Genomic DNA, 274,842 nt, shown 5'->3' with positions numbered 1-274,842 from the left:
TCTCTGATGCTAAAAGCTAGCCTTCCAGCCTTTTTTTTTTGGCCTTTCTGAAGTGCCAACACCCATCGATTCTGCCAATTCCACACACGCACACACACATCTCTCTGACTGACACTTCCACTCAGCCCATACTAGCGGGAAATCCTAGAGCAGTGTTTAAACGCTTGGTCAAGCCCTGTCTGAGTGTGGTGCTACGGGCTTGACAGAAATCAACTTCACTGGGGCTCTGCGGTTCTGTTGCATACACACACATTCACACTTCCCCAGACCCTTACACCAGGGCTTCCAGCAGCTATGATCTAGGCCAGGAAAACTAATCAGCGGCATAAGAATTTGCCCCCATCACACTGCAGTCTAATGATGAAAATACATCATTGGTTCAAGTGCATCAAAAGGATGACGTGCGAATCGGGGAACCATGAGTAACAACCATACAGAAAGTCTTGTTCTAGGATTCTGTAACTTTAAGATGCTGGATGGTTTTGAGGAGCATTGTAAACTATTCTGAAGTCACAAATCATTGTTTAGACTGGATTACCAAGATTACTGAGCTCAGTGGACACCAAGCATGGACAGTAATCCACTGTGGTGAGTTAGCAGTGTTTAGAGCTGTGACCTAAAATGATAGTGTGCAGTGTAAGTTGTCTTCACCCTGTCTTTACCCTTACCTCAGCCTTCATAAGCACCTTACTCAACTATTCAGCCTGAGGCCATACTGTGCATGCCTGTCTATTTGTGTGCGTACACAATTGTCTAATGAATATGGATGCATGCAAACATACACTGTATGAGTGTATTGTGTGTGTCCACATGTCAATCCCCAGATGCTCTTGTACCACTGCTTGACTGTGTGCGTGTGCGCGTAAGCGTGCCGTGTGTGTGTGTGTGTGTGTGTGTGTCAGTTTGAGGAGCACCCAGGGACCACTCAGGAAGAAGCGCCTGGGGCACACACGCTCACACTCAACACCCAGCCTGAAGCGAAGTGAAGCTCACTGTGCACGACTGAGGAGTCCCTTTGCTGAGCAGCATCCACCCTTAAGAAGCCCTGGTTGACGCACACATAGGTCAGACGCACAGCACAAAGAGCACGTTGATCAAAGCATTTAACTCTAGCTGAACCTGGCTCAGTCGGGTTGATGTTTAAAACATAAACTGGTTTTCCTGAGTGAGGGGGAAGGGAAAGAGGGTACTTAAGGAGCATCTCGACGTGTCTCTCTCTTTGGGTGTCTTAACCTTTATTTCTCCTTCTTGCTGTCCCGCTTTCATTTTTCCCAATACAAAATGATAAGACAAGCAGAGAATACATCCTTTAAGACAGATGTTATTTGTTATTTCAAGTGTTGCATTAACAGTTTGCTAAATAAAAAACATATACCAGGCTCTTGATGTTGTTGTTGTTGTAGTAGTTACCTCCAACAATCGGTTATCCTAGCAAAATACAAGTGTAAACAGTCAGCCTGGCAGCTAAACGCTTCTAACTTGACACAAGGCAATATAGATAACAAGAAGAGTATTTCCCAAAATGTTAGGTTATTTAGATCAAGGCAATTTACAAAAAGGTATGGGCCAAGCTCCTTTTCAATAAAGTTGAATCTAATTGGATTTTCTTAATTCTGACATCTGTTCTTAAATTGAATCAATAGCATAACATTCTGTTAATATAAAATAAACATTGCAGATGAGGGTGCTTGCTCTACCTCTCTCTGACCTTTACTTCTGGCATGTACACAGTGATTACTCTGGTCACATGAGAGAGCCTGGTTGGCCTTTACCTTAATCAAGTCCCTATGTTTAACCCAATCACAGAGCTCTCTGTTCACCGACAGGCCTCCTGTAACACCCAGGAAGGCACACACAGGTCTGTGACATATTAATGAGTTATCACAGTTGACAGAAAGCGATGAGGGAAAGTTGGAGCAAAGAGGAAGAGGAGGGGAGAGAGAGGATGTGTGGTAGTGGGGAAGGATGAAGCAGCGCTGCCTCTTTAGAAAGGCAAATGTTCCCCGGTCCCCATTGTCTGCTGGCTGACAGGTAGCCATGGGGGGCCAAATGAGAGGGGGGCTCTGTCATGTCAGTGATTCACCAGTAGTAAGGAAGGTGGAAGAAGAACAGAAATACAGAAACAGAGGTTGAAAGGGTAAGTTACATCTAAAGTGAGTGAGAGCGCGTGTCTTCCTGTTTGTGTTCACTGACACTAAGTGATTCAGAAAGAAACCGTGATGACAGTAATGACTGCTCTCACAAAAACAAAGAACTGATTCTAGGCTATCATTATCACTCTGTCTGCATCAAGTCGCAATATGCATATGTCAGCACATATGTGGGAATATGTGCAATGTATGTGTCCGTCTGAGTGCATCACCCACATTTCAGCATGGCCTCACTCACCTCACCTCACTGCCTGAGGTTGTGCGCTACCCCCGCCTTCACTCTCTACAGTTAGTGGAGAGCCCCGATCATCCTGAATATGCCTGAATATGTATGCATGTGGGGATAGGCACTTATAAATAAGAGATGAACTAAAACTAAAAACTAATAGCAATCAAGAGTCAGACAGAGTAACAGTGTTTGCGGAATACTTGTTTCCCTGGAGATTCCACACAAGCCAGAGATCTTGAGCCAACCTTAGACCCTTTTTCCCCAAAAATGATGGCATGGAAACCCTACTATAAAAGTCCATTTTTATTTCCAGGAGAAGAGTATTACTTTATTTTTAGGGTGTGCCTCGCTCGACCTCACAAACATGCCTGAAAGCAGTGTTAGTTCACAGTAGAAAGGAGCTAGTTGTACTCCTTTATTGTATCCAGTACTTATTCAGTCTTTCCAGAAGGACTAACAAAGACAGTGTTGATAAAATTTGTTTTATTTCTGTCACGGTTTTAAATCAAGTGTGACAATGATCAGCAAGGTAAAATGACTATCTCTGCCAGCAAGTAACACGTTTTTTTTGTATCCAACTAATCAAATTAAGCATTTATTCCCAAAAAAAAAACCTAGTGGGTGTTTGTTACAACAGTGGAAAGACTAATCTAGACGGTTTTGATGAGTTCTCTTTTGTTTGTAGTGAGCTCGAACTAAGCTTGTTTTACAGTGATCAGATAAAAAGACAAAAGAAATGTTCCTTTGCCTGTGAATAAAGTTTGGTGGCTTTAAGGAGAGCCTATGAGTTGTATACTCTACGTCAATACACTATAATAATTGTCCAAATCCCCGTTGATCTTATTTAATATATATTTTAGCTATGGCGCTGGTAAAGCGGTGGAAATAACGCCTTCAAGGTATCGTGTTTCCATCGCTGCTGATTGGAGCGGAAGCGATTACATACCCATGACTACTGCAGTCATTTCTCTCCGATATGAATTGTAAAATTGACCACTACACAAAACAAGGCAAAATCCTTGTATTGGTGGGGTTCAGTAAAAGGGGCTTTAGTGTTGCCATTGCTGCATTGATAGCCAAACGGAATACCATCAATGACACTAGAGGGGACCACTCTCCCCTTCTGTCCTACTATGACTTATCACATCATAAGGTTATTATCACCAAAACCATTTTAGTCCATATTTGAAAACACTAAGGCTGCACTGCTGGGCAATAAACTGTGTAAAGATATGATATGGAAAACTTTTACTCTGAGCTGTACACTCACATAAACACTACATCCCCCAATGAGCTATTAAAGGCCTTCTGGTAGGAGATAAAAATCAATAGAAAGCTTCTAACTTCTGGGTCACATTCAGACACAACTTCATGGTTCCTTGTGACAGTAATTCCGTCTAAGCTTTCTTTGTCCCCTCATATCTTGTTTTTTCTTCTTTTTGGATACTGTTTCACAGAATGGTTGAATTTTCCTCCCCACCTGTTGGTGCTACACTAACAAATACAATACTACTATAATTTTGTCTACAAAAAACACGTCTCAATGTGAAATCTGCTTTATCTTAATACTTTTTATCATTATCATTCAGGTTAATGTCTGTCCAAGTCTATGTTTCTAGCACAGAGTACAGACTCAGAGGAATGATGAGCAAGTATCGTGTGTGAAAATGACACATATAGGCACGGACACTTGACATGACGCGGATTTGAGTACATAGATACTTGTTTTTCTTTGTGCTATCTGGTTTTGTGTGAATATACAAATGGATGTGATGTCATCCAGACTCAGAGGGATTGGTTAGATCATACTGCTGTCTTATCTGTCTGTTTCTGTAATGTGTAATGGAAACCAGTGAATCATTTTGGGTAATTAGTTTCTGTGTTGTCTGCAGTGTCATCCTTCAGGGAACAGAAACAGGGGGACTGAAGAGGGGAGGAAATTATGAGACCCTCGCCAACTAGCTAGCTGCTAATAATGAGGCATACATGGGACAGCAGGGCAACAGCAAGACAAAGAAGCTCACCAAGAGTGACAGAGACCTTTCTGAATGAATCACGGTTTCAAATCTAGACTGGCTGAAAGAAGTGGAGAAAAGGTATAGTTGATTCATGGCGATAAACCAATAAGGCAGAGGTGAACAAACGATTTCCTCTAAAGACAAACATTTCTCAGAGCAGCAGGCTTCACTGGAGGCTTTATTGGCTGGAAGCAGAGCCTCCTCTCTCCAAGTTTTGTCAAGCGTACTGTATAACACCTGTACAGAAGCAAGATGCCGTTATCTTCGCATTTGTATTTCAATGACAGATATAAGAGTTGTTTCAATCTTTTCTTCTTACCTTTACTAGAAAGCAGAAAAGGGAATTTCTTAAAAATGTAAATATTCCTTTGGAATGGTGCTAGCCCTATCCTGATTGAACTAGTATCATTTTGACCTGATCTGCAAAACCTGGTATATTCATTTAAAGTGAACATATGTTTCTCTGTCTCAGAGCAGCACAAAGACCAACCATGGTTAATGGGTTTCTTGCCCTACAACGGCCCCATATTGTTTAACATTCACTTTCTCAATGTCAGCTCTTCAGCAAGTACTCTGATGGTCTGCTTCCATCCAACTCCCAAGCACACCAGGTCCACGCACACGCACACGCACACACCCCCCTGGCCCCCTTCTCTCTATTTCAGTGGCCTCTGACATAGATTGCCACGGTGACATCAGTCAGCCCTGTTGGCACGGTGACCCACCCTTCACCTTGTCAGGTCACCTTGGATCACACTGGCCCCCTACTGGGAGTGTTTTGTGTGTGTTTGATGTGTATGCATGTGTGTGTAAGCAGGCTTTTCTGGCATGTCTCCAAACTAGTTGGCAATGTGCCACTGGCCTCCAATTTCTTCCTTCTCCACTTCTTACCTTACTGAATTTATAATGTATGCATACTTGCAATTGCTGTACTAGTGCCAGGAAGATGCATAGTGTTTGCATGTGGATTGGTTCTCAGTAAAGTTACATAACAATTAAAAAGGGCAGCCATCTGTTTCACCCTGGTCCATGAGTAAGCAGCGATGCCTAATCCACTATATTGTTTGTGTGTTTATGTGCATGCACTTGGTTGCATGTGTGCACACACATAAGTGCGTGCATAATCTATCGGCACTTTCATAGCACTCGAGTGGGCAAGTTGATAATCTCACAAGGCCAGGGCAGAATAAAATTTAATCCTAGTAGATGAACTCTCTCTCTCTGTTTATGAAATGGGTTATTTGTCCATTTGTTCTTCCTCCTCCTCCATGCTCACTTTCCTCTTTTTCCATGTATTTCCTTTTACTTATATTTCATAAACAAAAGCATTTTCCAGCTTTTGGACATTGTAGATCATTCTTGTTTTTTCCAAAATCTCTAGCTGCAGCCATAAATTCCCAAGTGGTCCTGTTATGACACAAGTTCCCCTTCAATTAGAGGCAGTCGCCCTGCATAATGTGGCCTGGAGCAACATTAACCATAGATTAGTAAATATGGTGCATCAGTAAAGCCAGGAGCAACAGCCTCACCTATACCTCTATTTGAGACATATCTATCTTTGTCTCTGTGGGTCATTGGTGAAATTATGAATCATGTAGCAACAATTGGAATGAAATGAGAAATGTATCTTAAGTAGTAAGAGTTTTATTCAAACTGCACATAGCGATATGAGTGTGTTACCATGGTGACCACAAGTGACTATATTGTTGTCCACAGATAAAGGCACGCAAGTACAGAAGTAAACAGGAGCAGTAATACACACACAGTAAATCTAAATAATTGGCACTACTGCTCTCCCACTAGAAGGGGACTTCTCAAGTATGGAGTGAATATACAATATGTGCATCTGTGTGTTTGCGTGGGATGGTGGGGTTATAGGAGGAGGACTGAACACAAGCAGAGGGGGGTCTGAATTCAGCATCACTATCTTGACTGGGACCCCTCACTGTGAGATGCTGTCAGAACTCTCCGGGTGTGCCAGAGAACGTGGTGTGCTAGCATGTGCTTTATGCATATGGCGTGTAGGTCTGTGTGACTATTTTCAGCATCAGTAAAGTTGATTTGTGACATATAATTTCTCCAGAGCACAAATGTATATTCCTTATTGACTCACCCATAACCAAGGCTACAGGAAGCGGCATTGGAGACCAGTCAGACAGTGCAGACACACACACACACATACGAGGTGACAGCATCAACTGCATGCACAGCCCACCAACAAAGCCATCTGTGTGGGCTACATCACATGTGACAATTTTGACAGGTAGAGAGGTTTGAGATGAAAGCGCTGATGCATGCGCTGCACACACACACACACACACACACACACACACACACACACACACACACACACACACACACACACACACACACACACACACACACACACACACACACACACACACACACACACACACACACACACACACACACACACACACACACACACACACACACACAGCATTACAACCTATACAAAAACACTCTGGGTCACTGATGAAAGACTAATAATGCCTGTGAAAGAAAAGAAAGCATTAAAGAAGGCCAGGGGAGTAGGCAGGCAGGTGGTGTTTCTGCTTTCTGAGCACCCAACATTATGGGCATCTAGGCCTTTCAGTATCAGGAAGGCTGCAGACATTTAAAAAAGGGATTGTGTGGATAACAATACTGATGAAAGGGAAGGAATGCATTTATAGCTTTATAGATTTGTGTGCGAGGAATAGGATTAAGCATTAAAGAAGACAGGAGTGAAAAAACTATTTAAAACAGTCTTTGGATGGCTTAAACCAAAAATATAAAGATTCAAAGTCAAGGGAAGGAACAGCGAGGACACAAGACAGAGATATTTAGAACGAGAGGAGGTCGGTATGAGACTAAAGGTAAGGAAGAGGTCACTCTTGTACTCCATTTCATTAACTTCAGAGCGATAAGTGAGGATATACCACAGAGCAAAGCTAGAGAGGGATACATGTTCACTGGTGATCCCATTAGGCTGAGAATGGGTAATACAGAGAGTTGGAAGAGAAGAGACATAGCAGGGTGACGCTGAGAGCCATGGGGGAAGCAGTGAGGGGGGGGTTCAGGAAAGAAAGGTAGAGTTGGACAGGCAGAAAAAAAAAGGATAGAATGGAAATGAGGGGGATTGAGCGATGAAGAAGCAGGTGGAAAAATGAAAGCGAGCAGGGGAAAAAAGCACCTTTGAAAGAAAATGAGGTTGGTAAAACCCATTAAAAAGACCTCAGCTCTCAGTTTGTTGCAACCTCCTCTCTGGGCTGTGGATTTCATTTGTATTTCACTACAGGCTTGGGAAAACCGAGGGAACCCCTATAAAGAACATCTACCAGTGATTTAAATGTGATGGGGATCATTTTTATTTTTTATGGAAAATATGTAGGGCAATTTAAAAGCTATTAGATGCCCAAATAAAATAATATCTCATAGGCTAACGGCTTGATTTAATTAACTTGTTTTTTACTATTGGCTGAACTAATATAACCACAGACCGCTATTTGTGTTATTATAATTTGACTGTTCGCTCATCCAAATGATGCAGAACTTTGGAAATGAATTATTATTTTTTGCCAAATAATGCAAACACAAGATTTCTCATTCTTTTTGAGGCCATTGTCTTGTGCCATTTGAGAATTTTTTAGAGATTTGGAAATTGTAATAACTTGCCAAAATGACAAAGCCGTGTATATTTGGAGAGAAATATATAAGAGAGAACATGGCTGTTTAACATGATATTGCAAACAGCCAATAAAGGCTTTAAGGCACATTTAACTTGCACTGTGAATCCATCAACTAACGCCTTTGCTAATAGCACGTCACATTTAGACTGTTGAAATAACTCGCTGTGAATGTTTAAAATGAATAAGAGCTACCCTCTGGGGGAAGAGTGCTACTGTATTATTCAAAGAGAAAGTAACAATATGGCATTGTGTGAAAGACACAATGTTATAAGATCAATTCACTAACTTGTAAATGCAGATTCCAGGAGAGGAGAAGACAGTAGACTCCAGCTATTAGGGTGTCCATGTCAAATGGAGCATGTTCGCTAGTTTCTTCTCAGCAGTGCTTGGCACATCTCTTCGGGACTGATAAGGTTACTGATGTCCTGAGGGTGGGGGGCATGTTGAGGTGGAGAACCTGATGAAAGTTAAAACCCTCCTCTTAATCACTGTCTTTAGCGCCACAGGCACCTCTACTCTGACCCTATCAGCCTACCTAGCCCTCAGAGATAAATCTCTCACACACACACACACACACACACACACACACACACACACACACACACACACACACACACACACACACACACACACACACACACACACACACACACACACACACACACACACACACACACACACACACACACACACACACACACACACACACACACACACACACACACACACACACACACACACACACACACACACACACACACACACACACACACACACACACACACACAGAAAGTGTGTGTTCATATTCTCATGTGCAGCACTGAAGAAGAAGGATTGTGAGATAACATTGAAGTACTTTCACATTTGATTTCAATAACCTTATTTATGCACCCTAATTGTGCCCGATAGGAAGGATCTGCATGCATGCACACGTATGTGCGAGAGGGGGTATGGGAGTGTTGAATGCTAGTGTGAATTTTTCGAATGACGGGTTGAGGGTGCACTGTAACCTCTTTGTGTCTAGGGTTAGAACACATGCACAAAGAAAGGTTGCTAAAACTAAACAAACATGCAAGATTATACAAATATTTCTTTTTGTTTTAACATGTATTGGAATACAAGCTGCCTCGAAGCCCTTATCGTTTCCTTCAGCCATTAAACTGTGAAAGCGCCCAAGGGGAGATCAGTAATCACCTTATACGGGACTGCTTATGCACAGCCAGATAGATGAAGGACCCTTCTCCACCTCTCCACAAACCACTCTTAGCCTCGCCGTGAGAAATCAGAGACACGTGTATGAGGCACATGTAAAGGCAAGGGCCACGTCTTGTGGGGAGCCTCTGTGTGATCCAGAAGAGGTGGGATATGCGTCCTGAGACTCGCTAAATGAATCACTCCATAGTCTGGACACACATCCCAGGCCCCAGGGAAGGGCCTCTGTGAGCTCTCGGTACTCTTCTCTCATCTTTGTGCCCTCATACATGAGACTTCTCACATGTGACGTAGAAGCTGCTTCGGTGTGATTCACAGGGAACAAGAACACTTCATTTAATAGCTCTTCAAAGGAGATAAGGGCAGGAGGGAAGGTCTTCTCCTAAAGTCAAAGCACACAATGGGGGTATATTAACTACCTAGCCTGGGCAAGTGGGATATTTAAAGGCATGAGGAATCAGGTGGTGATCTCAAAGTTAACTCTCCTTTTTTTTTTGCTTTAGTTTGATATGTAGTTTACTGTATAGCTTTAGTAGGAGACAGGTGTGTGTGCGCATTTGTTTTTGTCTCCTCAGCCTATTTATATTGTGTTTAAGGCAGAGAAAATGTGACTTTTAATTAAAAAGGTCTGCTAGATTTAGTGTTGCACTTAGGGAGAGACAGACAAAGAAAAAAAAGGCAGAGAATGAAATAAACAGAGAGGAGGCCCAGAGTAAGGCTAACACACACACCCAGCCAACAAGAAAATCTCTTTCTGGTTTAATGAGCCTCATCTAGCCTGGACTCATCATCAGCTGGGATTTTGAAAACTGAAATAACACATCATTATGCCGACTCAAATCACAGCTGTCTGCAGGTGCATGTAAATGTGTTCCTGTGTGTCTGTCTGTCTCTTGTCAAGCTGCATTTGTCAGTGCTAAGAGAGAGATCAAAAAGTGCCAATCTGCAGTCAGCAGAGCTGGGCTCACACAAAGACAATTCACCCCCAGGTAACGGTTTTAATATTTCATAAAGTCTCATTAAGACGTGAGTATAGTAGTTTGAGGTATTATGACACTGGCAAAGACGGAGTAATAAATTCAGATCCATTGCAAGCCTAATAAGCACGAGTCATACATACACAAGCTTTAGGGCATTTGAATCATGAGCCAACTACACCAATGTTTTCCATTTACAGCAGAAAAGATGAGGCCTCCCTTCAGTCCAACTAACTTTAAAGCTATTACCTTTCCGAATAACAATCAAGCAACAATTTCCCATTAGGAGGGATGGAGCACTGGGCTATTCCAATGTACCTTATTTAAAACCATGGAAAGTAGGAAAATATCAAACATGAAAACAACCACCTTTATATACATATACACACACACACACACACACACACACACACAAAATTACATAAAACAACAATGTATACATACTTTAAATTTGTAGACTGCTACCAATGCATTATTTATTAAATATTGCCCAAACTGCATACATATTTATAAAACAATAATGTTGTGGCATCACTAGTGCAAAGCAATGTAATGGCAAATGATAAAATATGAGAAATTCACACACATACACATTTTACTGATATCGATGTCCTATTACAATTGCCATCTTCCCCTGTGGTTAGGCTGAATGACCTATGATGATACATTCAGCTCATTCTTTAAAAGCAATTACCAGCTCTGGCCCATAAAGCCAACACAGAATATGCTTCTTCCATTAGATGTACTATGATAGTCTCCTTTCACATCAAATTAGCCCATTAACACAAATACTACCGAATGGTTATGTATGCGAGTTGCTATTTTCAGTGCTACAGTTTCTTTTTTTCCTTCACAGTGGGAAAGTATTGAGACAGAACAGAAAAGGGAAGGAGGTGATTCATGCTCTATATACAAGTGCATAGCCTCCATAATATGAATACCTACAGTATCAGATGTGAATCTGCATTTTTTTTTACATTCATAATTGCCTGTGTACCCGTTTCGAATGTGAAACTGAGAAATATGAAATGAGTGTGCAAACATAGTACATGTTATGTGCCCTTGCGTGTGATCAGATTGGCAGGTATATACTGCAAGAGAGTGTATGTATAGGTTTAATTGAATTCCTTCTGCTATTGTGCAGGCCCACAACACTCTGGCTTATCCGGCCTGGAACTGCTCCCAATGAAATCTAATCAACCTGCATGAAATGAGCCCTACCTGAGGAGAATGGTGAGAGGCTTGCCGGCTGCAGGGGAGTACCTCCATTAGGTAGCAAGCGAGGAAACGAGGGAGCAGGAGGCAGAAGGGTCAAGAAAGAGGGGGGTTGCAGTGCAAGTAGGAAAAGCGGAATAATGGTTACAGAGGTATTAAAGAAGGGGGAGGTGTTTGTCTATTAAGGTAATCATAATATTTAATGTCTTTGGTTTACAAAAAGGAAAGCAGTTTTTATTGTTTTTAAGTTACATAAGCAATACCAGCCAATATGGAATGAAATGCTTAAAATGTAAGACGTTTAAACGCAGGAATTCATCAACTATTATGAGAGAATGAGCATGACACAATGTTATCTTCTGCATATAACCTTACAATAATGTCATTGCTGTTTGTTTGATCCATGTGTTCTTAAAAGATAAGATGAGCAGCTCAAAAAATGTTCTATAACAGCCCCTATTTCCAAAATAGGCCCAGAGAAATCTGCTACTGCATGTCCATCAAAGCAAACGAATACAGAGTGCATTACCCAAAGAGAAAAGTAACTGTCATAATGGTCATAATAATACACTCGCATGAGTAATGCGGTGTCACACGCACGCAGGGCTGCATATGTCGTCAGTTTTTCCAAAACCCACACAGGCATGGACATAGACAAATGGACATGCACTATTGGCTCACATTCATGCTCTCATTATACAAACCATAATGTATCAAAAAAGCACTGAGGGCAGCTAACACAGCTGAACAACCAAAATACTAACTTACTCGGGCAAAGAAACACTCCTCAGCATGCGAGTTAGCACATGGAAATGTGTTTCTGAGGCCGCTATATTATATATATGTTTTTTTTAAATGCAAGTAACTTCATCAATACGGCTTAATATACACTAACTGTATTGAATGCTACGCCAAGTGCTATCCCTGTCAGGTAAACTCTTGTGAGGTTAAACAGAGGACAGAAAAGAAGGATGGAGGAGGCAGCTTCCTAATTGTCCTAAAGGCACGGGGAAGGGTGTGCGTGTGCTTGTGTGTGTGCGTCCTCAGGCTCTGTACTGTGAGCAGTTCTTCCTGCTGTGGGTGCATTTCCTCAACTGATGACGTCAGAGCTCTGCTGCAGTCAGATGGAGAGCTGGGATTCCTGTAGAGGTGATAAAGCATCCACTCTGCTGCTGCACAGCACATTCCTGGGTCTGCGTTTGTGCAAGCATACCTCCATATTTTGCACTGTCTGTGAGCAACTGTGTGGTTGTGTGAGCAGGATTTGAATAATAATAGAGGCACTGACCCTGAGAGATGCTTTACCGCTGTGACTCTTTTTCGCACTCAGCAACTGTCTCCTTTTTGAGCCTGCCCCCTTCCCCTCTCTGTCTCTCTCATGTTCATCCGTGTCCCGTGAGTTACAGCTCTCAGACCCTGCTATGTATTGCCAGAGACCCCATAAAACAGGAGCATGCAGTGCACACTAAAACACCAGCTCTCAGACAAGTACACACATACACAAGCTCAAGCACAAACACACATCAGCAGCCACCACAGAAATAAGCAGCTTTTCCTGATGAATAAAAAAAAATGAAAAAAGTCAACCATCTGGGATAAAGAGATGAAGCCTCTCTCTACTTCATCGCTCTTTCCCTTAATCACTCCATCAACTGTTCATTAGTCAGAAAAGAGTGTCAAAAAAGAAAGCAAGGGATAAGATAATACTACACTAAGACACATAAAATAAGCATTTTTTTCAGTTACAGAGTGCACTCAGAGTGTTGCGAAAGGCCAAAGGGTCATTTTACTGACTGATTATTCCTCTGGCACAAAGGCCTCCAGTACAGCTTCTGACCTTACAGCAGGATAACATTGGATTGAGTGACTCAGATTTGAGCCCATTGAAGGAAAAAGATTTTAAAAAAAATTGTAATGAATAATGATAGGTTTTTAAACCTGCTATTGATAGAATTTATGCAAGATTTCTGTTCAGGTCAAATGAGAGCAAATTGTTTGGTTCTGATTATACATTATACACAGCCCCTGATCTTAAGATGTTTTGGGGGTTTCTCAAGTTTACCACGACCCCCCATTAGAAGAAGTTACAACATGGAGAAGATCTGAATGCTTGCTGGAGAATTGTTAGCCAATAGAAATGGGGCAAACAATCCAAATCGGAGAGCGTGGTTTGGAGGGAAGTAGCATGGGCTGAACCCAAAATTCAGGACACAGACACACAGACACACAGACACACACACAGACACACAAACACACACACACACACACACACACTGGGCTCTCTGCTTCAAGTATGACATCTCCCTGTGATCCGAGTTCATACTTATACATAGTCATGGTAGAGAATTCGACCTGGCAGCAGCCTCAGAGCACTGACCTATTCGCTGATGAAGCGGCAACACGGAAAAAGCAAACACAACAAACTGTTTTTCTTGGCTGGACCACTGATGCCGTTACACCTGCCATCCAGGTGTTTTTTCTGTAAACTGGTAACAACACTTCCAATCGTCATGAGAATAGCAAACTGAACCAGCCCTGCTTCCCCTCTCAATGAATAACTGATATTGCAGGAGGTAAAAGAAGTCAACCTGGCAAATTCTCTTTAGCCTGGCCAAATGTCATAAGCCAGTGCCACAGAGACAAGCAGCCAGCGCAGGTTGTTGGTTTGTGACCAGTCATGCTCATCTAAACCGATCACATCGAGGGCTGTCTGCTTTACTTCATATGCCAAGCCACGTCTCAGGTGTTTTTCAGGCACGGACAATGTGCTTCATAGCCTAAAAAGCAGACAACAGAGCGAGTGGCGGTGAAAAACTATGAATGCATCACAATTATCCTGCCCCGGCCATCTGGGATACACTGCACACAGTAAATGAGTGCGCATTTTCATTCATGGAGTTTTTCTGGGAAAACAGTCCAGGGAGAGTTGCCAGCAGGTCTGCTGAAGCAAAGGCACTTTTTAATGTAATTTAAAAAGGCATTCATTTACTGTATTCACTCTGGAGTTGCAGTGTTACTCCACTAAATCTTGATATGTGATGTGATATTATTTTAATGGAAAGGCTTCCCAAGTTAAATGGCCCATTTGGCTAAACATTTAAATTTAAACAGGTTGTAAATAGAATTTTCTGTGTAGCCTACATTACTTATCTTTACACTTGATGTACTCTAAATACCATATGTATTTATTTAATAGAAAAATGCTTTAGTATGCAATTTTCTCAATAAATCATTTTATCCAACTACCTGGATAAATATTCACTTCCAAAACTTAAGTAAAAGATAATTAACAAATATATCTATTAGAATTTTAAACACAAATAAATCACAAGAAAATGTTTTAAATATACCAACAGGTATATCGTACACAAAATGTTAAGGGCAGAGTAATAACACACGATTAATTTAGTTTAATATTTGGGGAGTTTATAATATTAGTTTACCATATAGTGTTGCAGATATTAACCATATTGTACACTTTATTTCTGAAGTCTTTTGCAACGCAGGGCTATGGTAAATGCTGCTGTGTGAATTGTATAAGTGTGCTGCAGCAGTTAAAAAACTGTCCCAAAGTCAAGGTCACCAGCCCAGCCATCTATTTATTAATGAATAAAGTACAGCAGGGCAGACAGCAATGGGGGGGTGAACACAGCGCTTCCCCCCTGATCAGAGGACAGCCTGCCAATGCTAGCTGAGCTGACAGCAACTAAAGCCGAGGCTCCCCACATGTGCTAATCTCCCAGATTTAAATGGGAACACAGCACACAGTGCAGAGCACAGAGCAGGGCAAGCTTGTCTGATCCATGACCGTATGTCTGAGCACACGCACAAGCACACGACATACACACACATACAGCACACCTTTAAAAACGCCATCATACGTTCATACACATTCTCATTTCCAAGGCAGATAAACAGAAAAAAGAAAGATAAAGAGAAAGTTGCATGTATCGAAAGTACGATTAAAGTAGATTTCAGATAGCAGCCACTTCCAGAGTGAGAGTTATCATGAGAGAGTCAGTAAGAGAGGAGAGAGAGAGCATTCCCTTTCTTTCTTCATGAGGGCAGACTGGGAAACAGCAAGTAGCAGGGAAACCATGACAACCAGACAACCAACCTTGGCAACCAACCCAGCATTCTCACAGTCAGAGCCAGACAGGCAGCTAAGCAAGAGTTAATCTGAGCTGGGTGAAAAAGGAGAGGGAGAGAGAAACAGGCTGATTAAGCCTACTGCTGTGCGCACAGACGTTTAGTATACTGTGTCTTAAAATGCGTCATGTGGACAAAGACCCAAAAAATGTGGCAGATGATTTGATGACCAGCCGACTGGCAGCATCAAAAGTGCACCAAGGCTAGGGCAGGTACTGAGATGTCAAGAACAAAATACTGAAGCAACAGTGAGAAGACATAATTGTAACAATTTGGAGCACCGCTGAAAAGAGAAATGGTGTTTTTCTGCTTGCATTCTCACTGCTGTGCTGGAAAACTAGCAAAATACAATTTTAAATAGCATGAGGCAATAACATATTACATGAAACACAGCAGCCGAGCAGGCCTGCGATAAAGACAAATAGATGGACAGAGTGAGAGGAACAGATTGTGTTTGTTGCATGGATGTGTGAGTAGGGCGTCATGGTATAAATAAGGGAAAATGGAACAGAGCACCATGCCATCCTAACATGATTCTCCACACTGTATAGCATGGCAGAGAAACACTGACAGTGGAAGTGCAGAGTTAAGATGAAACCCAAATAGAATGCGATGGGGCCTGTCCAAAAGATACACACATGAATACACACACTTGGTCATGTTGGGCCACAGAGACTGTTCACAGTGGTGCTTCACTTATTCCCTGACCTCCCATCTAAAGATTGAGCCCTTTTCTCCTCTGGAGGTCAGCAATAGAGAGATGAAAGTCCGGGAGGAGGGGAGAATAATGAAGAGGTGATCAATACATCGCCTTAATTAATAACCTCCATTGCAGTCAGAACGTTCAAGAACGCTTTATGCTCTCTCAGTCCAAGGATGTTGTTTCTTTCTTATACTCCTCATCCTCTTGCCTTTATCCTTCTCTCTCTCCTCCCCCTCCCAATTCTCCACCTCTTTCCTCATCATTAATCTCTGAAAATCGTTGGCTACATACATTCCTCCCAATCGATGCAATTCCACCGAGGTCTTGTCTGATTTACCACATGGCTGAATCCCTGTATGAATCTTGACTGAGCAGAAGAGGGACATAGAGGGAGAGAGATGGAGTGAGATGGAGTGATGCTGATGAGAGAAGGGGAGCACTAAATGACAGGGACCATCATCATTATATAACCTCAGCCGAAGTCACAAACAAATATACTACAGGCTTAATCCTGATTCAGTTTACTTCAGGCAAAGTTTCTTAGCCGCGCCATGAAACAATGATGATGCTGTTGCAACAACGGTTCTATGTTAATGCATACACATTCAAAAAACACTTCCAAATAGCCAACATATGCCTCAGCTGAAGCAGACACACTCGCACAATACCCTACCGCCATTTAGGATACATTTCAGGGCTCAGGGAGCAGGGCTTTGGCTTTAGCCACACAGTCAAACAGCTGAGACCATGCAGGCTTGGCTTCCTGCTCCACAGCTCTGATCCAGCTTGCTAACACAGGGTGCTCCCCAGCTGGGAGCAACACGACACAGCCACTGGGTCAGGGATTCTCTGACTCGAAGCTCTGAGCAGACCCATTGAAACATGGGTTTATCATCGCAGCCTTTCATTTATATTTCCTCAGCTCCCCAATTTTAGGTCAAAGCTGCCAACTTTTTCCAGGTAATCTTGTGAACACAGGGGAGATAGACACCTGTGTTTGAGCTCGATACAGGTATCAAGATTATTTTAATGGCACAGAGGCTCCAGGTCACCGAGAGTTTGAGCACCTGCACTGCTCCCAAGCAACACACACAGATGCCTTTAGTATCTGTGGATTTGCCAAGTGGTTTTTCATTGACAGCATTGACTGAGCATTCCCGTCTCACTTGTCATCATCAGGATATCATGTGCTGCGAAACAGTATGGATCTCTTCCCCCAGACAGGAAATCTTTGGGAGTGCCCATTGATCTGAGTTAACCAATGCCCGACCCACCAGCTATCAATCAACGTCGAATTAACGGTTTTACGTTACCGTGCAATACAACAGACTCTCAGAACGGTCCATTTAATGTGTTCAAGTGTAAATAAATGAAAAGAAAGACAAATGAGAGCCTTTACTCCCTCATACAACAAAAACAGCCAAACACAGAAACCCACAGTAACAGTTACAAACTGGCGAGCCCTTTGCTGACATAGAGACAACAAAAACAGCTGGACCCTGGCTTAAATGCATTGTAAGCCTGGTGAACCCAGAACAATAACTCTCCAGTAAATAGACAGAAACAGAGAGCTCAGAATAGAAAAAGACAGAGCAAACCACAACATCACAGGCAGCTCTTTTTTAGATGAACAGTCAATAGAAAAGCCCCCGAAGCACAGATGATTTCACGTCAATCAAAGAATCAAGGAGCCTACGTGTCAACCTCCAACTCTTAGCCTGTCAATATCTAAGTCTAAAAAAAAAAAACAGGGACTTACACTGGATTAACAAGCAGTGTTTTCCACACAATAGGCCTCTATTCAATAAGGAACAGCCTTTAGGAAAAGAGTAAAAGGCAAATCACGGTGGTGTTTTCTGAAGCATTAGCGGAACACAGCAGTGATTCAGCCTGACTTAAGTCATGGCACTGGAAAAAACACAAATCCACAATCTTTAGCCCTGTCAAACAAAGCTTTACAATTCTTAAACACATAAAAGCTGTTACTCCAAACCCTAAAAAACACTCAAAAGGGAGGTCTCAACTTCAACAAATGTTTCCTCAGTTGTCAAGTTCGAGGCTTGAGTCAAACACAGTGCATTATACAAGAGGCATATCATGGGGCTAAATTAATGTTTGGTAGAAACAGAAAGTTCATTGGCAATTTGGCAGTGTTACAGTCATGAGTTATGAAGAAGCTGCTCTGATGTTGATGTATTCATACACTACGATTCTGCTTGAAAAAAAATCGTGGTCCAGTTCAATCATTCAAACACAATGACTTTCTTTGGATTAAAAAATGGCCTCCATGTTTCTGTGGCTTTAGTCCCAATCAGTAGCCAGCCATGCAGACACTCCATATCTATAGACAGTCCCCAATGCACACCTGATACAGAGGGAATCATACACACGACAAGTCTGGTGTAAACTGAGCCACAATAAGTTTTCAAAAAGAGCCATCGTACTGCTTATGTTGTTGTTGTTTTACCTTTCCAATGCATTTTATTTTCTACCGTAACAGAGAGGTGCTAAATTGATAAGCTAGAGTGGGCCAACCCACAATACCTCTGGGCCACGTGAGCGTGTGAGTGAGAGCCGAGGAGACTTTGGCTGTGTAGGGGATTAGATCAGGAAGCCAAATCAGAAGCATTGTGGTGGCTGTGTGTGTGTGTGTGTGTGTGTGTGTGTGTGTGTGTGTGTGTGTGTGTGTGTGTGTGTGTGTGTGTGTGTGTGTGTGTGTGTGTGTGTGTGTGTGTGTGTGTGTGTGTGTGGGTGTGTGTGTGGGTGTGTGTGTCAGAACATGGCCTAATCACTTAATGAACACGGAACAGCACCACTCCTCTGAGCAGGACAGCCAGATCAACCAGAGTCCTTCCGCTTTCTCCACTTCTAATAATACCGGCCAAACGCAGCCTGGGAAAGCTCACAGGGGATTTAATCCACTGGACGGTCCCATCTGCCACTCAACATTGAGCCCGGCCCATTGGGCGAACACAGTTGCCGGGCCAACCCTTTCCGTGGGGCCTGGGAAAGAGATCTAACAGATTATGCGAATGGTTAATGGGTGACTGGGATATTATGCGCCGCCATTAATCTGAATAGGTTTGGCGCGGAATAGCTACACAGACGCCAGTAACCAAATGATTTTTCGAACACAACACTCGCATAAAGCAGGGCGCCATTATTGCTATCTCACATTTGAAACATGAATGTGTAATTGAAAAACCAGGCCCAAAAGCATTCAAAATTAATAGATTTGATCTGAAATGTCTCTAAGTGAAACATTGATTTGTCAGAGTTGTTTGATTTGTAGCAGCTTGAAGTCATGATCCACGCTGACCTGCAGATCACTTCGTTTCCTATCATTTGACATCTGAGGCTGGCAGGAAAAATGCAGCCAAACCTGCCTCGACATTCACATCGTTACAGCCTGAGCCGTACATGATCTCAGTCACTGTATCATTACATGTCTGTACATAGCAGACAATAGTGCCAGCTTTATGCCACAATAAACAGCCATTAGACTCTTGAGAGCTATCAGAAAAAGAGTGGAGTCTGGCTGTGAGAGAGATCCTCCTATAAACACAAATGATTAAATACGAGTAGCAGGAGAAAGGGAAACAAGCCAATGTGTTTTAATACTGCATTTGGTAGGAAAAAGCCAGCTGGAACATCACGCTGCAGATATGTCAGGTATTTTGCATTGCAAGTAGAGCTATGCTGAGTATGATTGCTGCATATTTTGGGAGTTGTGTGTCACCTAACATGTCATGCACTGACCTAAAGTCCAAGTAAGGCATATGCACACATTGACACCATGGAAAGGCAACCAGACTAACTCCATCAATGAAAATGGAGGGACTCGCCAGGTGAATGAAGTGACAGAGGAGAATATTTCAAGAAAGCATACTGTCTGAGAAAACACACACACATGCACACACTGATGCTCAGCATGACCAGATGGAGCGGGTAGAGGGAAGCAACGCCTATTGTAGCCGTTTTAGGCAGCAGATGGGATGAAAATCTCTTGCAGAAGAGGAGAGGAAAAGTCTCTGACTCTCTCTTTCTCTATTTAAGGGTGGTGAGCTTACAGAGCATGCTGCATCACTCCTGCCATCTCTGCCTATGCACAGGGCTGTGCCTGCCTCTCCTTTCACATGGCTCCTCTGGCTGCATTCTCACTGTGAACACCCATGCTCACAACAAGGCTGAAATACTGTATAGGAAACACACACACATTCAAGCATCAACTGCAAAATAGCATGAAATATTAAGATAATTAACTCCTCTTAAATTGCTATGCAACTTTGACAAACTGCAGTGTCATTGCTGTCTTTGCTTTAATGAAGCATGTGCTCCTTATTAAGGAAGCCTAGTTTCATATCCTAGGGTAAATACAATACAATTCAGTGTAGCTCTTTCCAGCTCTGCAAGCAGCCTATGGTGTTATCTGTGAAGGTGGGACCCTTTATTTCGGTGGAAACCCACGTATTGCAGTCAGAGCCTATAGAGACGCCTGCCTCAGTGCCTACCTGCCCAAGGACTAAGAATAGATCAATGTATCAGGCAAATCGGGATTAACGGCGTTGTCCTCCAATCACAGGACACACACACACACACTCAAACAGGGGATACGAAAAGTTAATTTCCACAGCACATCACAGTCACCATGTTCGGGGTTGGATGGTGTCCACCACGTTGCTGTGATACACACACCCAGTCCAACGCCAACGCACAACCAACAAACCCATGTAAAGCGACTAAATCCACCCCTCCTTCCCCCTCGTCCCACTGTGTGAACAATGATCATGTCAGATTGCCGAAGAAAAAACAAACCCCGAAATAATTCACTCCAATGCTTGGCAGGTGTTTGCAAGTAAGCGGTTAGTTTTTCACCTGCAGACACCCAGCCGGCCAAATTTCAACTCGCTGCGGAGCGCATCGAAAATAAATTGTGCAATTAAAAAGGGGATGCAATGAGCAAGCTGTCCCAACTAACCTGTCTGTCCTTTCCCGAGCGTCTTCTCCAAACGGTAAGGTCCCACGTAATTGGCATGTTGGGCACCGCTGTTGTCTTTACCGGACGATGACATGTCGAATCTGTGTGGATATTAGACACTTTAAAATGAATTAAACACTCCTCGCTGGAGGTCCAAGCCGCTGTTGTCTCTCCCTTAACTCCACACAGCCTCTTTTCTTCCTCTCGGTCTCTCTCTGACGCTTTCTGTGTCTTTCGCCCAACCTCACTCGCTGTTAGAGGAGGTGAGGTTCTCTCTTTCTCCTCTCTTTTCTCCTACCGCTGCAGACGAGCCGCAAGTGCCTTGAATGTCATTGTCGGAAGCTGCGCTGCCGCTGTGAGTCTATGGGAGGTGCTGCGGAGCCGCCGGATGGATGATTGACAGCTGATCCAGCCAATCATAGAACTTAAACACTCCCCGCTGCCCGCCCTGTTTCTTGTTGCTGGAGCATTTTTGCATTTTTTAAAAGAAAAGTTACAGGTTGGATCAAAGGAGCTTGAACTCACATAAACTCTTGACATAAATAAACTTGAATAGACGTTTAACTAAGTGTTAAAAAGTGTTTAAGTGTTTTACATCAAAATCGAGAACACAATAACACACTCTAAAGCACACGTGTATGAAAAGAATGATTCAAAAGGAAAATAAAATCTTTTTCTGCAATTCTAGTTCAGCTGGTAGTAACATGTTGACACCTTTTGATACATATCCCCCACACACATAAAAGGGAATATATTACAAGAGGGAAATTATTAGATTATTGTTTAATTAATTATTAGATTACTTTGCTGAAAACAGGAATAAAAATATGACTTGTAGATAAACGTATAAACGGATAAATGGTATTAAAGTAGACGCAGTGCGGTTTCTTTGCTGCCTTCAGTGTATTCATTGTGCAGCCATTCTCCACAATTTATAAAATGGGAAGAGACAATCAAACACGTTTTTTTGTAAGGGGGGCCCCTTGGGCAAAACATGCTTTCAAAAACAGCTGCATCTAAGATTACACATAATATTATGTTTTTAAATAAAACAACACATACTAAGAGTTTGCTGGTGCCAATTCTCTAACACATTTGTCATTAATCAAATTACCAAAAGTAATTGATTTACAGTAAACTTTCAGGGGCTCCTGGGGGATTCAGCGCTGAGGCAGTGGCCTGCATTACCTTGTTGTATTATAATCCAACCTGTGGGACTGTAGTAAACTCAACTGTTGAAGCTAAACCAGCATTACTCCACACACAATCTTTCACCACACACTAATTCACAGATATTTATACTGACTGAAGTGATAGTATTTCAGCAAAGAATTGTACAACAGAGTAGGAGAGTATTTTGTCTCTCACCTCTCATCTTACTTTTTTTTCTGTGCTTTCCATTGCTCTTGCTCTCACACACACACCAACACTATTGCGTACTGGTGTGTGTGTGTGTGTGTGTGTGTGTGTGTGTGTGTGTGTGTGTGTGTGTGTGTGTGTGTGTGTGTGTGTGTGTGTGTGTGTGTGTGTGTGTGTGTGTGTGTGTGTGTGTGTGTGTGTGTGTAGCAGGGGAAGAGTGTTGGCCCCTCTGATTCATTTCACACCCCACTGGTCTGAGACCTGTGACTGTGGCTCTGGCCTCTGTCTGTTCCCCACACCCTGAGAGAGTACAGGTGTCAGGGGACACATGCAAGAGAAACACACACAGATATCCTTGCGCACACACAAAAACACAGTGTGACCTCTAAATATTCTTCATACAAGGTTGAGGGGGCTCCTGAAATATTAAGTAGAAGGTATTGCATCAACACACCAGAGGCTACTTCAAAGGCATAGAAATTCCAAAAAGATTCCCACACTTTCCTCTTAACTATACAGACTTTGCTGAATTATCATCATTGCGTTTAAATTATTTATTGCATAGGAAATGACATTGTTGTAGTGCAACATTTAATTTCCATTCATCTTCCTTCTTCACGCAAGACCAAACACAATATTGCTTCATATTATACATCTTGTAAAACTAAACAGACAGCGACAAGCAATTGGGGAAATACAATTTGATTTAAGTTATAAATTCTGTAGGTAGCAGATAAATATTCACGTATAGCCACGTCTTACAAACAAGTAAGAGATTGCAACATTTCCTGCCTCCTCACTTTTCATTCATGAACTAACCCTCTTACACGTTAACACTCTGCACATGCCCCAGTTTAGTGCCTTTGAGAACTGTGTTGAACATGTGTGCTGTTTTCCCTGATGCCCTTCATCACGCTGGGAGCTTGGTTTGTGCAGGGAGGTGTGACCCAAAGTATCATCCACGTGACCGTGTGGTGCCAGGTGGACCGGGCATATGATGTCAGCACCAGGTGCCAGGTGGGCACCTTCTCAATAATGCATCATGCCCAGTGCTGGCACTGGCAGGCGCATCACTTTGAAGTGTTCCAGAAACATCTGTAGCTGGAGTTTTTAATCACCTTGCCTGTACCTCCCTGCTTCTCATCAATCCTTCTCCACTCCTTCACATCCTTCTCTCCCTCTTCCCTGCAAAGAAATTAATGAGAAGTCTTCATGGTTTGTGTTTGAGCTTGTGTGTTATTGTGTACAGGAGAACATGTGTTTATGTCCATAATTGGATTTGTAGGCTCATAGATGTGCCACGTTGTAAAATTCAATCAACATGATAAACAAAATTAAAACAAATTATTTCATTCTGGATGTTTATGGAGTGTTCAGCAAAGAAATTATTATCAAAGAGTCATTTTAGATTACGCAAATTTCTCATCGGCCCGATAGCCGCAACTGCAGGATGTGCATACTAAGAGTCTCTTCCCAAAACAACAGATCAAACTTGACATTGCTGTAATGAAGGGATTGGAAATCATGGAATATTTTGCACAGTGCAAGACCTCTTACATAGAAATGATCAGCTATTTATTTTTTAAGAAAAACCTGTGCCAGTGAGAGGAAAAACAGAGGGAGAAATAGATAGAGGTAAACCAAAAGTGGAACATATTTGATGTGTGGCAGGTGTCCAATAATCTTTGGAGGTTAGAGGGAGACTAGACTACATAATATCTCCACCTTACTATCATAAAATAAGCAGCTTCATATAGAAGAGTCTGACCAATTCAACAGGGGCTCTTAAACACAGCTTCTCATACTAAATGTGCACACGTACATACACAAATTCACCAACTTGTAGTAATAAAATGTATTCACTCAGGAACAACTGCTACACACACAAACATGCGTGGAACTCGCAGCCCTTCAGGGTTGTACAAACTGGTTATTGCCAGCTAGCTGCATGCTAGAAGCTGTTGGCCATTACTGGATTGGCCAGCATAGTGTGCTTGATTAATTAGTGTGTCATCCACATAGAGCGGAGGCTATTAATGTCCACCTGCAAACATGTAGAAAACCGGAGGGGAGAGGAATGAATGAAAGGACGATGAAGGTGGATTTGGGGATGAGCAGACCTCTGCCTGATGAATACAAGTCATATTAAGTGTAGCACACAAATACATGAGGAAAAAAGGGCAAACAATGAGATAAAAGAAAGATATAATAGGGAAAGAAAAGATATCAGGAAAGGAGGGAGAGTCAAAGAATCTGTGCCGTCTTTGCTTAGGTGATGCTGTATGTCATGACACAGATAGCGAGTCCTCCTATGGCAAACACAAAGGATTCAGGTGAGGTCAAAAAGGGCACACCCAAGGGAAACAAAAAGCTGTTACTCTTTTCATATTCTCATTTTCTCAGGCACATGACAGACATGGAAGGTCTCATTTCCGTCCCTTATTTACAGGTTTGTGTGTGTGTGTGTGTGTGTGTGTGTGTGTGTGTGTGTGTGTGTGTGTGTGTGTGTGTGTGTGTGTGTGTGTGTGTGTGTGTGTGTGTGTGTGTGTGTGTGTGTGTGTGTGTGTGTGCAACTTTTGCAAAGCCATTTCAAAGAAATAAAAGATGCACAATAAATAGAAAGCGCTTACCCAATATGTATACCCAAGATAGATGAAGCTTTTAGGGATGGTGCCATTGGCCAAGCACGAATGTGTTTTATCACATGTACGTGGGGATGAAATCTTATAATTATCCAGACACTGGAGGACACTTGAGCACGTCTCTGATTCTGCGTAAGGACTTTGGAGTGTGGGACACTTGAGCCCTTGCCACTTCTGTATGCAAATTAGTGTGATCACACATACACACATGGCAATGTTCCATCATCCAGCATGTTCATGTGCCATGATCAGTGATTGGCTGGTGTTCATTTCAACTGTCACTACAATAAACTGGTCGTACTCTGACATGCCCATGAGTGAAGCTCTGAAGGGAATACTCACCACAGGGAATAAGCCTAGTTCCTCAAACACACACTCAAACACACACGCGCGCGTGCGTACACACGCACACAAAGTCAGTGAAGGTACACAGTTGCAGCTCCACTGCCCCCTGCTGGTTAGAAAAAAGAACATTTTTCAGATCCAAAAACCCCTAGCCTCCCCCAAAGGGACATCGATGATGCTCTTATAATAGAATATGCAAACACTGGTTTTTACTCTGCCATTATGACTCATTTCCAAAAGAAGGTAAGAAGGTAAGATCTTGGCAGAGCAGCACAGACTGACTTGGATTTTTCTCACATCTCCCACTGTCTCGCATATCTCATCCCTCTCTACAGACATCATGGAATCACAACCACAGCCATCTGACCCAGTTTACCTCTGTTTCTTCTCTGTGGTGCAGCAGCCTTGAACACAGTTAACTGCAGAAAATTCTCTGGAATAAGGTGAATTTCTCTGTGCAATTGAAGCTGATTATGCATCCATGTACCGTACAGCAGAGAGCCATTTTTAAAGCCCTGAAAAACCCTATTTTTTACAATTAAACAGAAATCAGTGGACAGAGGAGCTGCAAGTACTGTGACATTCTTGAAAGCATATGGCAATCATTTGTTCTTATTCATCTATACTTGCATGCACACAGATACCTGAACATTTACAAATAAATACACACGCATAGAGCAAACCTTCTTTTAATTATAGCTTTTTCCCATTGCAATGAACATAATTGCAGTATAAGAAGCAAACTGTTGTAATCATGCTTAGGGTTTGGCTGTGGTGTCGGATAATTAGGTTGGCTGTGTGCGCCTCACTAATCACTGGGACTTTTAATGGCAGCATGGGTTGAAAGACTAAAACAACTACATTTAGCTGGAATAAATTCACTGATCATTGATTTAGCACTCACAATCCCTGTTGTTTCTCCAGCTCATTATCAGTTTGAGTTTAAAGAAACACAACACATATATTTGGGGTGCAAGAGCCTAAAAGTATCCTCCCCTGTGATCACTGCATGGTGTAAGGTTCCTTAGAGTGAATTATCCTTTGATGTGCATTTATATTGTGTATTTTAAACACGTACAAATATCAGACCCCAGGTGTTTATTTCAGATTTGAGGTTGTAAATTAACCCATACAAACTGCAGGCATTATTCATTTATTTAATAAAAAGTAATTTCTTCAACTATTTTCCATTCAAGCCACAATTAATTTCCTAACTGACCTTCCACCTTTCCTCCATTAGACCCTGTTATGTATATATTCTTTCCAGAGACATTTCAAAAAGACTGTTTGCCTACACTCATTTAGTCTGTATTAAGAGCCAGTTCCTTTAAGGGCTTGCTACATAGGTGACCTTTCCTTGTCGTAAACTGGCTGAGTACCCTTGAAAATGACTCACACATATACTGAAGCATGCTTTCCTCTCTAGCCAATTTGAAATCTGCTTTTGGCAATGTCATCCGCTCCAGCTTTTATAAACCTTGCTATACAAGCTGTATGTAGCTACATGATCTAATGGACTTACTTGAAAGAGAAACACATGGCACATCATGTATCGTGTACATTTTAGTGCACAAACCCTGGTTATTTCCCCCTTCTTACTGTCAGCTCACACATGTAAAAAGCAGAGCAGTGATTACAACATATTTTCATTTTATACGCTAAATAGATGAATCTCCTCACATCTAGGAGGCTATTTGCAGATATCCAAGTACATTTTACTTGAGGACGTTATATCTTTCTGGTAATTTCAGAAAAAGGATATAGAGGCAAAGTGGTTTTTTTTGTAAAGGGAAAGAGAAGATGAAGGCTGACTGCGCAGCTCTCTGTCCCTCTGTGAGAGCTTCCAATGCTGCTCTGGGCTTCTTCTTATGAGTCATATGAGCCAGCAAAGGAAGATTGCCTCACGATGCTGTCTGTGAAGGTAGCATTTTTACTGACTTGCTTAAAAACACAAAGCAAGTCATTGACTTGTGAGACTGCATTGAAATACAGTTAAGGGAAATGTATAATTGTATATAAATATGTAATTCTTAATTTTGTGAATTGATTTGTGAATTTGTGTAGACTCCAATCACAATTGTTGGATCCGCATCATCACCGCCAAGGTCACATCATGTCTAGGTGTGAGCAGTTGTAAAATGTTTCTATGGTCTTCCCTGGCTTTAATAGCCTGCAGGTCAGGCTGCAAAGTTCAAGTGGCCCACAGCTCTACAGAGAGCAATAAAACTCCATTAATCATCTGATAAACTGAGGTACCCTATTATCAAATGACTGATGGCTTCTGGAAGTCTGCTATTGTGCAGTTGAACCGAACAAAATGAGGATGTGTTGACACTCAGGGAGCAGAACACCTTTGTGTGTCAGAGAATAGTCGAAACGTTAACTGTATTTCTTTCTTCACTATGCGGTATCCCATTTACAGTTAAATTACCAGAAGGTAAATGCAAACACAAATCTATTCTAAATTAGTTTGAATTACCCTTCCCTACATGCTTGGCATTGTATTTCCAGTAAAGCAGCTGCATTATAGTTACAGGACTATGAAGATAGCACAAGATTGCCTGCATAATGACAAAAGAAATTAGGCTATTCTGTCTTTGAAAGAAATACCAAACCGTTTGCAAAACAAGGTAGCTGCTTCTTAAGGTTATGTTGTAAACATGTGACATTCTTGATAATAACCGTTTTTTAAACGCCATTTAAGGAGACTCCAGAGGTAAGGCAGACGACGCAAACAGCAATATAGCATCATCCGGTTTAACCAAGAGCTTCAAAGTCACACTGTGCAGGGGTTTTTGTCTTTTTCTCAGAGGGAGGGATGGAGGGAGGCTGAGGGTGGAGATTGGAGGTGGGGTGAAGAGAGGGAGATGGATGGAGAATAAGAAGGAGGCGACAGACGTGGGCGATGCAGGGGTGGCTTGGGCTGTCGGGGACAAGTGACAGTGGCAGATGCATTACCAGCGACATCTCCATCCCTGCCGACGCTGGACTCTCTCCAACACACACACACACACACACACACACACACACACACACACACACACACACACACACACACACACACACACACACACACACACACACACACACACACACACACACACACACACACACACACACACACACACACACACACACACACACACACACACACACACACACACACACACACACACACACACACACACACACAGTAAAGACTGTCACCTTTTTTTCCCCATCAGCCCCCTGCCTTAATCAACACATATTGTCCCATATGTACACACAGATACATTTACACACTATATACAGTATGTACCATTTTCTCCCGTTCCACCAGTTCTCTCCTGCTCTGTGAAATGTCAGGCTGGCAGGGGGTTGTGCGAGGTTCCTCCGGAGAGCAATAAAAGCTGATTGGAGTTAAAACAGTTGGTCAGGCCTCCCCGCCCCAGCATCTGCTGGATTACAGTCAGCCAACCTGTCATCTGTGAAATGAAGGCTAGTATGAGAGGAGAGGAGAAAGGCCACAGGAGGGGACAGACGGACAGAAGGACAGATAGAGAGGGATGTGCAGTGTGTGGCAATGAGAGGAAGGGAGAGGCACACAGATTGGTTTAGCAAAGGTTATTGTGAAAATTAATAGGACGTTCTCTAAAAGAAACAAGGTAATTTGTCCACATTATGCTGAAGTTAAACAAGCAGAGGAAGAGGAAACAGGGTTGGGTGAGGGTTGGGGTTTAGGGATGGACAGACATACTCTCTGTCCTCATGTATCACTGCCTCTCAGCATTGGGGGCGAGGAGCAGTCCCTTTGACCTGCACCCACCTCCCTGCGCCTTACCCCTCTATTTCATACCTCTCTACTGATCTCTCGCCGTCACCCACTGCTGAACCCACCCACCACCTCAACCTGCTATGTCCCCCCCTGAGGGAATCATTTTCACTGTAACAACTTCAATTAACCTTACCCCTTCATGCACGCGGACACACAAGCACCCATGCGCACACACACACACACACCCAGGGTAAAGCATGCCTTCACATGCACAACTCCCCCTCCCATATCAATCACAGGTGTTAAGGTCACTGGACTGGGAGACAGACGCTTCACAGAGCTTTTTTCCAGAGACATGTAAAAGAATGTGAAGCTAACTGCCTTAGTCCACAATACACTGTCCTTTAACAAACAACAGTGGCAATTTCATAAATCCTCCAAAATAATTAGAGCTGGGACAGCCAAAGGAAAGGTACTTAATTTCATGCTCGAGGAAATGGCAAAGGTCTGCTTCATTTAATGCTCCAGGATAAACCTTTGGAGGAGAGAATGCTGAGGCAACTCAAGGTTGGAGGACACCTACATGGAACTCAGGTGAAAGGAACATCCTACACGCACTGTTTCTCTGTGCCAACTTCCAGAATTACACTGCAGCCTTTTGACATTGAAATTGCAAGAATTAATCAAAATCTGCTGCGCTCCGCTGGAATCTTTAAGAGCCAAATGAAATAAGCAGAGTATAATTAGAGGTCCACTTTGATATGAGACTTGGATCATTGTTTCTGAAGCCAGTTGGGGGGGAGGCCTTATCTGATGCATCAACACCCATTTGGCAACTTTGCTCCCTGGTATAAAGCAGACCTGGAATAGGAAGATTGGTTGGTTTTCTAAATACTTAGCAGTAAACAGCTTCCATGGTCCTTGTCTAACATTAAAAAATAGCCCAACCTTGTGTGCATATGTGCGTGTAAGCATGTGCAGTTGTGTACCTGCATGATTTTGTGTTGGTAAGTGCAAAAAACCATGGGGGAGGGAAGGTTAAATCCACACAGCTGCTCTTGAAATCAGACTTGGCTGGTGCGTGAATGCCTGCAGGCAGGAAACTCATATCTAGCCTTCCACTCGTTTTCATCATCATTTAGCTGCTCTATAACAATGCCAAGCTGCTGTTTAGGCAGCGAAGTCCAAAAACGAACAAGTGCCAGCTTTGCAACTGAAGTGCTTTAATATGCCGTAATGATGCCTTCAATCATAATAGTACATTCCGAGAGTAATGATACCACCATGTTGATTTAAAACCTATTATTCTGCCGGTTTGCTGCACTCATGTTTCTACTTTTCAATAATAACTTTGAGACTACACTGACGAGAATACAACCTGCCTGATCATGACTTCAATTCAAGGACCATGGGAATAGGACTGATTTCACATCTGATTATAATGACACGCCCTATAAAGGGATTAAGACTGCATGCAAAAAAAATGAAGAACACTCAATTAAAAGCACTTGTAAAACACATAAATGTATGTATAGACACACAACCTTAAATTCTGTACTAAAACACATCCAATCACTCTGCAACTACCACATTCATTCCAGCAGAGCACTCCCTGGGCTTATCTCGGCATAATTGCTGTTGATTGGTGTATTATTGCTCTGGTTAATCTGCCTGTGGGTGGCTAATAAAGGAGCTCCATCAGGGATGTTATCAATCGTCGACAGAAGGTGTTCATGGAGCGAAACTGGAAGCCATGAAAAGGAAGGAGAGGGAGGGCTTGGAGCAGAGAAGGAAAGAATGAAAGATATGAACTAAAAGAAAGTGAAAAGTGAGATGAAAGTGAAAGAGGAAGAAGTAGAAGATCGTTTGACTCACGTTGAAAGATAAGGAAGGACACATTAGTAAACAGGATTGTGGGTTTAAATGTTTGTGGTTCAGGATGTGTCTGTCTGAGGTACAGTAGGGTAACTTCAGCACGCTGGATGTTGTTCTGATAGAGTTTGGAGTGTGATCTTGCTCCCCGGAGAATCCTTTTATGATTGATGTGGCCTTGTTCCTCGGCCTCAGTTCTATTTCTAAACAGAAGCTGGAGGATGAGGAGGCTGTGGTGAGGTGATTAGATTCTTCTCCATTACACGGCACGCTGAGACAGGTAGGATATCACCCTCAGCAGACACACCTCAGTCCCAATACCCTGTGCAATAACAGCATGTTGGCAACTGACCCTGTGGTGTGAAAGGGGAGGCTAACGTAACAAACTAGTGTTTCTTTATTCCACTTGGGGCCTAGGTGCGATTGAATTGGCACATGCTCCAGAGACCATTGGAGAGGGGAGGTGGAAGATGGAGACAAAGTGATTCAGTAGCAAGGTCAAGAAGTTGTGTCAAGTGTGGGAAAGTTTTTAATTCATCGCTGTGGGCAAACTGAGGAAATTAAACAACAGGAGATGAAACATGATTTCACACACATCTAATGAAACTCTGTCAGTCAGCAGTGTTTATACTGTCACAGTCACACTATAGCCCCTACACACAAAAGCCCCTACACACAAGTAGGGGCTATAGTAATGACATTTTTCTTATTTTCCAATTTTTTACAGCTTTGATCCACTAAGATAAGACTTCTCAGAGTGTACTTTTCAGGTATACTACACATGCCATTGGTTAATTCAGCATTCAAGTTTAAATGGAATAAATAATCAATGACCCAAAAAAACCTTCAATGTCAATTTATTACATAATTATGAATCAATAACTAAATCAATTACTTAAATTCATGCTGTATAAAAAAAAAAAAGATTCTGCTTGACAGGTTTTGTGAGGCAGATTAATCTTTGTGATTTCAGTAAGCACTGTGAAAAATCTGTTATACCCCATGCTTATAGCTCTCGGGTAATGCGTGATGTTACTCAGGTAAAATATGTGCTCATACTAGAAGTCAAATCCATGTGGTTATCAATGTAATCAGAGTGGAAAAGAGCCTGGAGGTGGCCTTTATGATAGCACCTCCTGCTGGTGGACTGCTTGTATTGAGCCTGTGGTTGATAATATCTGGACATATTAAAAGACATTCATACAAAACATATATGAGGGGCACTTCATATGTTATAAGTACATTTTGCCCCTCCTAAACGTGGTCTACCCTTTAGTGAGTGATGAAGCCTAGACCAAAAATATCATCAACTATATGTGCATATCCTGCAGACATCAGTCTAAAAGTTCAAAATAAATAGTATTAAATGCAATTTGATTTATGAACAATGCAAGACCATGGATAAAGTGAGGAGGGTCTGTTCGATCATAAAATTGGTTGTCGCATTTGTTGTGAGTCGGTGGGAGGGGGAGCTGTCCCAGACTTAAGTTGACTGTCTGAACAACCTTAGCACTAATATGTAAAAAAAAAAAAAAAAACATTCAATAAATGACGCTGTTTTATGATGATGTGCAGCAGTTTGGGTCGGTAAGGAAGATGTTAACTTTCACACTGTCCAAACACCATTCACATCCATATGTATCACTTGATACTTTATATATGTCACTATGATATAAAAACCCACCTATCCTGTGGTGGCTGGGTTTCTATCAGCCTATCATACCAGCACCCTAGACTTGCTGTGTCAGGGCCAAAAAAGGCTCTAAGTGAGGTCTGAAGCAGATAAAGTCGAAACAATAGAGTGACAGGCAGTCCCCCAACTCAGCCGACCTGTCATTGTAATGCCAGGGATGTGTCGTATCATACAATATAAATTATAAATACACACACTCATACAAACATGTGCCTTGCATAACCATTCAACAATAAGTGGTGTGCATATTTTTTGGATTAGTTATATCTGTTGTAGTTGTTGCAGTTTTCAAATAATTCTTATGGTTAAATGTACATGTGTTTTCTAACCGTCTTTGTTTATTTACTGCCTTTCTGAGCCAATTTTTAAAAAGCAATGAAAGGAACCCACCATGCAAAAGGCTAACCTCACCTGACAGTTGATTGAAGTTTTTACCAAATATTTAATCAACAGACTGCCCAAGCACTACACAGTTTTGTATAAATTGAAAATGACAATCAGGATATTAAAAATCATTTCACAATATGATAGCAGAGATGTCAATTTGATTTCTTTTGACTAACAACGTGATCATTTCATAAACAGACATCTCTTTAATTTCTGTGCATCAGGACGGCAGGAACACACAAGTGAAGGTTACAATATAACTGTATTATTATAAGATGTCAACATATATATCACACAACAGAGATAATGCCCAGAAAAAAATCCATGTGAAAACAGTTGTTCCTCTAGTGCAGGCCCAGAACAATGACAAATGGGAATTATATGTTGTAACTTATATGCAACTCTAAAGTCAGCTCAAAAAGACAAAAAAACATTCCGCAGATAGGTAACATGAATGACTTTTTGCTTTGTGAAATGATGAGTAATAGTTCTGTGTTGTAAGAACTTAAACTAAACAGGAGGGGGCGGTGTGAGGCTGTTGCCGGCCACCTTCCATGTAGGACAAGCCAAAAACTAAGTAGACCAGCAAATTTGTTTTACATCAAACAAGTTCAAGTTGCATCATATCGGTTACATGAGTCATATCAAACTTATATGTCCGGCAATTCGAGGTGCACGCCCATTATCAGAACTAAACCGGAAACTGAGTCCTAATAGCAGCAATAATCTAATCATAGATATTATTCTGTCGCTTCTAGTTGTAGATGACAGAAGCGGAAGAGACAGGGGAGCAGCCCTCTGAAAAACATTTTGTTCTTCGATGATCTTCCCCACCATTCACAGACTACCAATGAACTCGTAGATATCCGTTGTGTAATTTAATATTAAAGTCACGTGTGCGTCAGAAATGACGATACACTCACGATTCTACGCTTCAAATAATTTCCGTACACGTTTTCTAAACCATGCAGAACGTACTAGTTTCAAACAGAACATAAATTCATAGAGTGCTTTTCTGATTCATACCACATCCTGCCCCATACATACGTGCCATTCAGCATGCTCCTCCACAGCGGATCCAGCCGGTCTCATTAGAATATTACGTAACGTCTACGGAGGAGGCTGTCTTTATATACCGGGAGACACCCACTCTGCAGCACCACTTCTGCGGAAAAGCTGCACTCGGAAGGAACAGACACATTCCACTTCGTGTTTCCACCTGTCTAGCTGAAGACTCAAGGTAAGATACATTACATATCCCACGGCAGCCTACAGCCTTACACAACGATCTCCTTGATATGCGCCATTTACCGGCACATTGAGAGTGGTCTAAAAGGGGACTTTAGCAATAGATGCGCATTTTAGAAAGATTGCCGAGGGGCGTGTCGCTGGTCAGAATCGATCGTGTCGATTGGTTGTTAGTGAGGCTGGCATCCAACTTCAGTTTTTGACAGGTTACCCTTTTCTTTAGCTCCAAGTGTAAAATGTGCGTATTTTGGTTGTTATGTGTGTGTATTATGTGGGTGGCCGGTACAACAGGATGTTGGCCTGTGAGTGCAATTTCCTACTTATTGCAGTAACTCTCATGCCAGTGAATGAATGGGTTTTAAGAACGATTGCTATAAATTGTGGGAACACCTGTTATGAATTCTTCAATTGGAAATCGCCCAAATAGCTTAGTACACTAATATAGGTTACTATCTGTTACTGTTGTTACATCAGATTGTATGTTGTATATGCAGTGTTACACAAGGAGACACCAGGAGACGAGCATCCACACAGCAGTGAAAGCTGACAGATAATATGGGGCATTTATCTGCTGGCCCGTGGGAAAGCAGTTCTTAGTGAGAGCAGTGTTGGTGCTGCTGTCAGAGCTTTGGCAGATTTGCATACACGGTGTTATAAATACAGTCCTATCCCCATCCAACAATGGTATATTATTCAACATATTGATAGGCCATAACACTTTGAAGCATCCCTCTTTTTTATCCAAGGTGTCTTCCCATTTCACTCCCATCTATATGTTTTATTAGTTGATTGATTTACTTTACATTTGACGTGTTCTTTACGTTTTACTATCTTCATATTATGGCTTTTTTCATTTCTTATTTTTGTTTCTTTAGCCTAGGAGTTTTTTTACTCTACTCTATATAGTGTTTCAGGTCACTACCATGATGTATTTCAGGTTAAATTCATTAGTTTTCTGAGTTCCAGCCTGTTGGCATCTTCAGTAGATTTTCTGACTAAATTCGATAACCGTAGGTCTAATGACTGGAAACTAAATCAAGCTAGTAAAGTTACTCCCACATTTTTAGCAAATCATTTTTTTGATAAGCTGTTGATTTGTCTGATCATACAAGTAGTCTGAAATTCAAAAGTGCAGAGACAAAGTATGCACAGTCACGTGCAAATTGTTTAGGGAAAGGCCAGCTACTGGCCCTCCACCATGATTCCTGACACCTCAACAGAGCTAAGTACACCCCCACTGACCTGTTGCTGTTGCTGATCAAATTAAGTAAATGTCATAATGGACAAGGAAACATGATGATGCAAGTATGCATATAAAGGTTTTGTATTCCAGTTGTGTGTAACAGCTACTTATTTTAAGTCCCAAAAATGTATATAATCTGAAGATTAACACAAAAAATCCATCTCCGTCTTTTTCTAACAATGTCACATTAAGTTCTTTGAGCTTCTTATAATCCTTATTGTAATCCTCATTCAGTCATGGTACGGTAGAAGTTTGGTGCGTTTGTACATTACATTTCAACAGAAAAAAAAGGAACTTCGGCCAATATTGATAGAGTAATCTTTTACTGTACGTTAACAAAGGGTCCTCTTGTATGTCACAAACCTGAGGCACCTCAGGGTCAAGGCCGGTATGTAGTAAGCCTTCAGCTAACCTCCTGAGCGAGGGATAATAGGATAAAGGGATATTGGGTATGTCTGTCCCACTTACCAGATCCTACTATTGTGTGCAAACTCACCATGCAGAGGTCTTAAACACCCTTTGAAGGAAGGTATTACAGGGCATTAATACTGTCAGGCTCTACACTACGTGCTCATCTTCACATCTCAGAAGATCCAGCCTAGTCATACTGATGATGTAAGAGCCTGTAAGCGCGAGAAAGCATGGCTTTCTTGACCAGGAAACAAAAATAGTGGTGTGTGACGTCAGCTGGGGAAGGTCTGTGCTGGATGGAAACCGGCTGCAGTACTTTTCCAGGCAGTGGTTGCCATAGAGACCCAGTGTGGCGCTGTGAAGCAAGAAATACTGCCATTTAAGGAAGTAAACATGAGATAATAGTTGTTGTCTTTATGAGTAGGGAACCGGAACTTGTGGTCGCAGGGCTTGCATTTTTGGGGGAAGGACACTCTTTCAATTGTTTTACTGAGATGAAGAGGGAATTCCTAGTTTGACTCATGGTTGTATGAGAAAGCAGTCACGTACGCCTGGTGACAACACATTCCAACTGTCACATACATAATGTAGCACTCATTTACTGCCTCTCTATTTCCACACTCACCCTCTCTCTTGCCCCTGTATTTATCCGCTTTTCCTAACACCTCTCTACTTTCAAATAGATGTCCACCAAGGAGAAGCTGATCAGCCATGTGATGAAAGAGGAGCCTGTTGGCAGCAGGAACAAGGTGACGGTGGTGGGTGTCGGCATGGTGGGCATGGCCTCTGCCATCAGCATACTGCTCAAGGTGAGACAGAAAGATAGGATGTTTGTGTTGAGTGTGTGTATGAGTAGATACCTGTTGAACTCAGCAAAGTGAAAGCAGATATTATGACAGGTTTCAAACAGTGATAGTACAGTGAGTACATAACACAAAATAACTCATAAGAAGCTTTGGGTAAACCCTTGAAAGATCAAACTTAGATAAACATTAGAAAGTGTTATTATTTTAGATTAGATAAAGTAATAAAGAAATTAAGCTGAGAAAGATCCAAGGACTAAGAACAAACTAACTTTGAAAGTGTGCTAACTAATGGAATCTGTTTCTATAATGCTTCTGTAATGCTCGGTTAAAATTCAATAAAACTGCAAGCTTCCAAGTATTAAGAAATTCTCAGGAAACTTTGCATTTCCTTATTTATCCTTGTTCCACTCCCCGCAAGGTAGCTGGATCCTTTCCAAATAAGAAACAAAGGAGTTTCAAGGAAACCAGGTCACAGCTTTTACAACTAACAATGCTGTTCAACAGTCAGGGCCAGGATGAATGGTGTGTTTCCTGCTTTTATAGCCATGTTAGACCAGCTACTGTGAATACGCCTCATTGTAACTTTATTGATTAAATAAAAACTACTCTTAAGTAGTGTACGGGTTTCAGAATTAGCAGATGAGTTAGTAGAGCAAAACTGATTTTGGATGATCAATTAATCATTAAAGTAATGTTTTCAGACCCTCAAATTAGAGTTTATTGCTTTCCTCTGTTTTATATCATATTAAACTGAATATCTTTTGGTTCTGGACTGACAATACGAGACACCATCTTGGACTTTGTAATACTGGGATGGATATTTTTCGCTATTCTGTCTTTTTTATATACCAAATGATTAACCGAAAAAAATAATTATTTGTACGTTGAAGCCCTAGTCAGAATGACCTATTGTATATATTTATACAACCAGGACTTGTGTGATGAGCTGGCCATGGTTGATGTGATGGAGGACAAGCTGAAGGGTGAGGTCATGGACCTGCAGCATGGATCCCTCTTCCTGAAGACACACAAGATTGTGGGAGACAAGGGTGAGCATGCACAAAACAACATCAACCTTTTAACTCCTGATTAATTTATTTTCAATCTGGTATGTAAACTTGACTGTTAATGAAACTATTATTTTGCAGCTCTATTAGAACCCCTCTTGTTTTGTTGATTTTCAGACTACAGTGTGACAGCCAACTCCAAATTGGTGGTGGTGACTGCCGGCGCCCGCCAGCAGGAAGGCGAGAGCCGTCTGAACCTTGTGCAGCGCAACGTCAACATCTTCAAGTTCATCATCCCAAACATCGTCAAGTACAGCCCCAATTGCATCCTGATGGTGGTTTCTAACCCAGGTTAGCCAGGCGGTGGTGTGAATAAGTGAGGGAGGAGGGAAATATGAGAGCATTTGTGGCCTGAAATAGTGTTAAGGGGTACTGGAAGAGAGTAGCACCTTTCTAATTTTGAAGAGATGTCCCCTTTACCCTTTCAGTGGACATCCTGACCTATGTGGCCTGGAAGCTGAGTGGTTTCCCCCGACACCGCGTCCTTGGCTCTGGCACCAACCTGGACTCCGCCCGTTTCCGTCACCTCATTGGAGAGAAGCTCAACCTCCACCCTTCCAGCTGCCACGCCTGGATCATTGGAGAACATGGAGACTCCAGTGGTATGAAGTTCTGACTAAATATAAGATATCTGCAGGCCAAAGCAGTTTGTTGGTGTTCTGCAAATCTTTTAATACAGCTGCATCCTTTCCATGTTTTATCATGGCACAATTACATTTATTCCTTTTTTAATGTACCACTTTTCTGGTGTGTGTTTCTCACAGTGCCTGTTTGGAGCGGTTTGAATGTTGCTGGAGTGTCTCTGCAGGGCCTGAACCCACAGATGGGCACAGAGGGTGACAGTGAGAACTGGAAGGCTATTCATAAAGAGGTGGTTGATGGGTGAGTAGACAATATGTTTACAGTCACGGTTGTCTATTTACAAAAACATCAAAAAAATACTGACATGCACAATTCTATCAAGATCCAGTGGAGCTGACTAGCCCTGGAAAGGAATTTAATCAGGGATGTGGGCCAAAAGGCAAGCAGAGGCGGGTACACAGAACACTTCTGTGTTGTTGGCTTACTAGTGCCTGGCAGCCAGTGCAAACACAAAGGCTATGTCAGTCCCCGTAACATTATACCGTGCAGTTGTCCTCATGGCTTTGCTTCCAGCCACGAGTCTGCATTAATGCAACACCAGACAATATTGAAGATAAAAGACGGGTTCGCCCATATTGAATGACTTTAATTAACAATACCAATCCAAATTGCCTTGTACACTTTGATACTTTACCATTATGTCACTGTCAGTCCATCTTACTCAACTTGAAGTAGCTAAGTTTTAAGGAGTTTCAAATAGTACAATCAATAGATGATTTTTAGGTACAAAATAAAAACAAAACTAAGACAAGGGGAGAGTACCTGCTTTTTAATTACTTTCTTATGTCATTCTGGCCAGCCTAAAGAGCTTGGAGATCATAATTTGCAAATGTAAATTGTTTGCATTGCAATATTCAATTCAAAACTCTGAAAGACTGATGCTCTCTGTGAAGGTTGGCCTTATGTTTTGAGCAAATTTCCAATGACAAAGTCTTAACAAACACAGTCCCAAAGTATCAAACTAACATTTTTGTCTTTTGTCCAGGAAACATGCTGTTCTCACTTTTGTTCATTTTTCCTTTTATGTGATTGCACTGCAGGGCCTATGAGGTTATTAAGCTGAAGGGCTACACTTCCTGGGCCATTGGTATGTCTGTGGCTGACCTGGTGGAGAGCATCCTTAAGAACCTGCACAAAGTGCACCCTGTGTCAACACTGGTCCAGGTAAGAAGATTAAGAGCGAGCCAAACAATCTGCTGTTTTCCAAATCCTACATCATAAAACTCATAGTATTGCAAAAAGATAACGTACATTCTTTATCTATCATGAAAAGACCTTTCAACCCTCACCTAAATGTGCTCCCTCCTCCTGATAGGGCATGCATGGAGTAAAGGATGAGGTCTTCCTGAGCGTCCCGTGTGTCCTGGGCAACAGCGGCCTGACAGATGTGGTTCACATGACACTGAAGGCCGAAGAGGAGAAGCAGGTGCAGAATAGCGCCGAGACCCTGTGGGGCGTACAGAAGGAGCTCACCCTGTGAAGAGCATTCCTCTGAATCCACTCCGACTCCCTCCTTCTGTACCTCCTGTGCCCCTTACTGCAGCAGGCGAATGAAACCTCTGAATGTCTAAAAAGGCCAAGTGTGTGTGTAGCTGAACTAATGGAGGCGATATTTTAACTTTAGGTATTCAAATATGGGTGTCATTTCACTTTGCCGCTTCCCTTACATCTTCCTCCCTCCATGACTGAATATTTGGAAAAGCAACTGGTATTTTAGCCTTCCAGCTTAGACTGTGTTGGAGTGAAGGTGTATCTGTTGTTGTCTTGTCTACACGAGAAGATTCGATGTACTGTAATGTTTCTGTGCACTGTTACTGCTTCTCTCTTTGTCTGTAGTTTGTATTTATTCTGTGATTGTTGCCAGTTGTTTTTTTCCACTTGGTCATCTCTTTATATTTTATTTCGAGTATAATGGAGACATTCCACTCACTATGAGGAGGGCTTCCTAAGTCATAATAACACTGCTGCAAACATCCCTTTGATAAAATCCTGTGATACCAAAGTACCTTGAGTTTATCAATGCTACGTTTACTGGTTGGCATTGAAGCCTTTTTAAACAAATCCAACCACAAGTGCACTGACAGAAAAATATTTGAAAAGTCAAGGTTTAAAATAATGGTTAGAAAGGAGAATTAGAATACGGTTGCCAACAAAGTGACCTAATTTAACTCAACTAAGAGATAACGGAGAACCAAATGGGAAAGAGTCAGCTACAATCATGGCCTAGCTTCAAGTTAGGAATCATAACAGAAAGATCTTGAAGGTGTTTGAGTACGCACCATAAATACCCTCAAAGGGTTTTGTATTTATTTTACTTCACTCCGAAAAGGTCATCAAGAGAAAAACAAAGGTATTATTTATATCTGTTAATACAGTTAGGTTCTATTTATGTATTAATGTTACAACCTTAGATATGGTCTATCTATCAATGAGGAATTTTACCTGTCATGGCAGCTGGATAATGGTGATTCTTTTGCTGTAACATCAAATAAATCTGCCTGGATAGTGACACGTTTGTTATTTGTCCTTTTTTCACTGTGCGTCATGCGAGCTAGCGAAAGGCAGCTTGTGTTTGTTTACCTAAGAGGTTTTCATGCAGAGATCAAAAGGCTGTCTGTACCTTCTGTATGAAGTCAGCATAAGGTAAAGATACTGGTAGATTCTGCTACACTTGCTAACATACCAGTAACTTAAAAAGATTCACTTAACTAAGCCCTGGATTCTAAATTACAGCTTCTTCACAAATATTAAATTACTTTCTGTAGTTTGGCATTGTCCAATAGAGTGCAACGGAGAAAAAAATGAAATACATGTCACTTTTCTGTTATAAATAACCCATCAAAAAATATGAGATCTATATCAGATTCCATTTATTTGTACTGATTTACATAAATCTACAGATATAAAAGAACAGGTGGACTATGGTTGAATTGGAAACAAGAAAAACAATAACAGCAGATATTCTATCATACAATTCAAAGTGCATTTAGTAAAAGGCTAATTTAAATGATACCTGGTTGCAAACTTTACATAAGTTAACATTTTGATTAGTACAATATATTGTTTCGATTTTTTTTGTACCCTCCAATGCTCCAGCTTTATTCACAACATTTTTTCCCATGTTTACTGAAAACCTTAACCTCTCAGCAGGACTGAGAATAAGGGGACAGCACAAAGACGATAGAAAAGTGAAGAAAAGAAATACAGAATTTTGTTTTGTAATGCATTACAATTAAGCATGGCAAGACTGTCATCCAGAGCGAAACAACTACTGTACAAGATTGACTGGTTAATGCAGTCAGACTGGAGGGTAGACCTGAGCAGCTGACGGGTAAACAGGAAATACAAATAATAGTGTGGTTGTGGCAGAGCAGCTCAAAATGTAACCCATTAAAAGAAGCCAAAAAGACAGTACGTACTGTACTGCACTGTAGGGAAAGTGATTTCTTGACTCAATGGCTACCGAACATGACTTGAACAGCATTACATCCTAAGTCTGAGCCCCAAGTCCTTTCTGAAAGGTTGCCCTGGGTATTTACACCAGGGCCTATCCTTTTCATTATGAGGGGAGAGGACACATAGGGCTTTCTACAAAGCCCCTCTCTACACAGCCCTAACAATTTGTGCTTACTAGCCAAATGACTGTCTGGCAAAGGGATTGCAACCCGAACCACTTCCTGTGGTTTCCATGTACAAGTTGACACACCAACCCACAGTACACCAACGCAGATACACCAGACACTCTCACGTGACTTCATCAACATGGCATGTGTGTTAGGTATGTTTTTGTGTCAACCGCAGCACCTGGTTCACAATGTGATCACAGTGCTTTTAGTTATTGTTGGTGCAAATGGGTCATTACGGTTCAAGCAAAAAGATCTCAAATAATTATTTGGTCAGATCAAAAATACAAATGATTTCCTACGAGAACTGTGACCACACGGGACAGTCCAGTTCTTCATAAATGTTGCATTTTGCCGTTAAGAATTCTGTCTCACAAGAACAGATTGTTGGAGATTAAAAAAAGAGGACAGCTTCTAGAAGACATAAAAGGGAAGAATGGGAATAAAAAGTGAGGAGGAAGAGGAGAGAGTAAGGGAGCGTGAAGATATTAATGGTTCCTGGTTGTCAGTAGAGGTCACTAAGGCCGGCAGTCTTGCGGGCTTTCTGCATGAGGGCACGAAGCTGGAACTGCTTCCTGGACAGAAGGCGTACATGCTGTAATAGAAGAGAATACAATTTTATTCAATTGAACCACCCACAGTTTAAGTTGTTTACTTGGAGGTGCAAATTAGGATTGATTGTTGGCAAAATGCATGTGACATACAGTCAATTATGTGTCTGAAAACATCCGTACTTTATAAACATCATATCATGCATTAGTTCTAGCTATGTTGATGATGTGGTCACCTTAAGAAAAACCTCCAGGTCTATGACGCCCCTGCGGAGGGCCTCTCCGAGGTAGAAGATAGTGTCTTCAATTGCGTTCTCCTCAGCATACAGGTTCAGGATCTGTTTGTACAGCGGCGCGGTGGGCACGATGACGTCGTCAATGTCGTTGTTCTCCGACTGGTTCTCCATCTTCTCCAAGGCCTCACTCAGCTCCTCGTCCTTTCTCTTCAGCAGCTCGATATTCCTGTCAACCTCGGACTAGCAGTAATATTGGTATTAAAATCATATCATTTCGTTATAGAAATAGTTGAAGAGGACCAAAAAAAAAGTCTAGGATTTCTCACCACTTCCTGGTCGAGTCTCGAGACCATCTCCTCCAGTTTCTGATGTCCTTTCTTCAGATCCTCCTCTGTTCTCTTCAAGGCGTCCAGCTCCGCCTGAGCTCTGTCCATCTCCTCTTTCATCCTCCAGCGAAGCTTATCACTCACAGCTGAGATCAGAGATGCCCGAATGGTGTCCTCGCCAATGGTGCCATCTCGGTTCGGGCCTTTAGAGGAAGATGTTAAGAAAGCGAGGTCAGACCGTGAACAGAAAAAGGAAAATCACAGATTAAAGAAAAATGCACAGTATCAAAAGCTATTTGACTCGATCTAAACGAGCCTTCTCATGAGCCGATTGAAACATTGGTGTATTAAAACGGGCCATTTGATTGGTCAATTGAAACAAGCCATTTGGTTGGGCCATTGAGCTGAACCATTTAATTGGCCAATTGAATTGAGCCCTTTCATTTGCCCTTTGAAAAGCGCTAACCGAAATGGTTTAAAGTGGAATTGTTAAACTACTTTATTTAAGTTGTGCAAAAGGTTCATTTCCTGTCAGTTTTTAACAGAAATAAGAGTGCTATACAAAATTGAACGTGTCATCAAAGTGCCCTGAACACTACCAGTTAATGCAAGTGGAAAAACAATGCTGGATGTCTCCAGTGAAGAGCACCTAATGTGCAGTCTGGAATCAGCACTACAGATGTCAGCCTGGAGAGGAGAGTAGTCTACGGGCAAAATCCATTTCTTCCCTTTTACTAAATATCGGAGCAAGATAAATCTCCTCCTGCCTGTTGCTCATGGCCAGCCTTGCACTGCTGCTAACAGATGTGATGAGTCCCCTGATCACAGGTCAGTCTTTTGTGGAGTTACTGTTCCCATCCTAAAAATAGAAGTGTGTCTGAGTTTGGAACTGTGATAGCTGGGGGGGACTTTGCCCTTCCCTTCATATCAGTTCTACCCTTTGGCCTTTAATATCCCCCACTCTAGTTACACTAACAACCTTTTCACCGGCACATCGGGATGCCACCGGAGTCACACAGGGGGCAAGAGAGTTTAAGTCAAAAGGTTAAAGGTCTTCATTAAGAGTGAACTAAAATGAAAAGGAGGACACTATTGTTGTGGTTTTATTAAGGGGTGGGGGTGGAATTGGTATAGAAATATTTTATTAAAATACAAGAGCAATAAGACAAAAAGGACATGTTTTGGAAAAAAGGGCATCCTCTTTTGTATCTTATATGTGCTTTTGCAGTTTGTGCAAAGCTAATTTTAAACTTTAAAATGTGCACTTGGGAAAGAGAAATAAAGCACCCTGGATAATGTGATACATACCCACTGTGGAAACTGGGGTCTGGGTGGGGTAGTGTGCAGGTCCAGCAGTGGGTGGGTAAGAGTTGCCTCCTGGGTATTGGTATCCTGGATAGCCTCTGCAACAAAAAAAAAAAACTGGTCAAAACGCAGCTCTTTCTTTCTATTTTTCATTTCCAAACAGCTAGCATAATACATGTATGTGAACCAGTTGAACAGTGGTTTACAAATATTAGTCTGTCTTATATGCTGCTGAAGAAATCACAAAAACAACCACGCCAGGACAGGTTTGTTTGTGATAGAGCAGGAGGGGAGAGTTATAGAACCGCTTGGCAATCGTCTTACCCTGGGTTAGGATTTGGGCTGTAGGATGAGACCGCAGGCATGCCAGGCATATAGGAAGCTGAGGTAGAGAAATAGTGAAAAAAAAATTTAATCCATGGACAATACAGGACAAAATACGCTGTGTCACTCTCACAAAAGCAAATTCCCTTCCCAATGGTGCAGTGAAGTATCAGAGCTCCATCTAGTGCTTCAACATAAAAATGCATCACTTTAAAACCAGGTGTGCGATATACATCATCTTATAAACTGTGATGATTCCTTACACAGTATGAAATAATGACATGAATTATACACACACATCATCGATTTCGTGTAAGTAACTATGGCTATATAATCCATCTATAGTTAAAACGTTTTAACAGATTAACATTCACTAAAAAGTACAATAAGAAAATATATGAAAACATTTGATTTATTTGTAACTGTTTGAGGACCTTAGTATGTCCTTGACATGTTTTGTAAGTCTGTTAATCTTTATGCAAGATGTGAAATTTAAATAAAACTGGTATAAACTGTTCAACAGCAAATATAAAAAGCAAAACAAAACAATAGAAGATGAATCAGGAACGCATTTTAGATAACAGTGTTATGCAAACAATTTATTGGAATACATCACAGTTGGCACATTTTTTGGAACAACTAGCTAAATCTAAAGTAGTTAAAGTATCTATTAACCCTACCTCTGTGCAGGTTATTATGTTCTTTTTAAACTTTTAACTTAAGGATATATTTGAAGTGGTAGTTTGTGATGCATTTTATACGTATATGTTAGCTTATTCCATTTTTTTACCTGCCATGCCACTTTTGCTCTAACAAATGTAAATTCACCGTGTGGGAACAATAAAAGATTTCTGGTTCTGATATTAATTGATCTTTTTTACTGACAGCTGCTTCTCATATTGAGAGCTGTCATTGATATTAATGTAGTGGCCATGACTTATTAAAAAAAGCTTCCAGTGTTCTGATTGGTGTTCAGTGTTCATGCTTCTATCAGCACCATATCACTCTGTATCAAAACAGTCTGTGGGTCAACCTGTTCTTCCTGACCCGATATAAAAAACACTTGGATGACCCTGTGTGTCACTCACGGTTTGGGGGTCCAGCGGCTTGGAATGCCTGATAAGGTGCTTGTGATGTGGGCCGAGAAAACACAGGAGGCTCCTCTCCAAAAACCACAATCATCACCTGAATCAGACCATACAGGTCGGACTGAGGCTGTGAGACAAACAATGAGGTCATTTTATTATTGAGAAAGATGACAAATACGGAATGGTATTTTAAATGATCAATGGCAAAAGCAACTGCTGTAATTATATTCGTAAATTAGAGCAACATTGTACAAATGTCAGTACTGCAGCGTATCCTCAAAACCTCTATAGCAACATTACATGAAGAAATCTATGTTTCTTAAATTCTAAACATTTCATAAATCAGCCATGCCTAAATAAATAGTCTATAATTAAATAAACATTGAGTCACTTACATGCTTCCACTCATGTAGATAAGGCAGGTAAATCTTGCCGTTGGCATCGATGTGCTTGCCAGTTTTGATCATCATGGCACTGGTAGGTTTGACAAAACATATGGGAGGGTTGTAGGGATATGTGTCCAGCAACCACAGACACACTGGGATGTTGTAGGTATTTCCTACAGGGAAAAACACACACTATGTTATAATTTGATTACATAGTATGTTTATAAGTATCAACATTTTCAGAACTTGCACATTTGAGTTATTTTGAGGCACATTTCTAGGATGTGCAGTCTAGAGTTAATAACTCTGAATATGAATTTGTATGCGTTTTGGTCTAGTCAAGTTCTCGCCCTAGCTGACACATACGAGGCATCTGCTACTTGATGAAACTTCGATTTTTTAAAAGTTCAAGATAAATAGCAAGTTAGAGCAAGCACACAGGTGAAGCAACGAAAAAAAGAAACTGACACCTTCCTATGCCCCATGTTTCAGATTATACAAAGAAACAATGTGTTGTATGTTTTTCTATAGACAACTAGTAGTTTTAGAAAGCACTGTAAAAAATGATTTACCTCTGTAGCTCACTGGAACAGTTCCTGTCAAGCTCAACAGGTCTCTTGTGGATCCATCATTAAAAACTAAAATTAAAGAAGGCATGTCAATTCACAATACCCGTATTTGCAATCATATGAGCACACAATATATAACCAGAAAAAATTGTGAGATTGGTATAACTAACTCATTTACCATAAGCATCCATCAACGGCTTCAAGTCGTGGTACTGGCTGATGACATTGGTTATCTCACGAACCGTCAGATCCCGGTACTTGTATTGCTGGACAATAACAACAAAAGAAGAAAGGGAAAAAGTAATGTATGTTAGTATAAATCATCACATTTTGGACATAATTGCTGGCACATAAGTAAAACATTCAGACAGAGTTGGCACAACTAATAATCTATGTATTTCAATCCTAAAGTAATTGTTTGTGGTGGGTCATATTTATTTAATTTTTTCTTGTGCTAGAACTTAGCCTAAATAGCAAAAACAAAAAGAGGTCAGAGAACAGAGTGTTCAGAAAGTGACAAATAAAGGAATATCAAATATATAATTAAATCCAATTAAGTCAGAAAATACACTATAATATCTACTGGTGTATAAACTAAGAACTGGTTTAAGTGTTACTTTGGCAACAGTAGAAAAACAAGTATGCCTAACAAATGGGATCAATTATTTGCAAGCGAAATAAAAGAGACACATAATGTCATCCTGAAAAATATGAATGGTTGTTTACTGACATGTTTATAAACATGTCAGTAAACAACCGTTCCTATTTAATATACATATTAGACATATAAGTGAGGTTAGCTGACGTCAGGCGGCTGTAAAATGTAGGTCAACAAATTATATGCAAAAGGAATCTGAAATAATCCACACTATTATTTAAGGTACTGTAAATCGTATTTTTATCCAGCAATACACATCCCATTCCAAATGTCCAGGAAATGTGAACATCCTCAACGATATTGTCATGTTTGGTATCGGTAACATTTGCTAACGTGCTAACGTTTCAGTTGACCATCAAGTGATGCAACACGTACCTTGAGCATTTTCTTCAGAACACCTTCGTTGACAACTGCCATGGTTTTCAGTTGCTGTTTTCACCGCTCTTGGTAATAGATAAATTGAGCGAACGGATGGCTTTTAAGTAAGCTAAACTAACAGCTAGCACGCTAGCTAGCACGACTAATGCTAGGCTAAAGTTAGCCCAGCCTCGGGCCCGACTACAATTAAGACAATGATTCGGTGTCTATAGGAAACCTTATAGTCCAATACGAGTCATGTATCTTTTGTCAATGCGACAAGATGTAATCATTTGAGAAACTTGAGTAAATAGTTTATTAAGAGTTCTAAAATGAGACCGAAAAACAAATATCCGATAGAAAACAAAAAGACTTTCCGGTATTCCACCTGACTGTTTCCGGTATGCAAATGACGTGGGCAGCTCAAGGCGTGGTCCTAATAAGGTGAGTTTGCTTCACACATTACAGGCTATATTAGTGGAATATCAAAAGCCTACTTAGTAATTGGTTGGACAATTATATTACATTGGTTTCCCCACAGTAATACACACAGACATGTTTGATATGATTCTTTATTTACAGTACCAGAATAAATCAACAACTTTTCACAACAGTTTGGGTAATCATTTCAGCATAAACTGGCTGTGTGTGTTTTTTCAAATTATGAAAATATCTATTCATTGCTCAAAAGTCGGAAACATTTTAACATTAAAGAAAACAAACTGCGTGTTGTTATGTTATTAGTTTTATGAGCTGCTTGTAAAGCATTTAGTCTTTAAACAAAGGCCCACAAATTCCATTTATTATGTTCATTTGAGAAACAATAAATGATAAGGGGAATACATCACATTTTGTACCAATAAGGTGCTTGACTTGTACAGTCTAAGTCTTTGGAAAAATAGACACACAGCATGTTATAATCTATTTGTATGAATTGGGGTTCAAGGGTTTTTATGCACACAGTAGCTACAGTGTAGTTATGGCAATGAAAATGTTTTTTAAAATAATTGCATACATTTATTAACCATAATTCAACCAATGGATCAACCATCTTAGACTTATCACGTTGAACACCATATCACAGGTAACACACACACATACACGTATTATTAAAATTACACAAAAGACTAACAGTTGGTTTCATGTTCCTGAAAAGGTAAATCATCTTCACTTGTTAAATCCAGAAAACTACTCCCATCAGTCTCTGAAAGCACCTCTGCTTGTCTGTGGAATTGCAGCCAACCTAAATAGAATATATTCTTCATTTTAGAGAGTCCCATATCAGTCACAATAAATTCATAAACATGTTGGCAGAGCAAAACAGTTTTCAGCTCAAGATCCATATCTCGGCCTCAACAGGTGTGGCCGAGATATGGATCTTTGGATCTGTCTTATCAAGATAAACTTGTGTCTAGGGCAAAGGTAGTGTTGTTTTGAAACAGCATGGAGATTAGCTTTCTGCCTGTGTAACCATAACTTACAAGGGGCTTGTTCATGCTCTGGAAGAGGCTGCATGCACACGGGAGGGAATTCTCCAAATACGACAATCATAACCTGGAGTACACTCAGTAGGTCACATTCTCCCTGATAGGAAAAAGAAAAAGTCAAACAAATGTAGCGATGTTGTAACTCTGATGCTATTATTTATCAATTTTGACAGTATTTTCAAAGAAAACAAGATCAAGTTTAAATTCTTACAAACGTCCACTCTTCCAGGTAAGGCAGCACGACTTCACCATTGTTGGAGATATACTGTCCCTCGAGTAACATCATCTCATGTGTGGGTCTGACAAAGCAGATGGGAGCAGTTTGTGGATAGCTTTCTTCAATCCACAGGCATACCGGGATGTTGTATGTTTGGTCTTGTATTAAAAAAGGGGAGACATGAGTTTTATCTTTATTATTTGTGATCAAATTGATCAGTTTCCCCATTTAAGTCCCGCTTATACTGTATCTCATTATACTGTAGCTTTTTCATAGTAACCTTCAAACATGACAGGGATGGTTCCCGTTAGACTCATCAAGTCCTTTGTGGTGCCATCATTGTAAACTGTAAATAATGAAACCATGAGTATAATTTACAGCACTTTTCAAGTTAAATAAATACATTCAAGAACAGATTTCTAGCTTTTATTTATCTTCTTACCATATCTATCCATCAAGGGTACAAGGTTTTTAAAGTGAGTCAATGCAACGTGTATTTCATGGGCCACATGTTTCCGTAGATAAGTCTTCAAAATAAAAAGAACACAGAAGAAGCACCATTAAAAATATACATGGATTCTTTATCCTATTCAAATTTTTGATTTGACTAAGAGAGAATAAATAGTTGATCCTTAATCTTACCTTAGGAAGCATTTTCTTAATTGAACCCTCATTGTATGGCATGATTATGAAGAAGCCAGTTGGAAAATATCACTTTTGAGTATCCTCTAATCGCCTACACTGTTATAATAACCCTCCACCCTGTTCGTCTTTGGTTTATGCATTCACCTTTATCTTTTATGGCTTTAGAATCCAGTAAGAAAACAGCCCTACAATTATGCAAAGCATGTGACCTAACAACTACGTTTCATGGCTTGAACAAGGCAGCAACAAAACAGTGACCAAATTTACAAATTATTATTATTAATCAGGACAATGGCTAAATAAGACTGGTAGAGGAACCATGCTTGGAATTTATTTGGATTAGGGAACTCTTGGATCTCTCAGCACAGGATCAATAAGAATATTACAATTTATTTATTTCCATTTCTGTGCTTTCCCTAGGTTTGCCGCACCTATTTTTCCCCCTTCTACGTTAGAAACCACTTCCTCATGTTGTTTTAGTGTTTTGCAACAGTAAAACTTTTGTGTAAACGCAACATTTATGATTGTTCTTTGAACCTTCATCACAGCTGTACTTGCCCACGTTGTGTAAACCAGTGTGTGTATGTATATATATATATATTTTTTTTTCTTCTTTTCTTTTTACAGTTCTCTGTACGGTACAAAAAGCAGCCTGCAGGTGGCAGCAAATCCCAAATTGAATAGCAACATGACATGAGAGTTAGATGTTTGAGGGACCAAAGACACAGATTCATCTTGACATCTTTATTCCTGTCCTGCAATACATTTGCCACAAATTCAAAGAGTAAATACATCTTAAATAGCTAAACATTTGACATTTTCACAAATTCTTTCCACACCTCCATCCACAGTTTGCAAGGGAGAAACAAGCCCTTGATCCCACTGTATCCTTGTGCAAAACTCCCAATGGTCCGTACAGTCTTTGTCATGCTCGCCAGGTTTTCTGACATGTATACTTGTGGTTTGCTGGCTGTAGTTTTCCTGTAGCAAAATGACACCAATATTCTAATGAAACAGGAATTTGAATACATAGATAAGTGGAATTCTATGTACTATCATGGATGTACTGTTTCAAGATTGACAGGGAGAGGACAAGCATACTACCAGGACTGTTGTTACAGGTTACAAACGCCACACTCTTTTTTTCCATCAAAAGGTTTGAGTACAATGGGTGAAAAATAAAAGTTAGAACAACACAGCGAAAAGTGGGACAGAGGAACAACTCCTGCATTATTTTGTTATGGTACATTTTAAACATGAGGCTCCTTTTAAACAATGTCTAAACACATTCACAGTTCATGTCTGTTCTCTAAAGCAGAGAAATGAACACTTAACTGATAAAAACAACTCGACCACTACCATCCACAGAGAAACTAGACTGATCGTATTTCTTTAAGCCGTGATATGATGGAAAGAGTCACTTTAAAATTTACAAAATTAACTGCGTAGGAGATAAGCATTTAGATTTTTGCACGATAAATGTTAAAATGTGATTTGAGGTTTGCATCTGAAACCTGTTGCACAAACCTGCCTGTAGTGTTTGGATCTCTTTATATCATCATCATCATCATCCCAATTCTCTGAATTTAACTTTTTTTTAAATCTGCTTTTAAAGTAACAATTTCCTAGTAATGAACCTCACATGTTCCGTTGTATTTAGAATGAAATGTCATGAGTGTAAGACAACTTGGGTTATAGTGGGCTCTTTAACGGTTGGTTTTAAGTCTTTTAAAACAGAATCACATTTAGATACACATCATTACAGAAAGCCCGCTTTAAAAACAAATTAAAAAACAGTGTAGTGTTTCCAGGGACTTGCCTTTCAAATTCCATACAGCGCTTGTCTTGACTCACTTATATATTTTTCAGTTGCACACATAATCAAACAAACAAAAACAATGCAGCTCACAGAACACAGAATCATCTCAGGTAGAGCTCGCTGCATACATGAGGTACGAACTAGCTAACAGATAAGGCAAAGTAAACACAGAGCAGTCTTTTTTTTCATTTAGGCAACAAATTAATGCAGTTGTGGAGAGCACAAGCTGGGTCAGTATTAAGAAACAAAGCGATGCACTCCCTAAACCAAATATCCATCACCTGTTACACACAATAGTCCCACATATACAGTAAATATGATTCTGACATGATTAGCACCTGACCTGTTATTGTTCCATTATAGAGCTGAGGTTGCAGAGAAAGATGAGCAGTTTGAGGATAGTATGGTGTGTGGAAAAAACTGAAGTTTGACTCTGAGGCAGGACTTGTGCATTACACTCTGCAAAGCATCCATAACACTGGTTTTCCAGAAGTTACTCGAGGCTTTCCTGGACCATGATTCCTGAGCCTTACTATCCACAAGGAGGGATTGTTGCAATCTAAAACTAGTCATTATCACCATGTAGTAACAAGAGTTGTACAGCATACAGTAACTATATTGAAATGCAAGAAGTCTAAGAAGACTAAAACCATAACCTAATTGTTTAACCGTACAGTGCAGGGTTCCCTCTTATTTCTACAGGAAACCAGGAGACAGGAGAGGTGCTAAGAACTAGATTTTCATGCACAGTAACCCTCTGCCCTTCTAAACCAAAGTTTAACCAGAAGCAAAGAGAGGTGGTTTATTCCCAATACTTTGTGTAAATTGGACAGGAAAGAATCCTATTGTACCAGAACCTACGTGCACTAGCCAAAAGCCATTACTATTATTTCATCAAGACTGCTACTGTAGCAAAGGAAACATCTGCAAAGAGAGAAGGGGGTAGCATTCTGGAAATGAATCCATCTTTACATTTTCCAATTTGCATCTCAAAAGTAATTTCAGGCAGGCCATGAAAAAAAAAGTCAAACCAGATCTGGAATAAACTCCCTCACTCACATATTGCTCTGTGACTTTCCAATTCTGTAAATCACAAACAAAATGTTCCATATCAAAAAGCTAGGCTAACTGTTAAAACAACAACAAAATTAAAGTCATTCCCATGTCTGCCCCCGCCCCCTGGATCCAGTATAGAAGAGACTGCACAGCCATTCGGAGGAGGAAATCAAAAAGGCAGGTAGAATGGGACAGGGCGGGTTTTCATGTGAGAGGTGTTGGGGCAACTAAACGTCCATTCCAGTCCTTTCCATGTTAGTCAGTCAGTCCTTCCAGTGGGCAGGCATTGGAGGGGGGGGGGGGGGGGGGGGGGGGGAGTGGAATTAGGCTTTCAAGGTGGGAGGAGGTTGGAAAGAGCCCCCATTAAGACCAGTGTTGAGACTGAAAACAATAAGTTAGCAGGAAACGTGTTGAGCTACCCAGCAGGACCCCACTGGAGTGGACAAAGAGTCATTAGTGGTGTTGCTCACAAGTCCACGTGCGGACCAAGGAAAGGGGCCGGAACCGTGCTAGTTCAGGTAGCCGCTTGGGCAACAGTCCAAATCCTCCTTTTCCATGAAGGTTCTACGGTTCAGTCAGCTCTGGTGGTTTCCTTGAGCGCTTTTGCTTCAATCATCCTCTTTTTGAAAAAAGTTTATATTTCATCATTGAGTTGTTTTTATCTTTCTATCTTTGTGTCCATGCTGCCACTACGCGCTGTAGCATTTCTCAACGTGCAACGCTCAGCTAGGGAAGGAAATGACAAAGTGGGACAAATGTTAGTGCCATTTTTACATGTATACTTCTGGGAAAAGTTAAAGTGAGCTTCAGCATTTACTTTCAATGGGCTCTCAAGGTTCAAGGTTCAATGTTCAAGGTTTTTTTCATTGTCAGATGCATAGTAGCTACATTGTAGTTATGGCAATGAAAATCTTAGGTCCCGAGCTTCTCCAACAATGCAGCATATTATAAAAGGACACAAGAGAAAATAATAAAATAAAGATAATGCCATTTTTTTGCAAAATGAAACAGAGTAGTTTAAATAAAGAGTAGAAGAGTGCAGGTATTTTGTTAGACCAGTCTATAAGTAGTGCAGATGAAGTACAGCTCCACAAGCAGACCAATTTAGCGACTTCCCAGTTTACCTAACTGTCAAAGAAGAAAAATACATGTGTGGAGATCTGTCTCACCTGCATCACGATACCACACAGCGACAGCTCATACAGTCCTGCCCGCTCTCATCCGGTGGGTTCAGCTTCCTCAGTTTATGCTGTCTGATCTCCCTAACCAGCGTGTAGAAGGCGTCCTCCACTCCCTGCGCACACACACACACACACACACCCCACGGTTATGTGGGCCCTTTCTACACTCAATTACACTGCATGCACCCCTTCCAACTGACAGCAAACTTCTCCAGTGTACTCATCCCTGAGAGGAGTGGCAACATCCCCATGGCGACCCTGGTGTTTCAGACGTCAGAAATCATAATTAATGAAAAAGGAGTCGATCATGTTGTTCTTTGCAGACACTTCTTTTTGACTCTTTGTGCAGGGACCGTGGTGAGCGCCAGACTGTACCTGCGCTCTTGTGTGACAGTGAGTCAGACGGAGTGGGAGCTGTGTGGCAACTCGTCCTTATGAAGCCTTTCAAATACTGTAGCTGTTCTTAAGCCAAGGTAACCTGGCTATGAGTCATTGCCTGCGGGATAATAAAATGTTTCCAGCTTCACAAATCACAGCATACTGCGGACAATTTGCTGCTTTGCAAGTGCGCAAATACACGTGCAAAACGTCAAAAATACAGAAACTCTATCAGACCGCGTTTACCACAGAATGATAAGGGGGCTAGTGTGCATTGAATGTGGGTTTTGTAAAAGATGGGAGAAAATATACAGCCCTGGAAAAAATGAAGAGACCACTTCCGCATCATCATTTTCTCTTGTTTTATTATTTATAGGTATGTCTTTTTTTTATTGTATTCTATTAACTTCTCTGTGTTGGAATTCAACAGACACTGAACTGGCTGCCATACAAGTAGAGATTCAGATTTAAGAAACATTTGGAGTGGTCTGTTGAATTCATAGGTCATTTTAAATACCAGACATAGAGATAGGGAGAAAAAAAAGAAGTGTGGTATTGTGCTTCTTGTTCACTACCCACCTGTCGTGTTTTAGCAGAGGTCTCTATGTATGGGATGCCGTAAGAGCGGGCGAGTTCCTGGGCTTGCCTCGTGTCCACCGTGCGTGCCGGGAGGTCACATTTGTTTCCCACAAGCACCATGGGAACATCATCCGAGTCCTTCACACGTTTGATCTGTTCTCTGTGAATTACAGAACAAGAAAAAGGCCATATAAATGTTGTCTGTTTTTCCTGAACCCGCCCCAGCGCTCAGTCACAGTGACATCTGTGCAGTCTGGGGATCCTCCCTGCTTCATAAACAACAGCAGCCCCACCGCTGGAGAGCAAACCACCCGGGGAGCTCTAGGACCCTGAGGAGGAGCCGGGGCCCCGCTGGTGCTGGGCTGTGCTGCACTGCTGAAGGAGGGAGGAGGGAGGGGGAGGGGGAGAGATGGACAACAGGCAACAGCATTACCTCATCACTACAGCAGCCAGCACCAAACGCCAGGCAGCCAGGGGGAACTGAGTGAGAGGAGTGGGTCAGATCAATGTATCAGCTCACTCTTCTTCCCCCCGAGCTGGAGTACAGCAGGATGCAGCACGCGCTGCCCATCTGCAGTCGACACGGCTAATGGTGTTTATGACCACGGTTGCCTTGATGCCACAGCAGACATGTTACCCTGCTTAGACTGTTACTTAGTATTTTGCTGGTGAGGAAGGCATCAAGTGTAACATGTATTAAAATTGACGGCAAACACAACAAGAAGATTTGATCTTAATTTCTTGGTATGATTTAATACTGCTGTCTGGAACAAATATGGGAAAAATCATACATTTCCCAATTTTACGCAGGTCCTAGGGCAGTATGTGAGGTGGACATTTAGCAAAAAATGCCTCTGACTATTTTTACTAGCTTAACCGCACCACCATCTTTTTAAGCATCCGATCCATGCATGATTTCACAAGTTGCACAATGATTTTATAGTCAAATCTGCAGGTGTGTTACAGTTAGGCCAGTGTGTGTGTGTGATAAAAACTAAAAACTGCATATCTGTAGAGGAAGTGGCAAAGCTTATATTCTGCCTCTTAACTGCCCCATGCACTGGGAAGAGGGTGTCTAATGTGACGAGATAGACAAAATGTAGCAAAGAGAGAGAACCCTGTCATCTCCAGCTGAATCCCCCCCCCCTTCTCCTTCCCTGTCCTTGAAAGTGCTACCTCTCCCCGCTCCTCTAATTGAGTCAGGATCGATTTCATTGGCATCGTGCTGTAATCCTCCAGTTGGGGGCTAAGCTTTCTTTAGCCGTGTTAAACGCTACAGCATGACATCACCCAACTGCTGCAGAGAGCTGGCACACACACGTATACACACCCCTCTCTACCCAGACCCCATGGGAGTCCCTGCAACACAAACTGCATTTACAAACACACAAAGCCTGACAAGAGAGCTAACAGAAATTATTCTGTAAGTCTGAACTCCAGCTCGGCTGCTCTGTGGTCCTTCCAGTAAATAGACAGGTTCAGTTATGCAACGATCTGAGTGATGGGGTATCTTTAGTTACGATTATTGGCTTTATTGATCATAAAAAAACAATATATAGAATAAAAGTAACCTAAATGTATGTGTTAAAGAGTTTCCAGTATGTGGTAGCTGAGAATTACAATATATTTGCTATCATTTATCTTTCTATAATATTGATTAAATGTATTTTTGTACAATGTATTACACATTTTATGATGTGTTTAGGAGTTTCAGTTGTTGGAGCAGATGCATTTACAATATTTCTGGGGTTTAAATTAATTACAATATATAGAATGTATTATTTGTCTAGTTTCATTTATTTTAAAACATGTTTTTAGTTGAATTACCTTAAAAGAAAGAAAATTCACAGCTAGAAAGCCACAGTTAATAAAAAATAAAGGTTGGACAAATGCATGAAGTTACCAAAGTCAATGAGTAAGACTGTTAAAATATGCCGATTTCAATATTGATAAAAGTTTTGCCATCATCTTGCAGCCCAATTTTTAATGCCAAGGATCCCCCCCCACACACCCTCTTATCTATGACTGACTCTTACACACCTGTACTGGTGAATGTCCTCAAAAGACTTGGTGTTGTTGATGGCGAAGACGCAGAGAAAGCCCTCCCCTGTCCTCATGTACTGATCCCTCATGGCGCTGTACTCCTCCTGACCGGCAGTGTCCAGGATGTCCAACAGGCATGTCTCCCCGTCAATCACAACCTGCTTCCTGTACGAGTCCTGCGGAAAAAGGGGTAAAGTTTCAAGTTGTGGTAAATGTATGCGAGTGAGCAAACTGTAACAAAAGTCAGACACAGAGCGCGGTTGAGGTACAATTTGAGGCAACGACGGGTCACTGAGGTTCCTACATTCTTGGCCTTCAGTGTTAAGTTGTCTGTGTGTAAACATGTGTATCAACTGGTGTGTGATATCAGTTCCCCATCCCTCAAATGCATCTAGAGATCAGAGGAGCAGGGTATCGGAGCCAATGTTTAGCCTTCCAACACACAGCCACAAAAACATGGAGTGCCGTCCCTTTGTTTGCCAGAGCATAGGGGCCAGGAATGCAAATACACAAAAAGGACATTGTGTGGCCAGAGGCAGGCGTGGTGAGAAAGAGAGGGAGAGAGTGGAGGAAAAGAGAGGAGAACACATTCTCCCTGACTCTCCTCTTCTCTTTGCAATGTCTGCAATCATTCTCTGTAAATATTTCCATGAAAATATGAGAGTTTCTGACAGGCAGATTAGAGATTTCTTCTAAAAGAAAAACAGGAATTTCTCCCAAAGTTGATTGTTTGGAGAATTACTACAAACATTTGATTATTTAAATTAAATTAATTTGACTTGGAGTGAGCTGTCGACTCCAGACAATGTTGTTCAGCCAGGACCGTGGGATTGGACTTTTGTACTTTGTTTTCTTTGCCTTCACTTTTATAGGAAAAAAAAACATGCCGCTAACCCAACAGGAATTCAATATTGGGGATATGGATCATTTATTTTTAACAATGCGATCAACACCCATAAGAATAATAACGTTTCTGAAATGCAGAAGAGCGTCATACCTCTATGGTGGGATCGTATTCATCCACAAAGTGGTTCTGGATGAGTTGGATGGTAAGTGCACTCTTGCCCACGCCTCCAGCTCCCACCACCACCAGCTTATACTCCGTCATCTTTGTCGCTGCAGCTCACCACACACACACACACACACACACACACACACACACACACACACACACACACACACACACACCGCAGCTGGAGAGAGAAAAGGGAGAGAGGAAGGTGCAGGTTAGCAGTCTGATAAGAAACAGAACAATAGAGCTTCAGAGACAAGTTATTCTCTGTCACAGGACTGCCAATGAAGTGGTCCACAACCACTGCTGCCCACTGGAGAGAAACATCAGTCAGGTTTGTGTGTGTGTGTGTGTGTGTGTGTGTGTGTGTGTGTGTGTGTGTGTGTGTGTGTGTATGTGTGAGTGTGTGTGTAGTGGGGGCTAAGGTTGGGACCCTCAAAGGGGAATGTGAAAAATGTGCTGAAGGTACTCAATGTTCCAATTCTCTCGCGCTCAGTGTGAGCAGCAGGGAGAGGGTGTGTGTGAGAGGGAAAGCCAGGGAGGCGGCGAGGGAGAAGGGGCATGACACTTGCAGACTGGTCCTCATCACTCAGGCTTCACGTTACAGATTCCCTTCCTTTGAACCCAAGGTGACAGATGCCAGAGCAAAAAATTATCAAATAAAAAAAAAGATTTATAAAGTGAAGTATCTATCAAAGGAGTCTGCAGGATCCTTTCAACATTTGCTATTTACATTTACTAAACAAAGTCAAGCTATTTCTTTGAGCCGTTTGTTGGTGTGCCATGCTTCTTCCACAGGGATCAATCCATAGCAACAATAGCAACAGAACGAGAGGCCTAAAAGAGGATTTTATGACTCCAGGTGTGCCTGCAGTTGTCCCTTATGGACCCACTCAACCCACGTTAAAGGTCTAGTTGATGCAACAGGGCTGCCCTGACTATAAATCAAAGCACGTTATATAAGGAACATGTCGGCCTCTTGAGAAAACATAAGTAATATACATTTTTTGTAGTCTAAATCTTACAGGTAAACATGGATTTATGGACTAAGAGGGTAACTGAAAGCAGATTGAGCTTGGTCCAAAAAACAATGGAAAATGTGTCCACTTAAAATGAATGAGAATTTAAATGTCAGTGTTTAACATCTAAGCAGCAGCTTTTATTTAGTTTAGTTGTGCACAAATAGTTGGTTTTTACCAGCTCTTAAAGTTCATACAGTTTTCCAAAAAAGTCCAGGCATGCTCGAAAATGTAGGACTTTGCAGACTATGCCAAAAATACCGTCACAATGTCAGCTATCGAGTCAGCTGGAAGCACACTTCATGCATAGAGACACACACACACTGATCCCCTGACATCACCTCCAACTCTGCTGGACAGTGAAATTCCAGGCATGTTGAGTCACAAGTAGCAGAAGTCATCTGGGTGTTTCCATTACCTACAGTGGCAAAGTGTGACTCAGCTGAGTGCAATATAACCACAACCTGACCAAACCTATGACCCCCCCCAAATGACTTGGTACCAGTGTAGACATGATGGCACATGATGAGTCACAGAGAGACATAAAGCTCAAATGGAAAAGTTGCATAACTACTGTGACCAACAGTATGGCTAACACACTGCTGGAGGCCCATAGCAACCACAGGAGCTTCTTGTGGTTATAGCCTAAGTTTGACATCAGCGATGACTGGTCACGATGATGTCATCACAGCGCTCAGAGGAAAATCACTACAAACCTTAGAGCTCCCAGGAGGGGCGTTTTACTTTCACTTTCTGTTTGAAAGTAGTGACAGGAAACCGACTAATGATATTTTAAAGGGCCCCTGTAATGCACTTTTTGCTGTCTTTTATACATCAATATGTGTCCCCGTGTGTCAGTAGACTCACAAAGTGTAAATACATCCCTCTCTCTTTTCCTCCTTACCCACATCTCTAAAAACGGGGGTACAAATGAGCTGATCCAGATTTGCTGCGGACTTGACGTCATAACTTGACGCTCCAAAGGGGCGTGGCCAGCTTCAGCTCAAATTGAAAGCGACAGTCACAGAATCAGCACTTCAGGAACAGGGCTGAAATAGAGGGGTATGAGGCATGCTACAATGGGGGATCTGTTTGGTATTTTGACCAAAACACTTCAGACAGGTTTTGTATGGATATTGCCCTACAATATATTGTTGAAATATAGCATAATAGGAGACCTTTAAGTAACAACCTAATCTACATCAACCCAACACCCAGAGCTGCCTTACATTTCTATTCCTCAAAAGTAGTATATGATCTGAACAAAATAAGGTCACACGGCTTGCTGATGAACAGCGTCTCATCTTGCTGAATGTTCCTTAAGTGAGATCAAGAAGAGAATCACTAACCTGCCACACCTGCGCGAGTGTGTTATCAATCTATCAGGATTTCATGAGCACCACAGATCACATGTGCTGTTTTGTCTTCTCCAGGGCAACAACTGTCATCCCCGACATAAAATACACACTACAGAGCGGTGAACATCAGCGCTTTAGCTAGCTTAAGGAGATATCACACACACACAGTGAATCTTTAACTTGTAGAAAAAGAGGTGACATGACAGTTTCATGAAAGGACAACATGCAAAACATCCAAAAACATGGGGAGTCAAGAGTAACAGACTACTTGTCAGTAGAATCTGCATGCACCAGTGTGAAAGACGTTTTGTTATTTGTGTCTGAGGTGTGTGTGACTGTGCTGAAGCGAGGGCAGACTAAGATTAGCCAGGACGTGACTGGCTCACTGATGTTAATGATTGACAGAATAACACACACACACACACACACACACACACACACACACACACACACACACACACACACACACACACACACACACACACACACACACACACACACACACACACACACACACACACACACACACACACACACACACACACACACACACACACACACACACACACACACACACACACACACACACACCATTGCTCGCCCTAATGGAACAGGTAGCAATGAACACTGTCACCAATATCAACAATGGCCTCCTCGTAAAAACACCCTCACTGCTATAATTCTCAAGCACAACAGGAAGGGAATAATCCTGACCCCCTCAATCTTGGGGCCAAACAGTTAGCTTCCTTTTTCCTCACTGTAAATAAATCAAACTGGTACACAGTGCAGCCCGCCCTGGCTGGAGTACAGAGAGCGTGGCAGAGCTAGCAGCACTCCTCACAGCCTCCTTTAACCAAATAAACAGCCGCTGTGCTGAGAGACGGGCGCTGGAGCACCTTCAGTGCCTGCAAGCTCCACTCAGGGCTCGCTTAATATGAGGGGCACAGCGTGGATGCTAAACAACATGTTGAATCATGGATTGGACACTGGGACAGAAGATAATGTCGACTTTTAAGGGATAAGGAGGGTGCCATCATGGGTTAGCGGTAACACTTACCTTCATTATTAGCACAGACACGTTACATATTCCAGTACAGAAATGCCAAAGATTGAGGCCATTTAGAAAAAGGTGTAGCCACTTAAGGGTTTATTTTTAAACTGTTAAACGTCCCATTCAGTAGATAACTTACATAACGATTTAAAAATGTTCTTTTATGTAATGTGTTCCTATTATGCAAAGTGCACTTTTAGCTGTCTTTATACATAAATATGTGTCCTTCGTGTGTAAGGCAACTCACAAACTGTACAACGCTCTCTCTTTTCCTCCTTACCCACATCTCTAAAAACGGGGGTACAAACGAGCTGTTCCAGATTTACTGCGGACTTGACGTCATAACCGAAATGTGGGCTGGCTTTACATTGAACTCCTGGCAACATCCCGCCCACCTGACACGTCCCAACCTATCGTCCCCCATATACAGTCGCGAGCGGAATCCCCTCCGCAGCACCTCTGTGTGTCTGTGTATTCAGCAGGATGTGTGCAGGAGGGACTTGTTGTTGTATATATAATACATATAATGTCTCTGTCAGTGTTTACCACTCGTGTTTACCAAAAATAATGCTTGATGTGGTTTGGAACATAATATGAGGTTTAATCAGGGCAGCTTTTAGCTGAGTATCTCCGTTAGAAACTGCATGGCGCTGCAAAGGGGCGTGGCCAGCTTCAGCTCAAATTTAAAGCGACAGTTACAGAATCAGCACTTCAGGAACAGGGCTGAAATAGAGGGGTATGAGGCATGCTACAATGGGGGATTTGTTTGGTATTTTGAGCAAAACACTTCACAGACAAGTTCTGTTACCCTACAATATAATGTTCAAATATAGCATAATAGGAGTCCTTTAAAGAACATGAATCGGTAGATTTACTGTTGTGAGATTTCTTTTAAATTCTAATGAAAATGGCTATAGGCTTTTAAAATGTTGTGTTTTGCTTGATAAATGGCTCTTACCGCGATCAGAATCATCAAAATAAAGTTGATTCATGTTATTTGGTCACTTAAATGGTTATAGTGATGGTTTAAAGTCTAGCATTGATACCATAAATATGTACAAATGTTATTTTGATTTGTTAATCAAATCATCCCAATACCTTCAGAACGAACACAACCCTAACCCTCATTAAAGTTCCATGTGTCCTTTACTCCCATGTCCAGTAGTGATAAATGCACTTTATGACATTAATGCTCACAATCACATTTTAGAAATCAACAAAGATGAAAATGTACCAAAACTTCCCTCACAATAAGAATCCTTTTCTGTATTGTTTCTGAACATTTATGCCAATAAAATGCACTGAATTTGACAGTTATGAGGGAAAATGTAGGTCACAAACAAACAAAAACAATCCAGAGAGTGACACCTGCACTCCCAAACACCCACAGCCCTCCAGATCTGATACGGTTGGTTGCCGCATGTCTTCCACATAACCAGATCTCAAGTGTACAACTGCTGAAATGTAAAGCCTAAGATGCTAATTTAACACACTGCGCCCGCTACTGGGAGACTGGAGGAAGGAAAACCGACAGAAAGTGCCATCTCGTCACAAAGTAGGCCAAGTCAGCGGCTGATTAATAATCCACACATACATATGGAGATGAATAGCAAAATTAATCATTGATAGTGCAATGCTGTCGCTTTTTCAGGGCCACTTGTTGTCAGTGGGGACTCACACAGAGCTGCTCTTTGTGCAGACAGAAAGGAGCGATGAGGACAGAGACTTTGGAGATCACAATCATCATCATGCACCAATCTTTTCACATATTTCATTCACACATGGGGACAAAGCATGGACAATTTCTCAAGGTTTTTTTAGGTCTGCACAAAGATGGTTATCCTGCCCCTATAACAGTGTCATGTCCTCAACTGCAGTCAGTACTCAGCAGTAACTAAGTCCATTTAGAGTATTTCCATTTCCTGCTACTTTATACTTCAGAACCAGACTATTGTATTACTTACGCCACTATATTTATTTGACTGCTTTAGTTACTTTGAAAAATCTGATTCAGATTAGTAATTCAATTCATCATCAACATTTAATTTCTCAAGGAAATTCAAACGTTACGCAGGAGTCAAAGTAAAGGGGCTCTTTTACTAACATTTACGTGATGTAATAAATATAATTTTAAATAACATAATGTAATATCATTTCTTCTTTTCTAAAATGGGTCAGTACAGATGGAGTATTTCTATCTTTTTTTTAATTACTTTTTGTACATGATGCCAATACCTGTGTACATGTAAAATTTGGTATGCAGGTATTTTAAGTTTTTCTACACTCTGATATTACTACAAATGTGACTATAGTGAAAGACCAGTGTACTTTGTTCACCACTTACAGTCACTAAATGGTTAACCTGGCTTATTTGCCCCAGAAAAGATAGTGACACTTTTCCTTCAATGTATGTCTTGCAAAAATAATAATCTTTGAGCAATGTGACTTGTTGTAACACATCAGCTCATCAACGGAGAACAAAGTTAATTTGACGCAGTCACTGTTTACGTGCATGACATTGAGTCAGGCTAAAAGCAGCCGTGTCATTTAAAAGTCTACATAACATAAACTCGCCAAAGTCTTTGGAAAGCGTTTCCCCTTTTCTGATCAAGAAGCAGCACTATGCAGTATGTCTGTGTTTAGGGTTATTTATAGCTCGGCACCTCCAGCCTGGGAAATTAACAGTTCGTTTTGAAACCCTAGAGCCCCGCCTGGACCGAGAGGATAATCTTACATGACAGCTTACGGAGGGTGCGAGTACAGAGCAGCGAGAGGGGTGATGGGAGGAGAAAGTCTGAGGGCGAGGGCTTCTCTTACTATATGCCAAGGGCACAGACAACCACAGGAGGGAGGGGGGGAAATGGAAACTGAAACATTTATAAAGAAATCAATATTGAAAATGTTCTCAAACTTTTTCGCAGCTAATCCGGCTGCATGCAGGGCTGTGATAACTGCAGTCCATAATCATCTCTCAGCTTTCTCTGTGACTTGCAAAACAATTCCATTCTCATGACCCAATAAGGAGGGCACATGAATGGAAGTCCTCCTCAACATGCATTCTGCTCTCCATTAAAGTTCTTAATTGGTTAGAGAATCCATACTGGCAGAGCCACAAGCCCACTGCAGAGATAATAGATTTTTAATGGAGCGATGATGGTAAGGAGACCCTCTCTAGGGAGGTACCACGGTCGAAGACTGAGACTCCAAGACCCATCCTAGATCCTTATAGCCCACCGCACCCTCCCACTGCTCTCCAATGACATCATCCGCCTAAACGGCATCCAAACATAAGAGTTGACCGGCAGCTGAGGAATCACTATCCTGCTCTCTGAGGCCAATGAAACACAAGTAAGTGAGGGAGACTTATAGCAATTCTTATGAAGTCTATAAACTCAGGGATGAATCTAGCTGAAAAACAGCACTATCCATTTAAGAACTACTGTAAATCACAAAGGCAGTGAACATACCAAAACATGAATGAAACTATAGTTTTGTTTAACTAGAATCTTAAGAGAAAATCCTTCGATAAACAATGCATCCTCTCCAGATTGTCTCCCTCACAAACATTTATATAAAGAGTTTCTGCGTGCATCTGTGTATGTGTGCATGCTTTAACAAGCCACTCTGGCACTGGAGTACAAGTGACCTTTTCCCCACTGGGTCATCCTTTCAGCTTGTCGAGTAGGGTGAGACGGTGGAGGCAGCAGCAGAGATGAAAAGGCCATCTGACCTCCTCACAAAGGCCTGCCAGTTAGAGGAGCCACGGGGCTTATAATCAGACACCAAACACCCTGAAACTCATCAGTGGTGTTTTGTTATTATTATTTAGGGGAATAGTTGAATATTGTCCAACTGTTTAAGAATAAGAATTGATGTTAAAAAGGCTACATGTTGTCGACCAATGCCAGATGACCTGTAAAGGATGCTCACCAAATGATTAGTCAATTCTCAAAAGAAAAACAACCAACCTCACCTAAAAACTGTAAGAACAATATCAAATCAGGGGTATGCCAGCACTTAACATTAAAAACACGTCCCTACAATAGGCTATGTCAAAAGAAGTAAACCACACCTAGAGATGAAATCAAAAGTTGTCATTTCTAAATACTTTGTACCCCAGAAGTGTCCACTTATTTTGGCAAGCAGCTGGGCACCACCCAGGCTCCAGCTGTTCAGAGGAAGGGACAACAGATTACCATCACACCTCAATCACTGGCTGGACTATCTCCAGCTGTTTTCCAGCTGCCTGGATTCTTGCCTTCACTCTGAATGCTTCTGACACTGCTGATGTCAAATTCCCAAGACTGACACTGGAGCGCCTTAAAGGAACTCATGTAGTACAATGGAATCCAGCCAAAAGGACCATAGATAAACTATACATCTGTTATGTGTCTCAGATATGAGGCTTTGCTCAGCAGTCAGGTACAATAACTTGCCAAAATGCCAACAGTACACAAACACCTTTCTGCTTTGTTTTTAAATAGGGCGCCAACCTAAATGTAACTACTACTTTTTAAGATTAATGAAATTAATTCTGCCTCATATTTACCTCAGTTCAGGATGGGAAAATCATTTCTGCTCTAGTCTAACTGCTCCAACGGTCATCAATTTAATGATGGCCAATTCAACATTAGTGCTGTCTTAACCATCTTATAGGCTTTAAACTTACTAAACAGTTTTAACAGGCAGCTCCCAGAGAGGAATAATTCAAAAGTCAGCTCTCTAAATGCCTCGTAATGGACTCTAACTTCCGCAGTGATACATTCAGATGTTACTCTGTGACGGGGCGTCACCCTGACGTTACTTGTGTGTGTGGCCACTATCGGCAGCAGAAACCTCATACTCAACATTGTCTTTACACTGGACCAGAACATAGGCCAAAGAAATTAAAATCGCTAATATTGGTCATTTGAATACATTCCGTTTCTTTTCTGAAGTGAGATGATAAGGAAACCCAGGGCGGTCTAATGTTAAACCTACATAACCAAGTTACAACGCAGGAGCTCAAGGGAGACTGTTTATCAAAATAGATAATTGTTTAAAACAACACACTGTATGCAAAATCCATAACATATGTTGTTCCCGGTACATGTAGCCAAGAATAAAAAGCAAGCATGAGTTGTTGAGCTCGATAGATAAAGCTCGCCGGGCTTGAATTAAAAATGTTATGATAGCTAGCTAACATGTTTTAAATGTGGACCGCAACCTCCAGCGGTGCCCAAAACAGAGAAAGCATTTTAAAGCGGAACGTTATGGCTAGACAAAAACGGTCAGTACCGACATATTTCGGACAGAGGAATGTGCACTGCATACTTACAACAAGCAGAGGTCTAATTAGCGACAAGAGCGACGTTTCGTCTACCGGAGAAGAAAAAAATCTTCCAACTCTGTGGCCTCTCCAATGAAATGAGAAGAAAATAAAATGGTATTGGTCCGTTTCCCCTCGTCTTCGGAAATCTGCACCTTATTCTACCCGATAAATTGTTTAATTTTCAGTAGCTAAAATGCACCAATGCATTCATTGGTTGTGGGTAAAATGAGCCCGCGTTGAACAATGTGCTACCACAGAGAGCAGAGGGATGAGGAGTGTCGAGCCCACGCCCAGCTCTATCAAACATAGAACCGCCCCGGTTACCATGCATGTTACTGCTGCATTCAAGTACTGCTGGAAATATGGATACTCAGCAACGAAGAGCAGTATTTACTCCTCAACCTATGCACTCAAAGCACGTTTACAGAGTGTCACTTAAATGTGACAGACAAAGACTCATATAAGTGTATTTAAGTATAAAACTAGCAGAAGCCAGGATTTAAAAAAGTACAAAATCCCCCACGAAAATCCTAGCCACCTGAAAAAAAAAAAAAGAAAAAAAAAAACAGCTACCAAACTCACTAAAAACATAGGCATTTAACAAATCAGAATTCTAAACTCTGAATTTTGTTTGTTCCCCCAAAATGTTATCTTAGCATAGCCTTTGTTGGCCCACTGCTATTTAGGAACGCATACTACCAGAGGATACTTTGTAGTTTATTTTATTTAAAAGATCATTCACATTCTATGATTTGCCCTTGATAATCACAATCAGCATAAAAAAACACATCATTTGTAACATGTGACCGATTTAATCACATAATATTACATGCAGATTATTCCTTAAGGACAATTAAGAGTGAGATATGTTTCTATTTTCAATCCATAGGGTTTAAATAGTTATTGTTCTATTTTTTCTCAAAAAGTAGACTTCATTAAAAGAATACATAATGCCAATACGGCTTGTCTTTTATTTTCTGACGCTCTACAAAGTACATTTGAAGGCAGCACCACACAAGCGTAGGTAGGTTAAGGCTTTTGTAGTAGAAACAGATGCTTATAAATGAATCTTTGATGATAGTAACACAACAGATAGCGATCAGTTAAGCGTTAACGTCAAGAGTTTCACTGATGCGCTAATTGTTTATGTAAAATGTGCACTACATATCCCAGGGAGCCACGGGTCTCTCAGTGCCGTTTCCAGGAAGTCGTATTTGGTTGTCAAGCAAACTTTTGCTTCTAATTTAAGTGTTCTCAGTCTGTAAAATGTATGTGTATGTTTAGTCTGCAGTTTCCTGCAACAGGTAAATATGAACTATCTAAATATTTATTATAATATTGCGTTTAAAGTACATGTGGTTGGGTTCAGCTTAACATATGATATTATTATTTTGCCTCCCGCATTTGTCAACTATTAACCATAGCAGTTATGCTAGTTTGTGAGCTAATTTAACGCGAGTAGGATAAAGCTAAGCTAGATCAAATACCTTATGACATTACATGTGATTTCGCGTTTGCTTAGACCAAGATGTATTTTACTGTGTCCAAAATGGAGTAAATAGAGTATATGCATAGATGATTATTTCCTATACATCCATCTTGTCCATTTCAGGTTCCCGTGAGAGATGAGTTGCTGTCAGGTTCCTGTGCCTAAGGAAGTCCGGCCTGGCACAGCTCGGGTACTTGTTACTGAGCTGAGTGGATCAGGCCCCATCAACCCAACTCCTGCAACAAAACCATGTGAGGATGCAGAAGCAGTAGATGTTTCCCTTTCTCCAGAGAAGCTGGTAAATTTGCAGAAGTGCTTATGGATACTGTCAGTGTTTATCCCACCAACAGTACACTATGTTTTTCATTTTCTCTGTATGTTACATGTGGTTAGTCTATGTTACTAATAGGCATGACTGTTAATCAAGTCATAGGCAAGTCAAAGGTGTGTAAGGTAAATGTTGATGCAACAAACTTTGAGTAAACACAAAATCCCCCCGTAGAGGCACAAAATCAACATATATATATATAATATTTAATATAATGACACTTGAAAATGAGCATAATAGGCACTTGAAACGCTTTCTTCATTTCTGTCCCTCAAAGAAATTGCTGTGTGGATCTCAGGACCTCTCTCACCTTACCTCACTGGAGATCTGCGTGGACACACAAGAAAACACACTGGGTAACTTTGGTAAGATAGACATAAATCAATATTTTAAACCATGTACAAAGTTTGTGTGGGTACTCATTGGGGATCACAGACTTAGTAACTCCAATTACATTTAAATATAAATAAAAAAAAACAGACATTACGTTTCTTACTCTCTGTACAATGATGATTCATGATATACACTTTGAATGACCACATAGGTAATCATGAACCAGAACTGGATAAGAGCCCAATAGAAACATTGCTATGACGCACGGAACCTATCCGTTCTTGATTTCCTCTCCGGTGTGCCAACCTCAGTGCAGGATGACTGAGCTGATAATGTTGGAAGAACATTTTCCTTCTGCTCACCTTTGTCCTCAGAAAATTGTAGATTGCACAACAAGTGCAAGCATGACAGAGCAGTGTCTGTGCACGTGTGAGTAATGCATAGCCTGTCCCTTTAAGTACTCCTACTCTTAGCTTGTCAAAGGCCTGAAAAAGTACATTTAGAAGTAATACAAGTTTGTTGAAAACTCAATAGATAATCAGCCCACTGTTACATGTTTGGTGATTGAAATAGCTTTCTTTATCTAATCATCTTGCAGGTGCTTACTTGCCCAAGCTGGTGCAGCTCAAAATGAACAACAGCACAATTGTGTCAGTAAGGTAAGTGTAAAGTATATAAGTGTATTCTTAAAATGAGAACACACACATTCACACTCATATTATAGGGAAATCTACCTCATAGAATACTACATACTCCCAAAAGCTTCTTATCTTGAAACCAACAATGAGATATGGTGCTAAGTTGAGCGTTACCAAAATACACAATAACGTTTGTCCATTATTTTGAGTGACTGAATCATATTGAATGGAAAAAGATATTGCTGTTTAGTCTTTTACATTTTTTTTTTTTTATGGGTGCTTTGACCAATACAAGCCATTTAGTTCCATTATATTTTAAGCAAAGGCAGACATCTCTGCAGCTTATATCTCTATCATTAGGTAACACGCAGTTAAACATTTGAGGTTGATAAAAAAAGAGAACAGGTAAGAGGAAAAATAGGTGTCTTTTTTTTTTTGTTGGTCCCCCTGATTTTCCAACAGGGACTTACAGTATGTAGTGTGTCTGTATGTAAGATACATGTTGCTGCTTGTAAAACCGACACCAGCAAAGGTGTTCAGTACAGTCTTAGAGCTAAAACACATTGAGAACAGGTTCACCCACCTGTCTCACAATAAGAAACGGCAGGTTTGTGGCATATCAGCTTTCACGTTTGTCTACTCAGACAAAAAAGACAGGAAATATGCAGGTTATATGTGGTGTCCGACCAATTTGATAACATTCACCTACTTTTGATGAAAAGTAATAAACCTGCAGGATGACACACTTTGTAAATGTTCCGAACAGGACAGGTAGAGAATTGTTACCCGAGAGACCACTGAGGGATAAGAAAAGTAAGATAGGCAGCTGTCTGCTCCACCCTGAGAGTAGTGGAGCAGAGCCAGCCGGACGTGCGCTGCCTCTGATAGCATTTCCTGCTCTGTGCTGTGGGAGCTGTAGTGGAGAGGGTGTTGAGGAGCTGTAGAAACACGGACTGAGATGGTGCTCTAGAGTACGGCTGTGCTGCAGAGACAAGCGAGAGGCAGAGGAGTGGCCTGCAGATTGGGGGAGAGAAAAGAGCTTCGAACTTCAGTAGCCAAGCGACTGGATAGCCTTTCCCATGATTCACTGTGTTGTGTAACACCCCTTCCCTGCCTCTAAATCAAGTTTGTTCTATTTTGTCTCCTTAGAGACCTGGGAACCACCCTATCCCATCTGCAGGTGCTGTGGATGTCTCGCTGCTCCCTACAAGACCTAGATGGCCTTTCTACTTTGTCCTCTCTAAAGGTGGAGCTGAATAATTAAAAAAAGGCTCTGTGTTGGGGAGAAATTAATAAGTTCTAATTTTTGCACTACTCAGTTTTTAAGAATGAGCATGTAGAGCACACGGCATCTATTGCATGTCTGTCCGGCCTAGGAGACGGATCACTCCTCTGTTGCTCTCCCCATTATTTGTGGTGTTTTATGCTGTACATCTTGTAAAGCCCTTTTAGACAAAACTGCAATTTCTGATATTGGGTTGAATAATTAAAATGTGGTTGATTAATTGAGAGAATAATAAAAAAAAATGTCCTCTTATATATTTAAATACAGGAAATATTCTGAATTCTGAAGAAACGATGATAAGATTGATTAGCAATTAGAGACCTGAGATTTTAGTTTGATTCTTTACATTGTTTTTTTTAATCAAAATCCCACAACTGTTGCCTTTAATTCCTGCCTTATTACCTTATCTTCCCCTCTACCAATCTCTTCACCGCTGTTAAAATATTCGCTCTGTTCCAGGAGTTGTACCTTGCCTATAACAACGTGTCGGACCTGAGTCAGGCGGGCATGCTGGAGAACCTGCAGCTGTTGGATCTGGAAGGGAATGATGTGGATGACCTGGTCCAGATTCAGTACCTGGGGTTGTGTGGCAATCTCCAGACACTCACCCTGGAGGGAAACCCTGTGTGTGTGCACCCAAACCTCGCTTCCAAACAGGTAGTGTAACAATCTGATCAAATTATTTCTACCACAATATAACAATGCAGCAATACAATGAAGCCGTCCTTTTAGGATTTCCATTTCCCTTGTCTCAAAGTCAATAGTTATCTGGATTAAATGTATTCTGTGGCAACACAAGTTTAAACATGTTGTGCTACGACATAGCAACAGTCTGAAGCTTCTATTTGTAATAAAAACAGCGGTTGCTAACAAGTGGCTAAATGAGACGGCTAAACATCAAGATGCCGAACATGAGTCTTCCTTTAGCTTAGTGCTGATGATGTAATTTCATGCGGTGTATTCTAAGCCTAAATTTACTAAGCATTTGACTTTTCTTGAGGACAAAAGTAGTGTTAATATTTGGAGACTATCCTGCTGAACAAAGTGTGTAAGTAACATTTTTTAATTTTTTTATTATTATTTTCTGCAATTAGTTCTCAAGCCATGAGGAGAGATACTCAGATGCTTATAAGTCTGCATGCGACATAGAAAGCGAAGCCAAATCTAAATGGCTTGTTGAATCAAATGTTTTTTTACTGAGGCATCCCACAAAAAAAAAGTTGGGTTGTCTCATGCCACAGTTTGTGGATTGAACATTAAACGTTTTTAATCATATGACCACTTTAAAATCCTGGATGTTGTTAAAGCCAACATGAAAATGCAACTTGTGGTTCTCATGCAGGTATCATTCAGTTAGTTCTCTCTCCCGGGCCAGCAGGCTGTCCGCCCTCATGGCTTTGTCAGATAATGCCCGAAATGTAATTAGCGTGCGCTGAGACATGAAAGTATCCTTGTGATCTCGCCGCTCTGTATTTGGGCCTTCAACACATCAGATTAGACACCTACACAGCAGGAGGAATCAAAATAACCAAACATAGGTCGTAATTACACAGACAGAATGCTGTATTTCAGAATTACAGACTTATCTCTTTGTGTTGTTTATTTTTTACTCTTTTTCATGTTCACACTATGTGCAATACCTTGTTTACAATCTGCTGTGACGAAAAAAGATCCCACTTATGTATCAATGAAGTATAACTTATCTTATCTACTTGAAAACTTGCCAATACATTTTGCATTAAGCAGCGCACCATGGAAGCTGCTTTTCCACTTTCTGCTGATTCGAGACAGTGTGCTGAGTTTTTGGGCCACTGTGAATGTGTTTATTTACACTCGCCAGCAGAGCATTAATTAGGAAACTAGGCCAATGAGGGGAGATGCTGAGCTGAATATGCATTAGGCCTGTGCTTTGTAGTGACTGAGGGGTTCTTGGATTTGCTCTCTTGCCAAACTATCACTCCTCTTGCCCTTTCTCACTCTCTTTCTATCAAACACACACAAACACACACACATCCGCTTCCTCTCACCCAGCCCTCATTCTCCTCCTCTTTTCTCATTCCTTTTCTCCATGCCAGGCCTTAACTCTCTTTTTCATTCATTGCATCTGTGTGGTTTGATGAAGGGCAATGGTGCCGAGTTCTTATTGGAGCTCAGCAATTTACTGGACTCTCTCTCTATCAGAGAAGTTAACTTCCCTTTACACACATTTAAAACCATCAAACCTTTTTACTGCTATTATGGATTTGTTGATTGTAAAAAGAAATACTTCGGAAAGTCTCAATAATTCACGTTATCCTCTATAGGGGATATTACAATATCCCCTATAAGCTGAAAAGATTAAGCATAACACTGTTTTCCCAATTAAGTTTTGTCAAGTATCATACATCATCATTAAGTGGATATGTCTAGCACAGATCTGAATACTGCATTTACTGAATTAATTTAATTGTCCCTGGCACATATATTATATTATATTTTATTTTCTATTCACATAGAATCCTGCATTTACTTTCAACATTCTCTGCATCATTTAGCTTATTGTATGTATTCCTTTTTCTGACATGGACATAGTTAACTTCTTGTAGACTGGTCTAGCAACATAACCTGCACTATTTTATTCAAAAGTATTCTTCTCTGTTTCCCTTTGCACTACTTTTTTATTTTGTCTTATGTCCTATATATAATTGTTTGAGGAGCTCAGGACCTAAGATTTTCATTGCCATAACTACACTGCAGCCACTGTGCGTCTTATAATAAAACCGTTGAATCTTGAATCACATAAACTGAAACAACATTAAGACCGACAGCAGGAACTTGAGTTTTAAAGGCAATCCTGAAAAAAAGGTATATAATGCACTTGTGACTTTTCATACACAAAAGATTACATGCCATTAAACCGGGATAAATATGTCTACGTAGCACAATGGATCAGCCACTTTAAAGAGAGTGAAACTAAACAGCATGTATGTTGTGTTTCACTTGTTGTGTTGAGTATGAATACTAAGGTCACACTTTCTTACTAATATTATTTATTTCTTCTTTGATTGTCTCTTAAAACACCTGTCACATACATTTCTATTATCGTTCCTCCCTTACAAACAGATGGCAGACTATAGTTATCGGGCTGCAGTGAGGGAGTTGATCCCTCAGCTGCGTTACCTAGACGATGCAAGGGTAGAGGAGGACGGGCTGAGCTGCAGCAGCACCATGGGAGAGGACTGGGCCATTCTCCGAAACTCCATCAGAGACTGCAACCCCTCTCGGGCTGCTGCTGATGACGGTGTGTGTATTGTTGTGTTATTTGTTGATTCATTCAGGGGACGACAACCTGCTGTTTGTTGAATGTGTCACTCACTTTTGTCTTTATAGAGGAAACAGCAGACAATGCATGTCCTTACAGCAGACCCGGCTCAGCCAAGCGCCCTGCCTCCAGTCTCTCCTGCGTCTGGCCCCTCTCTTCAGCAGACTCTAGGCCCCAAACTGGCTCCAGACCCATGTCAGCTTCAAGGCTTGGAGTTCTCTCCCCTCCAGGGTCCCGCCCTGGTTCTGCAGACTCAAACCTAGCCACAGAAGCAGAAACCAGCATCCTGACACATGGTGAGGCCCTTTAATGGCTGTTTTTTATACTGATGTTTCTAATTTGTTATTTTCAACATCCAGCCACATTGTTTCATCATCCTTATATTTCTTTTCTTTTGGCTTCAGATCAATTTGCAATCTTTACTCCACACTGCCACCAAGAGGACTGTTTGATTTACTGAAATACTTCTAATCTAATCTGTTGCTTTCTGAAGGAGCTGGCAAGATTCTGTTCTGCGGAAACCCAGTCCAGGCCATTCGGTCGAGGCGAGAAAAGTTGAAGGTAGGTGGTGTTTGTAAGAAGGACGAACAACTAAATCACTACAAAAACATCCTGTTCCTAGAAACACAGATCTCTTCTGAAACTTCTCTACCTAGCATTTCCCAATTTATATTTACCCTGTGAAAGCTCATGGTATAAAGGATGGGTGGGGATCAATGTGAGGGTGAGGAGGTGAAGAAAGAAAGGGAAAAAGTGGAAGAGAAAAGATGGTGGATGAATAATAAGTATGAGAGAGAAAGAAATGAGGGGAAGGGACACACGTTTTTTTACATTTATTTATTAACTCTGTATCACTGTGGTGCTTCATTTACAAAGAAAAAAACATTGATTTACTTTTGTTTATCAGATCTCTAACACCTATACCAATGTATCATTTTTTGAGTACAGTTTCCCAGCTAGTCAAGCATTTAGAGTGTGTGCGTGTGGAGGAACATCAATCTTTATGGACCTGCACAGGCCATTATAGCCATCTGACACCATCAGCTCTTCTCTATAATGTCCTGACAGTATAACCAGAAGGGGCTAATTATTAACAAGAGGACAGAAACCTGAGAGGCACGGTGGTTGGGTGGACACAAACGGTTGGAGATGTGTGAAGGGTGCAACGGTGTCGGAGCAGCTTGAGATATTGGGCTTTCATTGCCCACCACATGTTATCTGTCATACTGGTATAAAGTGTACACGCTGTCGCTCACTGTATTCTCCCTCGCTGTCCGGCAGTTACTATCTATTACTAATGCAGCCCACTCTTAGGCTTTTATTCTGTTTTGTTTCCTAACTTCCTCTCTACTGCCCCTCATTGTCCCTCTCTTTATCCTTATAGACGGCACCCAGCAGGTCTACTTTCTCGCCCCGTGACCTCCCCATCCATGTACCAGAACACTCTTACGACCTTGAGGAGCAAGATGTTAGAGAACGCGTCGATGTGTTTGCTGAGCTTAGATCTTGGAGGGAGCTGAACAGCAGGTACGAACACCCTACACACATTACTGACTTAAGACTGGAAATATACAAAATGATATTAAAACTACATTTTAATGTCTTTCTCCAGAAAATGTACTATAGACACATGGATCACAATTAGGATAATAAGATAAGATGTTCTTTGATAACAAACCAGCCAAACATTTTTGTTGCAGCAGCATAAAACAAAACAAGGCATTCCACATAAATAGAAATTAAAAGAGTAGAAATAAACAATTCTAAAATATAAACATCTCAAAAGAAATAAAAGAAATAAACCAGCATTAGTGAGTAAAGAATAAAGATATATGCAGTTGACCGTGAAGATAAAAAATCTATAAACTGTCTGACAGATAGACAGTGTCTAGTTAACACAGGGAGCTGCTACAACAGGCTGCCACCTAGCACGGCGCCATCAGCAAATGTTCAATATGTTTAATTTCCAAACCATGAGGACATTTTGACTGATAATCAGGAAAAAACGCCTAAATAGCTGCAAAATGTTGTACTACCTAGGATTGGTTAGGATCTAGTTTGGTCCTTGCTTTGGCTGTCAACCTGCCTTCCCAGGACTTTAGGTGGATGAAACTAAACATCTCTCTACAATTTTTCAGGCGTCTCCAGGCCAGAGATACAGAAAGATTGCCACAGGTCCTGGCTATTCTGCATAGTGATGAAGAGGAAGGGTACAATGATGATGAGGAAGAAGGCTTTGGCTGTGCAACGAATGACAGTAGTGAGGAAGAAGATGGAGCAGGGAAGCATAGTGACAGCAGAGATACTGCCTCACCAGATTCCTCATTCCGGTCTCTTTCTCCAGGTGAATTCCCTAATTCCCCTAATGAACATATATATGGTGATCATATCTCCACGATAACATCTGGATTAAAAACAAAGCCATAACAAATGACAAACCATTAGGTTACATGGAGTAGTGGCAGTTACTAAACCTTTCGTAATGTTTTGTTTTCCAGACCTGCATCATGGAGAAGCTTTATCCGCTGAGGTTGCTCGACTGTCTCTGTCCCCAGACACCACGCTGTACCCTTCCCCCCCTCTCAGTGCCACACTAAGCACTGGTATGCAGAAAAAGCCAACAGGGGTCCGCGCACGAAGGCTGCGACTCAGCCATACCACTTCGGAAAATTTACCTGATTTGAGCAGATTAGGGCGCTTCTCTGGGTCAGATGCAGCCACAGGAGACACAGACCTGGCATTTCAGAGGGTCCAGCAGCTGATGCTCCTGCCTGCACACAAACCCGGCCCACCTCTAGCAAGTGCCCTGGGTAAAGGGCTCTCGGATTCATGGTATGGCATTTTTAAAGGTTTTGGTAACACTCGTTTTTGTAAAAATTGCAATTTAAGTGAGAACTAAACTGATGTTTTAGATACAATCTCAAACAGTTTGACTTTATTGATGGGTGGTACTAAAACAAGTGTTCTGTTTTTCAGTGGACAGATGGACATATCCAATATACATTCTGGCAGGAAGCTTTTTCAAACTCCTCAGATGTCCAAACCGTTGGACAGACCAGCGATAACTCGCCCTCACACAGCGAGGGCAGCTCTGCAGAAACATCAGCAGCACCACATACACCCGCCCTGCAGGGGGAGCTCACACCCAGACTGACACCAAAGTGGGCAGATGTTTGGAGCCTGGCCAGTGATCGTTGATCAGTGATCAGAGTGGTCGAATAGAGGGAGGCTATTAAGGGTCATTCCCCTTATTTCCTCACTAACATGCTCTGAATTAACTCAGGATCTATAAGACATTAAAAGCATTCCCAAGAAATGTTGGTAGTGGACAACACACCTCACCATCACATTCCTTTAACATAAGTAATTGAGCAATACAAACACTGTTACTGGAGCACTGAGATTATCCATCTAGTCCTCCAGCATCCTCTGAGATGCTGGTTCCTTTATAAAGGCTAAATGAGCGTGATGAAAAATAAAGGGGATGTTAGTAATCCTGTACATTTGCAATTCTCAGGTTGAATCAACTTACATAGAACTCAAATGCCATCTTTTGTTTAACCCAATTTATTTGTGTCTCTATATTATTTTAATTTTCTGAACCGTAAGGTTAATACATTGTAAAGGATAACTTTATCCAAAATGTCCTGCAGTGACATTGAGTGTCTTGACATTCATGGTGTAACAGTGTAATCTCGCCACTTGAGGGCACTATCTATAATCATTTATGTAAATCAAAAACTCATTCCATTGTCTCAACCTCCTTGGTCAAACAAATTCTTCAAATCCACAACCTTGAAACTCAAAATTATTTCATTTTGTTGACTTGTTCATATCTAAGGAGGCATCCATAGATTTTGAATAAGCATTTGCAACCCTGCACACTTACAACACAATACAATACAAGAGATGATGTATTGACTGATACACAACAAGAATGATGTAGTGTAGCAAATACAGTCCACTAAGAGTCATTCTGTGTAACTGTGACATATCCTGTTGTTTTCCTAATGCTATGGGAAATTACCGATCCTCTGCACCATGAAGGACACTCTCTGACTGAATTTGTCCTGAGACATACAGTACAGTGCTTGGGCGATTGAGGACTAGAGAGGCAGCCATATCTATAATTGTATTAGTTCTTCAGGCACTGCAAGGTGTAAGGCAATATATATACTGCATATACATACAGACATACACATATATACAGGCACAAAAATGTAGGGTGTGTGCATATCCACTCAGCCATGACAGGCCCTAGCATGTCTTTCCATCACTTTGCTGTAACACCTTCGATAAGCCCGCAGGAATGCCTTAATTTGCAGCATCGCTTTGCCCCTCTAAGGTGTTGTCACTCACGCTCTCATTTTACTGGTGCTGTCACGTTTCAAGACACAGATGGAGGAGAGTGGTAGGAAAAGAATGGGCTTTTATGGTGGGAAAGTGTCCACCTACTCTTTCTAAATTGTCTTGTAATTTTACTGAAAGGGATGATTCTCACAGCTGGTTGGGACCTCATCTGGCCTGTGAGAAGCTTTCTTCCTCTCCCCAGTTATTACCAGATGATAAGACAAACCAAAAGTGCTTTTTTCCCCCTCTAAATGGCTTGTTGATGGTAAATGCTATTAGAAGTTTAAGAAATCTGATTGTAAAGAAAAACTAGTTCCTTGCATGATCTCACATGTAATGAAACATTCTCAGTATTCTTTTCGCCCAAAATTTTATTAAAAAGACAACTGTAGAACCACAGTGCCACTACTCCTAAAGTTTGCGTTGTGCAACTGTTTCTCCAGAGATGATTGTTTTTTTTAAAAAAAGGAAAGCTTTATTAAAGCAAAAATGATGGATAGTAAAGCAGCAAAATACTGGAAGTCCCTCCCTGTCATAAATACACATGTATATTTCTGTCAGACTGAAGTGGAATAAACTGTGTCAACACATGCTGTGAATAAGATGTGGTTTATGTGATTCAATTAAAAATGTAATTATGAGTAGGTTGTAGTGGCATTTCCCAAAAGATCAACGCCATCATTTGACAGGATATTGATATAATAATCATCTTAGATGAAATACTGCTCCTTTTTGTTCCAACTGTATATAATAAGATAGGTGTGAATCAATTATTACAGAAAATTACAGGGAAAAGACAGAACAGAAACACACTTAAACACTTCACTTTGTGACTGAAAGGGTACAGACATTTCACTTTACAATCCTTTACAGCTTCCTCCTTGTTTTGATTTCTGAAAAGTAATTTTCTTTGCATGTGTTGTTACTGGAAATACCTATAGTATGAGTTCAGACAGGCTGCAACAAGGAACATTCCAATCCATGCAAGATTTTAGGCTCCATAACTATTTTTTTCTCCATAACTATTTTTTTCCATTGACCATTCCCAACCATATGCAGACATTGCATTCCATAATGGTAAAAAAAAATAATGCATAAAGTTAATTACATTTACTCTATCACAATTATACCATAATTATATTGTTTCCATCAATTTTCCAGTATCTTGCTTTTAGGAAGAAGATGACTCTTTAAATAAAATGTTTAACAATCCAACCTTCAAGAACAATGCACACACAACTGTTGTAGTTTTCTGCTGAGCGATTCCTTTTTTAAATTTCTCCTGAGATAGACTTGTTTAAGAGCAATGATTTTAAATTGTTGGTGTTACATATGTTGGCAAAACTTCATGTCTCCCCATCAACATGATTCAATGATTCAGGGTGCTGCCCGGCACAGTGAAACATTGCAGACAGGAATTTTTTCAGTGATTAAAATAAGTAGGTGATTATATGATTTCAACTTTTATGAGTATTTAGTTTTTCAGCACCTAATTTAAGCTTAGACATGTTTCAGGCCAAGGCATGTATTAAAGAATGAAAAAGCAACCAAGTAAAGCATTCCAGTAAATCAAAGTATGCCCTTGGCAAACTTAAAACTTGGATGTTTTTGGTTCCTTTGTTAGAAACTGAATATACTCATTACAGTGCTATGTGATAAAATAAAAGTGCTTTGAGATGAAATTAGCACCTCCTGTTTCTAACATGTCACCCTTGTCATAGCTAAAACACAGGCAGTAACATGTTGTGTTTTAAAGAAAACACTCCCTGCATCAGTTTTTTCAGACTGTATCTCCTCATGGCCTCTATAAATGGTGTCAACTGCAGAACATCTCAGATCATCTCAGATTTAGCCTGGGACCTGCAAGAAGTTTGGACCTCAAGGTGTAATCTTATATTATAAATAAAATATCCAAAAGATAATCCCTCAATGTAATCTAACTGCTGACTGATCAGTTACCTGTAGGGTAATAGCCACAAGTGCCTTACTGTTCTCATTAACTGTCATCACATGAAATCCACTGCTGCCAATGTACCAGTACTTTTTTGTCAATGATATACCGTATAAAGGTCATAACAGCCAAGCGCTAAATTCCCAAGTCACTGCCCCTCTTTTGTTAGTGTATGCTGTTGCCATGACTTTAGTGCTTGATATTTTTTTAATGGGATTTTATTGTATAAACAGGCTATTCATGTTATTTAAAAAAAAATAATTAGTATTTCTTTGTATATATAACGTTTTTTGTTATCATCATTCAGAAAAAATATTTAACTACATGCTTTTAATTTGAAACTACTGACCGGAAACTTAGTTATTTCTATTTCCTGTCTGGCTTGATACCACCGGACTTGACGACGGGGACTGGACTAAAGGATGAAATGCTCAGATGTCCGTCGTGACAAGATCGACTACTAAATCACTTGTAAGTTGTTTCTTTTGTTTTCTTCCGCATTATGGTGACATTGCAATGTTTTGGAGCGATGCAACAAGTGTTCGCCAGTGTGCCCGCGGCGCTGCACCTGCAGGGGGGTTGAAGGCTAGCGATAAAGTGGATACATAACTTTCTCACTGGCTCTGTTGTTTAGCAAGCACACGTTACGTAAAAAAATTGTCGTTGAACTTAATTTTGTGTTATTAAGTTTAATTGACTACGTGAACACGTTATTTGAAAGACACTTATGTGAAAAAGTGATCGAATAGTTCATAGCATAGTGAACTCAACACCCAAATATGTTCAACATGTAGGCTTGTTGATGTTTTGCCAACATGTCAAGTATTCAATAACTCACTTTTTTAGTTTAGGTACACTTTTAATATCAAGCTTAAGTTAAGTTTGATGAAAAAAGCAATAGCCGAGGTTATCACAGGAACATCACAAATACTTTTTATCATCATCATCATCATCATCATCATCATCATCATCATCATCATCATCAATGTGTGAATTGTGTAAGCATATTTGTATTTTGCATTGAATTTGCAATTAAAGGGGTGTTTATATAATGACGTCTCAATACACCCATACTCTTTACTACACAATTAAATGGTTGGCAGTTAAGGGAAATATTATTTTCAAACATTTCATAAGTAGTACTGCATTTTTTGCTGCATTACCATTGTGGATTAGGTTAGCCTTTGAGAACACCTGGAGTTTGCCATGTAATTCACATTCATTTACATATGTCTTCCCCCAAAACACCCCAAACAGCATCCTAAAGCGTGGAGTAGTATTTATTTACAAAACATATTCTGAATGCACTTATTTAAAAAGCATAAACAAAGATATTTAGCATATATGCAATATCATTACCATTAAAACATGTAACAATTTGTTCATCAAATATCTGTATTTTTTTTACCTGTCTAGCTGTTCCGTGTCCAGTTTTTTATCTGACGATGCATATTTGTCTCTTCCTTTTCTGGTTAGACCCTGAGGATTTTTGTTCTGTCTGTTACTTCCTCCATTTATCAGTTTTTTGTACCTCTTTACTTCAACTTCCTTTGTATAATTTAGTTTTCTTCCTCTTTCTTTATCTTTCCGATATTACCAATTGACCACACGTGAAAGATCAACTTTGTTAATAGTTGTTGGGGCCTCTAGGTATCGGCTCCTGGCATCATACTGCATGTCTTTGGAAAGCATAATGCTTTTCCACAAGTGTTTAGGGTCTTCCGTGTCTCATAGGTTGCTGTTCTGCTGAATTTTTGTATTAGCCATCTTTAACAACATTCCCTTTAATCCATTTAATCCAATGGATCATTCATGCAGAAACCTCTAAAGGGATTAAGCCTGGTGATGGTCAGGGAAATTATATTCAAATGGCCATTTCTTATTCTGAGAATGATTTTTGCTCAGTGCTACAGTCAAAATAGTTTTTTAGTATGTTCCTTTAGTGTTTTTTTTAAATAATAAATGTGAAACTCCCTCTAGTCATAATGCTGGAATACAATCAAAACTGTGAGAACAATTGGACTGTGTAGTGTTTAGTTACTTGACCTCTTTGTCCCCTCCGCACCATGAGATCCCTTCATGGTGACTCATCTGTCCAGCTGCTTAGCACTAGAGAACATAAAGGCCTGTCTACCAGCTGAGAATCAAACATGCGCGCGCACACACACACACACACACACACACACACACACACACACACACACACACACACACACACACACACACACACAGCGCAATCTCGCAGACACTAAATCATTGCAGCAGCACCCTATTCTCACCCCTTATACTAATGTATAGAGTTTTAGAACATTAGGATAGCTTAGATCCTCTATAGATCAAATGAACAGGAGTGTTATACTTATATTGTGCAGCCAGATACGCCCTTTGTATTTATGATCATCAAATCCTAAGCAATGGCTGTTATCAATGATGTATTATTTTTTTTCTGATGTGAATAGTAGTGAAAACTTTTATATCGATGATACCATGTATTGCATTGCATATTGGACTTTGCATAGCCTAAGAGAAAATATAGCACCACTGCACGGCAGTTTGGCGAGTGTGGTTTCTAAAATGAAGCAGAGCAGTTTGCGTACTGTTAATTCAGTTAATGTTCCTTGAAGTTGTACAGCTGAATGCTTACAGTGTCATGTGATTAGATGTCATCTACACATTGCATGTTTCTTTTCCAAGAATAACCAAGCGGTAAGCCTGAGCCATAATGTGCCTATTATCTATTGACAAGCTGATACAGTATTTTTAATCCTCAGGTAGTCCTCTCAATTACCAGCAAAAACAAAATCAATGCTGGAGGCTCAGACTTGTCATCGCTGTAACTGTCCCTGCATTGGACATCGTCAGTTCCGTCACCTGCTCTCTCTCTCATCAGCTCTCCTGTCACATTCACACTGTGGAGAGGTAATTTGGCCTCTTTTCACTTGGTAAATGCTTTTCCGAAAATTAGATCTGCCTGCCACCGCTGAAGTAGGGCAATTTAGTGGCGTTGAGGCGATGTATTACAAGGGAGATGATTGTGTTCAAGTGTTCAGTTTATCTCTGAGAAAGTAATACAAGTGATATCAGTCTGAATAATAAACCTGTTGCCTAACATTGCTAGACTGTATTGTTTCACTGTTCTGTTGGGAAAGTATGCTGGAAGGCCTCACTGCAATTTAGTTTACTACTTTGGCAGAGGCCAGCATGGTGAACTCACGGTACACTTAACATTCATACGGATTTTGAGTCTTCTTCTTCTTTGATTTCTTGAAGATGACACTAACCAGTAATCTAGTGGTTCTCAAACAAAGAGGGACCAGAATGGGGGTCATGGTATGATTTAAGGGGTTGGAATATAAATAGCGGAGAGGATGAGAGATAACTGAACCAGTATTGTCAGAGCCAATAGTCTCATCAGTCCTGAACAATTGATGAAACACCGGAATTTGCCTAAATCTTTGGGATTTTGCAAACATGCAATTGTGTTATTTCATATTTATATTGTGTTTCCTTTTCATTGCACTTAATTTGTGCAGCATTCAACAAAATGGTCTTGAAATGTAGCTAGTTTAGGATGTGTCAATTTTTAAAGATTGTGGATATATTGAGCAATAACTGGTATAGAAAGATAGATGTAAACCTTGACATTACATTACATGTCAGGTTAGACACGTTTATCCAAAGCGACTTACATACATTCAAAACTGTAGAAAAAGCCAACAGGAGCCATTTTGGGTGTAGTGTCTTGCCCAGAGACATAACGACATGCTGACTGCAGTGGGACTGGAACCAACTCTCGACTCAGCCAAAGATCAGCGCACTATCCCACAGCCTCCTATCTGCTGTACGGCTACAACTTTAAAAATGATTCCCATCATCCAAGAACATGTAAACATGATAGCCTATATGCACTGACAAAATGTATTCCACCTAATAAATCTACTTAAAAGAGAAGTTGTGTAAAATCCGACGTTGTTGCTTAAGTAAAATGCTTTGGTTATCTAGGATTTGTATACAGATCGAACAGGGTCTTTTTCGCTCTGTATATAAACTTGTAAGAAAGCATAGGAAATGTCTGAGTGTGCATGCTGGATATAGAGCTGTGCCATTAGCTTCACACTGTGCTGCTCAGCATTGTTCCTCTAAGCGGGCAGAAATAGGCAAAAGTCAACCTGTGTGGTACAAAGCTTCTTTGAGAATTGGACTGTGAGGAAGATGAGGAGGAAACAGTCTGTTCCCTTTTATACAGGTCAGGCACGATGACCTGTGCCCTGCCTCTGTAACCCAGCTCAAATTCTCTCCCACTACTCTACTTCTCCTTTCCCTCAGTTTGTTTTTCTTTTGCCTCTGTACACCCCCCTTCTTTATCAGACTCCACCACCCCCTGCCCCCCCCAACACCATCTTCTTTTATTTTCCGTGCAAAGGGAGTGGTGTTTTGGCAGTCATGTGACTTTTTGTCTGAACACAATTGCCGGTGTTTTCGATTGGCTGGTTTTCTTTGAAAGAGCGCGTTGGTTTCCCGGGAGATGGGGAATGGCAGCACCACTTCACTTTTTCTCTGCAGCTGCACCCCCCCACCCCTCTGTATTGCTCTGAGCCAGTTTCTCTCTGTCACTCTGTCTCTGTCTCTTCCACAGGCGGTGGATCAGGTAGCCCGGAGCACGACACACACAGACACTGACAGTGTTGTGTAGCTCTTCCTCCTTTCTGTTCTCCTTTTTCATCAGGCAGGCAGTCACAGAGACCATTAGACTGCGGGAGGTGAGTGAGATAAATGTCCTTGTTTGTTGAGAATTAAGTGTTTTTTGTCCCACTGAGTTTAAACTTTTTAAAAATAATTTCTAGTGAAGCTCATTGCTAAACTTGTTCTGCTAAAGTTTTTCAAGTTTAACTTATGTGAGTGATGTTCTCTGATGATGAATCAGTCAGAAATAGTTTTCAGAACCATTATGATTGTATACCGTGATCACTCCTTACTGTGTTTTTTCCGGGACACATTCTATACATTTGTTATGGTATGGCCCTTAAACAACCAGGATAGATTAGGATTTAAAAGCATGTGTAGATAAGTCAGACAAGATAGGCAAAGTCTTTTCTCTGCTGTAATAAGAGTTACACAGTACGCTTTGTCCCTTTTTTTTTTAATGTTCCATGAAAGATTCAACAGCTGTGTGCGCTCTCTGCCTCGCTCTGCTCTTCAGGGCACAAACTGAAGTGGTAGCCTCTCTGCACCCCTTGTCGGGCTCCACCAACCAGGTGGTCGCGAATGTATTAGGTTACCGTGGCAACACTGAAAACAGTCACCCCGCCCCTCCCTCAGGTGCACTTTATCTGATGACCTGAAGGATCCTTTGCACACACACACTCACAGTCCCATACACAAACACACACCAGCATCTGTTAGATGACACTTGACCCCTCACATGGACAAGAATTACATGAAAGAAGAGTTTGCCAGTTTCAGAATACACAAATATTTACAAACAACAATTTAGTCATGCAGATTGGGTGGGTTACATTTTTGCTGCTAATGCAACCACAGAATGTTAATAGCTGCATGGACTTATGCAATCCCTATGCATACTTCTTTTAGTTCCTCCCCTCGGGCTGTACTCTCGTCTCTTTGTAAACAATAAAGCCATTTGTGTCTGGCTGTTGACCTCAGACCACCTCAAGCAGGTAAAGAGTCTGGAGTCTCATTAGCCCTTGTCTTGTGTGAGGTCATGCTGCAGGGTTTGTTAAAATGAAAGAGACAACTGACTTTTGAGGCAGGTTGCAACCTCCTCTTCTGAAAAGTGATGCCAATGCCAAAGTGCCCTGAAGTTAATTTCTCTATTATAGCCGGCAGCTAGCGATTCCGTTGGATGCATAAATTAATCCAATTGTGTAGAAGTCTATAAGAAAATGACCATACTTCTCAGTTAATTTATTACCACAGCAAACATTTTCCCAATGCATTCATCGATTCAATCAAGTCTTTTTCGATATGGTGGATGTTTATTTGTTAAATGATGTTAGCATTCAAAGTAATAGAGATGATGAATCAGGGTATGCTTTTGGGCGTGGCAAACTTGTGATTGACATGTTGCTACCAAGGTGTTGTTGTTAGTTAAAGTAAAAGGTGAAGAACATTTTGGTTGCTTAAACCTGTCTTGTTCAGTGTTTGGTTGTACTTAGCTGTCACTTTAAAAAAACAAAACAATATCGCCAGAACCATAGTAAACAAACCAATTGGTGACCTCGCGTGACTTTGCAGAGTTGCATCTAAAGGCTGCATGGTCAGATGATGTGGCAATCAATCAATTATCATTAATGTGATGTTCTAAACATCCAAATTTAATCTGCCTTGCATGTTTGAAGGCTCATAAAGTGAGCAGGAAGCAGTGCTGGAGTGTGTTTCATTGAACCACAGACTGGTATCACACAGCTGATGCAACCAGGAGGAAACTGGCGCTGAGGCCTCGTTGTTGCATCCGACGGACTGCCATGATGTCATCACTGCTGACCCGGCAATCCTAACATTCCTGTTGATAGTGTTTTACGCAGACGTGAAGGGGAGTATGTGGGAGATATGTGGGCGAGATGCACTGACTTGCACACACACAGCCTTTGTCTCAGCGCTGATTATTAATCTGGCATATCCACCGACACACACATACAGTACGTCATTAATTCGGTGTCATGCACATGCCCACTTCACCACACACTCAGACTCTCTACCACTCTGATAAAGATGGCGATTGCAATCTCACTGGCTTTGTTAAAATTCAACAGGTTCTTCAAGTGTCTGTACTTGAAGTTCTGGAGAATCGGTTGTGCGTATATCCTCTGCTTTGAACTAAAAATGTGTGATGGTAAATGGTATAAGAGAAATCCATGCATACATACATTTCTCTGTTTGTGGTTCTGTGTTCCTATAGGTCGTAACAGTAGCTACAAAAGACTTTCTTTATATAACCCAGCTTTCCTTTAACCCGGTCGAGCCATTGAAGGTGAGAGATGACAGACACGGCAGTGAAAGCTTTAAATGCTGTTTTTACTGCAGGTGTTTGAATAGCCCTTCCCCCGGAAACTGATTGAAATTACTAAGGATTGTCAACATTGTTTTGAATGAATATACAGAAAAGCAAGGGTGAAATATTAGTCAATATGGAAGACAAATTGAAAGGCATTAAGACTTGACAAACGCATTTTGGAAAACATTGTCAGACAAACAAAATACAGGCGGAGGCATGTAGACCGACAGACTGGGCGTCAGTGAGGGCACCCGGGGGCCTCTCCCTCGCTCTGTGTGGGGCTTACAAAGCTTTTGTTCACCTCCGACCCCTGACCTGCTCCCACCTGATAGCTCCCCTGTCCCTAACTTGCATTTTCTGTGCATCCAGTGCCCCCCTACCACCAGCTTTTGTTTTTTACTGAGATCATCATTAAATCAGCGATACCAACCCCCACACATGCCAATATCTCATCTCGCCTACTCTTTGTTTCCTTGCTCGGTCAGTGCACATGGCGTGCATTGACCAGAGTTGTAGCCTGTGGGTTGGGTCTCTCCTGAGAAATCCTCAGCTTAGCTAGGACCTGCGGCTTGTAGGGGGGTGGGGCCACAGGCAGGAGCCTCTTGTTGACTTTGATTCCCTTTTTTGTCCTGACTCACTTGCACTTCTTCCATCGGAAAGACAGGGAGACAAATGAAAAGGCCCCTCTGTCAACATACCATCCACTTTTGTGCATGAGTGAAAACTTGAGGTCCCTACTAAAGACACAACTTTCACACCAGTGCCAATAAGGTTGGCTGTAGCCTGTTTCCATTTACTGATAGGAACAGAACAGAGCAGCGCAGTTTGACTCTAATGTTACAGCTGTATCTCAAAGAAAAGAGAAAGACTTTACATTAAATGTAAGATGAAAACAACTGGCCTTGCTAGAGGGGATGAGAGATGAGACACTTGGCTAGTTCCAAAATGACCACTTGAAAGCATTGAAGGAAGATATTGCAGTTTTGATTTTAGGTTAAAATGTTTTTGCTTTATAAAAATAGCATTTCACACAGGCACTCAAAAATATCATGTTTGTCGTAAAAGCACTTTTTAAAAACGTAGTCCTGAGCCAGTCTAAACTGCTTCTGAATATAAAGGGAGAGAAACAGTTGCTCAGGAGTGCGGCCAAAGTCTCGATAACTTGAAAGCTGCTTAAAGTCAACAAAGATTCTCTTGTGTGCTTCATTAATGCAATCCAAAATGGTTCAGAGGAGAGAAATAAGGCTCAGCTATATAGTTGTTTGTCTAACTTTCTTTCCAGTGTTTGCAGTAATGCAAAGTGTGTTTACCAGGAGTTAATAATGACCCAATTTACCAACTCCTACTGTCCTTTTCGCTTTGTCCCCCTGTCATCTTTTTGTTCTCAGGTTCACTTTGGAAATATACTTTCAAAGCAGCTGTTATTGTTTGCAGGGAGATAATATAGTGACATGCATTTGCTTCCAAAACATGAATCATATTCTAAGCCAGGTTGTCTGGGAAGAAAACAAAAGTCTTTGTCTGTTGTGTGGGATGTGCTATATTTATGTCTCAACAGTGCAATTACCTTTGCTGGGGAAAGCCATCTCGCTTGTCATAATGATACACAAGACAAGGCCAATGCTGCTGGAGCAACAGCATTGGCCTGACCATAATGAGACAGCAATGCTATACTTAGGCATGTTTGGCAAAAACAGAGCATCACTACCTTAAGTTGCCTGCAATGACTTTGAAAACCGATGTCAACAAAAGTTCAGGATTGTGTAACTTCTTTGGGCTTCTGAAATCAGAGCTAAAGTAGGCCGCTCTCATTCCGTTCACTGTCCAGGCTTTATGTTGACCTGTCTTTCACCTGTTGTTTTTAGTGAATGCCTGAATAAATAGAGAGAGGAGATGGGGTGGGGGTTTCAACTTGGAATACTGGAAGGGGTGAGCCATGGCAAGAACTTAATGCTATTCATTCTTGGTAAATAATGGCCAACAAAGACACTATCAGCATGTATTCCCCTCACTCTGCTCCCCTCCCAGAACCTATTGAACTGCTGCCAGACCCAACCAGTCTATTTCTCAGCCTGAGAGCCATCTTCCTGTCTAGTCAGAGCAGAGTTATGACTGGCTCGCCGCTCTTTTGGCAAATTTATACCTACTATCACTTGTCGAGGAATGAACTTAGAGGTAGGTGATGATTGAAGGCAGTTGAATAACCATTTAGAGTTTGTAGTTAAGTGCATTTTCAGCCATTGTGCAGCAAAGATAAAAAAAGTACAAAATTGGGGAGGATTTCTTCTTAATGCAGGTTTCCTAAAGCTTTTAAGACCTTGTCTTTGTTTTCTTTAGCTTTCTTAGCTGAATGCAGAGGGAAGAGGAAAGGAGGAGGAGGTGGTGGAAAGGGGGTTGCAAGAATGTTTGAGTCACGCAGAAAAAAGAGGGATGATATGTGGGGTTTGACAGGGGAGGGTGGGATGAGGGAGGCACTGCAGTGGGAGGTGCCCTGAGGAATGCCTGGAAGGTGTCAGAGAAGCCTGGGATGCTCTGGACTGATAATCATCCACATCTCATTATAAAACCCTCGCCCATCACTCTGAATCCAGCCCTGTTGTCACCACTGCTGAGTCATGTTTTACAACAAAAGCTATCACACTAACTTGGTTTGGGTCCGACGATAGACAAGCAAACAACCACTGAAGGGAAACAGACTGTCAGAATCCATAAAGTGTACTTCTCTGCTGCTTTTAAAATGTCACTCTTCTTCGGCACCTAGGCCTTTCTCACACTGGCCTTTAGTACATTGGCAATGCCTCAGGAGGCCCCCCCCCCCAACAGTGTGGTTCAAGTGATTTGTCAGACAACACAGCTCTTAGATGTGCCAAAAGCTTTGCTTTACAGGCAGAAGAGTGAAACAGTGCATATAGATTTGGACTGGCTCTCTGCGGGCCTATGTGACTCAGCCTGGCTCTGCTGAGCAGTCTTCACATTGGACTTTGTTTGCATGATTTAATTCATCAAATTAATGCAATTAATCTAAGACGTCTATTTATAGAACATCTGCTTTATACATTGTGCACACTGGTTATTAGGCACTATGACTGCATGTCCTCATTAGTCTGATCAGAATACATTCTGACGTCAGATAATCACAAAGTTAACACAAGGATAAAGATGGTATTGTCTATGGCCTGCTGAATAATGTAGAGCCATGTTGTGGATTAAAACTGGAACTATGATTTCTTGTGACTTCTTGCTGTTTTTTAAATACTTTTCCTTGACCTTTTTGACACGACAGTCTAATTTAATTTGTTAATATCTATTTCAGTAATTATTATCAAATGTCCTTAGCTCAAACAAGGGAAATAAGCAAACAAAGTGGAGTAACAGTTAGATGGTCAAACATTCTGAGACATTAGGCATGGCTGGAGACACTTGTTAGACATTTGGATCAAAATAACAACCTGGCTGATATACTGGCTTATCATGGATGTATCAGTGTTGGTTGACAGAATATGTTAGATATTCTTCTTGATATTCAGTTGTCTTACAGTAGGTTGTCCAACACAGAGGACCAATGCATTTAGCTGTAAAATCTCCTTCTAAGAACATACTGTATCTTGGTCACTGTTAAAAAAAAGGTTATAAAAGGGCATTCATGTGAATCTTTGTTTATATTATTTGTTATCTATTCGTAACTCTCAAATATTGAACATTTTTGAAACTTTTAACCTGCTAAATCCTGGTTTCATGTTTGATAGATGATCTGTGATTTACAGTACCTGCTGATAGCAGGCATATTTACTGTGTGCTTTTACATTGTTACAGATAATACAGTTCACTTTTTTGTTTTGTTTTACATTAAGACTTCTGCTTGGTATCAGGTGTATTTTCAGTGGCCGGTCTTAAGTTTCAGGTTTGTTGGGGGATGGTAAGGGGAAAAAAAAAGCCGATAACAATTCATACCTAACATTTAGGGAAATTAGCTGATAGAGAGAGGAGAGGTGTCAATAGAAAAAACAGAAGTCAGCTCATGCTGGGGCTCCCACACATTCTGCCTGATCGATTGGTCACGCATGTCTTAGCTTTGTGTTTGTGTGTGGGAGGGGGCAGTGGAGAGACACACTTCAAGATTGTGGTATTGTTACATGAGTGAATATTGAGTAGTCATTATACTTTTCTTTTGTACTTTTGTTACCCTCTGAAATAGGGTGGTCAGATATTGGTTGTATCAGTCTCACATTTTTCCCACAGGGCACAGTCCTGCTCAAACGCAGACACACACACATGCTGAGTCTCCAACTGCACCTGGTCTGCCAGATTATGACCTCATTCCAGGAAAAGGAAGACAATCACCTGACAGACTCATTTGTGTAATCAGCTGTTCATGTGACCAGAGGCAGGAGGGTGGATGCTTTATGCCTTGGGTTATAGATCGTACAAACAGAAGCTCATGTAGATGCATGCACCAAGTTTCGGGTTGATTCTGCTCTTCTCTCTGAGATTAGTTACAATCAGCTCTGTGTGTCACAGGGAATGCAGAATACAAAGAGGGTAAGAGAGAAATTGATACAGAGGGAGAACAGCAGCTAAAAACAGGCTTTCACCTACCTGGAAAAGGGGGAGGTACTTGAACTGTCAGCACAACAGAAAGGGTGGGGAGATGGAGAGAGAGAGGAGGGACTGGGAGGGTGTGTTTCTGTGTGGGTGAGAGACAGAGAGAAGGAGGAGGGGTGTAGACGGAGAGAGAGGGAGAAAACCATAGCAGTCTTTCAGATCTTGGCTGTCGAGAGGACACCCAGGAGAAGTGCATTCCTGAGGCAGCAAGCAGAGAAGGCAGAAGGATAGCGCGGAGAAGTCGCGACATCCTATTAAATCACGTTCGACTGCCTCTGACCTCCGGACTCTGGACTTGCACGCTCCTCACACACTCATACACGCTCACTCGCTGGCTCACACACCAGCTGCGCAACCGGCTCTGCTATTCTTGTCAGAAGTAAAGGATTCCCCCTGAGCGAGGAAAAGAGACGGAGAGAATAAAAACCGAAGAAATAAAGACACAGAAGGGAAGGAGAGGATCCTCTCACTCGGTGAGTGTCTGGGCTGGGCTCAGAGATTGTTTGAATGTGTCCTTGCCTGTTTGAATGTCAACGTCAAGGAAGTTTCTCTGAAGTCAGCCGATCTGTCTGTGGCTTTGCTGTATGTTCCAGCATGCATGTAAAGACGGCTATTATAATAATTATTAATCAGTACGAGATTATGTGTGTATATTTTTTGTGTTTTTGGTTACTGCCATAGAAACACAGAACATCTCCTGTTAGTCTTTGAGGCTGAGCTGTGTCATTACATGTACCTGTTGACACTAGACCCGCCACCCAAGCACTCCTGTAAAGACTGAAACCTGTTTGGGTGAAACTCCACTCTCTAGGAACTTGTGAATACTTTTTTGTGCTTTTTTCTGTGTTTGGAGTACTCCCAGTGTGAGTCAGATAACTGGCCTCTGTGGGCAAACAGACAAGTGGAGTTGATCTTTTCGTACAGGTCTCCCTTTGGCACAGGCTGCTGCATTTACCACCATAGGAATAAAGATGAATTCATGGACGGCATGAGCAGAGTTCGCCTCACAGGCAGCATGTTCCTACCCTATTTAACTGTTAACGTGCTACACATCTGAAATGCCAGCACTAATGACCAAAGCACTCTAAGCCTATTTAAACATTGACTCATCATTATGCATGACTTGCATCTTACTTAACATTTGCCAGCATGGTATGTGTCAGATAGTGGAACTTGGAGCTCATTAGCAGGCTGTATTTGTTGTCCAATCAAGGCCATCGATTGGAAACCCCCCCACAACCCCCCCTCGGGAGGTGATTATTTTTGTTCCTGTCAGACTGTGGGAGTTGCACAGTTATACCTCATGTGTTATCTCTGTTTGACGTTTCACACGGTGTACCTGGTTCCAGAGAGATAATGTCAGCATAATAAATGGCTCAAGGGAAAGGAATGGACAACTTTGTCTCAGGCGTATATCGTAGCTTCTAAGCGGAACGTCGCCTACATTTAAAACTAATAAATGTTATTACCAGGGCCTTGGAAAGTTCAGCTAATTATTGTAGACATGAGCTACATTCTCCTTAAGCCAAAAACCAGAGTAGTTCAAAAGTGTTATGTCATCAAGTATACGAGCTGGAGTGTTTTTACTTGATGTTATCCCATAATAAGCTTCATTCTTTTGCAGTCTTCTCTATACTCAGAACATCCCCTCTGGGTTTACTTTGTGATCTTTAGCATCTTTCACAATTCTTATTGAGCAACTCAAGACTTTATACTTGATGATTTAACCATTTTTAGGTTTTGCATTTTAGTGTTGTGTTTTAGGGTTTTGAAGAAAGTTCTTTGTGTACATAATACCAGTACTAAAATATGAATTTAATTTAATTGTTCCATATAACTCCGAATTGATAATTTTATATTTCTTGTTTTCCAATTAAATCGTTACCTCTTTTTGGTTCTTCAGTTATATATATCTGCATTAGTCTCATTTGACATTTGCTCGTTTAGTCTGGTGGCTGATACTGACTCTGCACACTGACCAACCAGTCATCATAAATACAGTATATTTATTACTTGAAGCCAGTGACACATAAAAAGTCAAGCACGTTAGCTTCCATGCCTTGATGGACGGAGCAGTGAAGTAGTGATAAAACATGCGGCTGTCCCCCTCGTTGAAGTGCTAAAGATAATAATCCTAAAGCAACTATCAGATGGCAGGATGATGATGTGGTTGCCAGCAGCCTTTAACTGTGCATTATAAAACTTTCAGCTTTCTTCCCCTTTTGTTACTCCCTCACCGCCTAAATATTTCTTATTTTCTATCACATGAATGAGTCTGTTCGGCATAGAGAGCAGAGTGTCCTCTGAGAGTTGTCGTGCCTTGTTCTCCGCAATGTTATTTTTACTGCTCTTTCACTGCTCGAATACACAGATGGACTTCTTCTAGAATAGCCTGTCTGTCTGTCTCTGTCTGACTGTCTGTCTGTCTGTCTGTCTGGTTCCTCCTGATGAAAATTTTCAAAGTCTTTCTGACATAATTTCTCAACTAAACTATGACAGCATGTCGGTGAAATAACATGTTTGCATGTTTGGAGTTGTGGTTAGATTTGGGAAGGTGGTTAGAACCACTCTCCGTCTTGTTCTTTCCGTGCGTCCTTCCCCTGCCTGTGCAATGTGACGGAAGATGGTTCTCTGCTCTGCTCATGTCGGATTCATTAGGGATGAAAGCACACTACAGTGATAAAAGATTGATCCAAGTTCTCCTTACATAGCGTTCTTATCCCTCATCTTCCCTTACACCCCTGTTGCCAATCAAAAGTCAACCCAGTTTTAAATGTATCAAATCATCTCTAGTCCTGCGAATAAATCATCCTCACCAAGTTTAGTATTGCACACTTCTCCCACAGGATTCTAGTAAAGGGGAACATTATGTTTTTTTTTGTTGTAAAAAAAGAAAAGAAATAGGACTGTTTCTGCTTTTCTCCCCAGGTGTTTTACTGTTGTACCAGGAAAGGTATTATGTACTTGGCTACAAGAACCAGTAATAGCGTGGCATCCAGCCCAGTGCAAACAGGCCTTACCTCACCTGTTGTATCCGAGGAGGTAAAGACAAACACTGCTGACAGGCCTGTAGTTTGTCAGCTGGAAGGCTATAATTACTGAGAGGAAGGAGGGGATTTGGGGAAGGAATTTCACTGCGGTTCTGCTTTTGGATTTTAAGACCATTTCAAGAGCACTTGAAAACAAATGTTTCTGTTTGAAAAACTGCAGAAGTTTCTATAATCAATCAGAGACTAATGTCTTAGTCTTTTGATCCCAGCTGGAGATATGACAATGGTGTTCTGAAAGGGAATGGTTTGTTGCCAATTGCATTGTACTTTTTTTTGTCTTCAGTCAACCTTTTTAGGGAATGTTGTTGAAATAGTTTAGGTCATTGAGCAGAACACACTTCCTTTAGCCTGAATCTCTCTTTATTCATTCAATATGTGCAGGTCAGAGGTTATATTAAACCGCCAAGTTTCAGAATGTCCTTCCCAAGCTTAATCCACCCAAGGATATGTTTCCAAGGGAGTCCAGCTGACTGTAAAATTCACCTGAGTGAATGCTGTCATATCCTGTCAGTTTTAACTTTTTGCAGCCTTCATGGGTGTTTGCCCTGTCACCTCATTAACCCATAGCTTCCGATTTGCCGAAACGGCTTGAAACCACTGTCAGGTTTAAGTTGCTGGGGCTATGTGAATGCCTCTGTCTGTTTGTCTCTGTCCATGGCTCTCAATTGTACCGTGTGTAGTGATTGTTGCGGGTAAACATCTCTGCCAGCCCCTTGGGAGGGTCATGTGACTGTGTGTGTATCTTTGAGAGTGAGCAGCAGGTTTCTCCCTTGCTCAACCAGCCAAGGCGTGTTGACTCTCTGCACACAGAGCTCTCTGCGCAGTAAATAACATGGTGCCTCAGCCAAGGGCCCCGGACAGGGCCAGGAGGGGGGTCAAGACGCCTGCAAGAAAGAGAAAATGTCTGCCTCAAAGATACTAAATCAACAGACAGGATACGAGAGAGGCAGGTGGATTTGACAGACTCATCCCTCATGCTAAGAGGCTTGACGGGAGACCTGTCATCCAATGTAGATGTGTTTGATCAAGCACATTAGAAGCAAAACAAGCAACTGGATAGATGGCAGCTAAAGATAAACAAACGCGTGTTTGGAATACGGCTGGGCAAAAATGAGGGATGCAATATATGAACATTGCCAAAGAATAAAATCTTGCATAGCAGCAACGTTCTTTGTTTAATATACAAGCATTAGTGGTTATGATGTTACATGCTGCTTTGTTTTGAATGCAGATAAAAAAGTCATGAAGTGGTGGAAACGTGACTAAGCTGAGTTTTAGGTCATAAAGAACGGATGGAATACTCATAACAAATAACCAAAGATGAGCAAATGTAGGTGAGGCTATGCACAAGTATCAGTGAATAATCACATGTACATGCTTTTTCATTCTATCAGTACAAGGAATATACTCACTTGTGAATCTGTACCATATGAGTGTTTATGTTACCATACCTCAAAAACTGACACTTTTCTCATCCATAGAGATGAGCAGATAGGACATACTCTCAGCGTCAGGTTACCCGCATCTTTGCGGTTTAAGGTGCAAAGATTGACTCAGTCCTTGGCAATACTCCAAGACTTGAAGGGTTGCTGAGTTGCCTGGGTGCCTCGGCAAAGCTTTCTCAAATGTGAAAGATGAACCACTTGAGGTTTTACATTGCAATGTTATCCAGATTATGCGGTGAACTTGCCTTTTGAAACAGATCTGTATGAAAGGCGTCAGTTTTCACCTCTATGAAACCAAACGCAGTAATTGCTGGTTTAATTTTGATATATATTTTAGACCTGGTGCTTGTATCTGTCTGCCTGCTGTTGAATATTCCTTCTTTAACAAACACGCTAAGTCTTTGGGTTCTCTTGTCCAGCCCCCCACCCTCGTCTGGCTTTGTCATTCCTGGGTGGTAGCTGACTTATCTCCAGTATGTAAAATCAACAAAAGCAGCTACCTCAGTTTTAAGCTGTGTGTGTATCCATGCTGAAGATCACCCCGGTGATCTTCAGCTGGACGAGTGAAAGGATGCTTTCTGAAAGTGAAGAGGCGCATCAGCTAGATATACCGTCCTGGTCCCAAAGGGGTTCCTGGGTTACTGGGAATCGACCATAAATCTGCACCCTGCCCTCCTACCTTTTCCTTACTCATCTTGACTGTCCAACCCCCGTGATCGTTACTCCTCCTCAGAGTAATGACAGGGAAAGAGAGTCGTGTGTGACACCTCCCCATCAGACTATAAATCAGGCTTATTGAGAGGCCCACCCTAAGTCTTATGATCCACATCATACCAACACAAACAGATTCCACCCTTACTTTCTGTGTGTTTTAGACGGGTACATTTACCGCTGGATATCAACACTCAATTCTGTTTTGGGTATCGCCCAAGCACTTAAAACTCTTAAACCGTAAAAGCTTGTACGTTGTTGTTATCATGGTCGATTTTTCATTTAGGCACATATCCTATATTGCTGCTTGTGAAATAATTGAACATTTTTGTTTTATTGTGAAGTGTAAAACATAATTTGCCGTAGAGACTTGTGGCAAAAACACACCATGCAAAGTGTGGATCATTGCAATAATTAAAGTATTCTGCGAAATAGAGGCACAAACTGTAATTCAGGTGCAAACAAAACTATTTGGAACATAGGTCAACATATTCACAGGAGTCATAGGACGCTGTTAACTGATTGGCTGCATATGCTGCAGTTCACCGCCAAAAGTTCAAATATCCCCAACTAAGTTTAGCTGATATCCATAGACATTGTGTGGCAGTTTGCGGCAGGCAGCCCTTCACCACTGCTCTGTTGTATTATAGTGTTAACATGCTTTTATCGTCTTCCCAACACGTTAAACATCTCCACAATATCCCAATTCGTACCACTAATGCTACTGATTATCCCAAATTGGTAAACCGTTTCCCCCTTCATGCTTTCTTTAAAATAAAATACTTCCATTGATGCCTGCACTCTGTCTGACCGACTTCGGTGACAGTCCCTTTGTTCCTCCTTAAACATGTTCAGTTGTTTTCTATTTTAGCTTTACCTAACGTCTTATCTCTGCTCCAGTCTCTGTTATAATAATATGTTTGACTCATAAGAAGTTGATTATTCAGGAAATGACTCCAAAACCTTATGTACAGATGAACAATGTGACTAGTTATAGGGGGTGAGTGTGTTCACATTACAAAAGTTTCAAGTAAAAACATTCCCAGAAGGATGACTCATCATTCCAAAGTGCTTGTCTGTTCTGTTCCCCCCATATATAAATCTAATCTCAGAACACACAACAGCATATTTGTGAAGTGAATCTCCTTTATGGTAACGAAAAGACGGATATAAAGCAGGATTCTACACGCTGCCATAGGTTACCTGAAGGTCTAACACACGCACACACACACACACACACACACACACACACACACACACACACACACACACACACACACACACACACACACACACACACACACACACACACACACACACACACACACACTGACTCTATCACTCCCTGTGTCCTTCTCTCCAGGGGCCAGGTATGTTGGAACTCCCTAGGTAAATATTGGAAAGGTGTGAGAATAGATGTTTTGCATAGCAGGCTGACCTTAGCAATGAAGTAACATGTTAACTTGAACAGCCTGTGGTTTTCTTCCTCAAACTTTTCCTGGCAGCTGTTCAAAGAATGTCACAGTCAGGAACTCATGGCTTTCAGTTCCAGAGTTGAATCTAATCAAAACCAGCGGTGAATGGATTGCATTAGCCATAGTAGTTCTTGAACTGCCCGTGTAATGTCCGTGACCTCAGATTGATGTCTTGGGAGGAAACTGCGGGGAAGGCTTCACTTTCATCTGTGAAAACATCATTCAGCAGACAGGTCTGTGTTTTCTTTCTGTTGGAGTCATACATTTTTGTTGTAATATGACAATTTCAACCCCTGCACAAGAATGTGCTCCTGCTCTTTCCTGGATTAATAAAACCTTCACCTAAGACTCAACTTAAGTCTTTTGTCACTGTAGCACAGCCACATGCTGGGCTTGAGCTGTGTGTAGGTGGACCAGGTTTGTGGCTTTTCAGTTCTGTTGTATTCCATTTAATTTGCAGCACCAAATTGATATGTGTTTCCTCTGGCATGCTAATAGCAATATTCCCGTCAGCTCAGATAAGGACTAGTGAGTGTATATTCCATCATCGATTGCATGGAATTAAAGTATGATAAAATACAAACACCAGTCTGTCACTCACAAATGGCCTCCTTTCAATAATTCTACAGTCAAAGTGGTTTTTTCACAATACCAAGCAAATGACATTCAGCCATTGACGTTTTCTATTACATAATATGAGGCCTTATTTTGGATTGAGCTTCAAGAAAGTAAGATGGCAAAAAAAAAAACCCAGGGTGAATAATTGATATGAGCAGACATGGAAGCGACCTTTAAATTACTTATGAGTTTAGCTTCAAACCTGTGACACTGGAGGCTGTGGAACTCCTTGAAGAAACATGCATGCATGCAGGAAGTGAGAGCGGAGGACCCGGAATTACACCTGCAAAACAACTTAACTATAAATAACGTTTTGGTTATTTAAAGGTTACTTATTTCCTTGCGTGCACAGTGTAAATTGCATCTTTTTAAATGAATGGGTTCACTTTTATATTTTAATTTACTATCAAATGAAGCATCATCATTAGTTAGAGTCAGCCTGTCTGCCTACTATTTCTGCAACATGCCATTTTGGCTATGTTAAAAGTGAGTGAGTGAGTGAGTGTGTGTGTGTGTGTGTGTGTGTGTGTGTGTGTGTGTGTGTGTGTGTGTGTGTGTGTGTGTGTGTGTGTGTGTGTGTGTGTGTGTGTGTGTGTGTGTGTGTGTGTGTGTGTGTGTGTGTGTGTGTGTGTGTGTGTGTGTGTGTGTGTGTGTGTGTGTGTGTGTGTGTGTGTGTGTGTTCTCTCTTGTGTGTCCTGTGTACATATGAGTTTGGCTGGGAACAGAGCGATGTCCTCCTTCCCTGACAAGCCTTGCTGAGTCAGGTCGGGAGTATATAATTACACATGGGTGCCCATCAGCAGTCTAAGAGCCTTCTTCGCTGGCTCAAACAACAATACAAACTCCTGTACTCACAGGGCTCAGCCTGCAGGCAGTCATATCACTCGGCCTTCCATGGGCTATGTGCAATCCTGCATTATCATTCTCACCATTAGCCACTGGCTCTGTGGTGGATCCATGAGTCAGCGCAAACAAATTCCTGGTCTCTAATGTGCTCGCCTCCACTCTGTTTCCGTGATTGAAAGGAACAAGCAGATGACTAGAGCTAAACCAGGTATGAGTAAGTCCTTCACCAGGTGAGATGAACAATGTAGAAAGGTTTTATTGTGGCTTGGCCTGTGTAAACTACTGTGGCCACATGCTCATGGGAGTGTTGCCTTTGAATGAAATTCAAAAGCAGGCCAGGCTTTCTTTATATTTCATGTATTTCCAAGACTTAGACTAGACTCTTTCTCTCACACCTTCTCCCATTTCCTCCCCCCTTGTGGTTCAAGCTGGGTTTCTATTGGTCAGATGGAGTGTTGCTGGTGATTCATGGTGACTGGGATTTCACGCAATATGCTGTTTCACACAGTGTGACTTTACTGGTAGTGACAGCCACAGGTGAGGGCCGACTGGAGTATTTGACCTGAGCATTTAAACCCTTTTCATTTATTGGTTACATGCAGTGCGATTACGCAGCTTGTTTGTTTAGTGACTGTATCTGAGAAGAAGCAGCATAGAGTTTAATGCTCACTTATGTCCAGCTGATCCGAACTTAGAGTTTTAAACCTTTTACTTGCGAGTCTGCTAATTGTAAATATGAGGTGCAAATATCTGTGTTTGCCCTTGATTTAGAGGCAAAAGTGTCCCCGGCATTAATGAACCACTGATACACTCTCATTGAGATTTCACACTTGGACGAGCCAATCATTATAATTGCGAAGGCTAAAGGCTGAAGCGACAGATCCCTGTATGCAAGTATGACGACAAAGCTTATTAGTGCTGTTTCTGATTCCTTTGCGCTGAGCCATTAGCATGTTAATAGAGCAGAGACACATCGAATGGAGGACATTTTCAAAGAGTTGTTCAGTCCCAAGCATTTGGATTCTGTTCCAAGAAATATTTCCCAGATTAATGTGCTGTTAAATAAAGCAATATTCATTAGGTGTGTATGAGCTTCAGCAAAGCTCTGTTAGCTTGGAACCAGGCAACCGTTCAGTGTAATTAACAGGCAGTGTGTCAGGAGAGCCTGCTGCAGCCTGGCCCTCAACTGGGAGCAAGAAGAAGGAACATAGTTACTTTCACAGTGACATACACAGTTTCATAAATATGTATACACTAATATTTGCGCACAAAACAAATGTTTTCTTTGCAGATGAAATAAAAGCACAGATAAACCTATTTCCCTTTGAAAAGTAGACCAAGTTTCACCGAGTGAACAGACTGCTGTTTGATGATTTGTTACCACCTCTGAGACAAACTAAACCACCCTGCTGCAACTTTGTTATTTTTCCAACACTTTACTGCCTTGTCACACTATAAAAGCAAATAATCTTGTGTGTGAGCCGTATGTCTACATTGGAAAGTTATTATGTTTTATATTGCACAGTAGAAGCCTCAACATCTTGGATCTGTTTTCCTTGTGTGCCCATTGGACCACTCCCTGCTCTCTGACCGCAGGCATTGGGGCCCTGTTGATTATGACTTCTACGTGGAGGTATGGTGTTGTGTTGGAGCTACTTAGGTCTGTTGAAGAATTAAGAAGTCATAGCCTTGCTAACAATTTATCAAGAATGCTTTTGGAGACATGATTATAGGCAGGTAAAGACATAAGGCTAGGCCAGGCCTGTCAGTTTTATTATATAATGCAAATTGTCTCTCCAATTATCTTCTGTATTTGGCCCCTGGAGGACTATGTTGGTCATAGCTTGTACAAAGATTAGCACAGAGCCACAAGATTTATTATGGTTTAAATGAGATGTTGAGAATCAAACTACACTTTGTTGAAATACAGGTACATTTAAACAATGAAATTACGCAAATGTCAAGAAAAAGAGTGCAGGTGAAAGACATGGGAATTGGAAATACAACTTATAAAGTGGGAATTCTAAAAAAAACTTTTTTCATTATATGGCTATGTAGGGAAGATGTCCAAAGCCCTGGGGATGTGACTGCAAAAACTTGCTTATCGTTAATATTGATGATGATGATGATGTTTTTTCCCCCAGATGGTTGCTTCTAGCTCCAGCTGGATACTTCTGGCAAGCTAAGAAGTCACATAGGCCAAATAAATAGTTAATGCGATGTTCTAAAAGTCAGTTGAACTCCTGGAATGTTCAGTATGATACACCACTGTGTTTTTGTTAAATGTACTATCACACAGCTTTGTATGCAGGCTCTAGTCGTCTTGTCTTCCTGCTGTGTAATGAAGCAGTGACTGAGAATACCCATGTGATTAATCGCTAGTGTTCCACAGAGAACCAGTTGTAATTGCAGAAAAGAAGGTTCATGTTCTGTTAATTTTTCTCTGAGCAAATAAACTGTGCTCTCTTGAAACCCTGGATGACGAAGTAGGGTGAGGAAGAATAGAGAATGCAAAACGGGAGGCTAGGGAAGATAAAAGTATGTATCTGTTCTCACTCTCGTTTATTAGTTGTATCTGTGTTAACATGTGGACACAGCAGAATGGCTGTAAAAGCTGGCGTGGCATGGCAGACGACCCGGCGATGCCAGAGGGCACAAAAGAGGCAGCACTGTCTGCTGAACGTGGAACCAGAACAACAATAGTGTCTCTGCAGTACGGGTGAAGCCAGGCTGCCCTGTGCCAGCATGTCAATGGCTCTTTGAGTGTTTGTGTGTCTCTGCCAACCTGGACCAGAGTGGCACAGAGAACACAGCTTCTCCCAGCTCTGTTCATTGTCTTCTTAACGGCAATGTCTAACTTATTGTGCCAGGGTCTTTTTTCTCTCTGTTGGTACTGATAGGGATAGGTGTTCGTCCACAAATGTTGTATTTGTGTGTCTGTCTGGTTCGGATCAGACGCAGTGTGTGATTTACACTCTGCCCTTTGCTCCTGCTATTGTTCCCTGGAGGTCTGTTGCTGCAGAGATAGCGCAGGAGCAACATGTCGTAAAGATGGGCCTACATGACATGGCTACTTACAAACACACTTACACATACAGGCTTGTACATCAACGCAAGCCTTACCCAACCTTTGACCATCACACAGTTTTATACTTTCTGTGCACACCCAGGAAGCATACTACTTCATATAGCCTAAGGGCTCATGTATTAAGAATCTACAACACATGAATAACCTTGCTTGGAATTTTTCTGATAAGCCATACCTGTTTCCGCATGTTTGCCAATGCTGCTCCTGACTAATAAAAGTTAATGGTTTAAACTTGTTCACAGGAATACTCCAACTGCAAAACGTTTTTTTATTTAACCCCTTCAACATTGGACGAAGACCCCAAAAGCTGAGAAAAGTCTTTATAAATTGAAGATAATCCACTGTGTTAAACAAATGCAAAACAATTTTTAAACTTGTCTATTTACATCTCTGACAATATTAGTGCAATATATTTTGTATAAAAATGTACATTTTCAATCCCAGTCTTGTTTAACGAGTCGGCTGCTCAGTACTCGAACATGCATTGCGGTTCAAGACAATTGGCGTGAACAGCCTCACGCATTTGTGGTGGTGCTACGAGTCTGAACGAGTAGCACCATGTGTGAAGTACTTCTTTAAGGGTGTGTCTTTCCGGATGCACGAGTGCTTTGAATTAGTGCATTTTAGATAACAGGAAAACCTAAGTAGAGATTGGGTGTCTTCCATGCTGTAGTTTTGGTATAAGGACATTTTATGCCAGGCTTCTCCGAAAAGGCCCATCAATTCACAGCCTGACACCGCTGCTCACGCAGGATGGCGCACAGACGAGCCGAATAATGCCCAGGGCTGTGATGCTAACATCTTCTGCCTTGAGTCAAATTCAACAAGGAGCCGGACGGCTGTTATTGAAGAGAGACAGACAGAGGCACAGACAGGGTGATGAAAGACGCTTAACTGGATGGGTGAGCGATGATGAGAGGGGAGAGGAGGGAGAGGCACATGGCTCCAATCACTGCTCCTTTCTCTACCACTCTTTATCTGTCTATATCGGTCCAACTATTCCACCCCACACTTATTCTCTGTCTTTCTCATTTGCTCACTGCTCACTGTTTCTCTTTCTCTCCCCTTTATCATACAGTATGACTCGTCTATTACATTTATTCAATTTTAGCTCTTCATGTTTTTTTTTCTCCTGTGGATGGGCTGGAGTGTGAGATTGCTTCGGTTTGCTGATTTCCTCCAAAGTGGTTGTACATCTTCTTGATTTCTTCCTCTGAGAAAACATGCCAAGCTTCAGAGTTTCAACTTGTTATGGGTGGGTGGGGCTGGATGTAAAGTAGATGTGGGAGTTGTATTTCTGTTTTTAGGGGTGACTTAAGTTTAAAGGGCGGGGTGTGGAAGTGTGAGTGTTCTCATATGGATACAATTATGTGTTTCCAATAACTTCCATTACATTATAATGGGTGTGTGTGCAAAGTGACTCTGAACATGTGCAAAGCAGTCTGCGGCCCATGTTTATCGAGAGCATTTGCATTTTGACACTGAAACCAACCAGTCTACTGTAGGGTTTCACTCAACCTCCTTTCAGGACCAAAGATATGTTGATTGACAGACTTCTGTTATTTTGAGCTTTACTTAAGGGCCCTATCATTGTTGTTGAGACCTCATGTTGATGGTACGCTTCACAAACGGTGTGAAGGTGCCTCTCCTGCATCTGTATTTCAATGAGAACTGACACAGGAGTTGCGCTGTGAAAAGGAGCTGGGTCAGGCGGATGTCTGGTTCTGAGTGTTGTTGTGCCTGTAACAAAGAGAATAGACAGCAACCTGAGACTCACAGGCCTGTTTGTTTCCTGTTAGTGCTGATTATCACATTTCAGCAGCCAGGAGGGACTAGACCTAAGCATCATGGGAGAGTGGCATTTTTAGCTTTTTTTTAGGAGATGTTTGTGTTCTTCTTTATAACGAGATTGTTACGGTTCATAGAAATCTTGGACAAATATATAGAAACCTTTGAATGAGTTATTGTCTGCATGTAAACCACCTCAAATCCAAGTAGGTAGAAACTTTTTCACTATACATTCTGGCTTGTATTTCACACAAATTTCAAGAGTTCAAACACTTGTCTCACTGTTAAATCTAAGTTATGAAGATGCTTTTGAGGAAAGTTTTATCCTATCCTGTAAAGTAACATCCCTCTACATGAGACTTCCTGTTCACCTCTGCTTGTTTTTGAAAAAAAGCAAACTCACTGGCAGCAGTTAATGATTGTCTCCTAACTCTGGGACTCAAGCAGTTCGACTTAATTATGTATTGCTCAATATTTGTTTTATGAGAGGATACAGAGTGTACCCTCTGACAAAAACCAAATATTGACATTTCCGCTATGTTGAAATCTCTGATGTTTGATTTTCCTAAGCACTCCCTTTTCATATCAACTTTCTCTCCAGATGAGATCACTACATGATCACATAGCTGCCACATGTGATCATACATCTTTATCTCCCGCTTGTTTCCTGTGAAGTTGATCCGCTGGTTAAATCCCCGAGCCGTGCCGTCATTCCCTCCCATATGTGGTGTCATGTTGTGTGTGATGTTGTTGCCACATCAGATAGGCTGTGGCTCCCCAGCAGAGTTTGCTGTTTGGCGTCTAAACAGCGGAGCAGTAATGGTGGTGCGGGGCAGCCAGGTCAGCGGCAGAGGAGGGCGGGGTGAGGGCTTTGTTAAGAAAAGGAGGAATTCTTCCGGCTGGCAGATGAAGTCAGTGCATTCCTTCAAAGCAGCTCCCTATAGGCGGCCAGCGGAGCAGAGCCAGGCGCTGAATGAGGGGCACGATAATGGCGGGGCTTGGCATTAAACACCTCCTATTGAGAGCCGGAGAGACTGGCAGAAAGAGAACACCATCTGTCTGACTCTGGGTGAAGAGTTGTCTTCTAACCACCTAGGCTACAAAGTTTCATTCACTGTGCCAAGTGCTATAGATAATCCTACCACTGCTCCAGGCAGTTCACTTTTTAGGAGCACTGCAGTATTTTATTTCCTTGTTTTGAAGCTTAGCAGTAAAAGTACAGACAGACAAATGGAGGACCGAACATAACATTAATTTAGGTTGAACCTGCTGCACAGACATGTTGGGATACCTGCTGATCTGCTCTGTGAGGTCTAATGAGACCCAGTTCTGGCCCTGCTGAAGGGTATCACACTGAGGGATACGCTCTCCTCCTATGTTTTCTATGTATTTCTACCAACAGCCTCTTCCAAACATAGACACACTTGAGTTGCTCCACTTTCCCTGTCCGTTCCCCTCGGCAGTAAGCTATCATACCGGCTTTGAAGGAGGGCAGCAGAGCGTTTAATTGGGTTACAGATTGGCGTTTATGCTTCCAGGTCCACAACATACTGCCGAGGCTCTTAACTAACCACTAGGAACTGAACAACTGTAACGCTGTTCTACCCCTTGGCTGCTGGTCTTGAAATGTACAATTCAATCATACCCTCGAGCAACAAAGTACATTTTTGACGTCAGCATTGTTTAGTATGGAAACCGGTATGTCAACAACATGTCCAACCACTGAGGGTGGCTGTGTAAGTGACAACTTCTAGTGTGTTGTGTTTTGGTTAGCAACAAGTTGTCACATGTTGGGGAAAGATAACATCATGATCAGTGAAGACTGAAGAAATCAGTGTGGTGCTTTCTTTGTCCATTGTTTCTACTGTCACCAAAGTCTGCTCTAACAACTGGAAACATTTGATTTCTCATCTCAATCATCTTAACACACTTTTCTCTCTGTTCTTGTTTTTCAGAATCAGTGACATGCAGTGTTGAGTAAAAAAAAAAAGAAGCCAATCTGAAGAAATCTGTTTTGAAGACCTTTTAACCCTTCACCTCGCCAGTATCCCGAGATGGAGCTCAAAGTGTGGGTTGACGGAGTTGTGCGGGTCGTGTGCGGCCTGTCGGAGGAGACGTCCTGCCAGGATGTAGTCATCGCTCTGGCCCAGGCCATTGGTGAGTCCTTCAAATACTTTAGTGTGGTGAAATCATGGCGTCTTGATGTTGTGATACCAGCATCCAAGCTGTTTTTACTTGCCACTTTGTTTGTCTGCTTGATCACTTTATCTTACGGCCTCAAGTGATTAGATAACAAGTGATGTGGGAAAAACAAGGAGTACCTGTTCATTTACATGTTTTCAGCATTTCGGTTCTACACTCACCTTTTTCATTCACCCCTAACTTAGATTGAGTACTATGTCAGATTGTCAGGGGGTGAGTCTAGTTTTGAGCCGGCTCTCTGTCGCTATATCCTCCGGCTTTATTCAAGCTTCATGCTGCAGCAGCGTTGAACAACATAAAACCAGATTTAGCAGTCTCCTCCTTCCATGAGTGAGCTGCCTGCCGAGTCATCAGGGAGGGCTTGTCCTAATTTCAAGGTCCTTGTGGAAACTTCAGTTTATTTGAAAATGTTTTACTTGTTGTGCAAGTCTTACGCAGCAGCCTTTTATTCCAATCCTCGGAGGCAGACATTTAAAGGCATCAGCCTCACCATAATGCAGATGATGTCATTTGCTCACTTAGCGCTACTTGCGTAGAAGCAGTGGGAGGAGTCAGACCAAATTACACTGAAGGAGAAGAAAAGTCTTGGCTGATTTATGTAACAGATCTATTTATTAATATAACTGAGTCTTTCATATTTTCACCTTTCATAAAGTGATCTTTTAGGGCAATTTAGTTTTCTTTATTATCTTTCAGTTTGTAGGTGTATTTATTATGGACTCACTCTCTGTCTCCCTCTCTCACCAGGTCAAACCGGCCGTTATGTTCTGATCCAGCGTCTCAGGGATACAGAGAGGCAGCTGTTGGCCACAGAGAAGCCTTTGGAGTCTCTGGCTAAGCTAGGCCAACATGGCAGTGAAGTTCAGTTCTTCCTGCGCCGTACTGGCCCCAGCAGCAGCGACGGCCCCAGCCCAAAACAAGACAGACCAACTCCACCCCCCTTGCCCAGGCATCCTGAGCCAGAGCCTTCGAAACGCAGCCAGCCTAAGAAAGCTCTCACCTTTAACCTGGGGCCTTCCACCTCTCCTAGATCCAAAGCCAAACAGTTTAAGAGGTCTCCTCGGGACTCCCCAGAGCAAAGAGCCTCTCCCTCCCCTTCACCTAGCCCTGTACCCTCTCATGTGCCATATCCATCTCCCTCCCCACCTATAGGCCCATCCAAAGAAGAGGTCTTTAGGAAGGTTCTTCAGCAGCAAGAGAGAATGAGGGCTATGGAAGCTCAGCTGGAGGCCCTAGAGAGGGAGTCACACTCCTGGGATCATCCCTACCCATCTCCATGTCCTTCACCTGTTTCTGATGCTCGCTTGCAAGAAGAGATGGACTCCATGGAACAAGCGCTGCGGAGGAACCAGGCCGAGCTTGCCCACGAGCAGTTGTGGGAGGAGGAGCTTCAGGCGGAGTTGGAGCGAGAACGAGGAATGAGGAGGAAGGTTGGGGAGCTCCACGCCAAGCTAGATGACTGCGGACGGCGGCTCCACGAGTTCTCCGTGCGCTCTGTTCAGCTGGAGCAAGAGATCCAGCGGGAGAGCCAGACGGAAGGGAAAGCCAACGGGCCAGAGGAATCCCTCGATGCTTTGAAGGCAGAGCTTCAGAGCCGGGAGAATCAAGGGACAGAGCTGGCGGAGAAGCTTTCTGAGACTGAGAATTCTCTGGGGAAGGCAGAGTCTATGATGCAGGTAAGGAGAGAGGTGACGGTTCTTGAGAAAGGGCTTTAAATCCACATCAGCCCGTGTGTAGTCATTTGAGGGGTGTAGCGTAGACCCTCCTCTATCCCTCTCCTACCTGCATACTGCAACACACAAACCACCGGGCAGAGACACTCGTACACATGATTTATCGTGGCAGTTTTAAATATAATAAATTATCCTACAAATTACGATGACTGAATGAATGCTATACACTCATATCCTGCATGAAAATGTTTTATTCTCTGAAAGACAATTTACAGTGTAGCCGAACTGGTTTGGCAGGTATTATCTTGTATGCATGTTTTGAACACGTGGTTACTAAAGGTGTTAATATTACATTGCCAGTATCTATATATATTCTTGTACCCTGTGTAAAAAGAGATTAAAGAGGATTGATTTGTAGAACAAAAGCCCCTTTATTGGATCTACTCGGCCTCATTTCATGATAGTTTTCACGTGTCTTGTCTGTTTACTTTTGGTGGTTGTCATAGATGCGACTGAATCAATAAAAGCCTAACCCAGTTAGAACCCAAACTCAAGTTTCCTCATAATCCACATGAAAAAAAGACACGGGTGACCACAGATTATGGTGAAGAATACATTTATTGTTTTATTGGTGGTATGGTAGATTGGGTTTTGAATGTTTTGCCTCAAAGAAATGGAGCACCCGGAAAACATGTGTAGTGTATTGTTTCCTTATCTTCATTAGCAAAGACCGGCCGGACTGAAAGACCTTTGTGTCCCATTCTCAATCCACTGTGCTACAGGTAATAACTGGCTGCAAAACTGATTAAAACGTAATGATAATCTTATTTGCAGTCATACTCCTGGGGATGTGTGTGACTCTAGGGGTGAACTCAACAGATTTAGTCCCCGATTGATGGAACAGAGAGACACTATGTCATGATCAATTTGCCAATTATATAGAAAGCATCCTGCTGCAGAACAGAAGTATTAGGCCTTTGTTTTTTCAAACATACTGGTGTTATGTACCGCTATGTCATAACAGGACTGCTGTGGTGTTTAATCTGAAAGTAACCACAGAGGCATTAAGCCTCCCAGGCAGTTCTTGCCTTGAGGAAAAAGGTTTGATGATTTCCTGTAAATGACATGATATTATTGTAAAATAATACAGCATAATGAAGCTCATTCCATAGTAAGGGGAAGGTGTGCATGTCTGGCTGTGTGAGTTATCAGTCATCTGATTTGTCCAGGCTGCCAGCCGAGTGTTTAAGTGTTGGTGGTGATGAGCACAGCGTTCCTGTCATTAAGCTAATGGAGAGCAGACCTGCAGGTGTGAACTGCCTCAGCAGGCGGCCTGAGTCCAACATCAATTACATCTACACTCAGACACAAACACACGGGCACTGGGGTAGGGGCCTACCCCAAATATTCCTGCTGCTGCTGCTTCCTGTACTGGGTGCAGACAAATTGATTAAGCACAAATGGAAAGTCGATTAAGAACCAATTGACCGGTCTACGTGTGTGCATCACAGTTTAATATGTGGGCGCAGAGGGGATGCCACAGTCTTGATTGAGCATCTCTGAGCTCCCTGTTGTCAATAATTGGAGCTGATGAATATCTTGGCTCCTGTGGCATCTGGTCGATTAAGACAACTTTGAAATGCAGCAGGCAAATGAGCATTGTTACGTATCCGTCTATAAGTGTATGTCTCAGGCGGCTGGAATCTGATGGAATCAGAATAAAATGCTTACGGTAATTCTGGGACTTTGATGATTTGTTGGATCTATTTTGTATGATGATAGTCTGTTTCAATAATTTGGGACTAGAGTTGTAAACTCTGCTGCCCCCTCATGGTAGAAAGTTGCTTGGTATTTACAGTTGAGTTTATGTGACCTAAAGGCCAAATACAAGAGTCCTGCCTTTACAAATACATTAATACATTCCATTGTTTTTTACAAATAAGGCAATATTAAGTAGCAGTAAAAACATAAAGAGAGCTAGGAGTTCATTGTCATGCAAAACATACTTATATCTACTGATTGACAGGTCTGTTAAGCTCATCCCATTTTCATATGCTGCGCACAGGTACAGGCAAACAAGGTGTCACTGTTCATTGGGTCAATACTGACTGATGTGAGCTCTCAATTGTCCTTTGTTTTCGTCAACGATCCATTTTCCTTTCTATCTCAGGCCAAACAGGAGGAGCTGGAGGAGTTGAATAAGGAGCTGAGGCAGTGTAACCTGCAGCAGTTCATTCAACAGACAGGTGTGCTGCCAGCGCACACACACTCACGCACAGAGCTTCAGGAGCAACTGGAGCAGTTAGAACTGGCACATCTCCTGCAGGATGGATACAGGAACGGAAGTATGGATACAAATTACATTTCACCATTGTATACTCTGCCAGATGATGTGCCCTCTAAACACATTTCTGTCTCTCCGCCAGGCTATGACGTAACTCAACTGGAATCGCCGCCTCGCCCCACTGCCAAACAATTCCTGGGACATCCACGCAACCTGCAAAACCCTTTAGTGTCCAGTCTCAACCCTGAGGGTGTGTATGTGTGAGACCCTCCACCCCGCTCTGCTCCTCTCCTGCCCGTCCCCTGGCCCCAGAACCCCTTGCCCCCACTCTATCTACCCCAGCTTGATTGGGTGTAAGGCTTCATCTGCCGTTTTTTGGTTTTGGGTGTTGGAAGCATCTGTTTGGTGGAGGTTGCTGCTAATTATTTCGCCTCTTCCCTGTGCTCTACCTTTCAAAGGCTAAAAGATTTCTCCTTTGCACCTAACTTTCAGTATTCTGCTGATTCTTTTTCTTGTTTTTAACAGCTGACTTAACACATTCCTTACGTGAATTTTTTCACATATCCCTTCTTTAATTCTGTCGGTCTATTTATCCCTTTTAAGTTATCTGTACTCCCTGCCTTCCTCCTCTCTCACTGCTTTCGGACTAACATTCGCTACCCTCTTTATAATTTAATCCATCTGGGCACTTTCTCCTTTCTGCCCCCCTCTGTGAAACAGAGTGGCCTTCCCACCTTCAATTCAACAGTGATCTACCAACAGCCGCTTTTTCGTCGTATCTCCATGTAACAAAACGATCATCGCACTGGGAATGACTGTAGCAGACATTCTGATTGTAGCGCTGTTTTTATACTGTGACATGGAATGATATGAGAACAATGCCATTTCAGTTTGCCTTTTATGTATGGATACTATTTATATGTGAGGTGGGGTGTATCTATACAATGCCTTGTACTTTGGTAACACTTGACTTCCAAAGAGCAAGAGCCTTTTCACAAAAGGGCTCTGCAAAATGTATTGCACTGTCCCATTCTCTTCCTGTGTGAAGCCCTGGCCCTGTTTGCCTGCAGAAAAAAGTATCCTTCTAAAATCTCTTTCTGCTCGAAAACTATTTTATTTTATGAGCATATAGCCATTGACAGTCTATTTTTGTCAAGCTCCCTGCTAAATCAAGGGATACATTTTAAAAGTAGCGCAACAAGGCCATGGTTTGTTACGATATCTTTCTTCTTCTCCTGTGGGGTCGATGCGCCTGGTTCTTTTACTGCCATTACACCTAACGTTTGACCTGTCATAACTTGTGTTGTGCTTCAGTGTACTTACATAAGCACTTATAACAAACATCAAGCAAACATGAGGAGCTGCTGTTGCCAGTGCTTTTGTCGTTTCTATTATAAACAATACTGTTTTCAAGATAGGACCCTCTAACCACCTAAACCAATATTTACCTTATCATAGCACTTAGCATATTTTTATGGCTAGCTGACAGGTCAAACTGACGTGTGCGCTCTCTCCTAATTGTCTACAGTGTGGTGTTTTCTTTGTGGGATTATATATTTGCTCTTTGCTTGGGAAACTACATTTTAGTGTTTGTTTTATCAAAAAATAAGTCTGTCAATTCTGGCTACAAGACTTCAGTTATAGTCCGCAGCCCTTTGCTGGTAAAGGACCTAATAATTGGTCTTGTGTGCTAATGCTTTTCATGTGTGAATTTCTGGATTGACCTCAGTCGCTCCTGCTGTGTCTTAGCTATACAATGTTTTCTAAACAAAGGGATCATCATCCCCACTTATTTTTGTGTGTCTTGCAGTCCTGACATCCCGAGAGTCGTCATGGAGATAAAACATGGACCGCAGGGCCAAAGGAAAAGTTGTTCACTCTTCTGTCACTGTCAACTCTTATCAAACCCCTTTCTTTGTAATTCATTATTTAATCGAATATGATATACATACTGTATATACATAAGACAAATATATTTGAGTTTTGCTATTGTAAACACTGCAAAGTATCTGTATGAAATGTAAAATAATTTAGAAACCTTTTACCTAGAGCAATTATTACTATGACTGTATTTAAATATAATAAAATGTGCATTGTGTATAAGATAATCTTTTGTCAAGTGTTATTATGCCCTGTTCAGGAAGTCAAATTTCATTCTAATCATTCTTGTTACTTCAGTAACTAAGAGGAAGGTGCAGTGCTTCTGGAATACTCTGCAGTAAATAATTAACACCAGTGTGCACTTTCTAAAAATTACAGTGCCATGAAGCTCATGTGTGAAAAGCATTATGAATATGTTATAGGTACTAAAAGATGCATGCTCTCATTGCTTGTGATTTATCCATCATTTCGTGATCATTGATGGGTGTTTTTAAGCCAGTATTCACAGGTGGCCATAGGCGCCGATTTATATTTCTGCCGGTGGGTGCTCAAAACAGTGGAATCCCCCCCCCCCACCCCCCACCCATGGCATGACATGCACGGCACGTGGGTGCTCAGCCTTCTCCGTGGGTGCTCGGCCCGGAAGCACCCACGGAATCTGCGCCTATGCAGGTAGCTGATTGAGAGTTCACAAAGTTCACCCTTGGATGAAGAGGGAAATGTGGCAGACATCCTGGTATAGCAGCCCCTGCTGATATGGGTGATGTAACTCAGTAAGACATGTGACCAAAAAGGCACAAGGGCATTACAGAACTGAGATCATTTGCAAAAGCTGACAATTTATCTATTTAGTTGTAAATATACATTGATAGTTTTAAAGATTGTGTGTTTTGGTGTTTAAATAGGGATAATTTGTTTTTCGTAGAACCATAAAACATCTCAGAAGATTTTGTAAAAACAACTTGTAGTTTTGTTATATTTTACCATTTGTTATCAGAAAACAAACCATGATAGGATCAACACACAGTTCCACCAAGACGGCTACTGCACAACACTTTTGTCCTCCACCCCTTTCCTGTTTGTTTACCCTGGGGAGTAAATATTCTGTCTGTCACACACTGAGTGACGTGAGCCTTTCTTGTGCTCTGGTTTACCCCTGGCTGAAACCCTGTGCATTTCTATAAATACCGTATCTGGTCACACTTGCCCAGGGAAATCTTAAACGTGCACATATTTCCCTTTCCATTACAACATATGCACAAACTGGCATTCAAAAAGAGATGTCATCATAATGTTTTTTCAAAGTTCATTTCCACTTTGGGCCCTTGTTTACTATTGACAAGTATGTGAGATCCCCAGTTAAGATATTAGATTAATTATGTTGAATTGGATCTTACTGAGAAGATTTGGAGCCGTCTGGTTTGGCAGGGATTAGATAAGCTCCAAATCCTTGTTTCCCTCAGTCTGGACAAGCCCACAGCATGGTGCAACTCTGACCCCTAACTTCAAGGATACTTTACAAACAAGTCAAATAACAATGTCTTTCTCGTTGTATTTCCCTCTTACCAACTTCACATTGATCCTATTATATTAGTCTCACATACGTGAAATATATCAGACCCCCCTCCACTTTAAAATCTAAACCCACAGGACTCCAATCTCGTAAACAGGACATTAACAGATTATGATGATGCTTCAGGACACCACGCTGAGGGAATTATAATTGCTCTCTTTATAAACGCCATCCAAATCTACTATGGAAGTTGTCAGTTGAATCTAAAATGTGTTACAAAACTAAATGTTTGACTACTTTTGGATGAAGTGATTGATGAGCATTTCTAAGAAACAGGCAGTGAGTTTCCGGGAAAGAACGTCCTTGTCGTCTGGTGAAAGTGAACATCTGCACGTCCACATTATGATGATGAATGGGGCCACAAGTTAATGAGTCTGACATACTGCACTTATCTATTCCTCTGTGACACAATTAGAAACAAATGGGTATGAAACATCCTCACTGATTCTAAGAAATGCATTACATACAAAACAAGTAAGATACAGGATGCCACAATTGGTTGGAGTAGAAACTTTACTTTTCACTTTAAGAATACATTTTACAAAACCACATGTTATACAGATACAGATATTCTTACTTGGAACAAACGTGTAAATAACTGAAAATCGGCTTTATAGTAATGTTTATTTTCTGCGGGAGGACCCCCAGGGAACCTCTCTAAGAAGCCATAGAGGGCAGTTCAAATTAGGAATCAGTATCATTATCATGTCTGAGCCACACAGATGAAACAGAAACTGCAATAAAACACTCACCGAGAGTCTTGACAGTATGGCATTAGAGAGGTCTGCCCTATAGGAGCAAAAAAAGCCACTGGCCCTAAATAAGGAACAGTATGTGAACATAGGAGGAAGTAGGCTACAGTACACATGGACACCACTGGGAGGGCAGGCATAATGAGCAGTCATGTCCCAGCAGTGAGCATTGGGACATGATAAAGGGCTGCCTGTAGATCTACTGTAGGTGTTTGTCTGGTCCGGTGGTGGCTGGACTTGGGCGAGCCAAAAATATGAAGAATTCCCAAAACCAGGTTAGCCGCTGTCACACGCACAGTGGAACTGGCAACTGGCACAATGTGCGTTAGTCAGTGGCTTACCTGCTTTCAGATGTCAGATATGATACTGATAAGCATAAGTACACAATATGTGGAGTAACACTGACAAAGGCTGTGAAATACAACAGTAAAATCAGACACACGAAGAGTGAAATTGTAGGCTAGTTTTTCTAGACTATTTATATCACTTATATTTAGAAATACCGTTATTCAAATAATCACAAAACAAAGAATACATAACAATTCAATTAAATCGACAATTTTCTTCAACACTCTTTTGTCCCAACAATGTAGGCTACTTAAAAATACTGTTGGTTCACGATGTCCCGAAACACATTACAATGCTTTCAATTTAACGGCCATTAAAAGTTTCACAATAACCAGTACATGTGACAATTGTAAAGAAACTATTCAAGAAATAGCATCTAATGATGTGTTGGATGAGGTAAATAGAATAATGCCAATAGTGGCAGATAAATGGAGCTACTTACCATTCCCAAGTTTTCTTTTGGATACATTTTAAATGAAAAGAACATTTCGTGTTCGCCAACAGGACACCACAAACCATCTATCCGAACATCAAAATTGTTTTTTCTCTAAAATAAATCACTGTGCATGGTTTAAGTTAGGCGCATTCTGAGGATATAGTACACCGACGCTGAAGTTCAGCTCACTTGCACTATTCCCAACCCTGCCCACTCCCCTGCATCTGCAACCCGACCTGGTTATGCAAATTGGGAAAAAAGTGACAACACGTTCAGCCAATAAGCTGTCGAGTTGAAGTTAAATAGCCCACCCATTAAAAATACTCCGCGAATAACAATTCTTGGGAGGTGGGCTTTATAAGGGCCAGCAAGTTCAACTGATTTGAGAGTTATAGTTGGGGTGCGGCGCGTTCAGTTCTGCACGTCGTACATTAGGAATAAACCATTCTCTCGATAACAGTTTCTTGGCCTTACCAATTATTTATCACATACAGCAATGCGATGCAGGTTTCTTCACCGTTAAATAACAGTTATCTAATGCTGGAGTTGCTATTACAGGTGGGTCAAATGTGCTTTAAGCCGGTTTGGCAAATATTGCCTCTACCCCTACAGTGCAAAGTGGTTGAACTCGGCTTACTTGTGTACAGTGTTGCCATGAGCAGAGTGTGGCTGTGCACGTACCAAGGATGCAGCATGACAGTCTGATCTGATGATGACGACAAGGGGGAGGGCTATAATGATGATTTACACCATTAACGGAGTGAGGGTTTAGGATTCCTCTACAATTAAAATATTGATTAGATGACCCTTACATTTCAAAGTCGGGTGCATTTAGAGCTCCAATACCGAGCTTCTATTAGAGAGAAAATAATTATTGACATCCTAATATAGCACATAGGGATAGATCCACCGTCCACTTTATTAGGGCCCGAGCACTACAGTGTGAATAACCTATTGTAATTTATATTATAATTGTATCATCAACCATTTCGTCTGGAATATTTATGAAACAATCTCTTCTTTTAGATGTGCACGAAAACATCTCTTTATTATATTGACCCCTTGAACTTGTCAGCTGGTACATGTTGTTCTTTCTCTGATTCGTGTATATCATCAAACCACCTTTGGGGTTTAGTTAGGTCCATTCTCAAGCTTACTCCTGACCATTTTTTGACTGCAAAAACCCTGTCAGATTATTTACAGTCAGGATACACATAACCCCAGGGCCGGTTCTAGCCCATTGGCTGCCCTACGCGATATTGAGATTGTGCGCCCCCCCCCCCATGCACGTATATTTTATAAAATATAATATTACATTTTCATTCGAAATATGGGTTGGGGCATGTTCATTTAATTCAATGAGGGTTTTATATCCCATGCTTTAAAAAAATAATAAAAAATCGTTAATCAATGTTGTTAAAACAAAGATGTGTGCTTAAGGACGCCACTAGGGGGCGCCCCCCGCCAATTTGGCGCCCTAGGCGGTCGCCTTGATGGCCTGTAGGAAGAACCGGCCCTGCATAACCCCATAAACTCAGAAATCAGGATTACATTATTATGTAACAGTTTTTTCTTTTTTTGTTGCCGTGAAACTACCACCAGGGGGCGACAGTGGCACTTGTTAACTGTATTGGCTCCATGTGGCTTGTGACAGGTGTATCAACGAATTGATAATAGGCTGATTAACAAAATGTACAAGATTGTTGAGATTTTAAAGGAAATGTTTTCATTAGAAAGTAATAAGAAACGGGCACTATATGTGTAAGTTAAACTTGATTGCTTATATGAAATGTGCTATGTAAATACTATTGATTATCATTGTTATTGTTAATATTATTATGATAATTACTCACAAGGTAATCAAACATTTTTGTGTTGCATCCTTTATAATTTAAAATAACTTATTCTACTATAAATAGCACAACAAATAATTTAATTATTATTGTATCACGTGTTAAAATGGTTAAATTAGCTGGTGAAATGTGGTTTAGTACTATTATTTTGTCTTTATACTCTGATATACATAACTACTAAGCCTACTGTGATCTTAAATAAAGGAACACTGTCTCTTTAAGAGTCACAGCCTGAGTGCACTCTGCCATTTCCGTCTCTAACCAGCCGGTGGTGTCACTCAACAACCGTGGAGACTTCAAACATTTAAAATCATAACTCACTTTACTGAGTGGGGTAGGTTGGGTTCAAATGATTGTTTAATGCTCAAGTATGCCATTTCGGTTCTACGTTTTTTGGGAAATGTGTGTCAATTCCCCCACACAATGTAATAGTGCAGACTCTTAGGCAGCTTGCAACGTTAGTTGACATTCGCTAAATTTAGCTATACTGAGGCTAGCTAACACGTTACCCTGAAGCTCATGGTACTGGCCAGTGATATTTGTTCAATTAGAACAGCGTTAGAGCTTAGTCTCACATTCTTGTCATTGCATATATCTAAAATGTACTTATCAACACATATCATGGGTGCATATTGTATCGAAGGCACAGAGGACGCACTCTGTAGGCTGCGGTGATTTCTTCTTTGTTTACAAATTTAGCCATAGCATAGCATGCAGGCTGCTCCTAGCAAGCTAATGCTAGATAACCTTTAACTGTTTGTCTTCAAACAATACAGGTAATGTACAACATTTGGTTAAGTTAAAACTGCTGGTTTTTAGTTTTATAAACTGCTCAATACTTCCAAAATGTCAATTGTGCTCAGTAAGAAATACTTGCTTGGTTTAATGAGTCCGTTTACTGTCATTACTATAGTCCAATGACCAATTGCACACGCTTTATGATCATTTTACCTCTCTGCTCAAAGTCTCGGGCGAAATATTACCTTGTCATTCCAAATAGTCGGTTGATTGTCTTTCCATCATCTCCTGTCCTCGTTGAACAGTGAGTTGATTGGCATGTATGCTACCAAACCACCTCAGTCCTAATGATGTTCTGTCAGACCACTTGTGTCTTAATGGTTCAAATTTAGCTTGTTCACCAGACAAATCCAAACATATTCTGCTATTGAAACACTATCTGCAATTCTGCTCTATCTTCCAAGGATTCCTTAAGAGAAAAGCTGTCAGATAAATTGTTGAGCTGTTTTTCTGATGGTCAGCCATGGATGAAGATGACAGCCAAGAGGAGCTGATCAACCGCAGTACGTCCCACAGCAAAGGAAAAAGGCCTGCGTTGTGGGCCATCTCAGGTAGCTTGTTTAACATGTTTTTCATTTATAACATATGAGAGCATGAGAATGAATGATTACCTTTTTTAATCACAATTGCATTCCCTTCTGCAAGAGTATAGTATGAAGTTGATTTTAACCCATGTGTTTGTGTTCCTCTTAGATGAATCAGACAGTGTGGATGGGGAGTCTGAGGAGGGAGAATCCGACAGTGGTGAGGAAGAAGACGATGATCACCTAGGTGGAGAGGATGATAATGATGGTGATGATGATGACGAAGAGGAGGAGGAGGAGGAGGAGGAGGGAGAAGAAGAGGAGGATGGTAATTGTTATTGCATGTTACAAGATTGTTACAACCTTTTTGCTCACCTTGTATTTCTGATTTAGGCTTATATAGCCCAATAAAGAATACATTTTAAGCTGCTCTGAGTCAACCTGCACAAATATGGACATTTTTGTTAATTAATAAACCTTAGTTTGTCTGTAGAGTTTAAAGAAGACAATATACCTCTTCGATATGCACTACACACATGTTGCGGGAAATAAGTATAACATATGTGTTACTTACTACTTTTGTTTTATGCTGCAGCATCAATGAATGAAGTAAGTTCAATTTCATTCATAATAGATTTTTACCTACTTTTACTAGATGAGGAAGAACAGGAAGATGCTAAGGCTGAAGATGGAGCTTTAGGGGGACCCTCTGCTGATCTTGCCGAGATGAGCTCGGATGAGGATGCAGAGAAATGTCCCATCTGCCTTAACTCATTCAGCAGCCAGCCTGTCGCAACACCAGAGAACTGCGAGCACTACTTCTGTCTCGACTGCATCCTTGCATGGGCCAAGGTATGTCAGACTTAATGTTATATGAACCCAAAGAGAAAGCACGTTGTTATAAATACACGTTTTATCTGTTTCCTATTACTATATGCTTTACATTTAAGAAACATACATCTTACAAAGTTGAATTCTGTTAATTCTGATGTGTTTGTTTTCTGCTTCTTAGAATGCAAACTCGTGTCCTGTAGACCGTATTTCCTTCAACAGCATATACCTAAGGAAATGTTATGGAGGCAAAGTAAAGAAAATGGTAAGTACCTTTATTTTTTGTAAGCATAACTTTTGGAACATTTATTACCCTAGTTTAGTCTTTTAATTTAGGCTAATTGTTTATGTGGGATTGTTTTCTGCTTCAGATCACAGTACAAACGCCTGTGAAGGAAGGGCTTGAGGAGGTAGTAGATTTGGACCTGGAGCAGACCAACTGTGAGGTGTGTGGGGGCAGTGACCGGGAGGATCGCCTCCTGCTCTGTGATGGCTGTGATTCTGGGTGAGATAGATATTTTGTACTAAACTAGAAAGGCATTGAACAGCCCAGTCCTACACCAAGGCTGCTTCCATGAGATTGGTTCATAATGCTGCTCACTAACAAACTAAACTGAAAACATAACACAACCCCTTTCTTAATGTGTTGAATGTTGTAAGCTTTTGCCTTTATTACAGAAATCAAACCTGCTGTTGGATTTCTGTTACAACAGAGATATTTATTATGCCTTATTCTTCCATAGGTATCACATGGAGTGCCTCACGCCACCTCTGGCCTCTGTTCCTGTGGAGGAATGGTTCTGCCCAGAGTGTCAAGCCAACAACCGTCGCTCAAGTAAGCCTTACGTGTCTTCCTAATTTCAATATTCAATATCTTTGTGGAAATGTTCTTTATTTTTGTAACTCCTTTCAAACCAAATTATTAAGCAAAAAAAACTTAAATCTATTTCTTATAATATATCTAGTGGCCATTTTAAAGAATTGTTAGCACCACTCAGCATCTTTTTTACAATTCAGATCTTTAAATCTTTTTGATATATCAGGGGTTTCAGCTGAAGAACTTAGCGATACAGAGAGCCTTTCCTCTACCGCCCGTCCTACCACCAGTCGATCCCAGTTTGGTGCTGCAGGTCCCACCAGAGCGATCGCCCGAACTCAGCAGAGCGAGAGGGTTCGAGCTAATGTCAACCGTCATCGCATCACACAGGCACGCTCCTCACAGGTTTGGCATGAGGCGTGACGCTTCAGTCTTGGCTTATTTTAATTAACTTTCAGTAAAAGTGCAGGCTGGATTTTTGCTAACATGTTCCAGGAAGTTTGTTGTTGTGCAAATAAGATTTACTGACTGCATTTGTGACTCCTTTATTGTTTGTTTGGATAATGTTATTTAGTGCTTTACAGGAGAAATTATGGCATGGGTTTTTGACATTGAAATGCTCGTGTTGAGAAACAGTGCATGGGTTTCGGAGTTGTAATTATAAATAATGGTTTGTCAAAGTGAACCAATGGAGTACTGCAAACTTTTCCACTTCTAGTTTGCTCCCACGTATCTCATCCAATCCACTTGGCTGGATGACACTATTAACGCTGTGGTGGCCGGGCTCAACACGGCTGTGTATATACGGGACTTCACACCTCGTCCCCCAACTACTCACAGGCGCAAATCCAGTAAGTAATCACACACATACAATTTTACAACAGTTATTTTTGTCACACATTTAAACACACAAAAAGATGTGGCGGAAAGTAAAAGCAGGAAATAGCTATGAAGCGGAAATCATTTAATTTTTATTGTTGTTTGAACAGGAAAACGCAGAAAGGTCAGAAGAAAGACGACATCTTCTGCTAAAAGTAAAACAGGCAAAGTAGCAACTACAGGAGTGAAGAGGAGGAAACGGAGAGTGAGGAGGACTAAATCCAGAAAAAGGGTGAGTTTGTTATTAACTAGAGGTAATGTTATTTGGCTTTTTTTTTATTTTCACAAAAGTATAAATACAAAGGTTACTTCCTCTTGAATCTGTACGTTGATTTCTCTCTTAATAAACTCTATACCTGTGATTTCCTGCTAGATTTTGAAAAAGCCAGCCACTCCTCGAGGCCGTATCGCTAATAATCTCAGAATTGTAAAGGACAAAAAGGGCTCTGCGCTTCCTGCAGTGTATCGGCCAGCGGAGAACACGCTAAGCAACATGCGTGCTGACATCGGTGCAGCATCTCTCTCCATCCACGGGGATCCATCTGACCTGGATCCGTTTGTGGAACAGTAAGAATGCTTGTGCATATTGTGCTGCTGACCCAAATATCATTTTACAGACTTCAAATAACACAGCTGATTAAAGTAACACAAAAAGGATGTGCACAACAATAAAATGGCTAATTGGTATGACTTACGGTTAAAAAATGTTTTTCAAACAAATATTCAAATGGTCTGGGCCAGCATTATCATGAACGTTTATATGTGGTGATAACTTATTAAAGTATATAGCACATAATAAGATCCTTTTTCAGAGTGTAGCCATACATAGCTAACCAAATGCTATTTTAATTAACAAGCTAATTGTGTATTACATTATTCATTTGACCAGTGAGGAGGAGGAGCAGCAGACCCGCATTACGTCGTTGTTGGAGGCCAAGAGGACGAGGGATCTCTCGCTCCGCCCTGCGTTCTCACCAGCCTGTAGCTCGACCATTCACTGCAGGCCATTCCAGGTAACACCCCCCTCTCACCATGAAGTGTAAGGTTTCTTAAATTGAGCAGCTTCTGATTTTGAACCTCTTATTTTGAGTAACATGTTTTTGCTCATAAATCTCTAAAATACCTATCATTTAATGGTTGAAAATACCATTGTACATGGTGAACATACAGTATGCATGACATACGTGTGCATTACATGGTAGAAAATGCAACGATGACTGCTTTTTTTTAATGACAATTTACGTTTATATTATTGCAGTCTTTCATGAAAATATAATAATATATTGAGTTGTTTTGCTTTAAAATATTTCTGAAATATATTTTCCAAAATTATGAGCACATTATAGAAACAGACATTATTAAAGAACAAATCCAAACACTGCTTATGTGCATCATGATAGTTTCAGGTGTCTTGAATGTCTCAGTCTTTATCATCACAATGGTATCTAGCTTGAAATATGGCCGATCTAATTAATGGTTTGCTTTGCCACACCAGGAGAGGTATGGACGTGCCCCAATCAGGGGGTGTTGTTGAGGCGGCTCCTGTGCCCGACCTCCTTGGAAGCATCCTATCGGGACAGAGCGTCCTCTTGATGGACAGCTGTGATGTCGTTATTAATCGAGATGGATCCCTTAAAGCTACAAAGTCACGTAAGTGTGTGGCCCTCAGCAAGACGAAAGATCACACATCGTCTCACGTTGTTGCTGTTGAAATAGAGCTATTTAAATCAAGTCCAGTCTATTTTCAATCTGCAGACAGCAGCTGCTTGTGTTCTTGCACATGGATTATGAATTGTGAGCAGTTATTGTCAGCACATTGTGACTGATTGAGCCTGTAGTTCTCTATTTTATCGAACTCTGTGAGGTGAAAAATGCATGTGAGATGTGTACTTCGGCTTAGCAAGGCAATAACTGAACTTTTCATGTGTGTTTATTTTCTTTTTGTGTTGCAGTAATGCAATCTGAATTAAACCCAGGTCACGGCAATAGCTCAGGAGATGCCAGCACCCAGATCAGCCCAGTGATGTCACCCAACCAAGGAGACAGTTCTCCATCCCTCCCCTACAATGTAGACCAACTAGGATCCTCACACAGCTCCATGAGCAGACCTTTATCCCAGAGCTCTTCTCACTTAACCCCCCTCATGCCCCTGCAGACCGGCCACATCCGACCATCTTCTCATTCGGATTTACCGCCCCGGGGTCATCCAAGTTTGCAGCTACCTCGTCCGAGCAGACCCACGCAACCTCACAATCATCAGAGAAGTAACGGAGCCCCCAGCCCTTCGTCTTACATCCACCCCTCCCTAAGCACCAAGAGCAAGGGAATGGCCTCATCACAAACTCAACAAGCCCCCACAAAGCCCATGTGGGTAGATGTGTCGGTGCTTCCTAGGATACCAAAAATAAAAAGGGAGAACAATGATGTCACAAATAATGGCACAAGTCAAGATGGCCGTGATCGTAGCAGCAGCAACAGCAGCAGGGGAAGCAGCAGCAATTCTAACCCCTGTACTAACGGTCACAGCCTACCGGAAACAGGCATGAACAGTCTGGCTGGGGACAGGGGACGGCAGCGAAGTGTAGACCAGCAGAAGGGCAGGGCCGACGGTCAGAGGCAGAGGCCTGATGGAGCCGGCTCTTCTTCAGCCTTCTCCAACTCCTTCTCCTGCTCTTCCACGTCCATCGGCTCTTCTGCCAGCCAGCCTCGTTATTCTGCGTCCTCCTCATCTTCCTCATCAGTGAGTTTCCGCATTAACTCAAGTGGGAACACGTGGCAGACGAGGCAGCTAGGCAGCTCGTCACTCCCTGCTGCTGGAGGCAGTACGCACCCGACACGGGCACAAAAGGAAGACGATGCCAAAAAGAGACAGCTGCACAGGGATAAACAAAAGCTGCTGGCATCGCGTACACCGATCAAACAGGAAGAAAGCAGTGATACTATCTACGATCCTTTTGATCCCACTCTGTCAGACTCCAGCAGCTCAGACAACGAAGCTCAGGGTGTAACACTGCATGGAAGCTCTGAAAAAGCCCCACGTGAGGAGAAGGCTTCTAGTTCAGTAAACAAGGAGCAAAGGAAGCAGGTTACTGTCAAAACCGAACCACAGGACATTGAGGTCTCACAGGAAGAACTAATGAGAGACAATGCTCAGGAATCCACATCACAGGGGGTCAGATTCTCAGAAAAACATGTCAAGGTAGAAACAAAATCAAAACTCAAAGATATTAAGTCTGAGAAACCAACATCACTAGCCACTAAAATTAAGAAAGAACCAGTGTTGGATGAGGCAGGGGGAGCTGAAAGAATAAGTAGCAGCGTTAAGGGTGAAAAGACAGTAGACACTGCACCACCTGTCCAACACAGACTGGATCTTTCCAAGAGTAAGAGAGAAGAGGAGAGTGGACGGAGTGCTGCAGCATCTAGCTCTACTCCCACCAAGAAGGAACACAAGCCAGAAACTAAATCAGACTCAAAATCCTCTCCAAAGTTAAGAGATTCGGGCCAAAAGAAGAAGACTTTCCAAGCTATGAAGGAGAGGCACTCTTACAGTCCAGAGACAGACAGAGGCAAGAGAGGAGACCATCAAGGATCAGGCCCAGGAGGCAGACCCAAAGAAAAGGAGAAGGAAAGGACTTCCAGGCGGTCCAGGTCCAGAGAGAGGACTGGCGCACACTCAATCTCTGAAAGCTCTCAGTCCAAGTCCCCTGTTAGGAAACTCCCAAAGAGACGGCGAGCCCGGTCCCAATCCAACGACAGGAGGGGATCTGGGTAAATATCTAACACTTTGTCCAATACATTACTGGTATCAAATATTTACTTTTTGCTGTTTGACGTTGTTTGCTTCTGTTTTTGTCTCTCATTACTGATTTTAGGTCTGGTTCCGAATCTAGCAGCAGAGAGCGTTCAAAAAGAAAGAAGCCTTTACGAAGGAGCAAGGAGAGAAGTGATGGCAGAGACGGTGATAGAGGCCGAGAGTCAAAGGACAAGAGACGTGGTCGGTCTCGCTCAAATTCACGCTCGAAATCACGGTCCAGATCCGCATCCAGGGAACGGAAGAGTGATCGCACACGACTGCCACAACCATCTCTCTCCTCCAAAGACAAGGAGGACTCGCGGTCAAAAGACAAGAGGAGACGCCGGTCCAGATCCAGCTCAAGAGAGAAGAGGAAAGAAGAAGGGTCTTCATCCAAGAGCGCTCAGAAAACGTCAGGGTCCCATGCTTCGTCCTCTAAAGACACAAAACAGTTACATGAAAATAAAAAAGAAAAGGATGTACCTGTAAGCTCCGTCAAAGAGGAAAAATTGATCAACCAAAAGACTCCCTCCTGTTCCGCTGTGTCTGAAATTAGAAAGAAAGACCATAAGGCAGAGAGCCAGGACACGAAAGCAGAACAAGCAAAAGAGATCAAGGTTGAAAAAGAAATAAAGAAAGAAAAGCGACCATCTCTTGATATGTTTGAAGATTATTTTATTAGTAAACCGATTAAGAAAGAACAACCTGACATTCATGCTTTCATGATTGCCAAAAGCGTAGATGAGAAGGAAAACAAAGAAGACCCTTTCTTTACTGAGAAATGTGAAATCAAGACAGAGACTCGTCAAATCCCCATGATCAAATCCGAGCCAACATCCCCAAAAGCCTGCCATTTACCCCCTACCCCCTTATCTTCCTCCCTGACCCCACCTGTCACAGCAGATGGTCTCCAGGATACAGTGTCTGTGTCTGACCCAGAGTCAATGTCCTCCAGAGAACAGCCTGTTGGGATGACTGTCCCTGTCAAGCAGGAAGTCCAGCAACCCTCAGACTCTGACGACGACTTTAATGTCGATGTGATGCTGGACAACCTGGACTATGTGAAAACCGAGCACACAGAGGATAGCGGTCTATCCATCAAACAGGAGAAGGAAGGAGAGGAGGGGAGGGGTGAACAGGTCTCGACCATAGCTGGAGCCAAATCCAAGTCTCAGGTGAAGAGGGTCACCTGGAATATACAGGAGCCTGAGGGGCTTCAACCAGAAAAGAAATCTGCAAGCAGTAAGTAAATCGCTTTGATATTTTGTCTCGCTGTTACAGATCATAAAGTGTATTTTTACTTTCAGCTAAATGTTTGCATTTAAATCTCTCCTGACAGAGCTGTCTCTGTACAAACTGAAGCTGAAGCAGGAAGGAGCTCGCAGACCCTCCTCAACAGGCCAGACACCCAGTCAGGTGGGACAGCTATCACCTAATTGTGATAGAAAAATATTATCAGAGTTTCATGTGATTCAATAACCAGAAGGGGGCAGTGTTTATCTATAAAAGAGCAAATGTATTTTCTGGGTAAAATCATGTGATGGAAACTAAAACTGATACTGAGATCATTTCAGAGTAAACGAAAGTAAAAGCTATTGTCTAAATATCTGCTGTCAACAGTTTTCGATTCAGTAGCTTAATGTAAAAATAAGTCCTCACCAGTCTTGGAATTTCGTCATTTTAGGGGCAAAGCCATTTGGCCTTTTGTGTCGCAAATTTTTTTAGGGCACAAAGGCCATTTAGGGAAAAATGTGGATTTGGAGCTTACAAATAAACAACTTAACTTTCTGATAATAAAACACACACGCATGAGATGGAAAACAAATTACTTTTTTACTACACTGCCCATTGAATAGAGTAGTTTCATTCAATATGTGCGGCCAAAAACAAGTCACAAGAGGAGCAAAGCGCTCGGAGCCAGACTGAAACATCATCTCATAAGTCAGAGCTGATTGACTTTAAGTGTGTGTGCGAAAAGTGAAGTTATGAAGAGGAGACGAGAGAGCTAAGACTACATCACCAGCAGGAAATAATACAAACAGAAAATAAAAGAAGTTGACCATCTAGTGGAGCTTTGGTGAGCGGAAGTATAGTTTATGTATCGATGGATCGATTGCTATTGTAACCACGGTGACGAGTGTCTGTGTTTTCCTACAGTCTGATGTTTTCATGCTGAGGCATCACGGTTGTTGTTATTGTTTAGTTTTGCTTTGTGATAGCGCTCTTTACTCCATGTATTAAGGTACAAAAAGCCTTTATATATCTAAGTTGTTCGTGCCCCACCAGTTTTGTACATATAGAAACGCCACTGGGTGAGGGGAAGGGAGGTTCCTAGAGAGAGAGAGACGGGGGAATGCTATGGGAGAGCTAACAGTGTATGTGTGTGCGAGTGATAATTAACGTTCTTCTTTGTTGTTTTGGCGTGGTTACGGACAACATTAACCTGTCTCAGAAGTGAATAAACTCACGGACAAAAGGAGACACGAGGCCTCCTTGTATTCTTATAGCGAGACGCTGCAATGATGATTGAATGATGCGACGTATGACATGTGAGGTGCGCTTAACCAATCCAAGCTACAGGGACTAATGCAGTTCAGAGCCCAGACCACTGCTCTGACACTTTTAAAGCAACTTCGAGATTTTAACAGTAACAGGGTATGGTGACCTTAGGACATACAATTATTTTCAGGGCATCACGGCCAGACCGAGGTGCATTGAAGGCCATGGCCACCGTCAAATTCCCACCCTGGTCCTCACCATTATAATCCTCTACAGACATGTCATATACAGTATACAATTTTTGATTATCAAATAAAGTGAGAAATGTTGATACTTTGTCCCGGATTGTAGGACATGGCAAGATTTGATTATAGTAAGACATTTTTCACAATTGTATTGACAAATTGATATATTTTCAGCCCTAAATGATTGAATCTGTCTTTTATTCCTGCCTTGTGTAATCTTTTTTCTTATCGTCCACATCATTTTTTGTTGACTTCCGCAGGACATCACTGCGGCTGTCAGTCAACCCTCCAAGAGAGGGGCTGTTAGTACCTCCTCTAGATCTGATGGAGTACAAGGAGAGGCAGAGGTAGGGGATCTATGGGCTGAATATAGCACTTATTCTGTGATATTATTTTCTTTAGAGTAAATGTTATAACTCTTTTGTGATTCGATTAACCCTACCATCAGTATTTGAAGAAGCTGCACATGCAAGAGAGGGCTATAGAAGAAGTGAAGCTTGCCATCAAGCCTTTCTACCAGAAGAGAGACATCAACAAGGACGAATACAAAGAGATCCTACGCAAAGCCGTCCAGAAGGTGAGTAAAACATTTAGCTAAGATACTGAAAGGTTTGTCATCACTGCCCAGAGCTTTTGAGTCATCATCTGAGTCAGTATTTCCTGAGAACAGGTAATATGTGTAATAATGCTTTTGCTCCTGGTCACCAGGTGTGCCACAGCAAGAGTGGGGAGATCAACCCAGTGAAGGTGGGCAATCTGGTCAAGGCGTACGTGGACAAATACAAACACGCTAGGAAACACAGGAAAGACGAGGACTTAGGGCAGGCACAGGAGGCTGATGATATGAAAATCTGTGACAGCCCATGAGGAGGCAAACATTAAGGACATCCACACCCACTGCTAATACTAACTCATTCACCATGTTTAACTCTGAGTCATATTACTGGCTGTGATCTCCAACTCTACAATCACAATGGTAAACTAAGATGATGGCTAGCAGCTTCAAGATTTTATACAATATCAAGGTTTCTGAATTTTGAAGACAAACTTTTTGGTTGAACAGCACCTGGTGAAGTCTTTTGCTTAGACTGTCACTGCCAAGAACTGGACCCTTTTGTGTTGTTCATCTCAGAAACAGGAGGCCTGGAGGTTGTGCCTTTTTTAAAGAGGCAAATCTCAAAACCCCTCCCATGGAGCCAGAAATCAGGTAAATTCGGATGCAGCTCAGGTTTTCAGTTTCACACGGCTTTTTATGGGCGCATTTATCAGTTACAAACCGTTTTGTTGGTTCAGAAGTGGTAGAATAATATGCACAATTTGCATATTTAAGACATTTGTGACATTAAGGAACAACACTGTTATGCAATTTTTGTAGAAAGTGTACCTGTAAAGATATTAAACCATTTTAGATTTGGTTGTAAATAATATAGATTTGATATATCCACTTATTTGTTTCTTTCACCTGTGTTGCGAATGACTGATTATTAATGGTTGTAGTTTATAGAGTGGACCGGTTTCTGTTTTGTATTATCCGTCTTCCACATCCCCTTCTATCCACAATGTTTAATGAGCTAAATCCAGTCCAGCATGCTGCAGGCAAATTCTGGCTCCGCAGTTTCAACAGTCACTTCGTTTTAAGGCATATTTATTGTCTTATGTTCGAGGCTGATCTTTAGCTATGTTTAGAAATGTGAAGGTTTATCTAGGGAATCATGTTTTTACCAAACTACTAGGAAAGAACATGCACTATTTTTCTCAGTAAAAGAGATTTCATTTGTTTTTGCGAAATTCAGTTTTAAAACAGTTGTGACTACTACTCCGCATTACTGTAAGTATATTATAGTTTGAAGTGGGAAAAGTTATAATGCAGACTTCATGTCCCAATAACTCAATGGGTTTCAGTCCCATTATCTTACAAAAACGATAATTTCTATATATTTGTTGCTGTCTTACGTGGTGCGCTCATGTCCAAATACCTTTTAATTCGTTTTTTTTCTTGTGTGTAATGTAAGAACATTTTTTATTTGCATTAAACCATGGTTTTTGAGATCAATTTACAGTCCATAAATAAGAACAATAGGACATCACAGCAATTTCCAAGGTATGTGTTACAGAAAGAAACGTAAAGCTTTTGTTGGTGTGTCTGCCATACTAACAGTGATCACAGCTTCATTATGACTGCTTTGTGTGTCTTAAAACTGAACCTCACTCTCAGCCTTCTTTGCTTTCTTTTACAGAAATGTTCATGAGGGAGTCTCCCTGTGTGTCTATAGCAGTTTATTTGCAAACTGTAAAGGTGGATTATGAGGGTGGTCTGACTTGCCTTGTACTTTGTCAAGTTAAATCCGCTTTATAAACCCGAGAAATAGGAACGAAAAATGTACAAAAACAGGTGCTCATGTTTATCTGATTGTATTTTACTTTTTTCCGTATTTACTTCAGACAGGCCAGGTGTTTTTAAGAGGGAACACTAATGATAATAAATCACTGATGATGAATAGGGTTTGTCTCAAGTTAATATTTTTTCTCGTGTCAATATTTCAGCTCAAGGAGTTTCGTGCTTGAAGTTCATATCATCATAGAGATGGCACTCTCTCAGTAAGTGCCTCAAATGTATTTGTGTTACTTTAAAACAGCCCCATAGACCAAAGACACACGATTCTGTTTTAATTGAAAACTCGACATCTTTCTCTTTGTCATTATTTATGACTACTTAAGGTCTTTCAATGTTTATTCTTTGGGGTAAAAAGGTTTGATTTCACTTATAAGAAAGCAGTACACTATAACCTAATTGAATTTATATTGATCAGTCATACATTCTCTGAATATTACCTCCCAGCATTTCCGAGTCCTACACTGCAGCATAGTGCGAATGAACTGAGACGTCATTCATATTTAAACCTGTTTATTTAATATCTTAACAATGGCAGTTCTTCAGAGAGATTTTTCAAGTGTGAAAAGTGCAAAAACACAAAGTGTGAAAAAGTGTAACAAATTCACCAGAAACAAGGAAACATTTCAGTCAATGGCAGCGTGACTCATACATAAACATACATCCACACACTGTTGAAGCATTTTACAAGCTCATAAATATTGTAAAAACGTAATAGCATATGAAGGATTTACCATCATTTTGGGCCACATTCTGTTCCTACATACATATATAATATTAATTTAACCTTACATTTCATTAACAGTTGATTCGACATTTACAGTAATCATATAAAAGTGTATTCTAAGGCACTGGAGTAATGTTACAGTCCAATAGTAAAGGAGCTCATATATACTGGTGTAGTGATAAAAATGTGTTTCCCAACATTTGTGACTGATGAGAACAGGAGGCAATGTAAATCAGCAATGTGTTTGGTCATTGATGGTATATTATGCATTCTTCATCCTAATTCCTGGTCTTTCTGCTTCACCTATGACACATTCAACACTTAAACAGTTTGACAACTTTTTCGTGTAGCTTGGGGGCAGAGCAGGGTGTGGTCCCATGGATAGTTGAAATTGAAAAGTTTGAGAGATGTCACATCTGAGGTTGAAAAGGTGCAGCCGCCCTCGCTGACTCTTCAGCTATGGGTAGACTAAAGACGTTGTTAATAAGATCATAGAGGCTGTTGTGTGAGATCTGTAGGCTGACATTGGTGCTGTGAAGAGACGAGGCCCCCTCCATTTGGGCGATCTCATGAAAGTGTCGACAGATCAGAGGGACCACCTGGGGGGGTGAAGTGACACATTGAGAAATTTTACAACACATAAAACTTGCATAAAAGGGAGCCGATCTCCAATCCTGTATGTGTCTTTGAGGTGAAGTTGAGGAAACTAAAAAAAGAGCGTTACCTTGACTACGATCAGCTTCTTCTCCAAAGGTTTCCCATCAGGAAACTTCTCTCCAAAGCACATGTTGATGGCGTATTCAGGAGAGCCCCCACTGCTCTCTTTAAACTGCTTCAGTTCTGAAACAGATACAGATGGAAACATTTATTCCACAGTGCAACGTGATGCTGGCTTCACACAAAATGTAACAGTTATTAAACATGCTGTAATTTTGTTTCTACTGTATAAAAAGCAAGAGATTTATACATACCGTGCACATACTTCTCAAAGCTCAGGAGCGTCACCATGGTGTTGGGGGGCAGCTTGCTGGGGTTGGGGTGAGCCACACTGGGATCACTGGTGCTTGCAAACACATGGCACTTGTCCTGCCTCCAGGCATAGATACCAGTGTCTCGTACCTCCAGGAATAGACCTCTCTGGATGCTGTTCAGGATGCGGTTAGTGTACTCAACCTGGTGTAAAGAAAAGGGTTGGATATCTCACTTTGGATCAAAGTTTGGATCAAAGCAGGAGATTTTTTTCAAACTTGTTCCTTCAGTTAATGCTTTACTTAGACTAAACTTAAAGCTAAACTGTGACGTTTTTTACAATCAGTAGCACTAAAAGCAATGTATTTACAAGTGGTTTCCCCATTTTATTGGTTTTGTGCATGGACGAAAACGCTGGTGATGTGAAACCTACATGAAACGTATTCACTGTATGCCACACTGACGGTTTTAAGGTTTTGGTTGGTTGGATATACACAATCTCAGTTGTACAGATAACAAAACCCGATTCTCTGGTAACTGGTGTATTTCAGTACAGTTGTCGGATTTATTTACATAGAGGCCTATTTGATGTTATCATGTACCTGCTTTTGGTCGAGCAGACTATCAGTGGAGGGGAAGCAGAGATGATGGGCGTTGAGCTCAGGCACCTCATGGTGGTAATGGAGCTGGAGAAGGGACGTGGTTAATGTAGTCTTCAGCATTTCTCTTTTCCTGTAGTGGATGGAGATCTCCAGGTCATATATACTCGGCTGCAGAGGTGAATTGAGGACTTGCGGAGGGTTTACTGTAAAAAAAAAATTGAAATACATCACATCTTTATAGACAATAAAGGATTTGATTTTATCAGGCGGAACATTTCCTTACAGTAGGCAGACTGCTCTGGTAAATGATGTGGGTGGCTCTTGGCCGCTACAGGATAGCTTTCAGGGACAGCTGGATTGTGCTGAGCATAGTCTTCTGCCCATAGTTGCACATCTATTAAAGAACAAAAAACATTTAACCTTCATTATTGACCATGTAAAACTAACAGGTGGAGAGGACATTCCTCTATGACTTTATGGTATTGCTTTTTGCATAACACACTCTACCTGATGGCTGGTTGCCAAGATCCAAGGTCATGAAATTGTTCAGAAGAATTAGCTGTTTGAAAGGAAAAACCATAGTATTGAGGCATTTAAGTATCTAAGGGAATAAAAAACACCACAAAGAAAATCAGTTTGATATTACAACCCAGGTAATATTGCACCTCATTTTCTGAGGGTTGGTAATCTGTGGGAGACGTGTATATGTCTGGATTCATGTCAGCATCCTCCTGGGATTCTTGTACTGGCTGACTTTCACGGTTGTCTGCTGATAAAGAAAACAAGGGCAGATTAATAGGCATTCAACTGTAAACAACGGAAGTAGAAGACTCGGATTAAGTGACTCATTTTACAGTCATGGTTGATGAGCTCGTAGATTTTATGAGGGTCGTCATTAATCTTGGAATTATCTTTTATCATCTTGAAGTGTTTAGAGAGATTGTTGAGAGCGCATCGGAAGTTGGTTTTCCACCTGGCCTTGTCATTGGGGAACTCGTTGATTTTTCCACTCGCGATTGCCCAAGCCTGTTAACCATAAAGGGGAAGTTAAAAACAACTCCATATGCTCACATTATTTATGTTTTCACTTTCCAATTGAAATATGATCACTTGGACGATTAAATGAGATTGCATATGAGACATCACTTCAAGTTCTTTGTATGGACACTAAAATTGTTGGATTTCTACTTAACACGAAGTAACAAAGTATTTTTAAACAAAGTACATTGTGGTATTGCTACTTTTATTCAAGGGAAAAGGAAGTGCAACGTCGGCATGCTCTAATTGCAACTCCAAACACCTGCCATTATTAAAAAGCGTCATTATGACATGAAGGAATCTCTAATGACCTTATCTTACTTGGGAGTGTTTGTAAATTATTCTACTATTTAATAAGATGTCAGCAAAGCCATCAACATTTTATATAATCACACTATGCCGGATCAAACGATACATGTAATTGCAGTTGCAGGTGTAATACGAGCTGTTCAACCTACCCGGAATATTTTACTGTCCTCATCATTGCAGTCCCTTCTGGAGTTGTGCTTCCAGGGGACTCTGAACTTGTTTCTGCTCACATAGCATAGGCCCGGGTACTGGCTCGTCCCAACCTGTTCTATGAGCCAGCTGGCAAACGAAGGCTTTGGAAGGCTGAGAGGAAACATGACAGATCAGTACAATTGTTCTTTAAATGAGAAATTTCACTAGAGCAAAGACAGGAAATGGACTCAAAAACCTAAACCACACATGCAGTGTGGTAAAAGCTACAAGCAGCTTAGACAGAAAGGTTTTTCTATGTTTTTATGTTGATATAAAGATGAAATACACATTCAGCACCCTGTTATACTCTACATCAGGGGTGTCCAAACTTTTTTCACCGTGGGCCACAATCAGAAAAACGCACGAAGAGCTGGACCACTCACTAGAGGTGAGGTATATTGCCTCATAAGTTAGCTAAATCAATAAAATGTAGATCAATTATTGTTGATACTTGAAAATCCTTTAAGAAAACCAACGGTCTACAACATAGCTCTAAGATTGCTTATAAAAAGAGAAACTAGGAAGGGTAGTTTTTGAAGCTTGTTACGAGCTAAAACTAAAAATACTTTCAACTTTGACATAATTTATTTGAAAAGTGGGCTTATTAACACACACAATACTACTGTGAAATGTATTTTGACATATATATTTAAGAAGTACAATATAAGAAAACTCAAGTTTCGGGTTGGGGCCATATTCCATTATACTTTGGAATTTGCTGAGGGCCGATATAAAATGCCCCGCGGGCCGCATTTGGCCCCCGGGCCATAGTTTGGACACCCCTGCTCTACATGGTCGGACCAGACAGTTCTAGTAACATGCAAACTCATTCAGCACAATTCAGCCTACAAAAAGATTTAGTTAAATCATCTCACATATCAGGTTTGACTACTTCACAATACATTACATTCGCACCAAAACAAACAAAGGCATAATAAAATAAGGAAGAGAGGGCACAGATGAGGCCATCCCTACCTTTGCATTTCTCGGTAGATGTGTTACTCTCTCCAGGGTTCTTGTGGCTCTTCAGAAGCACCTTTGCTGATTTTATAGAAACAGAACCAGTGGCACTCCGCGATGTTTTGATTTCTCCTCCCCCGTGGGAGGGCGCAGCTACTCAGGCATTTCCAATGCACAAATGGGTGAGTTCGATTTAAGAAAAAAAGCAAGACGTTACATCCTTACGCAGAGCGTTCAACATACTTTGAAGCCACTCCCGAAGGTTACATTTAGGGCACGCTCTGCAGACCGGATGCAGAGATGGGAGGGTTGGAATAGGGAAATTTCTCCTGGTGAGGTAATAAAAGCAAACTGAAAGTAGCTTTTGCTGGGTGTTTTGTCACGTAATGTGTTCTTGCATCACCACTTCCTCCGCATTTCATCATCCACCCCAGGTTAACGTGTTTTCGTGGGCGTTTCGTCCACTATAACCCGCAGACAAGCCTAGTGGGTCTTTTCAACAGCAATATTACGGTCTGGAATTTGGAGGTGCAGAGTGGACTTTTGGCAACGATGTTACACTTGCCAACTTCATTATCATTCTCAGAAGTGTTTATTGCTTTAGGATCGCCCTAAACTTGACCTCCCTTTATTCTAGATAATACCAAGCCTACTGTAGTCTTATGTAATTAAAACCGGATAAACAACACCAGAATGACGTGGCCCATAGTGCTACTCGATGATGTTCATTTCAGGTTGGATATTGGACAGATCGGTGTCTTAGTTTCACAGACTGTCTGAATAACCACATGGTTTCACTAAGGGGCAGATCCTCTAATTTGACTAAATAAGTGAAAAGAACTCTAAACAATTGTGATACATTTGGTTTTGTGTGGTATACCTTTTCTGACTGCTGATTTGTCATCAATTGATTTTACAGTATTTCTTTAATAGAAACATGTTTCAGTTTTTGTTTAATAGCTTACACATATCCAAACCAGATAACTACACTGTACAAATAAGATGCATATCTTCTTACTGGATTTTTGCGAATATTTAAGGCCCAGACCAGGTACCTTTGTCAGTAAAGAAGCAGAGGCAATGAGCTCCACCTGCTCAGACCTGTATTTTTGGTGAGGTATTGTTGTCACATGAAACCAACCATGTTCCTGTGAATTTAGATGAAAGAATCCACCTCTGAATGCACCATAGTATGGAACAATTGTGTGCTGAAGTGTAATGTGGGACTTTCAGAGTCAGAGCCCTGCAGGTGTGGGGTTGTTTCATGTCTTTGAATGAGACAGAATATAAATAACCAGATGGTGAGTGAGAGTGCAGTGGGGACTCCCTTGTTTCCATGACATGAACTTTAGTCTAATATAAAAAAAAAAAGCTTGCTGCAAACATTGCACTTCCTCTTTCAATCATCAGCATTTGTTGACTTCCCTGCACAAGAAAGAACAAATGTGATTTTTATCCTCCCACCCTGGGGTCTTGTCCAAACATTTACTTACCATCCCAGTACAAAAGGCTGGGTACAGTGTGATGCATTGGTTTGCATGTTAAAGGTCAGTTATAGCATACTTCTCTTTACTTGCTTCTAGGGAAGAGTTGCTTTTATTGTCTGGCTGCCTTTTGACCGCAGACTGCATTTAATGCTTATGCCTTAGTCTGACACTGTTTAAGAAATAAAGAACATAACTACAGTCCAAGTATGCATGTGTCAGGAATAAGGAAATGATACTCACTCTAATGGAGCACTTCCCTTTTCCTGCTCATTGGAAATACTGCCCTTGTAAAAGGCCCCTGTAGAAAACATGGGTCACTCACTAAGTATGTAGTGCAGTTTTTGAACGACCACATGGTGGAATTATATCCTATTTCACACTTTTATTCAGAATACGAAGGCAATATCATACCTGTTAACTCGTCTTTATACTGTATGTAACTATGGAGTATTGTGTGGCAGAACATGGGATCATGTGATACAGTCAACTGTTTTGATTGGAGCACCTTTTCTAGCATCCACTGTGACCTTAACAAAATATATGAGTAAGAACATTTATGAGTCTTCAGAGGACAAATAATGTATGGAAAAAGCACAAATACAGTTAAACCTTTATTGTTTTCAAATGACATTTAAAAAAAAATTCCATCTAGATTCTTGAGATTTCTTCCTCTTTCATATTGCTCTCTCTGTATCTATCCCTCTTTTTCTGTTGCATTGACACATACACACACCCACACACACACACTCACCTATCCACTCTTATCTCTCTCTCACTTGAGTTCAAGTGTATTTATTTAAATCGGTTCATATTCCCATAAACAGCCACACCCTTATCTATTTATAGCGCGTTATCCTGCTTTACCTTGAAATGTTGTGTTTGTATTTCTGTGTGCGGTCGAGCCTTAAGGAAAGTCATTAACCTGACATTCGTTACTTAGGATGTAGGAATTCGATGTTATTTCAAATTTGATTGCAAAATATACATGCAGTTCTTTTGTGTTATCATTTTTAAAAATATTTGTGGATATTATTTAATTTTACCTGAATTTAGGACACACACACACACACACACACACACACACACACACACACACACACACACACACACACACACACACACACACACACACACACACACATACACACACACACACACACACACACACACACACACACACACACACACACACACACACACACACACACACACACACACACACACACACACACACACACACACACACACACACTTCACATGACTCATTGTTGGCTAACCGAGAATAATTTTCTGGTTACTTTTGGATTAATGATTTAACAACAGTTTTTTGGGGTGGAAATTAATCTTTGTCTTAGTCTGCAGGTTCTGACAAATACACAACTGAAAATGAAAATATTTTCTTGATAGTCACCACTTTTTTTGTTTGGCATTCTTCAATATTTATGTAACGACAATGCAGCATACATTGGACTTCCTCATTCGGTTTATTTATTTATTTTTATTTTGAGTACATGTTAAGACATTGACACCTTTATCAGAAACTGGCTCATAATGTAACATTAGGTAAGGGAGATGCCTTTTCAAGATTTACATTTTCACTTTTATTTTAACTCAGCGCCCTCTACTGTCAGCCAGGCAGAGAGAGGAGAGAAAGGGGAAATCTAAGATTGGAAATGAGGATCACCATGCAAAACTCTACAAATTGAAAGAAGCAGCAAAAGCACATAGGCCAATACAATTGTATATAGTTGCAAAGTTTGAATATATTTCCTAGAGAACAAACAATACACATGACTCACACCTTGACACCTAAAGAAAAAGAAAATGATAATGAATGTTAATATTCTCTACAAAGTGATGTTTTTTTTGTCATAAATTGGCAAAGTATGACATTTTTTTAATAGAGTGAACGTTACACCTTTTAAAATGTGTAACGTTCACTCTATTAAAAAAAAGTATTAATATTTGAAGAAAATTGTTTACAATTTTTTAGTCCAAACCCAAATTAGGGGAATATTCTATATATATATATTTATAACAAGTTTCTCAATCTCAATCATTTCCTGCATATTGCTTATTAGGAAATTAAAGATCTTCATTGTGGGTGGATTTTAAATATTTAGAAGGAAACAAGAAGGTGTGAGTATGTGATTTCTTCAAAATCATAAGTTATTGTGATTTTAAATTGAGTTACTTTGAAAGTTACTTGAAAGAGAAGGAACGATAGATTATTTAATTGCTTCCTAAAGTATTGTTGTAATATTCCTGTCTATGATATTTGTATTTGGTTTTTGGTATTCACAACTGAATTCCGGATAATGTTTGGACTTTTTTATTTAGATTAACTTGCGATGTCTTGTAAGCAATTTTTTTGTACCACTAGCTGCCAGGGAATCCCCCCCTCTCTCCCTGAATCATGTACCACAAAACACAGATAATTTGCAGGATGTAGTAGCCATTATCTGCCACCAGAGGCCGCTGGTGGTATATATTTGAGGATTAATGTCTACAGTTTCCACGCAGACTTCCTCGGTAGACGTTGCTGTTAAGGAGACTCTTGTATTACAGACGAAACGTATTTGGAAGTTCTTTGACAATATTGGATGAAACTATATCTGATCAAACAAGTTCTCTCTATCAGGTCGGCAGAAACTGTATTAAAACTAAATGACGATGCTGTCCGCTCCGATGTGGTGCTGAAATTCTGCACAAGTGCATCTGGTTCAGACTTTGTCGCCCGATGTGTGTAGAATTGTTTAAATATATAACATTCGTTTCAATACGATCTCCACAACATTACAAAATCAGTTTGCATATGAATGGGTGTTAAAGTTGTATTCATGTAGACTTGATGAAGACTTTCCTCCACAAACTATGGAGTTTAGAGATTTAAGTGTTATGCTCTTTCAAACGCCTACATGTCATAAACATGCGTCCTTACGGGCTTTATAATTGGCAATTATTGTGCTCAGTGACACGCTTGCAGTGTATTTAGCTCTGCAAAGTTGTAGCCTGGATACAGGAGGGAGCGTCCTTGGTATTTTTGATTGTAAAGAACTGGAAGAGAAAGATGGCCAAGGGGGGAAGACTGATAATTTGAAGACTTGCCAGGGGTACATTGTCAAATTCAAAAGGCATTTCAAAGAACCAAACCATTCACTTTTTTTATTCTCTCTTCTTTTTTCCTTCTTTCTCTGTCTTTTTTTGCCTCGCCTTTCTTTCTTTTCGCACGGTTGCAGGCCGTTTGAATCGACCAATGGGCCTTCAAGTTAGAGACATTGGAATGTAAATGAGCCCAGCGCGTGCTCCCTGCGCTGTGAAAGCTCGGGATTGTTTATTGAGCTCCCGGAGCCACGCGCCTGGCCCGGGGGAGTCGGCGTGCAGAAGAATCACACAGCGGGGGCGGGGCCTCGCGACGAAGCGTGCGTCTCAGAAAAGGGGTGGGTGGGGTGTGTGTTGGGGGCGCGTGTTGAAAAAGAGGAGTGCTGCCAAAGTTTGGGTCAGATCGGCTCGTGGAGTAAGCAGTCAAGAGAGACTTGGACTAGAGTTAGCCACACGGTCTCCACGCGAAGGACACGAGAGCTGTACACTGCCAACCCTTCCCACTCTTTGGTCTCACTGTTAGAGGCTGCACTCGCCCTCTGCATCCATCACTTGTGACAACTGTCAGCGAGATGGAAACTACAACCATCACCACCACGCAGACTGCATTCTCCTTTGGACTTACTGAAAGGCACCAAAGCCTGAGCCTGCACGCCCCGGCCCAGGACTGCGCTGTCCCAGGCAATGATGCCGATTTCCAGAGTAAAACCAAGGTGCTGAAGAGACAGCGCTCCGAATCGCCGGAGCTCCTGCGCTGCAAGCGGCGTCTGAGCTTCAACGGCCTCGGCTACTCCATCCCTCAACAGCAACCCGTGGCTGTGGCGCGGCGGAACGAAAGAGAGAGAAACCGGGTCAAACAAGTCAACATGGGCTTCCAGACGTTGCGTCAACACGTGCCAAACGGCGCTGCCAACAAGAAGATGAGCAAAGTGGAGACCCTGAGGTCTGCGGTGGAGTACATCAGAGCTTTGCAGCAACTCCTGGACGAACATGACGCTGTATCGGCTGCTTTCCAGTGTGGGTTGCCATCCCCGACAATCTCCAACAGCTACTCCGCCGAACCTGAGTCGCCTCACTCCACCTACTCATCAGACGAAGGCAGCTATGAGCCTCTGAGCTCCGAAGAGCAGGAGCTGTTGGACTTTACGACCTGGTTCGACAGGTACTGAGGCAGACAACATTGTAAACACACAGCAGAGTCTGTGCGTAAAAGCGGCTGACTTCTTTCAGAAATGCTGACATAGACTTGGTAATGGCTTCAGATCAGTCCCCTCAGCGCTTGAAAGTTATCTGTTTTCTCCCTCGCTCACACGGGTTGCTTCTGCAGGAGAAAGCAATAGTAAGACAGCGAGAGAGAAAGGGAGTGAGAGAGGGAGCCCTGAGCATGAACCGTCGCCCTGAAGTCCCCACAAGAAGGAAGGAGTTTGGACTTCACGTCAGCGCGTGGAAGTAAATTACTGTTGGTGTTATAATTAAATAAGTGCAATTAATACGTGACACAGCAAGTTCTGCTGAGACTTATTTTGATGAGTGTTACATCAGAGCAGGACTGCCTTCCTCAGCTGCCACGTCTGTGGGAAGGCACAACACAGATGACAGACTTTTCTAGTGATGGACATTGTTTCTTTCATAGCAAAAGTGTATCATACAACGTATTGTTTTATCATGAAGACATATTTTTGTACAACTGAGTCAAACAAACAATGTTCTTGAACAACAGCAACTGCCAATTTCCCTGACAGTGTTGTGAGAGCCAGCTGTCAGTGAGGCAGTGTGTTGGCATGTTTGAGTTGTGTGACTGGACAGCAATATCAAGGCTACTACCTGTGACAGATTGTAGTTTTTAAATTTTTTTAAAAATAAGAAGTGGTAAGGAGACCTTTATCAATGTATGCACTTGTTCTCCATTTCCTTACGCCTAAAATGTAAATATTTGATTTTAACAGATATATTTTGTGTAAAACAAGTTTTATAAATAAATACGAATCTATTTATATTATATGCTTTTGTATTGGTTTGGTTCTTCCGCTGATTTTGCACACATTAATGCTCAAATGTGTGAGTGGGGTATGTGGCGGTAATTGAACGAACCAGGGAGCTTCTCCTCTATTCAAAGCCCCTGCATGACCCTTCTCGACTTGCATGGGCACACGGGGGAAAATTGCCCAGCTGAGTGAGCACTCAATAACCGTTGTAGACGTGCACCTTCTACAGCGCTTTGTCTGCATTCAGGACGGGGAGATTAATATTACGTTTCATGCATTGCATTGTTTTTTTTACGTCCTCTGCCCTTACCCAATAATAGCCCAGAACGCCTGGAGCGTAGTGAAAGGGGAGGGGGGAGAGGGGCTGCAATTCACTCCTCTCAAAGGGTATAGACACTTTGAAATACGGCCTGGGGAAAGTCAGCGAGACAATAAGAGGGGTCAAAATTATTATTGCCCTATTGAGATCAATCTAAATAAAACCTGGGGTTGTAGACTAGTTGTATCCCCAACTGTGTTTTTCATGGCGCACACAGCCCAAGCAAAAAGCCCGTCTCCTGCAAAATGGGGAGCACAACACCACATTGTGAGCGCTATTGTGTGAGCCTTTGCGCCTCATTATGCCAATTATAGGAGATCTACCATTGTAATTGAACACTGATGCCAAATTCAGCGAGGCAGAACGAAAAATAACGAGTTTAATTTCACCTGGTGCTCTGTGGGAGTGGAAAATTGGGAACAAGAGAGGCTGATTAAAGATGTTATTATAGCTTTAGTATTTTAAAATTTATTCAAAAACTGAAAGAGGCAACATTATATGAGTCGACATAAGTACAAAATAAAGTGGACAGAACAGCAGAACTTTTCTGCACTTCTGAAACAATGTTTGGGGTCTTTTTTATTTATTTTTGCATCTGAAAGTGTGCCACACACACACACACACACACACACACACACACACACACACACACACACACACACACACACACACACACACACACACACACACACACACACACACACACACTCTGCAGCCTGCAGGTGTTAGCCACGTGCCTGTACTCCGTGACAAAGGGGCTCTAGCGCTCCCATTGGTTAACGGATCGCGTATGTGAGCGCGGTCGGGGCAGTGTCAAAATCCAACATGTGATAAATGACATTAATTACGCTCAGCATTATAACCTTCTGCGTCACTAGGAGTCTAAAAGACACTACAATGTTAGGCGAAAACTACCCCGCTGCTCCATTATGATACTTTTGAAAGTATGTTTCTGATGTCCTTTAGAGTCAGGCAGAGGCCACGGCACAAAGTGAAATAAGCACTTGTCTCTTGTCTTCTAAGATGGATTTGCAATTTTCTCCTCAGCCTTAGGGAGGAGAAAGGGCGAAAATAGATTTATTCATGTCATCTTGTCCGTGGGTCATTTTCACTCTGACAATACATAAGGGAGATGTTAATTTCGGTGTAATCCAATGGTGAAATCAATCAAATGCAGCTCATTTATGCATAGGTTTTCATTCTCAAAGCCATGATGTATGCGTAAACCATGGAAACGCCAAATGCACACAAACCCAGCATATAATATAGGACTAAACTGGCAAGAGTGGGGTGGTGAAGGGTCATCTGTGGCTCTGCATGCAGTCATAAGAGTGCTCGTGGATTTGTAAACCCTTTCGCCTGCAAAAGAGGACGTCAATTATTTCAGTGTCTGCGTAAATTGCTAGTTGCTGAAATAATTCTAGGGTCCAAACTTCGTTTCTTTCATGTTGTGACGCCCTCGGCAAAAAAACGTTTATCAGTAGGCCTATGTGTCCCATGATATTAATCATTTCAGACACAGACAATATTTACATGATAACAGTCTAACTGCCATTTATAACACAAGTGTTTGCTTTCGGGCATGTGGGGATGATTCATTTGGAAATAAAGCATCAGATTTAGCAAAGAAATGAATGCAACTATAATGTTAAATTATTCAGTTATTTCAATATCAGCATACTTGATGGTCAGCTGTACTATAATGTGAGCTTGCAGATCAAATTCTATTTGAAAATTCGTTTTGTTGGTCCATCATAATTTGTGTTATTTTTTGTATCTGCAGTTACAAAATGCCTCACTTTAAAGGATCCTCCTCTGAAATACCTTCACATTTAATTCAATATCAAAATAGTTTTCAACACAGCTGTATCACATTTACAGGCTCAAGTGGTTTATCGCCTCATGGTTTGTTTTGATGTTGACAATGGGTTTTTCTTTTTTTTACCATCAGTTCTACATCATGGACTTTGCTTAAAAGCCAACAATGTTGTTTTAAAAAAAAAATTGATGAGATTAGTGAATTCCCAGCAGGACATTTGTTTCAATCGTTTGAAGTCAGAAAAGCAGAACCCTTGATCATATGATCTGAAATTATTTTAACATAATGTCAAAACACATTACTCATGGAAAGTAACATCTAAGAAAATTATGTTTATTTAATTAAGTCATTACAATATTCGCGTCTGCTATGTTGTAATTGTAGAAGATTCCAATACTAAATCAGAATGGCTGGCGAAAAGTTGCTGAAGTTATACATTCAGAAACTGGAAGATGTAACAGCCTGGCTCAGCCTAAAGCCCAGAGCCACATCTACATGTAGAGCAACAGGTGCTCACTATGCATTTCTTAAGAACAATCAGACCTGTTTCTAATTCTTAAAACATCACAATTATTACAAATCATACCAGTGTTTTTAGGTCAACCTTTGTTTTTGCAGAAATATGTCAAACTAATGGTAAAAATATAAACACCACACCAACCTCTATTAAAAATACTGAGCCACAGCCGTGATAAACATATAAGATAAGTACGGCTCAGACAAAGAAGGGATGACCACAGGCAGAACAGTGCAGTAGATGAATGAAGAGATGTGGCACGACCTTGAGCAATGCTTACAGAGGTGTTAATGTTTAAGCGGAGGTATAGCCACCTTTCTATTTAGACAGAAAACATGCTGAAGTGATTTAGAGTAGACACACACACACACACACACACACACACACACACACACACACACACACACACACACACACACACACACACACACACACACACACACACACACACACACACACACACACACACACACACACACACACACAGAGAGACAGAGGGGCCCATGCAGCTGATTGAGTAAGCTCCTCTATACAAGAGGTACTATGAACATGACTATTTGCTACTAATCACTACTGCTGCCATTCACTTTTTGCCCTGTAAGAAGTCAGGTCAGTAACTGCAGGAATAATAATAATAATAATAATAATAATAATAATAATAATAATAATAATAATAATAATAATAATAATAATAATAATAATAATAATAATAATAATAATAAATGTCCTTTTAGATTTAAAGCTTCTAATCTTTTCTCTACCTGCTGAATTTGGGGTGCTCCAGATGCTGCCTAAGCTTTTTTTCCTCACTTCTTTATTCAGCAATAGTTTTACTTTTTCCTAAAAATATAAGCACAGCAAGAGCACAGCAGGATTTGACACTTAAACCAGTGCATATGGTTATATAGTACTACTATGATGTAGTAGAGTTTATAACTGGACATTCTTGATAGATATGTTTAAGACGCCCACTAGATGTTCCAGAGATGTACATACACTTTTTATCTATTGCACTGCACATCTGCTTAGGAGGTTCTGCAGTTAAAATCAAGGTCATGCACTGAGGTGTAATATTTAATACTGTGCTAAAGGAATATCCAGAGCTAAAAATATGTCCTTTCCTTGTGCCAAAATCGGCCCATTACATTTCATTTGATAATTTCTCTCAATGCAAGCAAATGTCATCCAGTGTGCTGGAAATCCTCTTCCCCACAGCAAAAGAGTTACTAAATAGAAGCCTTCCCCACAGCCGCCAAGTCACTCTTACTTTCTGACAAAAAAGTCAGTCATTCCACTCGTATTTTTTCTCCTGTCTTTCTAAAAAACAGAAATCATTCTCTTTTCAAATGAACGTTTGAATGCGTGCAGCTCAGCACTTTTAACTGACACCTCTGAGTGAATAGGCCCTAAACTTCAGACGACCCAGCAGAGGAGGAACCGAGCTCAGGCCTGAAGGGTGGAGGGATGGAAGAGGTGGGGATGTGTGGTAGGGTGGAGAAGGAGGGGGCTGTGATTTGCATGGGCCATTGTGCTGCACAAGTTTGGGTGCTTTTTTTTGGCCTGGGCCCTTTTGGCCATTTACTTCCACTCTGGCTGGCTGTGGCGGGCTGTGAATAGTCTCTGCTAGGAGGAGACACAAAGGCGCTTTTGTGCTGCGGCCGCACCATATTCATCATGTAATGCCTGTAAGACAAATCTGATTGGACGTCTCTGTCACTTTGATGTGGGTCCAGAGTGCGAGTGGCCCTGAGATTGCTAACTTCACTCTCTATTGCCTATTCTGCAGCATTGATATGGGGGGGGGAGCAGGCAGGGGGTAGTCCTCATTATTTGCAGGAGCAAATTCATAATAAATTTCCCCATTCTACAAAACCGGGTCGAGATGATTGACACTACTTTACGCCAGGCATAACAAAAGCCCTGATTTGAACAGAATAGCAGATGAATGGGGTGAGCGTGGACCCAATTCAAACATTTTTAATCTCTCCCTGTCCTCCCTTACTTCTCCTCTCTTCCTCTCCCCCTTTTCCTCACACTTACCCTCTTTTTTCAACTCCAACTCTCCTGCCTCTTTTGTCCAACACATTCTCATTTTACAGGGTAATTCTACTCCAACAGATGTGCTAATTGTGCTGGGTTAAACTGGATGCTGGTGGACTCCTGTGATACAGAGCTTATTCCTGCCTAATGACTGTAAATGATGGCTCAGAGAGACTGCAGCCTGAAGTGGGCTCGCTTGTCCAGTGCTCGAGAGGGAAAGGTTTTTTTGTTCTTGTGTGGGCTGATGTGGAAGGTGGAGCAGAGCTGCAGCTGATGTCCAGGGTTTGGTATTGGAAAGAGGATGGTGGACACAATTATTGGACCTTAAACTGAAGCTGCTTCTAAAACATTGGCACACAATGATGGATAATGGTCAAAGGTTAGTGAGGGATAGAAGAAGAATGCAGGATTAGTTCGCAAGTTAGGATTGAGTGAGGACATCTTGTGATGACACAGAAAAGTGAGTGCAGTGATTATCTATCATTCAGATTTCATATTCTGATTAATTCAACCACCACTTTTAATTATTAGAGATATCTTGACTTATCAGATAAGCAATGGATGTTGCCTTAATGATGGCAGTTATTCTCTGTGGACATTTTTAAGCCTGAGGGTCTGGTACACTTTCCCTTTTGTGTGACACTCACATCTGGGCAGTGAGGTCAGGGCAGCTCTGGTGGGATAAGCAAAAAAAAATCACTGTACAACATTTGACAGTTTGGGAGAGATACCTGTCACACCTGAAGATACTTTTATCAATGGCCACTTACAAGAGAGGTACAGTCCAATCCAAACATTCCAAAAATAATTATTAAACAAAAATACTGATTGAGGTGCTTTTACTTAAGTGACATTTTGTAGGAAGGAATTGTACTTATTTTTACTTTATGCAATCATTTGATTACTTCCTCCAACACAGCTTATTAGTCTGTTAATAGAACAATTATAATAAATAACACCAAAACATACATTGTATTACATTCACTACAGAGAGAAAAAGTGTTGTGACCAACACATTTTATCAGTAAGACAAGTAAAGGTTTTGACCAATCACCTTGAAACCACCAGTCACATTGAGCCAGCATCTTGTGGCCATTATAGGAACTGCATCCCAACATATTTTGTCATTGGCCTCCTCAGGTATTGCTTGGTTGAGTGTAAAACAACATAATTGCTAATAATTCATAATGCTATATCCACTAGTTGCTTGAATATACTTTGTCTTGCTGTCAGTTAAGTAACTTTTACTATAAGCCTTGCCACTACTTTCTGTCATTGTCAGAAACTTTATATTTGCTGTTTAACAGACCGCCTTTCACATTATTTATAAAACTGACCCATAATGTCCTGAACAGCTTTGTGTGTGTGTGTGTGTGTGTGTGTGTGTGTGTGTGTCTATTTGTGTGTATGTGTGCGTTTGTTTGTGTGATGACATGAGATGTTCATTCATCAAAGAGAAAACGGTCTTGACATGTTATGTGCGGGCGTGTTGTGTTCGTGTGCTTTTGTCTTTGTGTGTTTGTTTAGATAGCTGTCGCCCATACTATTGTACTATTGTTGATCAGGTGCATTCCTTCACTCACCAATACGTTGTAAGTGTGTGTACGTACGTGTATAACTGTTTGTCTGCATGTGGTAGGTCAAACCTTAACCTTGAAACCACTTTTCTGCTCTCATTTTTACTCAAACAAGTTCTTTCACTCCCCACACACACACACACACACACACACACACACACGCACACACACACACACACACACACACACACACACACACACACACACACACACACACACACACACACACACACACACACACACACACACACACACACACACACACACATGGTCATGTCCTAGGATCCTCAGCAGGTTGCAGCCTGCCCCTGGAGAACCTGTTTACAGTGACACACCACAGCTTCATCAGCCTCTGACACACATCGCCCTCAGTTTCAGATCCCATGCTTCATTCTTCTATTGTTCGATTCAGACAGACAGTAGCACACTTAGATATTTTTCTTGTATATGTCTTGTGAATATCTCTGCATGACACAATGGAAGTGCCTTCTTTTTGGCATAAAAGCTTGGTGTACACTTGTTCTAGTCATGAAAGGTTTTTGTGTGACTGAAAGGAGAGCACATGCATGATGAAGTTGTCAAGTTTAGGTGGTACTGAAAACCATGGTTAAGTTTAGTCTGATTTCAGCTTTGATGTTGGACACATTTATTTAAATACATATTTTAGATTGTGTTTCCCCATAATATCTTTTTTGTTCACATGCCAAACAGACAAATGCTGATATTGCACCACAAATAACAATATTATGGTATACAGTATAATATAATAATGCTGCATAATGCAGTACATTTAGTTTGGTACTAGAATACATTATTTTGACAGTAATATCAATGTTGAAAGTACTTTCAGTCAAGTTATCTAACAGCGTGGTTTTGCTACCTAACTTATTATTCCCTTTCCCCTAAAACTTAAGATATTTAAGAGATTAAAAAAAAAAAGTGTCAATATCTTGAAACTGGGAAATTGCTTCACAGTACTCCTAAATGACACACTATTATGTAAAGCTGATTTGCATTACAGCAACTGAAAGAAAAAATCCCTTCTGGAAACTGTCTCACTTGTTTTTTGGAAATGTTTTTTTGTGACACAGAAAATGATCAAACGAGTTGTTGAAACGGATGCTATTTGCAGCTCTCTCTCTCACACACACTCACATGAACACACATATACATACACAGCCAGATCTATGGTCCCAGGTCCCCCTGCACCCCACAACCTATTATCAGCAGAGATGCCTGGCTTACAGGGTCCTGCCCCCTCCCTGAAACAAGGTAAAGGGAGGATTAGTGCGCACCATTTGGGGGCTCCTTTCAGCCCAACATTTCATTTCATTAGCTTGTGACCTCTCCAGTTAATTATTTTGATCTGGCCAAAGACTCGGCCTGCTTTTAATGGTCCTGACTGACTCACCGCCCCCATCCCAACGCACAATACTTAACACACCCATTGAGGGCAAGGAATAGGAGGAGTGAAAAGGAAAGAGGAAAGAAAGGAGAAAGATTGAAAGTGGCATTTACCAGTCACCGGCAGAGGCTGTATGGAAAGGAACCTGGTGATGGCAGGGTGGCGTAACGCCCTCAGACTTTTTGTCAGAATATACCATTGTCCCTCATTGATGGAGTGGCTCTCCTTTTTAAATGGCAAAGTCGTTGCACAGCTTTAAGCTGATCTCAGTGGAAAAAAGGAGAGAAGGAAAGAAAGGGAATCCACTGCACCTCCTTCTTAAAAATAACAGTGATGGAATAAAAGCTGCTCTTTAGAAATCATTCATCTGGAGTGTCAGGAATTGTTCAGTTGATACATGGGCATTCACAGGTTAAGGATACAGTATAGTGATGAGCGTTATATCCAAGTGCTGTTGTGTTTTATATAGAGCGAAAATGCACACAACTAATAATGGAGGACATGTGAGAATTAAAAAGTGTATGTGGACTTTCAGGTGTGTTGTAGGCTATGTTATGACATATGATATTTGTTTGACATTTTTAAAGTACTGTAAAAGTTGTGAACACACAATTATACTTTTATTTAAGTAACCGGTGTGATGAATCAAATCACTCCTGTCCTCTCCTTTCTGTTGCTGTGCTGCACTAATTGCCTGTATTTGTTCATCCTATGGGTGTTTGCAAAGGGATATCTTTCGTTTACACATGGTCACACAGCTCCATATTGAACACAAACACAATGAAATATAAGCAGGTTGATCTATTTAACTCCCTAGGATGCCACCCAATACATTTTATCATTTTATCCAAAAAGTGAAGAAGGATTTAGAGATGGAACAAGCTGACAGAGGTGACTGATATTCCTGTTTAGTTCTCCTTCTTTCCGTTCTCTCTAACTCTGTTTTTGAGCCTTGTATTTGCTGGCAGCGCTGCTGGCCAGTTTACTCTGTCTGGCTATGCATGTAAAGAGTGTCCCCTCTTTGTTCCAGCATTGGCCCACAGCCAAGTTCCCCTTCAAAACTTAAGCCACACACACACACACACACACACACACACACACACACACACACACACACACACACACACACACACACACACACACACACACACACACACACACACACACACACACACACACACACACACACACACACACACACACACACACAAGCATCCCACTCACTCCTTTTTTACCCTCTCAAAAAACTCTGTCCCTCTCCCCTGCACTGCCCTTAAATAGCAAATAACAAAAAGGAGGATAGAACTGCAGCGACAAGCATCACTTTAAAAAGCAGGTGTCCAGAACTGTTCAGTGCTCGTCGATTTTAAATGGAGACCCTTTAACCTCCATGCTTTTCTAGCTGGTGGCTGAGGTAGCCAGTCAGAAGCCTAATCAGTCTTGTCTGACAATACTGGGAGGTTGAGGGCTGTCAGTCCTTCTTTCAGACAGAGGCTCCAATAAAGCCGTGGCAGGGGAACCCCTGATTGATTAGTGCCTCTTTATTGAAGTGTTTGTGTGTGTGTGTGTGTGTGTGTGTGTGTGTGTGTGTGTGTGTGTGTGTGTGTGTGTGTGTGTGTGTGTGTGTGTGTGTGTGTGTGTGTGTGTGTGTGTGTGTGTGTGTGTGCGTGTGCGTGTGCGTGTGTGAGAGTGCGTGCGTGCGTGTGTGTGTGTGTGTGTGAGGAGAGAGTGTGTGTCTATAGGGGCCCAGCCAGGAAGCTTTATTTAAATCCAGCCAGAGAGAGTACTATAATTATGACTTTTTCTTTCTGCTGGCCGGTTAAAGCTGACAGAGAGGGTTCTTATGGCTCACTTCACCCTCTCAGCCTTCTAAAGAGAGATTATTACTGGCCCCGAGAGCTAGGGCCAGTCAGGCTCATCAGCATGGCTTTATAGGCCTAAGAGAACGGTTGGGTCCAGAGTAGGGCAAAAAAAAAAAAAGGGTGAAAGACAGAGCTAAAGACAAGTCACTGTGTAATCCCATTTCAACCATATTCACTGATGCCAGGGGACTGAACAATCTATTTGCCCAGTATGTCAAATAAATAAAAACAGACAAGGCTCTTACAGACAGCAGCGTGCCAGTTCACCACCACCACTGGGATTTGGATGCGCTAGCCCCGTGGTAAACAAACAAAAAAACAAACAAACACAAACGGAAGCCGACTGGGGGTCAGATGCATTGATAAAATGTGGCTGATCCTGTGTGGCCTTGCTGGTAGGAGGTCTTCCTTTTCTCCTTCTCTCACCACCTTTCTCTTTTTATCAGGTCATACGCTCTCAGTATCTGTCTGCATCCCCCTGCAGTTGCAGCACAGGCTGTCTGGGCCTCAGCCCTGCTTCTATTGTTCAGTGACGGCTCCTATCTGCTGACCATTTTGAGAGGTGTGTGTACTCACCTGCACAGTAGGTGGGCTATCTCAAAAGATATACAATGTGTCTTCACTTTCATTTGTAGATTACCATTTATTGCATTACTTACAGATAAGCAAGCAAACACATTCTGGAACAGTTATTAAGGCGAAAGGGTCGTTAAGATAATTACGCTGCATTGCCTCAATTAAAGAATGCTGTAAAACCACTGAGGACTGATTTCACACAAACATTGTAAAGCTGTAAATGTAGTTGTAGGCACGCCTGACATTGACATTTAGTAGATTAATGGTCATCATTAGCATGTACAGATAAGTCACAAGAATATTTGTATGCATTATGTTTACAGGGAAACAATAACATGAGAATCCAGTTTCGTTATGTTTGCATTCAAAATCCTATTTTAAGCAAATGTACTCAAAGTATCAAAAGTAAAAGTACTTAAATTCTGCGGAAAAATTACCGGTGTGATTGAATAGTTTATATACTGTTACATACTAACATACTATTGTTGAAATACTCAAGTAAACACATTTTATATCTTACAGGAGCATAGTACATAAGCACTGTTTATGTCATTTTTTACTCTTGTGTATGTGTGTGTGTGTGTGTGTGTGTGTGTGTGTGTGTGTGTGTGTGTGTGTGTGTGTGTGTGTGTGTGTGTGTGTGTGTGTGTGTGTGTGTGTGTGTGTGTGTGTGTGTGTGTGTGTGTGTGTGTGTGTGTGTGTGTGTGTATGTGTGTGTGTGTGTGTGTGTGTGTGTGTTTGCGTGTTTGAGTCTGTTCATATTGCATTTTGGCTATTATAACACGTACCTTGGGGTGTGGTGAGACTTTAGTTCGACTGACAGTAGTCACGTTTTACATGTGCACCCAAACTCACAAACACATTCATGTTTAGCCTAGAGTCCTTGGGCCAAATGTTGTTGCCTCTCTGCTATTGTACAACACACAACACATCACAAATACTGTCACTCCTTAAACCTGACCAATCTGTTGTGTGTACCTGCATATGGAGGTGCACATCAATGCTGAGGTTATGGCTGATGTTTGTTCTTATAGCAGTTCGCTTTATGCACTGGATATTCATCAGAAAAGCAAGTCTTAGCAACAACAATCAGCATTTTCTATTTTGTGCTTTTGTAATGTGTTCCCTGAAATGCAATGCTTTCATCTTGAATCACCCTGTTCTTGAGTGAATAGTAGTCAAGCGTAACTGGAAGAAGTGGCGGACCCCACAGTCAATATTTAGACTCAGGCAGGAAGCACTTTGCTTCTTCTCCTCCGTGTGTTTTGGTGGCAGGCAGTTTTTGGCCCATGCCATCCCATGCGAACAAGAGAGGTAGCTCTTGTCATTTGACTCCCAGGATTAACAGAAGCAAAGAGTGTAACGCTAAACACTTTGAAGTGTGTAAGATCTTGTTCTCTCACATCACACAGAGCACCCGAAAAATACCTTTCATTGTTATTTATCTAAAGAAATCTTTAGCCTGCTTTCAGCTTTGAACATCACTGGATTTATTTTCTGCTTTGTAAGTCATTGGGAGGAATGTAAGGAGCATTTCTTGTAAGTAAGAAAGACAGAAGATAAAGAAAGGGGTGCCTCACCACATTCATTCAATTTAATTATCCACCCTATAATAAGCATACACAGCCTTTTTCTTTTTGAATTTTTGTGCATGTGCGTTGAGTTTTCAGTTAATTTTGGCGTGTGGCAGCAGGTCTGTTCTTCACACAATTAATGACAGTTTGTTAGATAACAACCCCAATCTCTTTTTATGTCTTGTCCAGGTTCATGGTCCCTCCAGGTATATGGAATCCTGAGGCAAAACACACTGGCATCAATATCACACCTACACCTGCTTAAGCATTAACCCCGTCAACCATAAGTAAATAAATACGCAGGTCTTCAAATATCTTCTCTATCTGTCGAACACACACCACCACATACTCACACCTGTGTTTAGCATGTCTTTGAGGTAGAGGGGGAGAATTCCGACATGAGCCCATTTATCAGGGGGAAAACGTGAGCGATTAGATATTGGTGATAAAGATTTTAAGTCAACATCCCGGCAGGTGCCGAGCGCTTACTATTGCTCACAAGTGACTCCACTCTTGTGTCTTTATGGGCAATAAAGGAGGAAACCCTTTTTCCCTCCCTCCTCTGTTCCTCTTCACCGAGCAGAGTCCAGGCTTGGGTTTTAGCACCATGCAGAACTATATGTCAATGGTAGAACAGATCTTCAGGTGAATCATAAAGTATTACGTTTTTTGTAAAATAGCTGTCCCTCAAAACTCAAATTGAAAGCTTCTAAATTGCACTGAATAAGCCCTGTTAACACATTGGCTAACTGATGACATGTGTCTGTTGCCAGTTCCGATCATTTTTCTTCTCTTTTTCCTTGATAAGTGTCAAGAAAACACAGGGTAGATATTGAGGCTAATTCCTCTGCATTAAAGTACATCAGTTCTAAAACTCTACCAATCCAAAAAGCTTGTGTCAGAGATTCATGGCCTTGACTTGCGAGCATGGTAATCACTAGAAACACCATAGCTAGCTTGAATGCTACCCTAAAGTCTTTTGGGTGACTTTATTTACGGACGGTTAATAACTCAGTGTTGGTACACCATTTCGTTTCCATTTTACATTTAGAATAAAGTTTAAATAATTGATCTAAGATAATGTTGTACATTTATGTCCCTTTTCATGGCTGTTAGCTGTTGGGAAAGTAAATTCTGGCTTACCGTGTTGATCACCTCTAACTCAGGTAGCACTTTCTTAATTAAGAAAGTGCTACCTGAGTGCTTCTTCAATATATTTTCAGCTGTTGTTAGCTAATAAAACTTGTGGAGGCATTAAATGTTGAGAGTGTTTGATACCCAAAAGCATACTGTTAATCATGCTGTGACAGCTTTCAACTCATAAACTATAGATCACTGAGCTACAATGGCACACACAATAATTTAAATCACTTCATGTTAAGATTTATTTTTTGGGACAATATATATATTATAATAGTAAGTTCTGTAAGTCAGCTCTTTGATCCAGAGAAGTCTGGTGTCACTGTAGTGATATGTAATCTTGTTGTAGCTACAGGAATGTGTAATGTGCTTTCACCTCTACTGGGGGGTCCACATTCACTCACCTTAGAGACTGCAGTGAAGACCTCCAGCAGAAGCAGTATCATGTATGAACCCCTAAGACATTACGAGCCAGCTACTGAAGCCAGGTACTCCATCAGACTTTGACAGGAATGAAGCCACATGCCGTGGAAATTAACTAAGTTAGCTATTCAGATTCTAGTGGGTGCAGAGAAAGGCAGGCCTGGAAAATCTGGTCCTATTTGTTCCCTGATCAATCAAAGTCCCTTCCTGACCTTTTTTTCAGTTTGGGATCAGAGAATTAGGTTGGATCGTCTTCCTAATGATCCATCCCTGTGATACTTTCCTCACAATGGACAACAGAAGAATGCCAGTTGGTTTTCCTGCAGGGATTCTTTACTGTATTGGACAATTACAGATGGATGGACAGCATGGCCTGGGAGCTATTGTTGAATGGTCAGGAGGTTGTCTTGCATCTGCTGCCCACTGGGAACAGTTACTCCACTAATGGTCCAAAAAAAAGTCCATTCATTTAGCCACTGTTTGTTTGTTGTTGTTCACTGTGTTAAAATGTGCACATCTGTTTTTGAAAGGCAGTTTTATTTTTATACAGAGAACAAGTCATAATTATAGTATTCTCTCTGGCTGGATATGTTTATACTTTTTTTGACATAAACATATTTTGTGAGTGAATTAAGTGAAATTTGTTTGATTGCATATATTATTATTATTACCATAAAAACATCCCTTTTCCTCAACATGATTTTCTCTTTCTTTGCCATTCCATCTGACCTCCTAGGTAAAAGTACCTAAACACACATGGACTCACAGAGACACGCAGACCCTGTCTTGGTTCGCTTGTAAACAAGAAAGATGCATCTTTAATAGCCCTATTCAAGATATCGGAAGGAAAAGAGAGTAAATAAAAATAGGATAACGCAAAGAGGAACCAATAGCTGCGGGTCTGGTGTGCTGCCACAGTTTGCTTAATGTTAAACCAATAAGATAATACTGGGACCATGTAATCTGGACTCGCTCCACCCAGAGATAGAGCTTGGACTGGAGTCTGTTTGGCGTGTGGTCTCAGTGTCTGTATCAGTTGCTCTGATTTTCAGTTAGATAGTATGTCCAAACGTGTGTGTGCTAAGTTTAAGATAGTGTTTACAGCTCCTTCCTATTGGCAGGTGTAATTTTAAAGTGTGCAGCCCTGTGATCTTTGCTCCTCAGACTGCAAGTGTTTGCCAAAGAGGTTTGTTTGTGCCGGACAGGTGAGAAACGGTTTGGAACAAGAAAAAGAAAGAGAAGAGATTAATTAAAATGCTGAAAACCATAATTACAGTAATGTGATTGAGTTTGATAATCTGTTTTAAATAACATCAGCACATGAAAGGAAACAGAAGTAAAGAAAGATTGGATGTCTTGTCCAACTTAAGTAGTAACCAAATGATCCAGTAAGACTTACTGTACATCCACCATCACAATGTCTCTCCAGAGGTGACCTCCCCACCCACCATCCTGCTCTTTAACACCTCTCCACCACACAGCTCAGCCTGTTTTGCTCCTGCTCAATTTGCCATTCAGATTAACGCGCTCCAGAGATGCTCCGGTGTGACTGAGCGAGCGGGGACTTATTATTTTGTGACCCATGTGTAAGGAGAGAGATAACGGTCAGGCTTCAGTGGGGGAATTTGGTTTAAGGCAGAATAGAACGTTGTTAAAGCAGTGGGCCTTCACAAATGTGACACACTCCCACAGGCTAAGGACTTTGGGGCCTGGATGAATAGGTAAAAAGACAATTGGGTAAGAAAATGTGATCTTTTTTTATTTATTATGCCCTTTTACTGATAAAACAAATGCATGTTTAATGTGATTGTAAGCATATTTCATGTTTAATTTAGTCATTGTGTTTGCATGCATAATAAAGGAAAGCACTTCTCAAACTTTAAACTCTGTGTGTGTTTGTCATACACTGAACACAGAGGTACACAGTGAAAAGAGGAGCGTGTAACCTGCGATCCCTAAGGCATCAATACCCACACACACACGCACGCACGCACGCACGCACGCACGCACGCACGCACGCACGCACGCACACACACATTGTTGTTATCCTCCAAACATCTTGGGATTTTGTGCTTCTCTGCTGGCAAATGAAGATACCCAAGTACCAAAACAATTTTCCATCTGGAAGATGGATAACAGGTCTTTGTTTATTCCCTATTCCATTCAATTACCCCCTGTTTTGTTTGTTTAACATTTCATACTCATGATCTAATTTTTTGTTTGGTTGCTCTTCAGATCTGTAAATTAATGCCTCAGCTGAGCGCAGACGCTGCATGTGGTGTAGAATTCATTAAGCCTCCTTGTCCCTGTGTGTGCACACATTACAAAATGACGGAATCCCAGAAAGTGTGTGTGTGTGTGTGTGTGTGTGTGTGTGTGTGTGTGTGTGTGTGTGTGTGTGTGTGTGTGTGTGTGTGTACATGTGATGCTATGGTGAAAGGGACCATCTGGTCCATGTGACAGTAATGAAGTGAGGGGCATTGTGGTACAAAGCCTCCGACCCATTCATCACAGCTGTAGGCGGGCCAAGCATATTCCCCCTGTCTTATAGGGATACCTCTGCACACACACACACACACACACACACACACACACACACACACACACACACACACACACACACACACACACACACACACACACACACACACACACACACATAACTGTAGGATTCCTGTTTGCTATTGCCTAAATAGCATGCACATGCAAACACTTGTAGAACAGTTATTCTAAACAGCATTAACATTAGAGTTCCAAGTGGTAACTCCCTATTAAATACTGATGCATTATCTGTGAAATAATTAATGTGGTGTACATTTTATCTGTCATATCTGGCATACTGTAGGAGGATTTGCACTGCCATGTCATTTTGGTTCGTTTTGAGCTTGCAGTTACAACATTGGGCTCCTGCGATACTATCAGATAGGCTCATTACGTATCATGTGGATCAAAACAAACAGTTGAAACATGAGCTGCTTGAGTGTTGAATTGACAGCTACTGCATGCTGTATTCCAACACATGAGTTATGAAACGATTCTGTATTTGTCAAGATGTTCAGATGTTAAATACATTCTTGATTAACCACAATGAAAACTGTTCATTTAAACTTCTTGCCTACCATTTACCAAAATAATTGCATTTCTGTCTCACTGGAAAACGGTCTCAGATGCTAATGTAGAGATATTTGAAGAGATGTTCTGAATTCAGTCACTGCTGCACAGCATTGTTGGTGATCCAGATTTGGACACTGCAGGAAGTAAATCTGTCGCTGGGGCTTCTGACTCTATCTGTGTCTGCCCAAAGCGTTCCCCAAATAAAACCGATTGCTGCTCACCACCTACTCTTTCTTCATCCCATCTCAAATATATATTTTTAGTTGTGTCAGGGCTAAAAATAGAAGGAATATATAACAGTATGATTGAAAGCCTTGCTCATCCATGCAGGTGTTTGCGGTTATTCCTGCTGAATAGACGTCTGCACAGGTGGAGTTTGTTGGAAATAATAATCCTAACAAACTGTACAAACACATAAGACAGTGAAGTAGGTGTCCATTTTCCACAGTATATGCTTGTTGAGAGTCCTGTTCAGAGCTCTGACCAGCCATAATAAGCACATTTAAAAGAAATCACCTGTATGTATGTATGGAAGACAATGGATGTGCAAACTGTAACTAATTATTGCAATAAACACAGCTGTATATGACATCATTTTAAACAGATTCATGTCCAAAGCCAAACTAGTGAACCAGTTGTTGTGGACATTTTTGGGAGGCATCATTGCTGTAAAAAAAGGCTTTCTGTTTTTAATTGGTCAGGGTTAGCGTTGCCCCTCATAATTAAGCCATGCCCTTCTTCTTAACTTACTTTAACCATTTTTCGAAGACACTTGCAGGAGGCATAATTGGTCCCAGCAGAGAGTTCCTTTTGTCGTAGAGTTCAAGTGTTGGTGAGGTTGTGTATGTGTGTGTGAGTGCATGCATATGTGGTTGTATTGAGTAAACACGCTTGATTTAGTGTAGTTTTGTGAGAAAACACAGCTCTCTCTGTCATCTGCTTACAGTAACGTATTAAAGGCAGTTTGATGGAAATATCAATTGCTAAGTAAAGGCCTCACTGGAAGACAAACATGCCTGTGAGGAGTGACTGTCTGAATGTTGGCACCATTATTTCATTGTGTGTGAGCCATGGTTTTGAGACTATGGTCAATCAATAAGATTGGGCTTTCAGTTTGGGTTGAATGTCATACTTAACTAAAATGATACTTCAACAATGAAATGATTCTTACTCATCTCTGTATCGGTAATTTACTGTTTATTCAAGTTTTGAAAGACTATACCAATAGAAAAACACTATCACAGATCAAAAACATTTGCTGATAAAGGCAATGCAGGTATATGTAGTTATTTTGTGACACTGGCCATCAAAATATTACACCTTATGCATAATCATAGTTGAACAACTGAGATTTATGTGCTTTCCAACACTTTCTATCAGTCCATTCAGAAAATTATTCTGCCTCTTACTATGCAGGACCCTCTATCAGCCCCACACCAGCGCCTGATCTATTAGATAAACCAAGGCGGACATCATCTCTGTGCAAATGATTCAAAGCATTGTTCAAACATTGACATCAGCTGGAAACGCTTTATGCCCTACTGTGTTTAACCAGACAGGGCTTTCCTAGTGCCACTAACTCTAATATTGACTCTCACAGCCTAATCCCTCAATGTCTTGCCTTGTCTCAAAACTATGAATGCAGACATTAAACAGGCCATTTATCATATTTCAGGGACTGACTGGAGGTGTCTCCTCTCTTTAACCTGCCCTCCCTCCTTCCACTGCCCATTGATTGTTTCTTGGTGCAGGGTTCAATGCCAGAATGCACTTTCAGTTTTGTTGTTTGGTTTTAGATCCCCCCTCCCACCAAAACCACCACAGCCCCTCCACGCTCGGCATTTCGCTAACGGACATACAATGAGGTTCATTCTCTCCACTTGTTGCCCTCTCCCTGCATGAGTTGCTTGTGTGTCCTCCATCTTTACACTATATCAACACACGCTTTGTACATAACTGCCCTGTGTGACCCCAGACGGAGGCTAGTCCCTTCATCTACCACCCACACACACACACACACACACACACACACACACACACACACACACACACACACACACACACACACACACACACACACACACACACACACACACACACACACACACACACATTTACATGTTTGTGTGGCCGCACATGATTGTGTTTGTGTTTGAATGTACACTGGGTGTTTGTTTGTTTGTGTGTGTGATGGGAATTAACTGGGTTTCCTATACGGACTCTTTCTCTCCATACTCGGCGTGAAGAGTTAGTCAACTTGTTCTTGCACAGGTTGACTCCTTCCATCCTTTTGAACCTCCTCTCCTCAAGCATCCATTCCTTCTGTTCTTCTTTACTCTGCATGGAAAAGTACGGATCTACAGGAGGACATTATTGGTTGGAATACATTTCACCTGTTAACATCACAGACTGGTGCAGAGTACAACATTTGCAGCTTTAACAGAGAGACTGTTAGATACAAAAAGACGGTATAAACTCCTTATTCATGCTCGCAAAGCATTGTTGTCGCTTGCAGTTTTACAAATTGCTCCTTACATCTTTTAATGGTTCTCTTCTTTTTGGTCTGTTGTGAGCAAGTTTAATTCTCCCCTCTCTTCATCGCCCTTCTTCACTACCCGACCCGCCCTCTCCTCCCTGCCTCCTCCTCCTCCTTATTTACTGGGTGCCTCTGTATAGGGCCCCACTTTGCATTTCCCTGCCTATCAGAGAAATTGTGTGTGTGTGTGTGTGTGTGTGTGTGTTTATGTATAGGAACCCCCCTTCTCCTGCGAGCTGAAAGCGCAAAGACAGCGTCCCTCTCCTTCAGCCCTGAGGCTAAGTCTACTATCATGCTAATGCCCATGTCCTGAGACTAATAGGTCCTTTTACACTGGAGGTTTTCATTCCCCTTGCCTCACTAAAGGGTTTAGTGCCAAGGCCCTTTCTCCCCTTCCTAAACTTTTAAACAGGATAAATATTTCTGTGATTTCTCCGCCCGGATGATGCGTTTAGAGACTGTTCTTTGTATAATTGGCTCCAATGGCCTTGTTACGCTTTTGTAAATACACCATGCGAGATGCAAGAACGCACAATTAAAAAGGCTGATCAGAAAAAAAACAGAAATACCGAGGATTGTGCGGTGCATTTATGTGAGAGTATGTGCCTATACACTTGTGATTTTGCGTGCGTGAGTGTGTGAGTGCGTGCATGCGGCTGTGGGGGTGTGGCGGTGTATGCTTGAATGGTTCAGATGAGGCTCTTGGCTTCTCCTGGCATTTCTTCAGACGCCATACAGGCATTATTTTTGAAAAAATGTCATGATATTTTTTCATTTGTTTGAATTCAAGTTTAGGGAAAAAGGTAAGATAAACTGTATTCTATAAATAATAAGATCATTTCATGTGTATTTACTATTATTGTAAATACCTGGGTCTCACAGTTTTAATCTGTCTGCAACTTGTACGTTGATTAGTGTGTACTGCAACAGAGCAAGGTAAAATAAATCTGGAAGGTAAAATGCTGCTTCTGAAGCAAGAGTTATAGCTTAGCACAAAGACATAGGGGGAAGCAGCTATCCTGACTTTTCCAAGGTTAATTGATTTATTTTCTATGTTTTGAAATATCTCTGTTCCCTCAAAGCTATGGTAGAACATGATGCTTAGGCTTTAGGTCATCAGAATTCCCAATTTCACAAGCCAAACTTAAGGCAACATTTTGTAAACATGAATCAACTTGCTGCAATTCCATTGAAATTATTTTATTTCTCCATTTAATTTGTTACTGAAGTATGACATGATCTTTATCATCTTCACTCACAGGAAACTTGTTAATCCAACATAGCGTTGATTATGTTTTGGGTTCTGCTTATCTTTACTGTACAGTAAACAAGCAGGCGTTGGCAGCAGACAATCAAAGCATTGGCCAACCGCTCTATGCCTCCAAGTGTGAGGCTTCCAAAAACACACACAACACTGGAGCTGTAAAGGCAGCTCCTGCCATTGTTTGTATTTACATCAAGCATGAAGAAGGAGTCAGATACCGGTACGTTGTTGTTGTGATACGCCAAGGGTGACAACCCCATTCTGGTGACTAAACAAAAATTCAGTAACGTCTTCAAAACGGAAAACAGGGGAGACATTTCACTTTCACTTGTTTATAATTCATAATTCAACCAATGTTGGGGTTTTTCAGTACGAGTCTCACGATTCTGCAGTTGGCATTCAATCAAATGTATTCACAGGAATTAGTATGAGTTATGAGTTTTATATGTCACAGTTTAGAGAAAGGATTGAACCTTAAGGAATGTACTTTGATTCTTGTGAGGCATGATTTATGAATTGAACCCTCGGCATTAGGTCCACATTCAGTTAGATAAGGTAGCTGAGATAGAAGTCCTGTACAGTAGAAAAAAATATCGCCCACATTTATTTTAAAGTCATTGCTCTAAGTATACATACACTTGATTATACGTTGACACAAAACTAAACGTTCACAAACCAGAACACATTAGAAGTCAGTTGGAGGTTAAGGGCATTTCTTGCTTTATTTTATGTGTGTGATGTTACAGGCAGGTCTGCTCACGTCTCAGCACACAGCAGAGAATGAAAGAAGCCTGGAGCTAGGAGGGATTTGAATCTGTGAGCATGTGTGTCAGCGTCAGCACAAAGTTCAGAGGAGAGCGTAAAAGCATAAACAATATCTTTTACTGCCATTGTTTACAATAACTTTGTTTAAACTTCTAGTCCGATTTCTTTGTGAAGTAAAATGCCATGTGTACATCAGGTTCTGTTCTGATGTCCCTCACTGAGGTGCATTAGCACTTGGTATGGCTCAGGGGGTTCAGACCATGTCTTACTCCTCTGACTCGCACTGTCAGATTCTGTATGTTCACAAGTCTGCCGTACCTTTCTTTGTGTGAATCTGTCCGTCCTTGTGGATGGAGACACCTCCCAGGTCTCTTTCATCCATTTTTCTGATGGAGGAATGCATGCCCTGCGCTCATGAAAGACAGGGGGCGAGCCGATGCATTCTGACAGCTCCGTCAAGCACAAGAAATGACTGCTGGCTGTCCCTGATGCTGCTGGGCACCCCCACCCTGTTCAGGCATGTATTCATGCACATGTGTAACTGCAAGCAAACAAACCATGAACAAAGATTCAAACTGGATTTATTTTTCTCAAAATTCAGAAGAATTTATTTGTCACTTTAAACTTTGTTTCCATTGTTTTTCCTTTCTAAGTCTTTGTCTTTCATCACACAAATCAGTCAGCAGGTTGAGGCAGAGTGAATACTTAGTTTAAAACAAAGATGATAAAAAAAGATGTTAGAAAGCATGAATTATTCCATATTGCTACTGGCAGTATATGTATAATGTTTATAGAATAGTATGCAAATTATTGTTTATATTTTAGGTTCATTTCAAAGATGCCAAATCTGATAAGAGGCTAGCCTGTCTACCTCTACCTGTCAAGCATAGATAAACACACACACACACACACACACACACACACACACACACACACACACACACACACACACACACACACACACACACACACACACACACACACACACACACACACACACACACACACACACACACACACACACACACACACAATCTCAATTATTTTTTAAATTATTAGTATTATTTCATCATATTAGACTGGAGACAATGACCTATAAGTCATTAAACATGCATTCAGTTCAGTAAGTGACTATACAGTGAGGAACTATTTTACAGCAAGGATACCATTTGAAGTCAATAAACTACCTCATAAAAGCAGATAAACTGAATTATTTCTTGGTAAACAATGTATAGTTGTGGTTGCTATCAGGCCTGATCATGAAAAGTGGACCAGGAAAGGTGAGAAGAGAAAGGAAAAAGGAGAATGCACTTGTGAGGAAATGAAATGGACCTCCGGGCAGTTGTTCCTCCATTTTCCCACCAAACATCTTTCAATGTGAAGTATGCATCAGTGTGGAAATTTGAAGGATAACAGTGTCATCTTTTTACATCTCTGACCTTTTAACTTCTATCTCTTGCTAGCTTTAGGCTATGTTTGAACTTTAACTGAAAATGCAAAACTAATGGTACAAAATATCAGTTTTGAAGTATCATTGCTGTTAATAATTATAGAGAAATGTCTCAATAACCTGTGCTCATTCCAAGATACCCCCCAAGAGACATATTGATAAATATGGAAACATGAAGTAAAAAACAAAAAAACAAAAAAACAAACTTTTGAATTAGTATTATTTCTCCCACTATATTGACTTGATTGACTGTTTAACATACGATTGAAATACAAATAAATATACTTAAACTGAACTTGAAAAAATTGAACAAATATTTAAATACTCAATGGTTAAGAAAATTAAAATGTTGGGGCAGAATTGCAAAAGTTGCATAGAGATTAATGATTTTCCTAATTGTTTAGATAACTGGCTGCAGTTATATATGGAGGTAGTGACTGAGATTATAAATTCTGTGTGAGCACTAATCCCCATGTTGAGGGCAGCCTGTTTGAGCTGTGACATGCTGTGATTGACAGGTAAGCTGGAGGGGAGAGGGCCAGGTATGCACACAGCTCTTCCTCCATCTCCACATGTGTGAACACCTGATCGCTCGTGACAGGCAAACCGCACCACAACATTTCTTCTTTGTACTTCTGTTTGTTTGTGTAAGGGAAGACCATCAACAACTGCTACAGCTGCAGAAAAATGTGTCTTTATTCAGTCATCTTTACGTTTAATGTATTTAGAAACACAGTGAACATTTGGAGTCTTGCAAGTATCTTCATTGTGATTTAGCTAATGATTTAACATTATAGCGAGAATAGCTGTGGGCCAGGTAATCCTGACACCCAGTTACAAGCATTAACTCTCACTTGCCAATCTCCAAGGCAGCATGAAAAACACACACACACACACACACACACACACACACACACACACACACACACACACACACACACACACACACACACACACACACACACACACACACACACACACACACACACACACACACACACACACACACACACACAACTGTAGGATTCCTGTTTGCTATTGCCTAAATAGCGTGCACATGCAAACACTTGTAGAACAGTTATTCTAAACAGCATTAATATTACAGTTCCAAGTGGTAACCCCCTATTAAATACTGATGCATTATCTGTGAAATAATTAATGTGGTGTACATTTTATCTGTCATATCTGGCATACTGTAGGAGGATTTGCACTGCCATGTCATTTTGGTTTGCATTATTTACTGTTTGTCTTCCTGTGTTGACAGTGTGTTTTGTGTTGAGAGATTAATTCCTTTAAGTCGGTTTGTGTTGAACACATGCGCATACAGCGATACTCACACACTGTGTGTGTGTGTGTGTGTGTGTGTGTGTGTGTGTGTGTGTGTGTGTGTGTGTGTGTGTGTGTGTGTGTGTGTGTGTGTGTGTGTGTGTGTGTGTGTGTGTGTGTGTGTGTGTGTGTGTGTATAAACAAGATAGATCATGATGCAAATGTATTGATTTGAGGTTGCATAATATCCTGCTATAAACTCTTACTGTATTTTGTAGACATAATGAGATTTTGGTATAGTAGACATTAGGAGATTATGTGTCTCTCTCAGACACAGATTTACACAATAACTCAATCATGCTATAAAGGCGACAGTGTGAAGTGAATGACAGGCAGCAGTAATCTATATTTTAGCAAACAGATCACAGAGCTGTGAGTAAAGTTTGTTTTGGAAGAATGGTGCTTCTGAGGGGAAATCTGCTGCACAGCTCTCTATTTTAGAGTGTTTTAAAACCCCTGAGAAATGGAGGCTTTAATAGTTTTTTGCCTGCCTTGCACTCTTCAAGTTGCTTTACAGACACAAAAAAAAGGTAAGGTATGAGTTTGAAGAATATTTACTTTTGATAGATTCCTCAATTTATTCTAATAAGAAAAGGCTTGCTCTCTATTCTAAGGAACCCACAATAAAAACAAGACAACAAAAATAAATGCCATCCAACTGTGTAATTGAACTACAATTCGGAGGTTTTTATTCTTATGTCGACTTCAGTTCAAACGTTATGTAGGCAAAAGTGTTGACATTGCGCAAGCTGCCTCTTCACGGGAAACTATACCTTTACCGTTACTTTTTATACGAGGTATTATGATGCTAAAATGAAGCAGGAAATCTAACATGTTGGTTGCTCATCATCCAGCTTTTCTAAAAGAGAAAACAAGTTGTTTTCACGTTACAGATATTTTGTGGGTTTCCCCTGCACTCATTAACATTTCCCAACAGTTCTTATCTCTGCTTTCCGTTGTGTTTGTGAGGTCGCAGTTGTCTGACCTTAGGCAAAACCCTTTTTACTGCAGCATTATTAAGTCACACACTACAATGGCTAACCTCTAACCACACAGTTATTTACTTTCCACATTTTGTGGACCATTGTGATTCGGCGTGGATTTCCCCTAAATGAAGACTTTGATACCTAGCCAACTTCAGTTGGTTTGAAACAGATAAAAACAGCCACTCCTTAGAAACACAAAGTACATTTCTAAGAGGTAGGCAAATGAGATGACGGGCAGAACACACACCTTTTATGTAAAGGTTAGTCTGTTGTTTGGTCTGTGAATAGATTGAGCCACTTTGATCCAATCCTTACGGAGGATGTGTAAGATGTAGACTGACAGATGATGACACACATTAGGAGACTTGTTTAATGCTCTTGAACCCAGACATGCCCGAGTAGAATATAATAGCAGCAGCACAGGTTGTATAACAGTGATTCATCTTCGTCATATTTAAACAGATTACTTGGGTGCTCCTCTAATGCAGTGGTATGCTATTAAGATGACATATCAGGGCATGGTGTCAACACAGGGCACATTAGCGTGTCCATTTTCCCTCTCTCCATCTCTCTCACTTGCACTCTCACTCTGTGTGGTTGACGGAGGTGATGTGAAAGTAGACAGATGGGGTTGGCAGCCAACAGGCTGTTGTCCTTTACGCCTGTTACCAAGCTTCTTTCTTTGCTCCCATGTATATGATGTGTCCCCTGTTCTCTCAAAGCCATTTTTTTAACCAATATTTTTCAACCTTTTTAAAACTTTTTATGATTCCATTTTCAACTTGTTTCCCCATATTTTTCCCTATCCCCCCATGTCACCCCCTTCTGTCTCCATTCTTTCTAACCATTGCCATTATGGCCCCACGCTAACAGAGGCCTTCATTAAATGTCAATTATACACCGGAGACCACACAGTGGAAGGAGAGGACACAATGATTTCTGACCCTAAGAGGTCAACATGCTTATGGGCATTCAGCTCTTTTTTGGAGAACAGCTTGTCTACTCTCAGGTTTTAGAAGAGACAAACCCAACTATCCAGTATGTTTTTAAAATGTTCTCTAAGGAAGTCCACCATGCTAAAACTTCAGCATGTTTGTTTGACATAGCCAGAATAAATAGTTGAAATTTAGACGAGTGAACTTTGTCCTTAAGATTTGTGTGTATGATACCTTTAAACTTTGGGTAGTTACCGATACCATGGTAATAAATCTTCTGCTGTTTGTGAAATAACCCAACACATATATAGGGAATAGTATACACAATGAACAGCTACTGATTAAAGAACATGAACACATGCAAATGGGGCTGTGTTGTTTATTGGCACCCCATTGGAGAAAAAAAAGAATTCACGGCGTCTCCATATGTGCACGAGCATGGGAATATTTACATCGCACATCTGTGCAGTCCCTAGCGTGTTGCTCTCATACCGCGATGAGGACCAGGCCAGATGGTGATTGTTGAGGGGGGGTGCCACATGTTGTGAGTCTCCATTCAGACAAGCTGTGCAGTGTGGACATGCCCCCAGCTCTAAATAAACCTGTGGCAGCACCTAGGGTGGAGCCTGAACCACAGAGAGCGGTAGCTAGGAGGGTGAGACGGAGGATAAAGTGAGGGAAGGGATTTCACCAGGGAACGCATAACAAGAGCTCTGTTTGTTGATTTGGTCGCATACTGTGCGCTGTCACATATTTTGTTCTTAGCTCCATGTAGGCCTTTGTATAGCTTTAACCTCATTGTACACAACAACTCTTCATTACTGGACTTTTACAGGCTTGCCTATATCTTCTGACCCTGTGTGAACCAAATAGTGTGCTATGCATGCAAAATGGTGAGTATTTCCAGAAAAAGACTGAGAGACAATAAATGTGAGGGGAGAGATAGATAGAGAGCCATCTGGTAAGGTTTAACTGGCTGCTATGAAGATAATAGGGAGAGAAAGATTCTGTGCACTACCCAAAATAAGTGCAAGGTATTACTGAATACAAACCCAAGCTAGACTGAAATTCACTTAATTCCTGCCAGAGCAGGCTTTATAAAGATAAGAGCACCTCTATCACTGGAAAGGTGTACCATTGGGAGGTTTGTGGAGAAACTTCCTAGGGCGCCTGCACAGCAGTTTTATCTTTTTTCCCCTTCTTTCCAGGGATGTACTCCCAGATTACTAATGCATCTCCCTGTCAGCAAGGGCTGAAAATAGGTGAGTGCTGACCCATTTAATCAGACTTGTACTGACCCCTAACTAAGGTGAGAGCCCATGTTTGGTCAGGAGCTGCAGGACCGGCTCAGATCATGCACGCCCCTTGGTCATTCATCTGAAATTAAAGTTAGGTGAAAATTACAGGTAGTGTCTGAACGGGGCCGGTTGACTTTGGGATAATCTAATGTTTCAACACAGAGGTCATGGTATCCCTTTGGCAACACTTTCCCACCCTCCCTACTCATTTAAAGGTAGGTTACCCGACTCTAGATCACAGATTGTTTGCCCAGCTAACTAGTTTAGTGCTTTCTGAAAGGTGGGAAGAAGTGACAGAGGGGAGATTCTCGTGGGAGACTGATGGTTAAGTTCAGCCTGCTCGTTGACCCACGTCCTTCCTCTCTAACTTTTTTCTCTGTCACTCTAGTTGCCCCTTTTGTGGCCCCTGGTCACCACCTCTGGTCCTCTGGCCCCTGACGTCCACCCCCAGTGTGCTCCTGTCCACCCACTGCGTCCCCTCAAAGAGCCCCAGGGTCAAATCAGCAGCAGTGAAGGTGAAAATGCATCTCTTCCCCGGCCCATTTGTTCAAGCCTGCCATTATGCTGGCTGTGATCAAGCAACCAAGTTCAGCTCCAAGATAAACCAACCCCCCCCAAACGCTCCTCTCTCTGGATCCCCAGGGAGATGCAACCCCAGGCAGAGTGTCTTCTCTCTTTCAATGCACCCCATCTCTGGCAGAGGACCTGCTCCTGTTAGTTCTCTTTTCAACACCCCCTCTTTTGTATCCTCCTTCTTTTTTGTCTTTTGCGATCACGTCTCTTTCTCATAACCCTTACCCATTTCTTAGTTGGCCATCCACCACTTTCCCTCCTCTTTCTCCCTACTTATATAGCATTTCATCTTTCCCGCTCTTTTATCTTTAATCTTCTGTCCCTCTATCTCATCTCTGATCTTCTTTCCTCCTTCCATCTCTCTTTCAGTGTGGCCTAGACACCCCGTAGTCTGGAAACTGGCCCATCCCGGCCCTGCCCCTGAGGGCCTCCGCATGGCCCTGTGGGTAATGGGCATTGTGTATTCCCACTGATCCCTGACGGGGCCATATTGTGCCTCGGCGGGATGTCAGGAGCACAAAGCCAACCGGCCTGCCACATTGTCTCACACTCCAAATGAAGAAGTTCCTCCTCTGGCTCCCAAAACAGCCTTGAAATGTCAGCATAGGGGGAGGAGGTGTAGGGTGGTGGTGTGTGAGGGTTGGGGTGTTTTTTTTTAAAGAGAATGGATGTGTGTGTAGGGGGGTATTGTTGGAGATGAGGGTTGTGTGTTACTCATTAATGCACCAACACTCAACTCATTTGGATCTAAATCCCACAGGCAACTCCAAGAGACACACACTCTTGGGTGCTTACTCTCATTCTTTAAAGGCTTACGAGATGAGCATGCTCACACACACACATGTGGGAGTCTGTGTGGGAAACTCATTTTATGATCAGGAGCTGATTTGTTAATGTAGAAATCCATCAGCTTTCGAGACAACATTTTAGAGCCAACTGTCTCTCAGAACAGGTTAAAGCAATGCGCCGTTATCTTTTCATCCATAGGTTTTACTTTGAACTTGAACACAAGTGCACTGGCTGTCTTTCAGTCCTGACACACTTACACACATGAATATCAAAGGTATGATTAAGATTTTGCTGATGTGTAGCTACATAAATAAAGATAAGGAGCTTCACAGGCAGGTCTTTACCTTCGCAGCTATCACACAGCAGGAGTAATTGGGGAGAGACGTGCCGATCAGACCTATCTGTCGCCCTTGTCGGTCTGATGGAAGTCAATATTAACTGTCTGGAGATAAACTTCCACACAACCCCAGTTTCTAAATTCCTTTAGTGCTTTTTTGTTATAACTTTCAGACTTGACCTTGAATTATTGATTTCAGTTAATTCAGCTTTACTTTTATCACTTAGTGTGGCAGAAAAAATATTTAACTTTAATATATTTATAACAAACTCCACAGTGAGAAATAATCATTTTGCTAACTAAAGGAATGATAATTGGAGGGATTGTTGTATGACACTCACAAAAGTCTCACATTCTTTTAATATTATCAACCTTAATGTGATCTGTCAGATCATCATTTGTTTTACTACCTTACCAGAGGGGCATTAGAAAATGCCCACCCCGAGAAATTGTCTAACTGCACCAAACTATTTTGTGGGACTGGTTATTTCAAGGGATGATCATTTGCAGGGCTTCCAAATGGTTTAAAGGGTAAATTCACCCAAATCACACAAAAACTGTTTAAATGCCAATTATTCCAAGTTGCTTTGGTTTAATCTTAAGTCTCAGACACCAACAAACACAAAGGAAAAAACAAAAAAAACAACAACTCTATTTTCATGGCTTGATGCTGCCAAAAGAAAATGACGGCTGGATTTTTGTAACTTGAATGATGTATTAAGTAACTTACTGTAATCAAGTCATACTTGAACGTCTTTCTATTTTTTAGTCTTGTAAAAAAAAGCTCTGATACCATGTCAAAAACAGCTGCAGTGTAAATGGTCTTTCTTAACTTTTTCCAGCGATTTAAATCACAAACATTTTCTAACAGGATATAGGTCTCTAATGACAGAGACAGTGAGTAATAAGTGGATAGGTGAACATAACCACAAGTCCAGGATATGAAATATATAACAATTAGTCCATAGTGTCCAGGGAAATCCAGCACTGAAGAAAAATATATAGGTTATGTAAAGTGTGATATGCGTGCACTTTCCTGTTGAACATTGTTTCATGCAGCATTGGCAACCTTCAGGAATGTTCACCCAAAGGCTTTTGGAAAAATATGATTTCTGCTGGCATTTTGTCTTATTATCCAAGAGAGATGATGAGTTCAGAAAAAAGTGTTGCCTAATTGTGCTGAGAGAAATGATATTCCGTATATATATATATTTGTATATAAGAATTATAATATAATTGTGATTCTGATTCTGATTGTATATTTTAATTTCCAGTCAATATGTTATATGGGATATAAAATAAGCCCCTATATTTTGTTTCCCGTCTCAGATACATTGACTGCCATTTCAATTCCTTGTCTTATTAGCTGGGGGAAATTAACCTCTGAATAGAGCCTCATTTGGTTTACTTGTCTAAGTGCAAAAACAGTAAGCAGCCACTTAATCAAATTATCCCTGCCTGTTGACATTGCACTCTGCTCTGCACAGGAATGTTGATCTCACTCAAACATACTTTCACATAATTACTGCCATCACATTCCAACAATTAAATGTGTCCATTAACAAGGATGTTATTTGTGTAACACTTACATTTACCAGTGTGTACATACGTTTCTTGTGTAAGTTTACTAAAGACTTGCAAGGAATCCCTGAAGTAGTTGATTGGAACAGAAGTATGCATCTTTTTATTTACGTTGCACTTCCTCAACAAACTGCTTCCTCCATACAGAAGCTTAATGAAGTGGTGTTTGTGGGTAAGGGTGTGAATGTGTGTATTTGCCTGCCAGCTGGAGCAGCCAGGTCAACAGGACGTCTTAGGGTATAGCCTGCAGGTTGAGCAAACTGCCCCCTGTGAATCCAGTGTGGGAGCTGTTGACACTGAGCACAGAGAGATTGGCTGTGGCTATAATGTGGACATGGCCAGGGCTCAAGGGCCTTGGCTTGGGGTCGAATGGTACGTCCTGGACCTGTCTGCGTGTCTAAGCTGAAGAGCGATAATCCTTACTGCACCGGCCACGCCAGGCCACTCGTTCAAAAATGTCCATTTACATTTTCAGTCTTTTCTTCCTCCTGTGTTTCTCTGCTAACTTCTTCAACTTGTTTCTGCTACTTCTGTCACCTACTGTGACTATACTTATATGGCATGTTAGACATACTATTCTATGATACTTTATTATGACAAATTATACTATAACATCTTTGATAACATATGTTTTGACAGCCTATAAGCTCTTTTATACATTTATTGTAATTTTTCATATATATCGTGACATACAACACAATGCAATCTTTATGGCATAATTTATTGTGTCCTTTTGGGAATTTTTTATGGGATACAATACAAACAGAACTTTTGTTGCTCAATATAGTGTACTATATGATTTACTATGATATACTAATGATTTACAGATTATACCATGACATTTGTTATGACAGTTTCATGGCACACTACAATATTTTTATGACATGGCACTATGACTGTAAATTACGTTTTTGTTATGACATAAGAACAAATCAATGTACAGTTTGTAAATAAATATCATGAAAAAAGTCCTCAACTACGTTGTAAAATAAAAAATGAAAATCAAGAAGAAAAGACATCGTATAGGTTGTTGAAATATATGATGCATAAAACAATCCGTGAAGTCCAAAAATATGAAAAAAAGTCAAAACAAACATGAAGAACAAACATGACACAGTATGTGTTCAAAAAAGTCATAGTACAATATGACAACGAATATCATGAAAAAAACAGTTGTGTTGTGTGTTGGGAAGTAGAATATCATGAAGAAAAGTCAAGTTAGTTTGTCCTAAAAATATTTAAAAATAATTAATGAGTGGTATATATTCATTACACAATGTGCTTTTCTCATTGCTTGTCAATTTCTACTGCTTGCTCAAGAAGGCCGTTGGCACCCACCCTCTTCTCTTGTAGCCAGGCAGTCTGTGCATACACACCTCTTTAGTCAAATTCACACCATCTCTCTGTTTTACATTTCAACTGTCCCTCCACTCACTGTCTCTCCCTCACCTTCTGCCTCTCTCTCCCTGTCTCCCCCTTCTCCTTTCTTTGACTTATCTTTCCATTCTGCAGTAATGAGCGTGCTGTAGCTGCGGGCCTGTCCGTGCCCCGTGTTAATCCTTCCTTTCAGCTGGAGGGCCATTTAGAACACAAGCACCAAAAGCCTGTTCCAGAATTTAATTAAACATTCTTGGTGTCGCTGTGTTACCTTGCACTCGCTCTCTGTCTCTCTTTCAGACATGCACACGCACTTATACACACACCTAGACTTTCTTTTTTAACTCCAGATGATCCCACTAGACTTATGATGCTGAAATGCAAAAAAAATCCCAAATTGGGTTCAATAAAGTACTTCTATCTATCTAGACAGCTTCTATGTATTTGTTAGGGCACCAGGTCTCTCCCATGTCAGTGAGTAGTCTTTACCCCCAGCGTCCAACTGGTGGAATTACTGCACATTATGTTAGCCCTCTAACCTGGCAGTGGCTGTGGCTCATTCCTTTCTGCAGAGTTGATCCATTCAGTTATATATCACTTCTATTTTTAACTGTTTCAATGTTTTTAACATAGGAAATAGCAATAAAACTGCCTGAGTGTAGTCAGTTGTACGCAACAGCTCATCAGAACATGTGCGAGTTATTTCCTTTCTCGCTCAAATGTTTATGTTATTGCTCTCAGAGTGGAAATCTTATATGGTCCATTGGAAGAGCATCTCCTCCCTCAGTTTTGACAAGATGAAGTATTGAAAAATGGCTTTGCTATTCTTCTACTTAGCAATTAAAGTAGGGCATGTTACAATTTATTTGACTGTGAGGAATCTGCCCAAGGCATCTCCGCAACCTCATATGGCTGATAAAGTTTGAACTCCATAAATCAAATCAGCCAAATCACAAGCCAATCAACTCAAAGGTTCATGTATATGCACACACTTTTCTATACATGTCATTTTTTTCAGCAATGGAAATTGCTGGCGTTTTGGTTGTTGCCATTCATCTTTGGCGATTTTGGCTTTTGTGTATGTGCTGTTGGAGACTTGGCTCAAGGTCCTCTGTCTTTCTGCAAGTCTGGTTGAAGCCTGGCAGGTTGTCATGGCTTAATGACCAAACTCTCTGAGCCCTAAACCTAATCAGGAGGTAGCAGAGGGCTTTTCATTTCTGTCTTATTCAAGCACGTACAAGAAGACTTACATGTTTGTATTCAGTCTCATACACACCATGAAAACGTCAACCATGGCACCATTAAAAGCAGTTGGACAGGTGTAAAATATTCACCGGACAGTTAAGCTTATCAGCCAATCAGGACAGTGGGTCGGTCAAGATAAATCGTTTCTTGCCAATCAGATGTTGAGGAGGGCCAGAATAAACAGCGCTAGTTCCCCCTCACTGTGAGTGAGTGTGTGTTATCTTCCCTGGACTAACAGAGCCCCTCATTCATACTCAGGTCTTTATAACTGGCCAAAGAAAGACTAATTTGGGTGGAGGTTTTTTTGGCGGTGGGGGCAGTATGGGGGAGATGTATTGTTTGCCTAATCCGCAGTGACTGGGAAGTTGTACACTGTGCAAATAACGCATATTTGAGCAGCTCCGCTCCAAAGTAAAGCCCCTTCTGCCCCAAACGTTGAGATAAGCATTGGGCTTGGTTTTATTCAGGGAGTGATGTCTCAACGGTCAAATTTCTTGGCTCTTGCTAATGCCATTTTGTTTTCCATTAGAACACGTCACATCACACTGGCTGTACTGACTTTGGGAATGATTTGAATGTTGTTTCAGTAGATTTTGGAATTCTTATCTTACAGCGATTTAGCTTATCCGCACCTATATCTACATAGAGATAGTGTGGGAAGAGTTATGACATTTTTGTTTTATTGGACATTTTCAGGCAGTAGGGAGATACAGTAGATTGATGGAAAACAGTGGCTGCTCAACTGACATTTTGCAGAGTCCCTTAAATCAATTTTGAGTTTTTGTAATAATAATTTATCCCCTCATTGTTTAATATTTTCGCTCCCAGTTTTACTCTATCACCTTCCCTTCTACCTACGGTTCATATTTTAGAGCAGCTTTGAGCGTTTCTATAAGCACTTCTGATTAAATTCATATTTGGTTGGGTGTGGGCTGCTTTCATTTAAAACTAAAATCTGAAGTAAATCAGCAAGTCAGCATGTCCTCCATCGTGGCATTAAAACCAACTGACAAACAGGCCAGTTTCTGAACCAGACCGGTGTGCTCAAATGCCATATATGAAATATTTTCCTAGAAGGACAATTTGAGCAAATAATCCATTGGTTTTATTGCAGTAGTTTTTAAATATTCTGTTATTATTATTATTGCTATAGACTGTAACTCTGAACGTTTTTTCTTAGTGACAATGATTTTTTCTTTCATTTTGGCATTCACAAAGTACCCTGTAGAAACATGGAATTCGCATGATTCCTAATGATGTTGCATTGTGGCCTTTATTTATTTGTTTACCTGTCTGTTTGTTGGATGATATCCTGGTGTATCAGTAGACACCCAGAGTGAGAAACTGTTGCTGTGCGGCAATGATTACTTTTTCTTTTTTACTCAACGATGTGCCAGGAGAAACACTGGTTTATTGTCTGACAGTGATCACATGGGCATGACAGTTAGTTGGCATTGTCAGATATCAGTGAAATGTTTCACCTTGTTTGACGTGGAGCATCCAGGCTTGTATGCGGGGTGTTTTGGGGATGTGTCAGTGCAAATCTAAATGTTCTGATGCACTGCTCTCCTTTCTCCTCAACTTTAAGTTTCTTTTCACAAGGCCCAAGGCTGACTTTACTATCTTGCCCACTATTTGACTTTCAGATCAGTCAATCTATTACATTACCATAGCGCTGGTTTTCAAACACTGCACTGCTTGGAGCACATAAGTCAAACAGAGTGCACAGAAAGGTTTGATAAGGAGTACGAGCCCAACAGCTAAATCCACTGTTTATTCTAAAGCGTTTTAAGGCTCAATAAATTCAGACAGCTGCAGCAGTTAGTGCCATTGTGATACCTTTTGAATTATTGTGATAGATCTCCGTATCAGAACTTTAAAGGCCTTGTGTAGCTCAGGCCTTTCCTAATCTCCCGTCATCTGCATAAAACTACCGCTCACAATGGCAGCGCAGACCAACACCAACAAGGCTAACTTGTCCAACAAAGTGCTGCTTTATTTCAGCCACCCTTTAAAACACACAAGCTATAATCTATGGGGGGAGTGTTTGGATTTGAGGTCCGAATCTTTCAAAAGCAGTGCTCCCCTTTCTTCCCTTTTTGCTGTATTGAGGAATTCCCTTATCTTACCCCACCAGTGGCGTAGCACAGAAAAGAGCAGGCCGCTCTATTGTCAGCCCCTTAGAGTTCCAGTCTTGTTTGATAGTGTTTTCTGCGGGTCACTTGATACCCCCCTATTTTTTTTTCTAACACCCCCATCATACCCCCTCATTGTTTGCCTCTTCTATTATTCCCTAACCAGATTCAGGGTGGGGATGTGGGGGATATTGAGAGGTGGATGAAGGATAGGGAAGTTTGTCATCGAGTTTGAAACAGTGAAAGGCCTCAGTCTGCTAGCAGCCAGCCAGAATGAACCGTAAAGCCATGGAACCATATGGAGCCTCCAGACAATCAAATTACTATTCTCTCCTCTCTTCTTCTTCTTTCTTTCTTCTTTTTTCTTAAATACATTATCGTGGACCTTTGCATTCACAACCCGAAGGCAGGGAGGGCACAAATGGAAGATGTGACCAAATTCCACAGCACCTAGTAAGTTAATGAAATAATTAGATATTCACTTGTCCATCACACCCTAAAGAATTCTCCGGGAAGTGGTTTGCTCTAGAGGTGAAAACCCTTAGGGGGGTCCCAAATTCCAAACCACTATACAAAAAACTTGCCATTTAAAAAAAAGTGGGTGTGGGGTAATATAATAAGCTTATTCATGTTGCATAACATGTGTTTAAAAGGACAAATAGATGATCGTCAAGTTTATCTGGCAACATTTGGCTCTCCAGTTCTGGTGCCAAAAATAATTATGTTTTTCAAATAACTGATGCACTTGGCTACAATACTGTATGAGTATTTTTAGTTAAGCCTGCTAAAAGAACTATATCTGATGTGAAGGATGACTGTTATTGCAAAACAGCATAATTTCACCACGTAGGAGTTGTCTCCATTTGCCATGGTAACAAGCTTCCCCCCAGTCATTTAAAAAGCAAGGTGAGTGGAGGATAGCCAGGGGGTGTTTCATGGTGCTCAGGGACATGCACGTGTTTTGGGGTAGAACTCACGCCAGAGTCAATGCCTGGGTGGCCAATTAGCAAAAAGGAAAGAAAGACCCTGTTCCATCGACCAATGACGGCTGGTTGAGCTGAGAAGGGGGAAGGTTTTTTTGTGTGTCTGTTTTCCTCTCTCTTTCCTCCCTCCCTCTGTTCCTCTTTTACTCTCTAACTCTGTCTGTCAACTTGGTGTCCACAGCAAAACTCCGTCAGAATACGCAATGAGGATTACGAGACTTGAAGCAGTGGGAATCCGCAGTTGTGTGCGTTTGTGTGCTGTTATGGATGTATGCGTAGCCTTGTGTGTGTGTGTGTGTGTGTGTGTGTGTGTGTGTGTGTGTGTGTGTGTGTGTGTGTGTGTGTGTGTGTGTGTGTGTGTGTGTGTGTCTTACTTGTTTGTGGAACAAAAATGTCCTAGTGTGTCTTCAGACAGACATTTGGCTGTGTCCCATTGGCCATAGAGGATTACAAACCCTCTCTTTGCCTCTTCACACTGGCCCACAGTGCTTCACTCCCCCCTGGCTAATGACCCAGTGAGACACATTCATTCCTTCAAACAGACCTCAGGTCTGAGCTCATCCATGATATTTCCTCTACATCAAATATTTGAAAACCAGAGGGCGATTCATAGAAATAATAGAAATACAAAAAAAATCCTACCCTTGAACTTCTGACTTTTCCTTGCTTATTGGGATATTCTCGACTTTTACAAGTTCAAGTTGGCGAAAACAGTTTTTAAAATTGTTTTTTTTGGTTTTGCTTGGCAACAACCATTTATTATTAACTATACTATGTAGGATTTATAAACCTCAATAGGGATGAGTCTATTTATATCTCAAAACTCAATGGCTTGCAGGCTGTGTAATGCTAAAGGCCCGGACACAGACCGTCAAGCTGCAGTTTTTTGGTGCTCTGCACAACTGGCTGCTCAAGGGGTTCAACAAGGCGCTGGTTCAGGTACTGTTCACTGCGTTCCTCCCAGGCCTACTCATTAATGATTCGGGTGTAGATGGAGTGTAACAGAGAGACCTGTGGGAGCCTGTCTTTCACTCTCCTTTGCTTCTGCCTTCATATATTCGCTCAGCCCCTGCAGATATTCCACTGAGCTGATCCTCACTGACGCCACGCCAGCAATACTCCCCTCCCAGCAATACTCCCCTCCCAGCAATATGGCCTATTTTAACACATCAGGGTTATAAAGAGCAGAGCGCTGCCAAAGAAGTCTTATTTTAATGTTGACGGTGAATGTTTTGATATGTATTTTTTTCAAGTCAGTGGTTATTAATGAACAATACTACACATGCTCTAGAAGATGATTGATGATTCCTTTCTGTCTTGCGTTGCTTGTTTTCACTGTGCTGCAGGGGAGTTTTGCTATGTGGCACAAGTGAAGCTAACTCTAGCTGACTCAAAACATCCAAATTAACCTTCTATAGAAAATGGTTGCAAATGTATTCAAATGTACTACTTGTTTTTGCTTATATGTGAAGCATGTGCACTCATATAACAACGAGTGTGCCTGTGCTTTTCCACTAGCAGCTCGTTTTAATGACTCCAGGCCCCCCCGTTGAAAATTGAGAATAACTAATGAGTGTGTGCCGGTGGGTGTGCACACATTTCTGTGCAAGCATGCATTTTTGTGTGTGTCTGCGTGTATGGGTGCGTGTTGAGGAGCGCAGGCCTGGAGTGGGGTGCTGCTTCTGCATTTGGGTCTTTGTGGCTCTCTGTGAAGCGGGGTCGACCTTGTGGGGCTCTCCTCTGGGGCCCAGACAATGCCAGTGCAGGATTATCCACCCCAGGACAAAGTGTGTGATTACCATGAGAAAACAGCCAGCTCCAGCCCCATAGCCAAGGACTGCCAGGCCTGCTGGAGAGGTGGGCCGCCACTCATTAGCTGCGGGGAGATGCTGAATGCAGGCGCACACTCACCGCCTTACACTTACACACAAGGAAACACAATGATGCACACGCACATAGTGACTCGCATGCTCATACTGATACACATATGCACGTACAGACAAATGCAATTTGTAGCTCCAGCTCAGGCATTTACAGTAAACACAAATATTAACTTTTCATAATTCATGCAGTTATGAGCTTGTTTTCACAGGGAATTTATGTTGATGAAATATTGAAAGGACTAAAGCCAGACTGAACCATCATTTCACACAAGGAAAAGGTTTCAAGGTTTCAAGGTTTCAAGGTTTTATTTGTCATATGCACAGCAGATACAGCGTATATGTTGGCAATGAAAATCTTATGTCGCGTGCTCCTCCAACAACTCCACATACATGGTGCAAATAACATAAATAAAGAAAACACCTAAATAAACGTAACCAAAGAAACACATTTTTACTAAACATTGACTTACAATGTCATGGCAATTTCAATTAAGTTGTATCAATATATGAACCATATAATGAACACTTGTGCTTTGTGTTAAAAAATATACCGACCAAAATGAGCAAATTAGGGCTAATTTTTGGCATTGGCATTTTTGTTCAATTAAATACTGACAATCTGAGGATATTACAGGTGTTGTCCAAATGAATGATTCAGAGTAAAATACAATTAAAGAACCAACAAAATGTATGAATGTTTGAATATGTTGCAGGTCATAGCTAGTGTTGTGCATATTTGCATAATGTGCATTATCACTTTGATTGAAGTGGGCTATAAGGTGAGGTATGTGGTGAGAGTGTGTGCTCCACAATGCACACACACAGATTAATTTCCCGTCCTGCTGCGTAGACCTCAAAGAGAGCCACAGGTCTATTGTAGACTTTCCATCTTAAGCCTCTGATCAGTGGATTTCCCACCTCTTCACTGAAGAGTCTCTCTGTCTACCCTGGATTAAAGGGATGAGCTGGTACTCCCCTATCTCGTCATCCATCCCTCTGTCTCCTCCGAGGAGGATGAGAAAAAGATGTCTTTTGTTGGAGGGAGGCAAACCCACTCGAGTTGAGCTGGAGAGGGTCTGCCATGGAGGAGGTTTTTGGGGGAGGAAAGGAGCAGACGGGAGGGAGGATGAGAGGCAAGATTATTGATGAAGAAGACGTTTTTAAAAGACGCCTCCCAGGAGGCATCTCAATCCATGGGCACTAGAAGAGAAGCGAACACACACTGAGTGAAATGGACATTATGAACGTATTGTTTTAACTGGGTGGCAGCCCTAGGTCACAGGGGAGGTCAAGAGTTCGGTCTTTTGCTACTTTGACCCCCTCACAGTTACAGCATTTTTTTGTTGTGAAGCCACTTTTCCATTTTTCTTTGTCTTTACAACCCTGTGCTATTTTACGACCTCTTTGTTTCCTCATTGATGGGAGGGGTAGAAGTAGCAGTGGGAGGGACGGATTGAGCTGGTGGGGAAATGTATTGCTGCAGACATATGTGTTACTTATCAGTCTTTTGTTTGACTGTGTTTTTACTATTATCTGATAAAGTCCAATTCTTTTTTTCCCGTCTTTTTTACTTCTATTTATTCTTATGGTGAACTTTTACTCCTCGGTTGTTTCCCCTTTTCCAATCCATCTCTTCTCCCTTCCTGTTCTCCTTTCCCTCTCCAGGGTGGGAGACAGGTCACAGCTGTAGGGGGACGGCGGGCCTGTAACGTGTTGCTTTGTCTCGGCCTTCACCAAAACATACTGTCACAAGTTACCCTGGCAACTGGCTTTCCTTTTAACCACCCTACTGTATTTTGGAGGAAACGGCAGCTTTCCTCCTCTGGCCAGTACTCTCACTGAAAGGTCACTTTGACTTTTAATTTCTCTCCTCTGGGTATGATTCATGAGTTCCTCTCTCCTGTGGGCCAGTTGATGTTTATATTTGACTTCTAGAAGAGCTAAAATAAATTCAGATATGATTGGACACTTGGCTATTTACCTACCAGGAGATGGCTGCCATAAGCTATTCGCTGAAGCAGGAGTTAGTAAATGTCACGAGAGAAAAATGAATCCTGGTGTGTAGATCTATAAATATTTGACTCTCCTTCCCCGGGCCCTTACAGTGAGAAGAGGCTCTGCCTATTCCTGCTCTCCTTTCCAGAGGGAACAGGGTGGCAAGGCGCCTGATTAATTGACTTAAAGAGAACATAGATCATGTTTTTTGGGAGACCTAGAAAAAGTTTGGGCCTATCCTCTGTTATCTTCAGAAAACCTTATTCAGCATTAAATTTGAGCTTGTTATCAGTGAAACATTACGCCGCTAAAGCCTGCCCTGCTTCTGCACACATTCTTTTGCGGTCTCTTTTTTGTCTGTAGGAACCCATTCTCTCACAGCGCTCTGTCTCCCTTTTCTATTTTTATCAACTTGTTAAAGTGAAATTGGGTAATTGTTCATGTTTTTCTCGAATGGGGGTCATGCTTACTTTGCAAGAATATCAACCATGGAGGTGGTGAGTGCAAAATTAGCATGACCCATTATCAGAAAGGACCAAAAGAGAATAAATCCCAGGTTGAAAAACATCCCACAATTCCTCTTAGAGTAACTCCAAATAAGATGCAAATTAGGTAGGATGCTTTGAGATTTACTGAAGTTATGGCAGCACTATCACATCAGATCTGTGCGTGTATTACTCTTCTGTGCAGTATGGTGTCCCAAGAGGATAGCTTTCACTCAAGAGCGAGTGTGTGTTTGAGTGTGTGCATGTGTTTAAGACATGCACACTATGAGATCATGTGTGAGTATCACAGATGGCCTGGGGTCCCTTTGCTGACATGAGTCTCATTTATAATCATCAGGGGTAGATGCTGCACCCTTGCTCATTCTCCTTTACTCTCTCTGTTAGACACACACACACACACACACACACACACACACACACACACACACACACACACACACACACACACACACACACACACACACACACACACACACACACACACACACACACACACACACAGACACACACACACAAACTATGGACTAGTGCACTCTTCCTAGCAACGCTCAGCACTGAATGGCATCACACTGCTCTGTGGTCCAACTCTATAGTCAGTGGAATCAATAGATGGCTGATGTTTGATGATCTGGCTGCTGTCCACAAGGGGGACTATTTGTCTTCGCTGATCTATCATCACAATCCCCACACAGAATTATTTCATCTTCCGTTCATTCAGGTGTCTACATTTAGCTGAATATTAAGACGTTAAATTATTAATAATCTTTAAACAGTTTTTCTTTTGGCAATATATAAATGAGACCAAACAAATATTCTGTTGGAAACTGATCCTTCTCTCTATTCAAGAGTTACTATGCACTTTTGAATTCCTCAAGTAAGGGAACTCAACAAGCTGTTACACATACCCCCCCCCCTCGCCTTGCTATCAATCCTCACAGCAACCAGTGCTCATTGAAGAAAAAGGATCAGCTCCTTCTGGTGTGTTCCCTCGGCCCGTTTAGCATAGGTCCCGCACCCTGGGGCCTTCGGGCATGGCTCTGTGCCCTGACACCGCAGTCTGGGGGAATGCGCACCCTGATGAATGCTTTTTGATGGCTCCGAATGCTCTTTAATGAGCTTGAAGCTCCAGCGCGCCGTATGGTGTTGTTCACCTGGGAAAGTCACAATCTGTGCACCAGGGTATCGGACACAGGCCGCCGTTTATAGACACACACACATTCAACTGGCTTTTTGCAGCCTCAGCACACTATTGTCCTTTTGGTGAATAGATCTGGAACGTGGTCAGTCACGGTTCCATTAGGGTGCTGTGTGTTGGAGGACTGATGTGTTCTTATGTGTGTGTGTTGTTGTTTTCTACCATGTCTAATTTAGCTTTCTCTGGTCTTGCCTTTATTCAATATTTCATCCTTTCTGTGTAATATCTTTAAAGATTATTTATTTGATAACCTACATTGCCACTATAAAAGTACATATATTCGATATAAGATGCGATGGCCCCCACCTCTCTTCATGCTGGTGCACGGCACTAATTAACAATAGTGGTGTCACGTATAACCCCATTTGTTCCCTCATCCCCTCCAGCCCCTTCTCATTCCACCAGTCTACTATTTGCCTCACACGTCTCTGGGGTCTCATAAACTAGCACACTGAATTTGGACAATCCAACATGTGCTTTGTTTCCCCCGACCAGTTTTTTCTCCTCATTAAATATTTCCCTGTCATCTAACCTTTTCTGCATAAACCTCAATGGTTTTCAATGGTGTTGGCTTCTTTTCTTTTTTAAACTTGTATTCTACCTCATTCCTTTATTAATCTATACGAATATGAGTTAGAAGTGAAGCTTGTTTTTTTTTTACGACTTATTCTGACTTTCTTGCCTTCTTCTTAAATCCACCTTTTATACATCTCTTAGGGTGTTTGCTCCTGTCCCGTTTCTCTCTGTCTGTCTTTCTCCTGTCACCTCCATTTGTGGCCTTGCAGCTGCGGGACTTTGTAACATCCATGACCAGCAGTGAGAGGTTCTCTATCAGCAGAGGGTGTGAACGTGACCAAGCGGGGACTGCCCTCTCTTCCTTGGGCCACAAAGGCAGGATGGTCTGCAACAGAATATCAGCAGCAACAGAAAGGCACCCGCCTTTGTTTGCACTTAATGGATGCTGCCCATTCACTTACATGCTCCACTCCTCAATCTTAGCTCTTTTTATATTGGGTCTTCTTTTCTTCTTTTTTTGCAAAAGCTGTGCTATAAAAGATTTCTTTCATTCTTTTTTTTCAGCGCTATTAGAATTAAAATCCTTGCTTCAGTAGCATTACAGTTGAGTGCGCTTGCATGTCACCCAAAGTCGAAGGTGTCTTTGATGTAAATCTCTACTTTATCCATCTTGCTTTAACAGTTCCCTGCAGATGTGCAGCCAGCCCCCCTCCACACCTGAGTTGTACTGTTCCACTTCACAGAGCCTCAGTGGTAAGGTCAGCAGAGCACGGTGAGCTTTGGCTTGTGGGCCTCTGAGTCAGGAGTTCGGAGCCCCTACTGCCCCCCAGAGGGTGTGCCTGTGGACGCAAGGGGAGGGCCAGGGCGACCCTGTTTGACAGCTCAACACACACAGTTTGCTGGTGACCAGGGGGCCATCGAGGGGGCCCAACTATACTGCTTTAGATAGCACCACACCCCGGTTCCATCCCCCAAGCCCCAGGGCTGTTGTTCCCTCAGAGAAGAGGGTGTGTTTGCAGGAGAGACCAGGCGAGGAAAGGCAGGGCCCGGGACAAAAGACGGACCTCGAGCCAGCACAGTTCTGCATGGTAGCGGCTGTATTCATCTCTCCTCTTTTTTGCCCTTTCTTTTCTTTGGGTTAGCTTTGTGGGGACGTGATGGGGGCCCGGGGGTAGATATGATGGATGGAACTGGGGGGCATAGATAAGTTGGGGGACGCCGCAGGGACAGGGATGGAGAGGCCCAGTGTCGTGCTCCCTGTCTGAGAGGAACGTGCGTGGCATGGGGTGGCCATGGGTGGTAGGCGGACTTGGGCCGAGCAGGGGGGGTTATGGTTTCTATGTTTTTTGTGTTTCATTTTGAAAGAGTGTGGATAGAAATAGGGGGGGAGGGCGCAAGCCTTGGTGCAGGGGTTCATGCGGTATCTATGAATGAGGACGTATGAAGGATGTTGCTGCGGGTGGGGAATTGTTGGAGTTGTGGGTACATGCTGCAGAAACAGAAATGCTTTTTAACATCGCGGGGGATCCAGTTCCCTGATGAATCGTCAAGAAAAGTATAACACAAGCAGATCTGTTCACAAGTGTCTAAATATTGGCCACTATTGCATAAAAATGATATATGATTCACAGGATCAAATATATTCAGGTACATTTAATACGGTCTTGCAAATATTTAAAAGTGAAAATACAAGGAAAAGTATTTGTAAAAGGGACAGAGTAGATACTGGTGTGTTGCACTGCCTGTATGTTTGTGTGCCTGTGTGCCCGTAGCGTATGTGTGCATGTACTGGGTGCTGAAATATGTACAGCTCAAACCTCTGGGGGTGAAAAGAAAGATGAGGGTACAGACTTGGGATGAGGCCACCATTTTTCATCATAGACAGTTCAGAACCAGGGCTGGATAAATTGTTTAAAATAATCATCATATGGCTCTGTTGGCCAACAACATACAGTGTAATACCACACACACCACACATGATGTTGTCATCAATTTTGAAGCTTCCCTCTGCTCTTCGGTGTTCATGTTTCTTGTGTTATCTACAGAGTATCCACCTATTTATTTCATCACCTCACAAGGATTAAAGATACCAGTATTCCTGAGGGATTACCGTCCTTCTTTGGCCTCCTTACTGCACCTTGCACTGTGGAATGTCCTCTCAGCAAATCAATGACGGCCTGCTTCTCGAGGCTCCCCTCTCCCGCTGTCCACCTTGCAATGTGGAATGCTCTTATCCATACATATACATGAACAAGTGTTTATAACCACAGGAACACCTTTCAGTCATTTGCATAAAATCTAACCTCCATTCAACCGCCTGACACCATTCAGATTCAGTCATCTGACAAATAATTGCAAAATCACGTTTAATGTCAACAAGCCTTTGTGTCAACAGGAGAATCTGCTGATGCTGCTCTTTATCTAGTAAACCAATTATTTGTTTTAAAAGCTTGTTTGAAATGCCTCAGATTGCATTCAAGACAAAAGTATCTAACTCATACCACTCCCACTGTACTCTATCAGATTAGCTGGAGGTCTTTGTTGACACATACAGACCACCTGCTGCATGACGAAACGCCCTTACGCCACACTTTCTCTTTCCTCTCATCAAGAAAGATAGCAAACCTCCTCCTGGTGCATCACAGGCAGGAAACAAACAATAAGGAAACCAGGACAGACGCCAATCTTCCGCCCATCAGATACCAATCACAGCCTGGCAACCTGCTGGCATCACTCCGAAGGACTGAGATCAGTATCTGGCAACCTGCTGCTTGTCCAGTAGCCGGCAGCCTGGTAGCTGTCACCCAGTGCCCAGAGAGAGACATCCTCTTAGGGCTGGGACAAAGGTGGCTGGTCCTCAGGGATTACCCATTAGCATGCTAGTCTGTGTGTTTAACACTGACCTGAATGGAAAGGACAAGAGCCAGCACCCTGGTCTTTTCTTAAGCAGGGAAGTGTTACTGTTTCAGCTGCTAATGCCAGTCCAACTTATGCATATACATGCATACATGCATATATATGAGAGGAATTTTGGTTTCTGTCGGTATGCTGACTGACATACTGACAGCTCTACCATTTGAGGTGAAAGGTGATGCACTGTCAAAACATGTGAAACTTCAAACTTACTTTTACTTAGTAAATGGTCATTTACTTTAGTATTGACTAAAAATTGTTTTTTGTCATGAAGCTTTTAGGCATTGCATGAAAGTTTCCTTGACTTCCTCCGAACAATGTGCGAGACTGGTCTTTTCTACTTATGTGTTGATCCTTTGGTGGTTATCAGACTGTGACATCCTGACATATAAGAGCTAAAATACATATCGTTTGTTGTCAGACATGCAGAATAAGTGTTAGCGCCTTTATGAAGCGAAAGAATGGCACCAATGGCAAAGAATGACAAAATGAATGCATCTGTCCGATTGTGTGAAACATGCTGAAGGTATAACACAGGCAACAGAAGGAGGCTGGAACCATGTGGAAGAGGAAATGAGTGCAGATTTATTTTTTAAGTGACACAGCCCACTTTCTCAATGGTGAGTTTGCTATGTGTGTGTTGTGGTGACAATAGTGAAAGTCTTGATTTGGTGTGTTAGCCTAATGATGTGTAAAGACGCCTGTAGGGAAATGTGTATTTTGAATCTTTGTGATAGTCCTGGATGATTGTGTGTATGTGTGTCCGTGATTGGGTGAAACTCTCCTCTCTCCGTGCTGCTGTGTGCGTGATTATGTGCTCAGACTTGCTGGCTGGTGGTTGATAATGACACAAGAGGCTGTGTGTTTGTGGATCTCTTAGCCGAGGAGATTCCCACCGTGCTCAGCGTGTCTGGGCTCTGTGTGTTTTTGGGGTTGCACGCGTGACTCCGCCAGCTGTTCTATTCTCCTGTTGGCCCCCTCAACCCTACCCAGCCCTCGCCCCTCGCCGACCCCTCCTTCCCTCAGAGGCCTGCTCTTCATCTGATAAGGGTCGTGCTGGCCAAACCCTCAGCAGAGCTCCTCAGAGCCGCTCCATGCTAACAATACAACCTCCTTCCCCTCCACGCTCACAGTATTTACATGTGAAAACACAGGGTCTTATCTCCAGTTCACTGGAGCTATGGCACACTGGCCAAGTGAGCGTGTGTTCCTACATATGAGCAAAAGTAGCCTTTAGAGAAAGAGCTGCATGAGGGAACACTTATGTGACTAAATCTACATTTATATCCCGACTTGGGCTTTATATCTTTTCCATTTTTCAGGAGAGAAATATTATCAGACACCGCATGATCATATTAATTATAATATAGTAACCTCAAGAGTCCTTTACAGCACTAGTTGAAAGCATGAAGGTCTTTATTATGAGAAGTATATTAGCCGGCTAAAACGCACTTGTATTTTAGCCAACAGCTAACGGCTACGGTAATGCCAAATGAAACACCCCCAAGAGAGGAAAAGTAGTCTCTTTTCACCATCACCTTGGAATAATGCCATGTTGTCTGTTAATTATAATCCTCATCTACATGAAGATGAGCGACACGACTTTCCTCTCTACTACCAGGACAGCCGATTCAACTATTACTCCTCTTCCTTATTGTCCCCGTTTGCATCTTCTCTTCTCTGCTTGACTGCGCATTAAGGGTCCATTGACTTAAGAGAAATAGGGCTTGATCTCATTGGTGCATAACTTAACTTTTTCACAGCATATGAAGAAATAACCCTTCTGCCAATTCACCAGCTGCCGGGCAGACAGAGAGAGGACAGGCAGCAAAAGAGAAGCGTGCAGGCTTTTAATTAAAGTCTGTGTAGTTAAGGGCTCGGGCTAAGCAAACATGGGCCTCCAACATCAGAGTTTAAGATGAGGTAAAGGAGAGCGGGGCCATGAGAGAAAAGCTCTGAACATTGAAGGAGGGAGGAGGGGTGAGGGGGGTGAACATGAGAGATGTACGCGTGAGGGCAGATGAAGGATGATCAGGACTTTAAGGATGAGAGGGGCAGGTAGAGGCACCGGGGAGGACAGGAGAGGGGATGGGTGTTTACTGTCGGAGATGCGATCACATGTTATCTGATGTATCATAATGTGATGCGGATATTGGGGTGGGAGAGGCTGTATGAGATGCAGGGTTTTCAGGGACATTACAATAAAAATAGGGGGCAACTAGGAAGATAATATTCATATTATTCATGTATTCTGTGAGCTAGGTGTCATAAGAGATGTAGATAGTTGCTATGAATCTTAGATGTATGCAAATCTGAGCTTTAACATTTTACACAAAATATATCAATAGGTTCTTTGACAGAACATAATAGATTACATTGAAGCAGGAAAAAAGTTTTTGCACATTGGACCTTCTGCAGTTTTGGCTCATTATATGGACATGGTGACCTCTATTGGTGGATAGGAAGAACTGCAGGGCTCTGCACAAAAAAACTAAATGCATGAAGGGAAATTTGAATACTAGAGGGGATTTAAAGCTTTCCAGCTTAATGACATTTACTTTCATTTCACTAACTGTCTCTTGACTAGTACTTCACTCCATTAAAGGCTTTATAAATGTTGTTAAAAGTTTTCAGTGATGCAAATACAACTATATTTATTTACATAAGAAATGTACCTAAGAACAATTTTGATGTTATATTTCCTTTTTAATTTTAAATAAGCTTTAACTCAGAAATATTGTTCTTTATATTCAACTACATTTATTGTACACCTGTTAAACTGCAGATTACACTTTTAAATTCAAAACAACTTATGATAAGATCATAAAATAGGGCCTTTTAAAAGATGAGTTTTGGATCCCAAACACTTTGGCTTGTGCATCTTTGTTTCATTCAGGACATAGTTTAAATCCATTATTATTTATACAAAAATCTAAAATATGACTACACATTTGTCCTGCAGAATAACTTTAATTATATCACAACCCTTTATTAACCCTTTTGAGGGCCTCTTCTACTGCAGTACAAGAACATTAAGCTGATAACACTTCTGCAACTAACTTGAGTAATGTTTAGAATGCAGGATTTTTAATCACACTTCTTTCTTCCACCAAATAATGTTTTATTTGTTTCTACCCACAGAGTAGACTCAACAGCATTTATAATCTTTATTATCTAGGGACCTGTGTTTTAAGTTTTGGTCCTGCTGTAAAGCTCCATATGTTGCAATACACATGGTTTTAGAATACGTTAAGTTCCTGAGAAACCGTACAATTACATTTCCAGGAAGACCAACACACGATCTGAGTCAACATTTTATATTACTTTCAAAGTAAAGAATACAGGGGGTAAAAACATCACGATAGGCAAAGTAACAAATGCAGATCATTACCTTTGTGAGATCAAATCAGGGGAAAAAAAGGTGTTTGATCTTTGACATTCTTTATAAAAAACCCAGAAACAAACGACAGACAGACTGGGATACATTTCGTCCTGAGAACAGTTTTTCCAGTTTTACAGCAAATAACATGAATTCTGTTTTACTCTATAGGCCTTTTAACATAGTAAAGGTGCAAACAGTGTACTCATTCCTTTGGAGGGTAATATCCTTAGGTTAAGGTTAATAATGATTATCTTTGGTTTTATTGTTTTCTGCCTGCATTACTACTGCTGGCCCTGGAGGAAAAGAAAGATGCAAGGCACAGCTAGCTACATTAACACATTCACCTCTGGCTTTATGCTCTACCTTGAATAGACTTCTTTACACACCTTATTTCCTATGTACAGTGTTGAACATTTTGAAATGAATGAACAAAGGTCAACAAACAAACAAACACATTTAAACACAGATCCTTCAGATAGGGACTCATCTGTCATCGTCCAATACTATTGAGGATGATCTTCCAGAATGACACAGTTATATACATTACAATGAAATCTGATCTAGGTTATACTATTCTTAAATGAATGTTGTTGTGTGACATTACAATGGGACTGTTTAGAGGTTCTAAAAAGTGGATTTCTGCCCATATACATTTCACATACAAAGGCACTAAGGGCCAAACTTACACAATCATTTGGATTTCTTTTTGTCTACACAAAGAAACATTATTGGTCTTTAAACAAAAATGTAATAAAACATTACATTTACCAAGAGATGAATCTTTTGCTTAGAGGAATGATTTATGAAGCTCATTTGGTAAGGATATGTACCATATATATATATATATATATAATGTATATAAATATATATAATCATTATACAGTGGTATGCAAAAGTTTGGGCACCCCTCTGAGATTTCATGACAATTTGCTTTTCCTTTATAATAGAAGATCACAGCAACAACATTTGTTTTCCTACAAAGATGTAGACGTTTTAGTGTTTTCCAGACCAAAATTCTTAGGGTAGCATTACATAGTTTTATTATAATAAAATAAAATGCAAAAAATGGGATGTGCAAAAGTTTGGGCACCCTTATAAATAGCATTCATTTCAACACCTGTACGGATTTATAGCTGACAGGTTGCTGCACAAAATTGCTTTGATTAGCTCATTAGACCTTCAATTACAAAGACAGGTGGAACCAATCATGAAAAAGGCTATTTAACATAGGTAATAGCTGGCTGTGCCTGGCCTAGGTTCTTTCTTAGGGAGTGGCAAGATGGGGACCTCAAAACAACTCTCCACTGACCTGAAAGCTAAGATAATCCAACATTATAAATTAGGAGAAGGGTACAAAAAATTATCTGACAGGTTTAAACTGTCTGTCTCCACAGTCAGAAACGTAGTTGTGAAATGGAAGGCCACAGGAACAGTCCGTGTGAAGGAAAGATGTGGTAGGCCGACAAAAATAGGGGAAAGGCACAGGCGAAGGATGGTGAAAATGGTCACAGAGAAGCCACAGACCACCTCCAGAGAACTACAACAACATCTGGCTGCTGATGGTGTAGTTGTTCACCGTTCCACAATCCAGCGTACTTTGCACCAGGAAGAGCTCATTGGAAGGGTGATGTGCAAAAAGCCTTTCCTGAGTGTTAATCACAAGAAGAGTCGCATGAGGTATGCAAAAGCACATCTGGACAAGCCAGAAGCATTTTGGAACAAAATACTGTGGTCAGATGAGACCAAGATTGAGTTATTTGGTCATAACATGAACAGGTATGCATGGCGAAAAAAACACACTGCATTCAATGAAAAGAACTTGTTGCCCACTGTAAAATTTGGTGGAGGATCTATCATGTTATGGGGCTGTGTGGCTAGCACAGGTACTGGAAAACTTGTTAAAGTTGAGGGCCACATGAATTCCTTACAGTACCAGGAGATTCTTGACAAGAATGTTCTAGAGTCAGTCACAAAGTTGAAGCTACGCCGGGGTTGGATTTTTCAGCAGGACAATGATCCTAAGCACCGATCAAAATCCACCAAGGAATTCATGCAGAAGCACAGGTACAATGTTCTGGAATGGCCATCCCAGTCCCCAGACCTTAACATCATTGAAAATGTATGGATTTATTTGAAGAAGGCTGTCCATGCACGGAGGCCAAGAAACCTGACTGAACTGGAGACGTTTTGTGTGGAAGAATGGGCCAAAATACCACCTGCCAGGCTTAAGGGACTTGTCTGTGGCTACAGGAGGCGTCTACAGGCCGTTATTGCAGCAAAAGGAGGCAATACTAAATATTAATGGAATTATTTCTTAGGGGTGCCCAAATTTATGCACATGCCTATTTTTGTTTGAATGCACATAAACATGTTTCTGTTTGACCAATACAAGTTATTTCACTACTGAGATGTTTCTGTTACCATAAGGTATAACATATGTTAAAATGAAGTTGCTGCTTCAAAAGCTCAGCAAGTGACAAACTGATGCAGTGGTTTTCCTAAGGGGTGCCCAAACTTTTGCATACCACTGTATATATATCATTTCTGCTCAGTATTGTTTTAAACAAATCTCAATGGTCCTTTTCACGGTTTTGGTTTGACTTTAACCAAATGACAACAAGAAATATTCCTCCACACCTCACTTAGAAATGTCTCACGGAAACACTTGCTTACATGAGTTTAGTTTTAGTACCAGTGAAAGAGTAACACAGTGTTGATTTGTACTATAACCAGCATACTGTAGTCATATTATTAGGTCATTGTTCAAGACTGAAAATCCCTCTGTTGAGCTCCTCTTGTACGTGTTTTTGTTACACTTTTAAAACTCAAACTACTGTATCGTCTTCTCTTAAAAAATGTGTTGACTTCATTAAAAACAAAAGGCATGAACATACCATAGCTAAAAATTATCAGTTAAGTACATTAACTCATCAAATGTAGCAGTGATCCTCATAAAGTACATACTTTATCTGTCAGTCAGGTATTTACAATTTTAACACATTATCTCTTACAAAGCCCACTATGGAAAACATTGTGGGTGTGAAATGTGAAGTACGGTAAGAGTATTGTGAAATGGTGTATGGCGCTGTCTAAGTTCTTCCCAAGTGAGTTAAACAAAGGACAATAACACCACTCCATAAACTACACTATACAACCACAACCCTTTCAGTTAGCATCATGTGATAGGTTAATGAATATTTTGATAATAAGTGTAAGTTTCTTTAGAGATGCAGGCTATGGTCACTGTAATGTATCATACAGAGAATATTTCCAAGGGGAGTGCACGTTAACCAAAGCCAACTGTTGAGAAATGAATGAATGTGTTGCAGATGAGGGTGTAGTGCAGCCATGACCTCAGTAGAGGGAGCCAGCACACAACATCAGTCTCGCAGGATGAGATCCTCTCAGTCCAGTGCTTCTATCAGCCCATGTGTAGGGAGAAGTTTAGGACATCACTTAGTCTCTCAGTCCCTGTTGATTCTCCATCGCAGGCCTTTCCTGTGGACTGTACTGGCCTCGTGGCCCAGCAGCCTGCTCCGTCAGTCCTGCAGTCTCTGAGTTCTGACTAGTTCTACCAACAGAGGGGCTAAGGCTGCTCCGACTCCTCTCTGGAGCTGGAAGTTGGCTGTGTGGAACTGTGGGCCACAGTTCTGGGTGTGGAGGGTGCAGGGGGATGCGTTGTGGGGTGGCTCAAAGGGTCCTGAGGGCCCTCATACTGAGGCAGCTCGCCCTCTGATGGAAGCTCTCCTTCTGAGATGTACGGGGGAGGAGGGAGATCAAACCAGGGAGGCCGACTGGGGGAAAAGACAGAAGAAAGTGCTGTCAGGACCATGAGTGTTGGATTTCTTTTAATGGGACCAACAGCAAGATTCAGGAAGTACACTCTGCTGGTGATCACATGATGTAAGAACATCTGTAAGATTCTGATTCCCAAATTTAGATGTTTTCCCCAATTTATTTCAGATTGGAACAAAGCTTGCACATATTGATCCAAAGTGATTCTTTCTGAAGCTGGTAATTGCAGAGAAAGTTTTGACTTTACTCAGAATATCATTCTCTAGAGCAATGTTCACTATAAGTTATTTCAAACTATTTTATGTTTTTTTTACCCAACCTAGAGGAAAATGTATTTACGGTTTATGATGTTGTTGTTGATGATTTACTAAATAAGATTCTACTTTAGAGACAACTTCTACCACCACTGCTACCGCTTTGTTGGTTTAGTTGTGGCTTGGAGTGCAAAGACATCTTTATGAATACAGAGAGTGGATTATAAACTTTCATACAGCTGATAGCGTCATTATTCTGTTCACCTGACATCCAGAACAGCTTGCGAGTATGAAGGAGGTGAGTCCATGGAGAGTCCGGAGGATAAAGGGTCCCAGACAGCAGATGCAGTGCCTGAGGAGTTGAGCTGTACTGGCCCGCTGCGGTGGGGGAGCCGGGGGAGAGGCCTGGACCCCTGGGATGGATGTGGCCCCGGTCCAAAATGACCAGACGGGACAGCAGCAGGGGCTGGTGGTGGTGATGTGAGCTCCCTCTCACGCCTCTGGGCAGCAGGACGCTTCGCTTCCTCTGGTGATGAAGCACCAGGGCGAGTAACGCCACCACCAGGACGAAGATGACGGCGCTCCCGATGACGGCGTAGGTGATGCTGGGGTAGTAGCGCAGGCGATAGTCCAGAGTCACAAAGTCCTGCCCCGGTGCTTCTGTGGGAGAGACAGGCAGAGACGAAGAGCTAATTAAGAATGGATGATTGAGGAGGCTGGCAAAATGAGAGCATGAGTGGTGGCAATAGAGACAACGAGGCCAATGAAGGGCATACAGAATTGAGAGGGAAACAAGGTAATAGGTGGTTGAGGAAATACAATGGTGGGTGGTGGAGTTGCAGAATGTCAAGCAGCTAAAAGACTTTTAGGTTCATCCTGAAATGTGTTCTGTGAGTCAATAGAGGCAGCCTCTCTTGGAGATGAGAGCGCCTCATAACAAGCATAACAGCCGTCTGACTTTCCCCTAGTGCTTGCAGAGACGGGAAGAACAAATAGAGCAGCATGTTTAGAATGGAGGAAACATTTGAGAACACAGTTCACAAGTATGGACCTCACTCTAAAGAAGGAAAGGAGGCTAAATAATTCTTTGTGATGACCAAACAGCTTACAGCAGCTATATAAAACAGCGCATAGGAGATGAGAGAAGGAGGAACACCAGGGGCGGTCACACATTACCATGTTTGTCGCAAAAAAACTGCAAACTACTTAGAAGTGCAGGGAACTTAACGCCGGCGATAAAGGCCGTGGCCAGTGGTAAGAAATGCAGAGCAGCCAAGTGGATGCCTGAAATGAGGAGAGGGAGTACTGTAATGTCAAGGAGCACTGCAGCTTATTATTCCAGATGGGAAGAGGGAATAGCACTTAAACATTTCCGTTGACTGGTAATATAGAGTGAGAATTTCAATCAGGCACTCGGGGTGAGGCAGGCGTAAATGGTGTTTCTGCTGCTCACAGGGAGACAGTACCATTGAACCGTGGAGAGAGGGAGGGAGAGTGGAAGGAATCCTTTTTATTTCGGAGCTGCAGTAAGGCTGGGATAATGAGCAATGAGCTAACTAAAAGTATTTTACAGTCGCTGTTTCAGTTCAAATTACAGTAATGCCTCAGGGGTCCGTAAAACATCAAACCGCCATGTGCCTCCTAAAAAGTTCAAAACACCCATCGGAACACTTTCTATGCTCTGTGTTTGAGGTTGCTGTGTTTAAAAGACTGTGTATAATGCCTAATATACATGGAAAATAACTCATATCTCTGTCCAATTGGAGACAATTGAGTATACATCCAGGAAAGCCTGCCCATAAATGACCATTGCAAGATATCTTGTGTTTCAATCGATAGTCTGAAAATGCTTCCATCTGTAAGGTTTCGATCCAAAGAAACTGCAAAGCAGGCCAGCCTTTTTAAACCTTTTGAAGTATTTCAGGCTTATATAGACTTACAGGCTCTTGGGGGATATTGTGTTAGGCGCAGGATAGAGATTCCCCCCACATGTACAAGCTAGAGCTACAAGGGGATTTAAATGAAACATGCAGAGCTCCACAAAGAGTCAACCAGTGTGAACCTGTAATGGTGAATTATGGATCTGATCACAAAGCTACACCGACTTAAATGCCTGTGAAAGATAACTCTACTTCCAAGGAGATTATGTTATATACTTTATATATGTACTGGCATTCAAATCACACATTTATAAGGGTCACAATGTGTAGGTCAAGGAATAGATCCACATTTTGAGAAAGCTCCAGCCAGCAGCCCGCAAGGTTAGCTTAGCATACAGACCTTAAACAGGATAGGGGGGATACACAAGTTTAGAAAAAAATAAACTTAACCTAACTGACAGAAATGAGAGTGATACTAATCTTTTGATCAACTCTCAACAGGAAAGAGTGTGTGAGTGTATATTCCAAAATGTCAAACTATTCACTCCCCAAAAGGTGTCTGGGGGTCGAAAAGACTGTCAAAGTCAATATTTGTCAGAGCAATTTTGTGGACACAGCGGCTGGCTATCATTAGAGGAGGAGTTCTTTTCAGTTTGTTTTCTTGTTCTTCCAGACACCATGTTGCATGTTTCCTCTGTCTACCTGACCTTGAAGGCCTCGGGGAGTCTTGAGCAGTGTGTGTGCGTGTGTGTGTGAGAGGGAAAAAAAGCTGTTGAATTCCCAAAAACAACCAGCCTGGCATACAGCCTATTTATGAACTAGTGTGTAGTCAGAGGCCCAATGCCTTAATTAAATCTAATCTAATTCAAATGCTCCGCCCCAACCAGGCACCAGCCAATAAAACAAGCCCCCTCGACCCCTCCCTTGTGATTTAAAATTGGCCTGTCTTTCACGCTACCAATTAATTATGAACTGGACTCTCAGCAGATAAAAGGCCAAAACAAAGAGGAAACATTTCCATAATTACCTAGTAAGAAAAAAAAGCACAAATAGAGCGATCCCACTGCTGCCACCAGACGCTGCCTCTCAGGTTTCAGTGCAGTCCTCCAGGAGCAGAGACACACACACACACAAAGGGAACTCATAATGCTGTAACATTAACAATGGGAGCCTATTCGCTACATTAGCAATAGAGGCGTGAAAGGCTGTTTCAAATCAAACAGGAGATGAAAAGACAGAGAAAAAAGAAAAAGCAAGCTTCTTTTCTGTAAGAGGAGAGAGGTCCTGTTTGTGTCAGCCCCCCCGCTGTATGTGTGATTGAGCTCCACATTTTGTGTTTTAGTCCATTTTTAGCGGTTCGATGCAGTCATGCTACAAAGAAAGGTGTGATCACCACATTCAAAGATGTACTAGGGGGGTCTTGCAAAATGAATGGTAATTCTGACTCAAAAAGAAATACTTATCACACTTCGGTAAGAACGGACACATTCGCACTTTATGTCCTTTGATGGCAGGAATTTCATTTCTATGAAGTTAGGATTCACACATCAAAGTCCTGAACATCTGAGGGCAAAATGTTGTGTTGAAAGGAAATCAAAGGACACAGGTAAAAGCCACACACTTTTAAACATTTCAGTCAGACAACTCACGTGTTTCATTAATATCTTTATTAGAAGCAGTAAATAGTTTGAGTTTGGCGTCTAGGCTCGGGCCTCATCACTCCACATATTTACATAGAACATTGAGTAATGATTAGATAACTATCCCCCGAGCCTACAGGTGGAAGCTGGGGTGGTGGTGGGGCAGGCGAGCATCACCAATGTGAACGCATTAGCAGCGCGGAAGCAGTAGCAGTAGCAGTAGCAGTAGCAGCAGCAGCAGCAGCAGCAGCAGCAGCAGCAGCAGCAGCAGCAGCAGCAGCAGCAGCAGCAGCAGCATTACCGAAGCAGAGGTAGGCAGAGGCGACAACTTAAATAGAGCGCCAGATTTAGGTGACTGCTTGGTTGGTCGCAAGAGTGGCGAGCGGCGTTATGTGGGAATGTATCATTGGTGCTCGAGTTGACTGCCTGAACTAGCACGCAGGCTTCGCCCCATTTCCCAAACTGAGATCAATAAAGTATATCTATCATTGTATTTTAAATTCTATGGCTAAACACTACTTTATTTATTGCCTTTTGAAGACAGAAATCAGACAGGTTTCTATAATTGGGTTTTGTGTGCTTATGTACTCATAGTGCCTGGTCCTGATAGCATCTCTGACAGTGCTACTTTGTGCCAAATATATTTGATGGAAATGTCATGATCAAAGCTGAACATCAAGGTTCACTAGAGGCCTTCCTGCCCTTTTTTAAAGAGCTGCACATGAAAGGTTAAAGAAGACTATGTGTACTGTCAAAAAAACTATGAAAACTAACAAAGCTGGTGGACACTGTTGACCTCACAAGGACTAAAATGAAGGAAACTGCCTTATAAGCTCTTCAAACGAGTCAGATAAGTTTGATATAACGATAGAAATTTGAAAGACCTGCTGCATGGCTTGCGGTCAGGATACAATTTTATCCGAGATTTTTCCATCCATGGCAGTTTGAATCTGTCAGGTATCATTAACCTGTGTTTGCTATAAAGCCTTTTCTTTGCAATTATCTACAAAGCTAATGCAAAAACAGGAGTCGCTTGCTTTTTGTTGAGGGAACAAGGGCAATGCTTACTTCCAGGTTGGCCTATACAAACACTTATGCAGCACTCTATAAGCATGGATAAAAGGCTGTTTAAGCTTGACTCGTGGTAAGGATTTAAATAACTAATAGTATAGATAAATGGTTGTAATAGCTAATGGACAAATACTTCAACTAATAAGCTAAAAGATAAATGGTTTCACTTTTAATTTCATTTATCGTTGAGCATCTGGATCTTTTATTTTGAGTGGTAAACATTAACCGACATCAGCAGAAATGAAGAACTTGTGAGTGGAGCTCTGGATGTTTGAAAGCGACTGCATACAGCATCGACATCACTCTGCAGCTCCCCAGTGACTTTGGCACCTCCAACAGTGCATCTACACTGTTTTCATAAACTCATAAACCTTAAATATGTGGAGGCTCAGGGAGGGGGCGAGATGCAGCCTCTCGACTCAACCACTTTAATTACATTAGAGTGCCTTCTCCCCACATCTCTCCCCTCCCATCCCCTCTCTCCTCCTCTTCACCACTCATGTGCCTTTTGTTTCCCCCCTTCTTGCTTCTCCTCTGATGCGTCCCTCTCCTTTCCTCCCTGCTTTGTGCTTCCTCCTTTCCTCCGCACTCGCTTTCACGCTCTACTCCCCTCTTGTTGGTAATTTACCAGCATGGAGATGACATGTACCTTGCTTTTATTATATACAACAACTGCACTGAGCCTGGATTATGCACTCAGTGGAATGCTTATCAACTGCAAAAACCTACCAAATTTCGATTTTCAGTCTTTCTCCACTTTCTCTCCTTTTCCCTTTACAATCTCCAGCCTTGTTCCTGTTCACACTCTCTCAAGTACACCACTCTTTGCGTACTATTATCTACCACCTGCATCAATCTTATTAACCCAGCATGGGAGGAGGGAATGATAGGGACAGCACAGACAGCACAACAGTGGACAAAGAGAGGAGTTTAAGGAGGACAGAAGTAGAAACAGATGTGGACGTGCAAAAGGGAGAGGGATAAGAGATGAGCACATGGCATCTTTTAAAGTGTCCTGCAGACACGTCTTATCTCCCCTACCACAAATTAATGAAATTGAACTCCACACATGCTGCTCCTAACCAGCCCTGAATCTATTAGGCGATAAGTAACGGGGACCTCCTGCTGTATTTCTGTCAGTGCCAGGAACAAACCTTTTTTGCTTGGATCTCTTTCTGTGTTGCTCTATTTTACATTTTTGTGCCTTTTGTCTTAAAATCTTGATATTTAGCTCAATTTTTTCTTTTGAACTTCTGTATTTTCTTCCTATGTTAATGTTAGTGCTAGTAATGAAAACTAGTACTAACATTATCATGGCTTAACTCAGTTTGATCAAAATAGATCAAATCTAAAGACAGTAAGATATAATGGCAGAGCGAAACATTTTTTGTAGTAGTGAATGTGATGACCTTTGGGCTGGCCGATATTGAAAACCAAATATCACAATGTTTTGACCAATATCAATATTGTGACGATATTGTCGGGTTGACATTGAATTTGTGTTTTCACAAAACATTTACACATTGATTTGTGATAAACAAGTAGTAATGTGGATATAAAGGCCAATAAAACAACTATAACAGTCTGGCAAGTTCAGAGCATCAGTTAAGATATTTAACAAAACATAAAAAACAAAGGGAGACTTGATTATAGTTTAGAAAATGTCCATTACATTGTGTCATTTCATACACATTTTAAGGGACTCTTACCAAAACAGTTTACTATTTGGTTATGGTATAAACTAAACCTGTTTTATTATAACATTAAGCATATTATACAAACAAATGGAATTAAAGCCAAAAGTTGTTTTGCACCTGATCCTACAATAATAACTATCTTCTCTAAAAACACAATGTCCACCTATGTTTCTCTGTTTTACTATTGGATAGGACTTGTAAGGCCAACTTTAAAGAAAAAACCCAAGATTTACACTATACTGTAGCATAGCCAATGAGCAAGAAAAGAGGATGTCTTCACATCAAAATATTTCTTTGATAAAATGAAATAAAGTCAGAACTCCATTGAGAGGGGCCACTGAACATGATGAGACAGAATATTGGTACTCACCCACACATTGTGAGCTTGTATGCAGCAACTGAATCACAGTGAGGGCAGATGTTAGAGCACAATAGGCTATTGAGCATGCACTGATTAAAACAAGCTCTGAAGCACTCCTTTGTCCATCTGTAATCAAACTATGCTGCACATTGACACAATTTGTGTTGTTGGGTTCTGTACATGTGTCTTTTTTTTTTTTTTAAATGGTGTAAATTCCTTCATCCTGATTGGCCACCTGCCAGTGAATATGCTAATTGTCAAAACACTCTCATCCAAAAATGAATAAGGGAAATAAAGAGAAAATAAATCTGGCTAATGAAAGGCCCTGCATATGTTAATTGCCACACTTAAAATGCCTGTGAATAAAGGGAATGAAGCTATCCCCCGCCCCCGCCCATTTGGCTCATTCCTGAGGGAAAGGATAGGGCAGGCACAAATGTGCTGTACTTTCCCTATGCACTCATTTCACATTCACAAAGTGCCATCTTTAAACAGAGTCCAAAGTAGGAGGAAAAAAAAAACTCCCCTTGCTTCAGCACTCCAGGGTATGCAGCTACAGTGGGTGTTGAGTGCGCCTGTCTTCAGCCGAGGGAGGCAGGTCACAGCGGTGCTCTCCCTTATTGCAGTCACTTTGTCTGACGCTAATTACAGGTGTGGGCTTCTGGCTCATTTGGCAGCTCTATTGCAAGAGTTACGCCCACAAGACAGGGTGATAAAATTAGGTGCAGAACCAGTGACAGGCTTCTCAGCACAATAATTCCAGTACTACAAGAGAAGAGCGTTTTTAACCACTAGGGGGCAGACACAGCTCACATGTTTACATGGCAACACACAAATACTAACACACACACATTCACACTTCACTATAGGCCTATGCTAGTATTGGGTGGGCATGCACAACAGTGGGGAGGGCGTGCATTGGGTGAGGGGTGTGTTTGGGGGGAGCATTCCATCTGGCTTCAAACACCCTCTAACAGATGCACACATGTGCAATCAACATTCAGTCACCACATACAGCGCACATACATTCACCATAGAGTAATTTGATCACACACACACACACACACACACACACACACACACACACACACACACACACACACACACACACACACACACACACACACACACACACACACACACACACACACACACACACACACCTCTCAGATGCTCATGTGAGCTAAAACAGCAGTACAAACAAAATACCAGGAATCCTTTTATCCTGTTCCAGAGTGAGCTAACTAAACCCATGCCACATGGTGAAATATCAACAAAAAAAAGTTGGAGACTACAGACAGCTACTTGTGGTTTGTTTGGTGGTGCACTAGTGCTTTTACTCTCGTCAGACTCCACTACTAGCAGAGAGAAAAACATACATTGAAAAGTGGCTGAGGTGGCAAAAGTATTATTACACTATACTTGCATGTAAGATCATAAAACGTGAGCTTATCTATCTGACCCAATGTACACTAAGTTTTATGTTCAAGTCTGCATATGAAATATAACACAAACATTTCATTTATTCCGAGCATTGTTGTCTGCATTGTTTTTGTATTGTAAGTACCCTACGCAAAGCAGGTGAGTCAGTGGGGAGGTGGTACGCTCGTCTATAGTCATGCAGGTGAGGTTACTGTTACTTTCTTTCTATAGAGGTAGCATGAAAAAAGCAACTGTGAATGTTCCAATGGTTTTCTCGTTTACTTTGGAGATGAAAATTGTCCTTTATAGGTGCATCGTTTTGGCTGGGAGCAGAGCAGAGCCTTAGCTGATTTATTTCTTTCCATCATATCTCATGTGCAGACACTATTCAATGCCGTCCAATGACTGTGTAAGCCAGCTCCAGAGGTGGTCTGATGTTGCTGATCCAGCCACATGCTGATAGTGTGTGTGAGTGTGAGTGTGAGTGTGAGTGTGTGTGTGTGTGTGTGTGTGTGCATTAGAAACTTCGGTTAACATACAACCTTCTTTATCTAGATAAGACATCTTGATACGGATCAGACTTTAATCCCAGAGCATGAAAAAGGTCCATGCCTCACCTCTATCCCAGCTCCCATGTTTTCCCTATTGCTCTTTAGATGTATGGTGTTTGTTTGTGTGCTGTACCTTAAAGATGAGACACGTCCACCCGGGCAACACTGATAAATGGCTTGGAAACAGGCATCCTTTCTAGGGAACTGTGAAACACTGAGGTTTATTTCATCTAGCAGAAACATGGAAGCACTTGATGTTCTTGTTGTATGTGAGACCAAAGACTGTACAAGCCCGATGTCATCAATAAATGGATGTCGGATTTTTTATATTACTGAGCTTCACACAATATATTTGCAGCAAATTAAACATTTTTTCGCTCCGACCTACCAAAGCGCTTAGAGCAACTGCCTTCATGCAATCATTACATGCTTCCTGCATTTGGACGGAGAAATGGAGAGAATTGAACAGAGTAATCTCAACAAAGAAAATAGGATGTTGAATGTAAGACTATTTGATCTCTAAATATGCATTCAATCAACACTCTTGAGATCTTAAGGTTACCACCCAACACTTTAATATGTGTTCACCCTCATTGTCCTCTGTTCTGTGATATTGTTTTTTACAAACCCCCACCCTGCCAGCAAACTTCCCCCCCGAGTGGGACATAAAAGATTGATTGATTGAAATCCGCTCTGCCATGCCACGCTGGGAAGCAAAGCATGTTAACTGCTCTGCGCCAGGACGGTTCCAGATCCCTTCGGCATCACAGTATTAATATTCATGTCCCATGCTGTCACCCTCATCCTGTTGCTGTGACCTGTCATGTACTATATGTCGGTTCTTGTTAGCATGCACAGAGAAAGAAGGAATTAATGCATCGGCTGTTTGTGCATGTACTAGTACTTTACAAGCCTGCCTGTCTTTTATTCCCCCTTTTTTCTCATTAAGAGCTTCTTCATGGTTTCATGTAAGCCCATATTTCAGTCTGTCTCTGTCCTTTTGTCTCTCGGTACATCCTTGTGTGTGTGTGTGTGTGTGTGTGTGTGTGTGTGTGTGTGTGTGTGTGTGTGTGTGTGTGTGTGTGTGTGTGTGTGTTGCTTCGGGGAAGGGAGGTTTTCATGCTTCATCGGGCCTCTATTTGCCTGTCCTGTAATAACTTGTCCGCTCCATTGCTTGCCACTATCAGACCCCCCCATAACACTCAGTCACAGCCTACCGTGGGCCACTAGATGAGCGGAGGGGACGTGGGTTAGAGTTAATGAATGACTTCGGCATCTGGAAAACATCCATTGTGGAGGAGGAGGAGGAAGGAGGAGAAGAGTGGAGGGACAGATGGAAAGGACAGGACAGCAAGGTTGAAGGGCAGGTGAAAGAAAGGCCACTGACTAATTTATCTAAGGAGCAGCAAATGTAAAAAAAGTTCAGCGTAGAATGTTAAATAATAGAGAGCAAGGTTGGGTCTGAAAAAAAAGAGTGTAGCTGATAAATGAAGTAAGTACTGCAACATTAAGTACTTGTAATAAGATGTCAGACTGATTTAAGAACCAATAACAATGCCGATTACTGTGACTGCTTTGCTATAATGACATTATTGGTAAGCTTGGGACAGATACAAGAGGGCAATATATAGTTAACATCAAATATCTAACAAAAGTGAGAATATTCAGTCCTCATATTTAATGTAAGGTGCAGCATGTCGGAGTCATTTAATTGAGCTAACATAATGTATAGGTATTTGTAAACGTATGTGCTAACTGTATATAATCTACTTAGTCTTATAACCTCAAAAGGGATGGATGGTTGTTTTGACATAAAGTACATTTAACTAAAATAATATATTGACATGTAGGGACTCGCTGAGGTCTCGCTGAGCTCAATACACCTGGCCAAGAAACAGTGTGGCACCCAACGGTGTACACTAAAAAATCGCTTATTTTCACATCAGTTTTTGTTCAGGCTAGCTTTTTTTTCTGTGTGCCACCAGTCTTTATACTGAGCTAAGCTTGACGGCTGCTGAAGGTAGCTTCATTTTTGATTTGCAGAGAGAAAACAATGAGAGTTTCCACAACTGGATCTGCGGCACACAGTATTTAATGTTGCTGCTGATTGGGGAACATGGGAGAACATTGAGAAGTGGAACAGAGAAGCTACTGTAGCGCAGCAGGGAAATAGTCACTTGTGTTTGTGTATCAGGGAATCTGACTCAGAAGGAGCTGCAAAAACAAATATGCGTCACTCATCGTTGTATTCCTAACATGTTTCAACCCAGGCACTGAATTGGGAGTTTCAGCTCTCTTTCTTCCATTCAGTGGTTGAGAACGGTACGCATTTTTTTCCTGGAGCAAAAGAGAAGAATGGGGAGGGTGAGAGTTTGCTCGGGATCGCCGAGAGGCTTTGACTAAGATCCCCTCCCACCAAACCTGACGGGTACAGTCACCATGGCAACCGTCCTTTGGGGCTGATAGGTGAGTTGGGAAGGGGAGGAGGCTAGCCTGAGAGTGGACACAAACAGAAAAGGCATGCGCACAAACGGATAACGCCCAAAGCCATGATCTGATGGAGCTCAATGATAAGACCCTGGAGATTAAGAGCCCTCGTCAGGCCTGTGTGCTTTTGCAGGGATGGGATCCGCAGGCTTCCACCAGTCTCCTTAGGAGGGACAGGAGGCTATTATAAATTGTAGCCTGCAGCTATATCGACAAAAAAACAGCAGGCAGGATGACATGCAGGAGTCACGGAGGAGACAGGGATTCAGCTGACAGCCTCTGTGACAGGAGGCTGATGTCGGACGATTGACTGTTGAGGGCAAATTGGATTAAGTGACATATAAAACTTTCCTAAAGTACCAAAATAGCCCAAGTTGGGGTTGAATGTGAAAAAAAAGATCTGACACTCACAGTCGATTAGGATGTTCATTAAGCTCCAATGTGAAAAAAAAGGTTTCTGAATATTGTTTAAATTAATGGATTTTATTCGACTCAGAACTATATCCCTGCCTTGATGGTGATTAAATGCCATAATATGTTACAATCAGTGATAACAGAATTATGTAAGCACAGTAGCACTTTTAAATACCCTTCTTTCACATCTGTTGGAAAAGCTGTGAGTGAGAATCCTTAAAAGTGAATGCATAACATTTCCAAAAGACACATGACTTCACAGCTAGCCTCTTACATGAGCTGGATATAACAGAAGTGGTCAACTGAATAGGTAAGGTAAGGGAGGTAACATGTTAGAAAAAAGATAAAACACGATGAGAGACTGAAGCAGAGGAGAATAAGGCTGAATTGATCAGCAGATGATGCTGTCACATGTTTAGAGACATTTTAGAGGCACACAACAAAGGAGAAGACTCGTCTAATAAATGGGTAGAACAGCAGCGAGGAGCGTGATGTACTGCCAGCCTCTCCGAAGTTTTATCTACAGGGTGACGTTGTGTCTCTCTCAGAATTCCTGCTCTGCTCAATGATTTAAGTTCCATTGCCAACCAAAACCTTTGTTTCAAAGCTGTTCAAAGCACTCAGAGGTCTGTATGTTATCAAGAGTGTGAACTGAATGGATTTTTCAACATCAATAATGTGCTTCAGTCCTCAGCCAGCAGCTAATTATGGGACTTTTCCCAGAATGTGAGAGGCTTCTCTAAAAGCACATTTTAGCACCTCACTGTTGGTTTTGAATGCTTTAAGTCATTGACTGCCAATTGGGCATAATGCTGAACATTTTTTCCAAAACATGCAAGCTTTTAGTATAGTATCTTTTTGTGTAGGAGGTTTCATGATTGGTATAGTTGTGAAGTGAGTGAACTGTGCATAAGAAATGTTTGAAACTTCTTCTTAGGAGATGCATTTACATTGTTACATTTGAAGCATGGGAGGTTTCCATGAGATATTTTTTAAGGAGATAAACCATGGCAGATGCCTATAGATGAAAGCATAATATAATACAAACTTTAAATGTACATACAGTTAGCTTTTACTTAAAATATCCTTGAAAAAATGGCTGTAGTTGCTTGTGCTTATCTATCTCCCGCCACATCCAGATTGATGCACATTTATTTCTGCCTGTTTTTAACTTGAGTGCACAAGCTGCCTGTGTTGCTTTCAGTTTTATTGATCAGATAAGTGGCAGTTAAGCAATCAGTCTTTTTCAGGCTGCCACTCACAGGTTCACCTGCTGAGTTGGTCCCAATGTGCACTAAAGCTGGTTAACAGGGTTGCTTATTGTATCACTGTTGACAGTATGACAAACATTTGTCAATATAATTGGAAAGTTTTCTTTTGTTCTGTTTGTGTACGAAGCACACACAAACACTTTGGACTGGTGGTTAAAGTTATTTCAATTGATGTAAGTAAACGAATACAACTGCATCTAGCTATGTGTCAAAGGCAGACCATTTATGTTTTTTCCTTTCCTAATACACACCATGATATTTCAATCATATTACATTTGAACATTTTGAACTCTCTCAGGTATAGCTCTTTACACAAACTGTCCATGCACAAAAACACCCATGAACACACGCAATAACATGCATGAGCACACCAGCAGTAAATTCCTTTTGGCCACATTATCTACTGAGAATTGGTGGAAACTAGAGACTTCTAGAGTGTAAAGCTCAAATATTTTTGATGATTATTTAAGGAATTTATTGTGGTTCTCAAAGAAGAGATCCTAGTCACACATTCATGAGTCATAATGGTGCATACAGACCTCTTTCTTACAATGGGAAAATTAAATCAAGTAAATTGTGATTGTGATTTACGTACATATGACCACTTCAATCACTGAAGAGTGTACCATACATCAAACCTGCCAACGACAGATGTTTACATTAACTGACCCTTTCATATATTGCTACATACATGTAACCTTGGCTGCTAAGGTACTGAAAAACCCGAGTTGGAAAAAGAGTAAATCCTCACAAACATCTGTGTGGACAACGGTTATATGTTCGTTTCTCTGTGAAACACTAAGTATGCAAATGGGCCAGTCGATGCTGTTCAAGGCTAAAGGCAAACATGGGCAGCATGCTCAAGGCTTATCTATTAAAAAAGGTACAGTGAACAGCAGCTTCCCGCCCCGCACGACAGGCCCACTTTATCCTGGCAGGCCACGCTACGATAAGTCTGAGCCCAGAGAGGAGAGGGGCGCAGTGAAGTTGATCTGGCTTCAGATCAAGTGGGATAAACCCTGCAATGTCACATGCACACACCCACACACACTCAAATAAGCCCAAAAAGTTGTCTGCAAAGAACAAGGAAGAACAAACCATGCAGACACACAGAATATCCGTTGCCACGTACAATGCCAGTCCTCCCATGACTTCAGTTCTGCCCTGTTCTCCTCCTGGCTGAGAAACAGAGAAAGACCCCCTGATGGCCTTTCCACCATCTAATCCCCTCTCCTTGAACAATGGGCCTGGTCAGCCTGGTGGAAGCTTGAGGAGCCCCTGCGTCTTTTATCAAAGTCAAACAACAGAACAACACAGTCTGTTGCTGAAGGTCTATTGCTCCACCTCGTATCTCTGTGCTCGGCAAGAGAGGAATCAATGGCGTCTGTCTGAGTGATAAGAAGTGGAGCATGATGGTCAGCTGTGAAGCTTGTACATATTTGCTCCGAGTATATCAGTGCCAACGGGGGGCTGGTACCTGGAGGTCACAGATAAGGCTTGTCGCAGAACCTTCTCCGAGATAAGTGTTCGAAGTCGTGACCTTTTACACATGTGAAGCCCGGCAGCGAAGAATGCTGACCACGCATGCTGTGCGGTCTGAAAGAACAATGGGGGAGCTGACTGAAATGACGGGGAGAAAAAAAAACAGCAGGAATCTTGGTTTGTTTCACTAGAAGGTATGCTGAGTGTGTAACCATCTCTGTATGGCCATTTGCATACAAATATTATTGCATGCCAGTCTTTCTTTTGTCTCTCATCTTCTTTTGTCTCCCTGCACATGGCGTAGAGCCTACAACTGGAAATAGCTGCCTGACGTCTTCTTGAACACCAAAAAGATTGAGGAGGAGGGTTTGATACGTTGCAAAGATGTGACAAACAGCATTCTTTTGCACCTCTTCCCTTGGCTATTTACAATACCAAAGCTTTATTAACCGGAAGAGAACAGAACTCCTCTTGTTGCCAAAGGGAACAACTTGAACACAAACAGCCAATTAGGATCAATTGCTCTAAAATCAATTAGGCATGTATTACAGTTTACTGTATATGTGCCCTGTGGCTTATTGGTACAAATAAAGCAGTGGGGCTCAGTGTGTGTTTAACCTTCACAAGTGAGAGAGGGACCTTGTTCTTTTCCCTATACAGCTTAATTTATTGATATCATTTATTCACTACCTTGGTCACACTCTTTCCCAAAACCACTTTTTTTTTCAATCTCTATGGAAATCATTTTTTCCTTCGTTTTATTGCTAAAAGCTCAATGAATGTTTGTTTTGTCTTCTCCCTCCCAGATGCTTTTGTTTCTCTGGTCATATCAAACAAATCTGCTACTCTATGCTTGTTGATCTTTTATATGCCTCATTCTCAGCAGGGGCCTATTTTAATGGCTTAGACATCTCCATTAATGGGTTCTTCCAAATCAATAACAGCCAGGCGCTGTATACGTTAACATACGCTTATGCTGCATCATTTTCAATGCAATTGATCCTCATCCATGCACTTGCACACATGTTCGTTTCCTCCCGGTAATTAAGGCTTTTGAAAATATGCACATTTATTCATAATTCCATCCATCAACGCCAGGCGGAGGCATGCATGCACATATTCTTTAAGACGGAAATACAATCTCTAGGCCACACAACCTAAGATGAGATAGACTTCACATCAAACTGTGGCACACTGTGTAAGTGTGTCAAATTGTTGCCCCACTAATAACTAATGCAGCTTTCGGCTATGCATTAGCAGTAGCCTGAGGGAGTTGTATGATACTGTGTTACTGAGAGAGAAGCGTCATGAGGTATACAGGGGAGAGTTTGTATGTTGTGGCACAAATGCAATTACAGGCACAAAAAGAAGCAAAACAAGTATCTCTTCATCCCAATTCCATACGCAATTTATCCAGTGTGTAAACATTTATCTTCATAGTCATGTGTTTGTGCAGTTGGTGTACATTTCTGTTTTACAAACAGAACAGCGTTATTAGATGAGTGCTAACAGGCATCTATCAGTTGGATACTTTGGAAAGCGTTATCCAATTAACTAAAGCAAGTTGTTATTTAAAAAAAAGAATATTTAGCAGTTTTACAAACCTCTATACACATTTAATAATATGTATGAGTCACAGTAAGCCATACAAGTGAACTACTGTGAGTGCACTGCTCTTTAAAACACCTGTAAAAAAGGTTTGATGGACTTAAACGAGAACAGGTCTACGTCGCCATGTGTAAACTTAGTATCAGTTTAAGTTTATTTAGTCTAACAGCTGTACAAACAAATGGGTCTAATGAGTTTAAAAACACAACTACTTTCTAAAAGGTGACTATCAAACATATATTCAGCCCTGTTTTTTAGGAGTTGTATAATGTTTCAAGACATACTTAGAGGGAAAATTAATCTTAATAAAAGTCAAAGAAAACACAGCCCTGAGACTTGATGATATTTCTGTGAATACTAACAGCTAAACATTTCCCCAGTAGATGGGCAGAGATGGTAGAGGCTGCTTTTAGAAACTAGGCTAGGAAACCACACCCCTCATAAGCTACCCCTCAGGAATACTTGCAGTTGGTCCACAGAACCATTTCTATTGTGCATGGTCTGAAGGGGAAACGCCTATAGATCAGTGCATAATCAGCCTATAGAGGGCACACAAATATGTTTTTACATCTAAAAGAGTAAATGATTGCACATTATATCCTGAGTGTGGTGCTTCTACAGGCAATAAGAGTTGAACATTTGCTAATGACAGATAACCCATCTGAAAATACACCCTAGAGCTACACGTTGTGTGAGTTTGTTTTCACTTTGAAAGAAAGACTAAATGTTCTACATGCAATGATCCTGCAGATGGAGAAACAACAGAACTTGTCGGCCTTCAACCTTCATTAACTTTCCTATGAGATTCTTGTTGGCAATGAAGCTGGTTTTGGAACCCACACACACATAACTATTTCTCACAAAGGGCAGAATATCACTCTATGTAGCTATTCCTGGTGCACTTGAGCAGCATCTTCATTTCACTCAGTGTTTGTACTGTAAGAAACCACTTTGAAATGAAATACTGTTGCCCTGTTATTGGGATCCACTGACAAACATATGAACTAAGTCTGACACATCAAATGGTCAAAATCAAAATCATATTCCCAATAAAGTGGACCAGAGCAAGTTACACTTGAAGTGCAATCGAGTCCCATTCCACACACACAAAGTAAAACACAGCCTTTCATCCACATCTTAGCACATCTTCATTATTTTAAAGTTATAACAGTAAAAGACTGGTGACTTACTGTTTCTATGCAACTTGGGTATCATGGGACAATCTACAAAACATTCATATCAATTGATAGTTGTAAGGCATCAAAGGAAACAAGGTGATAAAAGCATGTTGTTGTTTTTTTTGCGAGGTCACACTGTAAATCCACTGTTGTTCTTTTATATAGTTTATTCTGTATGTTATGTTGTATATGTTGAAATGTAACGTGTTATGAATTTGCACGGCTGAAACCTTGGCCAGGTCTTGCTTTTAAAGAGATTTAAAAAAGGACACTCCTGGTTTTAAGACGAATCGAAAGGTAGAAAATAAAATGCAAAGAAGAAAGAAATAAGGAAAACAAAATACATAGCTATAAAAAGCTTTAACAAGTGAGAAAAACGTTTACCTTTAAAGTTGTTTTGGTAATTCTTAACCAGGATCTCCATTTTTGCCACTACTTAGTTCTGGCACAAAGGAAATCCTCCTCGTGACCAATGTAGTTTCAAAATGTAGCCATCAAATGCTTTGGCAAGTTCAAGGTTAATGTGCACATCAGCCAAGGACTGTCAATAACTTTTATCGATTGGGGATCAAACTGCCAACATACAGGTCATTCAGAGCGTTATTAAGAATTAATCACTTAATCGTGTTCCTGACGTCACATAAAAAACTTGATTAGCCCTCTACTTTCAGCCAGTACCCATGATACAGTGCTTCAGAAAAGGCAGCAAATGTATTTAAAGGCTTCATGCATTGTTGCATGCTGATCTGAGCAAGACTCAAGACCAAAACTCAAGCAGTAAGGAAGATCACACATCATAAGTCATGCCATGCTGACTAATGATAAGTAATCCCTGTTAACCTTTGCTTCAGATTGTATATATATTTGTTCAGCATTGTGAGGCTAATATTATTTATGATTTTGATATCAAAAACAGATTTGTATTCATTTAAACTCTGTTTTTATTTTCAATGTGGTAACCATTAAGTCCCTGCCTTTGGTTTCTCAAGCGTTACATAACATTTTTTTTCTCTTTGCCGCAAACCATATACTCTAATTTGAACCATCCAGCAGCTCATGTAAGTAAACCACAGATCTGTGCACATGTTTGTCCTGCAGGCATACTTGTCCTTGCTTTTTGTGCATTCTCTCCACCAAAAAAGCTGCTAAGGAGAAGGACCAAAGGTGAAACCCACCACACAAACCCTTTTCTCTATGTTCACTGTATCTCTCACCCTTTTCCCTGTCTCTCTCAATCTCCATCATGATTTTAACATGCCTCTAATATTCAGGTAATCTGACAGTACCAAACAATGAGAACAACATAAACAGGAAGAATGGGTGAGGCAGAGGCGAGGAGAGAAAAGAAAATGATGCCGAGGCTGTTTGAGGGGATGGTGAAAAAGGAAAAATACTAGCCGAGGAACAAAGGGGTATTATCATTTCAAGCATTATGTTTTAAGCCTTGCAGATCTGAACAAAGCGACCGAAGATCGCCAGAGGAAGCAAGAGAACAGAGGAGAAGCCCATGATAAGAGAAGACAAGAAAGTGGGCCATGAGGAGGTGAAATGGTAAATAGAAGTGATGAGAAAAGAGTGGAGATTGGGGCCAAATGCCAAAACTGCAAAAAACTAGAGGGGAGTGTAATGGTACATGAGTCAAAGAGACAGAGGAGAGAGTGCAACAGGAACAAAAAAGACAAGGCAGAAATGGAGAAATATGGTGCAAATTCCAGTAATTACCATGAATGAGAGCACTGTTGCATGGAAGCTCTAATCTAGGCCCCCTCTTCAATCTCTAAACCTCAAGTATGGCCTCCTTCAAAAACTCATGTTCTTTTTCCACTCAAAATCCCCTACTCCACTGTGTTTGCCGTTTCCCTCAAATACTTTCCCTCCTCTTTTATCAGTCCAGCTTTGTTTCATTCCCACATCACTGCTCTGGCGCAAATTCAATCCACTCGTTGTGATTCTTCGTTTTTTGTTGTTTCCTGTTCCCAAAGCAGCGCTCTTTGGCTCATTCCTTTGCCTTCTGCACCTGTCTCGCATGTTTTCTGCCTGCTTATTCTCATCCCTGCGGATACCTTATTCCCTGTTTACCTTCTAATCATTTGTTTCTCTCTTTAGGGGTTTCCCTCTCTCTACAAGCACTCATGACCCCTTCCCCAGCTACTGTTTCCATCTCCCCGTTTCCATCTGCGTTTTTGTCCTCCCCCTTGACTCCCTGTCTTTTACACAAAGAATCCAGAGAGTTTTTTATCTTTTTCCCTCAATGGCGTTGCCACTCTTCCTAATTCCTCATCTCCATCAGCTTCCCTCCCTATCACTCTCTCCATGTGCTTTCCTTGCTTCTTCTGCTCCATCGTCTTCACACTCACAGTTTGCTCTTTTTTCATCCCATATCCTACCCTCCACACCCCCCCTCACCGTCCTCTTGCATTTCTACCTCTCACACTCTCTGACATGCAATCCCTCTCTCCTCTCTCCAGGGCATTCTTCTTTTTCCTCCGTTCCACTTAAGCCTTCCTTCTTTTTGCATTTCCCTGATGGATACATGCACACCAAACACATATAAGGATGCTCATAGCTCTAACACACACACACACACACACACACACACACACACACACACACACACACACACACACACACACACACACACACACACACACACACACACACACACGCGACATTGTACCTTGCACCTCTATCACCACCCAAACACATGTCTGCATTTTATCAAACTATATATAATTGGCGTTGCTCCTTTTCTGTCGTGCAGCACCTTCAGCTCTCCCGGGTAAATGCACTCTAACAGTATTGGCGGAAAAAGCATTTGCAGAAAATAACCCGGCCCATTATAGTGAGAGATGACTGACATCTAATGCATCACTCAAGGGTGTCCATCTGTTTGCTGCTAATGGCTGCACAGCATTTGGGTCCATTGCCACTTTAGTAGATGTGGCGATAATGCAGCCACTTAGTAATATTTAATACTGAATTAGTTACTGTCAGGGTATCGTGGAGAAGTAATGCGTGACAACAGAAAAAAATATTTAGCACTGGGACTAGAAAATGTGTTGACTGATCCAAACCCCTACAATGTGACAGCCAATCAGATTGATAAGATACAAGAGCAACTGATGCAAGTCTTGTAACACTTTTGTTTTCATATTTTAGCCTCTTTTATTTGATTCAATATAACATTTAATATGATGCAGAGCAGAGTTTTAAGGCTACTAAGTGACTCTGCTATTTATGGATGGCTGCATTAGACATGCGTGAAGAAAAGATAATACATTCAAAATAATTATGTGGTGGAAATTTAATTCCGCTCTAGGCATATAACCATCTCCTTAAAAGTACTATATCTAAATTTCTTCAACATTCATTAAAGCTATTCAAGAGAATGAATTAATACTCAGTGCGCCTCTTTGCTCTGGTTTCATAATTTTCTACATTTTAAACTTAGTGCAATTTAAAAAAAGCAGAAACAGCATTTTCTCCTTCTCTTGGCCGACAGAGATAAAAAGTCTCTTGTGCAAACTCATGGGAACATTTCTTAGACAAACCAAAAACAAAAAGCTATTACGTTTTCCTTTTAAGTTCTTTCAGTGCACAGCGAACCTACAAACAACTTCATTAATAATCTCTACCCTTTGCAAAGAAGTAGTCAAAAGTACCCTACAGCTATTCAGGACTTTAGCAGTGTGACAAAAGAGTGGTCAATAAGTAGTATTGCTGCAGCTTCAAAACATCTTTCTTTAATGTGATATTGTTTAAGAAAGATAATGGCTTTCTGAGCCTCATTGGAGTTTGCATAATGCAGCATAGGCAGGCGCAATTTTCTAAAATAGCCAGTGTACTGTGAAGAGAGTGGAGGTAAGGTAAATGACTGAAATGATTTAGATGCAGAGCAGGAAACAAAAGAGTTTGAGAAAGGGAGCCCTATTCAAGCCTCACACACTTTACATGGTGCTCTCAGCTCCTTTCTGCTGTCAGCCAACCAGTGAGTGTGTATCGCGAGGGGCCAGCGAGGGGCACAGCTCTTAAGCCAAGTGTCGATGGAGCAGCGAAATGTTGCAGTTGAGGCCAGGCTTAAGGCACTCTAATGCAAATGTGATGCTCGTAGAAGCACAAATCAGTGAGCTAATGAGCTTGTTTGGGTCCTTTCTGAGGTTTTACATTTTACAGGGCTACTTAAGTAATGTAATGGTTCAAAATGCAGATCATTTATCTTGACTCAATGATTTTGGCTGGTGCAAGGCTATAATGGACCATGCCAGCTCAAATACGGATTGACACTTATTCTGCATTATTATTAAATGGCAAACCTGGATCGCTTTGCCATCCAAATAAAGTTTGAAAATAGAGGTTGTAGGACTGGGAACAATAAGTGATGGAGAACAATGACGAGTACACCCACGCACAACTGCACTCACAGAAACACACAAACAGAGAAGGCCCCTCACTCAAAGTCCAACTCTCCCCAACAGCAACAGTAGAGCTTTTGTTCGGAGTGAAATTCCTCCACAAGTCTGTGGGTGCAGGTCGTCACTTGACCACCATCACCATGGTGACTGAGCTAGGATAGGTTTCGGAGAGAAGGGTTGTTAATTTACAGGAGCCTGGACAGCAACGGCTGACTGGTCCTGAATCAAGGACGGGGATGATTCATACAGACTCTGGTCCCGGGAGTGACCCCCATGTGTGGCCATAGCCAATAGCAATGGGGCCCTTAAACAACAGGAGCTTTGAAAAGACTGACACTTAGCCTTGGTGAGTGGGAGGCAGCGAGGAAGGGAGGGAGGGAGGGAAGGGATGACAACAAATGAAAGATGAAAAGGAAAATACACAACAGATGGGGTGATGAACATAAACTATTGAATTAATTAAATAAGAACCATAGATACCAGAATTATAGATTCTTAATGCGACTGCTAGTCCTTCCAAATGCACTCTTACTACAATGCAAAACAATTTCATTTACAATTTAAATAGTCAGTTGAACTGCTCGGTTCAACGTTGCCAGAAGCAACTACAGTAACAGCATCTTGCCCAGTGCTTGGTTATTTTTCTCAGCCAACAGACCCTGAACTCTGCTTTGTGAACAGGCTTTAGAGCTAACAAAAGCAAATCCTGAAACTGTCCTGAGTTCAAATCCATGGGCAGCGAAATGTTCTACTTGTACCTGTCAAGTGTGTGTTGGCTCTGATAAACTGGCACTATTACATTCCACTCCCACACCTCAGTCTACTGCCATTATATTCTCCTACGCCATTTCACGCTCCCTCCCACACCTTTCTCTCTCTGCCAGTGCTACTGACGAGGGGCATGAACAGACCAACATTTCAGCGTCACACGTCTCCACCACAAAAACTGCTCGTGGATTAACTTGTCATTTTAATCTATAAGGCTGGCAGATATCATTGGGGTAGGACACAGCTGTGGGAGAAGCTATTAGTGAGCTAAAGGGATACAAAATGTGAATGCATACCGAGGGGCTTTTAATCACCCAGACATTCTTTATTCTTTCTATATCACACTGACACTATACATCAATGTCCAGTTTACTGGCGATGCTAATGGGGAGGCAGGAGTTACTGCTGGGTGTCAGCAGACCGTCACTGTATATACAGCCCCGTCTGAATTACTGGTGTTTATTGGCCCTGTAAATGGCAGGGCTGTGAGGACAGGTTGTCAAATACATAGTGCTTATGCAAAACAGCAGATGCAGTGCTAGTGGATCTATCAAGTAGTTCTTACACAGCCTTAGGAGGATATAACAAACAGAAAGCTGCAGATTACTCTCTGTGGGAGGAGGGGCATCCCTAGAGTTTGATATGAGGGATTTAACTTTTCCGAGAGCAGTGCTCCATTCACAAAGCAGAAGGTTAAAACTATATTCTACTGTCGGTTGGAATCGAGAGTGCGGATATGTGAATGAAAAAAAACTTTTGGTAATAGTCATGTTTTTGCTGGACAGACATAGTAACGATATGCCTTGACAATCACTGTGACACAATTGATTCTTGCTGACATGCTTATCAAAAAGAAAATGGAGTGTTTAATTACACTGTCATGTTGCCCTCTCTCCAAACAATCTTGCTGACACTTCCTTTTACAGATCTTAGCTTGTGTTTAGTGCTTGGTCTATTTTTCATCAAATCAATCCATGTCAAGGGTGATGTTGGCTGCCAATAAACTTATGTAGCAGACTAATGTTAATTGTCAGCTTGCTGCCCAACATCTCACTCTGACTGACACTTCTTTTGGGAGGTGTAGGCTAGTGATTACTCGGATGGGGTCACTGGTAAAAAAAAAGAAAGCAACAAAATGTGTTTGGGCAATTTTAATTTCTGGACCATACATGATAGTGTGTACTAGTATTCTTTACTTTGCAGAGGGACTTTCTGCCTGTCTCCACAGGAGTTATAGAATCTGCATAATATACAGTGCACATTGAGGTAGTGTGTAAACAAAGGCCTACCCTTGGGTGCGATTCTGTCATTGTAAGAATGATACAGTGTATAAGAATCCTTTGAGCAGGCAGACTATAAATAATTTAGATTACTGTGCATTGTTATTTAAATCCCATGTAAATAGATGTATCGAGTTGACAATAGAATATAAACATATCGGAACCTTTGTGGTCGGCAGAACTGATGCTGCCCCCTGTTGTGTGAAGAATGCCTAATTAATGTTTTGATGATTTCGAAGTGTGCAGTCCTTATGGGTTTGAGGATTTGTTTAGCTTTTTGTTTGTCCAAATATTACACTAAAAATATATAAAAATAGATAGGGTACTGGACATGCAGCAGGGAAATCATAAATCTTCCTCATGTGAGGGTTCAAAGCTACAGCATCTCATGAATCTGCATGATGGGAAAGATTTATCGTCAAAGCTTTACATTGTTTTATGTACAGGAACACAACAACATTTGAAATGTGTTTGTGTTGTCCACTGAAAGAACAAATGCACATACACGACCAAAACAAATGCATTTAATCCCTTTGAACACACAAAGCATACCTTATCTTACAAAATGCACAAAGCTTTTCGAAGCTTTGACATCCTCAAAACATCCTCTAGCTCTCTGTTCCTTCCATTTTCCCTCACTGCTAGTTTTACTTTCTCAGAACAACTTTGATTAAGAAAAAACTTCCAGGATGAAGCTTCTTTGAGATAGAGGAGATGTGAGAATTAATCACATCCTTCCACAGCCACCACCCCATCTGATCTAGTTTGTCTACTTGTGTTAATGAATGCGTAATGAGAGACGCTGATGTGTGCATTTAAAATCAATTGCTTTCCTTAAACAACTCTTAGGGGATTCTTAGTCACTTCAAAAAAAAAAGCACAAACTTTGAGCTCATCACTTCTGAGTGTCTAAACCTGTCAGTGACGTGACTTTCAGGAAAGTTTCTTCCGGAGGTTGCAGAGTTCTTCTGTTGACAATTTAATATGCACTGTCAGATGTACTGTGACTCTCTTTGTGTGAATCTGTGCGGGTGTGTTTCTTGGATATGCAGAGTGGCGCTCTTGTTCTCTCCCCCAGAATCTGGCCATGTCCTGTGAGCCCCACGACGGTGTTTCAACAACAATTCATCACAGGGACGAACATGCGTCCCTCCCTGCACTCTTCCTGCTATGTGCGATCCGGCAGACCGGGGAGAGCAATGAGAAGCACAGCTTTGCAAAAATAGCTCTCATGCCATTCCTGTTTCCAGAGGAACGCTGCTCGGCCTCAGGGCTCAACTTGAGACGGATGTTGCCCTCATCCTCTCTGGCTTATCACCGCCCCGCACTCAGTTCTATCAAAATCGCCGTCTTTCTTTACCAAATCACCTGTCTTTCTATGCTTGTTTCCATCTTCCTGCCCATTGCTATGCATTGCTCCTCTCAACTCCCTTTCTGCTTCACTATATTATGTTTATGTGGTGAGCTTTCCATTTCTTTATCTCTGTTATCCGTTACAGGCTCCCCAATCCCACCCCTTCTATCTGGCAGTGCAATGATTGCACCAATGCATTTATGGAAGATTGTGTATTGTTACATTGCACTGTTTGCTACTTTGCCACCTCGCTGCTATTTCCAAAATAAATTACCCATCAAATCAACAGATAAACAGTACAAGCAGCTCTATGCTGGTGGTTGTGTCTAACTGTGCCAAATACTTTGAAATCCCTGTGATGAGGAATAAAAAACACCAGAGGCGTAAAAAGCTAAGAGGATAGTGCTGCTTCTGTGGATCTCATTATCTGCCACCACTGAGGAAGGATAACCAAACGCTACTCTATATGTGCCGTGATGATGTGTCCGCTGACAGGCTGCATGCTGATCTCTCACTAGACTCTTCAAATGAAGGAAACACATGTGGAGACACTGAAGCAAGTAATTATGGGTAAAGAGGAAGGAGCTGAACAGAGGAGGAGTTAGAGGGGAGAAAGTGAGGAAGGAGAAGTTGTGCTCAGGTGGCTGAGAGCGGATATTGTATGCCTTATCTGTCACCTGCAGGTCTGCACTTATTATAGTGTGGCAAAGTCAGCGCAGAATGTACGGTGAGTCTACAGTGTGTGTGTGTGTGTGTGTGTGTGTGTGTGTGTGTGTGTGTGTGTGTGTGAGAGTTCAGACAGGAAAGAAATGCATAGAGTAAAATAGCAGTGATGCCTTTACTCCCTCAAAATCGCAGATTCTTATGATAAAAAAATAAATAAACACAGAGAAATAATAACAGAGCTGATCTTCCTTGATGGTTTCTGAAGGTCACAACAACTCAGCTCATAACTCTTTGTTCTTTATGCAGCGCTACACAAATAAAATAAGCAGGAAACATTTGGGTCATTTGTGCTCTATGCATACAGAAAGTACTGTTAAATCAGTGCTGACAGGGAGTCTTTGGGAGTAAAACAACACTCTGGGACTGGTACATTTCTGTGGGAGCTGAAATGAAAACATTCAGCATTTTTATGAAAAAGATTAGATAGCTGAAAATGTTTTAAAGATGGTGGCAGACCGACCAGTCAGCCTTAGCAGAACACTTTCTTTTTGTAAGTAATGGAGTCTTATAATTGAATTCAGGACTTGTGACGGTATGGATTGGCACTACGATCGGCGTCATAGTATCGGCTTGCTACTCCATCTCTGCGAGTGGGACCAAGTTCCCCTCAAAAACACGACTGTTTGCTATCCTGGTTTCTAAATGATAGAAGGAGCTCCGCATTGACATTGATCACGATAGCAGAAACTCTGAACATATTCCGTCGCAAACGGAAAACGCATCCATGTCGATTGTAACTTGGAAATTAACTTATTGCTGGGGGGGGGGCATTATTTGAGTAAATGTAGACCTTGTAACTAATTCACCAGCACTTATGGTATGTTCTTGTTTGAAGTGAATATATCTGCACTTTCCTTGTTGTTCGGAGTTTGAATATTTATGGTTTTTGCACTTATTGTAAGTCACCTTGGATAAAAGCATCAGCTGAATGACATGTAATGGATCATAAATCACCCCTTAGATCTTCACTGAGAATTAAACCTTTCTGACAACATATATCTTCTGAGTATTTATATACAGAATGTTGTGTCTTACCTTGATTTGCATTTTTTAACCCGTGCAAACATTTCTGTTAATACTAGGTTTATTGCAATGAGCTCTCCGAACAGTATTTGTTGTGAAGACTGCACCAGAGTTGTTCACTTTCAAACAATAACATAGAGTGCAGTGAACACAGATGTCAATCAATATTTCTGCAGCACTCTTCAGGTCTATTCAGCGTTCTGTAGCTCTGCATTGAGTCAGGAGTTTGAGAACGACAGGCTTGTGATGATGGATAGACTCTCTGTCTTTCTTACAAACACAAGTGCAAATAAATAAATAAATGCTTAAATCAACTTCCCTAATGAGGCCGTTTAAAACAAAACAAAGATTGATTAATGTTAGCTAATCAAATGTGAGGTAATATATCAGTTTGCTAAATTAAAACAAGAAAGAAAATGATCTCTTGCATGATTACCCATTCTGTAAATTGTCAATAGTGTCGGATCAGAGCCATTTCTCACAGCCGGAAAACAAATGAACTGTGATTTTATTTTAGAGAATTAATGGTTTTTAAAATATTTTGCAGTGTTCATATTCTCAAGTGTAATGTCTTACTGCTGCATAGCCTGTTTATCAGAAATGTTAGCTTTTTCACATGTTTCCGGGTTACTGTCTTCTTGGGTTACTGGGCTTTTGATACTGAACAAACTTAGATTTTTTTCTGACTGAGTAAATCAATGACAGCAGCACCAAGACATAGGATGGGGCTACACAGGACTTTTTTTTAACATCAGGGTTGGAATGCTGGCAGAATCCATGTTGGATTGCCATTGGAAGCTCAGGAGTGTTGACAGGAGTCGACTGTTGTGCCATCGTGGCAGCAGCTGTCTGTGAGAAGCCGAGCTGGCAATGGAATAAGAATGGCATGCCAGATGAAAGTGGTACCTGCCAGCGAATAAGACACTCTAAACCAGAAATCATCATACTCAATGTCAGGGATGTGACTACAATGTCAACAATATGATTAGATATTACAACCGTACACTAACGCAGTACATGTCTTCTTTGGCAAAAAGTTGAATATGTCAGTGGCTTTGCTATATCTTTATGAACCGGCTGCATAAAGCCTCTCGGAAGTGATGTTTTAAAAAAAATATCAGATGATGTGGCAGACTGAGTGACACAATCTTCCCACTCCTCTATCACCATTTATCCACTTACTGTATCTACAAGCTTGCACCTGTTCTGAAATATGCTGCAAAGTTCCCTGCCAATATTTCCAACAATTATGGTCTAATTGAAATAAACAAACTCCAGATTGATGAATGTAAAAGTGGTAACCAACCAGGCTCATCTTTAAATTGTTCTTGATTTTGTTTTTGCTTAGGGACTGAAGGAAGAGAATAAAATGAGTGAATAAAGATATGAATTGTATAATAGTTTCACTTCTCACTGTGTAAGTTAGTCAGTTAGTTTCTTGGTATTCACCTTTTTTTCCTGCGTATTATAATTTTGATGAAGGTGTCAGTTATCCAGACAAACCCTCAGCAAAAACAGTTTGACCCTGGTGCGTTAAAGGCTAACGAGAGGTCAAGTCTCTACTTCGCTACAATTCACTGTCCTTCGTCGCTTAAACCTTCTCACTGTCACCCTGCCCCCGTGTCAGATTCCCAAAGCCAGAATAAATGTTTTATTTCCTCATTCTTTTCTACACACATGACCATCTCACACATTTGACCTATGACTCACCCGCTGTAGTAACGCAGTGCTCCTCGTCGCTGTTGTCCTGACAGTTGTCCTGGCCGTTACACAAGAAGCTGCGGTCCACACAGTGGCCATTCCGACACTTGAAGCGAGTCTCCGAGCACTCAGAGCCTGCTGTGGTTGAAGCAGGTCAGAGGTCAGGGTGTTAGTTCAATCAGGGTTACAGTGAGAGGTTTCAAGTTACCTGTGAAACACAAGCAACTGTGTGAAAACAAACTTCAGAGGTAAACAAATGATTAAAACCAAATTAAATTCATATTCTGCAGTGGTGCAGTTTTTAGATTTTGTTTTGTTTACTATTTTCAATGCTTTAATTCAATTAAATACATACAATATTAGGCATTTCATTTTAATCAGGATCTTAAGAGAAGCAATAAATCATTAAGAGTAGAAGTAGTAAAGCATTTGATCTGGGGATAAAACTCAAACTGAGAACAAGAAATATTAAAATATCTCTCCCAGAACTATTACTTCCTTTTAGCACATGTTCTAGTTTTGAGTTTAGCTTCAGCAAAATGAGGTGGAATTATCTTATGTGAAGATCCAGACAATTACACAGTGCTGAGAGCCTGCAGCAAAGCTCCATTTAAATGCTTAGATTAGATTTGTGAGCGTGGTGCCCTGCAGGCAAGGAACACTGCCTCAGACAATGGTGAGTGATCGGCTTGATGCACGTTCCCCACTGAGAAAGCAGAGATTGGGTCATGTAGGGACAGACTACATGCTGGATAATACAAACTACACCTGGATCGATCTTTATTTCAACAAAAGGTAAAGCTACAGATGAGTCAGGAGTTACAAGCAATGCCAAAAAATAAAGACGACTGAAACTATTTTGTGAGGGATATTGAATTTGCAACATTCAGCATTTTTTCATGTCACTACTATTATTATCTGCTCAAAATGCAGAATATGATAGTGACTGGCGGGAACAGCAACAGTACATAAATTGCTTTCTTGATAGAATGACATCCTCAATTTTCCTCTGTAAGGAGGGACATAAAGAATACCTGCTTCAAGTTTTTGAAAGCAATGCTGTAATACTGTTCTGGCTTTACGTAAAGCCGTGTAGAGCAAATGTAACATGGTTAATTGCAGTGACAATCTTTGATCACACCTGCCCCATAACCAAATCTATAAAAGGCAACGGGTACATGATTGTGTTTGTGTTGTGTCTCTCTGGAAACACACAGTTATAGTATAGACAGACCTTCAAAGATGGAGACTTGGGTGTCAGTTTAGTTTCTCTAAACGAAGAGGAAAAGGGGAAGAGAGGAAAAGAAAGTGTGAAAGAGGAACAGAGATGTGGCGATTGTCTTAATGTAATAAAAGTTATTTGTTGACTGTCTTTGCCTCAAAATAAATGAGTTTTTTCAGTTGTTTTTTCATAATTCATTGACAAAGCACATTAAAAGGAGTACTAAAACTGTTTAATTGCACGTCCATATTGTAATGGTTCTTAAAGTTGGTCAAATTCCAAAAACAGTTGGTACTTCATTTCAAATAATTCATCCAGCAGCATCTTTCCTTAGACACTGCTGCCTGGTTAACACATCTTTCAAACTCCACACAGCTGTTCATAATCCAGGATTCCTGTTATACATGTATAATCTCCCAGCCCAAATTGTGAATACCCTGATTATAACACTATAATATGATTACAAGATTTTATTTTTTTCAGAGCTGAAAAATATCCGACAGAAAAGACTGAAACGTGTAACATAGTAGTATCAGTACATTGCTTTTCTTAGTTTTTAAAGAAACAAGTGTACTTGAATAAAGTTTGGATTCAGTACTCAACTGATCAATAGTCGTATAACTACAGATGCATATGATGAGTGGGGGGCGGTTCATTATGTAGCAGCTTCCGGTAGGTTTGGCACGAGACAGATTACTAATATTTGAATAGGTTGTGGTGTGAGACTTACTGCAGTTCTCCTCGTCACTCCCATCCGGACAGTCACTGAAGCCGTTACAGTGGAAGCGTCCGATGATGCAGTGGACACCATTAGTGCAGGCGAAGAATGTTGGGGCGCACTTTGACTTGACCTTAGCTGAGGACAGAGGGAGGGTTGGGGGAAGGAGTGGAATGAAAACCAACGGATTATTATATGTGATAATGATGCAGCAATTCTTAATGCACTACACTATGTTTTATTACGGCATTAACCTTGGCCGTGGTGCTCAAAGAAAGGGAGGAACATACTTATGAGGACATCTAAGCTTTCTTAATGTTTATTATATGATAATAGCACACACAATTGCATGTTCTAAAATTAGGACAGCAAACCATCCAATAATTAACAATTTTACAAGGTTCAGCAGACAAACAGCTGTTTGGTTGTAGAGACTAATGAATTGCTCTTTCTTTTTGTTCGGTGATTCCTATCTTACCATTTTCTGAAGTATGACAATAAATGAGTATGATCCCACGCACAAAGTACTGATAGGAGAAGAAAGCAAGTTAACAAAAAGGAAGACGAGGGTAAATCGTGAGGGAGAGCGTCTGTATGGATCCTGCCATTGATCAGCCTAAGCAGGCCACGGGTCTTATCTCCCGGATGTGCCCGACAGTGACTGAGTGACGAGCCCGCAGAACATCAATGCCTGGCGTCCTCCGTTTAGCACTATCTCCCAGTTTTAACTCAAACACATTGATCTCCCTTACAAAGACATCAGATTTAAAAAATAAAGCACGGCGCTTTAGCTCAGTCACTGCAAAGTTTAAATTTCTAACCTGATTGCCACCAAAAAGACAATCCAAATATGTTTCACCACAGCTATTTATATGGCCAATTTATAAAAATGAGCCACTTTTGTGTTTAATTCTGTATCATCAATCAGATCTCTGTTTCTCTAAGTGAGAGTACCCATGGATTATTCCTTTCCAGTAATTTGCATAATACCAAATCTTCAACCTGTAAATGTGGTTTCGTATAAGAGCCACTAGAGTTGTTATCACACTTATTGGAAAAGGAAAAGTTACCAACTAAAAAGGTAAGACTAATGATTGATTGTTAAATACCACTACAAGTGAATGCCAGTGAGGGTACAACATTATAAACATCACAGAACAACAAAAGGATGTACCAAACCACACAGAGAGGAGGAGTGAGTGGGCACACTAGACAACCCAAGGCAAGCCACCAAACGGTCTTTCTGTTTTTTCACTCAGCTGAATACAAAAGGTTGAATTGGCCCGCTCATAGGTTGGCATGGTGCCGTCTCAAATGCCAGGGGCGCACATTTTTCCCTCTACAATATATTGTGGAAGGCTGATTTATGAGCTCTTTCAAGTTGCGCCGATTATGTGTAGCGAGTGGGGAAAGCATGGCATAACAACCACGAGGGTTTGGAGCAAATGTGTCCAGGATGAAATGTAATCGCCGAATGCGAGAGGAAGCTGCGATATCGCCCGATTCCTGAATCTATAGTCTGGGAAACCTTTGTATACCTGGACAGCACAGGCCTATAAGCTCATTTTGCAGTAAATCACATTCACTTGATTTCGTGGAGAAAACAGACACGGCTTCGGGCTGTAGCAATATATAAAAGAAATGATACATGAACATGCTGCTGTGGATGGGTATATTGAAATGAATCTGGCCACAAATAAAATAAATGCAATTATTATAATTCTATCGCTTTCCTTTTACATCATTTTTGTAGTGTTTGTAAACATTCAACTTTCTTCTTCTATGCTTAGACAGATCATCCGCACTGCTCTTTTTCCATTTGGTTGGCGGGCTTGGCTAGACGGACAGCTCTGTTATTGCTCTGCGATCCCTCATTCACTCCCTCCCTCATCTAAATCCTCATTACCAGGATTCATCAGACCCAGTGTTTGTGTTCCAAATTAGCTAAAAAGTCACATGAAGGGCAAGCTCATGAGGGGAGAGTCTGGGGTGGGAGAGAAACAGGAATAGAGCTAATGTGCTTTGCTGCATTCTGGGGATGGGTGGCCCTTTATAGCCTGAGCAAAGCAGCTTCCAGAGCAAGAAGAGGAAAAATTAATTAGAAGGAGCAAGTTGAGGCTGAACGAAACAAACTTGTTATGTTTCCTTTGATGCTCCTGTGAAGGTTTTCCTGTTTATATTCCAGGTATGGGACTTCATATTTAGGCAATGCTGATTCATTTCAGCATTTACTCGACACTGCCTTATCCCATCTCCATCCCTTCTGTCGTCATTCTGTTTCTAGGTTTGAACTGCATTACATTTGTGCCAAATTTTCTCTTCTCTGAGCCTTTGTAGAAGTTGTTTACGAAAAGCAGACAGACTGTTGGGTGGCTTCCAAACTTAGTTTGAAGAAGCACAAATGAAAACGAATGAAGTTAGCAGTCGAGCTCGATTCTTTGAGGTAAGACTATTACTAGCAGAAAAATGTTGCTGGATCACACTGCAACGCACAAGTTGGAGGGACAAACAAACAAAGGCACAAAAACACAAAGATAAATATACACTCTCCCTCTCAGTTTCACTTGTTTCAATAACAGTCACACACAAACACAAGCACACACACACACACACACACACACACACACACACACACACACACACACACACAAGCACACACACACACACACACACACACACACACACACACACACACACACACACACACACACACACACACACACACACACACACACACACACACACACACACACACCTATTTTGACAAATGCCTAAAACATTTTAGTTAAAAGCATTGTAGTGTACTTTTTCTAAAAATATTTTAACAAGTAACAATAATAAAAGATCGCAAATGTTTCTTTTCAAAGGAAGAACAAATCTCGGCCAGCGTGTAGCATCATGGCATATTTTGGGTTTAACTCATTTTATGAACTAAGATGAGTTAAAACAGACTAATACTGTCGGTCTTCCCTTCAACGTTTTTATCTTGCCCCGTGGCTTTGACATTCATGCCAGACTGAATCTGACAGCATAGCTCCTGTTGCAGTTGTTCTTTGCTCTTCCCCAAATATGCACCTCTGTGGCCTTCCACACACTCCTCCTTTACCTCTCCCCAATTCCCCGGAGAACAGAATAACTTGCTCCGCACAGGTTGGCTTGATCGTGATGGGCATGCATGATTGACAGTGTGAGGAGAAAGACTGGAGGAAGAGAGTAACAAGAAGGAAAACAGTGCGGGTAGAGTGAGTGGAAGCAGATCGAGGCTACACAACAGTGGAGACAGCTGAGGACTTCAAAGGTTTCTCTGACCTTGTAAAGAATTTCCTTAGGGAGGAAATCAATAGGTAATGGAGTCAGGGTGTAAGCAAGGAGGGCAAGGGTAGTTTAAGCCTGGAGGGTATGAGTATCAAAGTAATCATTTCGTACATGTCTGCATGCTAGTACAATACAATGACTTTCTGTGTGAAGGTAGAGGCATTGCGACATTATAGAGCTACAGTCATGCGAAGGTCCAAACTTGTATAGGGCCACTGGCATTCTCAAAAGCCATCAAACGTTCTGTTATGAGGAAAAAAGTGCGGCTAGAATACCTTACAGCAGGCGCATGTGCAGAATATCAGTAATATTTCAACAACTCCAGATAAAAAAAGAGGGAAGCAAGGGCAGTGAGGAAGCAGCAAATGATGTGCCAGATAATAGCCTTGCTGCAATACTCATCACAAAAAGCACAATGCTGCTATAATCCCTTTGTTTGAGCTGGAAGTGCCCATCGTTGCATTGTAAAATGATAAGGTTGCATTTCTTGTTCTTTTGAAAACTTTTAAGCAATCATTTTGCCTAATTTGTGACTATTGATTTGTCAAGCATAGCATTCAATCTGAAAGAGACTGTATACCAAATCAATATTTCATCCCTGTTCCCTGCTATTAATTACAGCAGCGCATTGATCAGTCAGCCATTAAGGACATGGGACACACCAGACTTTCTGCTATTAGTGCTCCATATTCTCTTCATTTTCTGCCTTTTTTACTCCCTTAAGGTTTTTATTCTTAGAGTTGGGTAAAAAGGGTTCTCAAACCAAGATGTGCTCCAGGTTTATGTCCCTAAAACTTTCCAATCCCACCTGATTTTTCTTCCACAGTGTGCCAAATATACACACCCACACAAACAGGTAACACACTCACACACACACACACACACAGCGAACAACTTATCTGTCAGGTGTATATGGCTCTTTGAGTTCAAGTAAGTGCATTGGTCATTGTTCTTATCCCATAAGCACACACACTTAATCTTAGCAACACCTTCCCTACATGAGTGTGAGCCTCTAAATGTGAATCATCTGTCTCAGGAGTCTTTTGTGCTATTTCTACCCCTGCTGTCAAAGATAACTTTTATGTTGATAAGAATTTAGCGGTTTCTTTGAGCTGAATATGTTGTGGGCACATTGTGTAGGTCAGTAGACCAAAAAAAACCAAAAAGCACCTTTGATGTTGCTCCAGGCTTTGGCGTCATTGCAGAGAGCAATGATGTGATAATATTCCAGTAATCCACTAAAGTTAATTCATTCTGCTTCTAAATGTTGTGAGGAGCTAACAGGATCAATAAACAGTGCATCAGATAATGAAAACTCTAAATTGTTATATCCCTCATTGTTATGAAGTACTAAAACACTTTTTAACTAAGTGACAAAACACCAGCCCTTTGTGTGGGCCTCCAATTTGCTGTGCTTCTCATAATGATCAAATAAAGCAGACTAGGAGAGAGTAGCTGCTGGCTAATGCATTTTAAATAATGCCCAAATGGGTAATGCTGCAGCAAATCTTATTGCATAAAGAAGGTTTGAAGGTGGCACAGGTCAGAGGTTTAATATGTCTAAGCTTGGTGAATCATGTTTTACTAATTGTTTGCTTGAATGTCCGACTACATTACGTTGGCTTAACACCTAGCTTGGCTACAAGCGCCACTTAAAGAATAGCGGTCAAGCTCAAATGTGTAGTTGAAGTCAATAAAAGTAATTAAGTCATGAAACTGAGTTATTTGAGGTTATTTCTTCTTTCAAAAGACAGCACAGTCTTATGTTTATCCATGAAAAAGGAGTTATTAGGAATAAGTGAGGGAAATTACGGATATTCCTTGTAAGGACAACATTTAAAAATCGAAACCATGCAAATTATCATCGTGTGACCCTGTCAGATTTTTCTGGCGACCCCTTAAGTGGGTCTTGACCACCCGTTTGGTAACCATTGCTTTAAAGAAAAGCAGGGTTCAACTATGAGTCATCCTGCTTGGGAACATTTTATTTACAGAAAACGTGTTCTTCTAAAAGCAAAATACAACACGGAAAAGACAGACAGGTTTAAGATATGACCAAGTGGGATACACACATTAGCCTTGATCAAATTAGTGTTAATATGCAAATTGACTTGCTGATTATGATGACATGAGCAGCCCCTCAGTGTGGTTGATGTTCTCTGATCCATGCTCCGTTAAAGCCCCCAGGCAAGCTGTTGTCCCTTTTAGTTAAAAGCAGAGTGAAAAGTTGACCTTTCAAAAAGTTTGTTGGTGTAGAATTGTGAATAAATTAATTTCAGCCTCACAGAGGGGCCACAGCCTCAGCCTGCAGGACCACTAGTTTAGTCATGTGCTTTTCTGTGTTTTCTTTCTCTCCCAAGCGCATTTCTCTCCCCCTTGTTTGATTCCCCCTTCTTGCTTTACACATCATGTCCACTCATCCTCTGGCCCCACCACGCATCTCTCCCTGTTTCCTGCTCATGCACTGCCCAGACAAGGGCGAAAAGGCTAATCCTGGCTCTGAGGCCCAGTGAGCTCCGTCGGCTCTCCTCCTTCTACATTCTGTCAAGATCCATTTGGTCTAACCCTCTCACAGGCTGTCGTTATGGACACCAGAGAGCAGGGTGGTAGTTTGGACCCCTTGGTGTGAAGAATTAGTCAGCAGCCTATCTCTGAATCACTGCTCGAAAAAACCCTCAGACCTGCCAACAGATATACAGTACATACATCGTATCACACCCCCATAGAGGAGAAGCTCAAAATAGGAGATTCTGTAAAAGCAACTCCTATGTTTCCATCTAAAATTCAGTTATGTGCTTCAAAGCAGAGGTTACATACAAAAAGATCTGGACTTGATTAAAAAGATCTGTAGGGGAGTACTGGCTACGCACAGAAAGACAGTAATATAATAAGCTTCGTCTTTAATGCAATAAGACTCTGGTTGGAGATATTGCGTATCTTCTCTTAGCCCAGAATGTTATTAAAGAGCTACAGAAAAAGTATTTACATGACTTAAGTTGACCCTTGTGCTATAGGGGACCGGAAGAATAAACAAACCATAGAGCAGCGGGGCTTGGTAGGATGGAATACGCCTGCCTTTTCTAGGAAAATAAACCCTTCCCCTGACCATTTGAGACCATTCCTGGCCTATAAGGAGTAGCAGACTGGGACACATCTAAAGCGCATAAATAAATAAAGAATGGAAGCAAGCGACTCAAGGCCAGGTTTTTGTGATTCGATTCAGAACTTCAACACCCAATGATAGCACTGGAAAATAAATTCAGTCTGGCCAACAACAAAGTCAGAAATTAGAAATTGGTTTTTTCTGCAGGTAAAAAAAGACAATCTGCCGGACAGTGTCATGTAAGTTCATGTGTGGGTGGTTCGGTCTTCGGAGCACTTCAAGTTTTAAAACAGTTCATTCAATAATTTAAAAAAAAGATCTTTCCAAATCCATATACATTCGTTTTTCTTTGTGTTTTCCAGCTACAAACTAAAACAAAATTATCATTACTGAAACACAAGGGAGGTTTAAGTACATACTGTATGAATTGACCTTTACCTTCAGCTCTGCATAAATATTCCTTGGATCGGAGACACCCACATCAGCACAATGTGCTGGCTAAACGGCGTGGGCTTACAGGGGTGCTGCTTGCTAACTTTAGCTGTGTTCTAGTGCAACTGTATGTGGTAAAAAAACAGACTGGTCCTTGAGCAAAACATGTACTAGAGACTTTTGTTACTGTGTTCAATCTGCTCTCATCCCTGGGCACTGAAAACATCCTTGTTAAAAGAATAAAAGTTGTTAAAGTGTTCAAAAAAAAACACACACTTTAAAATTAATTAAAGAAACTTGTTCTTAAGAAACCTCTTGACAGGGGCCACCTGCTCATATTACAGATGGACGGAAATGTAATATCCTGGGGTGGTAAACACTGCTCAGCCTCCATAGTAATGACTGTATTGCAAAGGACTGGGGCCAGATTTCAGCAGGGGCACTGAGTTATTTCCTACTTATTTTTATTAGAAAAGTCGGTGTGATAACAATAATGGAGTGGTGCAGTGATGACCTATTTTTAAGACTGACCCATAACTAAGTGCCGCAAGGGGTCCCTCGACAGAAAGCAATGGGTTTTTTTCATTGGATATTGCAGAAAGATAAGCTCTGTAGCCAAAACATGTTTATGAGACATAACACATTTAACTCAGCAGGATAATGTTAACCAATAAGCACCACTTTGTGATTTGTGAGGCGTTAAACCGATCAGCAGAAGTTAAAACTGAGCGTTGGGCAATAAACAAACACACGGTCCCATGGCTGCACATCACCACCGCTCAGCTAAAGGCGTGATGACGTTCAGTAGTTTATTTATTCACTTGTTAGCAACCACTGTTTCTATGACATGTAGAAGCTTTGGATATTCAACAGTGGGGTATTTACTGATGTATTTCATGTCAGTAAATACCCCAAATGTGCAAATCTCTTAAGGTTGTGTTAACCACAGACCTGATTTCAGGCATCTAACCATAAACATGTTCAAATCTGGTAAAATCCCAAGTTATTTTCGGGTTTTAGGACTCATTCCTGCACCACTAACTGAAAGAGATTTTCTGAGGAGTCTGCATTAAAACAATATTCATATAGAGCAATAACAGAAGGAGAAGAAGTTCTGTCAACAAACTGTCTTTCAAGTTTGCAAATCTATCATCTCTCGCTGTTAAATATTTATATATATAACTGGGAGTTTGTGTGTTGTCTTAGTGGGGGGTGACTAATTATGACTCTACTTGCAGAGACTCCAGTACTGCGGTCTTAAAGCTTTCAGGCATTGTGTGCTCCTCAGATAATAGACATCCAGACAGAACTCCTGCTGCAGCAACTATAATGAGTCCTCCTCTAGACCTCCCCTCCTCCCATGACTCCCTCATCCCCCCCTCTCTCCGCCTGTCTGTCTATCCCACAGCCCCAATGGAACCGGGGGATTTTCACAAAGCACTCGCCGGATATATCCAATGACAACTAGCCATCTATTTGAGGATAATAGGGCCCACTTATGCCAGAGCAGATAATGTACACGTTGACAACAAACACAAATATTCCTCTGACAACTGGAGAGGCAGGATGGGGTGATGCTGTATGATAACTTGCTTTTATCTGTAGCGGCAAAGCATGTAGTGTCCATGACAAACAAAAAAGTCTTGCTTGTCCGTAGGTTCAAAGTACTGGAGGTGAATCTGAGTGTTTCAAACTGAGGCACGGACTGTGTGATTAGATATAACAGGATCCCTTAATTTATCTAATTCTGTCTCAATGCAGGAGAACATTATTTCTTCCAGGTTGGACAGTTGCTGACAGTTTAAGGCCATTGAGTGTTGAGAATCTGGGGCACAGAATCCATCCATCTACAGTGTGAGACTTTGTATTAAGTAACAGGGACGTCAGTAGTAGAGGTGTACTGGTGAACATAGTCCAGGACAGCTCTTAAAATGTCCTATGTATATATTACTTAAAAAGACCAAGTCATCACACACTTGCTTTAACTTTGAGGGCTTGTGTGTGTGTGTCTGTGTGTACCTATTATGGGACACAACTTTTTTAACTAGTCTGCCCTGAGCTTCCAACAATAAGGAACAGGGAGAGAAGTGATGGTGAAGGAACTGAGGAGAAAAGAAGAAAATGAGAGAGGTGACAAAATGGAGGACAAACCTAATGTGATTTTTTTTTGGCAGGGATTTAGTTCAGTGAAAAAAATGAAAAAAGAAAATCTCAGTAGGAATATGGTTATGCTTTTATAATTGGAAACAAGCGTCTGTGAAGCAAATTACAAGCCAAAAGCCAAAAATCATCAGATGAGATAGGGTGCAAAGAGGAGTGAAAATGGTAGTGCGATGCAGTTAAAGAGATGAATATATAGTGGGAGGGGGGTTTCCACTCAGTGCGGCGGGCCTCAAAGTCAATCTTCATCAGCAATCCCATCTTTGTGTGGAGCTCCGGCTAAAGCGGGATGGGGATGGGGATGGGGAGGAGGAGGAGGAGGAGGAGTAGCAGACCAGAAAGATCAAAGCAAACTAAAAGTGAGGATCAAAAACTGAACTATTACTAAAGCCTTACTACATAGAATTATGCGTGGGCTACTATTCCTGCACGCAGAAATAATCGGCCTTTGCTTTGATGGTATTAGATTTTGCCCTGGTGTTAAACTGGGGCCGTGGGTCTGGCAGGAAGGAGGACGGGTGCACGCTGTGGGGGAGAGGGGAGGATTGAGGAACAAAGTTCATTTAAATTGGCAAAGAATTAGGTCTAAATGGCCCTTATGGCTCCAAGGGTAGCAAGAGGGAGAGACAGAGTTCAGGAGAGGAGACAACATGAGGTGACTAAATATAGGCTTCATTGCCCTAAGCCACAGCTGAGGGCTGAAAAAAAAAGCATTTGATAATGAATTCAGAAAGGGAACTTACGACAGCCTTTCTCGTCACTCTTGTCAAAGCAGTGGGGTAATCCGTCGCACTGCCGCCCGCCTGGGACACACTTCCCATCCCCGCACATGAAGATTCCAGGGATGTTGCACTCGGTGGTGAAGTTGTTCCCTGGAAGCGACTGGCTCTCTGATTAATAGACGGACAGAAGGACACAGAGAGAGAAAGAGAGAGAGGAGGACAACAAGAAAGCTACATTAAAATCTCAATCTGTAAAGGGAAATTAAACAGGTGGCAGGATGCTGCATTGGAGCGATGCTCATCAACACAGTCAACATGGAAGACCTTTATTACTTCCATTCTCTAAAGGCAATGGCTCTCTTTTAAAAGCTATATCAATCTGCTGGCAAATAAACAGAGGATGATCTTATGAATACAAATGCAGAGGAGGTCTTTTCAGTGTTTGCAACTTTGTGGGCATAAAGTTTGGACCTTAATGGGGCACATCAGGGACCAAACAGTAAAGAACACACACATATAAGCAAAGCCCTTGGACATAAATGCAAACACAAATAGACTAAAAAAGAAGAACGCCATCATCAGAGAGCATGTGCCCCAAGCTTGTTCCGGGCAGTTCTGGTTGACGCACTGCAGCTGTGGTATAATGGGATGGAATGTGAAACATGGCCTTTTGGCTGGGGTTTGACACTGCAGTGGAGAGTTTAGCTCGTAAACAAAACTATAGGGCGGTAATGAGGAGTTCCGGATAGAGCAGGGGGTGGGGGCACTTTCCTGCTGCGGTGCTGAAACTGGGTTCAGCTGGTGTAGGCCACTTCATTATAGGAGGAGGTGCACCGGCTGCCAAGAAGTCGGACCTGTAAGTCTGATTGGGTTACTCTACTATCTGCCTACCTTACACAACTCCAATTTGGAAGAACAGTGGTGTGAAAATTATAAAAAAGGTGCTCCCCATCCATATTACCATTTCTAACTGACCATTGAAACACTTTTCATAGGGATGGAAAGACATCGTACTATAAAGCTGTTAAAGGAGAGCGGGCTTCTTCTGTTCTTTCAATATTAAAAAATAAACCAGATGGATGTATTCACTAAGTGCAGGGTGTGTTTTCTCTATTTCATCATTACATTCTAGGCAAGGCAGTTTTCATTACTGAGGGATCCATTGTACGACGGTTCAAATTGAGAGTAAGCTTTGACCTTTGAATGTTGTCTGAATTCATAGCCAGAGCTCACAGGTGCACAGTTAGTTGATATTCACTGACTAGATGTAGCCTTCCATCAGTACAGCTGAGTAACTGACACATAGATATCATTTGTTCTTACATCACACCTCTCCTGCTTGTACCGCAGCAAGTTGTGGAAACAGTATAAAGATTCTCTCTTGAATGAGACAGCACGACCTCTCTGATCCTCTGAAGGGATGATGCAAACCCCTCTTTTGTCTCTTGCAATAAACAGAAGGGGAAGTGAGTGATACGGAGAAAGGCACTTGTAATTTATGAAGACTTGAAAGCAGTCCAATTTCCATTTCTCTATGGTGGGAGGACACGCCAAATGGAAATGTTGATGAATATATGCAGTAAAAATTGTTATGCATAGTGATTGCTACCTTTTAAAAACAAATCGTAGACTGTTGGTGCCTGCTTCATAGGGTCGCCTGTGTGCTATAATACTTCAGTAAATAGAATAACACCAATCCCAATGGTGTTGCAGAGACCATTTGTTGTAGACAGCAATTTTCCACGGTGAGCCTGTTAGATATAGCCGTATTCAGGTATGTGCGAACACAACCAACTCTCAATTTTTTGTTATCTATCTGAGAAAACACCACTGTCTCCCCATGGCTCTTCCCCTCCCATCCATGTTTGTTCGTTCCTTTTTGCTAAAGGGATTTACACAGAGATGGACACTTCAGAGAGAAATGGAGGGAGAAGAACAACGACACAGTAACCACAGAAGTATACCTCTCATCTAAAAGGTAAATATTGCAAATGAAAAGTTACTCTCCTTCTGGGCAGCTTTATATCACTCGTTTTTTATATTCTATTTTTTAAAAATATTTTTTCTTTCAAGATAACGGTATATAAAGCTACTTTTTAAAGTTTACAAGTGTCACTTTTTCTTAGTTATAATTGTTTTTTATATCTAGACGGTCAATTTTAAATCACAATTTGACACTTATCTAAAGAAACGTACAACATGTGCCATCAACAATGAAGAGCTGCATTCGTTTTAAATAAGACAAACCATTTCAATTTAAGTAATACTTTTCTTGTGTTTGTTTTTTTTGGCAAGGTACAATCAGAACGGGTGGGTTTTATATCAACAGGGTGTTGTCGATGTGCAGCCTTTTATGCAGAGTACCCAGTTAGCAGAACAATGGCAGAGAAAATTGAAAAATATTATTCCAAATGATTTATACTATCTAATCTGAACACATGCAAATGGCACACTAGCGGCGAGAGGCTATTTTCTGTGCTGCACCGTTAGGGAGGCATGCTTTGGCAATTAAACGGTTTCTTTTGGTCTTATATAAGCAGCCTCAAAAGCAGTGCAATCCTTGTAAAATTAGCCTAAAATTCTTTAGAGCTGGGGCCACTCAATGTCAACATAACAAATAAACAAAAACATTTACATTTGCATTCAGTCCCACACAGAACAAGAATAGGAGGAAGCCAGCTGGAGTTACTTCAAAGTGCTGGTGGTTCGAGAGGCATCAGGTTAATTGGAGAGTTGCTTTGAGAGTGACTGAGAAAGAGAGTGAGCACAGAGAGAGGACACTTTGTGCTGTATGTGTTTGAGAAACAGCCAAAAATAATTAATAAAGAAGGTCAGCAGACAGCTCATCTTTTCCCATGAGTCTCTGACACCACCTATGGCAAGTACTTGCAACACTTCCTGCATCAAGGTTGTGAATTGCTCAGCAGGCTCGACACATCTTATTGCTTTACCTGTCATTCTATCATAGAGCACAGTGGTTCAACATGCCCACATCATTACCACAGCAAGTGCGGCTGCACAGCTCATCTGTGAGCTTGTTAACAGAATAATAACGCACCCAGGTTCTCTGCTGGCACTGCAACATTCCCAAGGTCATCTAGATAACTTGAATGGACATGACAGTTTCAATGCACAGGGACTCACTCCTTCATTTATGTGTTTAACTATTATGTTGGCAATATCTCGGGGCATTCTGACCAGCTGCACAACACTGCTGTGGGCAACTGTTGTCACACATTGGTGTGTGAGTGAGAACTGGGGGAGATAAGGCAGGGATGACGCTGGACGTCTATGTATCTTGCAGGGGGAAGTGTAGACCAATTACTCTGGGCAAATATTGACTATACTATCCCTTCCTCTGCTCTGCACACCCATCCACTGCCTACCGCCCATTCCCACCCGCTACCATGCTTGTGTCCACTAAGGCCCTATTTAGATTGTTTAACCTAGAGTGAAGAATCTTTCTGGCATCGGCTGGATACTTTAGTAACTAAAATGGGACTTGTCAGGGCAGGTGTAGCATTCACAAGCACCTAAACATTTTTGGAAGAAGCTATTCCAACGTTGGTATGATAATGAACTCTAAATTGTAATGTGGAAACAAAATTAACTTCAAAATATTTTGTATTTCATTGATCAAAGCATTTAAACAACATGATAAGAACTGTTTAGTTGCTGTTGTGACTTCAGAGGGGATTCATGTGAACTATAAAATAGGGAACTAGTTTTACGGTTGTTCTGACCACATGAATTATGCGATGTTAACTAAAGTAAATCATAATTTGTGTATGTGCCCTTTGTTTCGGATTAGCTCTAAAATGTAATGGGTTCTTTCTTGGCCATTGCAACCTCCTTCTACTAAGTTGAATGAAAATCCCTCCAACAAAAATACCAACAGATGATAACATTACCTCCTTGGCAGAGCTAATTAGCATTTACAACCTGCTTCTTCCAAGAAGTTTTACTGGCTCACTCAAGGAGAAACTCTCCCCCTCTATCTTTATGCTCAGCTGCTGTTGCTGGTATTGTACGGTTTATAGAGTGCACCTCTCCTACCACAATTAGAATTTAAAACAATAATTAACTTGCATCATAAATATCAGTGTAGTTTCCAAGTGGCTCTGAAGAATACTTAAATGACATTTGTGATGTTTTTTTGCAATATTTTCTTAAGGCGAAAGAAGCCCTTACGCAATTTTTCCTCATGTGAAGTTAAGTAAGCAACATGCAATATGACTCTTCAGGGCGAGGGTTTGTTTGTACATGCATGGATACACAAGTCGTTCCTATTTCTCTGCTCAACAGTTGGTGGTGGTACTGTGCAAGTAAACATAGTGGGATATTGATGGAAATAATCCAGAAATCCTAACATTAAAATAATCGGCCATGCAGGAAGCAGTAGTTCAACATGTTTATAAAGTGAGTAACATTAAAAACATGTTTACTAGAAAACTCCTCAGGGTATCTTTATTCAAAACATTTATTTCTGGGTTAAAGCAATACATTAGTTCTATCTCATCCCACAAATAAATCATGAATTTAAAATCTCTTGAGTATCTCCTGAGTTTATGTTTTTGACATGTGCTTTAAAAACTGTATTCCTTTTTTGCATAATTGGAATGGGAAAGATCTGAGTCTTTAAAAGGTCCACTGTTGCCCATTTATACAAGCAAAACTCAAGCCAAAACAGAAATGGCAAGCTACCAAATCTTGTTTCCATGATTTTCCTTGGGTGTACTTCATAGGTTATGATTCGGGAAATGGCAGCTTGGAGACTTTGGCACACCCCAAGCAATTCTCTGAATATGCAGACACGGAGCTCACAAGGTAGCCTACCCTCATGAATATTATCATACTAAATGTCAGCATGCTACCCTAACACTAGACAGCTAATATGGTGCTGTGAGGAGTTAATACAACAGTATGTAAGAAAAACATGTAAACAGTGTCCCCTCACTATAGGTAAAGGACATATAAAGATGAGCAGATAAGGGGAAGACATGAGAGGGGAGGGACGATGAAGTAGCAGCTGGAAAAGGAGTCACATAAACCATAGATATATTTAAAAAAAAACAGAGAGGTGGACAGTAACATCATTTTCTAGCCTCAGATCCTTGGTAATAGCCGCCCTAAGCAAGTTCTATTCCCTGTGCTCTGCGCATGAAAGGTCAGTGGTATAAATCTATATCCGAAATGGCTATTGGCTTGGCTGTAACTGCTTTAACCCTAACTTCCTCAGCAGGCTCTGATGTCTGACCTATATTGATTAGCCCTGGGTGATAGGTTGAGCTGCCTTTGTAAGCCACAGTAGAAGTGAAAGTAATGGAAAGGCTACAGGAGAAGTATCAAAATAAAAATGTTTATCAGTTGGGTTTTCTACAGAGGACAAAAAGAGTGTCTGTCCTCCTTAGATATAATCCCATGTTTTCATCACAGTATCATTTATCCTCGTCCTCATGTCCCCAATAATACACCACACAATGTCAAACAGTCTAGATAGAGCAAGTCAAATTACGTTGCAGCTTGATAATATCAATGCAAACAAGGACGGTAAGGTCTTTTTTGTGTTGGAGGATAAGGAATGAGAGGATCAAAAGGGCCTCGCTGCAAACAAAACTCAGGAAATAAACTTATTTTTCAATTACCCAACACTTTTAATGGGCTGGCTACGCAAGCAGGCTCTGAGGCGCAGTGTGGGGGAGGCGGGGGGGATTCGGCTGTTTCATTCACAGTGTGTATGTGGCAGAGAGAGAGAGATAGGCAAAAAGAAACAGCTTCACAGAGAGGTAAAGATTCTCCATACTGTTCCTTCAGCTCACTGAAGCATCCAGTATAAATAAGCATTAGTGCAAAGAACCTGGTCTGCATTAATTAAAAACACCTTACAGACAGACCGACACATACGGTAGGCATGGCAGCACGAGCACAGAGAAACAGAGCAAGCAAGCCCTAATGGGGAGATATGGAGAAAAGGGCAGCCATGCATGAAAGAAGACAGTAAATCCTGAATAATCATGGCTACTTTTAGGCCTGCGCCGCTGCTCAGCCCCTTTGGCCTGCAACAGCCACACGGAGAATATTTTTTGGAGGGTGTTCTGTCACTGTGAGTATTAGACGGGAAGAAATTAATTTCCTGCTATGTAGTTACTTTATTTTTGCAGTCAACTCTGCAGATTCATGTCCATGAAAAGAAAATGAGCTAAATAAGAAACTGAGACACAGTTTTAGCATATAAAAACAGCTTTTAGGAGAAGCTACGGTTAAGTTGGACAAAAAAGGAACTGCACGGTAAGTCAATAACTAAATCCTCTTCCAATACTCTACTTCATAAATACCTTAATACAAAACAAAAACATTACAATTGCAATCAAGCTAAAAAGAAAAGCGCAAAATAAAGTAATATATCTAATGGAATATATTACTAACCTGTGGTACATCCTTATGAAAGTAGTCTTATTTAAACACACACTAAAGATTTTTGATCCCTTATTTCCTTTTAAACAGACACACACAATTTGGTGCAGTGGGATAACACCCTTAGTGTCACAGGAGAAATTTGACTGTGGAGGCAATGCAAACAGATATGACTGAATATAGCAATAATAAGAAGTTATCATTAATATGTATTTGTTCACATGTTGTGCCTTATTCTCCTGGCAGAAAAAAAAATCAATCAAATTGCAAAAGAGGCTAAATTAAGCTGGGAATCAACCAAAATAATTATGCCATGTTCTAGGGTGTTGATGGCTGTCAGTGGGAAATCACAGAGAATAGTATTTACTGTTGGTGGGCTACAGACAATTATTCCTCGACATCTAACGTTTCTCAAAAACACATCAGATCTAGCCGTAGCTAATTGTGTCGCAACTTAAGCTAAACCTGTGATTAATACAATGTCTCTTTCTGAATATCAGAGTTACAACCCACGGGAATGGGATATACCATTTGGCTACGAATATTTACAAGAGGGCATCTAGAATTTTAGATAATTGTATTAGCCAAAGGCTCAATATTCCCTCATGTCCCTATCTATTATGTCTGCACAGTGCTGCTCCTTGTTTAAAGTCCTTCTGCTGCCGAGTGACTGCTACGCTGAATATATAGGCTACGTTCCAATATGGACTTACTAAGGAGAAAAATATTCAAGGAGTTGATGTGAGTCAATTTCCAGCCAGAGTATTGAACATGATTTTATATAATCCCAATCAGCATTATCTTAAAAAAGGAAACAATTATAATATAATAATGTTCCAACAAAGCATCATCTGTCATGTTTAAACACATCATTAGCTAAATTGTTTTTTAGTCAAAAGTAACAGAGATGATCCCTTATCTGGTTTTAGTCACTTGTGTTAACTAAGAAAAGTAAAGAGTGTCAGTCAGAGAGAAAACGGGTTGGTTAGTTAGATTTTTTGTTCATTTGTACATTATTAACTCCAACACTATAAATTAAGGGTAATATTCAAGTCCCAGACTGAAGGAAAATGTGGTTAGACATCTAAGCTTTCTGACTGAACAAATTAAAGACCCATGATGTCAGTGTGGGTCTCGGTTACCCACAATTACCACTTATGCTAAACTTTGTTTTCGACTGAATACAATTCACATAGCTATAAGTAGTCAATTTGCAGAAGAAATTACTTGGATGAACTATTTTGATATGCTTATATATGGGTGTGTAATATGGCTGCGTTGATACAATAAGAATGTATTAGTTTTAGTAATTTATACTAATTATACACTATTCCTTTCAGTTCCCCAGTAGTTGTCAAGTCAAGAGACTTCAGAGGGCTGCAGGTACATGTTAGACACCTCCATGAAATGTGGTGGTACAGCTGCTAATTTATACCTTCCAATGCACCGATACAAAGTCTTAACATTTCAACTGCAATGCATATTTCTGTCCATATAGAGAGCACCGTTTTTTTATTCAAAGTAAGCAGTGACCACTGTACTGAAGGTATACAAAAGAAACAATTGGTAATTTGTCAGATGGCCATTCTTCATACTTTGAAGGTACACCTGATGATGCTTATGGTACAGTAGAATATAATTATAAAGCAATTGTAATGCTTCAAGGTGTTTGACAAAGAAGTGGAGTATTTCTGTTAAGTGGAAATGTTTGTTAAACTTCCTATATTTTATTCACTTTTTTTTTTTTTTGCCTGAGAGCGATAGACAGAGCAAAGGAGGCATACTGCGCCAGAAAGTTAAACAAATGTGAAAGAAAATAATGTCTGAAAATCCTCCGCTGTCACTCAAATCAGCCTCTAGCATGTTTTGCTTGTCACATGACAAAATAACAAAATATTCATACATCCTTTCTGAACCAGTCACATTTTTCTGAACTACAGATGACATGAACTAATATCCTGAGGAAACAGACAGAAAAAAAGCTATTTTCTAAACCCACCCACCCTGCTGAGTTGAATGCTAAACAATCACAAACAAGGAGCCAAACATGCTCAGAAATGTAGGTTAAACTTTGAAGTCTTGTTAGCAGGTAACTTCGTTACTGTTCAGAGCAGAGTAAAATCTGATCAGAGAAACATCCGTGGTGAGTATGAGGCGGCGTGCCACTGTGCCTGGAAGCATCTTAATATTTGCACATTCTCTTATTTTATTATTCTGGAACAGGAGGAAGGAGTACATTATTTTTACATCTAATAATTTCCAGTATTAGAAAAACACAGACAGCATATTCTAAATAACTTCTTCACAGGTAAATAAAAGTTCTAAGTTCATCGTGTTAGTTTCAACTCATAAATGTAAAAAGAGAATAATGAGACTTGAGCTATCCCTACCCTGGAAAAAGAAATTGTCAACGATTCAAGGACGTCCTGAAAACCACCCTGACAGTGTCAGACAGAATCTGAAGAGTCCTTGGCACCGACCTCACAAGGAGAGAGTGGTTAATTCTCCGGAGGATGGGCCTCAGCACTGGTCAGCTCTGGCAGGTGGTGCATAAACCCAATCCCCCTGCATGCATCTGGGGAGGAACAAACAATGGACCACGGGTATGTCCTCTCTACAGGCCAAAGCAGGATTATTCTCCATCCATGCAGCACGATAACGAGGCAATTTTTTTTCTTTGGGACTTACCATTTGCTGTTCTATGCAGAAGGACACTGACTTCATAAGGCAGAAAGTGAAAGTAAATTCCTCAAGGAAAGAAGACAGAATGTAAACCCAATGATTTGCAAAATATCCCTCCATAATTTGTGTTTTGTATTGTGATCTAAAGGAGGCAGCAGACAAGACAAGAAAATTTTATAAAACAAGTGCAAATATACTCATTATAAAATGGTAACACCCTAACACAATCATTACCTCAGAGGAGACATTTTACAATAGTTATTTTGGTCTTTTTTTTATGCATTGGATCTACTCTCGGCTCACATCAAACACATTGCCGTTTATAGTAGTCAACATGCCTGAATAGATGGAAGTTTTCCAACCTCCTATGGCTTATGGAATTATCACAGATATTAAGGGATAACGAAGACCATTTCTCTGAAAACAAACAGCCTTTATTTCCTTCAAATCTACTTCTAACTAATCCAAACACCCCCCCCCCCCACACAGACACACACACACACACACACACACACACATACACAGAATGAAGCAGTCTGCACCACATGGATTTGCCTGAAGACAGTTCAGTTTGCTCACAGTGCAGCGTGAAGCTGTGTGGGTTTCTCAATGCCTTTCAAGCTGTTGTCTGGAAACAAAATATCTTCAAGTAGAATACGAACTTTATGTTTTTATACAGTGGCTGTGTTTCCGTCTTGCTTCAGCCTACAGCTATGCAGTCAGTGCTTGGTTCTCTACTTCCCCAGTGAGACAGTGACCTCTTGCCGTCCCAGCATTAAGTGCTTTCCAGCATTTGGGAGGTACGGCAGAAAAAGTCTTGATAACAATATACAGTTAGTTTTAAAAGGCTGTTCACAGCTGATTTCTTTCTGGTTTCAGTGCAAAATCGAAGAATCTTTCCACTAGGATGTGGCCACCCAGCAACGAGCTGGCACCCAGAAGGAAGGGGCGCAGACAAACCCTTTTAAAAGCCTCAGCCTTGTTAAAAAGGATGCATTATTGATAGTGCATCTGTGGGCTGACATAGTACCAGAGTGAGTAGAGCAAGACAGACGGAGAGAGGGAGAGAGGAGATAGTACGAGCATCAAGATACAAAACGTCAAAGGGAGAAACCATGACAAAAAGAGGTTATATATACAGCTCCGGAAAAAATTAAGAGACCACTTCAGCATTATCAGTTTCTCTGGTTTTACTATTTATAGGTATGTCTTTGAGTTAAATTATCATTATTTTGTATTATTGTATTCTATAAACTACTGACAACATTTGAGCATATACAGTAAATGAGCGTTTCCCTCCTCTGAATGGAGCTGCAGAAAATAGTGGCTATATTTATTATTAATGTTAGATAGAAATTACAGAGGTCTGTTCAAATAATTCCCTGTAACTGATTCCCTGAGGCTATTTCTGTGTACGTATGTGTGGGGACATAAAGGTTAATAGAAATAAAAATGCATACTTTGCAAACAAGCAAGCTGTTTGGAAGCGTGAGCCCAGCACTGATGTTTTCATTTGCCCAGTTTCATTATGATGCATTCATTTCGCAGCCTCTCCTTTATTAAATAGACCTTGCAATGACTTCCTAATACTGCATTTGGATCTTTGAAATGGTGACTGGCTATATTAGCCCGGCTCGACTAAACATTGCCCTGTAAACACCGGTCTCCCATTAATCTGGGATCACAGATCACACTGAGCCTATAATCCCACAGCGTTGATTTATTTTGGCTGTTTATGAGTGCATGTGGCTCAATTAAAATAGAAATCAGAACAGGAATTAGCTACAATGCAAGCTCAATACTAATGACCTAAAATGCAGAATGTTACAGTGGTACAGAAGAATACAGAAGGCAAAGTTTATTTGTTTTAGTTTTCTTTAAAGCACTTGGCTTGTGTTTTAGAGAAGCAATTGACAGTCTAATTCTCTGAGAGATCCTATCCTATTAAAACCACCTTGGGATTACCTTCACAGAGAGGAAGCGCTGATAGAGACGGGGGAGGAAGGATGAGGAGTAAACAATGGAAAAAAAAAAGATTTACGAGAAAGCTGCTCAAAACATTTCACAAATCGCAGTTTGTTTGACACACGGACATTCAAAAATAGACATAACAATGAACACAGACAGATGTGTGTGCAACAACACACAAGGCCAGCCCCACAAATATTTTATTATAGGCTTGAGTTGCTCATCAATCCCAAGGAGGAGGCTCACCCTGTCAAACAAGCACTATCTATTCCATTAATTCTGATTTCCTACATCTGGCCCATCACTGGCACAGAACTAAATGTCAACACTCCCCTGCGTCTCTTTCATCATGCAGTCGACTGTCTCACAACACACCGGTAAACAGCACACACCCTTAATCCACTGCCGCACCGCGGGACCCCTTACTGAGCAAAATGGCATTTCTGCAGAGCCAGCCTGAAAGTGAGAAATTATGCAGCCAGTGCACAGAGGGAGGCTTCGTGCTGACCCTGTTCCACTTCAAGACTCAAGTTTGCTTTAGTCACACTGAGCTATGAAGATGACTGGAAGAAGATGCCTGCAATCAATATCTTAGAAAAGACATTAGCTTAATAAGCATAAAGCTAAACTGGAATGGCTTTAAGGCCTTTAAGTGCATTCACATGCTTCTCGAATGGTCCTTTTCTAGAGTTTGAAAGTTGTTCTTCAACTTACAGTAGTCTGTTCATGAAGCTTCAGTCTTAATGGGGAACAGCATGGAGGCTTTTTACAATTTTGTGTTGTGTTGCTCAAACTTTTCAACAACACCTTGAAAGTCGTTATAGAGTTTTTGCGGCTTGAGAGAACGACGTCACATGGATTTTCCCAGTTGGACCATTTTTGTACGCAATGCTATCCTTTTGGAAGGATTTTTCAGTCAGTTGCCCAATCTCCCAACGTTGAGGAAAGTTAACCCTCAGTTTGCCCTGTCATTTGTTGTAATGTGGTATTCCTTGTCTCCTTGGAGTTTAATGAAAATATATCTTTTTATTGTTAACATGTAGACAAACAAACTGGGTTTAACACTTTGCTGAGGTGGCTAGTTTTACAGATGATAAATATGTGAGAAAATGAAACCTAGAAACTCAAATGCCATAGGCATACGAGTTGAGAGTATATTTAATTTCAAAGTAACACGATGGAGAGATGGAAATTGAACTATTAATTCTTCTAAGAAGACTAAGGCTCATTATGCAGAGGAGAAGACGCACTGAGGGTATGATGAGAGCGGGAAGTAGGAGGAAGAGAAGTTGCACTATTTTACTTAAAAAGGGCCTGGGGAGAGGGATAGATAAAATGATGGAAGGAGGGAGCGCTCACCAAAAAAAGGCACATTCTGCCTTTGTCTGTCTTCTAGTCTATGTATTAGCAAGTAATGAGCTCCTAATTGTGTAGCCAGGCCATGGAGTCACTGCAGGGGTTGAACATCAGTGTGAATGAACTTTATCTGCCATAAAAACTGGGACAAAGGCAGCGTGAGAGGAACAGAAAGGGAGCACAAGGTGAGTGGGAGAAGAAAGAGAGGGATTTCAGATAGAGACACTACATTAAGGAGAAGGGGCGAGGGGGGAATGATTTGGGGCACTACAATGGAAATGTTTATTCAACAGAATGCAGATGAGGGAAAAGTGCCAGTGGCCTCTCTGTCTCTACCTCTTTATCTGTCATGTCTCTCCTTTTCTTTGTATAATGTAATATCTACTCTACCGTATGGTAATGAGTCAAAATGGGAATAAGTCAAATGGAGGGCCTTCGTTTAGCGAGTGTATGAATAGTTTTCAGCGTGGCAGCTGATGTGTAACTAAAGGTCATTGCAAGATTTAAGTCTATGTGCTGTCTGTAAAAGGCCAACCTAGACACAAAAGCTATGTGACAGGAAAAGACATGAACGGTGATGAGAAAGGTCACGAGAGTACTAGGTTAGCTATATTTAAAACTGATAATTACAGTTGTGGCAATGAGTTCACAGAATAGAGACTCATTTTCTTATACTCTCTGTTAGGTTAATCTCTTTCTCCGCTCTGTGGAAAATAGATGTGAGGTAGATGTGTTTTCCTGTGGGTTAATGTGTTAGACTGTGTGCGCAGTTGCGCGTAGACTATTTATTCAGCTAAATCCATGTCTACGCAATGGCGGTGTCGACAGCCCCCCGTTGTGTATCCTGGTTTCCACTTTATTCATCTTTGCTGGTGAGCCTTATTCATCTGGCTTCACTTCCCCTCTGAGAGATTATCTGCATTACTCAGACCCGTAATCCTGTTAGACTTACTCACACACAGACCTTAATGTTGTCATGGTAATGGTTAAAGTGTACTCTCACACTGCATTGGGTTATGAACATCCTTTCGTTTTCACTGGATAACAAGTCATACTGCTGCTGCTACATATCTCATGCAACCTCACGCTCAGAGCAGCGGCGCCTTGACCCCTTCATACATTCTGCCGGGTCAATATCACTTTCTTATCTGACATTCTTTTTCTGATGATTCAATCGTTTCTGATGGCCCTTGCTTCAACCAACCAGGAGAAAAAGGCACAAGGTGCTATTTTAGCGGCTGGTTGACCAGGTGAATGAACGTGCATAAATCAGCCTGGGCATTAGCGCCATACACCTCATTTGTCTCCCTGAAGCTTCACCGGTGCGTTCTGTGGTAATCGAACATCGGTTGGTGGCTGTTGTGGGTGGGGGTGGAGACGGCTAACTTGACAGAGACGCACTGTTCTAAGGGCTCTGCATGAAACCGGCAAAGACACCAGACCAAATGAAAACAAATGGCATTCTTCTAAAGGTAGCTTCCCTTCTTTGAGCTTCATTTTATAAGGTTTTTCTTGGTTGGTTTATTCTCCTTCATGTGAGTGTGTGGTGAGATAATTGGGTTTGGTTCCAGACTCTCACTGGTGCTGCGTATCCTTTTTTGTGGTGAACTGTGTGCAGTCACTTTTAACTAACAGTGTATGTGTGTTCATGTGTGGCTGTATGATCTGTATATCTGTCCTTAGATGAATAGTCCTGCCTTCCACTTTCTTACTGTGCACTTTTGTGTAACAGTTATGTCTACACGTCTACCATAAATGTATAAGCGCATATGTATGTGTGTATGTGTGTGCTAGTGCAATGAAGAATCTGAGGTCAGTCAAGGAGGAATCTCTGATAATCCATCATAATCGGTTGCTGTGCTGCTACTTCAGGACAGATGAGCTCCTAACCCATTGCAGACACGGTGGAGATGAGAATCACATGAGGGTGAAATGTGATGTTAACCAGCTTCATTGTTTTTGTACAACACGTTTTTGATTTTATTAGGGGCTGCGTAGACATTGCAAGCAGGTCATGTTGTCTAAAATAGCGAGTGGTTATCGCAAAAGCATTTTTTCATCGGCTTAGAATTGTCAATCGTGAAATTTAGCTGAATTGAAAAATCACAACACCTGTTTCTTTTTGTACTGAATCATATATTTCACTTAAGTTTAATCAACACCAATAAACAACAACATGTATTAAGATTATAGCTTTATTTAGAATATTATTAATTTGTATTTCAAATAAGCAGTTATAACCCCTTTGATCGGTTTAGGTTTTGTAGGTTTATGTGGTTTTCCTAGTTGCATAACTGTATAAGGACACTATCCATCTACAGTATATAAAGTTAATAAAATATTCTTGCCTAATTACAAATATATCCGTACATGTCACATCACTTTTGAGCCGCGTCGCAGCGCACTGTCAGGACATCAAACGCCTTGGAATGTCATTACACAAGTCTTCAGAGTGCGCTAACTTTTGAAGTGCATTAATACAAAGCTCCATCAAACTGGGAAACCCACCAATCCTTCATTTAGTATCTAGAGTCATTAGGCGCAGGACAGTCGGGCTGACATATCGTCCTGGGCATAGAAGAAATTAGTCAAATCTAAGGCCTGCAGCTTCTCATTAGAGAAGACTGCACAGAGAAGACTCAATTACCATCTCTGACACAGCAGACCCTGGCAAGGCTAATGGCTGTGGCCCAATAATGACCTAAGACAGGCCTGAACTTCCTGCCCTCTCCGCCACTCCAAAACAAACCCTGCTCTTCTTTCATTTGCCCTCCACTATCTTTATTCTGCTTTCCCTAAAAAATATCAGAGTGAAAAATTGGGTTTCTGCTTTGTATTCCTGAGGAGCAGGAGCCTTATTCTGTCTTGGTATTCATTGAACAAGTGTAAAGAATTCATTTTGTGGCCTAGTTCTCCTGCCAAGCCATGGTTGACAGGGAAGCGGCATTAAGGCAATTAACATGGGTTTTGCATTTGATTTTGGCTGGCGAGACTGCCTCTGTAAACAGCAGGCGGGATCAGGTGATTAGTTCCTGTGAAGATGAGCGCCTCGCCTCCCCTGGTCCCCTTCCAAGAGAGGATTACCCTTTGTATATATTGTGCATTCACACAGCACCTTATACATACACACACACCCACACCCACACACACACACACACATATACATGACTATACTAGAGAAGAGAGAGAGAGAGAATGAGGGGGAATCAAAGAGAGTGCACTTTAAGAAAGGGGCTGACAGCTCAAAGGGTTAAGCCTTGTTTTTGACAACACAGAGGTAAAGTCATGTGTCCTTTCACACATTAACTTCCTCACTCTGCACCGCTTCACCTCCTGCAAACAGACTTCAAATTATCCCTGCTTGCCTTGACCCTTTTATCGTCCATTTAACACAGAGGCTAATTCTTTGGATTCAGCTCCCTTTAATAAGCAGGTTCTCAGGTATGTAATAATTGGAGATTCAATATCAATATCAAGGGGTCTTGAGTGGAAGCTCTGAAATTAATTGTGACAAATAGGCAATTATTTCAAGTCAGCTGAACTGAGATTGATCTTATTTGTTCATTTATGCACTCGCCTGGAGGAGTAGCCTCAAGTGCGTAATAGCCTTCACATCACTAGATTGGAATTTCACCTGAGAGGTCGCTAAATCTGAAGTGTTTCCGTGTGAGTGAGCACGCAATAATAGGTGAAGAGAATTCCATTGGCTCTGTCAAATAAATGTCAATCTGGCCCAAGAGAAGGGCGGGTCACATCAATCCCTTGTACTTTAGTGGATATTGGAGAATAACTGAGGGTTTATCTGTCGCTCTGTCTTTTCTGGCCAAATACTTGTGCTCTCAGAATATGTTTTCTAAAACTAGGCATGATGCGGGCATGCAAAAATGTCCTGGCTCAACTATTGCAAGCGATCTTTACACTTAAAATCTGGAAAATAATCTGTCAGATTACGATCAATAAGACATACGGCTATATTATGTTCAGAGCATAGACTGTATGGTTCAGGGGGGGCAAAAGAAAATTCTGTGCAGTCTGCATATCACTGAAATTTCACACTCTGCGGCACCTTAATTATAACTGTACATTTCAATTCGGCAAATAGCTTGTTTCATGAGCCAGCATTTTTTTTGCATAAGTCTTGGACTTAAAGTTTATCCCTGACCTATTAAGCAATTCTAAATCACTGTGTTGTTTTATAGAAGGGGAACAATGTTTCTATAAAACAGCCTCTGTAATCCCAAAGATGAATTTTATCTTGCAGATGAATTCATTAGCAGCAATGCTATTAGGACAATTTCAATACTTGTCTGAATTCATTAGTTATCACACTTAAAACATAAAGGATAGAAACAGGAATAACAAGTCTTTGTGATTGCAATCAATACAACTGTGTCTCGTCAAAATAACCAATTTAGTCATGATTAGAGGTTTGGAAAATGGCATCTAATTACAGCATCCGAAACCGGTGGATGGAGTCGGGCCACTCGCTGGAATGATGAAACTGCCAGAGCTGTATCACAATTACAAAACAATTATGCATGAGGCTAAAGGTGTACCCACACAAAACTTCCCTACCTCATAATCATCTGAGCAGGCATTTGGCAGCTGATATGCATCATCTCCCTACGCCAAGGATAATCATTGGAAAGTCAGTAAGATAAACACACTAAAAACGACAACATATAAAATCTTTTTAACAGGCACCACATATTAGTCATTTATATTTCTTTCCAACTAATGTATCTTTTGTGGCATATACAAACAATCAATCAGTAATAGATCCTTTATTTTTGCCTGAATTAACAAAGTAATTGTTCTCTAAGAAATGTAAGGTCCTTTTGCCAGGCCCATAGTCTTTTTGGTGCATCAGCGAGGGTCAGTACACCTTATGTTTTCTGCATTTTTCTCTGGATTTGTGTTGACCTTTAAGGTACTGTTTGTTTGGTTTGACAGTGGAATGCTGGAATTCCAGTCCAAAATAGCCTGTCATTGTGCACACTGGCTGCCACGGTGGCTGTGAGACACAGTACAGCAAATGACTGCTGATCACGGGGGACAGCGGGGGTGCCAGCTGTCAGCCTGCCAGGGCCCGTTCCCTCTCTGACAGCAAGCAAAGCAACACAGGGGACACATACAGCGGGTCGCTCTGCTCTCAGAGGGGGCACCGTGGTTGAAGATAAAAGTGGGGAATCCAAGGTGACCGGCCAGGACATAAATGAGCAAATGTGCTGTGTAGCTAAGCTTTAAAGAAAACAGATAACTCCATAGTCGCATCCCAATTTAAAGTATGATTTCTCCAAAGAGTGCATGCTCAGACATTCAACGCAAAACATCAACAGCTCCAAGGTCAAACATTTCTGAAGGCTTAAAATTATAGACTGGCCTGCCTGACACCACTGACCCTATTAGACTGCTGCTTTCATTTCAAAGTGATAAGTCTTCCTATAGATTTCTGATCTCAAAACTATAAAATGCAACAACTTTTAATAGCCATAATGTTTTTTAAGCAGAATTTCAGTATATATAAAAATGTAGCTGCCTATAGGCTACAAAAATAAAATGTTCTGTGTTATAGATTAAACATATTAGTGGCAGGACATCCTCTGCACTTGTCAGGACTGGTTGGATATTATTTTACACTTAACATCAAGGAACATTATGAGTGTGATGTTCACCATGGACCGTCTCTCTGAGGATGCATCTCCTGATCTGGGACACATCTTTAACTACTTTTCAGTATTTTCAACTATTTGAAAGTGCCTTAAGCTTGTTATTTTTGATTTAATAATATTGAAACAAGATGTCTGCGTTACATTGAACAGTTAATAATGTCATGTAGGACCCACATGGGAGGCAGGCATGGCCCGTAATACAGCCCTGACCTTGCATTGTGTGCAGATCACTCATGTAGTTTACTGCTTGCTTCGGTGGTTGCTGAAGTAGTGCAAGTGACATACAGCCTGCATCTGAAACCATCTTATTTCATCAGTTAAATTACTTAATTGACATTAAATACACAAATCATGTCAGATGCGATTGGTAACATCATTATCTTTTTCCATCCTTTCAGTCATGCTTAATTTAAATTAACTTTTGCTTCTGCTCTGACTCATTATTCCTTGCTTCTTCTTGTGAGCGGTTTGCTGCTTTGGAGAGAATGGAATACTTTAGCTCCACTGTTTGGTCATGGAAAGGGTGTTGTTTATTCTAAATTGTGAAATAATCGTATCCCAGTTGAGGAGAGAAAACTGTTTGAATTGATCGGAGGGCAATAGGCTCAAACAAGTAATGTTTTTTTATAAGTTACATCCCTTCTCCAGGAAAAGAGAGTTTACATTATTTATATTTTACAATCCGCTGTAAGTCTGGACGTTATTAGGTAAATATTCTGTCCCCTTGTGCGCTTTGCCTCTAATATAGTCTTACTCTCATATTCAACACAATATCCTGAAATGATCTAGACATTACCCTGACAAGTTGTTTTTGAGAAGCAAAAGTCGAAAATCATTCAGACAGAGCATCAAAGTGTCTTTACTCAAACAGTTCCCCATCACAAGTTATGTGCTGCCTGGAGCAAGTGGGTATGTCCAAGTTATTTCCAGAAGAAAAAAAAAATTAGGGGAAAGAAGAAGGGTCAATCATACAAAGACGGCTATAAAAAAGTCTAAGCGCATGCCTGACAGCACAACCGTCCTACAAATTCAAGAAATGGAAACAGACTTGGTTGCAACTGGACCGTGGTGTTATCATGTTGGGCCTCCTGCACACTATACCAAGGCACTGACAGCAACAATCTGAAAATGCCCCTGAATAAAGTACCTGCTTCTTTGCTTAACTTGAAAACAAACATCTCAGCACATCTCAAGTTACCCTTGGACTGGAACCGTAGACAGTCAAAATCAATGTCCAGCACAGTCTGTCCTCATGGTAACCTCCACTGGGAATAACTATAGATAGTAAACAATGTACTGAGGAAAGTGCTGAATGAATACTAGATTTGGTGAACAGCAAAAGTGTCATGAAATCATAAGGCGACAAAATGTAAAAACCTTATGGCTAGTCCTAAAAAGTACTTTCTTCAGGAAATAAGCAGATTTTTCGAGGACTCAAGTTTGATTTCAGCAACCAAGGACATGGTGGATCCATAGTAGGCAACCATCAGGGATCAACAAACCTTCTGCATCACTGCATGACAAATTAGTAAAGATCAATCCAAAAATCAATGTGTAATGAGCTGTCTTCTAACTTTTTCCCATACATTTTATTCCACTCTGTTTCTCTCTGTCTACCTGGATCCATAATATCCCAGGGTTCATGAAACATTTAGCCGCATGACTTAAAGAGTGAAAAAGCTCAAAGATAATGGACACCAAAACTACAATCCCACATAGAACACAATTCAATATGGCTTACGCCTAATGGTGAAAGATCCTTAACTGTACAAGATGCTCTACTGGTGTACTGTTACATTTGCCTTATCAATAATGAAACAGAATCCACGCAATATGTGCCTGTAGTAGTTAAAGCTACACTGTTATCATAGGCTGAAATGTGACTCCAGTCATGGGGCTTTGTTTAACAACTATGGGAACTAAAGCCACGTTGGCCCTCCTCAATCCCTGGCCTTCTCTGTGCGACTATTGCTGGATGCATATCAACCGTGTCAGCCAGTGCAAAAACACAACATCTCTTTCTCTCTCTGTTTCGTGTTCCAAAGACACGCAAAGATAGGCACAGACACAGGGCTTTTTTGGGCCAGCTGGCCTGTCTCTGGGAAGCCACATTGCAGAAATACAAAGCATCATAACCAGGAGACAATGGGATTCTGTCTCCCTGTTCTTTGGGAGAAATGACCTGAATATTTGGTCTTTGGTCATGAAAAAAATATCGGACCACCTGGCCTGTGTGTGGAATGGTAATGGTAACACAGAGCAGGTAATGGAGCACATTTTTATGTTGATTGAGGAGACAATTCAGTGTGACTATCAGTTTTCTTACTGAGGCGTTTAAGGGATGAGAACAGTACAGCACAGTATGGTCTCTTAGAATCTCAGATAAAGGATTTGTAATTTGTTTTTAGATAGCACAGTAGCGTTGGGCTGAGCAAGGCGAGCCAGTGAACAACCCCTGAATACTTAAGCTTTGTGAGCATAACAGCAACCTGTGAAGCATGAAGGTTTCTTCTTAAATTCCTCATGAAAGTAAGACATGGACTTTCAGAGCTCTGTGAGATTACATATTCAGTTTAAATGGATAAAAAAAAATCAAGTAATGAGAGGATGCGAACAAAAGTGAATTGTAATCTTAAACACCTTGAACTGGGGTTGCAGAAAACAAGGGTTAGATATAGAAAACATTGTTTTAGAAAAGAAATCTATCCAAAGCAATATTTGAAAACCAAACACATAGCTGTACAAAAAATGCTGTATTAAAGGCAAATTTAAAAAAAGTAGCCTGGTATTGTAATTTAATTAAACATTAGGAAGGTTGCCACATACATCACAATGATGACCTTTAACAAGCAATAATCATCCCAGAGTGTACAGGGAAATAACTGATGCAAAGCTAATTCATCTTTCCAACATTGTACCTAAATTCATTTATATCAATATTTCCCACTGGTACATGGCCAAGCAGACAAGATTAACAGCTTAAATATAATTTCAAGCTAGACACCACAATACCATAAACCTTCCCCGTCGGTTACTGCATTGCAACATTCCATTGTCAGTGGGTTGTGTTTGTATATCATGTTGCATATTGGCATTCATCTGTTGCAGTGAGTGCAAGGCTAGGAGTCCAGTCCAGCTCAAATCAAAGTCCAAGTCATCCTCTGCAGTCATGCTCTCAAAGGGAGTATAAAAAGTGGCCCGGTTTCATCTCATAGGACAGATGCTGCACCTACACTGGAACACAGGTTTTAAGCACCTACCATTTGTTTTGAGCCTAAACATGTTCAAAAACTAGCCTAGAGCAAGAATTATAAATCTAATCACACAGCTGAAGTTTCAATGGGAAACTAGGAGTGATATATGCTGTGAAAAAGTGGGATATTTCTTAAGCTGTGCATCTTACCCAGGATATCTGGCAAGTTTACAAAACTTAGTACAACATTTTAATGGCTTTTTACTCTTCCAATTGGCTTTTGCCAGCTGATGCATGACCCTGTATACTATATGCCTCATTAAGTATGTAAAGTAGGAGCAAGGAAAAAAACTACATATAAGTATCAAAGCCATAGTCATATACCTTATTTGTCTGATTTGCAGACTGTCCATTGTTCACAGCATGCAAAATAAGGTTTAGGCTACTGTGCTGTGACTTTTTGACATAATCTTTGACCAAGACTATGTTGGCCATTTAGAAACTGAGTTATTGCATGGTGAAGATAACTGCCGGTCGCCTTATCAATGTCAATTCTGTGATTAGATTTGTAATAAAAAGGTATTGCAACCAAAATAGATGTTGAGATAGACCTGTATTTATGTCAGGCTTATAGATAAAACATAAATCCCTACAAATGGAAAATATTGTGCACCCAATTTAGAAATTATATTACCGGTTTATTTGTGAGTTGGAATCCCAATAGCAATGACCTTTCAAAGGACAACTGGCTTGGCACCAGCACACACACAGACACACTGTTTAGATGATAGTGTTATTATTATTATAAGCTAATAAATGGCTGATGCACAATTTGTTTATTCAGAGCTGACAACACCTAGGGAATACTGAAGAAAACAAACTGCAATAATATAATAGGAGAACATTTCTGGCATCAATCATATGTGTAAATGCTCCAAAAGAGCAAAGGAGGGTGGGTTTTGTCAGTCAACACAAAAGCTCTGTTCCACACCTCATGATAAACACTTCACTTGCACTGACAAAAAAAAAACATATTCACATGCACATGCTTGCCATGTGGAAGACAGTACACACTTACCAGGTGTGTCCTACTTGTGCTCAATAACCAGTGTTAAAATGATACGATGAGAAAAAAAATCAGCAGTATTTGTTTACACAGTGCACGGGCCTTTTAAGGCATATATAAAACTAAAATTGCAGCAATAGGATTTTTTTCCAAGCATAACTTGTCACGGCAGAAACAGCACAGGTGTTACTAATAACTTTCACAATGGTTCTGTCTATTTGAGTGTCTCAGAAGGCCATGAAAGTGTGACAGTGAGCTTCAAGTATGCACAATATCAGGACCATAAAACCAAACTAACTAGGCTAAAAAAAGTTCAGCCATTAATATTCACATTGCTTAAATCTGTGCCTTCCCTACTGTTACATGTCAAAACCTCCATGACCTACAGTACCAGAGCATCTAAGAGCTTTTTCACCTATACACCAATCCAATGAATCCTGCAATACTTATTGTGCTCATTAGGAAGTATTCAATATGTGACATTAGTTAACCTGGAAAGAGTCATCCCTAAATGCTTTGACCACTCTCTTAAAAGTCCTCATGTGAGACAATACAAGTTGAACACACACGCTATCTAATTGGTGTAAATAAACTATTAGGGTTGTGTGTTCAACATGCATGCATGTTAATTGGTAACAGTATATTATGCTACAACTTGCAGTTTTAACCTACTGCACACATGTTGAGCCTTACACTGTATTTGAAAGAAGTTATTTTAAGAGAAAAGGGACTGCATTACCATACAAATAGTTTTACTTCATTGTCACAATTACACATACTTCCGAGGCTGTTACCTCTGAATCACTGATTATCACACACGTGTTTCTCATCCTCTCAATTATTAACTGCAGCTCATCAATGAAATGGATGGTTAGCTTTTCAGCACACTGAAATAACCAGAGGATAAGTGACTGTTTGGAATACCAGCTCCAAACTAAAGCTGCTTGGTTAAAAGGGGTAAAGTACAGACTGGAAGTCCTTTGAATTAAGTGTCCTCCACCGGGCCCCAGCCTGCCATGGCGGGGCTGGACAGATTGACTTGTCAACACTGTCCTGTCAACAACCCCTCGGTCATAACCTAACCCAGAGGAAACTATAACCCCATCTCAGTAAAACATACAGTACAAGGATATGTCATGGAGGGTGTCAGTAGCAAAACTATTCTCACGCAGAAGGGGACATGCTCCCATTCGTCATGCACGGAAAAACTCTAAAACTGCTCACACCGCTGCAGCAACTCCCAATTCCCAGACAAACCCCGTCCAATCGATAGAAATGAAGGTCGGCTAACTTTTTTTCATACAAGTTGTTCCAATACGTTTTTGCATAATGCTACTGCTCGTCGAAATAAAGAAAACATCCGAACCGAAACGTTACAGCAGTTTCAGAGAACATTTCTCAAGATTTTTCATTGCGCCCCTTCGTGCAACCCACCAGTAAGCATGACGGCGCCGTGACAACAACATTAGTTTCCGTGTGCTTCTAAACACTTACCAACAGTTCTTGAGCCTGACCCCGAACCCAGCAGAAGGTACCAGATCCACATCATACGGTTTCCGTCTCCCCCCGGGCTGCCCTTGTTGTCCTGCCCCGCCGCGGGGCCGAAAACTGTGGGCAAAGAAAAAAACTTATCCGACACAGCTCAACTACTGCCTATTGTAGCTTACTTATACATTGGACTATTTTTTCACCCGACGAAACAAGAACAGTACATTTTGCTTGAGAGTAGTGGGTTCGCGTTGGGACAAAAGTATAGAGTCCGGTTTTTGAAGTGGGAAGGTCTACAGGCTTTAGCTAGAGGGGCTTCGGGGTGGCAGCAGGCAGGCTGGGGAGTCGGTCGCATTGGTGCTGAGGGAGGCGGAGTCGGAGGCAGAGAGGTGCAGAGCAGAGGTCCGTCCAGTCTGAAGCAGCGGTTCCTAATCTGCGGGCTAGAAACCGCTAAAGGTCCCATCTGGCAAAACCATGTTTGACTGCACCGTTATTCTGAAGTGTAGTTAGCTCAAATTTGATCTCATCTACGGATATTCAGCAGACACGACACAGACACAGGTGAAACGTTTATCAATTGGGTATAGAACCTCCAGCTACTAAATGAGCGGCGTAGCTTAGTTTTCTCTAGCCTAATATGAAACAGATAGGCTTATAGAAGGCCAGGACGAGGACAATTTAAAAACTAATTTCCCCAGAAATACCAGATAAAACTCTGCATGGGAGTATTTTTTCCGAAAATTAAACACTCTTACTAACGAAAGTCAAAGATAACCACACAGGCAGAAAATAACATCAACATAATAAAGGCTATAATGAGGTTATTTGTGAATCTCATAATGTCTTATTATGAAAACATTCCCCCCTTCATGCTTCTGATATGCCTTTTATAATGAAGTATGTCTATATGGGTCTCAATGAAGTATAAGACAGACCCTTTGCTTAAGAGATATTATGCAAACTCAAGTCTATTAAGTGAGTTTACATTTTACACATAGGTCTGTTGCACCTTGTCTGTAATGTATGCCTAATATCAAATTGGAGTAATTGTGTCATGTCATTATGTCATCATTTCGAGTCTTGAGCACACAGAGATCAGAAAATGAGGAATGATAAATCATTACAAATCCAAATGAGGAGTCAGTTCAACTTTTTAGCTAATTTCTGTCAATCCTCCTCAATTGTCACCTTAAATCTGGATTTTTTATCTTTTGGTTCCTTCGAAGACAATCAACCAACCTTATTAATGATATTGACGACAGCTATTGGACTTTAAACTGTTGAAATATTACAACATAGGGGCAGTCCATGTTGTTGTTTTTTGTGTTATTGTTTTTATAGCTCCAACATTTCAAAGCCATTTTTCATGCAAAACAAGCTCACTTTACCTCTGAAATTGTCTAAAGACATCCAGGCTCATTCCAGCAGTTTTGAAACAATCTTTCATAGAACGTTTGCCTGGGCCAGGCAAGCCAGTCAACTGTATGTAAAATATGTCCTCCAACTATGACGAAGGGGTCAAATGCAGCTGCTTACATCATTCTCTATTTGAAGGCTCCTTTTGATTAATGCTGATGACAACTGAAACATAACAGAGCAAATTCAGGGAAAATAAGTTGTAATTTTCCTAAACACTGGCTCACTTGTCAGGCCATTGACTGTTTTTGGCGCCGACACCAACATGATTGGGGGATTGGATAGACATTGTGTGCACCTTTTCAAACCTGGGTAGAAAGGATTAAAGGTGCCCTCCCCTCTGTATATGTATTCACAAAGTGTTGTGTTCATAGTGAAAACAGGAAGGGGAAGAGCAGCACTCTCATTTTCATTTTAAATTCCTCTATCACATTTCTATCCCCCCGACCTGGATAAATATTGACACATTACAGAAATAGTTATGGTTCACCAGGATGTAGCACAACAAACAAAATCAGAAACCAGCCCTGTATTGCTGAAGAGTTTTCAACAGTGATCAAAAGTATTTTTGAAACTACGTCAACAGATCGCACAGGGGGAAAGTATTTGGAGTATTTTTTTAAATAAATTGTTTGCCTTGATGAAAAGTTAAAAGAGGAAAATACATTTATAAAAACAAAGCATTAAAGAAGTCCATGGTGTTGGCACGGAAAGACACTTCTTCTCTCTAATTGTATTTCTGCTGTATCTTTTCAAACACCAAGCTCTAGTAACTTCCACAGTGGGACATTAATATTTTAAAAGATAGAGAACTGTCCATGCACAGACTACACACACATACAGAGCTACAAGGCAGAAAAGAAGGCTTTGTATTGGTATTTTCATGGCCATTTTAGTTGAATTGAATTAGAGAGACAGAGAGAGGGATGGAAGGACAGGAGACTTCACCTATCAAACCTCGCTCCTCTTTATCATAGAGCCGCAGCTGTGTGCAGACCGACAACCTCACTTCAAACAAACCCCTCCTTTTGATAGCATGCTAACCTGGAGGCATATGATTGGGATGAGTCCCAATATCAGACTCCTCCAGCTCACTTTATATTCATCCACACACTGCCTTATCAAACCAAAGCCTTGTGCAGACTCATACTCCAGGATGGGGTCTTGGCATGTCAATCGGATCTGTTCAAACTTTTTTTAAGATTTCAGCTTGATAGCTTCTGCAATGGCCTGTTGTCCTCATATTCCCCTGTTGTTGCCTGTAGGACCTTATGTATATCACTCTGTTATGATGAGCCCTGATATTCAATGGTTGTGCCTGTGCACTGCATAAACATCTACAGTTGGCAGATATGAATATTTTAATGAGCTAACAAAAGCATGAGACCCCTCAACGCAATTCCTAAATACAATCAACACTAATAAAACTAAATGCTTGTTGAGGAGGGAGAAGATTTGTCAGTCAATGTTAAATGGATTTCCTTTTGGTCCCCTGGAGTTATCATTAATGTTAATGCAGAGTTGTCTCACAAATTATACAGCCTGATCCATGAACCAGAACAGTATAATCTGTTTTTGGGGGGCTCTGGGCTGCGAGCTAGAAGCAGAAACTGGCTCAACTGTATTACTGATTGACACACAGTGTTTCAGTAATGCCCATCAATTAGTTTAGGCTATCTATAAACAGCTCAGACCTAATTAGCCGCCGGCCAACAAATGGACTCATTAGGGGATATTAAAGCCTAATATGAAGGTTGTTATTGACTTAATCGCAGGAGAAACCCAATTAGGGGCCAAATTTGGAAAATGACTCTGAGGTAGGGAGATTGGCAAAGAGGGGAGGAGGGGGTGCGTAGCAACCTGGGATGACTTTGCCTGTGGGTGAGTGGTGGCATTGAGAGGGAGAAAGATTCAGTCAGAGATGTAGCAGGAGGTAAGGCAATGTGTATCAGGAGAAATACAAAGGAAGTTTGTGTGAGTGTGTGTTCGAGTGGGTGGGGAGAGAGAAAACAACACTTACAGCGCAGCAGGGAAGCAGAATGAGTAAGGTAGCCGGAGGCAAGTAAGAATATCAGGAGGTGGATGAGGAAAGCGAGAGATGAAGAAGGTGTGAGAATAAAGCAAAGGGAATCAGGGGAAATATCGTAATAGAGAGTGATCGCATAAGAGAGGAGAAATTAATTGAAATAGAATTTTATCTTAAAGAGTATTAAATGCAAGTGTAAATATACTTTTAAAACAAAAGTAGCTGAGTCCACAGTCCGCAGGATATTGGCACCTTCATTTGAGGTTGAGCAATAATGCAACTCATGACAGCTTAGTATGAAATGTCCTTGTCATGTCAGAGTGCCATCGAGGTAGCTGCAAAATGCCAAGGCCCTTAAAGGACGAGTTCGCTCTCTGGAGTGAGTCTTTAGATATTCATCTTATATTTATTAACCTGCGTATCAATGCAAAGGACATCTTTGTGAGTGAGTGTGTGAGTCACAAAGCAATAAACAAGGGAAAAATAGGAAGGAGGACCCATCAGGGGACAATGTGCTAATGGTTTCAATAAATGTTAAGGAAAAAAGTTAAATAAAATGACTTACTTTGAGAATATTCAAACTGGCTAATACGACCAATCATATCAAAACGTATAGCAAACACACAAAGTTTCACATTCTTGCAGAGTTATGCTCACAACGAGTCTCCTTAATGCTTCTCCTAATGCATCAATTAAATAATCATTTAACTATTTGACCAATGCCTTTTTCCAATGACATTAGTTAGCAGGGTCTGGCCTGGAGGCACTGCAGGGACATCAGATAGGCATCAACAATTGAATCAGATAAAGAGATAAAAAGGGTAGTTTGTGTGTGTGTGTGTGTGTGGGGGGGGGGGGGGGTGGGAGGGGTTGCGCGCACTCCTGTCAATCTATAAGGCCCAGGCTGAGAATCAAATGAGAAACAGATATTGATTTGGGATTTCAGAGGCACCGGCCAAAAACAATTTGAGGAAGAAACGCCTGAAGAATCAACAATTACTTTCTTAATTAAGCTTAACAAACTGATGTACAGATTGAAATGGGTTGCACAGCAAATTGCAAAACACAAGGGTGATAATAGGTACGACAAATATAGCATTAGCATAACATTAATGAAGTGAAAACAACCTAAGCATTTGACTATCAAAGAATAAATTCAATCTCTGGGCTATTTGAGTAAATGCTAATAGATGCCTTACCATTTTGTATAGGACATGTTTATTAAAACACAGAGTAAAGGTTATAATGGACACTCGGTAAAATACTGAAAACACGACAGCCATTTAACTTATTTTTGACTGCTGAAGATCAGCCCAAACATAAAGTTGGAAGATTGAGTCTCTGTGGTGAACCGGCACTAAAAAACAACAGTGCTGTGTTCATTATCACAACTGGTTTTCATACAACATACATACATTTTTAAATAACCGCTTCAAACAAGGCCATGTTCAGTTTAGAAAAATGTAATTTCTCACACTTACAAGTAATTAGGAGACATTTGCTTACTGTGAGCACTCATCAAGACATAATTCCTCCTATGGTGTCTTACTCTAGAGGCAAAATATGAACTAAAGTGTTGCTTGTAGTCTCAAATGTAACTCTAAATGAGGAAATAATTGAATTTGAGTTTAAAACAATAGTTGATTAAAGGGAACAGATTCACAGCGGGCGGCATGTCGGATTGAGATCGTCCTGTGTGAGGCTCTATTTCGGCAAAGAGGTGCATTGTACATCATACATCAGAGTATAGCCTGGGCTGATGGCAATGCCGTTCATGTTTCAGTTAGCAGGTCATAATCATACCATAATATTGTACAAATTGAATTTCTGACCTGATGATGGTATTAAATGAAAAGTCAGAAGATCAATAACATCATATGGGGAGCATAGACGTCCGCACCAAACCTAATGGCAACCCAGATATTGAAACATTTCCTTCTCAACCAAAACTGTCAGCTTGCTGGTGACGTTAGATGAAAAGTCAGGGAACACCAAAGACTTTGTGCAAATTGAATATAATTGATGTAAGGTTTCTTTATTAAATATATGAAACTTTGAACTGCTGGAGGAGACCACTCCAGATGTTTCTTATATCTTTATCTTTACATGTATGGCAGCCATTCCATTGTCTGTTGAATTCCAACACAGAGAAATTGTCAGTAGTTTATAGAATAAAATAATAATAATAATTATAATGATTAGATTTTTTTTGGCATGCAAAATATCAACCTTTGACAGCGCCAAATATTTGCTTGCATCCCGTCTCCATACCGCCATCTTTGATTTTTTTCCACATTAACAAAGTTTTGTTTCCAAAACCAAAGGAAACATTAACCATTGAGGTAACAAATCAGTTAACACTCTTTTTTAATGATTATGTTGTTTTAATGCCATAGACAATCAATGTTTTCCTTACAGCGTTTTTTTTTGGACAAAGCACCTTTTGGTCAGCATTTCACAGGCATCAGTACATAATTGAACTGAAGTAAGCATTAAAAAAAAAAGGTTGTCTATGAAAGTAAAACATTTACTTTCATTCATTCCATCAATGCTAATCATCATTTTTAAAACATGCTTGCTTCTTTGTTGCATAATGGCTACCTCTGTTCTGTGTTTCTTTACATGCCTAAGCCAGGTATTGCATGTGAGATCTACCACATGGTTGTTCACCTTAAAGTCAATAACTTGTTTTCCAAGGCACTATTAATATGCTATGGATTTAACAGAATTAAAGAACTGAACCTTTTTAATTTACCTAATTTCCCCATTGTTCATAAATCTGGGCACAAGTGAGCAACTTAACAGACTCAATATAATAAAATATTGAAGAAAAGAAAGAATGAAATTACACAGAGACAGAGCGAGAGTAGGAAGGAAACAGAAGGAAAAGAGAGAGCATCAGGGCCAGAAGGTCAAGGGATGGAATGAAGCCAGTATGACAAGAGGCACCAGTGCTCCCAGCAGGCTTGGCCTGTTTTATAGAAATCTTTTTGGCTTGGCCCACTGCTCAAACCTGCAGGCTACCATCGTTTAGTGGACCACCAACTGTCGCAGGTGTTTTTTTATGGGCCAAAGTGGGCCACTCATTCTCAGGCTCCCTCCCATGCCCTGGCCTTATATTCTGCATTTCTCATCAGGCTGCTTGGAGCTCCTGGCTATATTTGTGTTAGATAAAACAACCCAGATTTGCTGTAGGGTAACACTGAAAGTAACCTTGACAATGTTACAGCAGTGCTGTACGTCCGGGAGATGAACAAATATGCATAGTGCCGGGGAATGAGTGACACGTTTGAGCTATTGAAGAGTGAATTAGAATCGAAGGAGTAGCGGACAGAAGAACAGAAGAAAGGGGAGCAAACAGGGCAGAAATAATTGGTTTATATATAAGATTCAGCAGGCAAGCGCATAAATAGAGATGGATGTGTGGAAAGGAGGAAGGGGAGCGTGACATATTTTAACTATAGGCTACTGAAAGTTACGAGAGGTTGGATCATGGATCATGTGTAGAGTTTAAGAACGAGAGAGGAATCACAGGGGAGGCACGAGGCAGCAACACCGCTAGGGTTTGTGGGCTGAAAGAAGTTGTATAGGTGCAGCTAGAGCATGGAGAGTGACGATAAAGGAGCTGGGTTTCAACATTCAGCACCAGTTGTTTGGCCTTGACCAGAAGGATGTGCTCGACTAAGGGACAATAAGCCACACCACCACAGGGTAAAACTCACGCCTGGTTTCTCTGGACTCTGATTGTAGCAGAGCAGAGACAGGATGGAAGGGGAAATAAGGGGAAAGGCGGGTGGGTGGTCGGGGAGCTTGCTGAGAACCTCGCCTTTGATCACAGTGGGAAGAATTACCAGCTCAATGCCCAATGTTGCTTGGCCCCAACCCCAAAGCACCATGTGAAATTTTCATATTAAATTATCAACCCCCCTACCCGCTACACAACTCTGACTTATTTATTGCCAGGCACAAATATAGCCAACCCATAGACACGCACAACCAACCCAACACACACACACACACACACACACACACACACACACACACACACACACACACACACACACACACACACACACACACACACACACACACACACACACACACACACACACACACACACACACACACACACACACACACACACACACACACACACACAAATAAATTGACTTGCCTTGGGTGAAACTTTCGATATAGTCAAAGCTCAGGAGCTGTGGGGCTGTGACACAAAGTGACAGGGGGTTACCAACACACTCACACACATGCACGTCAGACAGCACTGACACACTGGCAAAAAGAGGGCGACAATAATAAGAATTTCACCAACAGCAGCAGAAACGTGAAACATAAGTGAAATACATGAAATCTTTTGAAGTGTGACGGTAACTTTTTTCAGAGTCCAAACATGTCTCTGACTCAACGACATGAAGGAAGCTATTCAATACAAAGCAGAGTGGAAATGCCGTGAAGCAACGTGATTCCCCTGTAAATGAGTCTGGTGCCATATATGGGACGAAGGCTCCAAACATTGAAATGTCATGAGAATGGATGTGTGGGTAATAGACAGTTTCTAAGCTGGATTTGGTTGTGTATCTCCCTGCCCTCTAGAGCATGCCTGAAGCCTACCCTACCCTGCTGGCTGGTACAGAGGTGTGTGTGTGTGTGTGTGTGTGTGTGTGTGTGTGTGTGTGTGTGTGTGTGTGTGTGTGTGTGTGTGTGTGTGTGTGTGTGTGTGTGTGTGTGTGTGTGTGTGTGTGTGTGTGTGTGTGGGCCAAAGGGGGTTTCCCACCTGCTGTTAGGAGGCAGGAAATGTGAGCGTGGAATGAGCATAGCTTTGATCGTTTTTCTAATCCTCAAAAGAGAGGGGGGTACCTCAGCTTGTTGGCAGGGGAAGGCCAAATCCAGCATGTAGCGAGAAAGGGGGAGTGTCGGAGCATGTCCGTGTGCAACAGCTTAACTACACACACTTGAAACTATTATTTGTGTGCTCAAAGTGTTTTTGGTGATGTTTTTTTGTTGAAGGAGGTGTAGAGGGATCCATTTTCCATAACATTTGATGGTTCCGACAAACAGCTTTCTATTGCTAAAGTGCTTTAAGAACCCAGCATTTTCTATAAATGTCAGTTGGGATCTGAAAGCGCTGGCCTCAGTCTTTGTTTCCCTGTGGATAATTTAATCGAGAAAGTCTCATTAAATACCAGTGCTGGTGGCGCCTTGGTTCAGACACATGCTGAGCCTGACCTTTCATCGTGAGAACAATTAACATGACTGGATGCTGGTTTAATCAGACCATTTTGAAAATCATCATCTTAATGGCTACCCATATATCATGGTTAAAAACCTTCACCATGATGTGGCCTGTAGTGCGGTGAGGTGGGCACAGGGTTAAATGAGCATTTGGATTCTGATAACACATTATCTCAAAGCGACCGCAGAAGACAGAAAGTAGGGCTGCAGTCCAATAGTCTTTTTGGCTGAGGAAGGCTGCTAACTGAGTGAAATTACCCTAAAGTGTTAAGTAGCAGCCATGATAGAAGCTGGTGTTATTCTTTAAATACTAAGGAAAGGTGCTCTGTGGCTGCTTTTCTTATCTCCTTTAACATTTTGCCACAAATTCTCAGAAACCTTTAAAGTGACGCGGCAACTATATCCACTACCACTGCTTACTTGCATATTATACATTTGATAGCAGACAATATGAGTTATGGAACAATGGTCCTTTCGGAATAAATGGCAGGGCAACATTAGAAAATAACATTCTTCTTAGTGGGCGGTTTTGAACAGAACATTTTACGTTAAATGTACATTTTATGTTTGTCTCTGTAATTACTTGCTTTGTGTTATAGATAACGTTGATTAAAAAACAAAGAAAAATACACTTTTTAAACTATTCGACAGCCTTGATGTGAAATACAAGGGAGAAAGAAAAGTTTTATTGTATCTACAACCTGCACATGGAAAAGATTCAGTGAAAACTATCGTATGACTCAAGCGCAGTTTGAATATATACATCCTTGTTTAGAAACAAGCTGGTCATTTATTTTCCTTACATTTATTAGTTAGGGCTCTCAGTAAATGTTTGCATGCACATTGTTGCCATCTTTTTGCACATAATCTGCCATGCAGGGCCAATATAATGGAGATAGAGTGGCCATGTTTGAAGTAGATACATTTTCAGAGAATGACCTTTGAAGATGCAGTGTTCTCAGGGGATATAGTGTGTGCCTGTGCTCGTGCACAAGGAAGCACAAAGCAGATAGAAAGATGTTGGTGCAAATATTTAGATGACCTCAAAGAAGTATATTGTGTATTTGGTATTCCAACCACAGGTGGAGATCGTAATGCCACTATGCACAGTCCAAGCTACCATGGGACAGCTCCAGCTCTCACTTCTCAGTCCTCCTGTGCTCTTTGAGACCCTGCAGGGCATGCAGAGGGGTGGTTAAAATGGGAAGGCATCCATCTCAATCCCGTGCCTGCCAGCACTAATGGATGTCAGCCTGTTTTGGAGAGACAATGAAATCAAAGAAAGGCAGAATTCTAGACTCCTGTGGTGTATGTGGACAAGAGCAAAAAATACAAACACATTTAATCCCTTTGTGCAACCATGTGTATTATGCATGATTTGAATTCAACAACAGTCTCCTCTTAGCCTTGCAAGCAAAGCTCACTTCCCACCATTGTCTCACAGCAGACCTGATGTGTCAGTTTACTGCAATCAGTTAGGAGAACTAAACATATTTTCATTCTGCTCCATCTCTACATTGTCTCCCCTTTGTAATAAGCCCCATGTCAAATTTCCTCTAAAATACAAGATGCACTAATATTTCTAACAATCCCCCTTCCAGAAAGGTTGCTGGAAATTAAATGAACACTTTTAAAGGCTTCTTGATTGCCTAAGCAACTTTATTTATGCCTTGATATACACAAAAAAGAACATCTCACCCTAACCCAAGAGCAGGAACTGCCTTTTGCCTTATTTACAGTTTTTATTCTTCTACCTTTCATGTCTTTCAAACAGCCCCTCAGTTCACACACTATTTAACTTTCAGCTGCCCATTTTTTCACTGCAGAGAAATATTACCCCTGGAAACCAGACTTTTGTTCTCTCCCGTAAAAAGGAGAAGCTAAATCACAAACATAATAGAGTGTAATATCTACTCTGCCAATTTGCCGCTCCAGTTTAAGAAAAATCCATCAACAATTGCAAGATTCCCTAGGTAAAACAAACAAAAAATATTACCATTTCTCTTTCATTTTGTTTTTATTTCTTCTCTTGTGGCCTATATGTATAGTGAACAGATGTCTATTGGGAGTTTGAGAGCAACAGTTCTAGTCATACATAACTCCTATGAAACATAGTAGGGTATTGATTACAATCTCTAAGCAGCACTCTTATGAGCAATGTTTGGATTTCTATGCAGAGAAAGTGTCGCTGCAGAGCTAGAAAGTTCAGTGTTCCCATAGCTGAACAGAGGTCATTAGCGCTTCTGCCATAGTGTTGTTTCTATAACTGTAGGTGCCTTGGAGAAAAAGGTGTAGCAACACCACAGAGGTGACAGACACATCAGCAACAGGAAACGTAGAGATAATGTATAGTAAGTTAACAAAGAGGAAGACAAACTGTTTAAATTTATTAATTTTGGTAGTTCTTCTTTGATAATGGGCGCTACACAACTTCCAAGGTAAAATTTGTGTAGAGGGACAGAATTCTTCAAAGTAACAAAAGAGTGCGTGTTTAGTTCAGTTTAATCATCACCGAATCCAATTACGAAGTGGTTTTTAAGCTGCTTGTCATCTTGATTAAGCAGTCACCACAGGGAGTGTGCTGAAGGAACATGTTGTGCAGGCTGAAAAGCACAAGGACAGACACTAATACGACATGTCAGTAAAGAACTAAATGGATAAAATCAAGTTCACTGCACAAATGTCACAGATTATTGACAAGTATTCCTAATAGTTTTCTATGTGCCTGTCTGAATTGGGAGCTAATTCAGAATTGAATTGCTCGCAACAAGGAAACAGAATATACTGAAATACTATAACACTAGGAAACAACTCTGTTCGCTAGTACGCTTCACAGTAGTATGACTCTCTGCATGTTGCATATTAGGTAGCGGTTTGTGGATTCCTACTGATTTGCAGAACAAATAAGTGTTAACTTCAATTTGCTGTTTCACACCCGAGGGTGTCAAGTCGTACAACAGATTGTTTCTTTCTGGCCTGAAAATGGATATAAAGATCCTCCAGCACAATAGGTTCCTACATCGCTTTTGAAAATCTATTTTTATGACAGCCTTTAAGCTTGCTTCTACGACTGCCAAAAATCTCTACTCTTGGCAGGAACTCATGCAACCTTGAAGTTAAAAACTCAAACAACACCTGGTATGTTATACTTCATTAGTCACTGTGAGGAAACTCGTCCTCTGTATTCGACCCATTAGGCAATAGTGGGCAGCTGTGTTTCAGCCCCGAGAAACCAAGGCAAGGTCTAAGGCCAGTACATTAGTCAAGGGTAATGTGAGTTTCATTCCCAATACAACATGTAGGTACTCTTGGAGGGAGGAAAGCTCAAAGGCCTCCAAGCTAAAGTTTGAAGCCAGGAGGTTCTTGCCACCACTGAGCCATCCTACCAGGTTTTGGTATGTTGCCTTGATCAAATAAAATTCCTATGCCTTCATTGGTCGTCTTTGAGACTGCCTCCCTTCCCCACTCACCTTGCAAGTGACTGAAGTCGTGCCAGTACCCAGACTTAACAGCGTGAAACAAAAAACCAACTCCTGCTTCGGTACATTTCTCTAAGTTGTGCCATGCCTTTCCTTTAATAAATCAAAAGACATCGTTTTGAGTGTTTTATATATACAGTAAATGGTCAAAGCATTTCACTGCTTTCCCTGCCTTTGATCTATTTGAGATCCTTTCCATGGAAGAATCTCAAGGCTTTTTTCAGAGCAGTTTGATGAATGGGGCCACTGACACTAAACTACTAACTGAGAAAAAGCTATTTGTACAACACCAGGTGTTTAAGTCTTCCACTCTTGTGCATTTGAGTCTACAAATTATGCAAAGTGATGGCATTTGAGCTTTCTGCATTAGAGGGAAGAGAAACAAACAAACTGAATGGATTCCCGGCACCCCGGCTGTAACACAAAGGTCATGCCTGTAATGTAAGAAATGTTTTTTTAAACTACTGGTGTGGCTACGACAAAATGAAAAGAAACCATGCATTTGTATACAGACTGCAGTACAATCCGGCAATCCCAAGAAGACAGTAGTAAAAGTTGATGTTTGTCCCTGATGAAACTGCTAATGCTATCTGTCTCATCAGACATGGAAGTGTGTATCTAATCTCGTAACTTCGGGGCAGAACTTGAGGCCAAATGGCTGCACCCTTCCTCACCTCGGGCCAGGCCAGAGCAATTACTACTGCTGCCTCAAACACAGACCTGTGTCACCAACGCAATTAACAAGCTCCGGAGGAGCCTGGGCAACCAGAACGCGACAGACAGTGTACACAGCATGAATGATGAGAGGCGAGAAAGGATGGGGAGTGAGCAAAAGATGGATGGGGAAAACACTAGGGGATCGAGTCAGGTTGCCAGGTTTTTGTGAGCAATGCAGACAGATGTCAAACTATGCAAGCATAGAGGATTTAAAAACGACATTCTGATTTTCATATATATTGTGTCAACCAAGAGATGAAACACACCCATGTACCTTCGGGCAGAGATTTTGAGTGAGCCTGCAAATGCTAAATTTTGCCTCCCACTTCTCCACATTGATCATTGTTGTGAGGATGATTCATCACAGCTGTGACACAGAGGGTATAATGTGCTACAGCTACCAGAAAAAACAGCCGTAGGTGTTATCTAGGCAGGATGTTCATTTTATTCAGAGGCACGTCCCATTATCAGTGAGAGGAAACCAAGCAGCCCGGCTCCTTTCCATTGCATCCCGCCATCATGACCCCATGTTTATCACCTTGCATGGGACTAGTTTTATGTCTCCCCATTGCAAGATTAATTTCTAAACTCTAATCTTCATTTTATATCTAAACCCCTAGTATGAGCCTGCTCATCTGCTGCTTTTTTGATCACAATATCTTCTTACTATCCTTTCCTTTCTTCCTCTAAAATTCCTTTAGTTGTCCAAGTAGGATGCTCCGACAGGAAAAGATTGCATAGAGGTTAGAGAGAGAAGCCCTGAGGTGTCTTTGCCGAATCCGGGATGTGAGAGTGATGGGAGCTGTCGAGGGGGAGATGGATTCCCCGGCCATCTCGTCTCCACCCAGTCATTGTTCATAGGCTGGAGCTGCCAGACAGCTGTCTGTACCTGCTAACGTCTGACAGATGCATGCTGTCAGTCAATCTGGAATGGTCCAGAATTTGCATTTCACCTTCTCCCCAGTTGCATCTGTGGTGAGCCAAATATCGACGACTGAGAAGAGATTGATTTGTTCCTAATGTGTGTTTCTCAGCCTTTGATGGAGGACATTAAAGGAAGCATGCTGGATGTGCTAATAAGAGTTGGGACGGTAAAGACTCAACACAAAGACATAGAGAGACCACATTACTGCATCAATAAATGACATATTATGGGCCAAAATGCTAACTTGGTCTGCTCAACACCAACAATTGTGTATCCAAAATCACTGTCACTGAAACATTTTATACTTCAACATCTTTTACAACAGCGTGAGTGATATCATGTATTGTAATCGTCATGTCTGGTTTCAATGAGATGGAGAACCCAAAGCAAACAGGAACTATTTCTATATCCTAGGTAACATCCCTTGACTGATTTGTTTTTTTTGTGCACTTGTGAACAGGCCAAAGGGAAAGTTGAATAAAAAAGTACATTAACTGTGAGAAAAGCAATACATTCCCTTGAATGGTACAAGGGGTTAAACAAATACTTAAACGCGCACGCACGCACGCACGCACGCACGCACGCACGCACGCACGCACGCACGCACGCACGCACGCACACACACACACACACACACACACACACACACACACACACACACACACACACACACACACACACACACACACACACACACACACACACACACACACACACACACACACACACACACACACACACACACACACACACACACACACACACACACACACACACATCTCAGGGTGATGTGTGGCCTGTTATTAGAGACATTTCCTCCTGCTCTCCCAGCTCTTGCATGCTAATGCACAGAATCATTAGTTCATGGTGGGTTAGTGGGTGGTGGAGCTGCTCCATTACTGAAGCAACAGACAACGACTGTCTTTTAAATGATGGCAGAGAGAAATAGGCTCCATTATAGGCGACAATCAAAGCTGCACATCCACTAGCAAGCGTGTCACGTAGCTAATTCAATCTCACAACCCATGAAGCAATTAATTCATGTCGATACAAATACACAAATAGTTTTTTTTGCCCATCAGGAAAATGCCGGTCTCACGGCTGTGCTTTGTGTTTATTTGTGCCTCCGTGGGAACATGTTCAGTGAAGTGAACCTGGAAGAGCAGGTGTAATTGGGTGTGGAAAATAGGGAACCTTGTGTTCTCCCTGGCTAAATTAGATCAGACAATCGTGTCCTCTCCATTTCCTCGAGCAGACAACAGGCACATTGTCCCCCTTAGGTTTGTTATTATTTCTGTGATCAGGTCGGACTACACTGCAGAAACGACACAGAAGACGGGGTAATGATACTTCTCCATGAATAGCCTCCCTTTAAAAACACGGGGTACAGTTCCCAGCTAACTTAATCAATTAAGCTTCAGAAATATTAAAACACACAAGAAAATGAAGTCTCTTAAAAAGGGTTTGAATGCTCTGTTGCGTGGTCAGATTCAGCAGTAGTTCCGTGAATTCTGAGGATCAATGCGGTAAATAATTAAGCCCCATTATTTCTGTAAAGGGAAACCCACGAGAGAATGCGAACCCAGATGTGTTTCCACCCTGATAGTAATGTCCACCGGCTAAATTAGTTTCTCAGAGTCAATTTCTCAATGCGGAGGGATCAGACATGCTGAGAAAGCAATATTGGCTTGATAAAGCAGCTCTGGTATGAAGCAGGAGTGAAGCCAGTGTGAGCAACATCATGGTGCGAGTCTGGGGAGGTGAAGGAAGTTAACTGAGAGAGAAAAATGACCTGTGGAGAAACAAAGGCTTTGTGATGCAAGCTGTGGGTTGATGGAAGTCTCTAGGAATGATACCAGTCTGCATTTCAATTCATCTGTGGCGAAGCTGCTCCATCACCTCCTTTTGTTTCCAAAGCTACTGTTCCCAGTCCTTTCTGGGTGGGTTGCTGCTTTGCATTTTGATGAAGGAA

The 274,842-nt window shown here is 41.2% G+C and overlaps 10 protein-coding genes and 1 long non-coding RNA gene across 24 annotated transcripts in view; 5 read left to right on the top strand and 6 right to left on the bottom strand.

Moving 5' to 3' along the window:
• brsk2a (BR serine/threonine kinase 2a) overlaps positions 1-21,635 on the bottom strand; it is a 150,836-nt gene extending 129,201 nt beyond the window's left edge. For all 9 annotated transcript variants that reach the window (XM_063876375.1, XM_063876409.1, XM_063876355.1 and 6 more), the window contains exon 1: positions 21,324-21,635. In XM_063876375.1, coding sequence (XP_063732445.1) covers positions 21,324-21,417 — 94 coding nt within the window. In that variant the 5' untranslated portion in view covers positions 21,418-21,635. The remainder of the gene's footprint in view (positions 1-21,323) is intronic.
• Positions 21,636-34,403: 12,768 nt separating this feature from the next.
• ldha (lactate dehydrogenase A4) lies at positions 34,404-41,301 on the top strand. The gene is made up of 8 exons (XM_063901002.1): positions 34,404-34,615; positions 36,961-37,086; positions 38,015-38,132; positions 38,268-38,441; positions 38,579-38,752; positions 38,915-39,032; positions 39,833-39,956; positions 40,108-41,301. The coding sequence occupies exons 2-8, from the start codon at positions 36,961-36,963 to the stop codon at positions 40,270-40,272; spliced, it is 999 nt and encodes a 332-aa protein (XP_063757072.1). The 5' UTR covers positions 34,404-34,615; the 3' UTR covers positions 40,273-41,301.
• A 339-nt stretch (positions 41,302-41,640) lies between these two features.
• Positions 41,641-48,625, bottom strand: tsg101a (tumor susceptibility 101a). The gene is made up of 10 exons (XM_063900990.1): positions 48,234-48,625; positions 47,379-47,466; positions 47,204-47,269; positions 46,641-46,804; positions 46,246-46,372; positions 45,158-45,215; positions 44,837-44,931; positions 43,529-43,731; positions 43,203-43,442; positions 41,641-43,010 (listed from the first exon to the last, which is right to left on the bottom strand). The coding sequence occupies exons 1-10, from the start codon at positions 48,273-48,275 to the stop codon at positions 42,921-42,923; spliced, it is 1,173 nt and encodes a 390-aa protein (XP_063757060.1). The 5' UTR covers positions 48,276-48,625; the 3' UTR covers positions 41,641-42,920.
• A 2,668-nt stretch (positions 48,626-51,293) lies between these two features.
• Positions 51,294-67,653, bottom strand: hrasb (HRas proto-oncogene, GTPase b). 2 transcript variants are annotated; one of them, XM_063901015.1, is made up of 6 exons: positions 67,378-67,651; positions 58,618-58,813; positions 57,618-57,796; positions 55,578-55,737; positions 54,609-54,733; positions 51,294-54,165 (listed from the first exon to the last, which is right to left on the bottom strand). In XM_063901015.1, exons 2-5 carry the CDS (start codon positions 58,726-58,728, stop codon positions 54,614-54,616), a joined length of 570 nt encoding a protein of 189 aa, XP_063757085.1. In that variant the 5' UTR covers positions 58,729-58,813; positions 67,378-67,651; the 3' UTR covers positions 51,294-54,165; positions 54,609-54,613. The 2 variants fall into 2 exon arrangements, with proteins under 2 accessions (XP_063757085.1, XP_063757095.1); XM_063901025.1 differs by lacking the exons at positions 51,294-54,165; positions 54,609-54,733 and adding an exon at positions 54,753-55,116 and having other exon boundaries at positions 67,378-67,653.
• Positions 67,654-68,574: 921 nt separating this feature from the next.
• lrrc56 (leucine rich repeat containing 56) lies at positions 68,575-80,303 on the top strand. Its single transcript, XM_063906753.1, has 13 exons — positions 68,575-68,675; positions 68,984-69,158; positions 69,466-69,553; positions 70,120-70,180; positions 71,309-71,405; positions 71,904-72,101; positions 74,547-74,724; positions 74,814-75,041; positions 75,239-75,306; positions 76,130-76,272; positions 76,884-77,089; positions 77,244-77,577; positions 77,722-80,303. Exons 2-13 carry the CDS (start codon positions 68,997-68,999, stop codon positions 77,897-77,899), a joined length of 1,941 nt encoding a protein of 646 aa, XP_063762823.1. The 5' UTR covers positions 68,575-68,675; positions 68,984-68,996; the 3' UTR covers positions 77,900-80,303.
• A 1,098-nt stretch (positions 80,304-81,401) lies between these two features.
• On the top strand, positions 81,402-113,951 carry LOC134880063 (ras association domain-containing protein 8-like). 3 transcript variants are annotated; one of them, XM_063906772.1, is made up of 7 exons: positions 81,402-81,517; positions 85,683-85,806; positions 107,640-107,841; positions 108,634-109,562; positions 111,730-111,904; positions 111,986-112,093; positions 113,654-113,951. In XM_063906772.1, the coding sequence occupies exons 3-7, from the start codon at positions 107,739-107,741 to the stop codon at positions 113,683-113,685; spliced, it is 1,347 nt and encodes a 448-aa protein (XP_063762842.1). In that variant the 5' UTR covers positions 81,402-81,517; positions 85,683-85,806; positions 107,640-107,738; the 3' UTR covers positions 113,686-113,951. The 3 variants fall into 3 exon arrangements, with proteins under 3 accessions (XP_063762842.1, XP_063762851.1, XP_063762835.1); XM_063906781.1 differs by lacking the exon at positions 85,683-85,806 and having other exon boundaries at positions 81,418-81,517; XM_063906765.1 differs by lacking the exons at positions 81,402-81,517; positions 85,683-85,806 and adding an exon at positions 92,784-93,136.
• A 1,841-nt stretch (positions 113,952-115,792) lies between these two features.
• On the bottom strand, positions 115,793-117,009 carry LOC134882382 (uncharacterized). Its single transcript, XR_010168150.1, has 2 exons — positions 116,840-117,009; positions 115,793-116,359 (listed from the first exon to the last, which is right to left on the bottom strand). It is a non-coding gene; the product is annotated as an uncharacterized LOC134882382 (long non-coding RNA).
• A 1,929-nt stretch (positions 117,010-118,938) lies between these two features.
• Positions 118,939-131,573, top strand: phrf1 (PHD and ring finger domains 1). Its single transcript, XM_063904468.1, is given in 20 exon segments — positions 118,939-119,020; positions 119,889-120,035; positions 120,178-120,336; positions 120,664-120,860; positions 121,021-121,104; positions 121,211-121,344; positions 121,583-121,674; positions 121,883-122,061; positions 122,375-122,507; positions 122,646-122,767; positions 122,909-123,102; positions 123,425-123,476; positions 123,478-123,548; positions 124,031-124,185; positions 124,488-126,306; positions 126,411-127,573; positions 127,671-127,747; positions 129,336-129,422; positions 129,524-129,652; positions 129,784-131,573. Coding segments are annotated over 19 exon segments (5,094 nt in total). The 5' UTR covers positions 118,939-119,020; positions 119,889-119,947; the 3' UTR covers positions 129,943-131,573.
• A 397-nt stretch (positions 131,574-131,970) lies between these two features.
• On the bottom strand, positions 131,971-136,531 carry irf7 (interferon regulatory factor 7). Of its 3 annotated transcripts, XM_063904493.1 has the most exons (10): positions 136,280-136,531; positions 135,262-135,415; positions 134,620-134,791; positions 134,431-134,534; positions 134,273-134,324; positions 134,049-134,159; positions 133,766-133,968; positions 133,166-133,367; positions 132,919-133,034; positions 131,971-132,793 (listed from the first exon to the last, which is right to left on the bottom strand). In XM_063904493.1, the coding sequence occupies exons 1-10, from the start codon at positions 136,285-136,287 to the stop codon at positions 132,605-132,607; spliced, it is 1,311 nt and encodes a 436-aa protein (XP_063760563.1). In that variant the 5' UTR covers positions 136,288-136,531; the 3' UTR covers positions 131,971-132,604. The 3 variants fall into 3 exon arrangements, with proteins under 3 accessions (XP_063760563.1, XP_063760547.1, XP_063760556.1); XM_063904477.1 differs by lacking the exon at positions 136,280-136,531 and having other exon boundaries at positions 135,262-135,429; XM_063904486.1 differs by lacking the exon at positions 136,280-136,531 and having other exon boundaries at positions 134,431-134,531; positions 135,262-135,429.
• A 4,725-nt stretch (positions 136,532-141,256) lies between these two features.
• On the top strand, positions 141,257-142,852 carry ascl1b (achaete-scute family bHLH transcription factor 1b). Its single transcript, XM_063911108.1, has one exon. The coding sequence runs from the start codon at positions 141,426-141,428 to the stop codon at positions 142,020-142,022; it is 597 nt and encodes a 198-aa protein (XP_063767178.1). The 5' UTR covers positions 141,257-141,425; the 3' UTR covers positions 142,023-142,852.
• A 50,853-nt stretch (positions 142,853-193,705) lies between these two features.
• Positions 193,706-259,397, bottom strand: ldlrad3 (low density lipoprotein receptor class A domain containing 3). The gene is given in 7 exon segments (XM_063909919.1): positions 193,706-194,968; positions 195,488-195,542; positions 195,545-195,883; positions 223,559-223,687; positions 225,502-225,627; positions 235,243-235,389; positions 259,067-259,397. Coding segments are annotated over 7 exon segments (1,059 nt in total). The 5' UTR covers positions 259,122-259,397; the 3' UTR covers positions 193,706-194,760.
• Between the last annotated feature and the right edge of the window lie 15,445 nt (positions 259,398-274,842).

Source organism: Eleginops maclovinus, chromosome 2 (genome assembly GCF_036324505.1).
Source record: "Eleginops maclovinus isolate JMC-PN-2008 ecotype Puerto Natales chromosome 2, JC_Emac_rtc_rv5, whole genome shotgun sequence".
NCBI lineage: Eukaryota > Metazoa > Chordata > Actinopteri > Perciformes > Eleginopidae > Eleginops > Eleginops maclovinus.
Note: the sequence above shows the minus strand (reverse complement) of the source record. Positions and strands in the feature narration are given on the sequence as shown.

Excerpts from the sequence above, each read along its gene's own strand:
- ascl1b (XM_063911108.1), top strand. The coding sequence starts at position 141,426 with ATGGAAACTACAACCATCACCACCACGCAGACTGCATTCTCCTTTGGA.
- tsg101a (XM_063900990.1), bottom strand. The coding sequence starts at position 48,275 with ATGGCAGTTGTCAACGAAGGTGTTCTGAAGAAAATGCTCAAG. Across the intron at positions 44,932-45,157 it reads AGCCCAAATCCTAACCCAGG|AGGCTATCCAGGATACCAAT; the intron begins GTAAGACGATTG and ends TTTTTGTTGCAG. Across the intron at positions 43,011-43,202 it reads ACCTGGAGGTTTTTCTTAAG|CATGTACGCCTTCTGTCCAG; the intron begins GTGACCACATCA and ends CTTCTATTACAG.
- LOC134880063 (XM_063906772.1), top strand. The coding sequence starts at position 107,739 with ATGGAGCTCAAAGTGTGGGTTGACGGAGTTGTGCGGGTCGTGTGCGGC. Across the intron at positions 107,842-108,633 it reads CGCTCTGGCCCAGGCCATTG|GTCAAACCGGCCGTTATGTT; the intron begins GTGAGTCCTTCA and ends CTCTCTCACCAG. Across the intron at positions 109,563-111,729 it reads AGGCAGAGTCTATGATGCAG|GCCAAACAGGAGGAGCTGGA; the intron begins GTAAGGAGAGAG and ends TTTCTATCTCAG.
- ldha (XM_063901002.1), top strand. The coding sequence starts at position 36,961 with ATGTCCACCAAGGAGAAGCTGATCAGCCATGTGATGAAAGAGGAGCCT. Across the intron at positions 38,133-38,267 it reads CAAGATTGTGGGAGACAAGG|ACTACAGTGTGACAGCCAAC; the intron begins GTGAGCATGCAC and ends GTTGATTTTCAG. Across the intron at positions 39,957-40,107 it reads CTGTGTCAACACTGGTCCAG|GGCATGCATGGAGTAAAGGA; the intron begins GTAAGAAGATTA and ends TCCTCCTGATAG.
- lrrc56 (XM_063906753.1), top strand. The coding sequence starts at position 68,997 with ATGAGTTGCTGTCAGGTTCCTGTGCCTAAGGAAGTCCGGCCTGGCACA. Across the intron at positions 72,102-74,546 it reads CAAACCTCGCTTCCAAACAG|ATGGCAGACTATAGTTATCG; the intron begins GTAGTGTAACAA and ends CCTTACAAACAG. Across the intron at positions 76,273-76,883 it reads TGGAGGGAGCTGAACAGCAG|GCGTCTCCAGGCCAGAGATA; the intron begins GTACGAACACCC and ends ACAATTTTTCAG.
- hrasb (XM_063901015.1), bottom strand. The coding sequence starts at position 58,728 with ATGACGGAGTATAAGCTGGTGGTGGTGGGAGCTGGAGGCGTGGGCAAG. Across the intron at positions 57,797-58,617 it reads AATACGATCCCACCATAGAG|GACTCGTACAGGAAGCAGGT; the intron begins GTATGACGCTCT and ends CTTTTTCCGCAG. Across the intron at positions 55,738-57,617 it reads GAGGACATTCACCAGTACAG|AGAACAGATCAAACGTGTGA; the intron begins GTGTGTAAGAGT and ends TGTAATTCACAG.
- irf7 (XM_063904477.1), bottom strand. The coding sequence starts at position 135,429 with ATGTTTCCTCTCAGCCTTCCAAAGCCTTCGTTTGCCAGCTGGCTCATA. Across the intron at positions 133,969-134,048 it reads ACCAGAGCAGTCTGCCTACT|TAAACCCTCCGCAAGTCCTC; the intron begins GTAAGGAAATGT and ends TTTTTTTTACAG. Across the intron at positions 132,794-132,918 it reads AGAAGCTGATCGTAGTCAAG|GTGGTCCCTCTGATCTGTCG; the intron begins GTAACGCTCTTT and ends TCACCCCCCCAG.